The following is a 283,924-nucleotide window of genomic DNA, read 5'->3' as shown; positions in this document are numbered from 1 at the left end:
TTTTGTCATCTGGTTGCTGACAAACACTGAGCCTGCAGATAGCCTAGCAGTGCAAGTAGCCAGTGTTACCGTAGCTATCGGAATCATCCGAGAATAAGACTCATATTTACCTGGGGACTGTCCTCCAACGTCTCCTCAATCGGCAGCTTCTCTATCCCGGGCATGACGGTGGCTGGCGCGTGAGTGATCGGTACCAAACGACGATGAAACACACACGGTTTGTTCCGACAACTCCCACTCAATATTTTTTGGCTACAAAAATCCACAACACCCTAAAAAGGCTCCTCCTAGTTCCACATGGATTCTGATTGGACAGCAGAAAACGTCCGTTCATTTTATTGGCCCAGATTTTAAAGGGAACCGGCGCCATGTTGGCTCTTGATAGGTTCCCCTGCAGGCGTTTCTTTGTAAATAAGAGCCCGAATGGCCTCCGTTCCCCCCAATTCCCCGCTCTCATTCTGCATGCTTAAAACACATTCGAATTTATCAACCTCTCGATGAAGATGCTGAAGATAAAGATGTTAGTTCACAAAAATAGAAAATAAAAATCCACCACATTGCTTAAGAGAATCTATAATTTCCCTCTCATTTGCATATTCTTTTCCAAATTAATCTTAATTCTCAATGGTCACTCAATAGAAATTCAAAATGAAATAAAATATTTTCTTTTGTCAATGCTGATCCACCAGTTTTTGCTCAGGCCTAAAATTAAAAAAAATAAAATAAAACAAGAAACAAGCCAAAACAAACAACAATCTTGTCTTTAAACTCAACAAATTCATAATTGAGGGAGTGTTTCATTCAACATCCATGTAATACTGCAGACTTTAGAATCTATATATTTAAACTTAAACAGTTGTGGTTTGAACAATTTTGTTAATGTTGGCTTTTTGTCACTTTTGACACACACCACCTCCAAAGGGGGAGGTTCTGAAAGTTTTCTTTGCTTTGGAGAATAAAATTGTATGTTTTAGTGATCAGTGCTCTAAATTCTGCAGTAAAAAGATGGAAAGTATTTAGTTGGAAGATGTCTCCTATTTTGTTGCACAGCTGTTATAGATAGTAAGTGCATTGTAATAACTAGATTTTACCAGAAGAGGGCGTATAATGTTTGCCTTCGTCGACAGTGCAAAATACTGTCCAAAACAGTTTCAATGCATACCAATATTTTTCAACATCCGTTCATTCATTCACTATCTATACCGCTTATTTGCTCTTTGGGGAGCAAGAGGGCTGGAACCTATCCCAGCTGTCACAAGGCAAGAAGGGGGTTTGACACTGAACTGGTCATATGGAAACATACAACCATTCACTCGCTCATGCATGTCTGCATGAGCGAGTAGGGTCTCCAATTAACCCACTACATGTTTTTGGACCGTGGGAGGAAACCCGAGAACCCGGAGGAAACCCGTACAGACAGAGGCAGAACATGGAAACTCCACACCAAAAGGCGTCCCACGGGGCTCGAACCAGCGACCTATTTTTCAACATCACTCTTACTACACTGTTTGTATTTGAAACACAGTCAATTTAAGTCTGAGGTAATTTGAGAGACAGGAATGATCCTGGACCACTTGCTAGAATATGCAATACTATACAGAAAGGATTTTTACTGTGCAACATTGGAAATGATAATAACACTGTACTTCAAAATAACACTAACTCATGCTTGTACACAATATTTCAAGTGTCTGTATTTGTATTTGCTTTGTCCTCACACATTTTTATTCATATCCATTTCTTTCTTTTGCATATTTCCCAGGTGGATCCCATACAGCAAGGAACATCTTCTCTCCCAGAAACCAACATATTGACAATTACACACGTTGAGAAGATGGAGCCCGGACATGTGTTTAAGATAAGATAAGATAAAATAAGATAAGATCCCCATAGGAGAAATTCTTTTGTAACAGTGGCGTATTCTTGGGATTTTTAATCCACATTTTATATGCTTTCACGCTGATTTTTAGGTTACCTTTTGATAATCTTTTCAGTTCCATTGCATTGTTTTTGGTGGGTTCTTGTCGACAGTGATACATTTTGAGAAATCCTTATTTTCTGGTCATTTTATGCTATTTGTATTTAAAAAGTTACATTTGATGGGCATGATTAATCTGACAGCTTGTTTTTGAGGATCCAGGCAAAACAAAACTACATGTAAACCTTGCTATTACATCTATAAAAAATTAAAATGGTATCACTGTTGTGCTCAATAGCGCTAAGACAGTATTGATATGTCTGCTTTTCAGTGACTTTTCGACTTTCATGGTTTGCATTATGAGTAAGTAATTGTACTATCATGGTACTGACAAGAAGAGAAATGGAGTAGGAATTATCTTGAAGGAGGGGTTTGTAAGAACTGTGCAGAAGGCGAAAAGAATGTCTGATAGACTTATGAGTCTTAAATTGGAAATTTAAATGTGTAATGCTCAATTTTGTCAGTGGCTATGCCCCGCAGGTGGGATGCGAGTTTGAGGTGAAGGAGATGTTCTGGAATGAGTTAGATGAAGTGATGCAGAATGCCCAGAGATGAGAGAGTGATAATTGGTGCAGACTTCAGTGGGCATGTTGGTGAAGATAATCGAGGGGATGAAGAAGTGATAGGCAGATTTGGTATACAGGATAGGAATGCAGAGGGATAGATGGTGGTAGATTTTGCAAAAAGGATGGAAATGGCTGTAGTGAATACTTTTTTCCAGAAAAGACAGGAACATAGGGTAACTTATAAGAGCAGAGGTAGGAGCATGCAGGTAGACTACATCTTGTATGGACAAAGTAGCCTGAAAGAGATCAGTGACTGCAAAGTAGTTGTAGGTGAGAGCTTAGCCAGACAGCATAGCATGGTGGTTTGTAAGATAACTCTGGTGACAAAGAGGATCAAGAGGACAAATGCAGAGCAGAGGACAAAATGGTAGAAGCTGAAAAGGGAGGAGTGTTGTATGGTTTTCAGGGGGGAGTTGAGAAAGACTCTGGGTGGTCAGGGAGAGCTTCCAGATGATGGGACAAATACAGCTAATGTTATCAGGGAAACAGGTAGGAGAGTACTTAGTTTATCATCCGGAAGGAAAGTAGATAAGGAGACTTGGTGGTGGAATGAGGAAGTGCAGGAGTATATATAAAGAAAGTGGTTAGCAAAGAAGAAGTGGAACACTTAGAGGACAGAAGAAACAGACAGGAGTACAAGGAGATACAGTGTAACGTGAAGACAGAGGTAGCAAAGGCCAAACAAACATGACGACTTGTATGCTCGGTTGGACATTAATGAGGTAGAGAGTGATCTATACAGGTTGGCCAAACAGAGAGATACAGATGGAAAGGATGTACAACAGGTCCGGGTGGTTAAGGATAGAGAGGGAAATGTATTGACAGATGCTGTGAAGAGTGGAAAGGCAATTGGCCCTGATGATATACCTGTGGAGGTGTGAAAGTGTCTGGGAGAGGCAGCGGTACAGTTTCTGACTAGTTTATTCAACAGCATCTTAGAGAGTGAGAAGATGCCTGAAGAATGGAGACAAAGTGTGATGGTCCCCATTTTTCAGAATAATTGGGATGTGCAGAATTGCGGCAACTACAGAGGGATAAAGTTGATGAGCCCCACAGTGAAGTTATGGGAAGAGTAGTGGAAACTAGACTGACAGCAGAAATCAGAATTTGTGATCAGCAGTATGGCTTCATGCCTAGAAAGAGTACTACAGATGCAGTATTTGCTTTGAGGATGCTCTTAGGGAAGCACCGAGAAGGCTCGAGGGAGCTGTATTTTGCTTTTGTAGACCGAGAAAAAGCATATGACTGGGTAACCAGTGAAGAACTCTGGTATTGTATGGGGAAGTCTGGAGTGGCAGAGAAGTATGTTAGACTGGTGAAGAACTCTGGCACAACAATTTCCTTCAGGATAAATAAAGTTGTTCTCATCTCTCTCATCATCTCTCAACATGTATGCTAGCTGTTAGACAGTGGTGCGGTGTGCTGTAGGGGTAACAGAGAAGTTCAAGGCGGAGGTGGGACAACTGGGATCAGCTCTGAGACCCTTCTTGTTTGCAGGGGTGATGGACAGGCTGACAGATGAGGTTAGACAGGAATCTCCATGGACCATGATGTTGCAGATGACATTGTGATCTATAATGAGCGCAGAGAACAGGTTGGGTGGAGAAAAGTGTCAGGGGTACTATGTGATAGAAGAGTATTGGCCAGAATGAAAGCAAAGGTGTACAAGACAATGGTGAGACCAGCGATGCTGTATGGACTAGAAACAGTTACAATGACGAAAAGACTTGAGGCAGAGCTAGAGGTCGCAGAGATAAAGATGCTAAGGTTCTCTTTGGGAGTGACCAAGATGGATAGGATCAGAAATGAGTCTATCAGAGGAACAGCAAATGTTAGATGTTTTGGAGACAAGGTCAGAGAAGCCAGACTGACATGGTTCAGTCATGTACAGAGGAGGGAAAGTGAACATATTGATAGATGGATGCTGGAATTGATGCCAGGCAGGTGCTCTGGAGGAAGACCAAAGAGAAGAATTATGGATGTATTGAGTAAAGATATGAAGGTAGTTGGTGTGAGAGAGGAGGATACAGAGAATAGGGTTAGATGGAGAAGGTTGATTTGCTGTAGCGATCCCTAGGGGGAAAAGCCAAAAGGAGAAGAAGAAGAAGAAAATTGTAAGTCAGTAATTTACTCAGATCAATCATACTTTGTAGCCTTTGATGTATAAATGAGCGTTCATATACTGAAAACGTAAATTGCCCACATGTGTCAGACTCCCCCCCAACTAAAAATCTTTATCAACATTTTAAAGTTAGTTTTATGTGAAAATGACAAATCATGGAACGCCGCCTACTGATTATGGAACCACTCAGAATCGAGGTTACACATATAAAAAGGTAATAAAAAGTAAATGTAAAAACAGAAGATTTTACAAAATTGACTATTTTGCTTTTGACAAAATTAAAAATGCATCTTGAGTACTATGAATTTTATTACATATTTGGAATAAGCCGGCTCAGGAAGAAACCGACTTAAGTCCCATCGAGTCGACACCTCGATGACGCGAAGACGCCCGCGCCCTGGTCTTCCCTGCTCCCTCCTCAGAGCTGTTCAGACTCGAGGGAGGAATGGCGGCTTCTCGCACTTTCTTCATCCGTCTCCCCGGTTTATTTGTCTTCCTCTGCGCTTCTTGTGGAATTACAACTTCAAGCAGCAAAAGAACAAACCAAGAACGATGCGGGTTCAAGGTAAATTAGCAAAGTCGTCTCTGTGGGACGTTTGTTTTATTTTTTTTATGCATCAGTTGCACCGTGCGCCGGTGTAGCCGATACAAGCCGAGGGTTTGAAGTCTCCTATCGATCAAGTTGGAGGTTTTCGGAGGTCCGTTTTCTGCCTCCCTTCCTACTATGTTATTATTGTTTTTAACAACAAGTAATGTTTTCTTTTTTTGATTTAACACTGATGACTTATCGCTGGGTGTGCTTTAAACTCCGCTGAAGTCTATCACGTTACCTTTTCTTACCTGTCGGCGTTCAGGACATTTTTACACCAGAGCAGAACCTCCTTTTATAAAGACGTAAATCTATTTTCGTCCACAAACTTGAACAGTCTTTCACGGAGTTCTAAAGTCAGAGTCATATAAAATCACCTCATGTTTAATTCCGCGTACAACAAAATGTTCAAATCGGTCTTCAGTCAGGTAAAATGTCAGGATTTTTGCTGTTCACTCTTAAGACCTTACTCCAAAAGTGACCACTGAAACGATCAAAACTTGCAAGTGCTTTCGGTGCAACTAATGGAGAAGGTGATGGCTGAAAACTACTTACGTTGTTTTTTTAGAGTGACTTAGCTCTCCTGTATCAAACCAGGTCGACTGTCGTGCTCAGCTTCTCAAATATAATTTACTACACCACATTTATGACTATAACATTTGATGTATTTGTAGGCGTTTGAATTCCATGTGTTTCTGTTGCTTACCCCCATCAATTCAATCAAGCTCACATTATATCCATTAAAGCGAACACTTTAACTAAAATCCAGTAAAATCTTTAATAAATCTGAACAATAGCCAAGATGGACGGAGTATTTGAAATGTAAACAAACCCAGAAATAACCTCCAAATAAACAGAGTGCAAATATGAATATGGCTTTTGTAATCTCTCCTGGATTATTTTTTAGTTGTTTCCTCAGATCTCTATTCTATTTTTGTGGTACTTTTGAGGCTTACAGGTAGCAAAGGGAATTTCCCTGTCTTTTGCCATTTCTTTAAAAGAAAAAAGGTTGAAAAGTGCGGCTCCATCCTTTGTTTTATGACATAATCAACATCAAAACCACCATGGGGGTTTATGGGGGAACACTTTAGATAGTGATTTATTCTTTGTAGTGCTCATAAATCTCGAACCAGTCAATGTTTTAGCTTAAAAGTTTTGTATCAGTGTGTGAAATTTTCAGATCTGTACCTCATGTGTTTTGACAAACCACATATTACAACAATGATGTATACAAATAATATTTCCAAAGTTAAACTGTGTGTTAAGCTCAGTGGCGTCCCATGTGTTTGCGAAACGAAGACAGGACACATTTCACTTAAGAAGGCCAACTAACTTTAACTATGTGTGTGAGGTGACCTGTTTTGTGTTTCTGATGTAGACAGTAGAAACATCTGACACCAGGTTTTAATTTTCCTGTGCTGATAGATGATTCCTACCTGCCTTTGATACCTTGTGTGTGTGTGTGTATGTGTGTGTGTGTGTTAGCCTGGTTTCCTCTCCCTGCCTTTGAAGTGTTTTCTACAGGAAGCCTCACACTGTTTACTCTTTTGAGACATTCCTTCCTGTTACGCGTGCGCGCACGCACACACACACACACACACACACACACACACACACACAGACTCCACCACATCCCCCCCTCCTTTCCCTCCTGGCCTTCCCTTTTGTGACACTCACACACACACACGCACACGCACACACACACACACACACACACACACACACACACACACACACACACACACACACACACACACACACACACACACACACACATCAAAGGTTGTTGAATGTGGGAGTGTGAGGTCCATGCTATTCTACAGGTGTCAAGTTGTTAGGGTGGTGTGTGTATGCGCATATGTGCATGCACATGTGTGCGTGTATGCCCTGCCCCCCCCCCCACATGTGGGCCAAGTGTAAGCCTTGCGCCAGATGAGTTCATTGATTGTTTCTCTGTGACCTGTTTTTGTTTTATCAAAAACTTGTTCTCAGTTGCCTTTTTTTGGAATGCGTGGTAGAATTTGTTTAAGTTTCCTGCTGTAAAGCGCTGTCACACCATGTCATATTCCTTTGTACGTTGTACATTTGAAGAGATTCTGATTCTGATTTAGTAATGTTAAAAACTATTGCTTGATTATGTTAGCTTGGCACAATGACAGAAGAGCCTTCTTTGGAGCTGCCAGGCAGGAGATCTAGAGGAAGACCAAAGAGAAGATTTATGGATGTTGTGAGAGAGGATATGAAAGTAGTTGGTGTGACTGAGGAGGATACAGAGAATAGGGTTAGATGGAGATGGTTGATTTGCTGTGGCGACCCCTGAAAGGAAAAGCCAAAAGAAGAAGAAAAAAGCCTTCTTTAAATTTCAAATAATTTCTATTTAATTATTTGTTTGCCCACTGATAACATGGTCTGTTTAGATTTTCTGTCGCAACCATTTTATGACTTCTTCACATTGCTGTTTCAGTTGAAGGAAATACAAGAGTTTTTACTGGAGCAGGGGGGAGGGTCTGTGTGTGTGTGTGTGTGTGTGTGTGTGTGTGTGTGTGTGTGTGTGTGTGTGTGTGTGTGTGTGTGTGTGTGTGTGTGTGTGTGTGTGTGTGTGTGTGTGTGTGTGTGTGTGTGTGTGTGTGTGTGTGTGTGTGTGTGTGTGTGTGTGTGTGTGTGTGTGTGTGTGTGTGTGCGCAGTCAAGATTTTACCTGTATGCCTTGTATGAATCCAAAAAGGACTGGATTTTTGTAGTAAACGTTTTGCAAACAGGGTGAATATCCTTTCATCTATATTCTTCTTGTCTTTTATTTCCTGTGACTTCCCTGCAAACAACCTCGATCGGTTGCATCTTTTTTTCCCCCTTTGGTGAAACACCAGGTCTTGATTTCATGTCATTTCCTGAGTCACTCCTGTGTGCGCATGTGTGTGTGCGTGTATGCGTGCGTGCGCGCGTGTTTGGAGACCAGACAGACTCTTCAGGGACTCGTCCTGGCCGGTGACCTTGTAAATAGCTACCCCCTGTTGCTGCTCAGTCATGTAGGGTTTAAACTACAAGGACGTAAAAGTCCAGATTTAAAGCCTGCAAGTTGTGCAGAGTAAACACTACAGTCATCTGACGTCTTGTAAAGTCAAAGGGTGAAATTTGGAAGAGAAAGGTTTCCTAGAGGATTACTTTGTAATGTAAACACAACGGCTTTATGGACTGGCCAATGAATAAAGTATCACCTTTTTGAGATGTCGTATCGATGATTTTAACCAGCCAGATTTTCAATACACATGTTTAAGATCTGCAAACTGTACCACTTTTTTTTTTGTTTTCTGGATATTTCATCTTGTCTATGGAGGTTCTCAGTCATCCAGGCCATGATTAATCCTCGTCAAAATCTTTTCGTGGCAACTGCACTTGAATTTCTTCCCTTGAAGACAGTTTCTTCAGTTCTGAAGAATGAAGAAGTACCTTGGATGAGAGATGAAATGTCTTCAAAGGAAGAAATGCAAGTCCAGTTGTCATGAAAAGATTTTGACAAGCGTATTTCATCTTCTTCTAATTCATGTGATTGTGTTCATAATCACAGGGAAAATGCATGGAGTAAATCATGCATTTGATGCAAAAAATGGCGTATTAAATTTCCACTGGGATCAGTAAATGTGACTATAACAACAACCAGAAATGGACAACAGATTGGCAAGTTGGGAAAAAAATATTTTCTTGATCATGCTCTGGGCACATTTAGTACTTTCATTCCTTTTGATTATGTAACATTTGATTTTGCCCCCCCACACACACACACCTGAGTGGATACTGTGAGCTCTCTCACACTCTCCCTCACTCTTTCTTTTGTGTTTAAGATGTTGAGAATAGGAATACTAAATATCAGTCTTATATTTACTATTTCCATGCTGACCAACTTAACATGATTAGTGCTGTGAGGCAGAGCTGTTAGCTCATGTCAGTCAGTCATTGATTTGTCCTTGTCGCCTGGACCAGACTGTCCGAATGAGGCATCAGGTTAAAACCCTGAGGCTTCAGCCCCCTGAGAAGAGCAAGCACTTTTGCCGTATCATATTCTTTTAAATTGCAAATCGGGTTTGACTGCAACATAAAGTTACAAAGTAACTTGCTGAACTGTACCAGCAGTGCTGCAGCTTCCTAACAGTAATACCCTGGCAAGTTTTTGAAGCCTATAGACCTGAGATTAGATCTTCAGCTTCCTGGATTGTATTTCATTGTCTCACCTGCACGCAGGCCCTTTGTGTTTTTACTTCAGGGCTGCTTTTGGTCTGAACAAAGCCGGGTGTTTGTCTCTCGCATCCTACTGCAGGATGACCCGGAGTCTTCTGCTCTTTATCTTGCATGAGTTAATGTCTTTACAGCCTGTTAGCAACCCAAATGAAGCATTTTCATGTTTTAATCATCAGATTTTCGAAGCAGAAATCTGTTCCAGTAAAGCAACATTCACTAAAATCCAAATGTTGATGAAGGAAGTTTTCCTTCCTGCAAATCCACTTACCTTTTTGAAAATCCGGCAACTGCAGAAGTGTAAAACGATGGGATGATTTAAGATCACATCTGCTGAAGTCTTCACAACTGTCTCAGGGGAGGAAGACGCACCAGGAAACCATTCAACTTCCTGCACTCTCTGTCCTGCTCTGAATTTCCAACCATTCCCTCCTTCCCTCTTATCATTATATACCAGGTCCTTCCTTAACCATGTCACATATCCTGGCATCCTCCAAGGGATCCAGTGTGTTTTTGGTATCAGAGTCCCAGAGGACACCGCGCCTGGGATCATGTCCTGGTGACTGAGAGGTAAAGAACTGATGCTGGAACTCGACCTCTAAAGGAAAACATCTCAGATTTTGTCCTCTCAGGACTTTCTGGGAATAAGAGTTAAAAGTGTAATTTCAGCCTATCCTTGGAGAAACTACTCTGAAAGATAATTTAACTGGAACTCATGGCTCAAAATATAATTTCAAGCTCTCACTGTCTTTGTCTGACAGATTTGACCCCCCCCCAGAATAATAGTAAGATTGCCTCACTAACTGTTAGAAAGAAGTATAGTTATGGTATATAAGGAAAATCTGATATCACTAAGAAACCAATTTTACACAAATAATGTACCCAAGAAATAGCAAGATATTACCAAAAGTACATAGGAAAATTACCATAAATTAGCCAGAAAATACTTCAAAAATTTGTTATGAATTGAAAAAAATGCTGTAAATGACTTAAATCTTTAATTCTTATAACAATAAATCACCACTACGTTTGCAAGAAATTCCCGTAAAATTAACACAGTATCAAAAAATTCAAAACTGTAGTAAAATAAGATGGAAAATTTGTTGTTGATTATTTGAATGATATATTTGTGTTCAGAAGCGCTCGTTCCTGTAACAATTTTTGATTCTTCAGAAATCTGCTGTATAATGGCCCAGTTAGGTGGTATTTGAGAATTATCTATCGTCCAGCCTGTGACAGAACATCTCCTACTTCTCCAAAAAGTCCATTCTTAGTGTTTGTGGCTTGGAGGCAAAGTTTCCACATTGTACTTCTGTCTGCCGAAAACTGGACCAAATCTGGTTTATTATATCATGAGTTGGAATTTTTTATTGCCATTTTTTTCCCATTTGTTCCATTAAGGAAAACCTCTGCCAAAATGTACCTTTGGAGTATAAAGACAGGTGGTTCTGGTCAAAGTCACAGCGGTCGTAGCAACTTACTGATGCAACGACAGCCCTGTATTTCCCTCCGGCTGGAAACTTTCTGACGTGGTCAGTGTTATGATTTGAGTTACAGGCTTTGCTCTGTTTTTATTTTCCCACTTTGCCACAGACACTGCTCCTCAGTGGCTAAGCTGGATTTTCATTGCTTGTCCAGGCAGCTCGATAAATTAGATTTAAAAAAAAATGAATCGTGCAGACAAGCAGCTTGTGTTTGGTTTAAAACTCTGGCAGGAAACAATTGTGTGTCTCAGTCATGAGGGAATCAAAAGAACGCCAGAATAATTGTGTAAAATGTGTCCCAACGTTCCCACAACCTATGAGTCACTGAAGACCACTGCCACCTGCTGTTGTGGGGTGTTATTTTCTCTTAAGAAATGTGTTAAACATTAGATTTCAGGTAATGTGGGGTGGCATACAGAAGACCAAGGTTGTAAGACACAGGCTGTATTACAAATGTAACATATCAATTCCTTTGGGTCGTGATGCCACATTTGTTTATGAAAAAAAGTCTGCCACGGTGAAATATTGATTTAACGAAATTCAGGGACTCCAATGGACGTGAGATGATAAATGCACATTTATCATCAGTTACTTTTGTAGTAACTGAAATATAAACTAAAAAATGAAAGACACATTTTTTTGCCTGAAATTTAACTCAAAAGAACTAAAATGTTCTCTATAATGACATAGAATTGCACCAGTGATTTCAAAATAAAAGCAGACAGGACATATCAATGTTTTACTTCAGCATTGCTTAGAGTGCATTATGGCTCATATGATTACATCATCCCACATAAATGTGTCTATGTGCTTTTTATATGGATCAGGTTTGATGAAGTGGTTCCTCCTCCATGTGGATCTTTAAGTTGTGTGCAGGTCAGCAATTTGTCCAGGTAACATGACCCAGTTCACTTCAGACCTTTGCATGCTGAAGTCTAGTGCCTTACGTCAGTGTGTCTTTTCAGCAGAAGTCCGGTTTGTCCCTGTTCAGTCTCTGTAACGTGAAAGCTTCTTTAAAGAACCAGCCATCACAGCAGGAATTGAGTACCTCCTCCTGGGTGGAGAGGAGGAGGAGGAGGAGCTGCGATGAAGAAGAGAGATGGGGGGTTATTGAGGAGCAGTCATGCAGGAGTAGGAAGCTGCAGGTTTTGTTCCTGTGGTGGGAAATCTCTGGTTGGCTGCTCCCGAACACACACACACACACACGCACACACACACACGTGCGCACAGATTTTTTTTTTCCAGGTTGCATTGTTGCACCTCCCTTTTGTCTTCAGCTCTTTGTGTGTGGACTTGTTTCTCCTGCAGAGCGGAAGATAAGAGTTTATTTATTTTCTGTTCAGCGGAAGTTCATTGATAAATTAGATCAAAGAAAAGCTGAGAACGTAGAGCCATGCAACATGTCTGCCAGATGATGTTAACTGGTTATTGACACATTTTCTGATAAGTGCCTCATTGCATATAGAGGAGAAAATTTAATATACATCGTATGTCAACATCTCAGACATGAAACCCTCAATGATTGTTTGTTGAGTGTAGTTTTCTGATTTAAGTAGATATTCACCTTTCTTTTCAGACCTGGGGGCCAAGTCATTGTTTGCCGTGTCCATTTCAGTCTGACGGCTTCACGGTCAAACGTTTGGAGTTCAAAAGTTGTGTATTCTTTTTCAAATTTACGGAGTCATTAGTAACTTGTATTCAAGTCTAAATCGAGTTGACTGTCAAGTTTGACTCTTACTAGTTTCTCACACACTGATACTAGTTTACATCACTAGTTTCTTATATCAAACATACTAAATTCATGAGGTAACATCTTCATGTGTCATAGAAAATCTGATCTTGATTGGAAGAGTCATGATTTGAACTTAGATCTACTGTGATCAAAGAATAAAACTATAAGCTCATGGGCCCTTTTGTTATATTTCCCAATAATCCTGTTTCCACAGTCATGACTTTTCTCTTTGCTCTAGTTTCTGAGCTGTAACTTGATGAAGGGTCACCTGTGATTGTGTGTGTTTTTTTTGTGTCCACATCTGGAACTTGTCCGCTTGCCCCAAAACAAAATGACGGAGAGGAAAAATCTATGTGAACCTTGAAAGCCGTAATTGAAGGAGTTTCCTGTTTAATCAGACCCCCCCTTTTCTTCTTTTCGTGTTCTTTCCTCCTTCCTTCCTTTCCTTTCGGCTTGGTGATTATTCTCCCAGAATCCTTCGCTCCTCCCTCTCTGTATCCTCTTTTCTCTATCCTTCGATCTCTCTGGCCTCCTGTTCCTACCCTCCCTGCAGCACTGTGATTAATTACTGTTGATGTTCAGCTAACTGAGCCTGCAATTAGCTGTCTGATTACTACAGGAACCCTGTGAGTGTGTGTGTTTTTGGGGTATCCCAAGGGAAATGCCGCACTTTTTTTTAAAGCTTTGATTTAGTGATTCCTTGTGTTTGTAGTTTTGTAGCTCATTTCTCCTCTTTGAGAATGTCACTGCTCGTGTCAAACTTTGAGCATTTCCAAACTGACCTGTAGGATGGACATCCAACAGCACTTTGGTACTTTTATTCAATGTCTGGAAATCTCTTTTGGCTCTTTAATTTTCATGTCTTATTGTTTGCATATGTGTGAAGATTTGGGATAATGATAACCTCGAAGGAAACACCTGGAAGCAACAGGAAGGAAGAACGTTCTCTTTCACCGCCTGTCTTTTGAAGAATTACGAGTTGTAAAGAATGCATGCTTGGCTTGTGGCCGTGAGCTGTGGGCGGGGGGCGGGGGGCTGTTGGTGGCAGGAATGATTTAAAGCCACAAGTAAAAATACAACAAATTAGGGTCCCGGCAGGCTGGAATCGTTGTGATTTATCAGATTCTGAATTGATTCCTCTGCTCCACTTGTCTGTCAGACATTTAGCAGGATGTCGTTTTTACTCACCTATTCTTAGGTTTTTGCAAGAAAAATACTAATGCAAACTATCAAGCTAAAAAACTAATGGGGGAAGTTATGTGATACAAATGTGTGTATCGCCTGAATTTCATTGACAACAGATTCATTTCTCAGGGTGAGATTCAATTGTGGATCTGTCCGATATCTATTCTTGCACAATTTTGCAGCACAGAGTAAAAACATTCATATGAAGTCGGGATGTCAGCATTCCCAACGGGCATGTGGGACAGCATGTCACGTATGGAGAAATCTGGGCCTAGTAAGTTTTTTTGAAATTAAGATCAGGATACTGCCGCAAAATGTTTCTACAAAAGTTGGTGAAAATCCAGTTGAACCATAATGTATCACTAACATGAGAATATTGATTATAAAACATATTTAGATGAGATGTACGTCCCTTATAATACAAACCTACACTATCAAGTTTTAAAAGACTTTTTGAAACAGAACCTCTTTCAAGAAGAATAAGAACCTTTAAAAAGAAATTGTTATGTTCTCAGCATCATGAATACTGAGAGAGACTGTTAAAGTCAGGATGGGGGCAATGTCATGGCAAACTAGCTAATCGGGTTTTTAATGAAGAAGGGAAAGAGTAGATTTGAACATTTGAACAGAAATTGTCTATTTGCCAGCCTTCAGATGCTGTGTTACTGGACAGGGCTTTTAAATCTTGACAATGTCTTCTATCTGGACATTTGTACTTTCACACTTCAGTTATTCCCCATATCACAAGAACTTCTTCTTTTCCTTTCGGCTTTTCCCTTCAGGGGTCGCCACAACAAATAAACCTTCTCCATCTATCTCTATTTTCTGTATCCTCCTCTCTCCCACCAACTAACTTCATATGCTCTCTCACTATGTCCATAAATCTTCTCTTTGGTCTTCCTCTAGACCTCCTGCCTGGCAGCTCCAACTCAAGCATCCGTCTAACAATATATTCACTATCCCTCCTCTGTACATGACTGAACCATCTCAGTCTGGCTTCTCTGACCTTCTCACCCAAACATCTAACAGCTTCCTTATCCTATCCCTCACTCCTAAAAGAAAACCTCAACATCTTCATCTCCGTAACCTCCAGCTCTGCCTCGTGTCTTCTCGGCATTGTTACTGTTTCTTGACCATACAGGATCGCTGGTCTCGTACACCTTTACCTTCATTCTGGCTGATAGTCTTCTATCAGATAGTACCCCTGACACTCCACCCATTCAAACCTGCTTGAATCCGTTCCTTTACCTCTTTTCTACACTCTCCATTGCTCTGGACTGTGAACCTAAGTGCTTGAAATCTTCCAACTTCTTGATCTCCATTCCCTGTTGCCTCACCGTTCCACCCGGGTTCCTCTTATTCACACACATCTATTCTGTCTTGCTGTTACCAACCTTCATTTCTTTCCTCTCCAGAGCATACCTCCACATTTCAAGATTATCCTCAACCTGTTCCTTGCGCTCAATACAGACCACAATGTCATCTGCAAACATCATGGTCCATGGAGATTCCTGTCTAACCTCATCTGTAAGCCTGTCCATCACGACTACAGACAAGAAGTCTCTGTTACCCCTACATCACACCTCACCACTGTCTCACAGCTAGCATACATGTTTTGCACCAGTCTAACATACTTCTCTGCCACTCCAGGCTTCCGCATACAATACCAAAATTCTTCTCTTGGCATCCTGTCATATGCTTTTTCTATGTCTACAAAAACACAGTGCAGTTCCCTCTGGCCTTCTCTGTACTTCTGTATTAGCATTCTCAAAGCAAATATTACACCTGGAGTACTCTTTCTAGGCATGAAGCCATACCGCTGTTCACAAATTCTGACTTCTGCTGTCAGTCTAGTTTCCACTACTCTTTCCCATAACTTCAACTTTATCCCTCTATAGTTGCCACAATTCTGCACATCCCCCTTATTCTTAAAAATGGGCACCATCACACTTTGTCTCCATTCCTCAGGCATCTTCTCACTCTAGATCCCATTGAATACTTAAACGGTACCTCTCCCAGACACTTCCACACCTTCACAGGTATATCATCAGGACCAATTGCCTTTCCACTCTTCATCCTCATCAATGTGTTCCTCACTTCACTTTTAATAATCTCTGCTACTTTGCGGTCTACAATAGTCACCCCTTCTACCCTTGCCTCTTTCATTTTCCTCATTCACCAGCTCTTTGAAGTACTCTTCCCATCTTCCCATCCCTCAGCATGTAGCATTTGTCTATATATTTCCTTCTCTATCCTTTGTCTCCCGGAGCTTCTGTACATCCTTTCCATCTGTTTTGCCAACCTGTAGATATCATTCTCTGTGTCCTTACTGTCTAACCGAACATACAAGTCATTGTATGCCCTTTGTTTGGCCTTTGCCACCTCTATTTTTATGTTACACTGTATCTCCCTGTATTCCTGTCTGTTCTCTTCAGTCCCCCTCAGTGTCCCACTTCTTCTTTGCTAACCGCTTTCTCTTAATATACTCCTGCACTTATTAGTAGTATTCTCCTACCTGTCCCGTCATCTGAGAACTCTCCTGACCACCCAAAGGTTTTTTTTTTTTTTACTCCTCAGTGAAAACCATACAACACTCCCCCCCCCCATTTCAGCTTCCACCACTTTGTCCTCTGCTCTGCCTTTGTCCTTTTGATCTTCCTTGTCACCAGAGTCATCCTACAGACCACCATCCTATGCTCTCTGGCTACACTCTCACCTACCACTCCTTTGCAGTCACTGATTTACTTCAGATTACCGTGTATGAAAGATGTAGTCAAGCAGTGTGCTCCTACCTCCGTTCTTATAATTTACCCTACGTTCCTGTCATTTCTGGAAAAAAGTATTTACTATAGCCATTTCCATCCTTTTTGCACAGTCTACCACCATCTGTTCCTATCCTGTATACCAAATCTGCCCATCACTTTTCATCACCTCTATTGCCTGCACCAACATGTCCATTGAAATCTGGACCAATTACCACTCTCATTCCTGGGTATATTCTGGATCACTTCATCAAACTCATTCCAGAACTTCTCCCTCTTCTTTAACACATCACACCTTCATTTTCCAATTTCAGACTCATAAGTCTGTTTGACATTCTTTTCACCTCCAGAACACTCCTCATAAACTCCTCCTTCAAGATAACTCCGACTCCATTTCTCCTCCTGTCAGTACCATGACAGTACAACTTAAAACCTGCTCCTAACCTTCTAGCCTTACTACCTTTCCACCTGGTCTCCTGGACACAAAGTATATCCTAGTATATCCACCCTCCTTTTCTGTATCATGTCAATCAACTGTCTACCTTTTTCTGTCATCGTCCAGAGGTCCCTACTCTCAGTGCCAGACTCTTGCCTTTCCTCTTCTCTCTCTGCTTCTGAATATGCTTTCCTCCTCACCTTCTTTGACCCACAGTAGCCCAATTTTCTCTGGTACTCTGTAGGTTATTGGCACCAATGCCGGTCGTTTTAGTTTTATGCTAGATGCCCTTCCTGACACAACCCTCTGCATTTATCTGGGCTTGGGACCGGCTCAGGAATCCATATCACAAGAACATCCATTGTAAATGACATGGAAGTAATTGCCTTTACAGAACAACATGTCTTTTGTAATACACTAATGGCACCCTGTCCTTTCTCCTTTGGACACTTAGTCACATGAAATACTCATCTCAAAAAGATCTTTGTGGAACAAAACATGGATGAAAGTGAGATCACCAAGGTCATTTAGGTCCCACAACACCCTTCCATCGTATTGCAAAACACTAGCGCCATGTGTTACTCAACAGGTTCCCAGTGTCCCTTTTACACAGATGTTGATTCAGAGCTGTGACCCCCCACTGCTGCCAGATTAATGGTACACCCAGGCAGCCCCCATTCTGTCTCTGCATTTCTTTTTACAGAGGGGTCGTAACATGCCATATTCCCACCTTGAAAAGGCTACATAAGAGGGGGCTTGTAAGAATGGTAACCTGACTTTAATGAGATCCCCTTTTTTGTTTTGCCCAAAGGACATGCGTGAAGTTAGTTACATGTAATAAGGATAGTAATCAAGGTAATCTGTTTGATCCTTAAAATCTGGCCACTTAAAAACTGTCATGACTCAGCCCATTATGTTGTCTGTGAGGAAGAGTCATGGCAGAGTAAAAGTCACCCTAAGAGCCTCATAATATTAGTTGTAGTCCAATACTTGAAATCACTGAGGTGATCGGTCTTAAAACAAATCAAACAAAAAAAAAAACAGTCAGCAGCTGTAATCTTAGCACTTCATTTTCCTAATTTTCCTACACTCCAGGATGATACACTTAAACGTCACCAGTGAAGGCAAACTCAAAATAAAACACATAATGAATAACTAACTAAGTGTGTGTGTTTTGGAAAGATTAAGGCTTTTCGTCTGCCCCTTCAAAGGCTTGTTTGATGGTTATAACTCTGCTTTAGGGTCTTTGTAAGACTTGGTTTAAGGGCAAGGGGATATATTATGTCAATGAGGGTCTTCACAAGTATATAATTACAAACACATGAGCGTGCGTGAGTATGGATGTATTGTTGTGTTACAGTGGCTGCTAATAAGCATCACATACACCTTCTTTAACACACACACTCACATACGCAGTGGGGTGTCTGACTGATAAGTTTCAGGTGTTGGTGTGTGGTTTTGTGTGTGCGCGTGTGTGTGTGTGAAAGAGACCAAAGTCTGACACCTCTAACAAGCTGTGTCTGTGTGTGTGTGTGTGTGTGTGTGTGTGTGTGTGTGTGTGTGTGTGTGTGTGTGTGTGTGTGTGTGTGTGTGTGTGTGTGTGTTGGCCCACAGGGCATCATGAAAACAAGGTCTGAGCTGTAAAATTGCAGCAACAGTCAAGGCTCAAACCTGCCTCATGAGTCTTTGTGCTGGAACCCAGGATTCTGGGTAATAGCAGCTTGCAGAATCTCACAAGGGAGCTGAAGTTTGTTTCACAGCTTTGCATTTGTTCTTCTTGGGGTATGTCCAGGCCAAATAGCCCCCTGACTAATATTTCACAATTGCAATGTAGTTGTTTTTGAGGTGACAGTAGCATGTGTTTAAAAAGCAAAAAAAAAAAGAGAAGAGAAGAAAAAAGTAAATTTAAGGAATAATTGTGGCTGTTTCTCAGCAATAGATTTTTTGGAAATTGTTGATTTGAATAATGGCAATATGGGGAAATTCATTCTCCGCAATTAACCCATCATGGATGAACCATGAACAGCAGGCATGCTGTCAACCAGTGCCAGGGGAGCATTTAGAGGCTCAGTGTCTTGCTCAACAACACTTCGACACACTTGGAGGAATCAGGAATGTTCGGTTCCAAAGACGATTGCGCTTCCTCCTGCGCCACACCGCCCCCAAAGTTGATGAGTTGGTACTCAGGCATGAACCATCATCTTGAGCAAACTGGGAAGATCAATATATATCACAGCGTGATACCGGGTTGAAGCCCCATATAAGTTGAGTGTGAATCCACACTCCTGTTTAAGAGTTCACTTTTCCACTTCCCCTGCCGAGTCAGATCTCGCAGCACTTATTGCATGCTTTCTCTGCAAGCACCGATTCTGTAAAGCTTGGCAATACACGTCTTATCTTGTCTAGAAACACATGGTTTTCCAAGCAGATGTTTCAGATGTGTGTTTTTGTTCATTATTGAAGTAAATAACCAGCTCCAACATTTGGCCAGCTCTTCAATTTTTCTTGTCTCCCCGGCAATAACTATTTGTAATTCATTTGTATTTTTTAAAATATAATTTATTTGGTTATTTTTGTTCTGTTTACCAAGTGGGTGGAGGGCGGCCAGATGTGTCGGCAGACTGAAATGAAAGGCATATTGGCAGTTTCCGCTAGTTGCCTGGCTATGATCTGTGGCAAAATGGCCCTAGTTAGTGTGAAAACACGTCCTAGGTAACCTGTTTAAACACTCCTCAGGAAGGGAACAGCAGGTGCATAAACACACTCACCCAGGAAAACGCAATCAATCTGGGCACAGGACGTTTCTTCATATTTTTATGCTGAAAAAGCCAACTCGGACTAACTGCCAACAAAGACACAATAAAACCAGTCCTTCACACACATCCGAGGCTGCAGAATTATTCCAAATACAGCCGATAAGAGACTGTTGAAATTGCAAGAGTTGAAATCGAAACATATGAGCAGTTTCTGGGACTTAAATCAATATAAAACTGAAGCCCCAAAAAGTTCATCCTCACCTCCTAAGGGGTACTTTGTTTCTCCAAGCAGAGAAATAACCAGAACTGTTTTGAATCAGAGAGAGAATCAGAGGCCAGGGCAGAAAATCTGAGGCTTGGAAAGAGACTGCTTTACATATGATCTTAATGATTTCAAGTTGCCGGTGAACCTAACAAACAAAAAAATAATCAATGTTCTCTCTTTGTCTCCAGCCTGCTGCTGATGGAATCCGCAGGTTGGCTGTCACGTTCAGAGCCGACAGTGAGTTTCTCAATAAATCTTCATAATCTCTCTCTGTGGTGCAGCTTGATTTCTAGGTAATGAAGCTCTGTCATGCTGGGTCGTTGCCCAGATGATGACGGCATCCATCCAAGCGCTTTCACAGTTTTCAGTTTCAGTAAAACAGAGGAAGGAGGTGAAGAGAGTGTGATGTCAGTCAGTCATTAATTCCCCGGCAAATTCTCTTAAAAACTTGATATCTTAACATTTCCTGATGGAGCTTAGATTCTTCTGACTGGGCTCCTTGTACAAGCAAAAATCAATCTCACAATTCAGTGAGTGGCCAAGACAGCACCTTTTCATGTTCCTCTCTGTTTCCCAGCATGAAAAGCTCCATGACCCCCCTGTATGCCTCAACACCCCCAACCCCTCCTCTTTTGTTCTTTTCTCTCTAAAAGTCAAGTTCCTGAGCTGTGGCGGATCCCCTGCTCCTTCCTTTGTCCGTGACCATGAGCGAGAAGCACTTTCAGATACCCTTTTGTTAGTGTATGGGTTTGTGTTTGGGTGCCAGTGGTATTCAGACAAACTTTATATTATTCTACATTTCAGCTGACTTTGTTGCTCCTTTTGTGGAGAATAGAAAGAAAATATAGAATAAAAAAAAATCCAAGTGTAAAACTTTCTCAAGATAATCTGATTCCCTCGTCAATCCATCCAACAATTGTCTACCGCTTATCCTACTCAGGGACTGGGGGATGCTGGAGCCTATCCCAGCTGCGAGAGGCGGGGTACACCCTGGTCTGGTTCGCCAGTCAATTGCAGGGCCACATAAACAGACAGACAGACAGACAGACAGACATACACTCTGCCATTTGAGCATCCGGCCAATTTTTCCAATAAATCTGCCGCATGTTTTTGGACTTTGTGAGGACAGCGGAGACCATCCTCCGTCAGGAAATGTTGATTTGATACATACATATATATATACACTGCTCAAAAAAATAAAGGGAACACTTAAAAAACACATCCTAGATCTAAATGAATGAAATATTCTTATGAAATACTTTGCTCTTTACACAGTTGAATGTGTTGACCACAAAATCACACAAAAATGATCAATGGAAATCAATTGTATCAACCCATGGAAGTGTGGATAAGAATCACACTCAAAATTAAAGTGTAAAAACAAACTCCAGGCTGATCCAACTTTGATGTAATGTCCTTAAAACAAGTCAAAATGAATCTGTGTTGCTTCCTGAGTGGACACTATGATTTCACAGAAGTGTGATTGACTTGGAGTTACATTGTGTTGTTCAAGTGTTCCCTTTATTTTTTTGAACAGTATATATATACTGTATCTATGTGTATATGTGTATATATATATGTACTGTGTGGGTATATATATATAAATACATGTATAGACACTTACATGTATATGTATGTGTGTATGTATATATATATTTGTGTGAGTGTATGTATTTATATGTGTATATATATGTATATATATGATGAGATTATGATGGATAGAAAGCGTCACTGTCATGGCTAAAAATATTCTACTTTTGTAGTCAAAACATGTGTTTCCAACATGACAGTGGATTGATACAACACAATACTGACTCATACACTCGCTAAGTTATCCAATTCAGGTAGGCGTTATTAATGCATGTGCTTTATTACCCGTTGTGAAATTACTGGGAACTCTGGATTTTTGTCAAAGTGTAAGGTGTCATATCCCAAATTTTCTGTATTTTTTTTTTTATTTCTTTTTTTTATTGTATATCACTGAGATGTTCGAGAAATTCTCCAATTTAAGCTGTCGCAAAGCACAGAGTTGTGTATCCGTGCACGACACACCTCACTGCCTCCTGTCCTCCAATAGCCAGGCTGGTTGCAGAATGATGAAAGAAAAACTGAAGCTTCATCTCTCCATTTGTAATGATGTCAGGGGGAATATAAGGTACTGTGCCCTTTGACCTCTGGCTCAGTGCTTGACAGAAGCTGAAGAATTGAAAAGCACTGAAAAGTTCCTGTCAAAATATCCCATGAAAAGAATTCGAACGTAAGAGCCACAGCCTTTTTCACAGTTTTTTTTAATGTTGAAAGCAGATGAAAAAGAGGTCATGAGGTCCTTCTTCACCTGATTAATCTCATATAAGTCTTAAAGGAAAGGAAGAAACATAATCTCCATCCTCTCCTATCTGCCTCTACAACTGAAAGGAGCACAGAAGGAAGAGGAGAAGCTCGTGCCTCACTGATTCATCAGTTTGACTTTTATTTCCTATCAGGCTTCCGCAGCTCTTTCAGTATCAGATCTGATCTGAAACCATTCTAGATCAATATTCTATTTGTTAAACATCTGATTGGTTTGCTGTACCAACATTCCCAGCTATACAGTTTGGTATTTTGGATGTTTATTTGGTGTCAGTTGTGAATGTCTTCATGCCAACTACGTGGCGACAGCTCAAGTTGATATTATGTTGTTTTTAATGTTGGGAACGATTAAAAATCCAACTTTCAAACTGTCAACACAACAAGACTAGATTAGATAAGATCAGCTACTCTGCTTAATATGAAATTTTCAGTCCCAAGTAATTATAATTTAATCCATTCATCGTGTGCCACTCATCCTGCACTGAGGGTCGCGGGGGATACTGGAGCCTATCCAAGCTGTCATCAGGCGGGGTACACCCTGGCCTGGTTGCAGGAGCTACATATATAGACCGACAACCATTCAGTCACTCATTCAGAGCAATTTTCCCAATTTACCTGCATGCTTTTGGACTGTGGGATGAAACCAGAGAACCCAGAGGAAACTCTGGGCACTGACAGGGCGAGAACATGCAAAATTCTACACAGAAAATTTTCAGATGTTCGATTCACTCCCTATTATCAGAAAAGACATCAAAAATTCAGTAATAATTGGACTGAAGGTAAAACTTCTCCTTATCCTTCTCTCCATTTTGAGAAGAAAAAACATTGAAATCGAAAAGGAGGGATATTTAAAAAGCTGTGAACTCCATAGACCTGATAAAGCATCATTGTGTTTGACAACGAGGAAGACGAGCAACCAGCCGTAACCTTCTCCTTTAGCCCTGAACATGACCCCATCATCGGAAAGGAAAGAGGAGGCATTTGGAAGACAAGCCAGTGATTCATATCCACTCAGTGATCTCCATCCCTTCTCAGCCTCTTTCCTGCATCCCATCCTCCTCTTCCTTCTCCTCTTCCTCACTGCAATGCCCTCCATCAATAGGTGGCTGGTGGGTGGAAAGAGGGGCAGTGAGTCGTGTCTGAACACACGCCCCTTTCATTCTCCTTGATAAGTCTTTCTTTTCTCCTCCTTTCCCATTCCCGTTCATGGCTGGCTGCTCCTCCTCCTTCTCACCCCTACTCCTCCACCTCCTCCTCTCCTGCCCCTTCAGCTTTGTCTGCCATGAGATAAACCAGAAGGAGTGTTAGGAAAAAACTAGCAGGGCAGCTCAGCTCAGCTTGAGTGATGAATGGCAGGTCTGTGATGGTTTCCCTGTGACTCTTGTGGAATCTGAACATGATGCTGCCGATCGGCCGGGAGGCCAAGCTCCTGGGGAAAAGAGAAGCTGCTGCATTAAATCATTTATTCTAGATGATTATGAAGTTCATACAAAGCATTGATACACAAGATATCAGACTGATCTAATCCCAGAATATATCATTTTAATGTTGTTTCGAATGGAAAGAAAGAAATAATTCATTCATTCAAATAATAGTTCTTACTTTTCAAGTCAATTCCTGTCATTTTTGAAATCTTGAGCTTTTATTCTTCCCTGTATTTATTTTCAACAATTTTCATATCTTTTGTGGTTTATGATTTTTAGGTAGTTTATTGCTCATGCATTCCCCATTCTGACACCAAGTGAATTAGGTAGAAAAATAAAGTAGATAATAAAAAAAAAAAAAAAGTAAAACTTAGTTCTATTCTTTTTTCATTTTTTTTCCCAAAAAGTTGCTACAAGTGTTGATATAGATTGTATGGTGCTGCTGTTCCCTCTCATTCTTTCTCTTAATGTCTCTCGCCCCATAGACTGTTCATTAAACTATCCGTTGGGGAAACACGTGATCCATGAAGTCGCCAACGTCTCCTTCAGTCATGTTGCCTGTGAGGACCAGGCTGGCGTGGTCGTTCACTGGTCTGCCAGTCCATTAGGTACTGTTCGTCTATCTGTCTCTTTCTAAAATTATCCTTTCGCGAGCAAGATCTATGGAAGGGGGGGTTAACTAGGAAGAAAAGGCACTCAAGTGAAAGAGATTAGCGGGGTATGTGAGCGGGCACCCATGTTAATGTTTTTGTCCAAGAGTTCAAAATCAGTTTCTTTTTCTTTTTTGACCAGTCAGAGTTTAACGCCGGAATTTGGGATGTTTAGTCTGATCTTCTCAGACTGAAGACTAGATTTTGAGTTTGAGATTTTATACTCTGGATAATTGCACATGTACAACATCATGCCAGTAGAAGAAGTCAGATGACGTTTTTCTACTCCACGAAATGCTTGACTTTCCACTAAAACAGTGTTGCAATTTCTGACCTCACTACTGAAGTGAATATTGACCATTTTACAAGTAATGCCGTAAACCTGAATTAAAGTATCTCCATAGTGTTTTGGTATAAACAGAGTCCAAACATCCTGACATGTGACTGTCAAGTTAGACAACACTGGGTTGGAAAATATTACGAATTGTTGTTTACAGGAATAAACTGGACTGTATACGTGCCATGTTGCTGCAGTGGACACTTCTACCAAAAAAATAATGCAAATAATGTTTTTATTTTTAAGGAAAGATCACATCAAGGATTTTTATACCCAAATTATGCATTAATCATTTCATTAAAAAAAACAACACTTTTTTGTGGCCTAGCATGGCTGAGCGTATATAACAAAATATTTAATTTTGGGGGAACGTATGTATACACACACACACACACACACACACAAGGGTACATAGGATATGGTGGTTAGATGGGGTGGTGGGGAGGGAGGGGGAAAGAAGAGTAAGAAGACACACACACACACACACACACACAAACAACCACATGTGTATTTCATGTGTGCTTCTTGTGTGTATCTCTTTGATCTGGCAGTGTGAGAGTAAGGGTATCATATCTCACGTAACAATACCTGGATTTGACTGAAGGAATGTGTGTGCCGTGTGTGTGCATGCTTGTGTGCGTGTGTGTGTGTGCGCACTTAATGTAAGGTGAACCTGGCACTCTTCCCTCAAGAGACAATACAGACTGTTGTTTTCCCTCAGGGAGACAATTTTCCCCCAGATCCACCATGTCACTCGCAGCTGAACAGAAGCTACAGTCAATCATCTGAGGAAGAAATAATATGTAACTTTTCCTCCTCTGCAGACACATCACTTATTTCTTTCTGCTGAGAAGAAAAGCTTAAAGTGTTTCTTTTGTGACTGTTGGGACAAGCAAACAAATGAAAATTAATTTCAGCCGTGCACCTTGTGGTCCATGAAAAGTTTTGATGATAAACATCAAATATCACCCAAAGCTGAAAGCAATCAGAGACCCCCTGAAATATCAGCATGAAATTATGAAATGTTGTGAGGTACCACAAACAAGTTGTAAGAAGTGGCATAAAATTTATAAAATAGTACAAAATCATAATGAGATGACTAAAGAACTGGCATTAGATCATGTGAAAAATCAGCCAACCCTTAATTAGAATATCAATAAGAAATTACCTGTTAAGAAGTGCCTTGAAATAAGTTTAAAAAATAAATTAATCATCAGAAATATATCTTATTTAAATTTATAAAATGTAATTGATAAAATCGAGAAAATCAAAAAGACAATCGAGAGTTCAGAAAACCAAAAGGATTACCTTTATTTTTATTCATAGTTTTGAAATATTCATATATTAGCTATTAATTTGTCTGGATTGAATTGTCTGCACCGGAGAGATATTAAAGAAGCTTTTGAAGCTCAGGGTCACTGTGAAATCCTGAAAGGAAAGTCAAAACAAGAAGCTAGTTGTTAAAATGCAAATTTTCCTGACGCGTCACCGAATCAGAGACAGAGAGCGAGGCGCTCAGGAATCTGCCTCCAGCCAAAGAAACCTGTTTGGTTGCACCTTTGTCTGTCTCATTCTGTTTCTTGGCTGAGTCTCTGTAACTGTGTGCCTCTGTTATTGTATCCTGTTGTTTTTCTGTCTCCACTCAGTCAAATTAGCCTTATCAGCATGAAGGTTTCCAAATAACAAACATCAACTATATTTGTCTCTTGCCACCTCTTAAAAAGTCTATGGGTGTTTTTTAGGCATCCGTCTCAGCTGCCTCCTATCTTCCGGGTTGTCTGTGTGCCGTTCAAAATTCAATGAGCTTTATTGTTGTGAGACTTTTAAAGAGCAGGTTAGCTCTTCTGCCTTTATATCTCTTCAGCTGTTTCAAACCCTTGGTCTCCAGTTGTCTTCCCTGCTTCTCTCTAGCTCTTTCTCTCTATTCTTCTCCCTTCCCTGTTAACTGTCTTTCTCCATCTCGCTGTGTTTTCTGTGTTTTTGCCTTGCTCTCTGTCTCTCATAGCAGAGCTAATAAGAAAAACATGTCCTGTGAATTTAAAGGTCTAATTACAAGACAGTCATGTTTTCAAAGAGCAGAGAGGGGATCCAGAAGAGGGGGAGTTAGGAGACCAGGATGGGACAGGTGAAAATAATGTTGGGGGGAGGGGGGGATCACAACTGAACTGAATTAACAAAAACAATGAGAAATGACAAGGAGAACATACAACATGAAGGGAGAAGATTAAAGCTGGGAAGGAAACAACCAGCAATCAGGAAACTCTAAAAAGAAAGAAAATCTGAGAATAGTAAAAGGGGGACTGAGAGGACAGGAAACAAAACAAGTGGAGAAGATAAGGTGAAGATGAGAAGCAGGGTTAGATGTAGGTAAAGGGGTCATGCAAGTGGGGGGGGGGGACTTGAGGAAAGACTGATGGAAGCTGATTGTCCTGTTGTCTCGGCAGGAATCGAACATATTAAAGGCTTCAGAGTTTATCTGGAAGACAAGAATCCTGAGGGAAAACAATGTCAACATCTCATACTCAAAGACCCGAGACAGCTCAACTTCTCCTACAGGAACACGGTACGACCTCAGACACCGTCTGCGGGGTCACAATGTGCAGAAGAGTTCAAATGTTACAAAATCTTATTCCTAGATTTGGGGTGACTGCATCCAATATCTGTTGTGAGTGTTTCTTTATGGTAGTTTCCTTTGAGTTCAGCATTTCCTTTATTTCATTGACTAACTGATGCTGAAATTATACAGTAGTAGTACTAGTAAATAGAAAAGTAATAAATAAAATCCAGATCTCACTTTTATGCAATGTTCTAAAATAAGAGAGGAAACGAGACTTGACTTATTCATCATTTCTTATAATTGATGTTTATGTCAAAGTCCAACACTTGCGTTTGCCTTAGACAGTGCATAGTCATAAAAGGCATGTGGGGGGGCTTCTGCTCATCAAGTTTTCATAAAAATTCAAGAAAAAGGTCTAGATGAATTTTTAAGATTTTATGAAAAAGAAAAGCTTACCGGTAACGGATTGTTAACCACTTCAGTTGTGCCGGGCATTTTAAAAATGTAATATCTACTGACCATTGTGAGATCTATTTTCTTAGTCTCTTGTCTCCAATATCCCATTAACACAAAACTACATTGTTGAGTATTTATGACAGACTGAAAATGTTATCTGATACTTGATATTACTTGATATTATTTACTGATAGTTGCTATTTTTTTTTTCCCCTGTCAGAGGTTGAGCAGCCAGCCGTTCAGCGGTTTGACCTTTGACACTGACTACATGGTTCGTGTTGTTCCTTTCCCAACTCTGATGAACGAGAGCTTCTTTCCCCCATCTTTCCTCAGGACCAACTGTGAGTCCATGTTTTTCAAACGTGACAAAGATGAATAAGAAAATCCATTAAGACCCAACAGATACAGAATCAATGTTCTTGTAAAAACCTTACATGTTTTGAACTTGAGAAAAAAAAAGGGGTCATAAAAACACCAGAGACTGTCATGATTCGGCAACTTTCATCTGAATACTTGTTCCATAACGTGTGGGTTTATTCACACATGTACATAAAAATTAAAGGTAAATTAAAGATACATTACCATTACATATACTTATAATAGAATGTCTTGTATGGAAATAAATGTCCACTGTTTGTTAGTTATTTCCTTGACATAGCCTACATAGCTGATGCTTTTTTTTCAGCAAACTATTTGAGGTGCAGTGTACCATCATTGCCACTAGTGGATAGTCAGGAAAGTAATTCTCATTTCCTTTGAAAATTACAAGGTGTTGTAATTTTACACCATCATTAATGATTTGTTAAAATCACAACAAAAATAAAATGCACTGGAAATAAATACATTTTGAAGAAGTTAGAACATGTATTTCCTGATTTGTTTTATGGAGGTAGTTTAGCTGTACTGTAGAATACCTTTCATTATGCTAACCTGATTAGCATGGGACTGGCTCCCTACTGAACACACAGGGAGGAAAAGGGCATTTTTCTTTTTGTCTTAATGTAGAGATAATTACATATAGGTGAATTTTCCCATGGAGTTGTTGTGGTACACTTTTAAAATGGCAAATTACTCTGGTGTGCAAACGTTTAAGTATGTGTGTGTGTTTGTGTGTGTGTATGTATGTATGTATGTGTGTGTGTGCGTATGCATTCATCCTACAGCCTGTGAAGTTCTCCTGGGATCAGACAACCTGGTTTGCAAACCATGTAAGTTATTTAGCATAGTCATCATATTAATCAGAGCCACATGTGGACACTGCTCTTCTGATAGGGGGGGTTGTGGGAAGGGGGGACATTCTTAAAGCAGTTTACTACAAACCACAAACCAGTCTAAACTTTTAGAGCCTTTCTTCTGTGGTCGGAGTGATTACATCCTGGACAGAATCACTCAGTAACTGGTTTAATCAAAGATCTGTCACACTATACTATGTTCCTACATAAGCTTGCATGGACAGAACAATATTTTCTTTGGATAGGAACCAGGTAATTTTGGAGAAGATCTACAAAAAAGAGTTCTTACATGTCGTGAAAAATCCTGAAAAATGAGCATGAACATTGGATTGAAAAACCAATAGATTGCCAAGGGATCAGCAGAATATTGAGAGGGGAAACAAGATAAAAATTGCACAAAAGAATCTGTCAATGAGCCAAAAGTCAACAAATAAAACTTTTCATCTGGCAATCTATCCAAATTGATCTGGTAAGCAGTGAGAAATGACTTAAACATGATTAAAGGACATGCTAGTAGTTAAAAGGAAACATGTCATATTTGTAAAAATCCAATTATGTTCCTGATCAGTCGGGAGGCTCGTGATTTCACTTGTTCAAAAAGCAGAATGACTGGGATCCAATGAGTAGAAGTTCAGTTTTTGGTCTGTTTCTGCAGTCTGGAAGCCAAAGAGCCTGAACATATCTCAGCTTGGCTCGAAACTCCACGTGGTATTCGATCAGGCCCCAGCTTCCTTCGGTTTCCAGCTCTACTTCCTGTACTACAAGCTGCGACAGGACGGGCCCTACAGGCTGCAGCGTTGCAAACCAGTAAGACCAAGACTCGGGAGATGCGTGTAACCAAACACAATAAATGCATCCGAGAGCCAATCGATTGCTTAGCATCATAGAAAGCAATTACATTGGATCATGTTTTACATGAAATAAAAATGTTCTAAAGCCACAAAGTGATTTTTCCAAGTGATTCAGCAGATTTTGTTTGCACAGGATGTGAACCAGGTCAAAACTACATGTGTCCTTCAAGATGTCACTCCTGGGACCTACACCGTAGAGGTACGTAAACACCTCACAGAACCATTGTTGCTCAGCTTGTCGATGTTGTCAGGCTTTTCAAACATCACATTCACATTCTCAATTTTTCTGGTTCTTCATTGCATCTTTCCATTTTTGGCAGTTAAGGGATGAAAGCAACAATACCAGGAGGCAGATGCAATACTATGTCAGCCAAGGTGACGTGCACAAACATACGTACACACACACACACACACACAGACACACACATGCATTCACGGTCAATATGGAGAACCTTTTGTTTTTTTGTTAATATTTAAAGGATTTTAAAAGTTGTATATTACTGATGAATTATTTTAACATTTAAAATGTCATTTTCTGAAGGCACTTTGGGTTTTTATTTGCAGGTACACATAGAGGCTCATTTATAAGCTAAAATTTCCCCTTAACATTATGGAACTTAAAATTCATGTCAAGAAGCTCTTCAGAATATTCAGGCATCTTATGATGGCCTGTGTTTTGTGTTTGATCTTCCAGTCCACTCCCCGTGGGCAGGGCCTATCCGTGCCATGGCCATCACGGTTCCTCTCGTCATCATGTCGGCCTTTGCCACCCTCTTCACTGTCATGTGTCGGAAAAAGCAGCAAGGTAAGAGGACATGAATTATTGCCCTGTTCAGTCTTGAAATTAAAATTAAAATTAATTGCTAATTTTATGAAATTAAAATAATCACCATGGTGGATTTGCATTTGATGGGATCCCTTCATATGCATTGAGTTTTACATATTTCAGTAGAAATGTTGGAAATAATCCAGATCGGGAATGTATTTTCTTATCATTGTGATACCTTTGATATTATTAGCTATAAAGGAGCTAGAATATTTATAGATGTACATGACTACCTTTTTCTCAATTTGAATATTTAACTAATCTTCTGTTGTTATCTTTACCTTTAGTTTTAACTAAACCTGGAATTTTCTTACATTTTTTTGTTCGCGTCTTGATGATTATCAGGTAACCTTTTGTAAGTCATTGCCTGGTACTTTTTTTTGGTCTTGCCAAATTTTAAGTCATTTGTCATTCATTGTTTTAGTTTTATGGTGGTTTTAAGTCAGATTCCTGCATTTCACATTACTTTTTTGGTAAAAAAAAAAAACATATTCATACTGAAAACGAGGTAGTTTTCAGAGATAGTTTACCCTCTTTTCCTTTTTAAATCTACAGAATCTACAGGGGAGGGGAGGGTTTCCTCATAAAAAAAATTACTGTGGCAACTTGATGTTGAAACTGTTATTGTATTACTTGTTATTTGAACTGACGTGTCATGATCTGAAACCTTCATTTCATCTACTGTTAGAAAATATCTATAGCCAGTTGGATGAGGAAAGCAGTGAGTCGTCCAATCAAAGTGCTGCATTGAACGCCGAACGTCCATGGCCACGCCCCAAAGTCTTTATCTGTTACTCCAATAAAGATTGTCCTAAACACACTAGCGTCATCCAGAGCTTCGCCTTCTTCCTCCAGGACTTCTGCAACTGTGAGGTGAGACAGGAAGAACTCAGAAAGGGGAAAGCGAATCTGGAACCATGTTTTATATTGATCTCATATGTTGGTGCAGCTGGTTTGAAGGTTATGTTTGTTTTTTATGTGTGTGTTGTTTTTTTTTTTAACTGTTGCCTCGAATCCAGGTTGTGTTGGACCTGTGGGAACATCTGGAGATGTGCAAGGAGGGTCAGATGTCGTGGCTGAGCAGGCAGTTGGATGAATCCAACTTCATCATTACAGTCTGTTCCAAAGGCCTTCGGTACTTTATTTCTTTTTCATTGTCATTGCTCAAAAATAATAAATTGCATTTTAGTATAAACCTGAAGCTAGTATTACCTACCATAGCACTGAGTGCTTGACCCTCATGTTCGATGGTGAGGTAAAACTGAGAAATGTCTGTGGAGGTTCTCAGTTCCAGGTCATGGGGAATTCTTGTCGAAATCTTCTTGGCAACTGGGCTTGAATTTGAAGAAATTCAGGAAGAATGACAAGACAAGGACAATACTTAGAAACTGTTGCTGTTCCACTGAGCGCCACTAGAGGGGGCATCGCACTGACTGTAGAGAACAGCCTCTGAAGAAAAATGTACTTTATATGCTTCCAAAGGAAAGAAAGAATGGAGGGTGGCTTGTGATTAGCGCTTTGGTCTCACAGCACGAAGGACCAGAAGTTTACATGTTCTCCCCGTGTCTGTGTGGGTTTCCTCCCACAGTCCAAAAACATGTGCAGGTTAATTGGGGGAATAAAAAAATTGGGAAAATTGCATGTGAATGTTTGTCTCTGTATGTGGCCCTATGATGGACTGGCGACCAGTCCAGGGTACACCTTGCCTATTGCCTGATGACAGCTGAGACACGCTTCCCCATGACCCTGAATGCAGGATAAAACGGGAGAAAATGGATGGATGGAAAGAATGGAAGAATTGGATCATTCCTGCTATTATCCTCCCCTTGTTGCTTTGTCTCTATTTTCTTACCTTTACCCGTCATGCCTATTCATTCATTTACCCTCATTATATGTCTTTTTTTTTCCCACATCACTGCTGAAGTTTTACCTTAAACTTTCATCTCTTGCTTTTATTTTTCTTTGCTGTCTCTTCACTATCCCCCCTGACATTTCCTTTGTATGATCCAAGGTACATTACTTTCTTTCTTCATGCTTACCTGACCTTCATATGCATCTGTTCCCCCCTTCCTTTCCAGCTGTTTTTTTTTTTTCCCCAGTACAAACCAGTCAAGCTGTTCTTTCTTCCTGCAGTTACTTTGTGGAGAAGAAGAGTCGTAGAGGAAAAACACCAGTGAATCGCCGCACCAGCAGCAGTTCTACGAGTAGCGGATCAGCCAGTGACCTGTTCATTGTGGGCGTTGCAATGATTGCTGAGAAGCTTCGTCTGGCGAAACAAAACGAGGCAGGAGGGACCCAGGAGTTAAATCGGCACATGGCGGTTTACTTTGACTATTCTACACAGAACGACATCCCTACAATGCTCAGTCTAGCTCCCAGGTAAGCACTGAATAAATGAAACTCGCTAAAGCTGCACGTAGAGAGGCTACATAGGGCTGAATGCAGTTACAACCAAGAAGCCCAAATGCTCCTTTAGGACAGTCGGCTTAAACCACAACAAATTGAAAGTAAACTTAGAGTCGATGCATCAACCAGAGATGAAATAAACAAGTTAATGACACAGAATGTGCTACATCGCACTCAGACTCAAAACACTTTGGACTATCATGCTGCAACCAAATACTGTGAAAGTCTAGAAAATACAAGTTTCTTTTTAGTGAACTATTTATTTGTGTTGTTGAACTTTCATTGAACATAAACCGTCCATGTCCAAAAATTCCACATTGGAAGCCACAACAATATGTACCAGCAAAAAATGCCTCTGAAAATTTCAGATGTCATATTTTCCTGGGCAACTTAGTTTCTCAGTCCCTATCGGTATTTTTAATATTAAATCTACCTCTTAGAAGATTTTTGGGTTTGATTGGCTGGACAAGGCTGAAGTGCATAGACAAATACAGTGTGCACACTGAAATCAACTTTGAATCAGCTGATCTGTCTTGTTGCCAGGCCCCGAGTTAGAGAGGGAGAGTTGTGCTGGATCTTGCCACGTTATGGGGGAAAAAAAGGGTTGCCATAGGGCGAAAGAATCCATTATAATCTGTGCTTAAAATCTTTCTCCTGTTCCAGTGAGTAGATTCAGGGTCTGTTGCTCATTGTCGAATAAGGCAGGGCGTCGGAGCAATTCACAAGACCGATGCGGAAAATGACTGTTCTCTCTGCTTTTTGGTTCCATGTTTAGATTCAAACTAATGGATCAGTTGCCACAGCTCTTGAGTCGGCTGCACGCAGATCAGTCCAGTCTGGTGGACCGTGAGTCACAACCCCTCACTGTCTCCAGGAGGAACTACTTTAGAAGCAAATCTGGACGTTCGTTATATGTGTCCATCTGCAACATGCATCAGCACATCAGCCAGAACCATGACTGGTTTGAGAGGCAGCTGGCCCCTGCAGGACCTTCCTCCACCTCCTTGTCACCATCTCCTCCTCTAGCCACCGTCCCAGCTCAGGAATCGCCTTCAAAGATTGTTTGTTCCTCCTCATCTCAGTCTGAGGAAAGATATGACATCAGCCTGGTGCTGAATGAGGTGATGGTGAAGACGCCATCACTGGAAAGCAGGGAGGGGGCAGCAACTAAGAACATGCTCCTTTTGGCCCCTGGCTCTAGTCCAAGCCTCAACCTCAGCTCAAGATACAGTCCAAGTCCTGGACCAAGTCCAAGCTCTAGTCCTGGGCCCAGTCCTGGTTTCAGTCAAAGTCCAAACCTTTGTCACCGCACCCGCTCGATACTGGGAAACAGTCCAAGGTAGGTTTATCTTTTTTTTCACTGGATTTGTGTGGGTTTGTTTTGATGTTCAAATGCCGAGGACAAAATTATAAGAATGAAAGATGCGCCTTATTAACGTATACTGTACGCTATCTGTACCTATATGCGGTTTTATTGAAAATAACATATGTTGCTGCTGATTCTTCATTGCTTTCAGATCCACCTCTGAAATATCCGGACTACTACCGGAAGAGCCCTCCTCCTCCCTCTCTGCTTCTCCCGTCCTCCAGGATGAGATGTGTCCTGTCTCCACCCAGACAGAAGAAGGCCGTCCCTCCCCTCCAGAGGTCCCACCTCCCCGTGATTCGGGCATCTATGACTCATCCGTCCCCTCCTCAGAGATTTCCATTCCCCTAATGGAGGGCCTGTCACAAGATCATGCTGACTCCTCCTCCCTGGCTGAGAGCGAATCATCTTCTTCTGGGCTGGGTAAGGACGGACTTCATCAGCAGTTTCAAAGTCTCATCTTTTAACCTATAAATTCATTTTTATCTTCCTATATCTTTACCGGGCTGGTCTATATCTGGTCTTTCAGGTGATGAAGAGCCACCGGCTATTGTATCACTTCACTGTAGCACTGCCACAGTTTGTAAAGCGGAATTGCATCACCACCACCACTTGGAGCAAAATGACGGCCTTGAAACAGTAGCATCTTCATAGAGGATAACTCCTGTTGTTCAAAATAGGAGGGGCCCAGTGATGTCATTACAGGGCTCAAAACATTTGAGATGGACCGGAATCTTTTCTCAAAAGTTCTGTCACCAAATTTTCCTGACAGCTGAACTGGAATAGAAGACTTTTGAGTGGATCACCCATGGTAATCATGTGGCTCTCGTGGGAACTGTGAGCTCGGCAACTCCGGCAAATATGACAACCAGTTTTTTTCTTGGAATACTAGTTCCTGTTACTATGGTTCCCTCTGGCTTATAGAAGCCTTTCGCCCTCTGACAATGGATCATGTTGTATGTTCTGAACTATAGTCACCGTTACTTTGTAGAACATATATCCATGGTAACTTGTTCTCAAGTGCTACGCCTTGGAAATTTGGTAAGCAATGTGTCTAGAAATCTAGTCCCTGGGTCAAATGTAAAGGCTGCACCGAGAAAACCTGTCCTTTAAACTACAATAACCACTGAGTCTATAATAACAGTCCGTCATACCAATAAAAAGAACATTTGAGTTCCTTGACCACTGAACATCACACATAAGTGATCCTTGCATTGTGCTTATATAGTCTTTGATAGGCCAAATTATGGTATGCATTGTATTCTACAAGACTGGCTGGTGGTAACTAGAGTTACATCATAGAACACTGGTATATTGTAACTATGGTAACCAATGCATACAAGGACTCCTTTTCCCACTGTATATTGGAACCACTCTTCTCTGCCTGGAAATGTATCCAGACGCTGCCATTGTGGACCAATTCAAACCAAAGACTGCTGGCTGGTTAGAGACTGCTGTATGAGTAGAAAAAACAACATATTATGCCAAATCAAAATGCTCAGGCACTTTTTAGTGAGAACAAAGAAGAGACAAGGTCAAAATTTAATTTTAGTACTAGAGGAGATGTCCTCTTGAAGATTGTTGGCAAAGACTCATCGCGGAGCAGCAAGTAACAAGCTAACAAAGTGGCAAAAAAGGAGAGTCAAGTAAAATTCTAAAACCTGCTAATGTGTTTGTGTTGTGTCAGACGTAATTAGAATTCTGTATTGAGTTGTATTTTATAATTCATATTATTTACTCTGCATTTTGATTCAAAATTCAAATTTGCTGAATCTGGCCTCACAACCATTGTGGTACATTGCTATATATTTTTCAGGTACTGATGCTACATCACTTTGTAATATTTTTCCACCTCATTTGCAATGCTTCTCTAACAGTGATGAAGTAAGAAACCATGATATGGAGACCATAACATTTGAAGCTGTTGTTTTTGAATTTCATAGCCAATGTTTTTAGAAGCTGCATTGGAATCCTCTTCCCGCCTGGGTACGAAACACATATGAACCACCACATTTTCCAAATTAAATGGCCCATATTCTGATATATGAATTTCAATATCATTTTTGAGAATTTCACTTTTGACCGGTAATGTTTTACCGTGTCAGCTTTAGTTTTGACTGTGTGTGAAATATGTAAGCAAAATTGTGAAAGACAAAATAATTTAATGGACTTAATTTAAACCTCATCCGTTTGTTTTCCTCCTCCAGTGATGATGCCCCATCAAATGCTTTTAAAAAATATTTACTTATGTCTGACACATGCATTTCAATAAAGTCGAATCTACTTTCCGATGCAGAAAGCTGAGTGATGACTGCAGCACATTTGAGTTTTATTATGTAAGGGAAGCATTTCTTGTACACATTTTTTTTTTCTTCCTGTGGATGTCTATATGAATTTTGTGTAGTTTATTTTTCTACATGTTCTTGCAATGTACTGTTTTATAGTACCATTATGTAGGAAATAATAAATCCATTTAATGAAAATCAAATATTTTCTTTCAATCTCTAATCTATGGAACTTGCATCTTGCATCTCAGTAAACTGTCTGAGAAATTTAACCGACAATACTGATCTGTGTCTGTTTTTGAGCGTATGTGTAGCTGTTGTTTTTGTTCATATATTCTGTTAAGATGCTTAACATTTTACTTTCTGCTTTTCCAGAAAACCACACAGACCCAAAGAAAGATATGAAACAGAAAATTTTCACTGATTTACAACAGCTAATCTTGTCTTTGCTTCAAGCAGACTGAGATTTGGTTTCTTCCTGATGTAAAAAACAGTAGACAGTTCTTTTGTATGTGAGCTATGAAGCATCCGTGCTTGAAACAACAGAAACCTCTAAAAGAGGCTTAGCTGGAAGGCATAAAGTCAGCCAGTCCTTCAAAATAACAGCACCGGTGTTGTCACTGTTTGGAGTTTGATTTTAATGTAACCCATTTTGCATCATCTGAATATTTCTCTATGGAAATGGTCATTCAATATCAATGCTTTGTTTTGTTATCAGCCAAACATTTTTTTATGTATTTATGTATGAATGACAGGATAAAGGGTATGATGTGTTCATGATAATTTTCTACATTTTTTATTCATTTTTTTTTGTTTTGTTTGTTTTTAAGCTATGAGACATGTATGATGTGTTGTCATAATTACAAATTCAGATACAAATAAATTAGGTTGGATTTGAAACTACAATACTCTCCCCAGAGATCAGCAGTCACACATGAGTATCGGAATTGAAAAGGTAATAATCTCCATTTTTCTTACATTTTTTCAAGGCTTTAAGAGTGCCCCCTTTTTTTTATTGCAGTCCATTTCCCATGAGCTCAGATTTGCTACAGTTAAATAACATTTTTAAAAAGAACCTCTCCTGTCAACTATCATCGCTTTTGAAAGTAACTTGGAAACCGACTTGCAGTTGAATTTACAGTGTTTTGCTTTTCCACTGGGTGCGTCCATTGTGAAAGAGGCATGTCTATTTAGTGACTGCTTAGAGTTCATTATCGTGCAACAATACAATAAAATGTGGATAAGTCGACGTGTACTTTGAAAGGGGTCATAGGAGACTTACTTCCTCTCGCTCTCTTGCGCTTGACGGTTATGTGGAACCGGACTCGCCGCGGATGAAGTACCGTGACGCCGTTGTGTTATCCGGCCAGTTTTTTTCGGATTTTCTCGGCAAGGATTAGACTTTTGTTTTTGCACGGAAAACACTACAGGGCTTCATTTCCACTTTTTTTTTTTCTCCGCTCTTGTCATTTTTGAACCAGTTGACTGTGGAGCTGCTGTTGCTCGTCGGGAGGAGCTGCGGTCCGATGCAGGCAGGTGATGGGTGTCAGTCAGGATCAAGGTGAGGACAAGTGATTTCATTTAAACGAGTTTATCCTGTTCACCGCCTTAAATAGCGAGCCTAAAACACATTCCGTTTTTTCCCACATTTGTGTTATTTATTTTTCGATCCAGCCAAACGCAGTAAAATGTTTCACTTTAATGGGAAAATGAGATAACTGACAGTCAAATTAGCAAACATCTGGATTAAGATTACAGTCGAGAGTACGGGGAAGTGAAGTAAAACGACAGAAAGAAGTTTTTATTTATTTATTTATTCTTTTATATACATGTCTGAGAATCATTTACTGTCTCTAAATAAACACGCAAGCTTTTGTAAATAGTTTTGAATCATGACACCATGTTTCGTTGTTGTTTTGGCTAATGTGTGCTATTGTACTAGCTAATAATAATACTACTAGCTAATGCACTAGCTAATAACACTGCTAATCCAGGAGTATGTAAAGATTAAACAGAGTTAATACATGTTTAACAGAAGAATAAAAACTACACATATAGAGTTGAACTGTTGTACTCTGATAACATTAACAGTCAGTGTCCTTGTTCAAAGTATCCTTGGAGAAAAAAAAACAAATACATCAATATCTCAGTTCTGGATGTTTTGCACCTAAAGAAATGTCACGCTGGAGAAGCTGCCGGCAGCAAAACCATTGATAAAGATCGCTTCCAGACTTTTTATTAAACAGAAAAACACTTAAAAAAGGGTCATAGTTGACGAATGATGTAGTTTTAGCTCCAAGTAACTGTAGTGACATCATAGTAACCAATTCCTCTTTTAAAACATCTTTAAATAGGTAAATTATTGCAGCTATGTCAAAGGGAGAGAGAGAGATACATTTGTTTCATGAATAGATACTCTTGACTTTTTTATTATCAAATCCTCAGAAACACAAATGTTCTTCTGTGTCTCATCACAGAGGTCAAAATCAGACTGGAGGTGATATGAGTGTCCATGCAAAAGAGTTTTTAGATGGTTGAACAACAAAGACAGGAGTTTCTCGCATAGGTGAGACATTGAAGTGTTGGTTTGGAATAGATCTCCTACCAGTCTGTTAAATTTTAGATATTGCAGATTTACTCCTGACAAGCCCCAACTTTATTGTGCTTCCTAAGGGCAAAACAATTTGTCCTATGTTCAGTAACTAGAGCAGAGCCATAAGAAAATATTGCGCTTTCATAATTTTCAAAAAACAACTTTTGTCTTCAATATTAAAGATCGTAAGATGAAATTGCTCAGCAGATATGCTGAAGTATCACAACCAAGAAGTTCAACTTAAATAAACATGATTTCTGATTTGATTTTTAAAAATGTTTTATTTATAGATTTTTTTTTCTCTCTTTCTAATTCAATTATTTCTCATTAATATTCTTGGAACTTGTTAGTCATTTCTTCCTAATTGCGATTGTAACTTGGCTTTGAATCGGTTTTATGATAATTACAGAGATTAATAATCCTAACCGTTTTAAAAGGTAATTTCAGTATTTTATCGGTTATTTTCGAGTTATCACATTGGCGCTTTACTTCTTGCATTTTTTCATGATTTTTTTAAACCCAAATTAAGTCAACCATGCAAAAAAAGTGGTCTGGATGTAGAAAAGGGTATTATAAATCATTACATTTCCTATAAAACAACTTGATGATATAGTACAATCTAGATATATGTGCCAATGATGCAAAACTAGAAGTAAAAAGAAAAATCTGGCAAAAAGGCATTCTACATATGACAGTCATTTGCTGTATTTTAGACATTAAAGATTTTTAAAATGTATAATTGTCAAAGAAAATTCAACTATATTCTTTTAAATGTGTGAAGAGACAGAAGTGAGATGAATTGAAGCAGACTGTTTTGATGTTTGAGGAATGCAGTCTGCTGTAGAAAGAAGATGTACAGGCGTTGTCTGTCCTGACACTAAGCACTGTCTCTACAAGTAGTCTGAGTAGTATGTTGCCCTACAGGCTTCAGGAGGCATCATAATCAGTGTCTGCGGTGGTAAACCACTGGGATCCCACAGACCAGCGATAAGTTGTTAGATTTAACGATTAAATCCGAACACTGTCTATCTGTCTGTCTGAACAAACATATATATATGTAATATATATTGAGGATATATATATATAGATATAGATATTTTTATTGATATGTGGTAATATTTTCAAGGACATGACATGATTCTGTAAAATGTATCTCCAGGATTATTGAGTTCAATACATGTTTAATTAAGTTATCTTTCAAATCTCTAACTACTTCTACTATTACTACTAATAATAATAATGATAACAATAAGAATAATCATTGTTATAAAAATAGGCAGCACGGTGGGGTAGTGAATGCTGTTTACACCTCACAGCAAGAAGGGCCGTGGTTCAGTTCCAACAAAGTGTCTTTCTCTGTGGCGTTATTGTGTGTGGCATGTTCTCCCTGTGTCTGCGTTTGTTTCCTCCTGGTTCTCCTGTTTCTTCTACTGTCCAAAAACATGCAGTGGGTTCATTGGAGATCCTAAATTGCCCAGACGTGTGAATGAGAGAGTGAATGGTCTCTATTTGGCCATTTATGTGATCTGGTGACCGGTCCAGGGCATACCCATCCTCTTGCCCATTGTCAACTGGGATAGGCTCCAGCTCGCCTGCGACACTAAGAATAAGGATAAGCGATATAGATAATGAAAGAGTAAAAATAATACAACAAAAATAATAATAATTTTGAGTAATAATAATTGTTGTCACTATAGTTAATCAAGTCTGACAAATAAGGAACAACATTGCTGATCTGACATGTCAGATGTACAGAATTTACTCTCTATTGCTTACATTTTTTTAGTTTCTAATGCTATAACAATTTCTATTTGTCTGAATTTGGTTCAGCTACAGGTCAGGTGAGTTGACCTGTTTTGTTAATTTCATGTAATGTTTAGATGACTTTTGAAACAGTCTTTTTAGTCCAATAAACCTGAAATAAGATACAGGCAGGCAGATCTTGAAAATAATACATTTTCAAATTTAATTCTCCAATTTTTTTCCTGATCATTCACCTTGCTAAACTGTTGTGCTCTTGCTTGTTAACAGGTAAATTATTTTGTCTCAATGCAAGTAATTCATACATTGCATGCAGAAAAGGCTTTGATTGTTATATGATATTTGTATGGATATAGAAAATGAACAATGTCTCACAATTCTCTTCATTAAAAAATCCACAATATGAAATCACCATACGATGATATTATATAGATTCTTCTGATTAATTGTCAAACACTAATCCAAAATTACAGACAAAGGAAGAAACGATCCTAGAATGTCTAGCTCAGATGTACTATGAAGGTTTAGCCAGCTCAAACTAGGAGAACTGGATGTGCAGGTATTCCACTGAAGCAAGAGAACAAAAGTAAAAGCCAGACACAAAATTTCACCATAAATCAGCAACCCAAAGCAAGAATCCCTCACAGAAAACCTACGTTTAGTCAAGTTTGTTTATTTGTTTGTTTCAAGAGTCAAGATTCAGAGCGTTTATTGTGACATGTACACTGTAAAAACATGTTTCCCTGTACAGTGAAATTCCTACTTTGCTGTCTGCAGCGCATTTGGATATGTGCTGATAGGAAGAGTAAAAAATATTATAAATATGATTATAGATATGAATATGGACAGTGCAATAGAACTGTAGCAGTGCAATAAGAGATTTGAGTGCAGCTTGGTGTGCAACACTGAAAGTGCAGGTGCAAGGATGAGTGCAATTCAGGTGGGCAGTAGACTTTACATGTGCGAGAAGAATGCGTGTCAGCTGTTTAAGAGTATGATGGCAGTCGGGTAGAACGAGTTCTTTAATCGTGTCATTCTACATTTCACACTCCTTTACCTCTGACTGGAGGGTAGGAGTGTGAGCGGTCCATTTTGAGGGTGGGCGTGGTCCACGGCAATGCCGTGGCTCTCCTGTGGACTGTACGGTGGTAGATACTCTGCTGAGATGGAAGTGGGGTTCTGGTGATCCTCTCTGCAGTCTTTACCACTCGCTGCAGGCGTCTGCGTTCCAGAGCAGTGGTACTACCGTACCACACGGTGATGCAGTTGGTCAGGATGCTCTCAACAATGCAGCTGTAGAAGTTGCTGAGGATCTTAGGCGACATGCCAAACCTCCTCAGCCTCCTCAGGAAGTACGGCTGCTGTTGAGCCCTCCTGACCGTCTGCGTGGTGTTGAGGGACCAGGTGAGGTTCTCGCTTGTGTGGACACCCAGGTATTTGAAGCTGCTCACACTCTTAAGACCTTGGAGGAACAGTGGCTGATGAGGTATCCTCTCCTTCCTCATGTCCACTAGTATCTCCTTGGTCTTGTCCGTGTTGAGGGTGAGGTTTTTGTCCTCACACCACTCTACCAGACTGACCACCTCCATCCTGGAGGCCATTATGTCTCCGCCGGTGATGTGTCCTATCACTGCAGTGTGGTTGGCAACACAGTTGCGGGTGAACAAGGTGTAGAAGATGGGGCTGAGGACAGATCACTGAGTAGCACCTGTGTTCATGATGATGCTGGCTGAGGTCTTGTTACCTATCCTGACATACTGGTGTCTTTGTCTGCCAGTCAGGAAGTCCAGGAGCCAGTCAGAGGGTGGCGTGCAGGCCAAGGGAGGACATTTTGTGTGTGAGTTTGTGGAGTATGGCTGTGTTGAATGTGGAGCTGTAGTCCACAAAGAGCATCCTGATGTAGGAGTCTTTGTTTTCCAGGTGGGAGAGGGAGTAGAGGAGGGTGGCGGTTATGGCATCTAAAGTGGATCTGTTGTAATGCAAGACAACTTTTTCACACATTTCAATTAAATGAGCTGAAATGATTCATCAGATCTTTGAATAAAAAAGGTTGCTACTCCTTTCTCTGAACAATGTTCTTATTGGCTCCTTATTTATTGTCAAGTATTTAAGTTGATTACTTGGGAAATCTGTCAGATCCAACAAAAAATTCATGAATGGCTAAAACATGATTAAGACTGGTTTATTTGAATGTTATTTACTGCTTGGGAAGATTTCACATTGAAATTCTCTTTCATTTACCAGTAATAGAAATTTCACATACATTTTTGAGGTATACATTTTACATAACTTGTTACTATTTTGGAAATGTTTCCAGCTCATGTCTTAAAATCTAATTCTATGCCTAGATAGTTCTAGTTAGTTTCCTGTGGGGAAAAAGACAATACTTTATAATAAAAGTGTAGAAACCATGCAACACAAACAATAATTCGATCTGGTCAAAGGTAGCAAAGTGTATCAATGTTTGAAATAAAGAATGTATTTGAGTTTTGTGCCGCTACACTTTCATAGTGTTAGTTCTTGTCTGTTAAAATCACAAAGGTTTTGATTTTTTTTTTCTTTGTAAAACTGAGATCTGTTTGGTACCAAATAGTCACTCTTAACCTGGAACTGAGGACCATTTGTATTTCCCCATGAATGTTTTTTCCATGTTCAAACTTTCTAGGAATGTTTGCAAAGTTAAAATGACAAGGTTGGCATTTTCTCTTGACTTATCATCAACAATTCCCACAAGAAATCCACCTCCCTAATTCCATGATGTTCCCCACCCTGCCTGAGAACCTGTGAGTCAATTGGTCTATAGCTGCTTTCTGAACACAGGCCATAAGATATTAAAACCAGATGGACAAGAGAAAAGAGAGAGCAAGCCTGATATATATTAGATGTGCGTGCGTGCGTGCGTATGTGTGTTTATGCTGTGGTAATTTGTGCTATTGGAAACAACGATGTAACTCATAAGAATGCATGAGTCAGTTACTTGAACACACACACGCAAAGTGTTATTTCCATCACTTCAGAGGACAATTCCAGGATTAATTTCACAGATACTTTGCTGCCTCTAACCGCTGCTTACATAACAACCCTTTAACTTTGTCTTCAAAAAAGATTTAATCACAGCTTCTCACAGGATTTCTTTCGGTCTTTAGTTTTTTTCCTCAGACATACTAAGAGTCAGTGCGAGGAATATAGTTTCTGCAAGGTACGCACACAAATGTGACCTAGCCAGGCCTCTTCAGACCAGAGCTCCACGATGAATGCTTGGGGCTTCCTCAGCTGATTTGAGATTTCGAATGGATGTTATCAGCAGCCGCAGACCAAATACTACTGTGACTACATTTGCTCAACCATTTGCCAATCAGAGATGGAGCATGCAGCGAAGCAACCAGTCAGAATGATGGGAGGCGGGACATTACTCCCAAGATTTGAAAAATGCAAACAGACGAAATACTGCTTCAAAATGCTGCTGAAAGTATATCAAACAATTATTTCCTGTTGTTTGTTTTTTATTTTTTTATTGAACTTTGATATTACTTAAGCGGTCCAGGTCACGTTATGTTTACTTCAGTGGCAGCAGTGATCTTGTGTTCACAAAACTGCCTAAAAAAGGTAGTATTTCTGCTGTTGAGGACCTATCAGCCAGTCCTCACATCAAACTGCTAATGAGTAGTGTGGTATTCTCTGAGCCACTGGCAGTCAGACTTGATCTGGGGAGGGAGGCTAGATGGATCTTAAGGGTAAAGTGAACTTTCAGGAACCAAATTCTCTGGTTGCTGGGTTTAGCCTCAACTTGCATATGATCCCTGAGACTGACTGAGGGTAATATAAGTTGAGCGTTGTGGCGCGGGAGGTAGAGCAATCATCTTTGGAACCAAACGTTGCCAGCTCCTCCTAGTGTGTCAAAGTGTTGTTGAGCAAGACGCTGCCGACTAATGGACGGCAGCCTACTGCTCATGGTTCATCTGTGATGGGTTAATTGCAGAGAACAAATTTCCGCTGGTTCAGCGATAAGCGCTTTGGGCTCACAGCACGAAGGACCCTGGTTTGGTTCTGACAGGGGGACTTTGGTGTGAAGTTTGTGTGTTCTCTCTCAGAAAATGGATAGATGGTATAATCTCCATCATTCTGAGCTAACCTGTTTTAATATTTGTATCTCACAAGACACAAGTTTTATCATAATTTTGGAATTTTCACAATTGTCATCATATTTTATCTTGCCGTCATGAATTTTGAAGTTGTGACACAAAAAACTTTTTGGCAAGAGTCATCTGTGAGTCCTGAAGTGATTTTGAGTTTGCTGTGAGTTTATAAGTTCTTCCCTTCTGAGGGTAATAATAATAATACAACTCGAAATATCACATAAAATAGAATGTTCAAAGTTTACGTGTTATAATCTTCAGGCTCCACCAGGTGGTGATAAGATCTTAATCTAGGCACCATACTTAATCAACAAAGCAGGTTTTGACTTTTCAAAGCAGAGCTTTTTCATTTCTGGGGGTATTGAAAAGGTTTTATGTCATTGTATTGACATTCATTAGTTAAATATCAGCCTGCGGCGCCAGGCTGAATTAGTTAGAGATCTTGACGCTGCAGTGGTCCCCAGAGGTGTCTGTGCCAGCCACTGCCCCACTGCCATGTGGGTAAACACAGGAGCGATGATGGCTAGGCGAGTACACCCTGAACACAAATTTGCAGACGGGGACAGGCATTAGGCCGAGCCCAACTGACCAGACTACCGGCAGTCCCCTGCATCTCCAGCCAGAGTGAAGGTCATCGTAAGTTTCTCATGCCACTGGAAGCTACTCTGCTAGAGCCAAGAACGATGGGAGTGAGGACTAAACACCCCCACCCTCTCCAGAGACATCAGCGAGTGGCTCATGACATGGCGCATTCCTCTTGCCATAAACACTTTGCCACTCTCATTAATGCCTATGCACCAGCCCTGGGTGCGGAGATCAGCATAAAAGAAGATTTCTACAGAAATCTTGATGCAGGCATCCAGAAAATTCCAGCCATAGACAAACTTCTACTTATGGGCAACTTCAGTGCTAGAGTGGGTACCGAATATCTCATCTGGAATAAGGTCATAAGAAAGCATGGGGTAGGAAAAATGAACAGCAATAGGTGCCGGCTTCTATTCTCTGTGCAGAAAAACCACAGGGACAACTTCCCAAATCCAAACAGTGGCATCTTCTGGACTATATTGTTGTTCGCCAAAGGGACAGACAATCGATGTGACGATTACCCGAGCCACGCGTAGGTGGGTGTGCTGGACCGACCAGCGCATGTTCAGATCCAAACTGCATCCGGACATCCACCCCTGCCACGCTTACATGACCCCAAACAGAAGACTGAACATTGCAGCTCTTACCAACCCTTACCAACGCCATTGACGACATCTGTCGCCACCTTGCATGCAACCTTTTCCATATCCAGGAGGATGCTGACTGGCCAGCCAGTATACCAATCTTTCAGTCACCAAGTCAACATCAAGAAAACAAAGAGGTCATGGCTCAACTCTGCACCAAATCCCCCTCCTACGCTGGATTCCATATCAATAAGAGTCCACTGGGCCTTGTCCACCAGTTCACCTACCTGATCTCTTCACTCTCTGCAGACTGTTCTCTTGACAGTGAAATACACTACCGGATCAACAAAGCCTCATTAGCTTTTGGGCACCTCCGTAAAAGAGTTTTTGACGACACCCTGAAAATCAGCACCAAAATGGCAGTTTACAACATAGTCTGTGTCTCCAACTTACTTTATGGGGCTGAAACATGGTCACCATACAGATGCCATATAAACAGCTTGGAAATGTTCCAAACTAGATGTCTCCAAAAAATTCTCAACCTGTCTTGGGAAGACCGGATCCCCCACGCTGACATTTGGACTGCAGCTAGCACCATGTGCACAGAAGCAGCTCTAGTCAACAGGCATCTACACTGGGTTGGCCTAACTATTCGCATGCCTGGCTATCGCCTCCCACACCAAGTCCCCTGTGGACAACCACACAACTCTAAGCAGGCTGCTGGTGGCCAGAAAAGGCACTACAAGGACTTTACAAAAGAACTCCTGAGGCGCTGTAACATCAACCCTGGCCACCTTGAGGCGCTAGCACTTCACAGACCAACCTGGCAAACTAGCTGCAACAAGGAACTGAACAAATCAATTATACCTTCATTCAAAGGAGGTCCACAAGACCTGCACTAACATCAGGACATGCCTGTTCCATCTGTGGATGGTGCCAAAATTGGCTTCCACAGCCACATGAATTGGCATCAACGTCAACAATGTTGACCCCCCTCCACGCCTCCTTGGAGCGTCATCATGGGACATGGTGTACAGCTAAGAGAAAGATCATGATGTCAAAGTTTTCCAAGATTAGATACTAAGACATAAACATTTATATTCTAATCTTATCTCAACACATGGGTTTTATCTTGCTCAGTAGATTTGTGACTGTCACCTCATAAAATTCTATTTTTATAAATACTTAAAATTGGATTTTTATATCAGATTTTTTGGCATCAACATTCAATCTTTTGCAGAAGATATTAAAGAAGAAATTAATTGTGACTTGGCAAGACAACATATATTTTTTGCTTATCATCCAGGGGGAGCTTTCATTTTTTGATTTTTATCTTATTTTTTTGACAAAAATCTTTAGTAATTTAGTATCTGTTTTGGTAAATTGTCTTCAATATTTTTCAGAACCATATCCCCTCTTCGCAAATTAAATTATTTTTCTTGCAACATCATGATATCAATGAGAGTTGCATCAAAATGAAATCTTTTTATGACTTCCTATAATATATTGGAATTTTGTAAGAATTACTCAATAATCAGCAAGGTTTTTTTTTTTGACGTAATTGTTGACTTAAGTGATGATACATGGGATGATATCAGTAGTTCAGGTTTAAAAATACTGATCTTTAAAGTGTGTGTTTTTTTTGGAATGACAGGGGTCACAAATCTCACCAGTGATTTTTAGGGTCAGGCCCTGACCAGTATTAAAACCTTTGCCCCCAATATATCACCCAATTATAATTTAGAAATGAACTATCAGGGCTCATATTTTAATTATTTGAATAGAACTGTGTTGAAATGTGTAAACGTTGTGTGCTTGCAGTTAATGTTTACACATTTATTGTTTCACCTCTATCTCAAATTTCCTCTCAACTTCCTCTCACTTTTCCGTAACCTTTCACCTCTGTCTTCCCCTCAGGTCGAAGCTGCAAAAGAAGACTTCTTCCTTCTCACTCCTCTCTCCTGAGAGCTGGACCTTCAGTGGGGTAAGACTCTCTCAAAGGACCTCTTTCTCTTTGTGTAAGTTGGTGAGAGGCAGGACATGGGCATTTGATTTAGATGATCTTTTGATTATATTAGCTTCTATTATGATCAATGGGCACCAAAAGTTTTGCAGCTCTTATTTGTGATGCATTGAAAAAAAGTCTTGATTTAAGAAAATGGGACCCTTGTCAAAGAAACATTGTGGATCAGAATAGGTCATAAAGTTGAGAAAAAAAAATGTAAAGTAGCTTAAAAAGTAAAACTCTTTTTATGATCAACAAGGGACTGAACAGTGACAATACGAGTGTAATTAGACAGGGCTTTGGAGCAAAGAACATGGAGTGAGGAGAGAGAATGATAGAAATGGAAACGAGAGAGAGAGAAACAAAGAGATGGAGAGAGCACATCCATAATTTCCTGACAAAATCTCAGAGGCATTACACTTATAACGAATTGACTAACCAATGATATAAATAAGTGTGATATTATTTATTACCCGATACCACTCAATGTTTAATACTTGTCATATTGTTTTCAAAATCCTTAACCTTTTTTGGCCAGATTACTTTGGATTTTACTGTGATTATTATTTCATAAATTTTGAATTCTGTTCTGCATAGGAAACTAATTTCATATTTGGAAACCAGTATCCCACATTTTGTATTGTTTCAATGAGAGCTTTGATTGAAGGCCAGTGGTACAAACACAAGACTTTTTCAGTCGATTTGATGAAACACTACGATAAATAAAAATACTCTTCTGATAATCCACACTTGCAAAAGGAATTTTATTATTTCTTTTTATGATTTTGAAGTGATGTCCTTCTTTTGTGTCCCTCTCTGTTGCCGGTGTCTTAGTGTCTCCTCTAGCCCCTAATAATAGCGACAGGCTGTTTTTCCCGTTCACCGTCACTTCCTGTTTGTCCAATGGGAACTGAGTAGACGAACAAACACAATGTAGAGTGTTCCTGTTCCTGAGGGTCTGCAGATCTACTCAGACAGGGGGTTTAGATCTTGAGTGAAGTGGTGGATGAGAGCAGAAGAAGAGAGGACAAGGTAGAAAACAGGGGCAGGATCAAACTAGATGAGGAGAGCAGCTTGCAAAGTTTGGAGAAACTAGACATGAGCAAAGATGACATTGGAAAAAGCGATGTGACTGGAATGATGTGATTCAAATGAGAAGACAAGAAGAATGGGATGCTGGCTTGTGTGTGAACGAAAGACAGAAAATCAAGGAGCTGATGTGGTAAAAATCACTCACCTGGACAAAGGGAGAAGAAAAGGAAGAGCCTCAGATGTGTCTGTGTGAAGAGAAATAATTGACAGTTGAAGTTGCGTTTGGGGAGCAGATCTGATCCTGATGATGGGCTGCTGTCTCTTTGTTTATTACCGGGTGAGTCCATCCATCTGTGTAATTGCCTCTACTTGAAATCTTTGGTGTGAACTCCACTTAGATGAATTGACTCGGGTTCGACTCTGCTTTGACTGCAACAGAGACACTTCATTTAACTTGAAATTAAGTATGAGATGTTGCTGCAAATAGCACACATGGTAAATAATCAACTGATTCATGAATTTTGTCACATTTTGGCAACAGTTTTTCAGGTATTTTTTGTGACAATGAGACGTGCTAGTAGGAGATCCGGATAAATATTTGAAACTTACTTGGGACTTGCGAAACAATATCTCGGACTGTTGAGTTGGAATCTCATTTTGTCTAAACAGCTCACACAAATATAATCATAACAAGGAATCTGTACTGGTGAACCTACTCCTTTTCCCATGTTTCGTTTGTTTTCTAAACAATTCAGCACACATATATATATTATATTATATTATATTATATTATATTATATTATATTATATTATATTATATATTATTGAACCTGGACAGTGTACTAGCGTTGGTTTCTTTGTCTTTTTTTTTTTTGTTTTTATGCACATAGAGTATATGGGAAAATATTTGTTGCCAAAGGCTTCTGACAGACTCTGATGTGACAACAAAGATTGTAAATACGTTTTCCATTATTCCTGATTTTGTGAGAATATAACCAAATCTTTTTATTATAAGATAATGGCCAACAGTCTCCTGTAATCAAATCAAAGGAGCAGTATTAAAATAACATAATTGAAATGAGAATTTATTTTCTTTGGTGCTTTCTGGTGGCAGCTGTAGGAACAGCACAAAGACCCTCACTGGAATGCAGTAACAATTGTGTTTTTTCAGGATCATCTCACTCAGCCATTGATGTGTTTAGTCAAGGCTACCCTACTGCACTACCCTACTTAGCCCCCAACCCCCCCGCAAAAAAAAAAAAAGGATGAAATGAATGCATGTATGTATATGGCTCATATGGTTCTGAGATGGCTATTTGGTTGAGTGGTCGCTTCTGACTTCCAACTATTGGTACTTTGGATCTTCAGTGGCTTAATTGCACTTCTTGTGAGTCGCTTTGGATAAAAGTGTCTGCCAAATTACTGTAATGTAATGTAATGTAAAAAGGCTGTGAGTTTAAAAAGTAATGATTTTTTTTTTATTTTACTTGCTAAGTGCAAACGTTTTGCATTCAGTTATTTTAACACTAATTAAACACATGCTTTATTACTAATTTTACTTCAAGGTCTTTTCAAAATAGTAGCCGCTACGTATAAGGACCTCCAACTATATTGTACGATATTGGTCTTTTCATTTCACCATGCAAAAACAGGATGAAATGTGCCTCAGATATCCCAGATGATAATTCATACCTTTCGGGACATTTCTTTTATCTCATTTTTGCCTTTGAATGAAATCTACTGGGAAAATTGTTTTTTTTTTTTTTCTGTTTGTCTTTTACAGAAGAGCACATCTCTCTCAGGATAAACTGCAGAAACCATGTTGATCCCGATCCTCTCTTATTTCAGCTTCACACAACTCAGTCTTTTTACATGAACATTTAACTATGATTTAATTCAAGGCAACTGATGGTTACGGTATTTCCTCATGTAGAGAAATGGGCTGCCCTGAATTTAACGTCTGGCCAGGCATTTTAATTTCCATAGACACATTTAGTTAAAGGTCCAACCTGCCAGGTTATATAACGTCCGGCCCACAACAAAGCCCATGCACAATACTGAACAAACAGCCCACTTCCTCCCATTTTTACACTCTACCAACATCCTCCTCATATCCTCTCCTCCTCTTTTCCTTTTTTCTCCTCTCCTTCCCTCGTGCCCTTGCATCCTCTCCTCCCATCTAATTTGACTTCTTGTCTTTCCTTATATCCTCTCTTCACTCCATATCTCATTCTCAATTCCTCACCTCACCTATGTATCTCTTTCCTGTTGCTCTTCTCTTCTCTTCTCTTTTCTTCTCTTCTCTTCTCTTCTCTTCTCTTCTCTTCTCTTCTCTTCTCTTCTCTTCTCTTCTCTTCTCTTCTCTTCTCTTCTCTTCTCCTGTTCACCTCTCATGTTCACGCATTTCCTCTCCTGTCCTCACTTCTTTGTGCCTCTCCGCCGATGTGCATGTCCCTTCTCATGTCCTCTTCACCTCACCTCACTCCTATTTGTTCTGTGTGACCCCACTGATCAGGTATTTGTATCTGTGTGATTTCCTCTTGAGGTTGTTGTCATGGCAGCGCACATAAGCTATTTGAGTCATTGTCGCACAGCTGCACCTGAGGAGCTACATACCAAACAAAAGACAAAGTAATGATCATGTTGTTCATTTTTCTTTTGAACAACAGGAAATTACACTGTAGAGGCAGCAGCTCAGACTCGTTATTTACTGTAAATCCTCAAGCAAAATTATTTGTGGACTCTAAAATAGGACTTTGCTTGAGGGCAGTAACAAGGCTAAATTTTAAAGTCTGGCCATCAGTTAAGAATTGCAGTAGTTCTGAACATTTTTAGATAACATAACTAAACAAATGGCGTTTGAATATGTTTTGTCGAAGAAAGAATTAAGGAAAAGATCATAAGACAAAATATCTTATTTCCTTAGTTTAGAAACATGTCGATGGAAGTTCTCATTTATCCAGGTCCTGATGAAATCTTTTAGTGGCAACTGTCCTTGAATTTCTTCCCTTCAAGGGAAAAAAAGATTTATTATTTTTTTAACAAGAGGTAGCTCAGAAACATGTGTGTGCCTCCCACACATTGTCTGTGTGTGAGGCAATTGTTTGGGGACAGTTTTTCTGATGATTCTTTTTTAAAGTCTTGACTCACAATTAGCAGTAGGAAATGAAGAACAATGCACATAGTAAAATCACCCTGCTGTTTAACCATCCATTTTCCCTATATGGGTGTGGACTCTTGGACTGGTTATGTTGATGTCATGAGTTCCAACAAAGGATAGCTGCCATTGGACCATAAATCATGGTTCTTTTTGAACATATGAATGACATGTTTATCTGTGTTTTGAAAGACAACCTTTCTGCAAAGCAATGTGTGTTTTTAACTGTTCATTCTTGAGCCGATTAATATGTCTACGGTTAATATTCTTCTGTGGTTCTGTACCACTTCATGACTGTTATACAGTCTTTCAGTCATCAAAAATTGGAAATCTTGAGTCTTGTTTAAAAATACTGGGGGTTTTCAGTGTTGAATAATTGAATCCAAGAAATATTCATTAAATATTGTTTTTTTTTCCACATCATTTTTAAAATGGAAAAGTTTTGAATCTTTTCAGCTTCTAGCTTGTCTCCAACTACATCTTTTCGATTTTCTTTTTGTATTGATCTATCTGCTCGAGTAATACAATATCTCACAATTATATTGTGGTTGCTGTGGACAAATCTTCTACCCTGGCAGGGACATGATCTCCCATGTGGGGTATTTACATTTACTCTCTCTGACTACCATGCACATGATATTTGATGTGGCATGGTAGAATGGTCAAAGTGTGGAAAAACTATACATATATGTGTGTGTGTGTGTGTGTGTGTGTGTGTGTGTGTGTGTGTGTGTGTGTGTATATATACATACACATATATATATATGTATTTATATATATCTGTTTCCCCTAAACATTCATTGTCCAGTCAACGATCAGTACAGATGTGCGTGCAGTCTACTGACTGCACTCCTTGAGCCTTTAAAACACATAGGCTAAAATGTGCGCAGAGAAGAGGCTTTGGCTCAGTTTTAAAAGGGTGCATCATAAAAACCAACAATCATTCCAGAGTACGGAGACTTTTCATTTGATGTCAAAATTAAAATCCTATTTTATTTAATCTGACAAGTCAGAAGGGTGTCCAGTAATCAAAGCAGCTAATGCATACATGCCCCGGGTCTAACACGCTGTGTGGTGTGTTCTTTATGTTGCAGAAGAAGAGAAAGCAGGCCAACAGAGATGCAGACTCCCTCAGTCTTTGCAGTTTGGATATCAATGTAAGTTCAGCTGCTTTATATTTATATCTGTGTTGTCTAAGCTTTTGTTTGGTGTCATAGATGTCACGTCAAAAATGACATTGTTTACTTCACCTTGTGTTGTGCTACAGATTAATACCCCAGGTTTGCCAGATTGTTTAAGATTCTTCAGAATCTTTATGCTAACTAGAAGGAGGGAGCTCTGTGTATGCATGTTCCTTCACCATAGACAACATTGAATTAATAACGGTTTTAAAACTTTCCATTGCAAAAATAGGAGGTCCATTTTTTCCTTTTAAAATCCTCCATACCTAATGAAAGCATGAGCAAATAACAACTTACCAAGTTTGACCCACTAAATATGAAACATAAACATCACACTTGTGGTGCTGTGATGAGTATGAAAATATGTATTCACCAGACTTTCCTCACATTATGTTTAATTTTATTAGAATAGTGATATAATAGAATTGTGAGCTCAGATTTCATTGCCATTCATTCTTTTCATGAGAGAATACTATTTCCAGCATATTGTCTTTGTGTCCCACAAATCTGTTTTCAAGGTAAGAAAAAGTGGTCACTGCTTTTAAAAGGAAACGTAAAGGCTTCAATAAAGTGCTCCCTATTGTTCTGCTGCAGAGGGCCCAAGGGAATGTATTTTTTTGATTACATTTAATTTGGCATTAAAATGTTTTTTGTTTTATTAACCTCTATATTTCCCGACTGTCAAATCATCCTACAAGCTTGTTTCTCACGTGTTAAATTCAGTATTGACACTGGCATTGGAGTCTGATTAACATGATAAATTAATCAAAATCATCACATGTTTTTCTGTTTTTTAGGTTCACTTAGCATTTTTTGACCATTGCTTTGATCATCGTTACAGGACGTTCTCAGAAAATTTGAATATTTTGATAAAGTTCTTTATCTTCTATAATGCAATTAAAAAAACAAAAATTACTTTTTCATGACATTCTAATATTTTGAGTTTTCTTAAGATGTAAGCCATAATCAGCAATATCAAATAATAAAAGGCTTGCAATATTTCAGTTGCTTTGTAACGAATCCAGAATGTATGACATTTTTGTTTTTGTAATTGCATTACAGAAGATAAAGAACTTTATCACAATATTCTAATTTTCTGAGACAGTCCTGTATTTATCAGGATTATTGCATGAATTTGGATTTATCATGCTTACTTTTGGTTTCTTAAAGACTGAACCATCCTGTAATAACATCATTGGAAGCTAAAATTGCAGACTCTTATTAGTCTTTATAAATTATCCAGCTATAGAACCTCAGAGTAGTTTAATTCACGTTAAATGTTCATGACTAAGTTACAATTATTGTTATTTGAAACCCCTGGGACCCTAGGCCCTCATATTAAGTCCTTCTCCTCTCTATCAGTATTTTTAGATTACACGCCTGTTCTTTCCCGGGCGTTTCCTCTCTGGTCAGTCTAATACAGGATGTCCACCCTGTTCACTCTGGCATGATGAACAGGTCCAGACACACCGCCCGTCTTTTTTTCTTTTGTTGAAAACCAGCACTGGTTCATAATGGAACAAGAATAAATTACACTATTGTTTTGCTGCTGTTGTGAATCCCTTAACTCCAGTGACTCACACTTTCATACAGTGTCAGTCAGATCCATACCACGCTTTTAGACATTTTCTGACTTAAAGATCCAAATGGTGAGAGGCTCAAAATGTCCAATTCTTTCTCTCTGTTGAGTGAGACAAAGCAGCTGACACACTGCATATGATTTGCACATACAGCACTGTCTCAGAAAATTAGAATATTTTGATAAAGTTCTTTATCTTCTGTAATGCAATTAAAAAAACATAAATTACTTTGTCATGACATTCTAATATTTTGAAAATCGGATTTTTGAGTTTTCTTAAGATGTAAGCCATAATCAGCAATATCAATATCAAAATAATAAAAGGCAATATTTCAGTTGATTTGTAATGAATCCAGAATGTATGACATTTTTGTTTTTGTAATTGCATCACAGAAGATAAGGAACTTTATCACAATATTCTAATTTATTTTCTGAGACAGTCCTGTATATTGTATTGAAGTTTCCAACTGACATTCTGCATCAATGCATAGCTGAAATCCCAGCTAGTGTTTTCTTCTGCAGAATCTTAGTGTTATACTTGGACTGTTGATTAACCACAGAAAAATAATAAAACAAAATTACAACAGATTACAATAGTATAGGAATGTCAGGTACATTTAAACCAATTGTGAGAACAGAGAAGCAGCAGGTCCATGTGTCTTTTATAGACTAACAAAACCATTGTAGCACAGTCTTAAAGCCCTTTCAGGCAGAGGGCTACTTTCCATGTATAAGACCATAGCACCCTCAGCAGAGAAAGTTTATCTTCCATGTGTTTACTGTTTCTAGCCATCACTCTCTTACTGTAGCTTTTGGGAAAACTGCAGTTCTCTTTTTGGTTGTGCATTGAAAAGTGAGCAGCAACTGAGGCCAAAGTTTAAATAACCTGATCTGTCATTGTTGGAAAATACTGGCAATGTCACCACATAATAGGTTAAGTTTACCTTTTATGCATAAGATCTTTTTTGCAAATGGTAATGGGTAAAGAATGAGGCGCAGAGGTGAACAAATAAATATAATGCAATTATGTGATACCTCCCAGAAAAAAACATAATAATGATGAGCGAACAAGCCTGTTGCTCATTATTTTGAATAACATGAATGAAAGCGTAGATTTTAACACCAATCAAAAATCTTCTAAACTTCTTTCTCATCAACCCACCAAGAAAAGAAAAAACCTGAAATCCTTATCCAGACTCTATGACATGGTAAAAAGAAACACATCCCTCTGTATGAAATGACATATGAATGCACCTATAGGCACATGGGAAAGGAAAGACTGATTGCTGTTTGCGGCTCAGACTCTGTCCCCGAGTCATTATCCACCCATTTGTTTTGTTCATTGCACTAAGCACTAAACTTATTTTTGATAGGAGATACATTTTCTCAGAACAGTCAACATTGTCCCTCATAATCTTCTGATTCATTGATGGTTCAATCTAATTGTCATGTTTCTGTCAAATGAAATCAGGTAACATCTTGAAATAGATAATCTGTTCCTGTAAGTTTGTTGTAACTGTGACACGTCACATCACAGATGACAAGCAAGGCGAGGCAGGATTTCAGTCACAATAGTAGAAACAATTGAGTCTGTTTTTAGATCAGGAGATGACTTTTGTTCAGCTTTGGTTGTCCATGGCTCAAGTGGGACATTTATAGTGATTGGAGCTAAGTGAGGCTTCATGTCAAGTCAGAGGTCACTACTTGTGCTCTGACTCCGATGCCAGTCGCTTAATTCAAAAGGAAACCATGGAAACACGACACAATGAACAATGATTTTCCTTTTTTCCTCTGTGTGTTAGTGTGTGTGTGTGTTGTGTTGTGTTGTGTTGTGTTGTGTTGTGTTGTGTTGTGTTGTGTTGTGTTGTGTTGTGTTGTGTTGTGTTGTGTTGTGTTAGTGTGTGCCTGTCTGCTCTTGAAATCACATATTCATATAGTCAATGTGTTATGAGCTGGTGAATTGTGTACTGACTGTACTTCCCATTATTATTGTTACAGTAACTCCTAGACAGACTTTCCCTTGACATAAAAACAATAAATTTTACATCCATTGCAATCAATTTCTGTATGAAAAGGTCAAAACAGATTCTAGAACAACTTCGAAAAAGATTGCATTTGTGTCATCACTTGTTATATATCAAAATATTGTGACACGAGAGGCTGGTGTCCTAGTTACTATATTTTATTCTCTACAGGGAATGTTGAGTTGTTGTTCTCCTTGTTAGATTTTTACTATGTCCTCAAAATTCTCCTCTTTGGTTTGAATTTTTCTCATCACAGGAATCATAGGATTATTAACACAAAGTACTTGACTTGAAAATGACTGGAAAACCAGGGCAGAGGTTTTAGCTGCCTGCCGGCTACTTTTGCTCTCTCTTTGATAGTTACAGCTAATATTGACATTGATTGATTTTGGACAAAGCAGTGAAATCCAAGCACCAGCATCCAGTTCATGACAATGACTGCGTGTATCTTTCACTGCAGACAATATGAAATAAGCTGTATTTGCATGTCAGCTTCCATGAACTCTGGTTGAAATTATATTATATATAACTTCCACTTATATCAACAAATGTAATGGTGTGTCTCATTGTTATGCTTTGATTTTTTTTTTTTTAGGTCACCCAGAATACCCTTTGTCATAGATATAACAGAAATTGTGTCAGTTCAGTATTGATTTGGCCATTAAGCTCTATTTTGTGTGAGATTGGCAACCATCAATTTGCTTGGATTTTAAAATATTGGTCATATTTTCCTGATATAATGCTGCTAAAATGACAAAGTAAGCATAAAATAGAAAGTGGGAGAAAAAAAGGAAGGAAGTAATGCAGTCACTGGGAGATGGATAGTGGGTGAGTCAGAATGAGAGAGAGAGGAAGAGAGAGTGAGGGAGAGAGAGAAAGCTTCAGCAACCTGTGTGTATTCAAAACGACAAAGACTCAGTCGGAGTGATTGAAGAACCATCAGAGAGGGAGAGAAAACTGTACCCTGAGCCTTATTGGACTGAAAACATGAAGACATATTGAGCTTGAGACGTTCTGCCTCACTTATAATGGAGCCAAACCCTCTCTTTGGACCCCATCTTTTCAGCTTTGCCCTGAACCTGAGGATACACTACAAGTGAAACTTTGATAAGTATTTTTGCCATATATAAACTCTTAAGACACCTTTTGTGTTCATGGCATGACCAAAAAAACTGCAAGAAACCTAACCGATGGCCAGATTAATCTAGCTGATTAACAAATGTGTGTCATTTTGTATAATCTGTAAAAACTAGACATCAAGAGGTCACTCTGCAGCAGCTAGGTCAACTCATCACCAGAGCTATGCTTAGTCATAAACAAAAAGTACTTTATTTTTTGAGGATTTAATAGGATCTTCCACCTGGATAGTCTTTCTGGACACATCACAAGTTCAGAACATTTCTGGATGTAACTCTTCTTCTTGGCGAAGTCCAAATCCTGTGCTTAGCTTTGGGACGAAAGGCATGGTGTCAGGGCATTGCTCCTTCTGCCTGCTGGTACAGCAGTTTAAGTCTGGATGTCCTGTAGAGTTCGTCAAAGGAAACAACAACATGAAAGAGGTGATGGTGAGTGCCTGTGGCCCTGCACTTGTTCAGTCCCTCATTCCCCATTGAAAGTATGCTCTGAATTGAAGGTAGTTTATTGTTTTTAATTGAAATTCTGAAATAACAACAGAAAAATCTCTGTGACTCTTGATTGTTCAGAATCAAGTTGTAATTACCCCGAGGATTGGTAAGTTTTTGGAATTGAATAGAATTAAAGAATCCTCCACACTTTTCACTGGAACTGTTTAAAAGATGTACCCTTGGCATCCATGCTGTTTTGTTGTATTACTTTTGAGGGAAGCACCTGTTACTCTTTCCTTATATAAAGAATCCTAGATGAAAAAGTTCTTTCCTAAAGGTTGTAATCTACACTCGAAACCATATGTCTTTCCTGTTACCACAATACCTGCTGTGATTGTAAAAACACCTCAAAAAAACACATTGTGCTTCATGCCGACAATGAAATAGCAACTCATAGATCAACACATTTCTTGGAACGACGTGCCAAATTTACATTTTCCTTGCCGCCGCAAATAACACTTGAACTGCAAAGGTCACAGATGATATCAAGTTTGTGTGTATCCTGTAATGGAAGTGACAAATTATTTTGCTGTGTGTGTGTGTGTGTGTGTGTGTGCACACAACTTATTTTTAAGCAGCATTTTATAAACAGGTCTTTCCAATTTCAGTCTTCCTCCTTTTATTAATACTGTTCTGCCAGAACAGTGCATTTTGATCTGGGGCTTTTTTGCTTTAACTGCAAGACCCAATCAAATAAATCACACACAAATGCATACTTTGCCATTTCCAAATACATGTGTTAAACACATAAACTGATCGAGTACCTTCATTTAATCCAAAATGTACCTATAAACAACAACCACAAATACAGCAATGCCATATGCCAAATGATGACATGCTGACTTTAGCCCCAACCCATATATAAACTCTTAAGACACCTTTTGTGTTCATGGCATGACCAAAAAAACTGCAAGAAACCTAATCGATGGCCAGATTAACAATGACCAACCATATACCAACCATGTAAGGACACTAAGGCTCTCCCGTTTCCTGTTACATCCACATTGGCCAGGGGACTGGGGAACACATTTAACTTTCCAAAAATCAGCATCTGTCAATACTGGTGATAGTGAGCTATGCCAGTAAACATGTGTTCATGTACACGCTGTTCAGTAGTTACGCTATCGATTGCACTTTGTGTACCTAGTTCAACCACAGAACATCGTCGGCTACATTGACATGCACTTGATGAATGAGTTCAAATGCACATAGTGTCTATTATAGAAGCAATTGGGAGCACTTTAACTGAGCAGTCTAATAATTTAATCACCCTGTGATGCTATCGATATTCCCAACAATGCTTCACTGCAGAGAGATGAATAGACAGAAAGTCTCTGTGTTCTTCGCAAGCAAGGCCAAAAGTGTGTTATCAGATTTTAGTATTACATCAGTGGAAAATTGAAGTGTGTTATCAGATTTTAGTATTACATCAGTGGAAACTGAAGGTTGAAATCTTCGTCCCACCACAGGGTGACTGATTGATTGGTGGTCTGATGAACTTATGGTTGACTGCTTCCTAATTATTAGTGCTGATGGAAACAGAGTTTCATGCTTCATGTATTCTGAGCAGTCAGCTGACAATGCGCCGCAGGGCACACGCATACACAAATATATATTAATTAGTGATACCATTTAGATGGGCAGGCTGAAGACAGAGAGACAGATTATGTGGTGTCATTGTGATCGTCCAGGGGTTTCATTCTGCATGTGTTTCATAAACATTATATATGTCATATCATGCAAAAAATTTTACTTTTAAAGCAGTCATGTTTTAGGGCATCACCTCCCTCTGCAGACAGGAGGCAAGCTCAAGTGGTCTAAAGTGAACTAGTCGAATGTGAATAATAGCAAAATAAAATATATGAGACAACTAGTAGACAGATGACGTGATGATTAATTTGTTTGCTTTGCTTCACAATATAGTGAATCAGATCCCATACTCTCCTGCAAGCTCATAGACTGGGTTATTTTACAATCTAGTATGCAACTGGTTCTGGTCACATTTGATATCCTGGATTACATTCCAGTACAGGGATTTTGTTGGCATTTTTACGCCTAAGTTTAAACTCCTTCTTGGACTACAATAGAGTCTGCTCTGTTTGATAGTCCTGTAAAGATGTTGCCTGAGGGTGTAGCATCATTACATCGCAGCCTGCAGCTGTGTGTGATTGTCAGTGCAGGTTGTGGAATGTGTAGTCTTTCTCGTACGAAAATTTGTATGACGTTTTCTCTGTTTGTCATTCAGGAGCCCAGCACCAAACGTAGTAAACCTGTCTCCAGGGTGACGTCTCTGGCCAGTCTGCTGCCGCCTGTAAAAACTACACCCCTAAAGAGGATTGGCCAGACACTGCAGGTGAACCGTAATGCAAGTTGAGCCCAGAGATGCAGACGAGGAGAGTCTGTTGCTATGACAACTAGCAGTAATAAAGTCCTTGAATAGATTGTGATGTTTGTGTTTTGCTCGCCCGACAGCGATCCATCAGTTTTCGTAATGACAGTCGGGCAGAGAGAGTTGCTCTTCCTCCCTCATCCTCAACAATGAAGGCACGTGCCATCCCAGCAACGAGCTCAAACCCTTCCTCATCTGGGACTCCCATGCGGGTATCCACAGCAACAGCACAAGCTGCCAAGCGCCGGGACAGCAAGCTGTGGAGTGAAACATTTGATGTTCGACTGGGAGCAACACAACCTCTGAGCCCAAAAGAGATTAAACGGCAAGAGGTGAGACCCTCTCCAAGTGAATTGTTCAGTATTTCATTGGCTGAAAAATTTCGAATCAATAATGCTGGGAGATTTTACTTAACATAACTAGAAGAAATTGCCTTAAAAATCATGACCGAATAGTGCACAACACAAGTGTGTGGCACTGTATTTTTGCGGCTAGGACTTAAAAGGTTTGAGAACTCCTACAGTATTAAATAGATGAAAATAGCATTGCTTCAGCTTAATTGAAAGATAGAGGATATTTAGAACAACTTTGTTGTTTTGTACACTACTGATGGAAAAAAAATGTCAGTGCAAGCAGTTTGATACCTAAAACTGAGGCCAAAATCATCTCTTAAAAATTACAGTTGTGGTTGGACTGTCCTTGCAGGCTATATTTGAACTGGCTCAGGGAGAGCAGGATCTGGTTGAAGATCTCAAGCTGGCAAAGAAGGCAAGCATATTCACATCATTTCCCTTAGATCCAACAATTTAATTTAAATATCCAAATTTAAATTACTCGTATATTCTTCCTCTTTGTTGCACGCATGCATGTGTGTGTCTGTGTCCGTGTCCTGCAGGCTTACCGTGACCCAATGCTGAAGCTCTCGATCATGACTGAGGAGGAACTGAATCAGATCTTCGGTACTTTGGACTCACTGATTCCCCTGCATGAAGGTCAGGACGAGCATCATTGTTCTTCCTCGGCTGTGTTTTTTTCTGTGTAAAATTGTAAATAATACTGAAACTCTGCAAAAATCCCATTAATGTTGCTTTGAGATGCTGCTCGGTATTCTAAACTGATTTGTCTAACCCATTGCAGACCTGCTCAGTCGCCTCCATGATGCCAGAAAACCCGACGGATCAACAGAACATGTCGGACACATCCTGACCAACTGGGTTAGTGAGTGCTTTTTAACAAATTTCATCCAGGTGTTATTTCTAATCTTTCATTTCACTTGTGCTTCTGTGTCTCCAGCACAATGACACCCTTCAGTGACCACATCTCTGTCTCTGTGTCCTTGCAGCTGCCCTGTCTGTCCTCCTACACTCCCTACTGCAGCAACCAGGTGAAAGCCAAGGCCTTGCTCGACCAGAAGAAGCAGGATCGCAGAGTCCAGGACTTTCTGCAGCGCTGCCTCCAATCCCCATTCAGCAGGAAGTTGGACCTGTGGAATTTTCTTGACATCCCACGTAGTCGCCTTGTGAAGTACCCACTGCTGCTCAGGGAGATCCTGAAACACACAGCCAATGACCATCCGGACCGTCAGCACCTGGACGAGGCGGTGAGAGGAACCAGCATGTCCTCTTTTCCATTCGCTAAAGGAACAGATCAACAGGAGCCTTAAATAACAGAAACATCCTAAAGCTTTATTATAAAATTATAAAGCCTAAGCTTTATAATTTTGATTAATGCTGGTAAATATCTTGTTTTATTGAGGAAAATTTACATTTCCATCTAATAGAGAGAGAAAAAATGAAAAAAATATCACACACACGCACATGTGTGTGTTTGTTTTTTTATGTCATGTTTTTTTTTTGTTTTGTTTTTTTTATGAAAAAAATACATATATAAATATAAATATAAACATATGATCTTTATATTTAAAGTTAACAAAATGAACAGAAAAAAAGTCTGTGAAAATTAGAAAAGATATCAGCTGAAATTCCTCACAAATTAGCACCCAAATTACAAAGCAATGCAACACATAAAATGATTTGTTTTTAAGAAAAGAATGAGATCATTGAGTGCGTCTGTCGCTCCACAGATGCTGGTGGTTCAGAGCCTGGTGGCCGATATCAACAGGCGCACGGGGGAATCGGAGTGTCAGTTTTACAAGGACCGTCTTTTGTACGCAGAGGATGGAATGAGGGACAGACTCATCGACCGCTCCAGGACCCTCAGCTGCCACGGAGAACTGAAGAACAACAGAGGGCTCGTATGTAAATTCTCTTTTCTGTGTTTTCACCCGTCTCTCCTCTCTTTCATTGATTTTTTCAGCCATCGACTGTAATTTATTCAAGCATTAGAAATGTCTGAGAAAATTTTAATTCAATTCCTTTGTCTGAAATATATCATGATAGTCAACATGCTGTCAACAGGTCCGTATACTATTATTCATTTGAAAAGCATTTGTTGTCAGTTTTTGAGTCAAGACCATGTGATTCAAGGAATGCTACACTTTTTTCAGTGTGTATGTCTTTCTTCAGTCATGGTATTTGGTGGGTTGTAATTCTGAATGGATTTAAAAAAACACATTTAACAATTGGAAATACTTGTCATAATTCAAGTGAATCATTTTTACAGCCTACTGTTGTCCAGATTTGTGATCAAAGTATCTTGTCCAGCCTACACATTTTGGTTTTTAGACAAGCATGTTGATTATGATACAACCTAATAAATTCAAGTTTTCTGTGAAAAGCATCATCTGTCAAACTACATTTTTGCACTGTACTTTCAGAATGTCTGCAAAACAAAATCGGCTCCTCTTTCGTAAACATCATATTATACTATTCCCTAAATCTTAAATTACAAATAAGTTTCTGTCTCTTACGAAAAAGGCAAATATGCCTATTATGTGTATACCCAGATTTTGTGTTCGAACAATGTTTTTCTCTCTCTCTCTCCAGAAACTACATGTTTTCCTGTTCCAAGATGTCTTGGTCATCACCAGGTCCATCACCCTCAATGATCAGCTTGCCAGTTACCAGCTCTGCCGTCAGCCAATCCCCATCCGTCAACTGGATCTTGAGGACTTATTAGATGGGGAGATGCGAGTTGGCGGGTCCATCAGAGGAGCCTTTAGCAACAACGAGCGAAGTCAGTACATAATAAACAACGTTGCGATTCATTTTTGGCTTTTAATTTAGATAAAGAATTATTTAAATTGAGAAAAATATTCTTATATTCAACCTTGCCGAGTGTATTTCAGTTGACTCATAATATATTTTAAACTATGATTTGATATGACTTGAATCTGATCAGAACAAGCAACCATATCTCCTGCTTTCTCTTGTCCTTCCAGCAAAGAACTTCTTTCGTATTACGTATCAGAGCGGAGGGCAGCTGCAGAACCACTGCTTTCAGGCTAGTGATGCCTTCAACAAGCAGCAGTGGATCAACTGCATCAGACAAGCTAAAGAAGCAGCAGCACTAAGTGGAGATCAACCGCCTCATACAGGAGAGAGTGTGAACAGACAGACGGGGACTTTGGGTGACCCGGGGCTGAATGCGCGCAGAGATTCAGGGCTTGAGAATGAAAAAGGGACGGGGAAGGTGGAGACAGAGCCGAGTTCAGATGCAGTTCTTAGAAGAGAGAAAGATGTGGTTTTGGATGCAGAGACTGTGACGGGAGGAGGAGTAGAGGCAGACAGGCAGTTGGGCGGTGAGAAGGAGACAGGTGTGGAAATGGAGATGGGTGGTGAGATGGAACCAGAAGAAATTGATGCAAGTGGGAGAGGACAGGCTCTCAATGGAGGTGCTTCTGATCTTCCAAATTCCTCTCTCTCCGCTGTTCATCCTGGTCAAGAGGAGGAGGAGGTGATGGAGGAGGAGCAGAGCAGCACTGACATGGAGGAGCAGGAGGAGGTAGGAATGGACACCAGTGAGGGTGCCTCCGTGGAGGATGGGGAGTTGACCCATCGATGCTGATGCTGAATAACACTCTTAACCCCTAAACACTTTCAGCAGCCAAACCGACCTATTCCGAAATACTGTAACTTGTTACATCCTGACTGCTGGTAACCATGGCAACTAGGAGTGTCACTGTAACGGTCAGTGTATGAAAAGAGCTGGTTGCTGTAGTTCCCATCATTCCTGTTGGAATGAACACAATGGAATGGAGTCGGTGGTTGAATTTACAAATGACAGAAATTTCTCATGAGATGATTTCTAGCATGCATACACACAACTGTTTTTTGACTTACTTTCGGTTACTGCCCCCAAAGGTTTTGCATTTATTACAACAAATGTCTTAAATTGTTATAATACAGGAAGTGCTGTTTTTGTGATTCTCAGATAAATTTATTTATTGTTTTCACCTATAAAAGCTGTCAATGGGCCAGTGATGATCACATGACCTCCTTGTTTTACCTGTGGTCACCACTCTCTGCATGGCCCATAGCGCTTCATTTACAGGACTGTCTCAGAAAATTAGCTTATCGTGATCAAGTTCTTTATCTTCTGTAATGCAATTACAAAAACCAAAAATGTCATACATTCTGGATTCATAACAAATCAACTGAAATATTGCAAGCCTTTTATTATTTTAATATTGCTGATTATGGCTTACATCTTAAGAAAACTGAAAAATCCTATCTCAAAATATCAGAATATCATGAAAAAGTTTTTTTTTTTATTGCATGACAGAAGATAAAGAGCTTTATCACAATATTCTAACTTTCTGAGACAGTCCTGTATATGGAATGTTGCCTGAGAGAGATGTTTTCAGGGCCACAGAGGACCAGTGTTCTGTTGAGTCTGCTGTATCTGCTACTTAGCTTAGCTTTCCACCAACAACACCTCTTGAGTTTCACTCAGATTTAGTCGGTTTGGCTGAGACATGAAAACTTTTAGTATATTATGACACACAAAAGCCGTGTTTGCATAAGTTGACAAAGCATCAAAAGAAACTCGTGCCATCAAACACTTTGGAGAAAACATGGGGTCCTGAAAATGCAGCTTTTAGATTACAGTCTTTGAACTACTATCTCCAGGTAAGGCACTGCCCACAGGTAAAATGTCACCAATGTATATCGCGTTTTTAATCACCTTGTGGTTCCAAAATGCTTTACACTGGATAGCACTCACCCACTTGCCCACCGATGGTAGCAGAAATGCCATGCAAGGTGAAAGCCAGGCCATTTCAAGCTATTTGGGGTTCAGTGTCTTGCCCCAGGACACTTCAACATACAGTCAGGAGGAGCTGAGAATTGAAGCGCCAGCTCTCCGATCGGGGACACGCCCGCTCTCCCAAATGAGGTAAATGCAAGTGACTATGGTTTCTACCATTGTAACAAATTAGTGCAACACTGAACAGTTTTCCTCTCTTGTCTGATCCTGGTTTACCTGAAGTCTCTTCGACAGCTAATTCGTGTGTATCTAGCACTGGAACCAACTTTGACTAAAACTGATTTTGCTGCCGACGGTCTTTGGGTTCTGATGCCGCTCTGAGCATCGTGTGACCCCGGTGGGCTGTCAAGGTCTCTTCTAAAGCGACAAGCAAACCCCTATTTATGTGCATAATCTGTACATGCAATTGTAAGCTACTGTTAACAAGCCATTGAAAAGGTCGCTGGTTGGCAAGAGGTCATAAAGCAAGCTCCCATCGAGGTTGGTTAAAGAATGTTCCTCCGAAATGTAAACAAAGACATTAAATATCGTATATCTTTAGATAACTCGTCATTGGTCTCAATGAAAGCGACAAAGCTGTGGTGCTGTTCTGTTATGAATGACATCACCAACATTTTCGACAATAAAAAATATAATCTAAGTATGAAAAAGACAATTTAATTGTGCAAATTCACTTCTAGCATTTAAAATGCTATTTGTGCATCATGAAGATAGATTTTTTTTTTGACTGGCACAATGTCACATTAAGAAAATACATTATGAAATATCAACAATCCCCATTACCAAGTTCTGATGGATTTTTAAAGTTACAAACTCCTAATGATTTTAGATTTCACCATATATTCAAAACACAATGAACAGTTGCGTATGACTTTAAAAATGAATCATAATATTCTCAGGGGAAGTCCTTATCAGCCCTTAGCAGTTTAATTTCCATAGGATCATTTTGATTACAGTATTATATTTTTTGTTTTGTTTGAAACAAAGTGCCATTCGCCAGTTTACCATCACCGCTCTACAGGATTGTCAGTTGTTCACATTTATCCTCACAGTTGTATTTGTTGTTAAACTCAGACATGCAGCAAAGGAGCTGCAACCAGAGATTAAATGAAGGAACCTGCTGTGTGTATACTGTACGTATGTAAATACTGTGTATTATATCTATCTGTAAATGGATCTAGGAATAAAGCCAAATATGTCTTCTTCTTTTTTTCCGTCATTAGTGAACCACGTTGCCAAGGACAAGTGCGATCTGATGTGACAACACCACAATTAGAGTTTTTAAAAGCACAAGAAAATGGACGACTGATATGGGGATTGAATATGGTTAAGAACCAAGAAAATTGACAGTAAAAATCCGAAAAATGGCATAAAACATTTGCGCAAAGTTTTTAGGGTGTACGTTGGGTAGCAGCACCATGAGTTCATAGTAATAATAATAATAATGATGATAATAATTATATTTTGAAGAAAAAAACCTGCTTGTGAGATCAGAGATCAGGGACTGGAGAATACTTCTAAATGGTGGACCAAAACAGCACAGTGCACTTTGCAGAGCCAGTTTGCAAGTTTTATGTTAAAGTCCACGCCTTACAACGTAAGCCTTTTTTCACCGTGCTTCTGTGCTTCTCCCAACATTTTAAACCATTTTGTTTTGCTCTATGAACACCTGCAGTCGCAGGTAAAGATTCTCAGTATAGCTCAGTGGCAGGGAATCAACTCAGCATGAGAACATCAACTCATCGTGGTTGTTTATGGAACACAAAATGCCTCCTATCGCCCAAGTAGAAGCCCAAGTCCACCAAGTTGCTGGTTCAAGAAAAGAAATCGGAATCCACTTTTAGACCAGTCTTACTCGTGCTTTTAAGTGCTTGATCGCAGGCCTTCTTCTTCCGGGTCAAATAGCTAATATGGCAGAGCCTGATAAAAAGTTCAGCACAACTGACACCCTCTTGTTGGTCTTCGAATATCTTGGACCAAAAATAAATAATTTGAAGGTAAAAGTAACCCTCAAACCAAGGAATAAACCCTTCAGGAAACTAAACAGAGGCACCAGCCTGGGGCATTCAATAAATAAATGAAGCAAAGTTTCAGGGTATGAAAAAAAAACAGTCTCCGGTCACTCCAGGCTCAAGTTGTGCCTTGTATGTGTTTGTGGCTAATATAGCACCGTGCATAATCCTCCACTGGAGGTCACCCGCCTGCTTTTCCAGTGTTGGCTTGTACAGGTTCCGCTTATCGTCTTATTCCACATTGAAAGGCAACTGCTCGGCTCCGCCCTGTGCCCATTTTGACCAGACATTGCGCATTATTGTAAAGTAGGTGCAGCCAGAATACAAAGTTATTGCCGAAAGCTGTGAGCGCCAAAAACAAGTAAGAGTGATCCACCCTATACGACACAATAGGTTTGATCTACGTGTACGATGTGACCTTGACGACCCTTCAACCTATTGGAAAGCACCCTGGACGGGATTTTGTAATCCGCACACAGAAGGGACACAGGCCTCCAGTTCTTCACCAAGGCTAGGTCTCCTGTCTTTGGAAGCATGGCAAGGACCGCCCTACGGCACGTGCTTGGCAGGGAGCGGGAGCCGGTCCGACTGCACTGCATGACGGTCATGGCCGATACTGCTCCGAAAGTGTTTAAAAAAAGTCCACGGGGAGCCCATCAAGCCCGGAGTCCGGCCCAGGGACATCTGGTTTACAGCTGTGGTGAGGTCCTGGCACAGGTTCATTCTCTCCTCCATGCTGAGTTGGGTGGGGAAGGTCCTTCAGGAGATCCTCACGGCTGCCACGGTCGCAGTCCACTCTCCCAAAGAGGTCTGTATAGTAGGCAAGTGCATGAACCCTCATCTCTGCTGGGTTGATAGTCATTCTGAGTTCAGGTCGCCTCAAGGAGCATCAGTTATCATTGTGCGTGAGACCTTGCCAGGTTGAAAAGAACGAGCTTGGGGCATCCAAATCCTTAAGGTGGAGGAACCGGGACAGGATCAGAGCTCCCGTCACCTTTTCCTTGGGGATTGTGCTGAGTTCGAGCCTGCACTTCCACTCAGCCCTTCCTCGATATTCCGAATTTCAGATTCAAGATTCCCGATAGGCTCTTTTGTCTTGGCCAAGGAGTGAGATGTGTACTGCTGACAAAACACTTGAATCTGGGCCTTGCTGACTTCCCACCATGAATTCAAAGACTGAAAGTGTATTTTTTGTTTCCTCCATTCCTACCAGAAAACACTGAACTGTTGACAGAAGCCCCTGTCTTGTTGGAGCTTATTGTTAAAATGCCAATACGACCAGGAGTCGTGACTAGCTCAAATGCAACTAAATGATGGTCGGAAAAGCCAACTGGAGTTACATGGCATTTGACTCATCAGGGTAGGTGGGTCTTACAAATTTAAAACCAGTCAAGTCTGGCCGCCGACACCCGACCGCTGCTGGCCCAGACTCAGGTGTACTGTCTGGCTTGTCAGCTTTATATCCTAGAAATATCTAGCGGATCATCAGAGGATATGGCGGATCGGAGCGCCTGAGAAGATGCTGCAGGGGCTCCCTACCTATTCGGTCAACAGTATCTTCAAGAGTGCAATTAATGTCTTCACCCACCAGTGACGTGCAGTCAGTCAATCTTGGGAAGAAAAAAATGAAAAATAAAAAAAAGAATTAAATTATATCAATCAGTGATTTTCATTAAAAGGTATTTTTTAACTGAAGGACGACAAGGACAACTTGTATAATCAAGTTATCAATGCTTTTGTTCAGAAGGGAAGTAAGACCAAAATACCTTTTTTTTCCATCAAACGTGATTTTTTTTGTGTGTTACAGTTTGCATGTGTGAAGAAAGCTGATATGAGATTTTAAACATAAGCCATTAACTGCTGCCAATGAAATAGTGAACAAGCCACTCTTTAGGGTTCATGTTTGTAAATCTGATTGTGATGAAGTCGGTGCCTCACGAGCCATGAACCTCAGCGCACATCTCTGTCACCCACTATGATATTTTCCTGCTGGTAAGTGGAAAGTTCATCCTTCAGAGTGTGGAACATGTTCATTCGCTCCACACTGCTGGTCAGACCGTATATGTTGACCAGGCAAAAAACAGACTCTGCTACCGATACCCTCACAATCAGCAAGCGGCCCTTCACTGCCTCAGCGGAAGACAGCAAAAACGCATTGGCTGAGAAGTTGAAGAAGGATAGCTGCACCTGCACTCTTGGTAGTTCCATGGCTGAGGTAATAGGGTCCATCCCACCATAAACCCCAGTCCACCGTGTCCTTCTGAACTGTGTGCGTCTCCTGCAAGAAGAGCACATCCAGCTTTCTCTGGAAACAGACATCGGAAATCAGTGCTCTTTTGTTTCTGTCTCTCCTGCCATTGATGTCCAGAGAGCCGATCTCAAGAAATGGCATGAATGGGGGAAGAGAGACACCAAGGGAGAGAAACCGGACAAGAAATACAACAGGGTGATTGAAAGAGCAAGCGTGACACATGGGCTTCTACTTTCTTTTCCTTGTAGTTTCGCCTTCCAACTTCCTCAGAAGTGTTAGCTGTTTCTGTCATCCAAAGGGTGCACTTTCCAACACACCGGTTGGAGTGAACCAGAGACGGTGATCCAAGTCGAGGGTGCAGACAGGAGGGGGGAACACCTGCATGAAGGTATCACCGGTGACCAAGTGGCTGGAGATCAGCCGGTGGACGAGGGAAGGCAACCACAGCTCGGTTGTTTCTGGACGTGTACTTCGGATTTTAGTGTCCTCTTGCAAATAAAGTGAAAAAACAAATGCATAGAGGGGAAAATGCACCAAAAGGACGCTTTCAATCTGCTTCCCTCTTGCATGTGAGCAGGGAAGCGGCCCCTGCCAACACCAAAAACCACCAGCAGGGGGCAGTGGAGAGACACTCGGGACCGAAAGCCACGGGGACGAAGAAGATATACGCTCCAAGCATGGCGCTTGTTATGTTTAGATTCGATTTCCTGCACTGCGTGATCGGGAGGTAACAGCGGGGTCACCGCGGGCTACTGGCCAACAGAGTGCAGGTTTGGGGACGGGCAAGGGTGTTGTGGAAAAAGACACGATGGACGACATCGTGTCTTTGGGGCAGCAACCTCGCCCGAGAAGAGTGTCTTTTACCGCGGAGATCGGAGCGAACGCTGGCCTGCAAGATGGCGAGATGACCGAGATGCACCCGGGAAGAGAAACCCACGGTGGCTCGGATAAACCCGGGGATGCTGGCAGGGGAGCGGATCGAAGGAACTCGGCACCACAAGTAGTTCATCAGAGACACTTGCCGAAGGAACCGGCCAAGTTCCACATACCGCGGAAAAACAAGGAAAAAAGAGGTGGGCTGAACCGAATTAGCGAGAGCAGTGTGACAGGGTTTGTAACCCCAAGAATAACATCCATGCATATAGACGATGGCTCTGCGCCTTAAGCTTATAAACAGCTAACATCTATTGTCACACAAACATTTATAGCGTAAGAAGGAGAAATGTCGCAGAAGTTGTATGACTCCGGATACCTTCCTGGTTTAAGCAGTTGTTCGCACAAACACAACTGATTTATAAATCGCGGGGGAAAAAATTAGTTTTTGCGCTCCAATTTATGTCCAATATACTAACAGACACCGTGATACGACATATTGAAGTGTAGCGTGTTTTTAAAGAATTCATAGAAAACAGGGACCCACTAAGGAGTTGTTGGAGACCAACGCTAAGATGAAGGGTTGCCTATATTTTTAAAGAATTTAAGGATTTATGTTTTTATGGCTCGTCTTATAACTGAACCGATTATTATCACAGTCCCCTGCGTTTTATATCTGTTGTTAAAAACGGTTTGAGTTAGCACTGCTGTGTTAAACGCTCATTTAGCGATCGAAAAATACAAGCTAGCTCTCAGAGGATGCGGCTGACGTTAGCATTGGGTTGTCACTGGACAGAACCCGTGTAAAGTTGTGTCATTTCTTGCGAATTTGTTAGTGGAGTCAAGTATTACCAATATTGTGTTGCTGTTTTGAACCGTAGCTTCATATATTCTTTCTGAAAGTCAGTTAACGACTTGAAAATATATTAGCCAAGGTAAGCTAACCGTTGCCCGAAGTCTGTTTACGTGCGGTATATCCGGGTGTGCGCACCATTCATGCTTTGTTTTCCCGCCGTCCTCCTTATTAACACTGTTATCTAAATTAATGAATATTTGCAACATATTGCACAATTGTTTCCCCCTGTCAGCGTGTGTATTTATTTACTGTTTACTGCTCAGGCGATGATAAACCTTTACATATCTGTGTTTGATTTATAAATCTCAGTTTGATCTATTTACCACCATCTGCAACCTAACAGAGCTTGAACATCAATATTAAGTCGAATGTAGGTTATAAGGTTGATGTCAGAAAATCTGAAGCTTGGCTTTGGCCGTTAGCGAGTCAATGTTGGAGGCAGTTGCATGGCTGAAACAATAGTTGATGTAGGGTTTTAACTGTTTAGATGTTGAAGTTCTTCGTCTATTTTGGTTGGAAAAAATCATAGCAAGTCCAGTGCTACCCCGAGGATCACGATTGCCATGAGATCTGTCTGACAGCATAATAACCTCTCTAAAAATGAGCTGACCCATCTCTTACCAATAATTGGCATCTCTTTGGAATTGAATTGATCTATATAATGCCAAGAGATGACCAAATAGTAGTGTGTTGAAATTACTTGTGTAGCATTTAAATATACAAGCTGAATTCCAGGCAGACTCCCACAACCAACTTCTCTTCATCTGTTAAGGGAAAATTTGGGATTAGGAGTGGCTTCTGTTGGAGAAAGTAAGATTCGAGAGGCAAAGTGTGTAAAATCTGGACACGTGTTTCCCTTTACAATGAAATTCTTGCCTCACTGTAATTGTTGATCATTTTCCAAAGTTCAGATAGTACGCATGATATATATTTTTTTGTTGTTTTCTAAGCCTTGTTCCAGTATGTCCCCATGGAGTCCAGGGAGTACGAGGACATGGCCAACATCCTGACGTCCAGCTATATCGACACCAGCTCTATCGGCAGCTTCACCTACAACAGTCCTCGCCTTATCCACAGTGAGCTATTGGAGAAAGAGGTGAGACATATAAACCTTTTTACGGGACATGGGTTTGAGACTGATGTATGATATTTAGGGACTGACCGATTTGTTTATATGTGTGCTTCAGTTTGTGGAGAAGAGAAAGGAGATGAAGACCGAGGGCAGGACTGACAAGGAGTTGGAGGAGAGCTACTGTTTCATGTTGGCTGATACTGCCAAGGTGAGATTCTACCAAATCTCCTCAAAGCTACTCAGACAGAGCTGACCAAGAGCTTGGCTATCAGCTGATCAGTTGATATTCTTCAGTTTTCCTTCCATGTGATTGTTTTTGTGTAGCTTTGCGGTTTCATGCATAATATACTGGCTTGTGTTGCAGCTTCCGTGGCTCTGTGAAAAAGGGCTGTCTGTGGGCCAGAGCTGGATTTCAGGCCTGGGAAACCCCAAAAAAGGTTGGAGTAAGCAGATACTGCACATGTAAATGAATGAAGAACATAAAACAACAGGATGGATGTCAGTAGAAGTAACAAAGTCCTCAAAGCAGTGCTTGGCAAAACGGACAAATAAATGAATCAAATATCACATAACTGCGATATCACATCTTGGATTTTATTTAAGAATCAAATACCATCTACACATGGCTTAGAATTACCCAAAACATCAGCAATGCATTACTTTAAAAAAGAAAGAGATTAGCAAACAGTTACAGTATTAGATAATAAATTACTTTTTCCGCATTTTAAAGTATATTTAAAAGGCAGGTTTGTATCTTGGGAAAACTCAAATTTAAAATATTGTGATTGGTTTTTTTTCTTTAATCACCAAATGTAAATCCTCTTATTGCTATATGATTAGTTTGACTGTTCTGTGTGTTTCTTGTTCTATAGGAGTTTATCTGTCCAGGTATTCAGACCTGCTTCAGGCTAACCCAATCGCTGTCGGAGCCACAGGGGAGATCCTCATCCTCAAAGTGATGAAGGTAAATCAATCTATTGCTGCTCCGCTCCTGATCACTGCTTCCATCGGTTCTCACATATTCATTTCAAGCTAATAGCCTTGGAACACATTCAGAAGCATGAAGCCCAGTATCAACAGGAATTATCTGAGCAAAAGTTAACTAATATGAAATAATTTAATAACATATCTACATTTGCTATATATGTTTAAACATGGATATAGATAGTGATTCTCAATTGTTAATGTTGTGACAGGATCTTGCTCAGTTGAAAATATCGCAATACCAAGGGGGATGCCCGTATGCAGCAAATTATAATTGATAAATTGCCAGGAACTTCCATAAACCTCGCCAAAACATTCACCAAAAAAATGACCAGAAAACCTCAGTAAATTAATCAACTTGTGAAAAGTAAACAGAAGAAAATAGGATGAGTGAATTGTCATTTAGTGTCGCATGAAACTCTGCAGAAGTGAAGAAAGACTTGCAAGAAGTTACTTAAAATATTAATGGCTCATTATGCTGAACACTCAGGTACCTTAGTTTCCAGACTATTGTGCACACCTGAATATAAGCTGCACCAGTTATAAATAAATAAGATAAACAATACGTGTACATAAATAGGCCACACTTGTCTATAACCTGCAGGTGTCCATGTTGTAATGTGAGAGTTTTTATTTTTAAACCTTTAATTAAATACTTACTGGTAATATCCACAAATAAGTACTGAAAATGATTTTTCCAAACAGTGCCTGTAATATGGTTCATGAAAAAGATTAATCATAAATAACACAAGGAAAAATCCATCCATCCATCCATCCATCCATCCATCCATCCATCCATCCATCCATCCATCCATCCATCCATCCATCCATCCATCCATCCATCCATTCATTTTCTATTCCCGCTTTGTCCTACTCCAGCTGATTGCTATCTTCATCTTCGTTCTGCGCACTAAAACCATTAAAGTAGTCTTCTTCAGTGTCGGACTTGATCAACCTCACAATTTCACGGTAATTTCATTGGTCCGATGTGACGAGGCTAAATGTTTTGGCTGCATGAAGCCCCAAAAAATCCATAAATAAGCTGCGTCATTGTTTAATCTGCGGTGTTCAAAGCGTGTGAAAAAAGTAGCGGCTTATAGTCTAGAAACTAAGTAATTCATTTGTTTTTCTTAATCTGACACATGAATTGTCACATGGGAGCTGATACCATGATAATAGTAGTGTTCAAGTAGCCGGGAAACAGTAATACCTGGCTTTGTGGTTGTCTTTATTCTCAGAAAATCTGCGTAGAGCATCAGCCACTTACTGTACTTGAGAGCTTGGCTGAGAAGCATTTTTAAAAACAATCGTTGCTGCTATCTAGGCTTACACGTCAATATTTATATCCTCAACAGGGCGTTTTCTTGGGTTGTGCCCAAAAGATTGAGGTCTCAAATACCAGCAACTAAAAATTATATTCCTCGTTGTGGTGGTTTTATGCAGCCTTAAGAGATCAGGTGATGAGCACAGGGGTGGAGCTCAGGGTAGAGTCACTGCCCCTTTGTGTTGAAAAGAGTCCATTACTGTGATTTAGGCACCAGTTAACAAGCCTATCTGTTGCTGTTTGTAAGAGGCCCAGTGGTCAACCCAGAACCCACTGGAGAGATATTATATCCCATGTGACGTTGCTGGGGACAGTAACTAAGTGACAGTCACAACCTGAGCCCGGATTTACCTATCAGTATCTTACTTGTTCAGTAACAAACTTGTCAGGTCTAATCGCCCAACACTTATGTTCTTGAGGAGAAACAGACAGAACAGGTTTCTTGCTCGTGAGGAGAGCAAACGATGTCATGCTCAGTAACAATCCGTTATACTCTGCTGTGACTCGCTGCACCCTCTCTTTTTATTATCCTTTGGGCGTTTCTTGATTATATGCGACATTCGTTGTCTGGAACGTTTAGGACAATCTCATGAAACAGGAACAACCCAGTTCCACTGGGTTTTTTTTTGATTTTGGAAGGGAAGTATAACTGTCTTTGCACAGACAGGCTTATATTCACATGCAGATAACAAAAACAGATTATATGTTTTCAACAACACTTAATAAATTAAATTCCTGCCATTTAAAGCTGTGGATACCTGTTCTGTGAAACATTGATGTTTTGTGATTACTGTAAGGCACTGTGTAAAAGTTCAGCATCAAGCCGGATGGCTTAAGGTTCAGCTATATGCGTCAGAAAAAGTCAACTGACAGTCACCAGGGCTGTAGACTATTTGGAATCATAATTCTGCACGACCGGAAAACACAATTGAAATAAGTCAACATTAACCCACCTGTCTTTAATTACTGGTATTTGTTGGTATTTGTTTAGGTATTTACTGGTATTTTTTAGGGATTCAGGCCATCATACAGGTGTATAAGTCTAGTCTCACATCTGCTTTTAGGGTAAAGTGAAGAGCATCTATGAAAACATGAAAAGCGCTCTCGACCCGACGCCCCGCTTTGACAGCCACATCTCCAAGAATGCCAGCAAGGTCACCTCACTCACTTCCTACCGCGCCTTTGAGCTCACACAGGTAAACACAAACACACATTCACATACATACTACAACCTCAAAACACAGTGTTCTGACATAGAAAACATTGTCTTGCTTGTTTTAATGTCCAAAAAGAAAAGGTGTCACATTTCTTGTTTTGTTTTTACTTTTTTTTTTGTTATTTAAACCTTCGTTTTTTTTTGTAACCCCCCCCTTATCCTCTCCCCTGTATTTCAGCAATACTTCTATGAGTACTCATTTGACAATTTGCGGGACCGGCCACGGCAGGTATGTCCATATGCCGTTGTCTCCTTCCATTTCAAAGGAAAAGACTCTCCAATTCCCAGCAAACCTCTGGCTCCAGTCAGGTAAGGAGCTTTACAAAATCAGCACAAAAAAAGAGCAACATCTTCAAATCTTTGAACTGACGTGGTTGGTCTGTCTGATGGACAGGTTAAACAGCCAGTCTACAGAGAACCGCAAAGGTGAGCACTGGCTCATTTTCAAAGCTACGGGATACAATGTGAAGTTTCTTGTTTGCTTCCCTTCTAATACCAGTGAATGATCTGCTTCTCCCAGAGCAAGCTCATTTCACAGTGTGGACTGGAGACTTGGTCAAAGGAGAGAGGATTCTCTACCAGATCTCCCTTCGCTCGTCGGCTCCTCCCTTTCTTCCCCACAAACTGTAAGTACTAATTAGACTAGTGTGTGCTTTAGCTATACATTTCTGAGCTCTAATATTGTATTACCTTCAGTCATTGGCTTCTTTCCCGTACCAGGTTGACGCTACACACAGTCAAATTCACTCAATACTATGTTGTTGTTTTTTCGCTGATATGGAACAGATTGGGTATCAGTAGTCAAAACACTCATCTCTCCAAATATTAAAATAGATATCTGATGCAGGACTCAAAGGTGGTGGACATAATAATTGGACTGAGGCACAAAGTCCCTATTGTACTGTCCTCTTATCATGTGAAGTCCCTTATCTGTGGTGGTTGTGGGAAGTTTTGAATAATTTCACCTGTTTTCATCCATCCATCCATCTTCTCCCGCTTATGCGGAATCGGGTCGCAGTGAGGCCCAGACCTCGCTCTCCCCTGCCAAATGGTCCAGCTCTTCTGGGGGTGTTCCCAGGCCAGTCTGGAGACATAATCCCTCTAGCATGTTCTTGGTCTTCCCTTTGGTCTCCTCACAGATGGACATGCCTGGGCATTCCCCCCCCCCGGGACATGTCCAGAAGATATCCTGACCAGATACCCGAGTCACCTCATCTGACTTCTCTCTATGTGGAGGATCAGTGGCTCTACTCTGAGCTCCTCCAGGATGGCTGAACTTCTCACCCTAATTCTGAGGAGGAGTGCGGCCACCCCGCAGAGGAAACTCATTTTAGCAGCTTGTATCTGCGATCTCTTTCTTTCGGTCACTACCCACACCTCGTGACCATAGATGAGGGTGGGTACATAGATGGACCGGTAGAGAGCTTTGCCTCTTGGCTCAGCTCCCTCTTCACCACTACATGTTCCAAGAGCCAGCTTCTGCAGCCAAGGTTCAAGTTACACCTGACCCCCCTGGCTATTCCTATTGGTTGTGAGCCCAGGTGAGGAGGGACTCATGTCTTTCCTCCGGGCTGAGCCTGATGGGTAAAGACCCGGCCGCCAGGCGCTTGCCACCAAGCCCTGTCTGGCTCCAGGGGGGGCCCCGGTGACCCTCGTCCCGGCAAGGGAAAACTGGGTCCAATGATTTTCTTTTTCATGGGAGTCACACTTCGTCTGAGTCACACTTAGTTTGGTCTCTCACCTGTGACCTGTTTCCCTTGGGTGACCCTTAGAGGGGCATAAAGCCCCCGACAACGCAGCTCCCAGTATCAATGGGACACGCAAACCCCTCCACTACGGTAAGGTAGCAGCTCATGGAGGGGTTCACCTGTTCTGTTTTGTTTTGTTTTGTTTTTTAAGTCAACTAAATATCCTCTGCTGTCAACAATGCTTCTGCACTATATTTATTATCTTCCTCTATAGGGTTTCCCTTCTTTAGTTTATTTTGATTTTAATTTACCTATACTAGATCTTACAAGTTAATAGAAGCCCTGGGGAATGTCCGTGTTTGTGTGTAGAGCAGAGGATTGTTAATTGGTTCAGGCTCGTGTTAAGTCCCTCAGGGTGAAGATGTACCGTATGTCATTAACTTGGCTGTGTCCATCAGAGGTTCATCATCAGCATTGTTGTGATTATACGTGTATATGTGGCTCGACTGATGATTAGATGGAGAAAGGAAGCATCTAACAATCATCTCATCTCAATGACTTATTTGTTTTGTCCCCTGCAGTCCTGAAAAGTTGGAAATTGGTTGGTTGATGAGGCTCGAACAGGTGACTGAGCTGCTCCCTTCGGACCTGTTCTCCGACAGCCTATATCGCAACAGCCAAGAAGGTGCAGTCCAAAAAAAACTAGACTTTAGAGGTTTAATTGTCACTATTGATTGACCAGTACGAGTCATTTAAAATACTCAGCCTGGGGAGTGGAAAGTTTAAGTTTTGTCAAAACAGATTGGTAAAGAGGAAATAAGCACTTCTGTTTCATATAAAAAGAAATTTGCTGATATTGGTATATGTTAAAAAAAAAACAGGTTGAGTGAAGAAAATTACACGACAGACAACATAAATAAAAAGGTCTTTTACAGATTTCTTCTTGATTTAATTTTAGTTTTTGCTGATCATTATGTATGTGTGTGTTTAACCTCTCTCTAGCGTATGTGTAGGCACAAATTTCTCTTAATAGGCTCATGGAGGTTCAAATTTGTAATGCTACATGTACAACCTTTTTCTTTGATTTTGCAGTTGTACTGGTTAACCTAAAACAGTTGTTTTTTCGTGTGTGTGTGTGTGTGTGTGTGTGTGTGTGTGTGTGTGTGTGTGTGTGTGTGTGTGTGTGTGTGTGTGTGTGTGTGTGTGTGTGTGTGTGTGTGTGTGTGTGTGTGTGTGTGTGTGTGTGTGTGTGTGTGTGTGTGTGTGTGTGTGTGTGTGTGTGTGTGTGTGTGTGTGTGTGTGTGTGTGTGTAGTTCTGAAGGATGGCTATTACTGCAGCCTCCTTGAGGTGATAGACAAAAGTCGCTCGATGACCAGCGTGACCACATTGCTGCAGGAGCTGGAGGTCAAGAGAGCGGTGTGTTCAATTTACTTTGGATGTTGAACATGTTTGTTATACAATTGTTTTGCCACCCAGTAAAAGCATAATACCTTGATGAATTTCACAGTGAATCCAATGAACCAGAGGTTAACTGTCCATGGCTCCATGTCTATTCCATTCCCAGGTTTTGGTGACTCCACTTACAGAGAGAGGCTTCCTATTCCTGTTGTCAAGTGTTCAGACGGCCATGCCTGCTGGTAGGAAACATTTGTGATGTGTGGCAAAATGGGATTACTGATACATTTTGTTGAGCATGGTTTTTCAAGGTCTTAAACTCACAGCCCCTCCAGAGATAGTTTAATTTTATCCACTTGACAAGGCTATTTCATGAAGATAACGAATTTTTGAAAACGTCTGCTGTCCATGTGTGATGTATTTTCAGAGAGAGGCGAGGACTGGAAGAGATGCCTTCATGCCTTGTTTGTGTTTCCTGAAACCAGAGATATATCCAAATCCAGTGAGTAACAAACGGAACCCTGTGTTTTTATACAAAAATAATTGTATGATTGAATTTAATATATAGTCTTAGTGGCTTAGGACAGCAGGGCAGACCAGCAGAATTATGTAGTTAGTGTACCGGTACTTAATTTCTATAGCCTTGGGTATCATGGATCATGGAATAAACAAATTAATATCACGAAAACAAGGTATGTATGAGTGAAAGAAAAGTAAACATTTTTTGGCTTAGTAATGAGCAGTTTGGTTCCAGCATCTCAAAAATGGTTTAATTTTTGCATGTTAATTTAACATACTTCTGTAACTTTTTGCAGTTTTATAAATTTGTCACATCTGGCTCTTTGAGCAAGACCTCACTCACTAAAGACAGCAATTTTAATTCACTGTCTGTGTACAAATGCTGCCATAAAAAGAGATTTCATTAATGAAAAGTTATTGGAACATTTTTTCCAAAAGAGTTTAACGAGAATGAACTCTACTAATTCAGTTAACCTTGACTATAGTTACCACAGGTTCCTTCACGATCACAAATACACAGTCATTTATATGTTTTAACATATAATGCTTGCATTGTTGTCTTGCATTTCTGTGGTTCAATGATTATTCGGAGCAGTAATATTTAACTCCTGCCCTTTACCCATTATAACAATAAGATGTTGATTATCTGCAAGAGCCAGTCTCTACACACTTGTGTTTCACTATACTTCTAATCCTCCATAAACATCGCCACATACTCACTGTTGAGATTGTACTCTTTTGAAAAAAAAGAGGACATGGCATTAACCCTCTCCAGGCAGATGTTGCAGATTTGCGACAGCCAAATGTCAGATTTTTCCTGCAACTACAAATTAATTTGAGCCTGAGAGGGTTAAAACAAAACACAAGCACAAATGGAAGCTGTTTTTTATATTGTGTATAGTTATGTCTTTGTGTTTCTCTCTCCAGAGCTTAATTGTTCTGCCTCTTCAAGTGACGGCTCAGAGTCATCAGTGTCAGTCAGGGCAGTAATTAAGGGTCTGAAGCAGTTCATCCCAGCGCTTCATCACTCCCTGGTCAAAACTCGAGCAAACCCTCCTCCTGATCTTTCAGCTGGCGTGGAGCGCCAGGTGAGGGAATATCTCATCGGCCAGAAGGATGGCAAGGTATGAGATATTGTTCAACCAAGAGTTCAACTTATTCCACGCCCAAGATGCAGCTTCCCTGTGTGTCCTGTAGCTGCTTGTCTCATCTGCCCTTGTAGCATTTTTAAATTTACCATCTGACTCTTACCCTCCAGGTCCGTCCATACCCCATGGGTGAATACAACACTGAACTGGATGAGCCTGGAAAGACATTCCCAGCACCTAAAAATCATCGTTCAAACCTGGATGCATACCTGTGTTCCTACCTGTACAACCCTGCTTTGTACCTGCTGTCCACCACCCGTATGAGGAAGTTGGTAGAGGCACATGGCATTCCAGAGGAGCTGCAGGAACTGAGGTCCAGGCAGAGTCGAGGAAGGGACGGCGAGATGGACCCTCAGAGAGTAAAAACCATTCCATGGAAAATACTATCGCTCAGGGGTGTTACAATACATCGAATCAAAATTCCAATAACATGACCTATAAATACCACAGCTGAGATAAATGTCACCTTGACATATTTGTGATATAAAACGATTCATTCTGTGATTTCAATCATTCCTGTTTACATTTTCTGATATATTTTAAAATTTATATTGTAGTTGAGTATTTTGAGTTATAAAATTGTACCAGAGCATGCTTCGATTGTATAATTTGTGTTTTTGGAATTGTGATTATTGTTTAGATTTTTACCCCTGTAATCAATCCAGTGTAAACATCCAATTTAGAAATTTTAATTTTAGTTTGATGGATCTGTTTATTCACATTGTGTGTGATTTCAGATGCAGAAATTGGTTGACTTGGTCCTTACCTGTGAGAGGAATGCAGAGAATGAGGTGTTGATGGAGGAAGGAAGAGAAGAAGCACCAGAGGCAAGGGGAAGGAACAGGAAGCGGAAACAGAAAATGGCTATGAGGACAATTAAATATCTGAAGGCATCGCAGGAGCTGGCTAGAAGTGACAGGATCCCAGGTGAACAGCAGTTTTAGCTTGGTTTACTCCTCTCCTTCACACATTGCAACAGTGGTCATATACAATTCTGCGTTACTGTTGATAGATTAAACTACAGTAACCCTTTCGCAACATTTGTTGGCTCTAGGAGTCAGATGCTTAGTGTATTGGATCTTAGTGTGCTCCCAACAAACACGGTTGAAATGGAGTAGGTGCTGAAGCTAATGAATATCTTACAAAGATACATGGTCTTAAATCTCTGATGTTTTGGCCAAGAGCTGAAATATTTGAGGAAGTTTGATATCGGAAAGATGAGCAGACATTGCTGTTAGAAATCAACCATGGCCTGTTGGGGCGGTGTTAGTGCAACACATTCTTGCATTTTTTCAGCAGTGAATTCAGGCGACATGATTCAGCATTTTTATATACAATTTCTTATTTATACATGTCTGAACCCAGAATTTCAGAATGTACATAAGACCTCAGATTATGTGTTGTTTTTGATTTTACCTCAAAAAGTAATGATGATCCATTTTGATTTGACATATGTACAGTTGGGAGAACAAGTATTTGATGCACTGCTCATTTTTCAGCTTTTCCCACTTGCAAAGCATGTAGAGGTCTGTAATTTTTATCATAGGTACTCTTCAACTGTGAGTGACATAATCTAAACCTAAAATCCAGAAAAACACATCGCATGATTTTTAAGTAAGTAATATGCATTTTATTGCATGACATAAGTATTTGATCACCTACCAACCTGTAAGAATTGCGGCAGTCACAGACCTATCAGTTCTTCTTTAAGAAGCCCTCCTGTTCTCCACTCATTACCTGCATTAATTGCAACAGTTTGAACTCCTTACCTGTATAAAAGACACCTGTACACACACTCGAATTCCAACCTCTCCACAATGACCAAGACCAGAGAGCTGTGGAAGGACATCGGGGATACAATTGTAGACCTGCACAAGGCTGGCATGGGCTACAGGAGAATTGGCAAGCAGCTTTGTGAGAAGGTAACAACTGTTGGCACAATTAGAAAAGGGAAGAAGTTCAAGATGAACTGGGGCTCCATTTAAGATCTCGCCTCGCAGGGCACCAATGATCATGAGGAAGGTGAGGGATCAGCCCAGAACTACATGACTGGATCTGGTCAATGAGCTGGGCGCACAGTCTTAAAGAAAACCATTAGTAATGCACTGTGCCGTCATGGATTAAAATCCTGCAGCGCACACAAAGTCCCCCCTGCTCAAGCCAGCACATGTTCAGACCTGTATGAATTTTGCCAATGACCATCGTCTTTTATACTGATAACCAGTTCATACAGGTGCCATTAATACAGGTAACGTGTGGAGGACCAAGGCACCTCTTACAAAAGAAGTTACAGGTCTATGAGAACCTGAAATGTTGCTTGTTTGTATGTGACCAAATACTTATATTCTTCTGGATTTTTTTTTTTCGCATTCTGTGTCTCATGGTTGAAGTGTACCTATGGTGAAAATTATGGGCATCTTATCTTTTTAAGTGGGAGAACATTTGGAGGCTGACCAAATACTTTTTTGTGCCTGCGTGCCTGCGTGCGTGCGTGCGTGCGTGCGTGCGTGCGTGCGTGCGTGCGTGCGTGCGTGCGTGCGTGCGCGCGTGCGTGCGTGCGCGCGTGCGCGCGTGTGTGTGCGCACGAGAGAGAGCACAGAAAGAACATACAATTCGTAACATATGGAATCAATATATGAAAAAAAATTAAAGACATGGAAGGTAAATATCAATTAGAGGTGTGTGAGACTTTGTCTCGGTGCTATTTTATTGATTTTAGTCAAATGACTCAGATTTCCATGAACGATTTCTACGGATTGATTTCGGTAGCCCTATTTTTGTTGTCTTCTAATTGTTCAAGTCTCCAAATGAGGCAGGATAATGTGTCTTGTTTTGAGGAGGTTATTAACACTTCTGTGTCAAAACTCATGTCTGCTCATGCAATCAACAGTCATCATGGTGTTTTCTGACATGTTGTCTTCTGCCGTGTAGTGGATCCTGGACAAACTTCAGCCCCTCCTTTCTCTCTTGACTCTTTGTTGGGCTCACTGGGATTAAGGAACATGGACTTGCAGGGAGACGGGTCCGAGCCGGCTACCAAACTTTTCCAGCTGCTGACAGGTGACAGCTTCCGATAAGAAGAATGAGGAAAAATCCCCCCAAAATTCTCCCAAGTTACTCAGATAACTGTAGCATAAACAGCGTAGCATAACAAGTTTACCAAACTCTCGATCTCTCTCTAAATCACTAAATCCAATTGAAGTCTTTGCCGCTTCCTCTGCTGCGTGGCTGTTTTTTAGGACTTCGTTGTCTGTGCTCTGATAGAGAGGTGATTGCATTGCATGAAGTGGTAACACCAAGACGGTCCTCCCGCAAAGTCATTTATATTCATCACCTTGGCAACTACCTGGGCGTGGAGACGTAACTTGACCCTTGACAAGCCTCTTCTGGCAGCATGTTGTACAAGCTCCAATTTGTGAATTTGTTCCACTAGCTGTGTCAAACTAGCTTTTAGCCCGGGATTAGCTTTTTTTTTTATTTCTTCATCGCAGTTACAGTATCCTGCACTTTTTGCCAGTCCCTCACTAGTTTCTCTCTCACTCCAAACTTTCTGTCTGCTGCTCAATTACCATTTTCAACTGGATATTCCACTACTTGCATTATGTTATCTCCAGAATATGATTTTCTTTTTTGGGGCATTTGTGTTCAGTCTTTCTCAGTTGTCATTATAAGTTGTTCAAATTTTATAATTTCAGTGGTATAGGAGTAGCTGATACTGGCACATAAGCTTAGAGAGCACTTTCATATTATATGGATATATGAAATTAGATATTTTAATATATGTATAAGTCGCACCTGAGCATAAGTCACAGGACCAACCAAACCATGAAAAAAAGTGAGACTTATAGTCTGAAAAATACGGTAGTTGCGTTGCCATTGGTCAAATACCGCTTGTAACCCAATTTACAATTATATTTGTCTGTGACAGAAATCATCAGTTCTTACTATGGTCAATCAGGGAACAGTTCTAAAACAATGTCTCTGCTTGCCTCCACAGGTCTCTCGCAGGCTGCCTGTGGACATATAGATGCTCAAAGGCATTGTGAAGCACAGGAGGACATCCTGGGGGAGTCTTGTCTTTTTGATAGGTTGGCAGTCAAACTGGGACCTCCAACCAGTTGTGATGAGCTGGAGGTAAATATCAAGGATTTCATAGTATTTAAGTCAAATGACTTAAACACCTGGCAGGCATATTTGCTTTTCAAAATTGCTGTCACGCATTGACTTGATTTTCTCAAGCAGCAGAAATAGTAACTGTTGAGCATATTCTTTATCTAAATTTGTTATATAAGATACAACTCTTGGTGGGTCTGACTTAAACACAGACCTCAATTCAAGTGTGTGTGTGTGTGTGTGTCTGTGTGTGTGTCAAGGAGCAGATGGCCTGCAGTGCCAGCAGCCTAGAAGGATTTAGTCCCAGCGGGGAGACAAATCACCATGCTGCTGCAGGTAGAATAGGAGGCCCAGAGAGGAGAGCAGGGAGCTATGAAGGAGTGGAGGAGGAAGAGTGGGCGATTCCATGGGTCCTCATCCCAATTTCAGGTCTGCCCGCCTGTCGAGCCTAGACATGCATCTTAACACAGGCAAAAACATTGCACACTATGGGGCACACAGTATACAACAGAATGTTAAGGGAGCGTAAACCAGAGCCAGGAAAATGTGTACATTATTATTGTATTCTACAACTGTTTTCTGTCAGGACTGTAAAACTTCACCTCACTGCTGAATTTTGAGCTTCAATTTTTTATGAGGTCCTTTTGATTTGAAATTTCAGCCATTTTATGTGCTGATACCATTACGTTTACTATTTATACAGATAGAACGTGTCGATCAATTTACTGACCTACTTTAAAGCTGTGGTTTTATTTCACCCCCGGTGGAATTTATTTCTGGTGGACCAGAATCTCCTCTAAGCCCTCCAGAAGTCGTTCTCCACCGTCCCCAAACTCCTTCCACGCCTGAGTTTTTGCCTCGGCGACCACCGAAGCCGCATGCCGCTATGACGCCTGTTCAGGCAGGGGGAAACCGTGTCCAAATTCTTTTTTCATCATAAGGGGTCTTTTGAGCCACGATTTGTCTGGTCCATCACCTGTTTGCCTTGGATGACCCTTCTAGGAGCATAAAGCACCTGACAACGTAGCTCTTGGGATCACTTATATGCACAAACTCCTCCACGATAAGGTGGCAGTTCAAGGAGCATATTGGTCAAACACTTCCACAACCACTAATCCTTGCTGCAGATCACACCAGAGACCAAATACTCACCATTCATGATGTGAAAAAAAAACAGCACAGTTTAGTACCCTGAGGTGGGGGCCAGGCCTTACTTGCTAAATGCTGCAATGATGATGTAATTGTTGAAAGAAGAAAAGATTTGTTTACCTTTAAAATGTGTCTGCAGGTCTTTGTTCAAAGAGATATACCCAGAGAGACCGAAACATCCCTCAGGATCCACGCTTCCATCATTTTGCCATGGCAACAGACATCGCCACGACGACAGAACCCCCAAGGAAGAGTCCCGCCCTGTCCCCAGGACACAGCCCACCTCCCTTCACCACCCAGTGCTCTTCACCTGACCCGAGTCCTCCCCACTCGCCCTCTATGTGCCCGTCCCCAGAGCCCAGTCCTGCCCCGTCCCCATCTCACTGTCCCTCCCTAGAGCCAAGTCCTCCCTCGTCCCCGTTGCAGTGCCGGTCTCATCCACCCAGCTCTACCCCCTTTGTCCCTGATTTCCCGCCAGTTAAGCATGAGTTGCCCCCCAAATGCCATCTCCAAACACCAAATGAACTCAATCCCTTTAACGACGACCGCAATAGGGGTAATGAAAGGCAGTCTGTCCCTGCGGCCCCCAGGGAGTCCACAGGTAAAACCTGGACATCATTCTTAAACACCTGTCCATATGATATCACTCTTAACTGCTGCAATAGTTGTTTTTCATATTTCAGTATATAAGTCCCAGTCATATTTAATAACAGGATAAGCACTGAGTCATCTGAGTGGAAAAAGGCACTTTTTCTGTGATGACCACAGGTTCAACACTGCTATCTGTAGAGAACTTTCCGCGAGGGAATAATCACTTTTCAATGAAATATTATTTGCTCAGTGTTTGACAAAAAAAAAAAAAAAAAAATCCCAAAATATGTGCAAGTTCCTTAAGATGATACAGGAACAGCTTCAGGCATCGTTGGCACTTTTTTCATAGCCAAACCTTGCAAATGCAAATATGGTGTTCAGTCACATTATGCTCATGGGATTTACATTGTGAGAGAAATGGTCTGGGGAACGTGGTTACATTTTTCTTAAAATTGTTGTTTGAGTTAAAACCGTGGAAAATTCCTGTCAAAATCTTCATCTCCCATCAACTGAACTTGATTTTCTTCCCTTAAGATGTTTCACCGCTCATCAGAGAGCCTTCTTCAGTTCAAATAGTTACGAGTCTCCCCACAGTCCATTTGAACTGTGAGATGACAAGAATTTTGACAAGAATTGACCATGACCTGGATGACTGAGAGCCTCCATAGACGACCCTGAAAATGATTCTTCCAACGTCCCTGGTTTGATTGGCCCCAGAGGAAAATTAATTTATCACCTCTCAAGTCACCAAGGGCTTAACCAGATCTTAACCTAAACCTCGCGATTTACTGATTGACTGCTCTGTGGACCCCAAATCAGAAGAGTAAACATGGATCTGCTCTTGGCTGCTCATATTTGACACTATTTTGGTTTATCCTGGGAATTTTGTCTTGGGAATTCTCCCCTGATTATTTTCGTTACTGGGTTTTCCATTGATTTCGTCTGCTTCGGCTGTAACAATGTTTATTCCTTGCAGGGACATCAAATGATACAGAACCGAACCCTTGTAGGGAAGAAAAGCAGAATGAAGACTCATCTGGCCTTGTGTCCCAAAGACCACCCATCCCTCCAACATCACTGTCATCCAAAATTCGAGAGCAGGAGGAAGCGGGAATCAGGATTGATGACGTACAAGACGGACAGAGAGAACCGTCAGAGGACCGAAAAGAATTCCAGCCTTGCAAAAAAGTGCATAAAGGAGAGGAAAAAGAGGTTACACAAAAAGAGGGAACTGGTAAAGAAGACGCAAAGAAAATGGAAAAATCTTGTTTTCTGGTCTCATTGCCTCCACCTAGCTCAAAAAAAGACATCGACAGCATTGTAGATAAACACCTAGGGGATTTCTCCTCTGACATGCACCACCTCTTGCAAGAGGAGAGCGTCCAGTACAGCTTCCCACAACAGTTTGCTTCAAATGCACAAATCCCAGCACGCCAATTCCCCCTCACAACTCTGGTGACTCCGTTTTCACAGTATGTGTCGTTCTGCCACCCATGCGTCCCCGTAACGGACTACGTCAACTCGCTGCGGACGAGCATTGACAACATGATAAAGGAGTTCCAGGATCCCTGGGTTGACATCAAACTTACCAGCAAGCAGGCTGAGACCGATGCTGCACTAGCCAACAGAGTCAGTGCATTTCTTGCCAGTATGCAAGCAGCAACTGGGAAAAAGGTTATTGGCGATGAGGCTCCTATCGGGGAACCGACAACTATCGATGACCGTGTTTCTGTTAGTCCCACCCCAAATGTGTCCAGAGAAGTCGATGTTTGGCAGCAGAACACACCAAACAGGAATCCTCGTGGTTCTGTAAACCTATCTGTTTCAAAAAATGAAACCGTCATCCATCCCCCTCTTTCCAAGTCCCCTCGTCCCGATTGTGAACCGCAGCCAAACCTGACCGTCTCTTTCAACAGCAGACAAACGTCAGATAGCAGCACCTCCAGGGTGGTTCAGCATTCAGCTGGTGGATCATCTGCACACAGCGTCACAGGTGTGGATCCTCATGTGTCCCTGCAGGGGTCCAGTGGTGCCTCCGAGCCCTCTGATGATCCTTCACTCCCCTCCGAGCAGGTCCCCAGGTCAGGCTGCGTTCCTGTCACTGGGTCAGCCACAGAACCGGCCCATCAGGCCGTAGGTATTAACTCTCTGATCAACCAGCTGCATCCAGAGCTGTTCAGCAACCTGTGGAAAATCATGAAAGACGTTAAGAAAAACACGCAACAGTTTTACCTCCATCTCACGAAGCCAGATGACCCAGTCTCTCAAGATATTAAGGTAAGCTGAACAATATACAGCTTGCTATGGTACAACCCTCCCATCAGTCATGCTGTAGCTGTTGTGCACGTGTAATGTAAGATTTTTGTCTTCATCATGCCATAATACTCACAATAGTTTTGTGTATGCCAACCGTGTTTTTCTTATATATTTTTTGTGCATTGTGTGATACATGACCTCACCCTCATGGTTTTGAAACCCTCAGACACATCTCCTTTAGTCTCAGCAGGTAGACCATGTAGATGTTCCACGACTTTGGCCTTATTCCTCCTCAGAGTTTACCTATCCTGACAAATTACAACCTGAGTCTTATCCCGTCCTGGAGCTGTCTTTTAACCCCACATTGTTATTTCCGTTGCCAACTAAGCCCTCCATAAATTGATGTACCCTGTTTGCAGAGTTCTAAATCAACATATGAAGACATGGCAGAGTTCCACAACATATTTGTACACATCTTTTAATTTTATAGGACTACCTCTTGAAGCAGGGGTATGTGGAGCAGAATCCTGTGGCCTTCATGAACCAAGAACTCTCAGACAACAGGTTACTTGTCGTCATTAAGAACAAGGACATAGCAGGACACGTGCACAAGGTAAATGTCCTTTCTGTCTGGACTGCAAGTGAACGTGTTGTCTGAAGTTTTAACATCATCATTATTATGAACCTTGTCCAGTTATTCAAAAAAAAATGTTCTACTCTCTAAATTACTACAACTGATTTACTGCAGTGTTGAAAGTACAAATGCAAAGTTGAGTTTAAGTGTTTGTGCACTGCAGATTCCAGGTCTGGTGTCCCTGAAACAACATCAGTCTGTGGTCTTCGTGGGCATCGACACTCCTGACGACATTGTGAACAGAAGTTATAACGAACTTTTTATTTCTGGTGGCTGCATCATCTCAGATGACCTGGTCTTCAGTCCAGACGTCGTCTCTCATAGTATGTTTGCACGTTTCGAAAGGACATGTCATTGCTTCAGTCATGTCACCGCAGCAGTCCAGGACAGTACACATTGTTATTCTCTTCAACTTAAATCAAGTAAAAGAGATTAACACATTAAAACATGCATCTAGGTCTTTGGAAAGACTTAACGCTTAATGAAACAATGACAGGAAACAACAAACCTTACTCACTCCACCCAGGACTATCACACCCACAGCTCTACATAAACCGTAACAATGTATAAATCAAAACATGTAGATTAAGCCGGACAAATGTGACCTTGATTTTTTTATGGCTTACTTAATCATGGGAAGAAATATCAAAAAGACCCTTGGGGAAAAAAATAATTGCACGGGAATGAGGTGTGCATTTGAAAAAGTTTACTTTAGTGTGTCCTAAGTAACAACTCCACTCAAACTTTCAGCACAAATTGTCAATGTTACGTGATTTTTATTCGAAAAAACGTTTGAAGCATCAATCAATCACACACTTCGCAGATCAAGTGGCGGCTCTGTTGATGTTACTGGAGCAGCAGTGTTCTTCAGGGAGTTTGTGGAGGTGGAAGGTTCACTACAAGACACACAAGAAGTTGAAAGAACAAGCCAGGTACTGATGCTCCCCAGCATCTTTTTTTTCCTGAGCAAAGCACTTAACTCATAGTTTAAGATTCTCAGTTAAAGGAAGACGAACTGGGGTTAAGGTGAAAATACCATTAATGAAAATGGGCTAGTGAAGAAAGCACTTTAATCAAGGACCAGGATTAAAAGCTTGAAAGTATCTCCTGTTATTATTTAATGAATAAAGGTTTATCTTAAAGGTAACTCTTGATGTATAGATTAAACCATGAAACTGAAACCTAGCACTAGAAGAGCCATGTATTGTGCATCAATTTTGAAAATCCTTGCCAGCATTGTCCTACATAAACTAATCAGGCTGTCAGATGTGTCAGATGGAGTCCTACACATTTGTTGAAAACTAAAAAAGTGGTCCTGTGAACAGTCAAGAAGACATTTCTTTCTATTTCATCATGAGGATTGCTTCCTGAGTTTTTTTTTTATATTTAATTTCTTAATTTGAAGTAATTTTTCATGAAGCTTCTTGCCAATTTCAAGGTACTTTACTAATAATCAGGACATTTTTGCACATTTTAAACCATTTCCAACACATCTATAGTTCCAAATTTTCAAATCAACGTCTCACATATTTTAAGGATATTTCTTACTAATTTTCATGTAGTATCTTGATTCTATTTATTTTCAGGTTCATATGAAGATGAATATATCAATAAGTGCTATCATGTAATAGTTTAATTCCAGGCATTGTCCAAGAAGCAAAACAAGAGTGCCTACAATTTGCGATAACCACAGTTTCTAATTCTAAACAAATAAGAAGAAGGAAGGGAATTTGTTTTTCCTTTCTGGCCTGCCAAGAGTGTCATTCTACACACATTAACGGTATATTGTGGGCCTGTGAGTCTTGTCATTCTCTGTGGGAATCAGGGCCATTACTGCAGTTGTTTTTCTTGGTTTTATTTTTCCCCAGGTTCAGGAGAGATGCAGCCAACCTGCTGGAGATTCTGTCAACTTATCACAAGCGGCAAGTTGTGGAATTCCTCCCATATCATCACTGCGATATGAACCATCAGTCTCCTGACCTGGATTGTTTGATCGAGCTACAGGCCCGATACACGCAGTACCGACACACGCTCTTTCTAACCGGTATGTCTGTGCCTTTGCCTGCAAGAGACTCAAATAAAAACTCAAATTGTTAAGTTTCGTTTGTAGCATTTAAGTTCGTCTTTTGTATACTTTTGGTCTTAGAGCAAGGCTTTGGGAGGTCACCCATCAACTCCAGCTCTGGCATAATTGTGGCTTGTATGGAAGATATTCTGCAGAACTTCACCAAACTGGTTGGATACCACAATACCAGAGACAAGCAGCAAGCCACAGACGAGGTCTTGTCATCAAAAGGTCAGTCGGCGCAAGATGAAATGTTTAATCTGTTTTAAAAAGACAGTAAAGTAGTGGATTACTGTCAGAGGAGATTGACAGGTTGACAGGCAGTAAGAGCTCATACACAGCTTTTGTGTGTGTGTGGTTCATCGTGTCCGTTGATCACAATCCTGCCTCTGGTGAGTCTTGCTGTGGCTCAAGAGTCCAATCCTTGATCCGCACTGCCTGACACAGTCAAAGCAAATGAATCCACAGGCTGAGATTGTCGATATCATACTGTCTTCATGTCTCCTTGTGCGTTTCTTCAACCATCTATCAGTTCCATCCTCCTCAACATATACACACACACACACACCAGTGACCGAGTGTTGCACTTCGGTGTTGCATGACATGTATGAGAGTGGTAAGACAGTGTTGAGGTGAGTTGTAGTTGTGACATAGAAGTTAAATGTGGAGTTGGGACTGCATTATGGATCTGCTCCAGTCCGTTCTTGTTTGCTATAGTGACGGACAGGCTGATGGGTGAGGTTAGACGGGATCCCCATGGACCATGAAGTTTGTACATGACATTGTGAGCTTTGATGAGAGCAGGGAGCTGGTAGAGAAAAATCTAGAAAGATGAATGTTTGCCCTTGAAGAGAGGGAATGAATAACAGAGCAGGAAATATGAAGCGCAGTTAACAAGCCCTCAAGAGACACCATGGAAAATATTTAACAGGGATGATAAAGAGAGACGGAGATAATGAGACAAGAAAACTAAGACGAGGAAAGATGACGAACTGTATGTCGCGTTTGCCGCCTATGACTACGGTGGACGAGGGAAGACCAGTGTGTTTACTGTGTCTAAAAATATTGTCAGCCGACAGCATGAAGCCAAATAAATGGTGTCACCTAAAGACATTACATCTTTATTATGCTGCTAAGCTGCTTGAGTTTTTTCAGTGAAAACGTTTCGAATATTGGTAACAATCATCCCGTTTTGTGAAAGCTACATCAGTAAACCAGCGAGCCCCGTTGTGTTAATAAATGTTAATAAACTTATTCTTTGTTGCAAGTTGATCGATATTTCTTATTGTTTTCTTTAATTTCTTTCTTTAATATTAATAAGGAGACAATGTTATGCAGTGGTGTACATATAACAATTTTATAGACAAATTATAGTATCTGTAGTTGCGACGGACAGTGGTAGGGGGGCGCGAAATGTTTTATTCTTCTCAGGGGGGGATATAACAGATAATAATTAATAAGCAATTACCTAAGGTAAACGGTCCACAGCGACAGAGAATGTGGACAAGAGGGGAAAAATATGTGCAATCAGGTTGGAAGTGGTGGGGAAGTGTCAGCGGAAACGCATGTCATTCCTTTGTAAACTGGTCTCATTCTGTAAATGCTTGAACCCACTATGCATGGAGTATAAATGATTTTTAATTCACTTTCCTCTCCGAATCCAAATTTTGCCTGTCACAACGACTGAACACACACCACCTGTCTTTTCAGAAGCCGACCTTCCCCTCCCCTCCAGCGGGCAGGTCGCGGATCTCCTGCAGCAGTCAGGCTCCAGCCTCCCCCATTTTCCCGATCAGCTAGTTCCTGAAGCGTCCAGTAAGGATGGCGTTCCCCGGCATTCAGACTCCGACCTGGCAATATTACATTTGGCAATTTCACAGCTGCGGGCTGAGAGGAGGGCACAGCAGGAACAGCAACAGCAACAACAATCAGGCTCCCAGAAAACCTCCCAACCTCTACATATTGAACCCCCATCAGATGAGGCGACCCCGTCTGAGACAGTTCGGCTAACTCCTGGCGAGGAATCAGCGGCCACTAGTGTGGAGTTGGTTCCGTCAGGCCTCCGGACAGCGACTGAGGAGCGGCCCGTCTCTCCGGTGAAGGGAGGGGGTGAGCCTGGAGCGGAGAAAGATATACAGACTCCGTGGAATAGTAAAACGTCCGACTCTCTCCGTCCACCCACCCCAACATCCAATTTCAGCGCGGCTACAACTGTGGAACAATGTGACCCAAATACCGAAACCGTCAATAACAGCAAAGCAAAAACAGACCAACAAGAACAAGCTGCAGGACCTTCCAACTACCATCCAATAGATGATTGCAGATCAAGGTAACTCCTTTCGTTGATCTCGTCTGCTATTTTTTTTTTTTTTCTTCTTTTTCTTTTGTTGTCTGGTAGTCAACTTTAAAATCGGTAAAATTATGCAACAGAGCGTCAAGAAAACACAGATACATCAAGAAATTATTAGCAAATAGAGAATACTATCTAAGATAGTCAGGAATTTTTGAGGAACCTATCGTTTAAACGTCTATTATTTAATACAGATACGGTATATGTAAAATTTTCTGACTCAATTTACCTCCTGTTAGATCTTTTTGTCGCTTTACATCTCACAATGTTGCCGCTGCCACTTCTTGGTTCTCCAGAGATGCTCTGTCGAGTCTAGAAGCGTCCGCTCCCCGTCACGACGCTGCGAAATCGTCCGGCAGCACCCGGCCAAAAGGACAAGGGTCCGGCCCCGTTTCTTCTCAACCTCGCCCAAAACCCGCCCGAAAGCCTCCGCAGTATCAACCCAACGAGCCGCTCCATCAGAGAATGTCTTTCCCCCAGCCCCCTTATAGCCAGCAGCAGTGGGGGGCCAATCTGATGCAGCGCCCCCGTTTGCACTTTGCCCACAGTCCCCAGGTGAGGGGCATCGCTGGGACCTCCGTCTGGTCGAGGGCTCTAGTCCCCGCTGGCGCGCTTGTGTGGGGCTTTCAGCAGCATGGGAGAGATCTCATCGGTCCCGGGCTGCTGGGAGGCTACCACTCCCCTGCAGGCCAGGGTAACATGGGACACAGGGGGAGGCCAAGGGGGGGGTTTGACAGGATGTAGAAAAGCCGGACACGAAGCCGTGCGACACTTAAAAGATATCCCGCAAGTCATAAGCAATAGGAGGTAAACGCCGCTCGCAATTTTCCAAGGTTTGTGAGGGTCATCGCCGGAAGCCTTCAAGATACTCCAACCCGGATATGCTACCCAAGATCGAAGCTCGGCAGGTGTAAAATAACAATAATGCACAGGAGCATTTCAAAGCAGCCATTTCGATACGCGATCAACCACCTCCACCCAAACGTCCGCCTCACCCGCTGCAATCTGCGAGGATTTTTGTTTTTGTCCCAACACACTTGGTACTCATCTAATTCTACTCATCATCAGAGTCCGATGTTCGGCATGAAACACCACGGACTTCCTGTCGTCCCGGGAATCGGGATTCGCGGTCCGACCGTTTCAGATGGATTGGGACGAAGTGCCCAAAGCGCAGCTCCATCCAGCAGGTGGAGAGGAAGTCACTGTTTAACTAAACTGTCCATGAAGGTCTCTTGAAAACCTGTGCCGGGTGGAACGAAGGGGGTGGAAAATTAAGCTGAACACGTGATGGAGATAGGCGGAAGAGTTTCAGCAACTCTCATGTCCTGGGTTAGTTTTAAATGAAAAGGGCACGAGATCAAAAGCGAGTGACTGTATTTCTCCAGAATCGCATTTTATTTTTCTCACTAAAAAATACGAGACGTTGAAACTCTGGATATTTTTAATGGCCCTTAAACCCTCTATGTTCTTCAGAAAAACAGCCTCCGCCGGTTAAAGGTCTGAATCTACCGGGATCAGGTGACAAGATGGATTTTAAATTCGTCCCGATGGCCTTTTTGAACTCAATCAACAAGTCACGTTGTCCCTTTTAGAGGCATAACTGTCGTTTCCGACCTTCTCAAGCACGCCACAATCCGGGGGAGTCAAACACCGTGAACTCTTCACCCTTTAAAGAAACAAAAATTTCCAGTGTCCTAATTTTTTTTTTTCTGTTTGAGAAGTTCTTTGTTTTTTTTTTTTGAAGAGCTGTGTATTTTGTTGTCTTTGCATCGAGATGTATTTCTAGAGGTTAAAACAAAAGTTATCGAATAAGAGAAAAAGATGTCCTGACATGTCTTCTTCAGGACTCATTACATATTGTATAAAAAAAAAAGATTTTGTACAAAATGTTTGTTATCCTGGGAACAGTTAGGCTGAGTCATTTATAGGATGTGACGCTGTATCAAACTGGTTTTAACTTGAGTCAATTTTTATGTTTGTTTTTTTTTTTTTTTTTTACATAAAGGTTTTTTGTATTAAAGTTGCCTGAGTGAAACCTCAATTTGGCCTTTAGAGTTCTTTGCTTCGTGATTACAAGCAATAAGGAGGATGCGAACAGGTCAGTGTTTAAAACTTCATGTCCACTTTGCTTCTCTGATAGAAAAATGATGCAGAACTTGACCGGTTGTAAACTCATTTAAAATTTTAAGGATTTTTGTCAGTTTCCACTTTAAATCTGTATACCGTATATTAGAGTATGTCTTTGGAGGGTCTCAGTCATCCAGGTCATGGTTTAGTTCTTCCCTTGAAGATATTTCATTTCTCATCTGAGAGACTTCTTTCAGCTCCAACTGAAGAAGCCTCTGAAACATCTTCAAGCCTTTGTTGTGATTTTTTTTTTGGAGGGTTCTTCAAGAAAGTTGTTTAATAACAAAGAATGGTAAGAGTGTTTTCTTTTATGTTTACTTTGAGGACTCAAAAGATACAAGTCATGCAGAGGCCAGATTATTCTGCAGGAGAGTACAAAAGACATAGCAGGGCTGTTTTTTTATGCATAGAGAGGAGGCGCCATCTTGAAGGACACATTCCACCAGTCAGGAGATGTGTCTACTTGGTGTTTTTATATGAGACTGATAAGGACGCATTGCTTGGAGAAAGACAGAGCGTTGACTAAGCAAGGACACCTTGTTCAGTGAGGCAAAGTACATGCTTTTGTTTTGACTTGGTCGCACTCCCCATGGAGAAATTGGTTCAGACAATCGGCATAGTTTTCTGACAGAACAGTAAAGTCACAGAGTTACATAACATAATTCCACAACACCTTGAATCAAAAAACATTTGGGCATACCTACTGAGAAAATCAAATTAGCAAGGAATAGTCTACACAAAGTAAAGTTGATTTTCCAAGGGTCTTTCTCTTGACATCAGTTAGGTTGATTCAAAGAAGAATCCAAAATACTGTTTGTTCATATGTGCACCCATATTTTTCTCAGTCCATTTATTTTACTTCCATCCTCATTTCTGCTCCCTTCAGGCGTTGCAATGGCAAATCATCTGCCTCCATCCAAGCCTGTTCCGTATCCTCTCCTCCCACACCCACTAACTTCATGTGCTCTCACCAATTTCCTTGGGTTCTTCCAATTCACAAACATGTATTCTGTCTTGTGACTAATCTTCATTCCTCTCCTTTCCAGGGCATAACGATACCTACTCGCAGCACTCACTACACATCACGATGTCATCTGCAAACATCATTGTCCATTATGATTCTTTCCTAACCTAAGCTGTCAGCTTGCCCCATCAACATAGGAAAACAGGAAGGAACTCAGGTGATCTGTGATGTTGTCCCACTTTTGAACTTCTTTGTCACACTTGCAGCACACCTCACCACTGTCTCACAGCTGTCATACATGTCCTGCACCAGTCGTACATATTTCTTGGATACTTCAGACGTCCTCATCCAATACCACAGTTCCACCCTGTCATATGCTTTTTCAAGTTACAATGCAACTCCCTCTAACCTTTTATGTTCTTGTCTATCAACATTGTCAAAACCAAACCTCCATCTATGGTATTCTGGCATGAAACCATACTGCTGCTCACCAATGCTGACTTCTGCCTTCAGTCTGGTTTCCATAACTTTTCCCCATAACTTAATTGTATTGCTCGTTGATGCTATTCCTGTAAAGTTAACCTTTATTCTGCACATCTCCCTTGCTTAAAATGTGGTTCCAGCACACTTCTCCCTTCCTGATATCTTCTCATTCGCTAAGGTCCTGTGGACAATCTAGTCAAAAACTCTACTGCCACATCTCCTTGATAGTTCCATTGCTACTTTATGATCAGGATCAATCGCTTTTCCACTCTTCAGTGCCTTCCTCACTTGACCATTAATCTCTGCTTCTTCGTGGTCCAAAATTGTCACCTCTTCTATTCTTCGTTCTCTCATTTTCCTCATTCACCAAGTGCTCCATCTTTCCGTCACATTTCTGCCATCTATCAATACATTTCTTTCTATACTTAAAACCCCCGAACCTGCTGTATGTCTTTCTCTTCTGTCTCTGTTTCACTGACTTGTATGAGTCAGTCGCTTCCTCCTTACTGTCCAACCAATCATACAGGTGATTGTGCGCCCTTGGCTTGACATGTGCCCACACCTTACGCGTCCACCTCTTTGTCCCCTGCTGCCTGGCTACCCTCACCTACCGCTGTTTGTAGTCACTGATTTCCTTCAGATTATGTCATCTATACATGATGTATCCACTTGTGTGCTCATGCCACCACTCATGTAAGTTACCCCGTGTTCCTGCCTCTTCTGGAATATAGTCAGTACAGCCATTTCCCTCCACTTTCTGCACAGTTCATCATCTTTCCCATGGAGTTCCTATCCTGGATACCAAACATGTCCATCAGTTATTCATCAACTCTGTTTCCTGCAGCAATTGCCCATTGAAATCTGAACCAATTACCGCTCTCCCACCTCTGGGGGTTAATCTGGGAATAATTCATTTGACTCATTCCAGAATTTCTCCTTCTCTTCTATCTCATATCCCACTTATGGGGCAAAGCTAATAACATCACTATCTAACATTCTTTCCACCTCCAGAGCATTTCTAACAAACTCCTCCTTCAGAATGAGTTCTACTCCCTTTCACTGCCTGTCAATAACATGATAGAAAAAACTTAAACCCTGCTTCTGAGCATTCTAGTCTTGCTACCTTTCCAGCTGGCCTCCTGGACACACAGTATATCCTCATTTTTCCTCTGAATCATGTCAGCTCTTTAGATTTTTCTGTTATAGTCACAAGGTTCAGAGTCCCTACTCTGTCCTAGACGCTTTGCTTTCTTTTTCTCACCGCCAATGGACATGTTTTCCACCTTTTTCGACCCGGAGTGCCGTTTCCACTGATGCCCTGTAGGTTAACAGTACCGCTGGCGGTCATTAACGGATGCCTAGATTGAACTGGTATGAAACTCATAGGTGTGATACACATGTTTAGTCTGGCACAGGTTTTATGGTGTTGTGCCCTTCCTGAAACCACCCTCTGTATTTATCTGTGCTTGTAACATTTTAATAACATTTTATTGGTAATTTAAAAGTGTTTTTGGTTTTTAATCATACCATTAAAATAATTATATTGCAAATATGCTGCACAGTAAAAAACACAAAAAGTCAATACACCCCAGGAGAATGTTAAAATAAGTTTATTGTATTCAATAAATAATACAAAAAAAAGAACAACACTAATCGGACAGATTTGGATCGGTTGTAAATCTCTGTCACATCAGAGAGAAACTGAGATCACTCATGACTTCATGATAATTCTGGAAAAAAAAAAAAAACTGGCATCACTCAAATGAGTTGAAAAAACTAATACTTAAACAGTCAGAATTGCATGCATCTTCTGGTGCGTAATTCGAAGAATGCTTTTAAATCAGTGGGTTGTTCTAAATGGGCTTTCCAACCCCAGTTTTCAGCATTTCAAAATCCTTAGGATAAAAAAAAAAAACAAAAACACTTCAGCATGTCTGCGTTGATACCAGGATTCTGAGTATTTAGTGTGTTTGCTCATAAAGTTGAACCCCATCTTGGCCGTAGCCATTAATCCTGAGGTTGGGCTGAGTGAGGAGGTCTGAAGTTTTGTTAATGAAAGCCATGCTCCTGTCAAAAGCCGGACTTCAAGTACCTTGCACTGAAATTTGTACAAAATATACACATTAAGATCAGCCTCCGGGTATTGGTCGTCGGGGCAGAAGTTGGCAAACAGTCGGGTCAGAGGTCACATGTGCAGCGTGGTTGTGGGCAGTCACAGAGAGTTAATCATCACGCTTAAGAAAAGGGTTCAGATCAGTTTCCACTCCTTCTGCTTCTGTAATAAACCCTGGAAATACATAAAAAAAAGGATCAAATGTATTAAATCTGTTGTTACCAACAGTATGAATAGTGCAAGCAGAAGATTCGTGGTTGGAGTTCCTAGCAACTAGTGTTTCCAGTCATGATTTAGGTGATTTTGTAACAAAAGGCTGATGCAGCCTCACAAAGATGTTGGATTGGTAGATTAGAAATGTAACGGAGATGAATTAAAACCAGGCTTACTTTGAAATCTTTTTCTCTCTGTCTCTGCTACTTCCTCCACACATCTAAGTTCATCTTAGATGTGATTTTGGATTTTCTATCCGCCAACTATGAAGTGACTTTCAGGTCCTTGTTGCTCAAGAAGTAAACAAATGATCGCCTACACATTGTTTGGATGTATTAAAAATTGTCTGAGGGGAAAAAAAGGACTGAAATGTATATGGTAATTTGAGGACAATTTAGTTGATTTCTTTTAGAAGCTTTTGGTTATATTTTGGTCCTACCATTCAGTTCATCTTTATCTAAATTCTCTTAGCATTTTTGGCCAAACCGACAAAACTGGCCGCTCCACTATTCTTTCTTCGCCATCTCTGTCTTAGACAGTGAAGGCTTTGCTTGGTGTTTTTTGCTCTTAACTGTCTTTGGTGACACCTTCTGCAGCTCATTAATCCAGGGTAGTTGTTACAGTACATTATGAGAAATGTTGCGTTGCACATTTAATGATATTTCTTTCACAAAATGACTCGACGGGGGAAACAAGCACACATTACCTGCCGTAGCTGAGCTAGGCCTCTCAGAATCTCTTGCTGTCTTGCGGTGTGAGTATCTCGAAGCAGCAGTATGTGGCGGTGGGGGTCTGGATGGGAAGAAGTACGAGACGTGGATCTCTGAGGTGGAGCTCCTGACCAGAAGAGGGACGTAAGCATTCTTTTTTAATTTAATAGAACATATCAATGTGTAAATGTCTGTAACATGATTGAAGTAGCAGGTACATGACTGCAGAATTGTGAGTAAAACGAGGCCAACCTAAGTGTGCAGGAAGTGGGGGCGTGTCAGCCGGCTCCAGCGGGTCCAGGTGGAAGACCTCATCTGTCCTCACGAAAGGGATGAACTCAAGGGCAGAAGGGTGAGGAGGGGAGGTGGACACTTGCTGGCTCCGCAGAGAGCGTCTGAAAGGACAACACAACAAAACACTAAAATACCACCTCATCTCGCAGAGGAGCGATTGCATACTGAACACATCTATTTTTGATTTGCTGTCCAACTGCCCTAATGCACTTTCAACTTTCTCCAGGAGAATTATCTTCCCACAAACAGAGCAGCCACATGTTGTTATACTCCAGGCCTGGCCAACCCGTGGCTCCCGAGCCACATGTGGCTCTTACGTTCATGTCGATTCTTGTATTTGTGTGTTTTTCTTTTTTGGCTGTGCGCGGAGAACACTGGAGCGGCACGTGATTGCACAAGTGAAAAACACACAAACACAAAAGTCGACATGAACGTAAGAGCCCCGTGCGGCTCGGGAGCCACAGGTTGGCCAGGCCTGTTATACTCCGTATCGATCCACTCGACTCCTCCTGTAGCTTTGACTCAATCACCCCTTAATTTATCATCCCGTTTCTTTACCTTCTGCTAGGATGAGGTGAGACCTTGTCATTACCTCTCAGAGCTGCCAGCTTCAGACAGGTGTGGGCCGTTGGATAGACTCTCCACCTGGAACACAAGACATGGACCTTCAGCTGGAGCCAGAGGAGACAGATATAACGGAGCGCCATGACAGTCAGGAGCCTCCGACCTTCCTGGGACTGGTTCTCGTCCGGGATGGGATGTAGCGGGGATGCGGCTTTTGGTGCGGAAGAGGAGGAGGAGGAGGGTCAGCCACAGACAGGCATGTCCTCTCCTGCAGGGCGAGTAGCTCTGCCTGCCTCTTCAGGCGACTTTCCTGCCTGCTCCTCAGCTGCTCGGCGGGGTAGCGCTCCGAGGCTGGGACAAACCGCCGGCTGGGTCTAAACCGACACGTGACAGGTACAGACGGAGTCAACACACACACACACACACACACACTTCCTTGTATTGCTCCTCAAGTCAATATGAGGAGTTCCAGATTGAACAACAATCATAAATGAATCAGTGTAAAAGTTCACCCACAGAAACCAAGAGCTCCGCTGAACGCCACAGGAGGTCTTTCCTACCCGAGGCTATCAGACTTTTTTAATTCCTCTTCCCTCAGCCGCAGGGAATCTTCAATCTTTGTAGTTACTGCTAACAGCTAAGACAACTTATATTTCATTATATTTCTTATTCTTCCTCCTTTCCACTATTATCTATTACCGTTATGTTTTTACTTGAAACTCTGGCACAACAATTTCCTTCGGGATTAATCAAGTTGTTCTCATCTCATCTCTCATCAGATTGTGACAATAAGGTGGAAAAACGATCAACATTTGATTGGGGGAAAATGTCTCGACCTCTGTGTGTTCCACTCTGGCCGCCTCTTGTCTTTTGTGCTTCTCTCTGCCCTGGCGAACGCCTCATATGGGTCTTTTCCCACTCCGGCGCCGGACAGGCAGATGTTCTCCTTGCCCGTCCTCATCACTCGACTCCTGCTGTTCGGAGGGGCCGCTGTCAGAGACTGAGGTGGCTGAAAGGGAGCCGAGACCTCCGGGGTCTGATGCCTTTCAGAGATGAGAGGAGGTGCTGCTTCTACATAGAGGAAGACACATCTGTACGGTGAGATGCGAGCAGTGATGGGAGCATCCGTCGCAACAGTTTTGTAGTAGCTCGGGATTTAGTTACCTGTTTGAACAGCAGTGTCTTTGTACTTAAACACCGAAGCGCTGGCCATCTCTTTCGAACCCTTTGCTGGTCTGGAAGCTGCTAGAACGTGGCGGATGTGAGGAGACGAATGAGAAAACGTGACCATTCTGTAATGAGCTGCCCAACGACAGCTACACGCGATGCTTAGCAAACCGTGACCCACGGGAAACACAAGAGAGCTGTGTGTTTCTCTAACAGGCCTGGTTTATTACAGGTCCATCTACTACATAGACGTGTAATAGTTTGATCCATTTTGATAGCGACCAGCGTTCACACAAAAAGTGAAAAGCAAGCTCGGACCTCGTCTCATCAGCCTAATCAGTCCAAACCGAAGGACAAAACTATCCCGACTTGAACCGAAACCAAAGGCAGTGTAGTCACTGTCTTCAGGGTCAGTGTTTTTCACAAGTAATAGTTGTAAATCTCTGCTCACCACTGGACTCCAGAGTCTCCTGCAGTTTTCCGTCATCGGTGTGTTTCTCCAGCTCCTGCTTGAGACGCACAGGAAACTGGTTACAGGACTCATTTCTTCCATTATCAGACCATTTCCATAGGAATATTCTGAGAGCCAATTATGGTTTTCTGCAGTTGACACTGCACTAAGGTTTGAATTGTGTGTCTATAATGTCGCTGGATTCAAAAGCAGTTGATAAATATCTAAAATCTGACCTTTGAATTAGGTGCATGTTAAATTAAAACTGTTGTTCTTAATTATGATCTTTCAGATAATGTTTACGCTATTTCTGCAGGAAATGTATGCTGATTTCAGAAATATTTGTAATTCATTTAGGCAGTTTTTGAGCTTTGCATCCAGATCGTTTTTTTTTATTATTATTTTCTTTGCATAGTTTCAAGCAAGGTTTTACTAATTTTAGCTACATTCTTGCTGTTGTGCAATTTTCCTCAATTTTACACATACACACTTTCAACAATTTTGTCATTTTCTTAGTTAATTTTTCGGCTACGTTTGAAATATTTTGACAGTAAGTGAGTCATTGCTCAATTAATTTACTTGTACTTGTGTACTGAAACAGTTACACAGTGTACACAACCAGTTATACCTTCAGTTATACCTGAAACACTTCATGCCACAGGAGGTCTTTCCTACCTGTGGCCAAATTCTACAATTCATCCCTTTTCGGCAGGAGGGAAATCTGATACAATAACAACACCGATATCCTGTTCAGTAGTTTCTGTCATTTTGGAGACACCTGGCAAAACAATTTCCATCAGAATTCAAAAGTTCTATTCTATTTTATTACATTTATGTAAGATTTTTCATCGCAATTGACAATTATGGCAGAAATGCACACACACGCAGACACACAAGTAAAGTTTTGAAAAATAGCTTTGACTGTGTCATCCTCCTATTGTTACAAAATAAGTTCCGGTCCTGGGGTTATTAAGCTATTTCTGTTCTTTGAAATCAGTCCCTTTGTGAAAATTCTGTGGACAATAATGTTGGGATCAGTTAGAACTACTGGGTGTCACTATCATACCAGGGCCGACAGGGAAGGCCAAGTGGAAGCACATTTTGTTTATGATAAAGTACAAGTGGCGCTTGAGCTGAATTAGACCTTGCCGGTCTATTGGTATGTAAACTGTCATTGGAAACAGTATAAAATTCTGCGCACCATTAATTATCATGTTATTGATTGTAAAATAAGCTGTTAATTTTTATTTTTTTTTGGAGTATAAATCCTAAACTAGCAATGATCTTTTTTCAATGCTAAACCCAAATTTAGCAGAATGAATCTGTTGCATTGTAAGACGCTATGCGTTATTAGTTTACGTAATGAGACTTAAATGCTCAGAGAAAAGCAGAACACATATAAATATAGTTTCATTGACAAGTTGATGTTTTATAGTACAATTATTTAAAGTACCATAGTTGCCCGCACACCGGAAATTGAAACAGCTGTGATTCAGTTACAATATCTGAGGTGTTTATATGTTTGTGAGTGGAATATGATTGAATGTCAGTCCATGACTGAAGCCATATGAATATGACCTCTTTGAGAATATGTAGGTCAGCTGTGACACATTGTCAGTACATGACAGTTCATTGAATAGACAGAGAATTCCATTTAAAAAAATGATTTAAATCAGTAGAATAAATACACTGCCTTAAATCCAGCATACATTAAAACCAGTTTACTGCTCCACAGCTATTTGAGACTGTGAAGCAAATTTTTTAAGCCCTAAAGTTGGTTACAAACACACATGCAGTAGATCATACTGTAAACCCCTGAGTATGATGCCCATGATAGAAGACCTTTGACATTTTGTGACTGGTTTGGTTTATATCGCTTCCTTACCTTCTGTCTCTCCCTCATAGTGTCGTGTTCATATTGACGCTGCAGCTTCTCCCTCTCCTGCACAAGTCTCCTCTCTTCTTCCTCCTCCTCGGCCCTCTTCCTCTTCTCCTCTTGCTCCCTCTGCTGCCGACGCTCCTCCATCTGAGCCTCGATCGCACGCTGCGGCGGATATTTAAAATCGTAAGCTCTTTCATTGCATACTTTAGAGTTTGAGTTGATGTTTATTTTCCTCCTCCTCTAACCTGCTGCTCTAGCTGTTTGAGCCTCCGCTTCTCTCTCTCCTCTATCTGGACGGGGTCTAACAGGGCTGTCATGGTCCTAGAATAGCTGGACAGGAGACAGAAACACTCACGTAAAGGCTCATGTTATATTCACACAGGGATTAAAATGGATGAGACAGAGGGAGACCGAACCTTGATCTGAAAAATAAAACTTGATTTGAAATCAATCATTTTATCATTTCAAATAGTTTTTGTGTAATCCATTGTTGTTATTTTCATTTTATACACCAGCGGATTTTTTCTTATTTGGCAATTCCTTCCTTTCTAATGAACCTAATGATATGGGAATGAATACCCTTAATTTTAGCTCCAGTCCATTCCCCCAAAAATCCTGAATTTACTGAAAACACAAAATCAGCAAGAAATTCCAAATTAAGAAGCATTTATATTTGTACCATATTCCAAAAAAATACCAAGAACGTAAAATACTTCAATATTACAAAAAATGAGTTGAAAATGTTGCGCTAATTAACATAATAAATACGCCGAAAAATGATATATTTCTAACTGATCACACTCATCGTGTCAACAGTCTCTGAAAAACAATGATGCGAGATAGATATTAAATTAGCCTTACGGGCCCTTGTTTTCTTTGTGTAAATAAAGCTGTCACCTGGCTCTGGTTGAGTGTCTGCTGGTCACATCAACACTGGCTCCTCTAACACTCTCTGCCCCACAGCTGCTGGTAGCATCCCATAGCTGAGACAGGCTGGACGAAGGCTCCCAGTCCCCGCGCTCAGAGCCAGCGGGAGGTGCTGCAGGCTGGACCGGAGGTCGATGCTGCAGAGAGTCGAAGTGAGCCGCCCAGAGCTCATGGTCCTCCGTCTGCTGGGTAGGATTAATACGTCAGTTGTCGGTGTGAGAGAAGAGGACGCAGAGAATAGGGTTAGATGGAGGAGATGGATTTGCTGTGGCAATCCCTGGAGGGAAAAGCCGAAAGGAAAAGGGGATTCACTAGGCCTGATTGATGGGTTTCACCTCCCCCAGAGGGTTTCAGTTGACCTGAATCAGTATTCTACTCAGTTGACCTCTCTCTGTCTGCAGTGCCTAAATTGTACACTGACCAGGATTCTGGACTTAGTACTTTCTCTCTATTGGGTCAAGGTTCTCACTGGTATTATGGTAATATTTCTTTCAGATTCCCTACACTTTCTTAAGTAAGTGGCTCTAATTTACAGAGTGAATCTCACTGGGGTTGGCTGTAATATTTTCTGGATCTAGATCCTGGTTTCTACTCTGTCTACACTGGACCTCATTTTTACAATTTCTTCACCGGACTCTAGTTTGACTCTACTGGACCTGGCTCTGCAGGGCTTTCTCTCGTCTTCGGCGCTCAGTTGTCTCCTCTCGTTGACGGTTCAGCTCTTCCAGCCAACGTCTCCTCTCCTCTGCCCTCCTCTCAATTGTCTGCCCATCTTCAATGGGGGTGATCTCCTACACACATGACACGGTTTAATAAGATGTTACTGCTGCAAAAGTCATAGGTGTTCTTTTAGTAAAATATTTGTGGATTTGTTTTTCATCAAGTGAAAACAGAGGCAGGCAAAGGCTGCTGTGTGGAACACTTACCCCGAGTTTGAGGCTGGATCTGATGGCTGCAGGCTGCTCCCTGTGGCTGAAGGAGCTCTGAACTGGTAACATTATATCTGTGTCCCTCTCAGCCTGATTAAAAAAAAACACAAACGGACACAGTGAGTGTTAATACTAAATATAAAGTTTTTCTGTTTTTAGTTAACCATCATATTATGTTAAGGGTCAATTTGACCCATTTCACCCATTTACCCAATTGGTCAAATTGACCCTTAATATAATATGAGGGTTAAGGTTGAGCTGATAGTCAAATAGGTCTCGACAATATAGAGAAAACTGACCACAAAAGCTCAATTTAAAATCATCGTTCTTCATAGAATCTCCTCGGCAACACAATAGAAGGAACTTAATATGATAATATGAATGTCACTGTGTTTATAGGCCATATACAAACATTTAGGTAATGGAATTCTGAACTAAATAAGAAAAAAATGCAAAAATGTTAAGCTACAAATTCACCTACCTTTTACACTATTTCGTATTTGCTTTTTTGGTGAATTATAAAAGGAAAATCTTCTGTCTATTGGTGTTTCTTGCTTTGGTAATTCAGTGCGATTTTGTTTCTGTTAACATTTCTTTTTGGGCAAATAATCTGCTTATCTTAAGTTAATGTTAAATTTAAAGTAGTTAATTGCTTAGGTCTATATGGCCTTTTCAAGCTTCTGAAGACAAAAAAAATTAGTTTAAATATACATATTTTAATAAATTCCATAATTACACAAACAAGTGGACCACATAAATACATTACCAAGCAATTGCAAACAACATATTGGTGTAGTGACATTTCACACTTGGGAAGACAGCCTCTTTAAAGATCACTTGTTATCCATTTAAAGCATAAGTTAACTGAAAGTACAGTGCTCTTTTGTATCTAAATGTACTTGTTCCTACTGTAGTGGAAACAACAATCATCTGAAATGTCCTTACCTGCAGTCGAATAGGGTTTGAATACCGCTTCCGCGGTTGCTGCTTCAGAGCCACTTGTTCATCTGTGAGAGACACACACACTTCATTGAACAAAATAGATAATGTTGCTCTATCCGCTACTAAATACAAGCTTCAAAACCTTCGGTTCACTTTATGTCACAGAACAGCACATGTACCCACAGGGGTACTTAGTTGTACCACAGAATGTATACAAGTAGATAGATTAAAAAAAAATGTCATGTAATCACAAGCTAAGTATAGAATAAACTCTATATTGATTACATCATTTTCTTTTCTCTAAAGAAGAATATGAAAGATAATGCAGTCCCGTATTGACCAACAGGATGTGCTGCCCTTCATGCATGTTGAAACTTTGGTCAAAGAATTTGTGTCGGTGAATAGAATTCAATCACAAGGCAGATAAATCAAATGTGTGGATGGGTAGAACAAGGACAGAACACCTAAGGAAGCCATAAAAGTTTTTGGCAAGGAAATCATAAAGAGGTGGACGGCATATCAAAAATATGAAAAACCTAAGGTCAGAGAACATTGGAAATGTCAATATATTAAATGTAATATAGGAATTTGTGTCATTAAAACAGCTATTGTAAAATCAGTATAAAAATCCATTAGGATTAATGAAACATTAGTGTTTACTTAGTTCTCTTCTCCACTGAGCCTTCTTGGCCTCCAGGGCTGCTCTGCTTTCAGACTCTCGCTCCTCCATCCAGCTGAACAGACATCCAATAGACCTGGATAGCAACAGCATGACAGGTATTCATTTGATATATTATAGGGAGGAGAAAAAAAAACAAACAATCAAAATATACAATTTAACACCTGCACTGTTTTTGAAAGAAAAATTTCTTTCCCTTCTAGACTGTACTTTCATTTTTGGAAAATTATTCTAATTTTCAGGTAATATCTAACTAATTTTGGTTGATTTCTTGCTTGTTTTTTTCATGTTTCATGGTATTTCTGATCTTATTTCTAACTGATTATAAGTTAACGCCTTTCTTGTTTTCAGATATATTTCTTCTCATTTCTAAGTTACATCTTCTTCCCTGTCACGTTATTTTAACATCAATATGGCATTATGTGGTGAGATTGTAAAAGAAGGACAATGATAAGCACAAACCAAATAGTATGTTTGAACTATCATAAATGTACTCAGCTTAATGAAGGAAAAAAGGTTTGTGTGCTTTTTGTCTAGTTTTCTAAATGTTTAAGTTGTATCTCTAAACTTATGAGCTTATATTATTTCTTCGTTCTAAACTGATGACTACTCTTTAAACATATATTGGTGCTAATATAATAATATAGAGTATTCCTTTAATCATCCCACAGTGGGGAAATTTCAATAACAGTCTATTGTTCCATTGTGACACATGAAGCTATGTGTATTAGCTAAAAAGAAACAAAAATGTTCTGCTTATATTTGGGTAAACATTTTTCCTGCTCAGCTTCTCACCTGGTATCTTTATCTTGTGAGCTTCCTGTTGAATCACATCCTTCTTGTCTGTCCTCCGTCATTTCTTCTACTCCCCCTTCATTTATTGAAGAGACAGATTTTGATACAGCGTGATGTCCTGACCGTGAAGACGAAAGGGAAAATGTCCCTTGTTATATTTCTTATATTAATGACAAAAACCAGAACTTGAGCAGTCACTCACCCTCTCTACACTGTGTCCTCAGGTCTTCTGCTGGTTGTCGCCCATTACTTGACAACTGAACAGCGTCGATGATCTTCTGCAGCTCCTCTTTGGTCAAACACACAATGTTGTCCTTCAGTCCTACATCTCCACTGACCAGGGTGTCCATTAGTCCCACATTGCTGCCACCTTGAGTCCAGCTGCTCTGACAAGACCCTGTCTTCCCCTTTGCTCGGTGGGATCCAGTCGTGAGGCTATGTTTGCTTTTGTCGGACTTCACCTTCCACAACAGAACAACATTTGGGGGGATGTGAATGAGCAAGAGGTGAGCTGAATACCTATCTGAAATTGCATGAAAAATGTCCAAAAATGACCCTACAAATGTGGCAAGAACTGAAAAAGGAACAAATAGTCCTTAAATTCATTGGAAAATATCTCAGAATTAGAGGTTACTTGAACATTAGTCACCTTTAAAGAGTAATGTTTGTGATCTAACTAATAAACAAGTGTGTGTAAATGTATATAATATGTAAATTGGTTAGATGTATTTTTAGAGTTTTTAGGCCAAGTGGGGTGTTTGCTGCCTGTAAATAATTTTCTATCACGCAAAGATTTTTAAGAATCACGATAAAAATGCAAGAAATATTCAAATCTGACGCACATTCAGAAACATTAAACTGATGTTTTTGTTTTTTTTTAATCATCAGTTGATCACAGTGGATCAATTTACTGGATGAAATCTTTGTTGCCGATGTTTCTCTTTATGTCTGTTATTCAATATTTTTCTCTAAATTTGGGAATTATCTTTTCTTCCAGATAATTGAAAAAACCAACTGCAGGTTTAGCGCAAGCCCATGTAGTGCTTTACAGTACACCTTTGGATTTACATTTATGAAGAAAACTTTAGTCTGACTGTGAAGGAGAAAATACACGATTTCGGTGAAATCAAATATTCACCTTGGAAGCAGTGTGATGCTGCTGTGCTGTGAATGGTGTAATGTTGGTCATTCTCTCCTCGTGTGCAGCCTTATGGGAGACTCCTGCCTTCACTCTCACATCTCTGTGGCGACCAGTCTGCTGCCTTGACACTCGTTCCACTTGCACGTCCTCCGCACAGGATGGCTGCCTGCAGCTCAGAATGTTGGCCGCTGAGGGCCTGCAGGACAGCTGCTACAATTGTTTTAAGATTATAGATCAGACAAATATATAAAAACTAACACTGTCATTCATCTAAATGTCCCAAATCTCTTAATTTAGACCATTGCAGCCATTTCTAAATGAGAAAACTATGTTATGGTCAGTGAGTTAAATAGCTGCAAAGTGGTACTTAATGACCATCAGAGACAATCTCTTTCGGCAAACCACGTAGATGTGTATTAGTTTACAGATACATTTATTTTTTCATGTGGAACTTGTGAATTCATATTGACTGGACTGTGTTATGGTTCTTACCTTTGCTAGATTCTTCTCGAGCCCTGCAGCATTGAAAACACAAGGATGTAGTCAGCCAACAATATTTTTCCTCTGCACAAACATATCATATATCTTAAACTAGACAAGTTGGAATCTGAATCTTTCCTGAGGAGTGTGCTACAAGACTTTTTCAACACCAAGCCCCAAAGAGATGGTAATGTTTCTCTCTTTTTAGAACTACTATTGTGTACACTACTCTCGACCTGAGCGAGATAGCAATGAAAATAAGAGAAGAAGCAACTTACCATGATTGAGGACAATCAGCCGAGGTTTTCCATTGTCAAGTTCAAAAAGCAGGCCATCTCTGAGAAAGAAAAGAAAAAAACGCATGAAAAAGTAGCTGTGCGTAAGCAAGTCCACTCCTTTTTTTATAACCAGGTAATATACATGAAAATACATGAAAACTTCTTTACAACTCACATAAAATTGAAGTAACTGTGAATTACCTCTTGAAATTAGAACCAAAATAGTGTCAAACTAATGGAGTGACTAACTAGCTGCGGGTGCACAATTTGCATTTTTTTTATGAAAAATAACTTCAATATCAAAAAGAAATTAAATTCATGTTGTCAAATGTTATTGTATTTGGTTTTGTAAAGTGAACTGAATATGACAAAATTTAGAAAAAAAAACTGCAATAATGGAATTTCTTAACCTAAGTGAGGGTACAGTGATCTATCTTAAGACATAATTGTAAACTACAAACAACAGAATTAAATTGGTCAAAAGCAGAAAAGATCAATGATCAGAAGTGTTGCTGGATGTATATGTGGGCAGCAGCTAAAAGCAGGTTCTCCAGGGTTAGTTTAAATCCTGGGACATAAAGTAATCCCATCTAAGCACTCTGAAAGCTTTAAACTGCTCAACCAGTAGGAAGTGGATCAATTATTTTTCATATTTTTTATATCCTATGTTATCAGTAAAGTAAGGCTTTCAGTGTAGGGGAAAATGTAATCGGGGCATTTTTTTAGTATCAAAAACTGATTTTATTTCCCACATCCACTCATATAATCCCTTTTCTGACCTTGGTCTCTAAAACAAGTTGTCTCTCTGGTTTGGAAAGGAATTAAATGGTGTGTACTTATTAACCTACCATTCTGTTCTCCTATTTTCCTTGATCCCATATACTTTATACTGTTCATTTCGTTTAGTTGTTAAGTATATTTTGTAAAAACAGAAATAATTCCTTCCAAAAGGTGTTATTGACGTGAGACTTGGTTATTTGTATGAAGATCTGTGTTCATACCCAGGCTTACTCTAAATGTCATATCATGTGTGATCATTTAAAAGGTGTTACACTAAAGCTGTGAGATCGTTGTTGATTTAGTTTCGATAATAAACGCTTGGGTTTATAGCAATTCATCTCTGGTCTAATTCAGATTTTGTTATTTTTTTCCGGCATGCGGTTATTTACACTTTCTAACTCATCAGTAATCTTTACGTAATGACCTACTGATTACTTTTATCCGAAGCCCAAGTAGTTTCATCACAAGTTTATCAGCATTGTTTTATAAGGGTCGATAACAATTGCAGTTTAATCCGAACTTCATTTAATGGGGAGGCTCTTTATTTTACTATCGTCTTGCAAGACTTTAAAAATAATCCCCATGCTTTTCACTGTGACACATACAGCGACGTTAGCTTAGCAACCAAGTGTTCGCGTAGCAAAACACTCACCCGAGATTCATTCTGAAAAAAGTAATTCGACGAAACAGCTACTTATTTGTCCATGGTCGTATAAAGGCAGAAAAACGATGTGAAAATAACGGTCATCATTTGAGGGAACCTACTCTTCTCCACGTCTAGTTGACCTGCGATATTAGTTCCTGCTTCCTTAGCATGTAAACGCTGGTTGCTGGCAACGACCAAAAACGTCTTCGCTCATTGGTTAGTTCTTACCTCATTGATAAATCCTCAGCCAATCAAGCTCGATCATTTGGATTCTAAAATTGTGTTGCATTTACAATAGCTGCGAATTCTACAAGAAACGAAAGAACATAAACGCAACACTTCCACTACCTCAAATAATACACATTAATGGACGTACTGTAAAATATACTGATTTGTTCTAAAACAGAGAGAGGGTTGTACTTATCCTGTCACAAAAAAATGACAAGTACAACGTCAATAGAAGTAAATGCATTCATAAAAATGGGGGTACTGACAGGCAATAGTGCAGTCCGACTACGAACATTGAAAATGCGAGTTGATAAAAAGTTGCTTTTAAACCAAGATTATTGAAAGGATAAGAAGTTGCACAGTCTGAGCTTAATGGCAAAGTGTTGTAAAGGGATCTAGAGGTTGTATTTATTATTGAAGCTTGGGTCGAATGATCAGTTTTCGAGTGTGCGTTTATGTGTGTTGTATGATAGCATGTCTCTAAAAGTAAGATAGGATTAACGTCCACGATCTGTTTATTATCTATACTCTACATGTATAATATACAAAGATGACATCAATTGTATCATAATAATAATGCTAAGACTTACCCTTCTGCTGTGTCTTATCGTATCTAATCTTATTTCAACTCCAGTTGTCTCTTTTTCCCCCATGGTGAAAAATGGTATGTTTAAATCGAATGATCTCATCTATATCTGCACAACTTCTAGTTTATAATAATATAACTGATAGCCTCCCAGTTTACAGGTTATCCTCCTGTCACATCATACAGTTGTACTTCCTATATTGCAACATAACGACTTACCCATCCGGGGCGTGATAGCCATCTTTTCACAGATTTACAGTGACATCATGTAAAATATGCTTCAACTTTGTGACATCACAGCTTCCTGTATTTAAATTAAATTTTACAAAATATATTCACACACATCCGCAGTGAAATGACATTGAATGTGTGACAAAGAGGAGCTCTGGGTCCATAAGTATTTTCTCTCTATCATTTTCAGTCATCGGGACCAGTTCAAGCACACTGTATTTTTTTTCAAGTTAAATTTAACAATGATTGTTTACGTTACTATGCGTTCAAGTGAATTATCACATTAACGGAGTCAGACGGTGGGTGGCGCCAAAGTCTTGCTGTCATATAAATGAACTTTAAAAGCTAAACAGTCTGCGTTAGCTTCATTGTAATGACGTTAGCCTTCTGGTTATTTTTTTTCCTCCGTTAACGAGTTTGGAGTACCCAGTCCAGACATCCATGCGGTAATCCAGTCGATCGAGCATATCTATCGGGTTCTTCGTTGAAGTCAGCCCAGTGTCAACCTGGTTACCTCGAAGGTTTGTTGTTGTTGTGGCAGCTCGATGCCTCGAACCGGACAGACTGCGTAACGTCAAATCGTTATATTAGCTGGTTAGCTAGCGTTAGCTTCCAAGGCTACCTAAACGGTAGTTGTGTCGAACTAACGTCAGTGTGTCGCACACAGAGCAGCAGTTGAGAGAGGAAGACGCAGACTGTTACTCTGACTGGACGTGAAATCATGTGAGACATAACCTTCTTTTGCAAATAATTTTCAATTATCATCGCGACCATAGCTAGCTAGCTTGTTGTCAAGCTAAGGTCAAGAAGCTGGCCAGTCTTGACAGCTAACGCGAATAGGCTACTTAACGGTATCTAAACGTGTTTTGTTGGGTCCGGCTAGCGTTAGCTGCACTGCTAACGTTTTCAGTCATCCACAACACGGATGTAAATAGCATTTTAGTCCGGCTAACGCTGGAACCAGGACTGGTTATCATGTTGTTATAACCATAACGGGAAATTAAGTTGTGCTCTCGAAAGTTACAGTGACCAAGTCTGTGAAAACGGTGAAGCGATTATTTGCAGGGGTATTTTTGGTGTAGCTTGGTGTAGAAATAACGGTGCATGACACGTCGCTGTTAACAGCATGATTATAACTGAACATGTTGACAGTGACTGTTTTATGGCTGGGTTATTCTGTTTAATCTAGTCTCTTCACTTGAATCGTGAGCGATTCGGAACATGCACCTGTTTATGTTGGTTTTGGTTTTTTTTTTTTCTCGCTGTCAGACGATTGATACTTGAACGCCGTATGATGTGATATATACACGGCCGCCATAACCAAATAAACAGGCTGCCGTTCAGAGGCCAACCTGCTGTTTGATATTGTCATAGATGTCACTCAGAGTAAGTGGTGTGAGTCCTTATCACAATGCTAAATATCCGAAAACAACCTGTCGCCCTTCAGTGGGGAAAGCACCGCAATAGATTGTGTATTAATGACTGCTTAACAGCTTTATTACACAGCGAGTTGTAAACAGATGACCGTAAACCTTAATGTTCGAGTGTCAAGGGCATATCATCATACAATGTGGTAGTACAAAGTTGCTTTAGAGCTGGCTACCTATGATTATACCTACTATTCTGTTGATATGCAAACACTGGTGGACTCACAGTGTATCATGGTACTATAGGTATTTTCTTCTTTTATTTTATCACATAACTGGGGCATTACAAAGTTTTATGAAGGCTTTTTCTACACACACAATGAATTTTGTAGGCAATGGGATGAAATGCATCAAACAGCTCTTAAAATGAAATTTTGTTTATCAAGCAAACTAAAGGATACTAAAAATAGAACCAAAATACATAAATGCATTCTAAATACATAGGTAAGTACACATTATGCATTACTTCTTGATCAAAAAAAATCATCTGTTAAAACTAGAACCAAAATACATAAATGCATTCTAAATACATAGGTAAGTACACATTATGCATTGCTTCTTGATCAAAAAAATCATCTGCTGTTTTGTTAAACCATACAGACCCTGACAAATGCACTTCTACCCCAGGGTTTTTATCAGTGCTTTCAAGCCTCTTGTTCTGCTACTATTTGTTGTACCACTTTGCTTCTGGCGACAAGCTACGCTCCTAATTTGGCCTCTATGTTCTATACCAAATCAAGATGAATTTTTTGAAATCGATGCCATCACTGATTTTAGAAAAGAAAATTACATATTGTGCCAGTAAGAAGAAATCAATTTTGCACAGATTACTCAGATTTTGGATCAAAATTACATGTGAAAAATCAGCTCAGCTGACAAAATATGAAAGTTGTGGTTTTTTAGATGGCTTGTCTAATTGGCACATGAGCTCTTATGATTCTTAGGTTTTCATGGACAATAAAAGATAGGGTCTCCATTATTTCTAAACAGAAATACATCTTCCCATCGAGGTAACAATGTAATGTCTTTTGCTGAATTTATGATATAGTAACAATACCATTGATATATGGATGTGTAATTAATTGAATTTCCCCATTTTAGGATCAATAAAGTTGTATATTATCTCTTACCTTATCTTATTAGACTTCTAATTATTTTTGAGTGTAAACACAGTTTGATCTCAGTTTCATCAGCAGTAACTAACATTAGCGCAGTTTTACCATATTTTTTCTAACCTTTGTCATGCAGAGAGGATATAAAGTTTTAAAACATGGAAGAAACTTAATAATAGCTTCAAGAAATAAATGTTATATTTAATGACCTACAATATATATTTAGACTGTACACTTATTCAGAAGTTGGTGTAAAAACTAGTCACCTCTTGTCACAGGGATTGACTCCACTACTAATTATGCAATAGATGAACAGAGTAATTACTTATAACACAATGTCACATCAAAATCTAGATATATTTTTCCAAAATATCTCCCTGTACTATTTCTCTTGATCAATCTAACATTTTTGCTGAGGTGCTAAATTGTAGAGGTATGAAATGGTCTTGTCTCCACTTAAATGCAATATGACTGAATGGAGTTCTCATGGTGCCAAAATTATCTAAACTGTCTATTTCCATGAAAAATAATCTATCTACACACTTTTTTGACCAAATCAGTATTAAGGAAAATTCTTCCTTATAACACTGCTGACAGTTAAGTCTTAAGTGAAAAGCTCTCTTAATTTTCACTCACTGAGAGATGGTCAACATCTCCCAAATATGAGAAAAATAACATAAAAAACAGATATGCCCTTTATTTGAGAGTGAACTGCCCCTTCGATGCATTACATCTCCTTATGATTCCATCAAGGAAAAAGGCAGATAGACCTCTGTGTGGATTTTTTTTCTAAAATTCAGTAGTTTTATTGGCAACAAATTATTTTAAAAAACGTTATATTTTCGCATTATTATTCTGTAGCCATCATCCAGCCCCATTGGACGTGTTGTTTTGGCCAATGTTTTGACAGATCTGAACTGCTGTCTCCCCTAGATGGTTATTGATAGGACAGATTGTTCCTCCGGTTAAGCGTGTGTGTATCTGTGTTTGTGGACGCAAAAAACGTGCATCCCTGTGCTAGCGTGCTTCCCAGCAGCTGATGTTTAGATGTGTCAGTGGATGTGGGCAGCAGCTGTGTGTATGTTTTTTTGTTTTTCCCAGCCAGTTTGTAGTTTTTTGAGACTTGACACATGTGTTTAAGGTTTATCTCCTGCAAGGCAAAAGAGGGACAGTCAGATGTCTTACACTCTATCTGCCACTTCCCCAGTTCCAAACCATAGTCTACCATAGTGTCATGCTTCCAGAGACCTCTTATATCCTATGGTATCATCTTTTTCGCTCTTGTCTTTTGATTTCCCATGCCTGTTTTCAGCATTGTTTTTTTCTGTTGTAATGTCCCATCTTATTGTTGTCTTACCATAGCTTACCTTCAAACCTTCTAAATGGGGCAAGGAAGGATTCCACAACACGAAAATTTCAATATTTGCTCATATACTAGCAGAAAAAAGTGATATCTCTTTGGCACACTGCGAAAGGAAGATGGTGGCACATAATAACATTTGTAACGCTCAGTATTTCAGACAAAAGGAAAGCTCCTTTTTTATATATATATAAAATAGAGACAGCTGGTTATGCATCGTATGTCTTGGGTGGTAACCAGTTGAATGCATGTTTTTTGACTATCCAATGATGCAGTGCATTTGTGAACATTTGAAAGATGAGACACACAGTTGAATCTGTCTTTATTTTGCATTTTACTTCGACAATGGGTCACTTAGTCCAATGGTTGGTCTGTTTAGTTTTTCAAGTCACTTTTACTGTTCAATAGCCACAGATGCAGGATGAGATGTATTTCTTCCTTGCTGCTTCATACCGCATCCTATCACAGAATATATGTTTGCAGATCAGTTTTAATAACAGCTGAGGTTTTCTGCGCTCCTTGCTTCATCTTGATATGGCACTCATTGATCATTGCATGTTCCACTGTGCTTCCCCTGTTGAAACTTCCTTCAGACTCCTCAATGGCCACCCAGGTTTCCATCTAGGAGTATGAATGAACAGTGATCCTCCTGACAAAATGGCCAAAGAGGTGTGGAAAGGCTGCTTTTCTTGTTTTTTTCTCGCTGACAACCATATCCCGAACCGCTGATTCTCATGGAGGATAGTCTTGCATCAGAGTAAATCACAGAACACAATATAAGCGTAGCTGAATGTAATGTTAACCAAGTTGAAAACTTTTTATTTTAAGGGATATAATGGTCCTGTACATGGACGTAGTGAGAGAGGATATGAAGGTAGTTGGTGTGAGACGGGAAGATACAGAGAATAGGGTTAGATGGAGAAAGTTGACTCGCTGTGGCGACCCCTGACGGGAAAAGCCGAAAGAAGAAGAAGAAGAAGAATGGTCCTGTACAAATATTATTTAATATTAACACAAAAATAGGCAGACATATAATGCACATATCTTAAAAGCTTGGCACAATATTTTCTGTCTGAATCTGGTAACGGTAAAAGAGATGGTTTTAGACAAAGTCCTGGGAAGAGGACAGTACGATTGTGGCTGCTCTACTCAGATAAGAGCTGGTCCATTACATCATTTTGCCCTTACATCACTATATATTGTGACCCAACCCAGTGGTAGTGGTGTCTCATAAATTAGCTGCGATTCAAGGAAATAATTCCTGTAAGGGCTTCTAGATTTTGCCAGTATGTGGCAATGGGTTACAAAGAATACTTGTAGGAATGAGACCCATCAGCAGACATTTCATGATCATTATTAAAATTTGAATGGGTTACACCCCAATCGCTGGTTCACAATTTTATATCAAAAGCATTATGTAAAGAATGCATGTGCTGAGGGTCTTGGGGCTGATAATGCTATTACTTTGTACATTTTAAAGCCTTGAGAGGAAAGTTAGAGTCTGATTTGGACAATACAGATACAAATATGCATAATTCATTTTGTTTTCGAAAAATACACCTTGATGTACACAAATATTCAGTAATTAGTACACATGATGTTGAGGGTATGAAGCCTGGTGTTTGACTGTTACTGTCCAAGAAAAACTCTCCTTATTTTGTTCAGTTGATTAGAAAACCGACCAGTGATTTATGTTGTTGCCTCTCAGGATGAACTTACAAGTTCAAGTCAAAGGGATGACTGAGGGCTTTCTGTGCACGAGTTCATTTCAGGTTTTCCAGATTGGAATACCTAAATTGTCTTTAGGAGAGAATCAATGGTTGTTTGTATCCACGTGGATAATTGGTCCAAGGTGTACCCTCCCTCTTTTCCATTGATTGTCATTGATTTCCCCTGGATAAGTGGTGTATCTAATGAATGAATGAATCTTCATTACTGGAAAAACATGGACAGCATTTTGAAAACAGTGCAAAAACTTGCTAACAGATAAAAAAAAGTGTTCAAATTAGAAGGCATTACAATAAGTATTTCCAGTGGACATAAAATTGACCTACTAGTGTTCTCTGAACCACCACTAACATTTGTAATCTTTTTTGTAATGTATTGATTTTTCAGCTGTTTGTAGTATCTGCAGACTCTGCTAAGTTGCATTGTGTTGATCCTGGGCCATTTAAAAAAAATGATGTGCAATGATATTTTGCAGTTGCAATGCGTCAGTCATCACAAGAAGAACACAGTGAAGGTAGATAAGGCTTAAAAAACAAAGCAATGGTGTTGCCAAACAACAAACTCATTACTTAAGTTATTCCTGGAAGTCCTTAATTGGCTCTATCACTAACTTACTGAAGGACAGGAGGTTGTACTCACACAGTCAGAAATAGCTGCTTAATCAGTCTGTCAATGATGCAGAGCTGCACTGACCTCATAGCTTTGTCCAAGAGATGGTCAGTGATGTAAGTTATTGTCACACAGATCTTATAAGCTGATTGGCTGGCAACTCAGGTCATTAACCATACTAGACAGGACACCCGAGGCCGATTTAAGATTGTGTATTTGTTTGTTTGCAGGGACAGACTCCACCATTATCAGTTTGGAGCACTGTAAAAGCAAAAGCACATTACTCGGGCTGGCGCCATAGCCCGATTCCCACATAAAGTTGTGTTTCACTTAATGCTGGCAGGAGAAAGAGTTTCAGCTTTGCTCATCATTCTCCCATATCATGTTGAACTCATTACATGATAAATGTGACTCTCAGTCTAACCATGGACTTCTCAGCACTTGATTCACTTCTTAACATTTTCCAATATTATGTGACCAGTTGGAGGAGATAGGCTCTAACATGGATTTTCAAAATATTAAGTATTGGGGTTTGGCTCAAGAACAGGGAGATAATCAATGTATGTTGAAATGAGAGGTGTGCTTGACTTGTGTGCGTGCCATGAATTCAGTGAAGACACAGATCTCCATGACCCCCATGCAGCAGGTTCAGCTGCTGAGATGGTAGTCAAGTTGACTTCTTTTATCAAATGGCAGAGAAGGGAATTGCATTGAAGTCATATTGGGGTGTTGTTAGTTCAGAAATAAGTGTTCATATAAAGATTCTTATCAAATACCTGCATTTCCTGCATGAATATAGCAGAATAGTTGTGAGGTATAAGTCGGCTTAAAATGCAGATGAACGTTGAATAAGCCTCGACAGTGATAGTATGCAGAAACTTGGCTTGGGTTTAAAGGAGTTGTAATGTTTATTCATCTATAAATATCAGTAAGCGAAGACATGCTGCATTGCTTTGCTGTGCCTATTTTCTCTTATCACACACTGCTTAGGGCACACATATTAATATTATTTTTTATTTCCCAACACTTGCAGGATTATTCAGGAAGGTATTCCTCCCTGGAGTCAAGGATCAAATGACAGTTTGTATCATACCTTGTACAAATGTAATTCCCTTAGAGGCAGACTATGTTATGATTTTATGCTATCTTAACAAATATTGTTCTACTCACCAATTTCTCAAATATACCAGTATGTCTGGACCTGGCAGAGATGCCTTTTGTCAAGTAGCCCACCAGATTTGTAACATCCTTCCTTCAGCGATCATTATGGGGAGTCTATCACCAGATTTTCTTTCACAATTTAGTAAATACTATAATCATGGTGAATGCGATGTTTTTATATACTTTGCCCATAGAGACCACAAGCTGATGTGATTAGGAAGCAGAATTTTGTTAAGTGGTCTCCTGCCTTCTCTCCTGCCTAATATTGACTTTATTGTGAAACACACACTCAGGCTATGGCATCATTTGGCTTCTGTTCTCTTTCAGTTCTTATTGTCTTTGGCTCTTCCTTGTTTCCCTTTTGTTGTCTCCTCAGGCAGGGGATGAGTTATTGTTGGGTTGCACTGAGGAGCTTGATGGGATTAAAAATATAGACAGCAGACTGTCAAGGGAGTTTTAAGAAGAGGCATAGGGGAAAGAAAAAAAATGGGATTCATGAACATGAACCCAATGTCTGACAATTGAATGTGATGAAAATTAAGCTAATAATTTAAATTTTCAGCATAAATTTTACATACATTATGCAACAGATATTTTGATACCGTTTTTTTCCTTCTTGATTTAGGATTCTTAATACCTTGACATGGGTTGTAGTATCTGTTAAAGAAGGGGTTACTTGAAAAGTCTAGCTATCCCAAATTCTTCACCAAAGCGACAAAGGGGAATGGCAGTGTCTTGTGCGTTCAGTTATTTGCGTGGCAGAAGGGTCTCAGCACTTGTTTAAATGCTTCTACATTTTGAGTTTCACAAAAGTCTACCCAGTTCATAGTCATATTGATCAAAATTGATGTAAGTCTGTGTATCTTAATTATGAAGACTACACCAAAATTACCTATTGCTGGTTGAAATTGGAAAGTAAGTTAAACAACATTTAGCTATTGTTAAAACCCAATATTTAAAAGTTGCACCGAAACCATTATCCTAATGGTTTTGTCCGCATATTTGTCTGACAGTATTTGGGCCTTTTTAAAAAGTATGGTGAAGAGCCGAAAGAATTATTGCCAATTTACTTTTTTGTTCTGAAGAGTAATGAATTTTGATTTTAAATATCAGTATTGGCTCAGTATTTGACAGTCTATGGCTCACTGGAACGATACTGTAGTTAATCTCATATTCTTGGAAGGAAAAGGTGTGAAGATTTTTGAAAATATGTTTAACTCATCATGACCATAAATTACTATATAAAAACCTGAATACAAAGCATCAGTATTCAGTGCAACATTCCATTGCGATCAGATAGAAAATGGAATGCAGCTATAGTATAATGCCTTTTTTAAATACCCCAAACCTGCATAATTTTCCATTTTGACTCCGCTAATTTGACTTATTAGGTCTACCTGAGGGCAAAACCAGATGTAAGCCATGGAAGACTGTCGTGTTCTGTCTTTGTTAACCCACAACAGAAGACAAAACAGTTGCCCCCAACAATATTTCATTTGGTTACCCGACTACTTGAACTCTAATACAAATAATAGCAAGCGTGTACTTTATCTAGTTCAAATACACATTCATATTTCTCACATTTTTGAATCTTGAGCCTTTTACTGAATGAGGAAAGAAATTAGTTTTTTGCCCAGTGTCACATTGGTGAAAAAAAGGATTGCTTGGTTGAAACTGATGTTTCAATGACGTGTATTAACCTGACCTTGAGTTCTCATCATGTAGTACCCTCCACTATGTTCATATCATTGCATGTCAAGTGCACAATAGTTAAGAAAAAAAAATTAAATCCATGCACATTTTAACCAATTTTAAGGCAATTTCGATTTGGAAGTGGCCTCTTCTCACCAAGTATATCTTAGCTTGGTCATTTCTATATATGAATACATATGTAAATATATATATCAAATGTGACGTTCATAACGAGCTTCATGATTGTACACCAATTTTTCAGGAAAAGGGAACACATTCTAATATTTTTACTTGTCAATTCAAAGGTGAATTTCAACATTCCCAGGTATTGGTGTTGAATATATAGTATGAATGGTTTTAAAGACAGAGGTGGACTTTCTGTGTTTGTTGATTTAATGACTTTTTCCTTACATTTGCTCTGTTGTGGATGATTGCAGTAATGAATTTCCATAACAAAGATCATCATATCATGTCATTTCCTCTGTACAGGAAGTGGTAACGCTGCCCGCATTCACCGTGCTTCTTCTGCCTGCTATCGAAGTCTGCCCTGCCCCCATCCCTGATACTGATTGGACCTCAGCATAACCAGTGGTGGATTTGAGCAATCTGATTGGAGGATTTGCAAGGTGGTTTTCCGGTCTGGCGCCGCCTCCCCCTGGGGCCGGCGTGCGCTCCCAGCAGCCTGTGGTGCCCTGTGCCCCCCCCTCCCCATCACTGCACACGAGAGCCCATGCTCCGGGTAAGATCAAGTCCATGGCGATGCTGCAGTGACCGATTTCGCTGCGGCTCCGTCCAGTCAATTTGTTGAAGTTCACATCAAAAGTTTTTTCCTTGCTTAAAGTCAAGATTTGATGGCAATGAACAACAATCTCTTTCCCCTGGGATGTGTTGTTGCCCTCTTTTCAAAATTAAGGGAAATTTAATTTTCATTTTTTTTAAATGGTCCCAAACTATTTATTCAAGTAATTGATAAAATTGGTCCCTGTCTCAGTGCATTCATTCTATCTATCATGTCCATTAAACCATAATCAACGTATCACGTTAAAAAGTCAATGATTTTCCATGATCCCGAAAACTTCAGAATACAAAAAAAGTTGCCAGGGTTACTAGTTTACTCATTCTAAATTATAAATATTTGATTGTAATTATTATTTTAACACTACTATTCAGTCCATCATCAAAACATTTTTACTCTCTTGTAATCTTATCAGATTGTTCTCCTCTGCAATTTTTTCACTGGTGGATGGTATCAGGACTGTTTTGCCACTTTTTGCCTTTGTTTTAGTATTTCGGCTCTTCTTAAGTTTGGGGAGACTGACTGTGGGGCACATCGTTCCAACGGGAGTAGAGTAGAGCACAAGCTTGTACAAACTGACGAAGGATTTCTCGAGCTAGGGAACACTAAAAGAAAAACCCAGAGGCTGATGAACATAGTCATCATCGTTTATTCCAAGACTCTCATGTAATGGAGCTCAATCCTTACAGTTTCTGTTTTGATCAGACAACCATGACAATAAGCCTGGGTCTCTGACATTGTTATCAGTGCTCAACCCTGTTTTAAAGCAGTATTATTGATTTGCTCTGTAAACTTGTTTTTGTTAAATTCTCCTCTTTGCAGGAGGAGGCACGGTGCGTCCACCAGGAGCCATGTGCCTCCCTCACACCAACAACATGGACAGCAAGCTACAGGGGACAGGGCCAGGGGGAGGGGCTACACTTCGATCACGGGCAGGAGGTGTTCCATTGGAGCCCTTCATACACCAGGTGAATAGGAATGATGTATGCAGTACAGCAGGAAACCCACTTGTGGGGTACCCCTGTGTTAACTTTACATTGACACATCAAGTTATATCTTACTCTAACCTCCATGGATCTACTTTTGGCAACACAATTAGGAAATGCAGAGGTGTAGAAGAGAAGATGGAAAGGAATATTAAATGTGACAATATTACCCCCTTGTGGCATGACATGAATATATTAATTGCAAATAGACCACTGGGATTCAGACCTTTGACCTCAAAGCCATCGCTATAATAATCTTGGTAAATTTTACGTGCCGCTGGTGTTCCAACAAATCACATTCAGCCTGTGATTGATTGGATAGATTTCAGTCCATCCGGGGGATTCCTGTCTCCAACAGAATCCTAAGACAGGGGGAGAAACTGTCAAAGTGGAGAAGAGGGTCAACTTTAAGGATGAATACTTTGCCTGAGAACAATGAACTCTCTTTACAGAGGGTAATTCACAGGTTTTGGATGAGACTATTACAGAGTAAGAGTTCCAACAATGATATCTGAAGTTATAACCAAAATCATATAATGGCAAAAACAATTCATTTTGGATGTCCATCTTTGTATGACTTTTTTGAGCAATTTGATGCCACAACCCTAAAATAAGATCATATTACTCTTCAGGATCCAGTTAGGACTTAAAAGACTACTTGGCATGTTGTTCTTGGAAGCCACCAGGTTTTGGCTGTTACACTTTGACTTTCAGTTCTCTCTTGTGGTGAGATGTTTACTACATATTTCTATGAAGAAATATCCTTACCTTGGATGCATGGTTCTATATCTGTGCAATATAGTACACCTCTTTCAACCTATTAATGGGAGATCCCAGCTGGAACATTTGAAAACTTATTACCATATCCTCCTTTTCAGGTCAACTCTCTGTTGTTGCTCCCATTTATGTGACTATGACTCACGATGTAAAGCTGTTGAGATATGAATATGGAGGACTCATTATATTGTGTTTATTATGGTATCTTTAGACACATTTGTTGTATTTTTTTATCGTTCTCTATCTGTGTTTGCAGGTGGGCGGTCACACCAGTATGATGCGTTATGATGACCACACGGTGTGTAAGCCTTTGATAAGCAGAGAGCAGCGCTTCTATGAATCCTTGCCTCCAGAGATGAAGGAGTTCACTCCGGAGTATAAAGGTCAGCAGAACTCAACAATAGATGCTGGAGTCTTACTCGCGGACTAGTTCTGATGCACTGTTAAGCAGTTTTGGTCAACCTATTTTCCACCAACCAAGGGTGGGTAATTGAGTACCGTCCGTGCAGTCAAGTCCGTCTGCGTTTCTCGTTGTTATTGTGACAGTAAATGTACACATCATGTGGTAAGCATACATTCTTGCACAACTGCATATTATAAACTTGTGCCATGGAGAATCCACACATCGCTGCAGTACTGCATCAGCTAAGAGAGTGGTTTATAAATTTCACCAAAAACCTCTAATACTGCTTTTACTTCCATTTTGAGCCGTACTTTTAAATGCACTTTTAACTTTTCCTTTTATCTCATGAAACATATGGCATAACTGTTGTCAGCAGAAACATGTTGAGTAGCCTTTTTTGGCTCTCGGGGTAAAAGTGCAGAATCTCTTACAAGTCGATCGCTGAGTATGAACTTTGAATTTACATGACGCACAAAGTTAAGGAGGATGCGAGACAGCTGGACATAACTATCTTTGGACTGTACATGCTACCTATGGAAGCAGTGTGTTGAGCAACAATTTGTCATCCTTCAGTGTCTGAGTCCACAAAATTAGCAAGAAATAAATAGGGGATTATCTGCTGCTCTGTGTTGATTTCATGAGAGTAGAGCAGAAAGTCACCCGGGCCATGTCGCCTGCAAATACGGTAGTTTGATAACTAAAAATGTTGTCATTTTGGTAGTTTCTGCCTGGTTTTTTGTTTAGATTCAAGGATTCAAACTGGCAACCTTCTTGCTGTGAAGCAACAGTGCTAACCACAGCGCCATTATGCTGTCTCCCAATATAGTATCTCAGATTGTAATATATGTTAATATATTTGCCAGTTTCCAATGGTGTGGTGCCAAAACAAAGTGTAGAATAAAATATGCTTTTATTCATCCTTTAGTGAGTAGTTTGACAACTAGCAAAAACTTAGAACAATGCAAGGTTTTTACACCGCAAGGATGCCTACTGACTATGTAACTTACAACTGTGACCCAAACTATTCTTGCCCTCAAGGTTAAAGTCTAAATGTAATGTCAACCATAGAGCGTACCGGCAATTCCAGAAATGTGCACAGGGTAGCAAATTTATCTCTTGGGAAGACCATCAGTCCACTGAGGAGATAATAGGGGCATATTCAGCACAGAATTTCACACAGAAATGGTCACGCTCCACTGTGGATTTTTGCTACTCTGTTCCAGCACTTGTTGATGATAGAGCTGCTTTTCCATGGTCGTGCTAATTCCTACTAAGCAGCATACTAAGTTGAGATGAGGCACAAGTCAATTCTCATCACTACAAACTTATATTTAAGATGATATTTACTTAATTTCCAATAGCAGAAACATCTATTCAAAAATTGCAATATAATACAGCTTCCTTACCATTAGATATATGCATTGGCTATACCTTTAAAGTATCCAGCTTGAACTGTAATAGTGTATCAGTAAAGAAATAAGTTAATGAAAAGACGGGAAATTTGCAGTTTTCATTTTTCCAACTACTTTCACTGTTTGATAGCCTCATCACACATCGCTGTGCAGCATTGTCTCTCCAGTATTTTGTCGACATTACAATCTGATGCATAACTAGATGATGCCGTCAAACTTGAACTTTTCCTCTGTTTGAAGGAGTTCAGGTCTGTTATATTGGCAGACTATACTTCAGACAATTCTTAACAAACTTGGATGACAGACATAGACATAGAGGGGATGTAAGGAAATAAAGATGTTTAATGGAAGTGAAGTAGTTTATTTAACTGCTCTGCCCTTCATCATCCAACACAGACATCTAACTATTTCCACTTGCTTTTGCTTTAGTAACAGACCTGAATACACAATAAAAGTCAGCATAGTGATGGAGACGGAAGGCATGTAATAGATGACAGAGAAAGACATGTAGTTTACAGCAGACATCAATTCTTGTCAAACCTGGCAAAGCATTGCTGTTATAAATGACATTAATGATTGTTCTGACAGCACTGTGGCCCTGACTGAAACACCTGAAATGGAATTCAGTCGTCATCACTTACATTTGTTTAATCCCTCTTTGACGTCAAAATGTCTGCTATGAAAAAGATCTGTCTGGAAATATGCTATGAGACATGAGCTGTGTCCCAGATCAACACTGTAGATGTTGATTTCAGAGCATAAACAGATCATAGGCTTAAATGCTTTCTTACTTTTATAGACGTAGACTTTTTCCTGTCATACCTATGCTTCACTTGCGGTGAGTAAATGTCAGCGCAACTTGCTGCCGCTGCTCACTGGTAACTCTTCCAGTAATTAACGTGTACTCTTTGTATGCGCATGTCTGTATAGTTTCCTCAAGTGCCAAGAAAGACAGCTTCAAATAAAACACATTATCATTATCATCATTATTATTATTATTGTTACACACTGTCTCTTTGCAATTAATGACAATGTGTGGCGTTTACGCAGAAAAAAATACAGTATTACATAAAATTGTCATATTTATACAACCGACATGAATATTTTTTTTCTTTACATGATCAATACGGTAGTTCCACAGTTTTGCACACAAAGGATGTGGAGGTTCTGCTCAGAGATGCAGAGTTATATATGACAAAGTCTGATGAGAGCAATCAGAGAGGATTGTAAAAAAGGAATAGTTTTAACCTACAAACACACAGTGCTGCCACTCGGGTCCCTTTGGCGCTTGGATAGACTTTATATAAGGTGTGTAGGGGCACGCGTGTGTGCATGCATGTCACACATGCAGTGATGCATGCTGAATTGACATCGCCACTGTCCTGCTGGATTTATTGGGCATTTCAAAGGATGGACAACTAATGGCACGATTCATTCCATTCCGCTATTGAAGATGTGTGCTGATGCCAGTTTCCTGTAGCAAAATACTGCTGAATTCAGTAAAAGAACTATCAAACCAGAAGTAAATGATTATCCATGCCAGTTAAAGTCAGTTGGATGCACCATCTTTTGTGCCAAACAATCAGTGATCCGTAGACAGAGCTCCTGGATCTTGCCCTTTAAAGAAGCCTCAGCGTGCAGCCAAAGAAATACACAAAGAAAGCTTGATCATTGCTTAACTTTATCCAAGTGCCAATGTTATGCTGTTTACATTGTATCTTGGCTAAACATTCACACACCCCATCTGTAGGGTTGCAGATAATTGTGGAATGTATCATTAGTGTTCATAGTGGCCCAACACATTAGACTCTCGTAGTTGTTTTTCCCCTTTATTTGCTGAAAACTTTGTCTTGTGAATCTCCATGTCATGACAACAGTGGTTTGGTGGGGACTATCTTTAGCTCTGGATCTCTGCCTACTACCATTATCTTGCATATGAAATAAAAACAGGCAGACGACTGCCAAGGGATACCACTTAGAATTTTTCAAGGTTGCTTCACCCAGAAACTTTGATATTATCAAATTAAATTTCTCCTTTTTTGTGGGTGCGAAGCTGGTGAAGACATTCAGCAAGAAGGAGAGTTGACCTTTATGCTCGGTTGTGTGCAGTTGATTTGGCAGCAATGAGCAGGCAAACGGCAAAATTTAAATCGGACAAAAGGGAGGATGTTCACTGTTGCTTTTGATGAGATGAGATGCTCCACTGTTTATACAGCTAAAAATATCCATTTAATGCTGAAATAAAACCTTGTCAATCCATTCAATCTCATAATTTAATCCAAAAATATTTTCAATTGAATCTTAGAAAATTCATGTTTAGTCTCCAAACAGATCCAACCTAAGCTGTCTCGTTAAAGTTGTAACATTGAATTGATCAATCGCTAGCACACTGCTGCTCCGTGCCACTAAGATTCAGCTGCCCAACTCTTCAGACAAAATGTCCAAATAACGTCCTCAATATGGATTATACTATCACTCCGAAAGTAAGCAGCCACGGGCAAAGAAATACTTTCTCAAGTTCAGCTTATTCACTCCAGTGACAATTGAGTTTCACTCTGCCTGTCAGCCACTAGCTGCAGAGATGAAAGATGAGTTTCTCCCCTTCAAATGTCCTTATTCCTCTCTGGAAAGAGAAACCAGGCTGATCTTTGAATGTACAAAGTGCAGAAAAATGGCCCTGCTTATCACCTGAGTTATTACTTCAGTAAATATCCATGGCTAAAATTTGAAGTTCTTCATGCCATCTTCATGCATGGTCAATTATTGAGAGTGAATAGATTATCTGGGAAATTGTTGAATAATAAAATAAGTCAATGTGTATTTCAGTGTCTGTCACATCCATCCAACCTCTCTCCAGTTCATCTCTAATCCAGTCAGTGTTGTTTTTGGTTTCAACAAAGTGAGATGTTGATATAACTGGAAGCTTCAAAATGGGAGTTCACTTTGGAAGCGGTTGGTGGTGTCACTTGTCACTCCATCCTCCTCCCAAAAGCAGCCGTATCTCAAGTTTGCCGTAGATTCTTCTTTGGTTTGTGTGCTTAAAGCAGAAACTCAAATGTGATCACTCAAAAAATTATTTAATATAACTCAAGATCTGGTCCTTTGTTTACTGACTCGGCATTTATGTGGAGATGTTTTTATGATATCAGAATCTTGGTGACTGTGAACCTTGAGCATTAGACATTGTTGAATTCCTTAATTTAATATACTCCTTCTAAACCTTTGGTGATTTCCTCTCTCTTGTCAGGTGTGGTACTGGTTTGTTTTGAGGGAGACTCTGATGGTTACATCAACCTTGTGGCTTATCCCTACGGAGAGAGCAACATGGAGGGAGGCGCTGGAGAGCATGAAGAGCGTGACCCACCTGAGAGGGAGCAACCGAGGAGAAAACACTCGCGCCGTAGCCTCAATCGTTCGTCATCCTCCTCTGAACACAAGGAGGAGCGGGGTGACAGGAGGGAGCCAAATGACTCAGAGACCTCTGATAAGTACGATTGTCGCTAACAGATTTTTGAAGAGACGTGGCGGGGGTTCATATTTATATGTTATATTCATGTGGACATTTAAAAATCAGAGCTAAATTAGCGAGAAAAATATATACATATCCACCAAAAAAATAATTCTTTAATAGCTTAACAAAGTATTAGAATTTAGAGCCACCTTAAAAGCCCTTTTTCAAGTGGTAAAATGTTAAACACAGTACCTCATCATCTCTGTCAATTTACACTTCACAATGACTTGGGGAAAAAAATGAAGCCTTCTGAAAAAAAAATTATGCTGTCATAGTTACGCAATGCTTAATATGCGCCATTGTATTGCCCAGCCTTAGTTGAGAATCACCAAACTTTTTTGCAACATTAATTCTTATTCCCTTTCTTCCTCACAGCATGGGAGAGCTGAAGAGTCCCAGACTCGACCCAAAGGCCCATTCAGATATTCCCTTCCAAATGCTGGACTGGAACAGTGGTTTGAGTTCAGAAAAGATCAGTCACAATCCCTGGAGCCTACGATGCCACAAACAGCAGCTGAGCCGCATGAGGTCCGAGTCAAAGGACCGCAAGCTCTTCAGTATCCTTATTCAATTAATCATGTCTACCTTAAGCTCAATGAAAGAAAATCCTCCGTGAAGATACACTTTTTATATTCACTATGTCTAACCTTAACAGACCTTATACTGATGATGCACTGGCAATATAGAGTCTATAAAGAATATGGGGTGTGATGTTTTTGCTCAGAACTTTAATCTTGTTAGGACTGGCTTTTGTGGGCCATCTGGTTTAATGTGTCAGTCATGCGAAATTGGAGCTTAAACAGCATCTCAAAGTCTTTAGAGATCTGCCTTACTCAAGTACTTGAATTGTTAGTTTAGTTTGTGCTTGTGTACAACAATATCTTCTTGGTTTGAGCATTTTCAATTATAAGGAGTTAAAAAAGAGGTATTTCCATTTTTCAGCCATTGACAGGTAATATGTCTAAGAACAACTTGAGCAACACTGAAACATGTTATAAATAACAACAAAACTGCTGCAGTACGGGTGAGGGGGCGTAGGATCGAAGAGTGTGCGATAAGCACCGCTGCAAGGCGGATATTTATAGCTTGGACCGAGACTGTAGATCTAGCCACAAGTATTTGAATGTATTTTTATAGAAGAATGGGCAACACCTCTGAACGGTTGGTTCTGTAGTCAGAAACTATTTTCTGTGGAACAGTCTGAGGCTGGCACTGAATTTAAATGTAAGGCAAAGTGGAACAAGGTGAAATGAATTGAAACAAAGGGTTGAGAGTGCCTGAGGATCTAGTCAAAGGTCACATTTTCATCTTCAGCTTCAAAGAGACTAGACAGCAGCTGGAAACACAGCTGAGGAAATTGAACAAGCACCACATACTGTGTCTTCAGCAGCATTTGTCCTCGGTCAAAACAGATTCCACCGGGCCGCTGTCAGCTTGAATTCTGTAAGGAGTTTTTCTGTATTACGACCAAATAGGAATTATCGCTTCCTTCAAGCTGAGGAGACTTACATGTTTCAAGCTTTTCTAAGACAGATACTTTCTTGTCGGACTTCTGCAAGAGAAAATGCTTTGTTTCATTCCTGTAGAGGCAAAACGAGAAGAATACTGTAATATACCATTGTGTTGAGTCAAAATATTACAAGAAGTAAAGTGAATAAATCATGCAGTAATTGAATTTTCAAAATGAGTTGATAAGTAAGCGAACTAAAACAAAAAAAAAACTTGTGGGCTTTTGGGGGGTTTATATTACATGGGGCAAAAAGTCCAGGATTGGTTCCTTTGTCAAATATAAGTTTGCTCTTTAACTTCAGATTTTCCACCAGAGTTTTTGTTGTTGGAGAATGTGGTTCATCACTTTTCATACCCCTGTATCCTGGACCTGAAGATGGGCACAAGGCAGCACGGAGACGATGCCTCTGAGGAGAAGGCTGCCAGGCAGATCAAGAAATGTGAACAGAGCACTTCAGCAACACTGGGGGTCCGCTTGTGTGGCATGCAGGTAAACACTCCTGCTGCTATCTAGTATATTAGGCCATCGGTCAGTTCAGAACTACGGAGAAACCGTAAGAGACTATTTGTGACCGTGAATAAACATGCAATTTGACATTGTGGCTGTCGTCATGGGTGAGTTAATATTTCTGAGGCGTTTCAGCTGATGTCATCATTAACAACACTTTCCCCAAAGAAAGTACATGTCAACATCCACCTGAATACCATGGTTCTCACGCTTCCATGTAAACAAGAAAAACCTGTCTAATCCTGAAAATAAACTTCCCAGTCATCATAAATATGGAAAATAGGGGAAAACGTTGCATGCCCTGGCAGTTCTTGTTTTGTTTTGTTTGTAAAAATGATCTACACATTTTTCTTTGCCATATACAGGTCAAATGAATTGTACTCATGTTGATTTAGGGATTTTATTATTTTCGAATTATTTTATTTTATTATTTTGGAGTAACTGGTAAGATGACTAGTAATATAACTAGTCATTTGACTGGGTTTTTTTTCACCAAAATACTTTTTAAGTCAAGCAATTATATCATGTTGTCTTGAATACGGACTGTAACTTTTTTTTTTTTTGGTGGGGGAGGGGATTGCATTCCCTCTTGGACAGTGTTTGTCACCATGACGTCTGTCTCCGCAGGTGTTCCAGATGGACACTGGTCACTACCTCTGCAGGAACAAGTACTACGGGCGTGGCCTGTCAATCGAAGGCTTCCGCCAAGCACTCTATCAGTACATGCATAATGGAAATGGCTTGAGGCGGGACCTCTTTGAGCCGATCCTGAATAAGCTTCGCAGCCTGAAGGCGGTGCTGGAGAGACAAGCGTCTTATCGCTTCTACTCATCTTCACTGCTCATCATCTATGAGGGAAAGGTGAGGCAAAAATGAAAACACTGCATCAGTCTTTTTCTGTTGCCAGTGTGGATTACAAGGTATTAATTCCTTAGTAAGCTCCCTTTACACGACTAAGACATCCCGGGCCAGACCTGTTGGACAGAAAGCCCAGCTGTAGACCACCATAACCCAAGCAGCAAGAAGATTTGACTACAATGTGTTGTTTAATCCATAGCAGGGACAAAACATTATCACAAGGCATGCTTATAATAATATTTAGAAGGGAAACAAATAGGAGTCAATCCCAAAAATGATGACTTTGGGATAATGTTCTTAAAGGGAACTGGAATTGTGCAGGGATTGTAAAATATAAGTAGATGTTACAACATGTATGTTTGTGCTTCTTTTGCATTACTCGTTACTATTTGAAGCACATTTTGTATTTGCACAGAAAAAAGAATTTGCTGAAAAGTGATAGCTGCTGTATTTTCAGCGTTATGTCTACAGATTGTTCTCGAAGCACCAGGAACCACCTAATAATTATTGTTGATAATTGACTCAGTTTTATACCAGAAATTGCATGAAGTCAATTTGCATTCATTTAAATTCATTCACTTATTCACGTGATACAAAGTCTAGCTTGTGGCCGGGGTGTTGTTTTTACCACGGTTGGCTAATCTGGTCCTCATTTAACTTCCATCACATTGGAAATATTTGTTCTGCTTTTTCATGCAGATCCCCTGCTTCTCTGATCAAAAGATTGAACTCATTGCTAGTTTTCCCTTCCTCTTTTATTTACAACTGAAGGAAATACTCTGGAAATATTTGTTTACTCATTATTCCAGTTTATTGTCTTGTTGTTATGTCTTTTCAAGCTGCAATTATAATTGTGTGCTCACGTGTATCCAAACCAACTTTTAAGCCAAAGTGAGTACACATGATAGCTCATAACTGCTTACTGAGTTCTTGCAAATTAGTAGGTAAGGTTAGTGGTTAATTTAAAGGTATTTTATGTCATTTGAGGGTTTTTTTTCTTGCTATTTCCAGTATTCTTTAGGAGATCCTCTTATTAGTTTTTTTGTTGTTTTTTTTTTTGGGGGGGGGGGTTAAATTTTTCAAGACAATTCCTATACTTTTTAACAGTCATTTTGAAAATTGTATTAACCGTTCAGTTGACATTGAGAGTTCAACAAATTGGCACAGGATTGTCTTAAGAAAATATGTTTATCATATCACTCTTGTGTGTTTCTTACAGAGACCTGAGGGTCCTTCAGTCCAGGGCTCAGGGCAGCACGCGACCTGGCCAATGAACCCTGTGACCCCAGCGGAACCTCACTGTGCCCCGGCTTCCATCGCACCTCCAGGCCCCGAGTCTCCCTATGAAACAGCCCCAGGTCAGAAGGGGGACCCAGGCTCGATGTCTTCTCAGGGACCTGGACTGATCGCTCCACCCTCCCAGCATTCTCCTCCACAGGCCCCTCTCACCAAATCAGACTGTCACTCCTTCCCCCTGCCTGTACCCCATCCAGACTCCACTGTCACTGGTCAAAACCCTTTCCCTCCTCCTCTTGCGCCCCCACAGCCTCCCCTTGTTGACGTTCGTATGATTGACTTTGCCCACTCCACCTTCAAGGGTTTCCGCGGAGACACAGCTGTACATGATGGGCCGGATCGGGGCTATGTGTTTGGACTGGAGAGCTTGGTCCGAATCCTGGAGAGTTTGCGAGATGACAACCTGCCATAACCACACACACACACACACACGCACACACACACACACACACACACACACACACACACTCAGGTACAAACACACACGCACGCATACACACACAGATACACACCAATTCATACATGCACAGAGTTTGTTGTCAGTTAGTTTAGGTGGCACAGTCAGAGCAGGTCACGCCCCAGTGTTCTCAGGAGCAAAGATGCCTTGGCAGTAAATATGGAACAGGCTTCTATTGAACATCACCATGGCAACATGAGCTATCAACAGTTGAGTAGTTACTATAGCAACAACCAGAGGATGGGACAGTTGAGCTGTAACTCTAAACTTCTATGAACCTTTTGTCTGCCCTGCACATATCTACGTACACACACACACACAGACACACACACACACACACACACACACATACACTGTATTCTTATGAGGACCCTCATTTACATGAAGCATTCCCAAACCCTTAACCCCAAACAATTACCAACACTACTGAATGACCATGATCAGCTGTTTTGGTCACACGCACACACACACACACACACACATACACATACATGCACATGCACACTGAAATCCCCACTCCTCTTTACTCCTCTACAGAGACTAAATCTGGACAGGTGATCTGAAGATTTTAAGCGTTACCTTGGAAACGCACCCTGAAACACATCCAAATACATCCAAGCATCTGTTAAAAGCAATAGATAGTGGTAACAGGCAGCATGTTATTTTTTGTTGTTTGTTATTTTGCTGGGGTGCTGAGGGCAGCCGCATCACCCACCGGGAGGTCATGACAAGGTGCAACAGAAACTGACAATGTAGATGTAGGTTTTACGGAGAGATTATAGAAGATATCTAAAATGCTATTATTAAGCCCATTGTTTGGGCTGGATTAAAACGTGTTGGTAGTGTGTGTCCTGAAAAAAAATTCTCTGGGTTACTATGTAATTCGGAAGCATAAGGGTCACTTTCCAAAAATTGGTCTGTGGTCTCGTGATCATAGAAAGGATAAATCTGGTGATATTCTATGCTCCTTTAAACAAATCCCATGAAAAGACCAAAACCAAATATATCCAAATGACTATTTATTGACATAAATTTTTTTCTCTCTCCAAAGCCTGATAAAACAGTCCCTTATTGTCCAAATCTAAGGAAGAACCAGGGCACGCCTTCCTATTTTTCCATGAACGTGCTCCTTGCAGCATACTGTAATGCAGTTCCCTCAAATGCAGTATTTCTTATACGGCTTAGAATTGCTGTTTCCGTTTTGTTTGTTTTCTTTTTCTTAATTTAAACAACATATTTTTGGATCTTATTTTTCCACAGTATATATGTTTTTTTTTCCTTTATTTAGTAGCTGTGGATGAATGGGGACAACATGCTTCATGTTGAGCACCTAAAAGGCCTATAAGTATTAGAAACAACAAAATAAACGTCCACAAAGCCTGTTCACGTTGGACATTTTCAAATGGGATTTGTTGTCATAGACAAAAATATTAGAATACCAGCAGGCTTTGGCTTTGGTTGAAGAAAGATATTTTTTTGACAAAGTTTATATGTGTGATACAGATCACAGTGAGGCAAAGTGTGCGAACCGTGAACCACAAACTTGAAGACTGGCAGAGTTAAACCGGGACAATGATTAGAATCAAAGTCACCTCGAGTCACTGAAAGTTGATTAAGGATTATGAAATGTTGCTCGACCCCACTTTAAATGTGTCATGACACATCAAATCAATTATTAGCCGGTGTCCCACTCAAAACATCCGTTTTATCGCACTTGATTGGCGCACACACCCCAAAAGCTGGTTCAATCACATTTGTCCATTTATTCTTCTGTTAATGAGTTCTAGAGTCCAACCGCGACACAGCATCGCCCCTTGCTGGTCAGCACCAGGAACTCAACCCCAGGAGCGGAATTAAAAGAGAGCAGATATTGATATTGTATTTTTGGTTTATCTTGGTGATAATTTATTTTTTTATCGAACCTTTATCCATTTATGTGGATAAATGTTTTGTCTTTTACAAGTCTCCCCTACAAATGTAAAGTAAGTAATTAACTGCTCATCGGCTGAAAGTGTGGTATTTCAGGAGAATAATAAGCAGTATTATTTCAGGTAACTAATGTCTGTGTTATTTTCTGTGGACTCAACTCCAGCTTAACACTGATTGGGTTTATACGAACCAGGTAGTGTTTTTCACTGAGCCCAACATCTACCATATGGAAGCTCTTCAAAATGTGTGTTGTAATGGACAGCGTGAGTTTTTTTAGTTTTGTTTCACTCCACCTTCCAAGATGTTCAAAAAAAAAAAAACTGCATGAACATTAAAAACCTCCTGTATGGGTGAGTTTTCCACCAGATTGTCATACATTCTTGTAATAGTCATTGCTAAGTCTGAAGCGCCGAAGGTCTGTGTGTCTCCTCTGGTAATGGTATGTATTCATGAATATTATCCACCTCAACTGATCAGAATTATTTAGTTGCATTTAGTTGCATTTTCTACAACTGACACCATCCCGACTGTTTACAACAGTCAAAGTTCGTGAGATTAAATCTTTCCAGAAGCTTTTGGTCTTATGTTATGATTATTAGCGAAACAAACACTTGTTGTTTATGCGTTACAGGCCAATGGTGTGTTTATTTTTATTCACGAGTCTCCAAATAAAGGTGACCTCCACCCCTGTTTCGAGGGGTTTAAGCTTATAAAGGTTTGAATCCACACATAGTCTTATCCACATCTCTTGAACATTTCATCTCATCAATTTTGAAATCTTACCCTTTGCGATACTTTCTTTTTCTTTCTTAAGTTTGTATGATTGTTAAAACTGCAAGTTTTCAGTGATGTATACTGGATTTTGGGGGGGACATTTTCTCGCAAAAACAACGAGCGATGATCTGAATCCGTGTTCTGAAAGTCTAAAAGATGGCAAAAGATGAAAAACACTGATTTCACTGAAAATCATTGAAAATCACTGAAAATCATTGAAAATTTCATTGAAAATCTTATAAACTTCTTAACAATGCACATCAAAATCAACACACTTAGCTGGGAATAACACAATTGATCTTTCATCTAAATTTGTATTAGAATAAAGACAAGTAATTGATGTTTCTTTGCTAAATTTGATTTTAAAATGCAGTTTATAATGAATATAAACAATGAAATATACAACATACATTTTCAAATAAACATCTGTTTTCCTTTCTGAAGATCGTTACATGAGGAGGTCAATATGTAAAACAATAGCAACCGAAGAGATTATTTTGATTTAATCTGGCTGATGGAAACTGTTGGGCTTCTGAAGGAGCCTCATGGATTAGAAAGTGCCTTTAGAAAGTGAATTTTAACTGTTGGTTTTTGTTTGTACAAGGTATTTGTTGTTTTTTTTTTTTTAGTCTGCCTCACCCTGTACTGTTGCTCTGGTGGCTGTTAAGGTCATATTCCCGGTACAAAACATAATCCTTGAGTCGTCCCGGTAACGGCAGGAAGCTCATGAAGACAGGTGATCGGAGGCGAAGACGTCCAAGACAACGACGAATCCGTAGACGACACAGGTGCTGCAGACAGCGTACATTCTCTGGAAATCAGTAGGAAATAAGCTTAAATGATATCAATCAGTTTGTAAAATAACATCTGTGATTTAAACCATGCCTTTACAAAGATAATAATTGTGCCACCAACACTTTCAATTTGACTCGACATGCATTAAAACATCGTTTCACCGTATTGTTATTGTATACAGTAGGATATTCTAATATTATTTTTGTGTGGCAGAGACAAACCAAACTGAAGGAACGCGGTGTTTCAAAGAGAAAGAAATGCCGTCGGAATCGTGGATAAACAAGCTCGTCAGCGGTTGTGTGCCGTATGATGCCACTGACCTTGCAGCTTGCAGATTTCCAGCCACTGCTGCTGCTCCATTATGACTGACTTCAATTTCCCACACAAGGTCACGTGATCCACATAGTCCAGCATTACTCGAACGACATGACCGGACAGATGCTTCAGCCAGGTGACGGAGATCACCTCACAGAACTGCCGACACACGCAGTCTACGTAAGAATTTCTCACTTTCTTTTGTTCCTTTTGAGAAAACGGCACGGTCAGGTGTGTTTGTTACCATGGTGTCTTTGATCACGGTGTTGGTCCAACCCTCGTAGTCCTCTGGAACGTGGGAGCTGTTGCCATAGGGACAGTCGAAGCAGCGCTCCACATCATAACCATAGTTACACAGCATCCGGAGGACCACCTGTCATGCACAACAGGCCTCATTTAACGCCACCGGGAAAAGTCTGTGACATGTGACGGTACATGTGTCGGTACCGGACCTCGTCTTTGAGCGCGTACTGCAGGGCCGACGGGAAGTGAGTAGTATTGATTCTGGAGTAATAGTTAACGTTGGCTCCGTATCTCAGCAACAACTTGATTAACTCGTAGTTGCCCAAGCGCAGCGCAACCTGAAAGACATGGTTATTGTGCTGTCTCTCTTGATGTTGAGCTTTCATTCACTGTTTGTTTTTCTTTATGAACATTTCACGCCCAAAACTTTGTATCAGTGTACGTAGTGTTTTAAGGAATGATTTTCTAAAATTTCAGATGAACAGATTACTCTTAATAATTCAATTTAATTCATGAATGATAATTTTTCATGAATAAATCTCACACCTAATAATGAAGATTGGCTTAGTGATTTTTCTCTTAAATTTATAAATAAATTCATAAATAAGACACAGTAGCTGAAATGCTCAATACAAACATTTAAACAGAACATTATAGGGGCGACGGTGTAAAAATTGACAGATTTTATCCTCCCAAGGAGCAGCTGGAATGCTCACCTGCAGACATTTGACAGGGTCCTGGTTGGGCATGGCTCCAGCCTCTAGCAGCAGCCTGACTGAGGGGAGATCATTATTGGAAACAGCAAAATAGAGCGCTGACTTCCTCTCGTCATCATAGCTGCGGCGAACCCAAGGGTGGAGCATGTAGTTTGGGTCGTAACCTGCATCCAGCAAGGCCTGATGGGGAAATGTAGTTATTTTTTAAATAGCTGCCCCTCATATAGCGGCGTGATAAAACTTAAAAGAAAATGATGTTTTTGTTTGATTATTGGTCTCTCCTTTTTGGAAAATGTTCCTAATCTAAAGGTTTGTTTTTTTGTTAAATGCCTCATAATCTTTAACATTTACATAGATTTTCTAATGAAGCCTCATAAAGAACAAAGAAAATATGATTTTTTTTTTATTTTCATCATTGTTATTATTAGTTGTAGTAATAGTGATGCTTTTGTTTCATGTTTTCATGTATTTTTACATTTTTCATTTTAAATCTCACGCTCAATAATAAAATGCAAACCTTGATGCAGTGTGTGTGTCCTCCTGCTGCAGCTGAATGTAAAGGACTCATCCCACTGTCATTCACCTCTGTCATAGAGGTTACTGGGAGAAGCAGCTGTAAAGCTCTGAGGAACACACACACACACACACACACACACAGAGTTTACCTCATCAACCAGTGTACTTTTGTTAATACCTTTCTATTGATACCCATCACTGTTTTCTTGCTTTTGCTCCAAGTGATGTACATCTTTTAAAGTTCACATTATTTATGACCGCTACTTTGGTCTGTAAAATAGATCATGTAATCATCAGATTACAGTTACTCCTCAGTTGTCCCATTTGCAATTGTAATCCGTAACAGTTAATTTTGGTGAATTAACTTCCTCCGAAGTGTTTTTTTGTTGTTTTATTAAAACATCAAGTTGCAATTCTTGTATTATTCAAAATGTTTTTAACTTTTCTGTAGTGCGTGTACTAATTCGCATATTGAGACAAATGTTAGCTCGGAAGTCGGAAGGCCAAATCCATGATGCAACTTGTCGTTTACTGGTTTTAGTTTTTACCTGGAAATGTTTAATCAACGATTCGTGTATTCTCTCTTGGTGGGCTATGTTGCAAGGTGAGTAACACAAATATAATTTACAAAATCATCGGTGTTTGGAGTAATTAAGTAAGTGAATTTTCAACAAAAAAACGCAATGATTTTTTTTGAGTGCTGATGATCAGTTGTATCGGTAACGGTCTTCATTTTTTTAGTGTTTACGTTTTTAATAATCAAAAATGAGATAGTGACAAATGAATCAAGAACAGTCTCATTGTCTTTCTAAATCTTCCCTATAGAACGTGAAAAAAAAAAAAATTAAACGAAAAGCATTCCTCACACGCCCTCACTCCAATACTATAAAACTATTGACCCCTTGCAGGACAGAGTGGACAGGGACAGTTACTGCAGGTGTCCCCTGTGGGCCATGCGGTGGACGGGCAGGTGTCCGGTGTGTTTTGCAACATTTGCGTCTGCGCCAAATTCCAGCAGGAGCCCGATGACTGCTGGATCTCCAGACGAAGAAGCCTCGTACAGGACGGATGCCTCGTCCTGTGCTTGAGACAGGACGTCCGCTCCTGGAAGACATAAGGCATGCTGAGAAGACTCCAAAATCAGTACCATTCTATGTCCTATTTTACTGTTTGTGTAGGAAATGTTTTTAAGCAATATAAAATTATGACGGCTGATTGTTTTGGTTTCCATGCCGATTCATATTGAGCTTAAAAAACCACAACAGTTCAGTTAAATAACAGTAACATAATGCTAAGATCATCTGAATAGTCGCGTTCCCCCATGTCTTCCAGGGTTTCCCTCGGGTTCTACATTTGATTCCAACAATCTGAAAACATGCAATAGGTTTACTTCATTCATTTATTATCTTTATGGCTTATCCTGTGGGTGACGGTGGGGGGGGTATCCCAGCAGTCGATGGGTGAGAGCTACATCCTGGACCAGTCTCCAGTCAATCACAATATAGAGACATCCAAACATTCACGCCTTCATTAACTCTCTGGGGAAATTTTAGGTCATCTACTGCATGTTTATGGACTATGGGATAAAAATGGTTGAGCCGGAAAGAAAACCATGCTGACATGGAGAGAACGTACAAACTCCACACAGAAAAGGCCCCTTGTTGGAATCAAACCAGGACACGAACAAATTCGCTGCAAGACTCGAATAAACCCAGACTTGCGATTGATTTTCTATCTCCGTAAGCGGCCATAAGAATATAAAATGTATATCTTCTGTCTTGAAGCAAGTCATTAAGAGACCCGCCAATTTTACACCCATTGCACCTTTTATTTAGTCATTCAAATACCAAGTTAACAAGTAGAGATATTTAAAAATACAATGAGAGTACAGACAGAAAGCACAAGTCAAAAAGAAGAGTACAAACTGGGTGTCCTGCACAGAACACCTATGGGGTTTTTAAAACAGCTCTGTATTTTCAGATACCCACCTTTCCTCAGCAGAATCTCCACCACCTCCAGGTGGCCTGCCTGCGCCGCCAGAGCCAGAGGTGTGAGGCCGTAATTGCTCCGGGGGTCCGGTTGTGCCCCGGCCTCCAGCAGCAGGGTCACCAGCTCTACGCGGCCCAGCCACGAGGCCTCGTGAAGGGGCCGACGACCGTGGCAGCCCTGCTGGTTCACCCTCGAGCCCCGTAAGAGCAGCAGCCGCACCAGGTCCGTACAGCCTGAACGAATCGCTGTAGACGCAGACACAAATGTTGCAGGCCCGCGCTTCGTGCAGCTTTGGAAGATTGACGTTCAAAATCAGACTTATTCGAGTAGAAAGTCATCATATGCCATATGTGAAAGGTGTAAGAGTAATTAAGAAAGAGGATCGTAGGAATTGAATTAGTGTTGTTCCATTTTTGCTTTACCAACAGTCAATGTGATGGTCTGATGTACAAAGAGAAGTATCGAAAGTTGGTAGATACGATATATTTTTTATAAAAAAGGATTGTAACAATTAACTCAAATTTGGGACCAAACAAGCCGTGTTTGTCTTTCATAGATTTAAGAGCGTTTTTCTTTCTTCTTTCTACTTCTCAAGGACATGCAAGCACCTTGCAAAGTACGGGCCAGAATATGTTCTTAGTTTAAAAAATTCAATATAAAAAACTGAAAGCAATTATTAAACTTCATTTTTTGTCCCATACATTTCAGTTGGGATTAGTCTTGCATCCTTTTCTTTAAAGATACCTTAGTTATAGGCCAGTTTTGGGGGGGTTTAAAGCACTCTCAGCTGTAGTAAGGTGTTATTTTTGCATGAAATAAATTCTTACAAATGATTTGCTTTGACTATTATTCATTTTCTAACAGGCAGGAAGAGGCGACAAGTTGGTGAATGGTTCCCTGGTCATCTTACCTACAAACAGAGGTGAGTCCTGGTCCTGGTCCTGGGTATCTGGGTGGGCTCTGTGTTGCAGGAGGAAGGCTACGTTTTCCAACAGACCCCGTTCTGCTGCCAGGAAGAGAGGGGTCTCGCCTCGCTGTGTCTGATGATTCACAGAGTCTGGACCTGAGGCTGAGGACAACGCACTGTGTGGTCTCGTCCTGCATATTCGCGCTCATTCATTGCATTTAATCCGGAAATGTTGCAAAACAGGTATCCAGATATGTGGGAGAAGTAGAAGAGGGGCCCGTTGGTCGTGACGCCACAGAATATCTAATATCCAAACAGTGTGTAAATTACCAATTTATTGCTGATCTTTAGATTAGATACTGGAATAAATATACAGGACTGTCTCAGAAAATGTGAATATTGTGATAAAGTTCTTTATCTTCTGGGATGCAATTACAAAAACAAATATGTTTTGGGATTCATTACAAATCAACTGACATATTGCAAGCCTTTTATCATTTTAATATTGCTGATGATGGCTTACATCTTGAGGAAACTCAAAAATCCTATCTCAATATATTAGAATATCATAAAAAAGTACTTTTTGTTTAAAAAAAAAAATGTCGTACATTCTGGATTCATTACAAATCAACTGAAATATTGCAAGCCTTTTATTATTTTAATATTGCCGATTATGGCTTACATCCTAAGAAAACTCAAAAATCCTATCTCAAAATATTAGAATATCATGAAAAAGTAATTTTTGTTTTTTTAATTGCATTACAGAAGATAAAGAACTTTATCACAATATTCTAATTTTCCGAGACAGTCCTGTGAAGGACAAACATAAACACAAATACGCAGTAAAAGTCTATTTTAAAATCGTAGTTAGAGTCGTACAGACGTAAACACACACACACACACGCCGCTGAAGATTTTTAAGTCATTTTGTTTTGACTATTTGCTTATCTTATATTTCTACTTTTGTCTGTCAAGCTTTTGAGACAAGATTTGTGCTCAGTTGTGTTCAGTCTGGGAGTTAAATAGAACATTTAAAGGGTTGAGGAGCAGAATCAGTGGAAAGCAGATACAAACCCTGGAGTGTCAGCTCTAGGATGGTCTGATTTGTCTGGGTTGCTGCTTCATGGAGAGGAATCCAACCTTTGTCATCACTCTGCAAAAACAGTTTTTTTTCCCCAATGCCGAGTTGCTTCACAAGCTTCTCGTTACCTAGTCAAGTTGTAAATAAATAAGCATCACTATGCAGATGATTCTGAAGGGTCATCAACAAATCTGTCACACATCATCATCCCACCTTGTCGAATGGCAGTGAATAATGGATTGCTTGCGGAACTGCAAAGATACAAGATGATGACAATGTTAAGATCATTCCAGAAAACTTATCATAAAAGACAGCTGGCGTCTTCTGCTTTTAGCAAAATCATATTTGGAATGTGAGTGAAGAACTTAAATTTGAATGAATTAATTGATACATTTCAAATTTCTCCACATTTTTTTATTTGAAAAATACATCTGTTGTAATTATATTGCAAAAAAAATGTATGACATTCTAGATTAAAATCATGAAAGAATTTTTACCAGTTCTTCACTATCATTTATTTTATAAGACACTTTGTTTAATAACTTCTTTGTTTGTTTGCATCGCCCTATAACCTTACAATAAGACAAAATAAATGTTTACATTTCAGTTATAATTACGCCTGTAAATGTGCTTCAATTTGACTTTCAAAATAGTTAAAATATCAAACTGACCTTTTGCCTTCTGCATTCACAGGATCTCTGACGTCCACCCTCCGTCTGTTGCTATCTATCAAACTTTGTTCAATCATATACTGAGTAGCCGCATCCTCCTCATCCTCTTCATCATCCATCCCGAATCTGTCAAACTCCATGTTGTCTGCTCTGAAGGACCGAGAAATACAAAATTGCTGGGATGCTTCTTCAATGAATGGGTATGAAACCAGCAGCTCAATGTCAGTATTCGATCATACTGAATGATTCCGCACCTTCGGTGATATCAAACTGATGTTATTTTGACTTTGCATCATTTGCACGAATTCATAGATATACTACTTTCATCAACTATAGTGTTTTGATAGCAGGATATCGCTCGGTTATTTTCATTCTTTTTGAATACAAGTAAAATATATTCATCTGCATATCACGAGGGAGAGCTCAAGTGTAACGAGTGTCATATTTTGAAAATCTATTCCAGGCCACACAAACAGTACAACACTGATACCATATCTCACTTTTGTTTGTTTTTTTTTTTTTTTGTTTTTTTTTTAATTTTATTTTCAGCAGTTATCATTTCTTTTCATCTTATCTTCATCATCTAAACTTGTGAGAACATTAAGTAGTTAATTCATGCAGTCTTGCCAGCAGAGATCCTGGACCTCAGGCCTCATTTTCTACCGATTCTCAGTTGCTTTTCATACCCGAACCAAAACAAGAGTTCTAAAAGGGTTTAACCAGGTGTGTTCAAAGTAATCTCATTTATTTTTATAGTTATTTGCTTGTTTATTTATTTTTACCTTCAGATTAAAAGAGGAAATCCCAGCTTGTGCAGAGTTGTATGTTTATATTCCTGCTCTCTGCAGCTCCTGGATCCTTCTCGTGGTCTATAAACAGTAGAGTTCCTCTAGTTCCAAACATGGGGTTAAATAATAACCTATTCTAGTCCAAGTAAAATCTTATCAAAGTGCGCCGGTTTATTTAGTTTTGCGTTCACCCGTCACTGGCTAGATCCAGGGTACTGGAGCACATGCATGGAATAAGATACATGTTACTATATTTACCACCCGAGTTAAAAATGAATTGGTCACATGTGGCAATGGGAAAAACACTCTCAAAAAAACAGAGGCCTTATTAGTTTGATAGTCGATGATCCCTCTGGTCTGCCACTGCACACAGAAACACAATGAAGCAATAATATTAACCAGTTCAATCAGAAAAAAGTTTGTTTTTTTGCTTACAGTCTTACTATTTGAAGAATTAGATTTTATTGCTTAGGCTCAGGGGCTTAGGGGACCCAGTTGTATAATATCCTGTTCTAAATGTAATAAAATGAATTATGAATACAGGTGTATCTCAGTAAATCATAATATCATTGAAAGTTCACTTATTTCAGTAATTGTATTCAAGTGAAACTTGTATATTCTATAGATTCATTACACACGGTGATGTATTTTAAGGTTTTCTCTGGGTGAAATGATTCTGACAATCGGGAGGAATACGGAGTTAAACACCACCAATTATTTTTGGTCCTTTGCAGTTTTTGAAGGAAATAACCAGATGTTCTGTGAATTAAGGCTTCTTTAAATCATTCTCTCTCTCAATTTATTTACAGCCAAGCACTACATGATGTTGAGATCAGGGCTCTGTAGGGGCCAGTTACTTCCAGGACATCTTGTGCTGAAGATAATTCATAATCACGTTGGCTGTATGTTTGGGGTTATCAAGCTGCAGATTAAATTCGGGGCTAATCATACACTTCTCTGATGGATAGGCATGTACTCCAGCCCTTCACCTAACAAACCGCCTTCTGCTGCAGCTAAATATTTCAATTTTTGACCGATCGGTGGTCAGTTGAGAACACCTGACATTTTTCTGCATCGGAGTTTCCATGTTTTCATGCAGTCTTTGGCCATGGTTCCGTGTCAGAATTATTGTTTTTGGTTGCAGTTTGTCCACCTCTTGCCTTGGATCGATATACCTGGGTCCCACTGCTTGCAGTTCTGAACTGATCGCCACTATTCTGCCAGTCTCAAAGGGTTATATGGGGTCAATTAAGATATATGGGTTAATTTGTTTTCTTGTCTCCACTTGGGTCTTTTTTACTCGATGTTGCCCGCTTCTTTTTTCTCATATTTTCAAAAAGAGCTTGACCAACACACTTTGAAACCCCAGTCCGCTTTAAAATCATGTCTGGAAGGGACTTGACTGATACAGCAGCTACCTTGTGCCTTGTAACTGTGCTGTCATGCTACAAAGGTATGACCTATGAAATGACTCTTTCACAGCCTAACATTGGTAGAAATTTGGCTGCTCCTCATTTGCTACTAGACCTTTTACAGAACTTTCCTTTTTTTCTTGGCTCATTTGGTGTATTTGCACATTGTATTGTGTATAACATCCAATTTTTCAGTCTTTATTCCCTTCATAACCTAGTACTACATGAAGCTGGAAACCCAACAAAAATCTACCTTTGTGCAGAGATAAGCCTTATTGCTCTCCCAAGGAAAAATTTGTATGTCACAGCAGCATAACAGTTATAAGTGTCAAATAAATATGAATATATAGAGGTAATTAGGAGACAATTGGAAAAAACAAAAGACAGCCACAAATAGTCAGCAGAGAGAACAACATCAAGGATAGGATTGGACAACAGAATAAAAAAAGACAGTAAGGATGAAAGTAGACAACCAAAACTAAACGATAACAAAAACAGTGACAATGATAAGAACAAAATAAGCAGGAAGCAAGTGGGCTGAGACCAACAGGATAAAAAAAATACAAGAGTTAGGGCATGACTGAGGTAGTGAGGTTGTGGTAGCACAGATGCACTGGCAACCACAGATTGGTGGGTTTTGTGGAGCCCGCTGGATGCCAAACAGCCTCAGTCTCTTTGTGAACAACATCATGCTCTGACCCTGCCCTTCCTGCATCTGTGTTGTGTGACCAGTCCAGTTTTTTGTTAATATGGACCCCAAGGAACCTCCGGAGTCCACTATCTCCACCTCCTCTCCCTGGATGGTGATAGGTACCTGTCTCCTCCCATTCCTCTGGAAGTCCACGACCACCTCCTTGGTCTTGGAAATGTTGAGTAGGAGGTGGTTCTGGTTGCTCCACTCAACAAAACTCAGGATCGGACCTCTGTACTCCTTGTCCTCATCAGCATTCATGAATCCTACAATGGAAGTCTGTGGAGAACTTCTAGAGGTGGATCTGTGTTTGTCAATGTTCCTGTGGGGGCTGGAGGTGACCATGTTTGTGCTCAGGTGGATAACGTGGTGCGGTGGTGGTGGGGGGTTGTCTTCTATTGCAGTGTTTATGTGAAACAAAGGATGAGGACATCGAGTTTTTTGATCCATTTTATAGTTTGTGAATCTATTTATTTATGAAAATCAGCATTTGCCTTATCATTTGGAACAGTACCGTATTTCAATTTTTACTAGTTTATAATAACCTATTTAGTTTAACTTTAAGGTGTTATTAGGATTTTGGTCGTAATTCTTCTCAAATTAATGGAAATTCCACTCAACTCATTGGTGAACCTTTGCAGTAATTGTGATTTACACATTAGTTTCTAGTTGGTTCTTTGGGACAGAACAGCCCTTTGATAGAATGAAAAACACTTGGTGGATCTTTGGAGAAAAAAAATGTCAACTTTGAATGAACAATTAACAATGACAGTCAGACTTAATTGAAAACAGGTTTATTTTAATTTGTCTTCATTGTTTATGACCTGGGTCTCTCCTTCTTGCCTTTGTAGAGGGCCAGCAGGGAGACGTTGGCCACCTTGACAACCTTGAAGCGAACTCCAGGAATATCACCAACAGCATGACCCTTACGTCCAAATCCCGCAACCAGAACTTCATCGTTTTCCTGGTGGAGACAGCAGGTTTAATGTTATGCTTCTGGGTGCATAAAACACAATGAGGCGATGTTAATATAAGGGATTTTTGAAAGCATTTCACTGGTTGCATTTTTACCTCAATGAAGTTGAGGCAGCCATCATTGGGGACGAAGGCTGTGATCTTCTTGCCATTTTTGATGAGCTGAACTCTCACACATTTCCTAATGGCAGAGTTGGGCTGCTTAGCCTCAACACCACTAGAAAGAAAACCTTAATGTTAACATCCTGGACAGTATTTAATCTCACATAAGTAATTCAATTTAAGTTGTAGATTGGCATACATTTTTTCGACTTCTATATAAAACACAGGACATCTATTTGAAATGTCTGTAATCTGACTACATAATTACTCATCTACCAGTAATGTTGTGGCAAGTGTCAGACAAAGCATGTCTCCAATTTGCTGTTTTGAGGGAAATTTGATTTATACAGATTCTGTGTGAGTTGAGTGTGTCAAAAGATGCAGAGGAAACACAAACACTGCTTAAAAAGAATTAACCAAGTTTTTCTTCAGGAATACTGACCCCTATGCTTACTGAACTATGCAATAGCAACTTTGTTGCTGATTGATATTTCCAATGCTTTCTGTATAAGGTGATATTCGCCACACTAGAATCTTAAAGAATTTTCGACAGCAGCACAACAAAGCTTATTGCTTTAGACTTAAGAGATACAATTTAAATCATTCAGAAAAATAGGAAGTGACTGCAAACTGGTCATCTTTAATATTCAAAATCAACCTGTTACGCTGTATTGTTTGACAGATTTTGGTAGCAGAAATGTTGTTTCCCTGTAATGATCCATAAATAGAAATACGCTTCTTCCTAATGAATTGCTTAAACATTACACTTAACTGCAGTCCATGGCAACCATTACTCCTGAAGCCCTACTTCGGATTCTACCAGTGTGCCAGAATTTATTTTTTTCATGCTACACGTTCAGCATCAAAAATTCCAATAATTATTCAGGCAGTTGAAACATCTTAACCTTAATCGTGCATACAGTGGACACTGTGTTTGTTATTGTTGTACAATGATGCAATTTCTTAAGACAGGTCACACAATACTTACACTTTCTCAAGGACAATGCCCTTGGCATGAGAAGCTCCTCCAAAGGGATTGGCCTTCAGGGCTGTCCCCAGATGAGCCTTTTTGTACTGTTTATCGTGCCATTTCTGCTCACGGCGATGATTGCGGAGCTTCCTCGCTGTACGCAGTCCACGACACTTTCCTGGAAGATCAGCATATATTTAAGGTGAGATCATGGCAAACCGGGGTTGTCACTCTTGTATAAATAATGCTTGATACTGAGGTAAATTATGAACTGTAAAAGCAAGGTGTTGACTTTGATTCACTTGTCATAATTAATGAGAATTTCAACGTTGTATATCTTCTATGACAATTCTAGGCTTCCTAGGACATCAGATGATAAATTCGTCCTTTTGGAGTAGTAAAATTACAGGAGCTAAGGGACATGCCTTAAATCATTAGAATTATCGCTATAGAGGGGCTTGGAACGGTGAATTATTCGTCAAATCAAATTTTAGACGTTATAGGAAGGAGAATGTTAGCCACACAAAATTTGCAAATTTCGATCGGCTTTACTCATCAGAATGGGGGTTAGCTTTACAGCGGTCTTGAAACCCGGCAGTACTTTCAGATCATTTCAAGCGACGCAGCCTCAATTTAACTGCAAGCGGGGCTCAACTTTATCTTTGAGAGAAAATTAGTCAAGGATTTCACGGAGTGCGTTGACATCATTTAAACGTTTTACATGATACATGTACAGAAATGTAATGCTGTAGGTCGAGCTAACCATGCTAACACGCAGCCATTCTAGCGCGATGTTATGGCCGCTCCACGTTGCTGAGACAGAGAACGATAAAAAGGTAAGTTTCTTGAATTTACTATCACATTTTCGCGTGGGGATTGCATCAAAGGGGTTTGTAAGCTATTCATGTACAACAAAAAAGAGAGAAATCCACGGTACTGAAGAGCATTAGTACGTTAAAACGTACTGTTAAGGACCTACCCATGATCGCGGTTGAGAGTCTGGGATGGAAAGGAAGAACCCAGCATGCATTGCGACATTGTCAAGTCTGAGGACCCCAGCAGGTGCCCCTGCAGAGTGCCTGACCAAAATAAGAAACCAAATTAAGAAACCATCTACATTATGCATGGTTTCTTATTTTGGTCAGGCACTAACCAATATTGCACATTGTTGTACATTGTACAACATCCAGTTGCCACAAGATTTGACATTTTACCCCCTTGACCTGGATGACTGACAACTTTCACAAACAGACCTCGTAAATTTGTGTGTATTTCGGTATTTTTGTGTCTGTATGTGTATTTATTCACCGTAGTGTCTGTGCATTTGTGTGTATTTGCATCTGTTTGTGTGTGTGCAATTTTGATGTATTAATCTAACATTGTTATTTTATTTTCTTCTATTGGGTCATATACTGTGCACATTATACCGTCTATCATTTTTAATTCGACATACCTAACATAAACATAAATAACATAACCTTATGGAACCCTAACAAAGAGAGGCTTTAATTCCAAGCTGAAAACTGCCTTTAGGGGTTTCAAAAATATTTCAGGAGTAAGAATAAGAACAGCTTTATTTATCCCGAAGGAAATCGTTGTGCCAGAATTACAAGAAACACATAACAAGTACCAAGTGAAAGATAAGGAGTGCACAAGAGTATGAAAAAAAAAATGTACATGCAGCTGTTATGAAATGAAATATTGCACTATTGAAAGATAAATCATTACAATTTACAGTTAGTCGGTGAGATTTTTTTTTTATCAAATATTAAACTGATAAGAACAGATGCTACACTTGATCATAGCCATAAGGCGAGAAGCGGGTAAGACTGGGCATCACTGAAATTATCTTTAAATTTGATTATATTTATTTTTAAATACACGTATATAAAACAGAAGGGTTTTTTTCAACTGATCAGGTAGTTATTATTTTCAAAATTTGGCTCAATACATTGTTCATTTTCAAATGATTTCTATCAAAATTTTCATACCCATTTAACCTTATAAAAACTGAACTAGTCAAAATTATCAACAATTCATAAAACCACAAACAAGATATTCTATTCTTGAGATTTATGGATAGTAATTCACAGTTGATAGATCCTCCACTTTTTCAGGAGTCCTGGATCTCTGATCATTCTAAATCTACTAGAATTAAAATGTGATTTTTTTTTAGTTGTTGACCTGAAAACAGCAATGCTTTTCCTCAATGAGTAGGTAGGTCTTTCACACTCCGCTCCACCTCTTCCCTTTCCTGGTTGGTCGATTCATCTGTCTGTTATGGGGATCAACAGCCAGTGGGCTGATTAAAGTAGATTAAGAGAGAGAGAGAGAGAGAGACAGAGAGAGCGAGGTGAGAGTAGGGTGTATTGGCATCATACTCCAGGCAGCACAGCAATGGCTCCATCATGGAAACATTACTGCATCCTCTTAATTTTTGTCCCCCTCCTCCATCTGCAGTCGTCTTCCTGCCTTGACCTACAATCAGCTGCAAGGTAGGTAAAGGCACTGACAAACACACAAAGGTATTTTTATACAGTAATGGTTTATCTTATTGATCTTTGCTTCCCCTCCAAGACTCATGACACCCTGTATTGAGATTACTGATGTGTTTCTACTTTCCACCATGGTCTGTGCGCATTATTATTTACCACTCTATGATTTGAGGCTTTTCTTGTTTTTTGTTTAGTTTTCAATTTTGGGAATTGTATAATTTTGAGTCAAAGGCAAAAAAGAAAAAATAAGAAGCCAAACATGTGTCCTAGTGTCACCATAAAGTGTAGACATAGACATACATATCAGTGATCATCAATATATATATATCCAACTGACTTGGTGCTTGCGTTCATTTCCACTAAGCTGTTCACAATTTTAATGTGGATGACAATAATGATCCGGATTTAGACATTTCATGTTTTGTTCCTAAAATCCACCTTGAATTCTGGCTGCTGCAGGGAGCAGGATAATCCAGGTTGTGTGTGTGCATGTGTATGTGTGTGTGTGTGTGTCCAAAGGGAACTCAATGATCATTCTTTTGGCAATATACAAAAATGCCTATTGCCACAATTGCTGATGAAGACAAAAATATGCTTGATTTGATGGAAAATGAACTCGAAAATTTTAAGATAATAATCTAAAATTAACCATGACAATTACTTGAGCATTAAAAGCCTTTGAATGAATGTCAAGTGCATTTAACAAACTTTGCATACACATACATTCAAATATGATTCTTCCTCCTTTTGCCTTTGTTAAAACAAAAATAAAACATGGATTAAAAATTGATTATTCCTTAAGTGTTAATGTTAATGTTGTTAATTTTAATAACTTTCTAATAACAATTAGTTACATATTTTCATACCTTTTTTGTTTGCTCTGTCTTGAGTTAATTGGGCTACAAGCTTTACTCTGTAATTATTCTTAATTTTGTTGTACCAAATTTTGTTAGTTTCTCTTTATTCTATTAATGCGAAGTCTAGCTCATGACCTGCAAGTGTCAGAAGGAACTATGTACTTTTGTTTTTTTGTTTTTTGTTTTTTTTTTCAAACAAAGCTATACAAACACAGTTGTTTGCTTACTCTCTCTTGCCATGATGAGGTAGTAACCATTTGAGAACCCTGACTTTGATTAACATTCCCTTATACTCATGATTGATAAATGGCCACTAATGTCCTGCTTCCAGGTAGGTGCTTTTGCTAAATAATCTTAATCTTGATCAGAATGATCCGGATTTGTAAAAGTCGGATTCAGATTACCTTAGTTTCATGCTGTTTTTTGAAGCAACATTGAATTGGATCAACCTGATCTAGATGCAAGCCTTTACAAGATTAGCAAATCTGGATTACCTGCTGGGTCTGAGACGAGAGATCAAACTTCGGGGTAAGAGCCGATGCCTAACAGGTGGAGAGATAAACACCACCTTATATTTTTAGCATCTTTAACTCCTCAAATCAAAAAAGATGAACGTATACTTTATTCAGATCAAAGAGAGGAATGAAGGTTACTTGCAGCAGGACAGAATACATGTGTGAATGAGAAGGACCAAGTGAGGCTAAAAGGAGTGGAGACAAAGAAGGTGGGGGATTTTAAGTACTTAGGGTCAACAGTGCAGAGCAATGGAGGGTGTGGAAAAGAGGTAAAGAAACCCATTCAACCAGATTTGAATGGGTGGAGAAAAGTGTCAGGGTCAATGTGTGATGAAAGAGTATCAGCCAAAATGAAAGGAAAGGTATACGAGACAATTGTGAGACCAGAGATGCTGTATGGTTTGGAGACAGTGACACTATGGACAAGACAGCGAGCAAAGTTGGAGGTAGCAGAAATCGAAATGCTGAGGTTCTCTTTGGGATTGACGAGGATGGATTGGATCAGGAATGAGTCCATCAGAAGGACCGCACATGTTAAATGTTTTGGAGATAAAGTCAGAGAGCCCAGACTAAGATGGTTAAGAGATGTCCATAGAAGGGATGGTTACTATATTAATAGAAGGATGCTGAGATTGAAAATGTCAGACAGAAAGCTCTTGGAGGACCAAAGATTTATGGATGGAGTGAAAGAGGACATGAAGCTAGAGGAGGGAGAATAGTAGAATAATAGAGAATAGGGAGAATACAGAGAATAGTGTTAGAGGGAGGAAATTGATTTGCTGTGGCGAGCCCCAAAGGGCAGAGCTGAAAGAAAAAGAGTCAGATGATTATATTGAATATATATTATCCTGGTATCGATAAAACATTATGGCCATTAAACAGTACATGGCTAAAAATTTAAGTAGCCAAGATATATTAAGGCAGTTCAGAGTTTTTCTTTTGTCTTACATGCACTTGACATGTACGTCATTATGTTCCTTGTCTACTTTTATATTTTGACTGCTCAATAGACTCAGCTTGAAATAAGCATACACGTATAAAGACTGAACTGAGCATTTGAATAATCTCACTCATTTTAAAGTCTTGTCACATTTTTGTCCCGAATTTCCCCCTGAATCCTCCGATCAAGGTTACAGGAGGTCAATCCTCACTTTATGGATTAAACGATGTTCCTTTTTATTCAATCAGTGATTAAAAAACAGCTTTATCTCTGTTAACATCACTTGCATCGCAATGTTTACTTCTCTTTGGGAGACAGGATTAAAATTCTATCATCCTATGTGTCATAGTTTCAGAACAATTAGGACAGTCGTATTGAAGATAGGATAAATATTCTACAAGCTCTTTACTTCTTCAAACTATCCATTTTCTTTTATACATGATATGTACATTTTGATGCATTCTATAACCTAACTTTAGTTTTGATGGCCTTGTAAAGTTTGGATCAGAGGGCACCAATCAAATGTTTAGTTGGAAAATTGATAGAAAAACTGACCTAGGTTTTTCTTGATCCTAGACAATAAAACACAGGGTTTTAAATTCCTGGTCATCTTGAAGTTTAGTTGAAACTTTTTCCATCAGACCCTAAACCATCACTTTCTTCATTAACTTCGTTTCGAACTCTGTCTCTTAATCAGTTGTGGGCAGGTAGTGTTTCTTCTTGCGAGTGTATGAAATTATTTAATAAAATGTAATGAAATTGGTTTCTTTATCACACAAATCATTAATTTGAGGGCAGTCAACTGACACTGCAAACATAAACTGCGTGAATATAATTAATTAGAGTTGTTTTCGATTTAGATTTTGAACCATATAAATTTGCTTTCTGTTGAAATTAATCCTGGTAACGTTCACATCTATTTATAATCCAAAAATGTCTGACTTGCACCAGAGCATTTTTCGATTGTGCAGTCAATAGTTTGCTCTCAAATAGAATCAATTCAGCTGTGTTATTTTTTTCCGTGTGACTGCAAAGTAAAGATAGAAAAATCACTGTATTTAAGGGTGAATTGTACAGTGACAAACAAGTAAAAATTGTAAAACTCTGAAAGCTGAAACACAGCAACTTTCTCCGGAAACCTCATAATCAAAGCAGAGCTGAAGAGTACCTTGAAGTCAATGTCCCAATAAGTCCCCCAATAAGTCCCTTAACTATAATGATTTACATTTTCAACAGCAGTGCGCAGAAAGTTTGTCAACTCTGATTGGGAAACAATGGTGTTGACGTCAGGATGGCTGACAGATGTCTACCTTGAAGAATAACATCTCAAAACATATTTATATACACCCATTTTTCATCATTTGAGACAAACACAACCTACATTGTGTATAAAGACAATATAAAGTAGTAGCACAGAAGAAAACAGTAGTAGTTAAATATAGGCTGCTTAATTCTGCAGATTAGGGTTAATATATTTGTTGTTGTCAGACAATATGTTTGACACAAATACAACTCTGATGGGATGATGACACTGTTGTGTGTCCATTAGATGAGACAATCACAGTTGTTTGTATGTCATGTTTACAGTGTAGCTGTTAATGCAGCTGAGCGAGAAGCTGTAAAATCTCCTGATGGCTAAGAGCCAGTGCTTCGTACTCTCAGTGTGTGTGTGTGTGTGTGTTTGTGTGTGTGTGTGTGTGTGTGTGTGTGTGCATATGTTGTTTGTAGTTTTATGATTACATAATCAGAGCCCTCCACAGTCCTGTGCTCTGTCCTAGGACTCTAGATGAGCAAAATATTTTCAGCTGTCGATGGATGAGGTGAATTTGGTATAACAATTTAAAATTGTTTTTCCCACTAATGGATGCAATAATAATAATTTTATTATAATTTTATTAATTCACCTGTCACTTTCATTTCCAGTGTAGCAGTGTCTCCAGTCCATGGTAAGTATATATAACCTATTTTTACGATTTATTTTCCACACAAACAGAAAAGGCATTAAACTGTCTTGTGCATATAGTCCTAATATCCTTATGCAATATTGTTACAGTCAGTTTATTTGACAGCCCCCTTATTTTTAAGAATAAGGGGGCTGTGCAGAATTGCAGTAGCTATAGAGCGATAAAGTTGATGAAGAGTAGTGGAAACTCAACTGAGAGCAGAAGTCAGCATTTGTGAACAGCAGTATGGCTTCATGCCTAGAAAAAGTACCGCAGATGCAGTATTTGCATTGAGAATGCTAATAGAAAAGTACAGAGAAGGTCAGACTCTGTCTCTCCCCATATATGTATAGGTTCAAAGGGAATCTCCATGGGCCAAGATGTTTGCAGATGACATTGTGATCTGTAGTGAGAGCAGGGAATAGGTTGAGGAAAATCTAGAGAGGTGGAGGTATGCACTGGAAAGGAGAGGTTAGTTGCAGCAAGACAGAATGGATGTGTGTGAATGAGAGGAACCTGGGTGGAACGCTGAGGCTACTGGGAGTGGAGATCATTTCGGGTACTTGGAGTCAACAGCCCAGAGCAATGGAAAGTGTGGAAAACAGGTAAAAAAACGGGCTCCAGCAGGTTGGAATGGGTGGAGAAAGGTGTCAGGGGTACTATGCAATATAAGACTATCAGCCAGAATAAAACAGCGGTGAGACATGCAATGCTGTATGGGTGACATTGACGAAAAGACAGGGGGCAGAGCTGGAGGTCGCACAGATGAAGATGTTGATGTTCTCTTTGGGAGAAATGAGGATGGTTAGGATCAGGAATGAGTCCATCAGAGGAACAGCACATGTTAGATGTTTTGGAGATGAAGTCAGAGAAGCCAGACTGAGATGGCTCGGCCATGTACAGAGGACAGATAGTGAATATATTGGCAGACGGATGCTGGAATTGATGCCAGGCAGGAGGTCTAGAGGAAGACCAAAAAGATGGACATAGTGAGAGAGGATATGAAGGTAGTTGGCGTGAGAGAGGAGGATACAGAGAATAGGGTTAGATGGAGAAGGTTGATTCGCTTTGGCGACCCCTGAAGGGAAAAGCTGAAAGCAATAGAAGTGACAGTGGAGCTGTCAAAGTTTCTCAACTGGTATAATGTACAGTCTAAAGCTGAATAGATTTACAGTACAAAAATGTTTTTGTCACCTGATTGGTCACTTTTCATCATCAGTAAACCTCTTGTTTGACAAACTGAGAAGATTCATAACTTACAGTATATTTGATTAAGAACTTGTTTTTATTGTGTCAGCCCTCCTTATCAAACTTGAGACACGCAAGCAGTCCGGGTCCAAACATTTGACTCTATTTTTCAAACAATTATCTGTCTCCAGATGGAGGGATGCCGCCTACTGATGGAGAGACAAGGAAAGGGGCGAGTTTGGTGCCTGCTTATGAACCACTCAGAAATCAGATGCAGGTAAATGGGGAGCACAGAGCAGGTTCTTATTTTAAGGCCCATCTTCAAAAGGGAAACCCAGGAGAAATCAATTTTAAATAGTCATTTTTCAAAACTTGAATTTACTTTGAAAGCAAGTTAAACACAACTTCCCACTGATCATCCTAAGATAGTTAGTTTAGGGTCTCCTATTCCCTTTGACTGTTCCTTTCAGGGATGGCTTCTGCGAATCATCTGCCTCCATCTGACAATACTTTGTATCCTTTTCTCTCACGCTGAATACACTCATGTCCTCTTTCATTCCATCCACAAATCTTCTCTTCTGTCTTCCTCTGGGCCTCCTGCCTGATAGCTCTAACCGCTGCATCCTACTACCCACATATTCACCATTCCCGCCTTGTACATGTCCAAACATTCTCAGTCTGGGCTCTCTGACTTTATCTCCAAAACATCTAACATGCGTTGTCCATCTGATGGATCAATTCCTGATCCTATCTATCCTTAATCACTCCTGAAGAGAACCTCAACATTATCATTTCTGCTATCTCCAGCTCTAAGCCATACTCTTATCACACATGACCTTGACTCACACATGACCTTCAACCTGTTTCAGCCTTCTTGAACATGTTTCTTCACCTCTTTTCCGCACTCCATCGCACTGGACCATTAACCTTAAGTACTTGAAATCCTCCATCCTCTTTTTCTCTACTCCCTGCAACTCACTATTCCACTTGGGTCCCTCTCAATCACACACATGGAAAGATAAGGTTAGTGTAGAAAGAAACAAATAAAACACATCACATAATTTTTCTTGGTGACTGTCTACCTTTTCTTCAGTCAGGAGGTGTTTCACGAAGGAAATTACTTCAGACCTCAGGAGCAGCAGTTCCCTTTCCGCCACTCAAGGTATGTGAGGAGTTTATAGATGATATTCTGACATTCGAATGCCTTTTTTAGCATTCATGTAAAACACAGTGTCTGCTCATGTGACAAAAAACCATGCTAGACACAAAACAGAAAAAAAATCAATTGAATGTATTTCCAGTAATAATGAGGAGCAGTTCAGTTCTCCTACCATTTGAATGTTTCCAATGTTAGAAATAAGAAATTGAATTGTGAGTTTCACCGATTTTAGGTGTTGTGCCGATTTACTGGTCTGTGCCACACAGGTGTTGTCCAATGGGAAGACTTGTATCCTGTTCCAGGCCAGGAAGTTGTCTCTGCGCTATGAGAGACAGAGGCAGGTGGACCTGACAGAGCGTGCGTTCTCCCCTCAGAAACCAATCGATACCAGCCAGTCTGTCTGCCGCCAGGATAAAGCTACGTATGTCCCACAAAAATAATCACATCAGAGTTGGACTGAAGTGTGTGTGTTCCATCTTAATATGAATACATTTAGGATTGCCAAAGTTGGAGATTCTTAAAGTTTTCACTTCCTCATTTCCATGAAAAAGGTGCTTTGTGAAGCCCTGTCTTACTAGAAGTGGTTAAAGCACTAAATTTAATATTTCTTTACAATTTCTCATTGACTTTTAGGCCATTGCTTGCAATTTTGAGGAAATTTCTTGCTTATTTTCCAAATGCTTCCTTATTCATCATTATATTTCCCGGTCACGGTCACACAACATACGATAGTATGTTGAATTGACTTGTTTTTCTCACTTCTTTCTCCGTCTGTCTGTCTGTCCGTCTTTCTGTCTGCCTCTCTCTCTCTGTCTGTCTGCACCAGGCTGGTCATGCACTTTGGGGACGTAGAGGATTTGAAAGGACTGTCAATAAGGTCATTCATACTATCTGTCTATAAATCCTGTGCAAAAGTCAGTCAATATTTTAGTTCAATACATAAATATTGAAACAGCTGTTCCCATGCCTGCAGCAACTGACTGTAGGAACTTTTATGGAGGTTAATCTTTTGGTATTTCTTACCATACTTCCTCTGCAGATTGCAGATGTCCAACACCCTGTATGAGTCTTCCGGACAGTGGTGGTTTTCGGTGGACAGTGTTTCTCTGCTCTATAACACATCAGAGGAAGCAATGTTCAACACCAGTGATGTCTATGCTCCGTCCTCATCCTCCTACCACTGCCTCCATGTCAGCAGCCTGGAGCAGTACAGTGCTCTGCTGCTCCCTGCCACGGAACAATCTCGCCGCTGGACCGTCACCTTCACAGAGTTCCAGGTCAAACTCCTCATCCACTGATGTTTGAAAGGATAAAATATTTAGTATCAACACCTTAATCTGAAGGTTTGGAGAAACATTAGTATAATTGGTTGGGGCCATGGTTTTCCAAATGTAAAGGTCCTGACCCCCCCACCCCCCCCAAAAAAAAAGATACTAGACAATCATGACTGCCAGCTCTTACCAAGTGGATTTGAGACTTCTGAAAATGTTTTACATAATTTTTGATAATATGTACAGTGTACTTGGTAACTTGGTATATGGATGGGATTTCCTGCCCCTAGGTGAAAAATTTTAATCTTTGTTCACATAAAATTTCAGAGAGAATTTACACCAAAGTTAGAGTAAAAAAAAATGTTTTTTTAAATTACTGATATAGCTAATGGCAAATAGCAAACCAAGTAACCATGTCTTTTTTCCCCACATTTTTTGAGTTTTTCTCTAGTTTAAAGTCACAACTTTGACATTTTTTTCTGTCAAAATTACCTGATCATAATCCCTGCAAATGACTGACTGGCTGACAGTTCTTTTTGTATTTCCTTTTGAATTATTGACGCTAATACAAGTAGAGAGTATGACAATGTATTAGGATCAATATATTAAATCAAGTGGGGTTATAAGTGAATAATATGAAGACAAAATCTGAATTGATGTCTCATGTTTGGTTTTGTTAAAAATTTCTGTGTTTTTGTCCCAGCTGCTCCACTCTAATTTTGAAAATCCACACAGTATTAATGAAATTGTTCTTTATTGTATCATTCTGTCATAAAATGTTACAAAATATTCTCTGCTTCCCTCAGATTCAGGCATTCAATGTGTCTTCTGGAAAGTTTTCTCCAGCGAGTGACTGCTCCACTTTCCTAACACCAGCCATCCTGATGGGTCTTATCATGTCCCTGATTCTGCTGCTTGTCCTGGCATACGCCATGCACCTGGTCATCCACCTCAAACACATCGATCATGACAATGAGCACAAAGCTGAAGTCTACTTTCCCCCAAACCCTGAACAATCAGAGGACTGCTGGGAGGAAAATGTCGTGGAGAAAAATATCCTGTAGTGAAAACAGGACAGATAATAAATCGAACCTCATATGACACTGGATTGGACTGGCACTTGATAAACTTTCAACTCAGGATTCTGATTTTGTAAAAAAATAATTTTTCTAGTGTTTTGTAATTTGCCTCTTAGCAGATTTCTGTATTTGTCTTTGTTACAAATTGAATAAAAATACCTTAAAAACTGTGGCTATTTGATTTTGTCACAAAATATTGCCTTTTTTTAAACTTTTGTATCTTTAAAACAATCCTATTTCATTCAAAAAAAATGGTAATATTTAAACTGCAAGGATTTTCTTAAGTCAGCATCTCACTTTGTTAAGACACAGAAATCAAGATATGATGAAATTCATTTAATGTTCAACAACAGTCCTAAAATGTTACACACTAAAAAAAGAATTCAAGTTATCATTGACATTTTAAATATTCCAGAATTTATTTTGTGTCTAATCTGTCTTATTATCATCCCGTTGGATCTCATTGGGACAGAATACAAAAAAACAGCTCGATGTACAAATTGATTGTCATTATAATATCAAAGTCAGAGGATACATAAAAACCCTTGCTTTTATCACAGTATTTCTTGCAAAAACAAAGTGATCTTACTGTATTGACAAATATGTCATACATGGTCAAATTTGGAACGCGTGTATAATTACTAATAGTTCATCATTTCATATATAAATCAAACTTATTTGGACATTACATAGAGAGATGAACCAAAAGTAGTTTGTGATCAGGTGTTGCCCGAAATGTAGAGCAGTGACTGGTGTAGTTTCCACTTTGTCCAGTAGGGGGCAGTGTTGTTTTGCTGACGCGCTTCAGCGCACAGTACATCCCAGAAGAGGAAGAAGCTCGGCGCTTGTCAGAAAAAAAGCGGCTGTCCAGGCGCAGCCTAGTCTCGGTTTTTTTTTTTTAAAAAAGCTGCCTTTTTGCGGATTTTTATTTTTCACAGCCGTGTTTGACTTCATTTTGAGTCATACACAGAACTTCGCGTTTAACTTTAATTTATCTTTTGTATGCTACATGAGGGAGCGAAGGACGTTCCCTCTCGCTAGCCGTTAGTGGTTCCGGCCGGTTCCGGTTAGCCTCCATTAGCTCCTCTATATGTCAGCGGCGGCTTGATGATTTATCGCCTCTCCGCTGCACTCCTGACTTTCCATCGATGCCAGCTCACATCCTCGCCGGGGATCTGGACTAGAGCGCGTCACCTTCTCGGGAAGATGGAGCCCGCCGTGGTGCGTTGCGTCCCCGGGGAGCCAAAACTCACTATCTCCTTCCGCCTGGAAGGCAGTCAGAAGCACATGCTGCGGGACCAGGACGAGGCACTGGGGAAAGCCCTGGCAAGGATCTCCAACAGCATCGTGAAGGGCCAGGGGAAGGCGAAGAAATCGAAGAAAAGCAAGGGGCAGCAGCCGGGTGAGACCTCGGAGACCACCATGGTGAAGCTGTACGTGGACGGGTCCGAGGTGCCTGACACGGTTGTGAACACGGAGGCGTGGCAGGACGGAGCCGTGCTGCAGGTCGGGGACGTGAAATACTCGGTTCACAGGAACGCCCCGACTTTCACGGTCGCCGAGCTCCCGGTGTCCGTGCTGGCCGGATTCCCCGTCTGTCCCAAACTGGAGGTGGAGTTCGGTCACCTGCAAGATTGCGAGTTCACATGGTACAAAGAAAACATCATCGACAAAAGGTGAGCACGTCAACACACTAGTATTGCATCTAACTAGATAACGCAACTTGTTTTACCGCATAAAACAGTGTACCGTGTATTCAGTTGTACAGTACAGCATACCATGCTTGGACGTAAGTGACATGTTTTCTCATTGTTTACTCAGTGATTATTGTCATCACGCAAACTAGGTATTGGTGTCATAACACCGAATCAACCGACAGGATATGAAAACCTTCACACATAAATTCAGTCTTAAATCGCTTATACAAAATATTGTGGGGGGGGGGGGGGGGGGAGGCAAATAAGGCAGGTCATTTAGCATATCAGATGTCAATAAACCCCTTTGTGGCGGAGGCCATCTGTTTATCCTGGCATTTCCAGATGTAGTTTGTTTCTGTTGATATTCTTTACCACTGATATGCTTGTCATTTTATTTATTCAAACCAAACTGTCTATTTATGCTTGATTTCACTATCAACTGTATCTAAAACCCCAGTGCGGAAGAAAGGACTAGGGTGCCATGAAGGCACTTATATTTCCCCATGCCATTACAGAATCAAAAATTTATCATTTTTGAAAATTGAGATTGCCAATACCTGAGTGGTTGTTGGGAATCAGATTAGTAGAGTAGAGGTGGTCAAATAAAAGCATATAAGATTTAATGCCCAACATTCAGAGGTTTAATTCTTTTTTTTCCTCCCCTGTTATTCTTGTAGCACTGAAGCTTCTGGGGCACAGTCAGAGCAGGACAGTGATTGGATAGAAGTTGGACGTGGAAGAGTGTATGTTCCGTCCAATCAGGACATTGGCTGCGGGCTAAAACTACACGTGACACCAAAACATGGAAGCCGTAGTGGCTTGACCAGGGAGCTTGTGTCTGTAGGAGCAGTCGAAGCTGGACCAGGAGTGTGCACATTTGACAACCGTCATGCCTACACCGCTAAAGTGGCAGAGTGGCCGACCTTGAGGGTGGTGTCTTACAACATCCTGGCTGATGTCTACGCCCAGACAGAACTTTCCAAGACAGTGCTGTACCCGTACTGTGCACCCTACGCCCTCCAGCTGGACTACAGGCAGAACCTTATTAAGAAGGAGCTGGCTGGTTACAATGCTGATATCATCTGTCTGCAGGAGGTTGATAAAGGTTACTTTAGTCCTTTTAGGGTGGCTGATATTTTGGTTTGAACTTTGATTTTTAAGGGATAATATTTAAATGAATTCTTTGATTCCTCAACTATCACAAATCATATATTCTTTCAAGTCTTTATGAAGTAAAGCAGTTAAAACACAGATGATATTTGGTTGTTAAAAATGGCCAGAATTTTGGGGTTCCTGAAAAAATATTGCGGGTTCACCAAGCACCAGGAACCAATACCAATACCTTTGCATGTCATGTTGATTAAGCTGTATGGGAAACCAACAGGGTGAAAATTCAGATATCTGTGCTTTCTAACAATCTCCTGTTCACTGCCTCCTCAGGGGTGTTCCTGGATGTTCTGGTTCCAGCTCTCGATGCCTTCGGTCTTGACGGCGTTTTTAAGATCAAGGAGAAACAGCATGAAGGACTGGCCACTTTCTACCGCAGGTTTGTTCTACTGGCTTCTAGTAAGCCGAAACATACTCTCAATATTTTCTCTACATTATTTGGACTCAGCTACATTTTTTTCTGACATCTTTACAATACAACAAAAACATTATTATTTTGACTTGTGTTTTGTAAAGCATCAAAATAGGAAGCATATCCACAAAGTAGATATATACAGGAAAAAATACAAAGTTGTGTTCATATGGAAGCTGGTGGAAAAATAGTGATGGTCCAAATTAATAGGCATTGAGGTCATTAGAATCAGCAAATGTACAGGTAGATGGGAGTTCCTGCTGGGCATTCCTGCTTGTCACACCTCCTCTGGTGCCCATGGGCCAGCCGTAGGGACACCTGCTGCAGGATCGTCGGCCAGGAACCACCATTTGTCAACCTCTTGCCGCTTTATGCCTGAAACATCTCCTGGTGGTGGGGCAGTGACAGATTTGTCTCCCTGTCACTCTCTGCAGCTGAGTGATGTTACCCTCGCGGCTGTTGTTGGGGTTATCTGCTCTTTCCCCAGCACCTGACCACCTTCCACCTCAGCCAGAGCCAAAAGCTGCCTTTCTCTGCACCTTTTGCCAGCTCTTTGACTGCTTTCTTCAACCTGCCTCCAGTCACTCCTGCGTCCCTCAAGAGTCGCATGGTTGACAGCCCTAAAAAGCCTTGGTATCCCACCTCAACGGGGTAGTTGGTGGTCTTCCAGTCAGCTTCTCGACACTTCGCAAGTGGCAACTCCTTCCTGAGTTGTCCAGCTTCCCTGCCGGTCCTGCGACACGGCCTTGATCTTGACGCGCTCTTCCTCCATCCTTGCTACCTCCACCAATACCATCTCCTTCCTCTCTTTATATTTGGCTTTGGACCAGAAGCGAGGTGCCTCCCCCATCCCCTACCTGGACTCTGCTGATGACCTCTTAGTGTTGCAGCCTGCTAACAGCCTGTTCGACTTCTATTTGGGCATTCCACTTCCGTCCCGTAGGAATGCTGGTGTTTGCACTCCTTACTGCCTGATCAGTCTACTCCCTTAGCTGGAGGATCGGCCTGGTGTTCGCTTACATATAGCCCTTACTGATGGATTGCAGTTGCAGTTGGAGTGTGTTCTTCCCAAAAAGGCCTTTTCTCTTGGGGCAGTCCCCTGCTTGGGGATAACTTCCCCGAACCTGTCCTTACAGACAGCTCTGGTATATTATGTCCCCAAACAGGTTAAGCTTTGCCTCAATGCCTCCAGTCAACACTTCTTCCAGTGTCCTAGTCGGGTCTGCATCCAACATGTGCCATGCTTCTGTGTTGCTTGATTTTGGCCGTTAGAACTTATTCTTTCTTGTTGGCTCCTTAGTCTGCTCATGGCTTTGTTCTGTGTGAGGTGGTGGGGACTGGGTCTTGGTGCCCATTAGGGGGCCCTACCTCCACCAGGGGGTCTTCTTCCTGTGTGCCCTTGGCCCATTGGGTTCATCAGCTCTGTGCTTTTCAACCTGGCTTTTTGCTCCCCCTTTGTCTTATCCACTGGCAAAGTTGCTGTTGGCCTTCCTGACTGCATCTTGCTTTACCCCGATGGCTTGGGAGCCCCCTTAACGTGGTCACTTTTTCCCAGCCGCATGCACACTTTCGGAGAGTCTTCTCCTCGCTTGCTGGTGGTCTGATGTTCTCATTATCCATTTAGATCGCTGTTATTACTGCATGGTCCGCGCTAATAGGCCTATCTTTCATCCTGCCTCTCGGAAGGCCCCTGGTTTTTGTTCTCTTGGTTTTCTAGTTGCTTTGGGTGTCCCTCATCCATGGGACTAGTGGATAGGGTAACTAGCCCTCCACTCCCGGTGCGGTATTTCCCTGCCATCATTCAGACTTTCCTGGCTGTCCTCCAGTCTTTCCTGGATGCCAACTGCTGTGTTCACAATAGTCACTGGTATGCCAGAACTTCAGTAAACATACAGGTAGGTGGGAGTTCCTGCTGGTCATTTCTGCTTGTCGCACAACTGCGGGGACACCCGCTGCAGGACCGTCAGTCAGGCACATTCTGTTGATACCACTCAGGAAAAACCCTAAAATGATGTAAGAACTGTTTGCTCGATTTGATATTCCAGTCTTTAAATCATGGATTATGCCATCGCATTGTCTTTTTCTAGGACTAGGTTTAAGCTGTTGAGCCGTCATGACATCACGCTGAGTGACGCTTTGACCTCTGATCCCATCCATTCGGAACTGTTGGAGAGGGTTTCTGTTAATGCCGCTTTGAAAGACAAGATTCTCCAAAGGTCAACCTCCCTGCAGGTACCAATGATCACCATTGCCTCTTGACTGAGTATGACTTGGAAAACAATCGGGACCTGTTTATTCTTGTGTTTTCCTCAGTCTTGTCACTCTAATCGGGATCTGGGAAGTTATGTGTCATATTATGAGATTTACTAACAGAGTAGTCAGTTCAGAGTGAGAAACAAGTGACTACTTAGACAGTATTAAATACATGCTAGGATTGTTGATAGTCCTACCTGACTGTTTTTTTGCAGGTCAGTGTGTTGGAGGACCTCAGTAAACCAGGCAGGAAGGTGTGTGTAGCCAACACACACCTTTACTGGCATCCTAAAGGTATGCACCCTGCTGAATTGTTGTGATTAGAGCAGTAAGGCTCTGCACTTGGGTGTAATGATAGACTGTCCTGAATAAGTAACTAATCAATGCAAGCGTTAAACACTGATATGTATGAACATGTTTCCTTTTTTTTTTTTTCAAAGTCCCTGTTACCATTGCAATTTTTCTTCTGTAAAGGGGGGAATGTCCGCTTGGTTCAGATGGGTGTGGCTCTGCAGCACTTGAGTCATGTGATCGGGGAGGTTACACCGGCAGCCCCACTGCTCTTTTTTGGCGACTTCAACTCCACCCCCAACTCAGGTACCGTTAAAGTTTCAGATTCATGGCCCGACAATAAACTGTTTTGTGGTTTCCTCCTGTGTTTGTACAAGGTCGTCCCAATTTTTGTGGGTCTTTTCGTTTCTCAGGTGTATTCCAGCTGGTCAGCGAGGCAGAGGTCCCCCAGCATCATGCAGACTGGAGCAGCTCCGGGCCTGATGAGTCCTGCATGATGGAGCTGAGATCCCCCTTCCCCCCTCTGCTGAGTGCCTGCGGCCATCCAGCATACACCAACTACGTGGGAGGATTCCATGGCTGTCTGGATTACATCTTCATCCAGCCACAGAGCATGCAGGTACAAAACTGGAAGAGGATGAGATTAACTCACCTGATGGCGCCAGAATTGGGATGTGTGGGGAAAAAAAAAAAACAGAATAATTTTCCAGAGGCTAGTTTTCCATATTGATTTATGTATTGCGCTATGTGTTTACATTTCAAAAACATGTCTGATATTTATTTAAAAAAATCGGGATATGGATTTTGCATATATGGAGTATATCTCCTGAAATGGAATTACTGTTCTGCTAATGGGTATCTAGGAGAACTTCACCAGAGACAATACATTTTAGAGAGTAAATGCTCTCTATGATAATTGATTTGGATTAAACGCAGTTAAAAGTAGACAACAGAGGTAGGTGTGAGTGTGACATTTATGAAGGCAAAGGAACACAGGAAATAAGTGAATACCAGAACATTTCACTCAATATTATTAGTTAAGTCTTGGATGGCATGGCTCAGGTAGTAAGAGCAGTTGTCTGGTAATCAAATGTTAGGGTCTAGTTCGTCATTGAGACCGACTAAAATTACAGAAAGTGATTGTTTTTACAAAGACTGTGTTGTCCAAAAAGAGGAAGTGACGGAGTCTAATGAGACTGAAGCAACATTCAAGGCTATTATGGGCAACAGTACTGAAGATTCTATAAAGCTGCTTACTAATACAAACTCTTATGGAACAGGATGCGGCTTCATCTGTCAAAGAATGTTTTCAAATCAAGTTTTTATTGATTTGTGACCAGTTTTTGCTTCGTGTTTCACATTTATAGTTAAGTGTCTGTAGAAATAATTGGTTATGACTTTGTGCTTGTGTGTGTGTGTTTGTATAGATGGAGCAGATGATCCCCCTGCCCAGCCACCAGGAGGTCACCACATACGAGGCTCTGCCAAGTGTAGCCCACCCTTCTGACCACATCGCTCTGGTGTGTGACCTGCGCTGGGACACCTGACCTCTAATCATGGGGTTCACCTGCAGATAACCTGACGTCCTTATACCTCAGAGATGTTCGAGTTTTAAAAAAAGTGCCGCTGCGGCTGTCCCCAAGTCCCTTGAAGGGGAATGTGGACAAGAAACCATCACAGGCCAAAGGTTCATTATAAATCATGGTTTTACCTTTACCTGAAATAGAAGTGAATTGTTGTCAGCCTGACAACATTACCGGTAATTTCCCTTTTAAAAGTAATGAACTACCATTTTCTCTCTCTGTGCTTGGGGTCACCTCAAGTTGTATTTGTGTTACGAATTCGGACAAATAAATTAAAAAACGACCTATTGAATTGAAAGGTTTGACAAAAGTATTATTTAAGAAAATCAAAACAGTATATGCTTTTCGGCATTTTGAACTGACACACACACAATCCTTAAATAAGTGGACTCAAGAATTGGGGGTGGGGAGCCATAAGATGAATTAAAAAGCCGACAATTCACATATTCGAAGGTACTAATGTGAACCCTTTTTGAAAATTACCCTCTGCCAAACAATAGCAACCATCTATGATTCTGGAGCAACACTTGAAACGTCCGATTACACGTGAAGGCAGCAGGACGGCGTCCCGGACCAAACCAAACATATAGGAAGTAAATAAAGTATTCATCTCGGAGGAAACGTCACAAGCCTCCAGACTTCACAGAGCTGAAGGGATTGGAAGAGGTGGGAACAACTTCCGTCGCCACGCTGTTTTAATGTGATTGGTCAAAAGTGGGGAAGAGGCGGAAACAAAATGTTTGGGACGTACCATTGCACCTTAACATAGGAGTTAACAGTTAAAGAACTACAGAAAGATAACGGAACAGGAACGCAAGTTTACATCTCTGACCTATTTTATGGAATTAACATCCAATAAGATAAACCTCACCTGTAATTCTGTAATCGATTATCTCTATTTAACTTTCTGACACAGTGGGATGAGTTAAAGTCGCGTTGAATTCGACCCAAATTTTACGAGGGAAACAGGAAACCATCAAATTTGGTATTTCAGAATAAAGGCACTTGTTTTAAATGTTAAAAAACGTCAGTTTCCCTCGAGGTTATTTTTCGATATCGGTCTGTAGGCCGAATGAACGATTTCTGAGAATCATGCCTTAATTACGTGTGTAAGAAGACTTAAAGTAGCGAGATTTTCTCAATTAGATCATTTTTTGTGGACATCTACTTTCCAAACTTTTATTCATCTGTTGAGATATATACATATATATATGACTGTCTCAGCAAATTAGAATAGTGTGACTAAATTCTTTATCTTCTGTAATGCAATTACAAATAAAAATGTCATACATTCTGGATTCATTACAAATCAACTAAAATATTGCAAGCCTTTTCTTATTTTAATATTGCTAATTATGGTTTACATCTTAAGAAAACTCCAAAATCCTATCTCAAAATATTAGAATATCATGAAAAAGTATACATCATACATTATGTGGCCAAAAGTATTCGCTCACCCATCCAAATAATCAGAATCAGGTATTCCAATGGCCACTGGTGTATAAATTCAAGCACCTCGGCATGCAGCCTTCTTTTTTTTTTTTTAACAAACATTTGTGAAAGAATGGGTCGCCCTCAGGAGCTCAGTGAATTCCAACGTGGAACTGTGCAAGGATGCCACCTGTGCAACGAATCCAGTTGTGAAATTTCCTCGCTCCTAAATATTCCACAGTCAAATCTCAGGTGTGTTTTAAGAACATGGAAGTGTTTGGGAACGACAGCCACAAAGTGGTGGGCCACGTAAATTGATGGAGCAGGGCCAGCGGATGCTGAGGCGCATAGTGCAAACAGGTCGCCAACTTTCTGCAGAGTCAATCGCTGCAGACCTCCAAACTTCATGTGGCCTTCAGATTAGCTGAAGAACAGTACGCGGAGAGCTTCATGGAACAGGCTTCCATGGCCGAGCAGCTGCATCCAAGCCACACATCACAAAGTGCAATGCAAAGTGTCAGATGCAGTGGTGTTAAGCACACCACCACTGGATTCTAGAGCAGCGTTCTTTGGAGGAATCGTGTTTATTCATCTGGCAGTCTAATGGACGAGTCTGGGTTTGGCGGTTGCCAGGAGAAGGGTACTTGTCTGACTGCATTGTGCCAAGTGTGAAGTTTGGTGGAGGGGGATTATGGTGTGGAGTTGTTTTTCATGAGTTGGGCTTGGCCCCTTAGTTCCAGTGAAAGGAGCTCTGAAAGCTTCTGCATACCAAGACATTTTGGAAAATTCCATGCTCCCAACTTTGTGGGAACAGTTTGGAGCTGGCCCCCTCCTTTTCCAACATGACTGTGCACCTGTGCACAAAGCAAGGTCCATAAAGACATGGATGACAGAGTCTGGTGTGAATGAACTCGACTGACCTGCTCAAGAGTCTTGACCTCAACCCAATTGAACACCTTTGGGATGAATTAGAGCAGAGACTGAGAGCCAGGCTTCTCGTCCAACATCAGTGTGTGACCTCACAAATACGCTTCTGTAAGAATGGTTACAAATTCCCATAAACACACCCTTGAACCTTGTGGACAGCCTTCCCAGAAGAGAGGAAACTGTTATAGCTGCAAAAGGGTGGACCAACATTATATTGAACCCTATGGATTAGGAATGGGATGTAATTTAAGTTCATATGGAGGCAAGGCAGGTGAGCGAGTACTTTTGGCCATATAGTGTGTGTGTGTGTGTGTGTATAACACATAAATACAGGATACCAGCTTTTTACCCTTGATCATTTGAACTCCATTTAACAATAAGGAAGTTCAGCCTGAATGAATGAATCACAACCCTTAATGAATAATTGATTAAGCTCTGCAATAGTTGTTGTTTTAGCACTTCTTTTCAAAACATTCTGGAGACCTGTAAACAAGACATGCAAACAGTTTATATAACCTAAAATATGCGAGCTTTTATTTTGAAAGGCCGTCCCGGAACAGGAAGTACGATGTTAGGTGTTTTGACGTCGCGCGGTTCAACGGGGAACTAAACAACGAGTTTGCGTCCGAACGCTCTTACGTGTCATTCCCAGAGTTTCAATGACCCAAGCGTCCCGTCGTGAGAACCAGTGAACGACCCAGCGTAAGTTATAACCCCCTTTTACCCACTTTCTGTCAAAAACGATTGTAGAAACAAGAATGTTAAGTTTTGGAGTGGCCTCATTCATACTGCTCCATCACTTCGATGCGAGGCATGTTAGCTAGGCTGGCTAACATGTTGAGTTCAATCAGGGGTTGTTATACGGAGTGCGTTTGTTTGTACCCAGTCAAACCTGACACACGGGACAGTTTGTTAAACGTTGATTTTCTCTCTTAAATCGGCTTGATCCGCTGGATAGTAGCACTTGGTTGCATAAACGTAGGTTACACCTGTTTTGCCCGTTTGGTGCCTATTTACGATAAACCTTGTGATGGAAATGTCATCAATCAGTGTATACATAGGGGGAACACGTAGGTTCCCCGAATGAATGAATGAATGAATGAAGACTCGAGTGATCTGAGATTCACTCGGATCAGACCTCTTCTCTCTGGGCCTCAATCTTAAGGATCAAAACTAGAATCAATCGGCAGATTTCATTCGACGTGAACCAAGATCTATTCAGAAACTTACAGTAACACATACGAGACATTGACTCAAACTTACAAATATACACAGTTTGCACTAGAGTGGAAAAATAATTCGCCTGTCTGTTATGATTGATACATTATTCGATGCTGAATGACTTCAAATTGATCATATTGTTGCCAGTAACCTTGTCTTTTTCCATCAGTGCTCAGCAGAACATTAATATATTTTCAATATCTTCAAGATTTGATAATGTCTTGTTTTTTGTTCTCAAGAGCAGTTGTTGTAATATAATTAGTTTTTTATATTTTTCTACAATTAAACATGGTTTGTGAATACAGGCAACATAACTTGTTTTTGATGATGTGGTCATATAATTCTTTTGTTGCTGCAGCACCCAGAAACTGCCTAAAAAGGTAAAATTGAAATTGATGCCGGGGAGAAATTGGTTTTCAACACTCAACCTGGTTTGACATTAGAAAAGGGCATCCAAGCTTGATAATCTACATAAGAAAATATCTGATGAGTTCTCAAAGTGTATCTTCTCTCCTCTTTTCAGCCAAAACCTATCGCGTTATTGATGAACTTTGGTTACTGTGATAGCAGCTGCTAGCGAGAGACCGAAGCATGAAGGCTTTGATATTGGTTGGAGGATATGGGACTCGACTGCGGCCGCTCACCCTGAGCGTCCCAAAGCCATTAGTTGAATTCTGCAATAAACCCATCCTGCTGCACCAGGTGGAAGCACTGGTCAAGGTATGAAGGACGGGGATGTTGTGCCGGCTTCCCCTTGCACTTTATTTTCATGAGACACAGTCAAATGGTCAGATATGCAATGGTTAGCGTACACAAATGTATTTTATAATATTGATATTACATGAATGACGAAACTACTTCCACTACTACCTCTTGTGATAATTATGAAGATAATATCAGTGAACAATTATTTATTGTTTTTTTTTTCTCTTTAATAAGAAGTTGTCCAATATGATTAGACCATGTCGAAATGATTTTGTGTGTGTGTGTGTGTTTGCGTGCGTGCGTGTGCACAGGCTGGTGTGGACCATGTGATTCTGGCAGTGAGCTACATGTCTGAGCTGCTGGAGAGAGAGATGAGAGTCCAGGAACAGAGAGTAGGTCCAAGAAACTACCACACATTTAGTTTATTATCAGTTATTAGAATTTTGATAAGGGCGAGTCAGCCCATTCAAGTGTTAGAGTCCTTTCACCTAATCTTTAAAATATATCCATAAAACACAATTTTTTTCTACCTCAAATACAATTTGAATCACTCTCGTGAACAAGTCACACAAAAGTCCAGAAGATGGTGCCAACAGACTAAAATCAAGTTCTCTGTTGTTTTAGGTTTGACTTTCTGACTCACTTCATTACTATTAAAATATATAGAAAAAAACAAACAAACAAGCTAATTATTCTTCCTCTCTTCATTTCATCTTTACTCTCCTCCATGTTTTTATTTATTTTCCCTGAGGTTTTTCTTTTTTTAACTCCACATCCATTCAGAATCTGATCTGGCCTATGAAGGCATTTAAAGCCTGTGCTCAACATTAAACCATAAAACATCTTAGTCTGAACACTGCACATTTGTATTGAAGCTGTGAAACATTTTTTTTATTTTGCATTTAAAATGAAGATGGGAATCTATTGTTCATAGTCCATTTCCATTCACAGTTTGTTGAAACGCTAACTGCTTTCATCACTTTTTCCTCTCAGCTTGGAATCCGTATCTCTTTGTCCCACGAGAAGGAGCCCCTTGGAACAGGTGAGTCACTTGGGACCGACTCCACATTAGTTCAGCTTCTCCAGTTCCTTCCCTTTATACCACATTTAATGTATTTGCTTTATTCATGAATTTGCTCGACTGCTTTGGATACAATTATCTGCAGAACCAGAGATGTCAGAGTGATTCAAGACACTTTGTCTCCCTGTGGTCTGTAAGACCTATCTGGTCAGTCATATCTCATCTAGAGAGATAGACTGGACCTGAAGGTTTCACTGTGTATTTGGACAAAGCTGATGTTTTGATGCGGTTCCTGGTGTACAGCGGGTCCTCTGGCGTTGGCGCGGGAGCTGCTGAACGTCGACAACGAGCCCTTCTTCGTCCTCAACTCGGACGTCATCTGTGACTTCCCTTTCAAACACCTGCTGCAGTTTCACCGCAACCACGGCAGGGAGGGAACGATCGTGGTGAGTGATTTGTTATTTCTGATAGACACCACAGAATGCCAATACCTAGATCACAGTTTTGGACCTGGTTTTTCGATCCAACCTCAAGAGCGGTGGCTTTTTTTTTCACGACCACAAGCCATATTGAAATTGACTGTTAGACAGAACCAGAGAAGACAAGCTGCTTACTTTCACCTGATGATCTGAAAATAAGCACTTTGTCATATCTGATGGTTCCAACAGGCGAGGGGTCCAGACTTCTCATTTACATCTAGTATTTACCCCAGAGTGTCAAATCGAGTCTGAATAACGCTTCCAAATCAGGTCTAAATATGAGTGTGATACATAGTACATAATACCATGTGGGCATTTTAAAACAATAGCGCAGGCCTGGCCAACCTGTGGCTCCCAAGCCACAAGCGGCTTTCACCTTTTTGTATATGTGTGTTTTTTTTTTGCTGTGCATAGAGAACCCCGGATGCGACACGCGATTGCACAAGTAAAAAACACACAAACACAAAATTCGACATGCACTTAAGAGCCGCATGTGGCTCGGGAGCCACAGGTTAGCCAGGCCTGCAATAGCGTGACATAAGCAAATATCATCAAGTCTTCATTCTCACGTGTCCAGCATCATTATACTTTTCTCTTAGTGGGAAGGTGAATAAATATGTCAAGCGTTGATTTTACAAACCAGCCTCGGTATGAGCAAGTTTCACTTGATAAAGAATATCATGTCCAGTTTGGCGTCTGAAAAAGAATCGGAACAAAAAGACATGACTAACTGGGAAATAGATGCATTTTGAGTACGTATGGTAATTATTCATCAAATGCAATTGAACTAAAAGCTCTGAATAATGATATTTTATGCTTTGTTGTTTAAGTGAAATGGAATCACTGCCTCCACTTCTTCGAGGCGGTTCAGATAAAACTGTTGCTGCAGCGACACCTTTTGAATAAACTATAAATGAATAAATGATCAAGGTTTTCAACGCTAAAGATTGTGTGTGTGTGTGTGCTTGCACAGGTGACCCGTGTGGAGGAGCCATCAAAATATGGCGTGGTGGTGTTTGAGCCAGAGAACGGAAGGATCCAGCGCTTCGTGGAGAAACCGCAGGTCTTTGTGTCCAACAAGATCAACGCAGGGATTTACATCTTCAATCCAAGCATGCTCAGCAGGATCCAGGTGCATTTTCACACATATGCACTTCCAGTGATGTAACAATTCAATTAATCAGTCCAGGATGTTAGAATCATGAAGCTGGCGAAAAGGTGTATTTGCATTTTGTTTTTTTCTCCTACTCACTTTTTAAATGTTAATCATTTTAATTTGTGTATGTCTGTTTGGTGCGTTCAGCTGAGACCAACTTCCATCGAGAAAGAGATTTTTCCTGTCATGGCGAAGGAGGGCCAGCTGTATGCCATGGAGCTCCAGGGTAACCATCACCATTTAAGATTCCTGATTTTATGGTTGAATGGGGAAGGGTTTTGAAAAACATTTGTGTATTTTGTAATTTAGTTGATTAATTATAGAATTGTCATCAGTCATTTTAGCTTTTATAGTTAGACACTCATTTTGGTTGCACAATCGTTGATGTTTTGGATTATTTTAGATTGTCAGTTAATCCTTGTTAATCCGCAGTTCAGTAAAAAATCCTGCGGTACAAATCTTTAGTTTACTTTTCTGTTATTCAATGCCAAAATATTCCTGTGCTAGAAACACGATCATAATATGGCAATGAGGTAAACTATATGTATGTATGTGAGTGTGTGAGTGTTCTGGCAAGTTGATCATATGCTCACTCTGGTCTCTTCAGCTCACAGCACAAACAGACGTAAGTGTTGGAGCTTTTCTTTTCATTAGTTAGTTAGAATTAGTTATGCTGGGTTTACACCTCATGTTTTTCCAGTGGCAGACCTAAAACTGGAAATCGTATGGAAATCTAACGAGTTGTAGAGGGCTCTTACTGGAGTCGTAGCACGCTCCCGCCGTCTCGGTCATTAAGTGTAAGCTGGTGATCTTACAGTCTTAGCGCAGTTATAGTTCAATCTTTACCTAGTCGCGGGGGTTACAACAATATCAAACTTGTTTAACTCCTCTAGATCCCCATTCCTCCCAGGGAGTGATTGTTAGTGACACTATTTGTCAAGTTGAGCCAGTCTATCATGCCCCAATTCCCTCAGAAAACCCGGTAAATCTGTGAAACAGTCACGATCCTTGTGATTCCCTGCACTTTGAAACAGGCAGAGAAGACAAACAAGCCTTGCCCCCCCCCCCTTCTTTCATAGAGACGCTGATCATGCGATCTTGTTCTCTTATGTCTGCTGTTTGGGGTCACAAGAAAGCTGTTTGTCAGTGTTTCCATGGTAGCTGACTGCTGTGTGTCTGTGTGTGTGGGCAGGTTTCTGGATGGACATTGGTCAGCCGAAAGACTTCCTCACAGGAATGTGTATGTACCTTCAGTCTCTTCGACAGCACACTCCTGAGAGGCTGCGCACAGGGCCCGGTTTCCTTGGCAACGTACTTGTGGTGAGTTGCACCTTCTCGGCGTCAGGTTAAAAAAACGGAGCTTTCCTTGCATACCGTCCCTCATCCTGTCCTTCCTCCGCAGGATCCCACAGCTCAGATTGGTGAGAACTGTACCATCGGACCGAACGTGACCATCGGAGCAGGCGTGGTCGTGGAGGATGGGGTGAGGATAAAGCGCTGCACGGTGCTAAAGTGTGCCAGGGTTCGATCCCATTCCTGGCTGGAGGGCTGCATCGTGGGATGGAGCTCCTCAGTTGGCCAATGGGTGAGTTGGAGAAATTCACTTTTGGGTGGGTGGGTGAGGGTTGCCAAGCACCCCGACTGGATGTTCAGATCACCAGTAAAGCCGCTCAGTGGTTTCCAAATATACGGAAAGAGGCAGGGAGCACTTGGGTTTTTATTAAACTTCAAAATATTCCGGGAATTACTTTACTAAACAACATCATATTTGTCATATAATTTTCTTTGTCCTTCTTATTAACTAATGTAACCCCTTGTGGTATTGACGATGGTCCTACTAAATCCCTGAAGTCTTATTTGTGATGAATATGTTTGTTATCAGGTCCGCATGGAGAACGTGACGGTGCTGGGGGAGGACGTGATAGTCAACGACGAGCTTTATCTAAACGGCGCTAACGTCTTGCCTCATAAATCCATCAACGAGTCGGTCCCAGAACCAAGAATCATCATGTAGCTTCAGACAGACGGGGCAAAGAAGAAAGGAAGCCCGGCGTCTTATTTTGAGAACTCTACTGAAAAGCCAAACCAGCTCCAGTCAAGATGTGTGGGACAGGAACAGCTTTGGCAAAGAGGACGAGAGAAGGTTCTTTTTGATTTTTTTTTTTTTTTTCTTTATAATTTAATTTGGAGTTTTAGCCCTGCTTGGCTGCACTGTCCATCAATCAGGAACAACCACAGGTGAGATGGTGCTCTGTTGAGCCTGTGATCAAAAGGAAAAAACAAAAAACAACTGAAAGGAGCAGTAGGACGATGCTGCGGGTAAAATGTCCTGAATGTAGCGGCTGGTAAAAATGTTGCCTGAATACTACTTTAATAATAGAGAAAATATGAGAAAGTGTCCGATAATCCTGTCAGAGGGTGGAGGGACTGAAACCGCAGTTGTTTGGTGAAGTTGTCGGGGGGGGGCTGGGGGTGGAAGAAGAAGAGGGCTGCTGTTTAGATTCACTATGCATTTACTTTTTTAAGACATCAGCATAATATCTGGCCTTGAAGGCTCAGGCCAAACTGACATATCACATCAGAATGCGATCATGCCGACCAAGCTGCTTTTGTCAAAGGGTTAATTCACCCCAAAAGTTAAAAAAACAAACAAAACTTAAGTGTCCTCTTGACCGTCAAGCTAAATCAATCTAGATTGTTCAAGTGTGAGTTGCTGATATCATATGTACTGACGTGTGGCTTCTCTTGTCCTCAGGAGAACTGAAAAAAAATAAGTTAAAAACACAACTGTTTCGTTCACTCGCTCCAGAACTCTGGTTTGGCATCAAGACCTCAAAAGTGTGGTTTCTATGTAGAAAATGCGATTAAAGAATGAGCTCCCGGAGGGGAATTCTCTCTCCAAAAACCAGACAGGACTAACACCAACTTTATAGTCACAGGTTAGAAGTGGTGAAGCAGGTATCTCTGACCCACGTCTATAGGATAATCCTTAAAAAATATATAGATTTTCTACAGTATACTGTGTGAAATGACAGTAGAAAAGACTTATCATGAGTTTTTATGCAGGAACCAACAGCTGATGCGCAGTAAAATTTGATTTGCAAAGTCTGATTTACAGCAAACACGGTCATTGTACTTTAAAGTACGATACTGAAATCTGAACAGGGATCAGTCAAAAGCTCGGTGTTGGTCCTCCCCTGTTGAATCGACATAGACTTAAAATGTCAATGGTTAGTCTGAGAAAATTCATACCAGATAATCTTTCCACAATTACTGGCCCAGTTACACAAGATAAAAACTCTTTGGACAGTTTTAGCGTAAAAACAGAAGGGAGAAAACGCATCCTCACAAAACCCTCTGCCACCTAGTCTGTGGAACATCTCGACGAGCAGAGCCACGATATCTGGAAAGAAACACACAGTTTTATAATCCCGGCAGCGTCGAGGGAAACTCCTCTGCTTCAGTGTTGCCAGGCCGAGGTCACTGGCCTTAGGAGCAACGTTCAGTGGGCCACTTGAAACCAGGGACGCACGATTAATCAAAACTGCATTCCAGCTTACTGACATTTTTAAATTACCGGTACTGGAAGGCACGACAACTTTTGCGCATGAAAATATAGTTGTAGTTTGAATGCGGTTGTGTTTTTTTTTCCCCCACCACCCCCAAGCTATTCCCCGTAAAATGTCTAAGCGGAGACGGACTTTACGGCTGTAAGTCTCAAATCCAGCAACTCACACTTTAACAATCTGGACGGATGAAGAGCATTTAAGACAAGAGTGAGAACAATTTGGTGTTGAACTGCATTAACTGATCTGGCCAGTTGGAGGCAGCAGAACTGGCAACAATGGTTTAACAAGGTCAGTGTTTTTATCTACAAGATGAATGTAATTCCCTCAGGCTTATTGCAGCTTTAATCTCTTGATGCCTTGTTCACATGACAGGCTTTTTTTCGTTTTCATGTTTTCTTCAAAACTGGTTGCTTATTGTGGAAAACCATGAACAAAGTGTAACGTGTTTTTTTTTTTTGTACCAAACCACAGCAAATCAAGAAGTTTACAGGTGTTTTGCGTGTGATGGTCCAACTGCGTTGGATGCCCTGCATCGTGATGTGAAGTGTTGCTTTCTTTTTACCTATTTTGACCAATTTGACTAAACCCTACGAAATGTAATGTCTGAGAACATTTCTAATCCCACGTGTAGCCGGTTAACAAAAGTGTTAAACGGACCTCATTAAGTTTGTCCGATGAGAAAGTTGACAAAATCCTTTTTTTTTTCAGAGTTCTAAGTCTTTATATCAACAGAAGCAGGTCGCCTCATCAGCTTCCATGTAAATAGCCATTAACATACGCGAGGGAAAAAGGGAAGCAAAAGAAAGATCTCTTACTGAGAACCGGTTTCACTCTGATGTCTCAAATCAGCTCCGTAGGCGACTGGACATCTACTGGCCTGAAACCACAGTCAAACCAAAATCCATGCAGTTTATTTTAATGTGCTGAGGACTGGAAGGGCGCTGAGGGGTGTGCAATATGACAATATCTACTACACCTGATTTTTATTTTATTTTTTTCCTGTGGTAATGTTCTTTTAAGTTTAACCACCATTGAGATCCTCAGTGTATTCACTTCGTTGTTTTTAAAACATGGGAAAGTCCCACGAGCCCACGACTTTATGAAGTCACTGAACTACTATCAAGGATGAGGAAGCGGTGATGTGTGTGAAGGTCAAATCCGTAATTTCTCACCAAAATTATTGTACTAATAGTTTGTGTTCCGCTGCAGTCAGGATTCCTTTAAAATCATTTGGATTGAAGCGGGAGTCTAAGGAGTCCATGCCCAGTTTCCTCACACTGCACATAAGAGTATATGTTATATTTCTGAATAAAACTGGTGTAGTTAGCGCATTAGCATGGTGCATCTGTGTTCATCTTCATCTGAGGGTGTTCAAAGCTCCCTGTCTTGATCTGAAAAAATGTAGTCGTGAAAACTGGTAAGTACATCTGGAATCTTCATGTCAGTGTTCAAGAGGTTACCCCGGTTGACCGAATTAAGTTTCTCCTGAAAATCTTTACCTCACAGGACAGTTAGAATTAGGGGAGAGTCTTTCGCCTTCACATGTCAGACAGCAGATGCCTGATCCAGTGAAAGTTGGCTCACTGGGCTCGCCGTAATGTTGCTTCCCCTTGAAATGACTGTACTGATGAAAACAAAGTTGTCCTTTAACAGAAACAATTTTAAAAATCCCTAAAAGCAGTCAAGAAATTCTGAAACAAGTGAGAAATTTGTTTGACAAATAGTATAAAAATATTGCAGGAAAATGATCAAATTCACAATGAAAATCTTAAAGATTGATTAGAATGTTATAAAACATGATAAGTGTCTTTTCTAGCTGTAAAAGTCAGATTTCTTTTACTTTAAATACACAAGGACAACCCACAAGTCTTTAAAGATTTTTTTTTGTGAACCTTCAAACTGCGCTTAAAAATGTAACACCTCTATCTTGAAAAAATCCTAAAGGTCGCATTGTTTTGAAATGAATGCAAGTTTTGTTTTTTTCTTTTTAGTGGGTTTCAGAAACAACTGGGTACATAAAAAAATAGGGGGATGTTTTTAATCTACCTGCTCAAATGAAAAGAAAGACAGAAAGGAAACCTTTAAAGCGCAGTTATGACCACGTTGATGTCGAAGTCTCGGGTTTTTCATGACCCTCTGCTATTTTCCCGTCAGTGACAAGGCTTCTACATGGATGAACTGACTGCAGGCATAACCTGCTATTGCTGATGAACTGTGTAAAGGCTTAGTTTGCCCGGGTGAAGTTAAATCTTGTAAAGGAGTCTTTTTAAGAGAATAATATAATGTACTGAAAACATTGCACCTTTTCCTGTTGTTACTTGAATACTGTTATTTCTTTAATGAGTGCTGGATGGTAATAAGAGGAGAGCAAGGTAATGTTTGGCAGGAAAGGTCCTATTCTGGTTATTGCCGATATACTGTTAATTTTAAACATGCACTTCAGTTTATTGCTCTCTTTTGCGGGCTCAGACCGGTCGAACTTGCCGTGTGATTTAGAAGCAGGTCAGGTGTTTATTTCCCAAAACGCCAGAGTTTGAGCTGGACACGAAAACAGTGTTATATTCCACCCCTTGTGCAACCCGTGTGAGGAATGGATCACGCGTGAGTCAGTAGAACCAACAGAAAACAAGCCGAATAGCTTCAGCCGACATGTTAAAAAGTTAAAAACGTTGATCTCTTGCACCATGTTGTTAACAGAAATGTCACTGCTTTGTGTGTTCAAGGATTCCAGGAGTTCTTTATAACGCAGTCACACACCCAGTTGACTTCTCGCCATCAAAACATTCAATATCAGGAACATGAAAGACCTTCTAAATCCAAGTCTCCAATGAAAAAAAACAATTAATAAGGAAGAATCTGGAAGGAAGATGAAGGGTTTCCCAAACCCTGAAATGCATAATTCTTGACCGGTGTTTAATTGTTTATTGTTAAATGAATCCCAAATGTATTAAAACCGAGTTGTTTTTTTCCCAAATTGCACTATTTGAACCGTGGGGTCATCCAATGTTTTTAAGAGCCAAACCACTTTTGCTTACAAATGGTTTGACCCGCTCAGGCTTTAACCGACTAGATGTTGACTGTTTGGCCCTGTTTGGCCCTTTTTGGTCCAGTTTGGCCCGACTCTTGCGGCTTGTGGTCTGCATTCCTCCGAGCTACACGCTGAATGGGTAGGAGGAGGAGGAAACTCCGGCATTGCTATTGGCCGGTTAGTTTTTCAGCTCGGCTTCTATTGGCTGGGAGAGTGTGAGCAGGGATTCCCTCAAGGCGTCTCAGTCTTTGTGAAAACAGTCCAGTCAGGTCCCTCCGGCCCACGGGGACCAGCACTCCGGTGCCGTCCAGGACTTAAGTGGGCTTTATTAGCCATTATTTATTAAGCCGTAATACCTCGCTTGGGCCTTCCAGCTCATCCGCTGCTTCGTGGCTGCGTGCCGGAGCTATGCGAGCTGCTCTGATGTTTTGCAAAGCAGTGTGAATTCCACATTTCACCTCAGCTGCACAAACTGACGTACTCAGAGGTGGAACGTGGGGAGAGGTGCACCCTTCGGCTCCGGGCCCGCAGGGAAAAAAAAAACAGGAGGTGAGGAAACCGGTGGAAGGGAACGTCCGAGCAGGAGGAGAGAAATAACAGGAAAAGCTTTTTAACTTTTTTTTTTTTTTGAAGAAAATGGACAAGGACACAAGAATGTGTTGAAGCTGATAGAAGAGAGGACTCTTGTGAAATTTAACAAAAAAAAAAAACAAAAAACACTGATGTCGTGGAGCAGGAATGAGATGAAAGTCTAGACGGTGGAATTGCAGCGGGCTGTGGAGAGTTTGGCCGAGCGGCTCACCGGCGGGAGTGCCTGGTGGGCGGGGGCAGAGGAAGTGCGGTCGACAAGAGAGGAATTTAAAGCCTCATTGTTCTTGAAGAGGAGACGCGGAGAGAGCTGAGCGGCCGAGGAATCGAACCGCCGACACACACACGCCGGACGACATGGATGTGAGCTCAGCCATGCAGAAGGTAGGACACATATATTTCAAGTTTGCAACTGTAGCCCGGAGGTCAAAGGTCAGCGGGCCACTTTGAGTGATGTTACGTCGCTAAGTGATGGAGATCTGCTCGGACGAAGAGGATCTTTTCTCCAGGTGTGCGTCACGGTCTAGAAAATTATTTTCAGACCATTATTATCAAATTTGATTTCCGGGAACACAATTATTGGCCTCCTTTCATCATTAGCAAACATCTCAGTAGATGTTTAGTTTGAATATTCACTCAAAATTCTGATTTTTAGAGTTAATCCAGACTTTGAGACTCGAGTTGAAATCCAAGTTCTTTTGCCCCAGATTGTATTTGTAGCGTATATTAAGAGGCACTGAGAGTAACTCAGGCTGCAGTCCTGCAACTGCTGTCTCAGGGTCTGCAGCAACCTAATTTTGCAGCAAATATCTTCTGTATTCATTCAAATCTCTGGCTGGAGGTTCAGCTCACCTTTCTCAAGGGAGGGCATACACTACAGTGGAGAAAAAGTGGCATATTCTGACTCCCAACAAGTGTATTTAAAGTTATGATGCTAAAATGATGCATTTGAATTGTTGTTCACTGAACAACAATTCAAATGCAGTGGATTCCTCGCAAGAGTCTCTGTCAGGTATGATTCACACCGCACATCCAAACAGAAGGGGATTCAGAGGAAAATGGTGCATTTTTGTTTCGAGTGTCAAAGTTTTCACTATTTAACAACAACACGAGACCACGTCTCCTCTCAGGACGCAATCTGGAGCTGCTCCGATGCATCAGCTCCTCCAAAGTTTATAGACCCGGCAAACAAGATTGCCCTGAAAAATATCCAAATGTTTAGGCGCTTGTTTCGGGGAAATTCATCCGAAAGCTGCACGCAAGAGGCAATCAGTCAATTGGAGCTTTTTGAAATATATCCTTTGAGACTTCGATTCCATGTTCTCTGGTGTAAAACTCATCATCAAATTGTCAAAATATGAATTAAAATGAGTTTGACAATTTTATTCTACAGGTCATGACGAGCAATGAGGGGACACATGTACACAATAAACAGATGTAAATGTAGTTTTATGCAATGGATGTTATTCTTTTTGTACACTGTGACTCCTCTGACCTTTTTTCAAAACGCATAGAATATATCAACGGTCGAATTTTTCTTTGACTCCTAAATATTAGTTTAGATATCGCCTTATTGGCATTATCATGTGCTGGAATTGAGCTTTGGAGTGGATCTGAGTTCACCGTGTTCACACTGATCCGACACGAAACTGGACTCGAACCAGGACCAGGTGCCTCATAGGTCATACTACGCGACTGTCCAAGCGAGTTCGCGTTTTAGACAGCTGCGGCATTCTAAAGCAGACGGTGAAGGTATTCCATGGCCCGGGGACATTTTGGCAGCCGTATTTGTCCCCCCTACAGTAACTCACATCGGTCCGGAGCAAATAACCTGCAGGTCCCGTCACCTGTCAGGGATTTAAACCCTACATCCCTCCTCTTTAATACCCCAGAGATGGAAAAACAAGCATCATCAGGATGGAAATAAACACACACGCTCACAAATGTAGACACATGTGCTCACCATGGGCTCCAGAATCATGGGAATGCACTTATCTGACAGATTATACAATGAAACCTGGCCAACTACTGCAACCAAGCATACGCCTTAGCGCTTATTTGAAATTTCCAGTCCGATTTTGAAGGGGAATCGGCGTCGTCTTCCCTCTGCAGGTCTTTTATCTCTTCTGCACATTTGAATATTCTTGATAAAAATAATTAGCCGGCCGTGACATGAATCTCATGGACGATGGGTGACAGCAAACTCCCAGCCGAGTCGAAAGTTCCGGGCTCTCTGCGCTTTCCCCGCAACAGTTTGACTGTGTGACCTCCCGTCTCTTATCTCATCAGTGTTTCCTGAAGTTTCCCTTCACATGCTCGACATATTTAGAATTACTCAGCGAGGCTCTAATTCCGCCGACCACATACCCGTCTTATCGGACTCCTAAATTTAGAGTTGCCACACGCTTCCCTCTTTCTGAAAACACGCATTTCTCGCTTCGTTCACGGGAAAGTGTTTGGCACGTTCTCTCATTTTGAGCAGCCGTGATTGTTCCTGGGGCCTCAGAGAACACCATCAACCCTCGTGAACCTCACCAGTTGCAGGGGACTGAGTTGATGTGTATTTGGACGCACTTTTTTTTTTTTCCTGTATGAGTTGCAACGTGTTTCATTGCCAGTGTTTCTCATGTAATTACATTTTTATTCATTGCGCTGTGTTTCTTCTCAGACGTTTATGTGCAGTCTTAGAGGTCATACCTGAATAATTGGACAGTTCTAATGACCGGAGCTGTGATTTCAACACACATGTTGGCTGTGCAAAACTGTCAGTTGTGCACTACGGTGGCGATATTGAATCTGGTATTTGTTTGGTAGAAAATAGACAAGGACACAATTGGCTGGCTATTAACTTGAGCAAGTTGCAAAGAGGCAATGGATCTTAAAAGGATCAAACAAAACACAGCTGATGTAAAATAAGGCCAAATTCTCCTACTCCATGCAACTATCTCAGTGAAGATGTCAACATCTTTATTGCCACGAATAAACTCAATGCAATACATTCATACACTGCTCAAAAAAATAAAGGGAACACTTAAAAAAACACATCCTAGATCTAAATGAATGAAATATTCTTATGAAATACTTTGCTCTTTACACAGTTGAATGTGCTGACAACAAAATCACACAAAAATGATCAATGGAGATCAATTGTATCAACCCATGGAGGTCTGATTAGGAATCACACTCAAAATTAAAGTGTAAAAACAAACTCCAGGCCGATCCAACTTTGATGTAATGTCCTTAAAACAAGTAAAAATGAATCTGTGTTGCTTCCTGAGTGGACACTATGATTTCACAGAAGTGTGATTGACTTGGAGTTACATTGTGTTGTTCAAGTGTTCCCTTTATTTTTTTGAGCAGTATATTTTATGGCAATTCATGTTAATACAGATTCCATTTTTGTCTGATTTGGAATTGTGTCGTGCAACTTAAGTCACACATACGCGAACTCTGGATGTTTATTTACCTATGCGGCAATAATGCGTCAAGTTTTGTTTTGCATTATCGTTGTTTGAGTGGCGTGTTGATACAGATGCAAGAAATGTTGCCATACAGGATTTAGGTTGTTAGTTCGAACTTGCCTGTGCGATACATCGTCACGACACGGTCGATAGGACCGCTTATGGGAAGCAACAAGAACATTTACCGGAAATCGCACAAAATCTGTCTGAGATTTCATCATGACCAATCCTGAACAAGCCCACAATCCCCTGGATTACAGAAGTTCTCATTTGCACGAGAGTAATCTAATGATTTAGCAGGAATGCTGATTGGCTGATTGATTATCAACCCTCTATTTTCAGCAACTAAATGGGTTGATCGTGGTCAAATATTAACACACGCCATATTACGATATGTTAACACCGAGGTAATGAGAGTCGGTCTATCATCCCTAGGGGATGCCGTTATGCCTCATTCTTCTCCAGCTGCTCCCCCTCTAGCCGTCATCGCCATGACCTTTTCAGCACTTTATTTCTTTCTCTCACACCCTTAAATACACACGTCTGTTGTCGCTCCATGCTAATGACAAGTCACCCTCTCAATGTGGGTTCACCCTTGCAACCCAGTTCACTTGTAACACAAGTGACTTGTGAAGTTTAGTATTTAGTAATTTGGATTGAACAGGGAAAGCGTGGATTGATTCTTCTCTCATGGAAAAGATGTGAATGATTTTGAATCATTCTTTATAGGTTTCATTGAAAACATTGTAAATGTGACAGTCAAACCCAAAACAAGATCATTGCAAAAGGTTTGTAGTTGATGAAGCCTGAATAATTTGCCGTTCATTTTCTTGCTTCTTTGTCCATCAATGGTCACACACACACACACATGCACACACACACAATTTTAGTCATGAAGTTTTTTTCAGTGATTCAAGACGGAGGTCATCTCATGCATTCTTAGCCAATGACTGAGTAACCACTTGCATCATTTACAGTAAATAATGTTTGGAGGAAAAAAAAACAAATAATGCTGCAGGCATTGTCTTAATCGCTTGTTGCTTTCCATTGGCTGTTGCCACAATGCTTTCAAGAAAGCTGTATAAGGTTAGTCTGGCCGGGGACAAACCAAAAGTGGCTTGTGGTTTGGATCTGCTTTTCCTGGTTTTTATTCGGTTCCGATTACAAGAAATATCTGTGACATCAAGAGTAAAGAGTTTGTTTAATTCCAGAGTTGTGGCATGAAGCATGTACAGTCTCAAGACAAAACTTCCATTTCCCAATTAGCGGAAGGAGATTCTCACTTGCCCTTACTTCCTCACCGCACTCACGCCCCCGAAAAATAAAAAAAATCCCAAACCTTCTTGGATTAGGTGGTTGACTTCCAATACTGAACGGACTCTTAATACTTGCTGACAGAGCTCGACACAAATAGCAGCAGGTTGTTGTCACAGGACAGTCGTCAGGTTTCCTGCCAAAGAAAACAATCGGTCATCTGAGTATTGGTGTCTAGGATGCGCAAACACACAGGTTAGAATTTCTGTCCTTGTTTGTTGTCATTGACATGATCCCGTCAAGCACACTTACATTGCATGCGCATGCACTGATCGCTTAAATTAACTGAAATGCAGTACAGTTTTGCATTTGTGTGTTTGTTTGTTTTGGCTATCATGTTTTATTCTTGGACAAACATGAGGTCAACCACATAGGAAAATATTAAGTTAGCCTCTCTTTCACGTTACCCTTTTCTCAAGATCACAATATATTCAACACATTCAATTTTCCTATATTTTGATCTGTGTTATATATAATAAAGAATACCTCCTAAGACACTATTTTTCAGGACAGAAGTAACAATTATAAACATATTTCTACTGTCTGGAAATCCTCCCAGACTATCCAGAGGCCCCTAATTCTAAAGAGTCCTTATGAAGACTGCATCAAAGCACAAGGAAATGGGCTATTCAGAGAATCAGATAAAAAAATCCATCAAAGTAATTTTGCAAAACATAATGGTAAAGCTGAGTGATGATGTTTTTCTCTTAAAAAAAGATTGGAAAAGGGATAAAAGCAAAAAAGGGAACAAATTAAAGGCAAGGGAGATAAGGAAGATACAAATGTGAGGAAGGAGAATAAATAAAATGCAAAAAAAATGAGGGGTATAGTTGTGGAGGAAGAGGAGAAGGAATATATGACAACTATCAGAGGATCTTCACCGGAAGATGTTTCAGTATATGAAGACTATCAGAGTAGTTGTACTGATGTCACTGGGTGGACCAATGAGATCATCCATCCTGTGCGTGTGTGTGTTTGTGTATGTTTGAGTTAACTCCCATTACATCACTGGGAAATGTTCAAAACGAGATCATACACACACACTCACATACATAAACACTCACACAACAAAGAAAACTTCTTGTCTGTAAAAATAAAACTGTGACACATGGTTCCATTTTATCTCAGTTCTTTGAAAATGGTCTTAAGATCTAAACTCTGCGGTATGGCGCAGCGGTTAGTTTGCATGTTCTGCATGGGTTTTCTGGTTTCCTGCCACAGTCCAAAAACATCCAGCAGGTTATTGGAAAAAATTGGGAAAATTACACCAAATGAGTGAGTGAATGGTTGTCTGTCTATATGTTTATATATATACTGCTCAAAAAAATAAAGGGAACACTTGAACAACACAATGTAACTCCAAGTAAATCACACTTCTGTGAAATCATAGCGTCCACTCAGGAAGCAACACAGATTCATTTTGACTTGTTTTAAGGACATAACATCAAAGTTGGATCAGCCTGGAGTTTGTTTTTACACTTTAATTTTGAGTGTGATTCCTAATCCAGACCTCCATGGGTTGATACAATTGATTTCCATTGATCATTTTTGTGTGATTTTGTTGTCAGCACATTCAACTGTGTAAAGAGCAAAGTATTTCATAAGAATATTTCATTCATTTAGATCTAGGATGTGTTTTTTTAAGTGTTCCCTTTATTTTTTTGAGCAGTGTATATATATATATATATATATATATATGTGTATATGGGCCTGCGATTAACTGGTGACAAGTCCAGGGTCCTGATTGACAGCTGGGATAGGCTCCAGCATCCCCAGCGACCCGGAGAGCAGGATAAGCGTCAGAAGATGGATGGATCCAAACTCTGAACTTTCACCAACATTCTGTGGTTCTTCGAAGGCAGTTGAAAAATCCTAGTCGACTTTTACATATGTTAGGCTGTGAAAGTATTTTGAAGGGGGAATTCTGAGCCTCAATCGTTTTTCAAGTGACTTCTGGAAATTTAAAACTTTGCTTTCATGGAAATGTCCTTTGAATGATTAAGTAAATAAACAGTTGGGGGATTTTTCACCAAACCACAAAAATCCAATCAAAATTAATTTTGAAGAACAACTTCATATTTCAAGGGAATATGAAATTCAACAAGACCCGTATTACAGTTAATGTAGATTGCAAACAAACCAGGTTATAAGTCAAAAGGTTGATGACATTTGTTGCAATATGATATGTCAGATTATTATTTAGAAGGTGCCTATTGTCAATTGCAGACAAATAGATGATTTGTGCTTTTGGGATCATTTTTGGGAGGTAGACAGTGTTTTGGCCGTGGGTCAAGATATAGCAACTTGAGTGTGCTCATGTCAATGATGGCCCACAACTCTTAAATGTTTAAGATTATTTTCCGACAACTGACAGGGAGGATTACAACTTTTCAGTTAAAACCACTAAAATATTGAGAGACCGGTTATATTAAATGTTATGTTACATAAATCGCATCATACATTTCATTGGCATTCAAATGCCTTTTACTTTAGCTACTACCTGCCCAAATGACCTGTGTCCTGTGTTGCCCTTCTTCTTTTTTTTTTATTCCTAACTTCAGACAAACAAGCTTTTTGTGTTCATCTGTTTTATGCTCGTGTCTTTCCTTTCAGATGACGGTGAAGCAAAATGCAGCAGCATGTCTAAAATGCAAGGAGAGCTGCTCTGGTTACCAGCAGCATTCTTGGAGGTACAACCTTCTTTTTATTATTTGACTACATCCAATGCATTTTTTACACTTGGATTGAAGGATGGCATCAGCATCAGCCGTTTAATCCCCTGCGTACAGGAAAGCCTGTGTTGTGTGCGGCTGCGACGCAGTCGACCACCTACCCGGCGATGATGTGGAAGACGACCAGCGAATGGGACGCCTTCTGGCGGACTCACCCTCCTCCCATTTGACAGCCAAGGTCAAAGGTTGCGGTGGCCTTCGTATGTACAAGAGAAACCGTATGATCGTGACCAATCCAGTGGTGTCGCGCAAAGACCCAACTTTCAACACCACGACCTACGACTGGGCTCCTGGGGGCCTCAGCCAGAAGCTGGTGAGGATCAGAGAAAACTGAAGTCAAATATTCACATCAAATCAAACCCTTAATTTGTGAGATAAGAAAGACATGTACAAAAAAAGCCTGTGTTACACATTAATGTGTCGTCAGTTCAACGCCAGGCTATGGATGCAAGACCACATGGGAGGCAAAGTCATGGTGGATGACAGGAGAGTGTCCTTAAAGAGTGACACCTAGTTCTCTGTAGGAACTGGGATGTTATGAAAACTTTAACTGGCTAATAAAAAAATTAGCCTCTTAAGTTTGAGTCATCTAGAGTCTATGAACACAAGCAACCGCGGTTTGGATTCAGGGTTATTAAAACAAGATAATTGGATTGACTCAGTAGCTAAAATAAAACACGGAATTACCGAATATTTTACATCCTAAAAATGTTCGACATTAGATTTAATGCTGACATTAGTTTTCAATGTTTGACATTAGCTTTAGTTTCTTCTGCATTTTTTCTGCTTTGGAGGAACCCAGAGTTAGTTGAAGAGTTAGTTTGTGTTTCTCCATCCCGAATGTTTTGACTTCACTTATTTCCTTATTAGTTTAGATTGGGTGGGTTTGCACGGCCCCTGCTGCCTACTGAACACTCATGACCGTCTGGTTTCCATCAAGAACAGGCTCGAGTCTGTTTCACGTTTCACAGCCTATAATTACAATGATGATGGTGATTAGTGAGCGCAGCAGCGCAGTCGGGAGAAGCAGAGGACATTACTGTGGTTTAGCCTGTAGAGAAAATCTGATTCTCTTAAATTCAGAATTGTAAAGCCTTCACAATGCTTGGGGCTCTGTTTATCACTCTTATTATACCAGATTATTAGTCGTAATTACTCATCCTCAGCACGCCGATGGCTCACTGACGACACCTGAAACTTCACCCGAAACACACAGTTGTATAAAGTCTGAGTCAGACCTTTGGCTTGCTCCAGACATCCGACTCAGAGGTTGATTTTGAATATTGTTTTTTGACCGATATTGCTTTATTCGCTGAAGTACGTTGTTGGGAAAGCTCGGATTTCTGGGTTGAGAAACAGAAGTGGAAACGGAAAATAAATACAGGGCTGATTTTAATTGGCTCCACAACTGTTATATGAAAACAAATGTCAGAGGGTATTGCGGCAAAACACGGAAGACTAAACAAAAAAAATCGTTAAGTTTTTTTCAAGAACACATGTTTCCGTTTCTCTCCACATCCTGTAACTTATATTTAACTTGTCTCAGAGAGGCTGAGAATCCTGTTCAATATTCAGATAAATGTCAGACAACTTTTAAAAGGTTCAGTCCAACTGCTATCTTTCGTGACAGTATTAAAGTGTTGACTGAGGTGTATTCCATCCTACCCTGACACTTGCAGCTGGTGAATTGAAAAGGGCTGCATGTTTTGTTTAACCTTTAAGCAAGACTCATTTATTGGCACATCATTTGTCAAACTCCTGGTGAATCAGACAGCTACTGAAATGATGAAAGCAAGTGGTCCGAATAAGAATGGAAATTAAAGAGTTAATAGTTTAATTAGAGATATTTCAACATGCACCGAATAGAAGTCTCTGGGAAGCCAGTTCCAGTGTTTTTTAACTTCAGAGGGCTAATTTGGTTTTTCTCTACATTCATTCACTTTACTGCTTATCCTGCACTCGGGCAGGGTTGCGGGCAGGCCGGCGCCTATTCCAACTGTCATCGGTTGAGTGGGACACCGGAGAACATGTAAAGAGGGAATGCAATCAAATGAATTAAAACTTTTCCAACATGGTCAAAACCTCTTATTTACATTGAATAAGCCTTTAGTTCTGTTATGGATTTGCAGGTAGGACCAACACAAAGACACAGGACTCTACACCAAAATGGACAGGGCTGGGAACAAATAGGCGAACAGGAACATGCAGACCAGGTGGAAAGATACAGGGCAGATACAGGCAGTCCAGTTAGGGGGGACGCAGGGCAGAAGGAGGCAACTCGGCGAAAAGGCGCCAGCATAGACGAACGAGGGCCAGGTAGAAGCATACACTGTCAAGGGAAAGACCCAGTCGGGCGGAAGGTGCCAGCGTACACTGACGAGGGAAGCCTGCTTGGGAGGAAGGCGAGAGCATACAGAGACGGGAGAGAGGCCCGGTCGGGTAAGGGGCAGCCAGGTGAGAGGCACTGTTGTACACTGACGAGGGAAAAAAACTCGAGCAGCAAAAGGCAGAGGAGTGCTGGGCAGAAGCAGGAAGCTAGGATGGAGGCTGCAGGGGTGAGCAAACTTTTTGGGTCAGGGGCCGCTCTGACTTTTAAAATTTGACACAAGGGCTGGGTCACCACAAGATACAGTACATAAAAAAAAAACCAAAACGCATTTGTTAACAGTACATATCAGACTCGTTCGACATTTTGCTTTGAAAATAAAACCAGGTTGGTTTTGAAGGCCCTGATGGTTGCTTGCATTTCATGGTTTTTCCCTTGTAGCTTCACATCCAGCTCATTTATGTGTGTCAGTATGTCCACAGTAAAGGCTAAATCATAAAGCCAATCTGTGTCATTCAGATCAAGAATAGTATTTTCAAGTAGCTCCAAAAATGAAATAATCTCCTGTTTGAGCTCCAACATTCATTGATACATTCATTCAATCATTCACATCAAGTATGAATTCTGTACCAATCTTTGGTTCAATGGAAAATTCTTAAGCGTCCATTGGCTGGTTTAAAAAGGCAAACGGGCCAGAAGTGGCCCGCGGGTCGTAGTTTGCCCACCCCTAGAAGCGGGCAGCGTGGCGGAGGGAGGTGGATTTACAACGCCGTGGGGAGTGGCGGCCCGGCGAGGTGCATAGGCCAGCCATGCCCTCCCATCGCACAGTAATCCCAACCCTGACAAGTTCACTCGCAAGACATTAAGAATGTCAACACGGTCGACAGTGCAAACCTCCAAAACAATCCAAACAATTATGTTAAACTGTCAAATTTAGTATAAATGTCATAAATAAAATCACTAAACCACATGGATTCCCACATTGAAGCCAATTTTTCATCCTCTGCTTATGTCGACCACTTCACTGTCTCTGCGAAACATTAAATCTTCTGTGTTATCTGCTGGTGAAGGACTGCAGTTTCATAGTCAAGTCTTTTGGAGCAATCATACATTTCTGCTGTAAATTTAATGCCCCTCAATCTTTTTTATTTTACTCGGTGTTCTGTATCTTAGAAGTCAACGGAGCAAATGGAGATTTAAAAATGTGTCTCATCTTTCCGCTATTTGCTTACCTCAAGTAACCGGCACTTAATGTCCTCCCTCAGGCCATGCAGTACATGGAGCTCATACCGGAGCGTCAGTGCCCTGTGTCTGGGACAGAGGGAGCGTTGGAGCGTCGCCGGCAGCTCCTGAGTCAGCTGCCTGTCTACGATCAAGACCCCATGAAGTGTCAAGGCCTTGCCAGTGATGAGGAGGTGCTGGCTCTTTGTGAGAAACAGGGACTCAAATATCCACCATTTTGAGCTTTACATTGTTTATAAGTCATATGAATTTTGTCACATCTCTGCTCTTGCAAGCAGCTGAATCTTTTTGCATCCTCTGGCAGATTTCCACCATGCTGCTGTTCGTGAAACAGTATAAGCAGGAAGTGCTTGGTGTAGGTGAGGTGGCTCTGCCTGGCGAGAGCACGGCTCTGAAAGAAGCAGCCATTCAGAGGACGGCGAAAGAAAACAAAGAGCGTAGGAACTGCGATAAGAAGGAAGCTCTGCCGCCGCAAGACCACAAATCCACTGATAGCAGCACTGCCACTACGAGTGGGTCCACGAACGGTACTGATGGCAGCACAAAGCCTGAATTTGTGAGTTGATATAGTGGGTATTTGAAGTTCATATGACTGTCATACTCAATGTACTGCACATTGGACATCATCCCATGTTGCTTTTCGCAGAATTTTAAATTTCAATCAAAAACATTAACTGGGGCACCAGTAAATTGCACAGGTTTTGGAAACAGTGGTGAGAAAAAACATCCAATTACCTTTTAGAGGCTTTGCAGACTAATCAGACCACAGATGAGGGTTATCTTCTCTGACTTGCTGGAATGACAGATGGGGATGTGAGGAGGAAATGTGAATGCCAACTTATGACTGCATTTCCCATGTTAACTGGACAAAAATGTGGAGTTAAGCTCGACACGTAGCCTCCTCGGGCCGTTATATACAAGACTGTCTCAGAAAATTAAAATATTGTGATAAAGTTCTTTATCTTCTGTAATGCAATTAAAAAAACAAAACTCACTTTTTCACGATACTCTCGTATTTTGAGATAGGATTTTTGAGTTTTCTGAAGATATAAGCCAAAATCAGCAACATTAAAATAATAAAACACTTGCAATATTTTAGCTGATTTGTAATGAATCCAGAATGTATGACATTTTCGTTTTTGTAATTGCATTACAGATGATAAAGAACTTCATCACAATATTCTAATTTTCGGAGACAGTCCTGTACCTCTTTTCAGGGGATAAGATAGGTTCCCTCAGGTAGAAGTGTCCCAATCGCTTCCTATTATGAGTGAGACCCTGAAAAGCAGAGGACATATAATTGTTGGTTGGGTGCTTTACAATCACACAACGCTTAAGAATTTCCATTGAACTATTCTCATATCTGTTTGTCCTTTAGCACTGTACAGGTTGCCAAAAGGAGGTTGCTACAGAGAGCCCTGCTGTGTTTGCTGAGCGAGCAGGTTACCTCGCAGCCCTGTGGCATCCAACCTGCTTCGTGTGCTCGGAGTGTGGCCAGGGGCTGGTCGACCTGGTCTACTTCTGGTCAAACGAGAAGCTCCTGTGTGGACGACACTACTGTCAGACTGTGTGGCCACGCTGCTCAGGCTGTGATGAGGTGAGACCTGAGTCACTGTAGAATTTATCGCCGTAATTTATTCCTCAAAAGAAAATTTTATGACAACTCGACCATAATAGCCCAGTTATAATTTACCATCAAGCCATGAATCCGGGTCTTCACATTGGCAGCTTCGTCATAGAAAGATGTATGTATGTAAAAACCTTGAATGAAGGATTTTATGATTTTTGGTGACATATGAACAAATTGAAATATATTCCTGTGTACTTTAATATTAAGGTCCTTTGCACTCCACAAAAGTAGCATCTCAAGTGTTAATGTAAAAGATTAGGAGTCAGACATTAATGACCTACAGCCAAGAGTTCAGAATGCTTCAGTTCACCAGCACAAAAATATATCCATTTCCTCCCCTTTCAAGATAGAATATATTATTTTTGGCAAGCTGAAGACTACGCTGCAGTTTTATTAGTAGTAGTTTGTCAAAGTTGTGGTGTATGATCTTTTTAAGACCCAAGATAATGTAGTTTGATGATTTATTTTAGTTTGATGACATAAAGATCTATTTAAATAAAAGCTATAGAATTTTTGCTCCCATTTTTGGTTTTAAAAAGACCGTGCTTTTGACTCATTCTGGTTCTTAAAAAATTGCAACAATCACTGACTGATTATTTACAAGTCATTCTGTTCTTTTTCAGCTGATCTTCAGTCAATCTTTTCGTACAGCAGAAGACGGACAAACTTGGCATGATCATCATTACAGCTGCTGGAAGTGTGGACAAGATCTGGATACGCCCTGTCAGCACTGACACACACACACACACACACACACACACACACACACATACACACAGACACACGAAAGATGGCATTTTGTTTAAGAGTTAAAGATCCAAATTACCCGGCCCAGAATGAAAAGATCTGAAAGAGTTTATTCTTGTTGGTTGGCATGTTATTAAAAGATAGTAAATGTGTAGTGTCTTCTGTCCTTACAGGGCATAATAATATTAGAATGGTGTCCTACAATGAAAGTGGCCAGTTGATTTATTGTTGTTTAAAATCCTTAGGCCATTTAGCTGACAATAACGCAGTCAAAGATTAGTTCAGTTAAGCCAATGAGTATTTCAAGTGCTTAAAGTTTAGATGACACTTTGGTGTTTGAAGTACTCAGAGAAATATTTAGATGATTCATTATCACATACATTACTGACAATGACGTGAGCCAGATGTGCTGGTTTTTAGCATTTCAGACTATAACCGATGAACAGACCTGACATCTGGGGAAAAGAATAAAAGGATTATGTGGTCAAATATAATGAGTGAATGACACACTGACAGATTCAAGTGACAGACTCTTCAGTTAAAATTCTACAGTCTTGTTCCTTCTTGGGTTTTCAGTCATTCTGACACATACAGTGTGTGAACTGCTGATGTTGAGTGTTTCACACCCACCATGTTTGGACAAGACTTGAAAACCGCTCAGTTTGACCAGAAAAATTTAAAAAGGATGAACACTTTGTCTTACCCCTAAATTTCCTCTGTTTAAAGAATACAAAACTGGAAAATAAAATCTTTTGGGGAGGTTTTAAGACCTTGAAAAACATTTATTTTTTTAAACATTTTTTCCCTTAATCATTTTTATTCAACATTATGGCTCAGTTTCTGTGTTTTCTGAAAAACTGGAAAAATAACCATGGTGATTATTTTAAGATGGCAATGATAAGCAACTCCCACAAATTTAATCTTATTAACAATTTATCAGAATGTCCGTCCAGGTCTAAAAAACCTCCAAATAGGATTTAGTGGCTTAAATGTTGTAACCTAGAAGTTGAACAGGAAATCTAATGGTTGAAAAAAAAAACAAAAAAAACTCTGAGACAATGGCACTCTGTTAGCAGAATAGTTTGCCCATGCAAGGCAAGGTTTAAAATAAATATCTGAATTAGTCAGACAATAAACAGTCTTTAACCATTAAACTCTGGTGCAAAATCCAAGTGGTTTCCCTATCAAGCCAACAGTTGACATGGCAACACTTGATCCGTTGGAATCACAGCAGAGGGAGTTTGTTGGCCAGCGAAAGATAACATCTGGCATTCAAGAAGGTTCATTGATACGAGAGACGCCGGCAAAACACAACACAAACACTCAGACTGGGAAACCTCTGCTGAGTGTGTTACAAGTGTTAATGGTATACAAGTTTGCAGAGAAAAAGTTTGCCCCCAAATTTTCTCGTGTTTATTAGGTTGTGCCAACATGGAACAGAACAGGGCTTTTTTTCTGTGTGGGTGGATGAGTTTATGACCCAAATGCAATGAAATAGAAATCATCCATCGCAGAAGAAACGTTATTTATGTAAGAAACATCAAGGAGGACACCATAAATGTCCAACTCGAGTCAAGACGAGGTTTGGGAACTGTGAGGGAGGTACTGTTATGACTAAATTGCACTCTTGCTGCTGAAAATACAAAACAAAGATTGAGTAAAAAATGATTTGATTCCCTGGAGTCTTACAAGGAAACAGTGCTGCAGCTATCTGCAAGTATCTTGTGACTAAATTTCAAATGTACTAATGCCCTAAGAAATGTCCACTGTAGAACATGCCTCACCCGCATTGGTAGGCCTCTGTGGACCCAGAGCACGTCTCTGAACGTGCTACAAAAGTATTGGTGCGTGGACATTTCTGAAAGAAAAAAAAAAAAAACACAGCACAAGTGACGTCTTTTCATGTGTCAGAGCTTTTTGACACACTGGATTAGCAGCATGGATGCTTTTTACAAGTTGTATTTTTCTTTGCATACAAACCATTCACTTGAGGTTGTTTGGAGGGAAGACTTAATTTTCAAATCGTTCAGTCAACTACATTAAAATTACCTGAGCAAACGATACTTATCATGAATAAAAGTTGTCCAGAAAATGCTGAGATTGGCTTGGAGCAGATTAATGCAGATTTGAGTTTTGCTTGTTATTTAAGACAGAGGTTAATTCATTATGTCATTCTAAATGTCAAAGAACTGGACAGGCAAAGGGCAGATGAGTATGTATCGCTCTGACTCTTATTTTATATCTTATTCATATTTCCTTCTTACATGCTGTTAAAGCTGGCTGATGTGTGTAGATCTGAACTGTATAATATTAACAGACACTATGGATTTAAGACTCGGTTTTATTTTCTTCCATTGATTGATCAGCTGTACTTTTGTTTCTATGTGAGACATTTCTCTGGCTGGTATTAATGTAGCATTGAATCTCTCCTGGACGTGGATCTTTGCATCTGCCGCTTTGTGCTATTTACAGTCTATATCTGATCAAGTTTTGTATTTACTAACCACCTTTACAAAAGACAAAATGTTTTTATGATGCTATTTGTCTGCTAAAAAGGCAAGAGATTTGTGGTTGCAATTGTGTTGCTAAGATAACAAGTTACATGATATTTAAAAAGCTGTATCATGTTTTGCTTAAGATAATAAAATGTTTCAATACAATTGGCTAAAACCCTCTCGCAGCGACACGCCTGCTGGCTATATCGCAGTTTCTACAGGGAGCTATGACATCATCCTTTAGAAAGTCTGATTTAACGCTCATTTGAACACCAGCACACCCTACGCGCCCCCCAAAAGCAAACAATTCAGCCGAACCGTAGATAGATCGGACCATTTGATAGCTCACACAATGCTTTGTTAGATCAAAGAATATGATCTTATTTCAAAGTTTCCCTGAAAGCAAAATGAAAGAATTCCATTTAATAAACGATATAGACACACTATAAATAAACAAGATGATGCACCTTCTCTCACTGATTATTATTGATGAAATACTGACTCAAGGCCAAATGGACTTGGCGTTAGAGCTTCTTGGACAAGAGCCAGAAAAATCTTGCAAATCCACAAAACAGAAAGCTCATTGATATCCAACTCACTCTGACAGAAAATGTTTATTCGAGTTTGAATATTAAAAATGTTTAAATTGTAAATTTTTCTTGTTTTTTTATACATTTGTGGCAGCCCTTTGTTTTAAGGTCACATCCACTGATCCAGCAGTGTGAGATGTCAGTGTAACCCAACTTTTAGCTTTGCAAAATGTGTTCATTTTTAAAAATAATGTAATAATAACAATAATATTATAATTATAGTATCCAAACACAACACCTAAATTAATATCCAGATTAGTACTCTTGATGCATGAGAACTATAGCTATACGATGGCTAAGGTCTTTATCCAGGATCAGATGATCTCAGGTGTCTTTACAACTGCCAGCCCTTTGGACACTTGCCTGTGTCCAACAGCTCAGTTAGTAGAGTGCGCGTCCCCCTGGTCAGAGGCTTGATATTCCATTTCTAGCTCCCCCTGGCTCCATGCTGAAGTGTCCTGAGGTAAGGCACTGAATCCCCAGTTAGTCCCTATGTCCTGGTCAGCACCCTGCATGTTTGTGTCTGTGTGGGAATGGGTGAATGGAATGTAGAGTGAAGATGTTTGAAATCTCAATGTGTGACAGCAATATATGAGTTGAGACCATTAACCCTCTTTTTAAACAGTCATTGTGTTGATGATGAGATGAGATGAGATGAGAACAACTTTATTAATCCCAAAGGAAATTGTTGTGTCAGAGTTTCAAGTAAAAACATAACAGTAATAGACAATAGTAGAAAGGAGGAAGAATAAGAAATATAATGAAATATAAATTGTCTTAGCTGTTAGCAGTAACTACAAAGATTGAAGATTCCCTGCGGCTGAGGGAAGAGGAATTAAAAAGTCTGATAGCCTCAGGTAGGAAAGACCTCCTGTGGCGTTCAGTGGAGCTCTTTGGTGGTATCAGTCTATGACTGAAAGAGCTCCGACAGGACACTTGTCGTTGACAAGTGTAGTTGACCACTATTTTTCATAAACAGACCCTGACATTTGTTTTTTGTGTAACACTTGAAATCCCTTTGCTTCCTGTCTGATCCCCAGTTCCTTAAGTGTTGTATGACAGTGTATTTAAGGCTGTCACCATATATCTTTAACGTGTGAAAGCGACAGTGACAATGTTTTGAACTTGCTAGCACCTATTTTACAATGACAAACCAGACTCACTGGCACGCTGATTCAAAGATAAATTAAAAAAAAAAACCACATCAACCAGTTTCTGAGGTTGATGAAACTTCATATAACTAATGTCTGTCTGGAACAGTGGAATTATAAATTAAGTAGAAGAATTTTTTGAGCCCAGCAGTCAAATGTTTCATAACTAGTGGTTTCATGAGTTCTCCTCTGTTTGTTGTTTTTCTGCAGTTGCTGCTGTATGAGTTCAGGACAGATTTGGTGAGTTACCTTGGAGGTGATGGTCAGGTTGGATGGTTAAGATTAAGATATTTGTGTGAGATGATCTACTCCCCGCGGGAATGTGAGGTATCGATGTTTCTCGGCCAGCGTTCCCAATGGCTTGCATCACCCCAGCTGACCGTCTGACGGCCGCTTCCTGAACCATGAAAGAAATACCAGATTGGGTTATTTTTAGCTTCAAATTGAGACACTTTGGCATGGTTTTTCAAGCGTTTATTTCCTCTATATAACTATAACCTCCCACTGACTGGACTATAACCAGTCCAGTCAGTGGGAGCAGGATGTGAGAGCCTGATTCCTCTGATTCACAAATGATGTAACAAGGTATTTTATGGTAAAAGGAAATAAAAACCTGAGTGATAAAAATGTTTTTATGCAAACTTCTATACCTCATTGGCCAATGTGTTCAAAAAGTAATGGGTGACATCATGATATTGTTGTTTGGACTATTTCATTGATTAATTAACTTTACTAACACATGTTTCCACTGCCACAACTGCTATAATTAATGCCCATATGAATCACCTCACCATCCGTTTGTGTATGAAAATTTTGTTACTAGAATAATAGAAAAGAATAGAATAGAATCGCGTAAAAGAGACAAAATAAAAAAGAAAAAAACAGAACTATTGAAGTGTCTACCTGTGATCATTTATCATTTAAATTTGCTGCTCTATGCCCCCCCCAAAAAAACAACATCACATTATATTTTAACTGTCAAGAAAACTCACTTAACTTCAACTACAGTATGTTGACACAAATTAAAATAGCAATGTATTAAAATGATAGTAACGGAACCAATAACTGTTGATTTGAATGTCTAATCGAATATAAACTCATAATTATTGCTTGCTCCTGTGTTTGCAAAGTTCACTTAAGTCACACCTCATTTAAAATGCAACATTAAAATAAAAACCTGTTTAACAGTACACTCCATCTCCAAGGCTAGTTTGATGAGCAGAATAGAGTATGAACTGTTTTACACAACATCTTTAATCACTGGAAAATGTAACATAATGGAAAATAATGACACAAATTCTGTAAAAATGTGTTAAATTAACAAATTCAGGGAATCAGTGGTGGAGTGGATTTCATAGGTCTTGTGTATTTCCTGTCCAGGTGTGTGATGTTGTTTATTTAATTTCTCATTGCAGCTTCCCAGTCTGCCATATTTTGCATTGTTATGTTGACATGAGATGGAGGCGCCTTCCTGTTCAACTATAACCTTTTCCACCAAAAACTGACATCTTGTAATGATACAGAGGATACAGAGAATAGGGTTAGATCAGGGGGGAGCAAACTTTTTGGGTCAGGGGCCGCTCTGAATTTTAAAAATTGACAGATTTGATTGACAGAAAAATTGATTGTGGGTCACCACAAGATACGATACATGCTAAAAAAATAAAACGCATTTTTTAACAAATTTTTACATATCAGACTTGTCTGATAAAACCAGTTTTTGAAGGCTCTGACGGTTGCTTGCATTTTGTGCACAAACTGATTTTTCCCTTGTAGCTCATTCATGTGTGTCAGTATGTCCACAGTAAAGGTCACATCACAAAGCCAATCTGTGTCATTCAGATCAGGAAAAGTGTTCTCGTAAAATGAAATAATCTCCTTTTTGAGCTCCCAACATTCATTGATCCAATCATTCGCATCAAGTATGAATTCTGTACCAATCTTTGGCGGGCCGGATTAAAAAGGCAAACGGGCCAAATGTGGCCCGCAGGCCGTAGTTTGCCCACCCCTGGTTTAGATGGAGGAGGGTAATTTGCAGTGGCAACCCTGTAGGGAAAAGCCAAAAGTAAAGGAAGAATATTTCAATAATTTTGTAAATTTTTTAGCCGTGTTTTAGCAAGGGATAAAGATTCTTAATCTGCTTTGAAAATGTACTTGAGAAATAAGGTTGGATTGACTTGATCGAGCTGACAATATGGCGCCCCCGTGTGAAGCCAATACATTATTACCCTAATTCTCGTTTTTCTCTCTCTCTCACACACACACACACACACACACACACACACACACACACACACACACACACACACACACACACACACACACACACACACACACACACAAACACACACACACAAACACACACACACACACACACACACACACACACACACACACACACACACACACACACAAGACCACATGACGTGATGTGGTTCATGAACGCACCATTGTCCGTTCCGTTGAACTTGCCCTTTAAGCCCAATTCAAAGGCGGTCGTGAGTAAAAGGGGAGGGAAAAAAGGAAAAAAGGAGCGGAAGGAGGAACTTCTAAATGGACGAGAGAAGCTGCTACGACAAGGCTGAAGCGGATAGGTAAGTCTCCTTCCTCCTCCAGGTAATTTTAAACCGGTGTTAACGTTTATTTTTTGACAGCCGGGGAGCCGGTGTTAGCTTGGCCTCCGTCATGTTCTCATTCAACTCTTTAAAGATGACGCAGGAAACCTTTGCTCGGCTGAGAGCGCCCGTCGTCCGGCTGTCATTTATTCAGTAACTCGCTTTATGTAAGTCCTTTTTCTTCGTCTTAAAGGCAACCTACAAGTACCTTGGTTGGCTTTACTTCATTATTTCACATATTTTATCATTTTCTTTTGTCTTTGCTGTGTTTGAAACCTCACCTTCATCATCGCATAGCATCATAAGTGAGGCAGCTGTCAAGTCCTATCTGTTAGGTAGCACACTTCAGCCAAAACAGGTGGAAAGTGTTTTGTGCAAATAAATTATTAATTATTAAAATAAATTAATAAATTATAATACCTTTGATACACATGCATCACAAAAGTAAAAACTATATAAATTATAATAATAAATTATTAAAATGCTGTTAAAAGAGGGAAATTAAATGTCAAATTACCGCTTCCGTGTTTATCTACTCTTCCTGTGTCAGTTATCTTAAGAAAGGAATTGGACGAATATCGTCCTTTGTTTATTTTTTTTTTTTAAACACAACACAAATGACAAAATTGCTGAAATTAAGATTAACACGCCAAAATATAAAACTATACTGTAATTAAGGCAATTTCTAATTTTCCCCAATTTTTTGTGAAATCCTGTTCAGTGACTCCAACCTTACTTTGCAGGCCTGTTTTCAGAGCCTCGCAACCTAAGTCAATAAATGTGTTATATGTTTTTTGTAACACATGTATTTTTTTTTAAACAAAACAAAACAAAACAAAAAACATGTTACATGTTCAACTCTCATGTTATGTATTCTTGTTCATACAACTTCCAGAAAAAAAAATGATGAGTCACATTTATTTCATAAACCCAAAAAAATCATGATGGAGGCAATTTCCATCCATTTGATTCTGCGGTGACTGATCAGATAAAGATCTGACCTCACCTCTTGTGACTCTGACAACAAAAAATCAGTTAAACCGATGGCAGCATCTTTCAGCTTGAATTGAAGCACGTTGCATAATTGGATGTTCAGGGTATAAGTGCCCTGAACATCAAGTGCCCATAGGGCTGATGACATACAAAGTCAGCATTCATATTTGAATGTGATTTTGGAGGAAATAACAGAGTTTGTGTTCACAGGTTCAGAGCGCAGCGATGGAGCAGAGCGCAGCTAAAATCATGATGATGTCAGGGACTCTGCTGGTTCTGCCTGCCCTCGCCATTGCTACCGTGCTGATCTGGCCGGGCGTTCTCATCAAGGCTTATAACAGGTAAAAAACACACATACAAACACACAAAAAGATTTGTATTTAGTGGTGTTTAAACCCATACCAAAGAGAAGATTTATGGACGCAGTGAGAGAGGATATGAAGGTAGTTGTTATGAGAGAGGAGGATACAGAGAATAGGGTTAGATGGAGAAAGTTGATTCGCTGTGGCGACCCCTGAAGGGAAAAGCCAAAAGAAGAAGAGGGTGTTTAAATCCATAATTGTATTTCCCAATAGCAGTTCTTTAGATTAACAGTTTATATGTGTAAAAAAATTACCATCACATTCCACTAATCAATCAGTATGGATAGCTGAACCTTAGAACATGATGTGACGTGAGATGGATGTCTATTGATGTTTATTTAAGTCTTGAAGACTTAAAACAAGGTTCTCATATGATTTGTCATTCGCACATTATGTAATGGGCAGCCATCAGCTGATTAGGTGATTATTGAAAGTTCTGAGACTAACATAATTGAAGTTTATGACATCAGAAAGCATGAGAGAGATGACCAATTGTTATTCAGCTTTGTAACATATAGTTTTACTTTTAAAGATTTACTTTTAAAAAAATGACCTGGGCCAGTGGACTTTGTCTCAGTTGTAAAGAGACACACTTGTGCGCACGCACACACTCACACATGTACACACACACACACACACACACACACACACACACACACACACACACACACACACACTCTCACACACACACACACACACACAGTTCTTATTTGTTATTACAAAATTACAATTTTGTTACATGATACTGACACATTATATATTAGATGAATTGGAATGATGTAAAGAAGCTGAGGCATACAGTATATATACAGATTCAAAGATAAAAACATTTATGTGATCATTGACCTTTGGCCTATGGTGTTCTGATACCAAGAATGCTTTAACAACCTTACACGTGGACCCCCCAATCATCTGCTAATGTTCATATCATGCTGTAGGTGCGATGTTATAGTTACGTAAAGATTTAGGTTTCTGAATGCATAATTTGAGCATTTTAATCAGAACGCTTAGTGAAGTTATGGTCCTCTACAGGTACTTGCGTCACAAGCTGAAGCTGGTGGTCCGATACTCTTATAGCGGAAGTTATCACTTCTGTTATTCCAGCCGTGGAACTCCAGGTGGCGCACAGCCATCACTTCTGCTACTGCATGGCTTTTCTGCCACCAAAGACATGTGGTTGCCCCTCATTGAGGTAGCAAGCACACACAGAAATGTGAATACACATACACACATCAGGATACAAGTCTTATTTAAACAAATGTAAAAATAATAAATAGGGCATTAAGAAATTGGATGAATGCAGAAACCAACTGTACAAATTCTGTTCAGCATATCTGAAGTACATTAATAAGATTTTGACTATTATTATCTACCAGAACTTCATTTGAATACTTGGTAATGTGGAACTTTTCTTTTATTCCACTCACCGTTGAAATTTTGGATATCGTTTGCCCAACAGTCCTGCTATAGTTAAATAATATATTCACAGTAAGATTAAATGTTGAAATGTCCGGATATAATACTATCCTATCCTTGTTTCTTTAATATGAATCCCATTTCTAACATGGCCATGTTATAATTTTGTGACAGTTCACAGGGAACAAACTAAATGGAGCAAAGTAAAAGAAAACACTCCAGTAAAAATATGATTTTTACTTTTGTGATGCATGTGTATCAAAGGTAAAGACATAGAACTTTGTTCAGCTCAAATGTCTGGTACTACATTCTTATTGTCATAGAACAAAATAATACTTTTGTAATTATAACTTTGAAATCACAAGGTTGTGTGAGCTATAATTTTTGCTCAACTTGTATTGGTTTATTTCATTTAGTGTTTGTTGCTTTTCCTGTGTAGTATCTCCCTGATGATCAGCATGTTGTGTGTGTGGACATGCCAGGACATGAAGGAACAAGCCGCACAGGAGCTGAGGACTATAGCATTCAGGGCCAGGTTGGCCGCATCCATCAGGTTTGTGTAACCCAGTATGTCTATGTGCGTATGTTCATCTGTATTTTGTTCCATTACTGTTAATAAAGTGGCAAACAAAACAAGAAAAACTTCCCTCAGAATTTTCCAATATCGGCTACTTATTGTCGAAATTGAGTTTTCCATGGTGTTTTCAAATCCACTCCTTATGTATTCCAAAAGGATTTTTACCATTATTCTTGTTTCTTTTGCCAAGGTTTCTCAAAAAATACAATGTGACAAACCACATTTAGTCTTCACCGTGTGACACCTTCTGATGCATACATGGCACTCGTCCTGATTGAGACAAAAGTTTAGATTTATATTGTTGTGATTGATGCCAAGTGTCCTGGCACAAAAGTGATGAGCAACAGTATGTGACTCTTCTACTTGTGCACTGCAGGTAGTTGAAAGTCAGTGATTGCTATCATCACAATGAAGCTCTGATGAGTACTATGTAATACAGAATACATTTGTTGTTTATTTATTGTGGATCTTTTTGCACAGTTTGTAAAGAGTATTGGTTTGGATAAAAAACCATTCCACCTGGCTGGGACCTCAATGGGAGGAAATGTTGCAGGTGTTTATGCTGCTTGTTACCCGGCTCACCTGTCCAGCGTCACCTTAATGTGCCCTGCAGGTGAATTTGTTTAATACATTCCACACACGATACACATCTCCTCATTCTCCCAGAATCTGACTTGAAATAGCGTTATGATGCCAAACTCTTATTTTATCCTTTTCATCCTTGTCTCCCAGGTCTTGTTTATCCCATGGAAACTGAGTTCATCAGTCAACTAAAGGAGTTGGAAAAGAGTCAGCAGGAGGAGGCTATTCCTCTGATTCCCTCAACCCAACAAGAAATGGAGGACATGCTCCGACTTTGCTGCTACACTCCTATCAATTTGCCTCGACAGGTAAAGCACCATTCGCACAATGTGCACATTCGTTAATTACATACTTTTGTCTGTTAGGAGAAGGTTACAGTTCCCTCAGTAACCCGTCTGACATATCAGAAAGGCAAGAGCTAATTCTGCTGTGCTATTTTTCCAATTTGAAACCAAAATGATGACACATCAACTAAACACAGCTTCCCTTTCTTTCATATTGGGGGGAAAATTCCTTCTTTACTGCAAGCTAGAGGCTAACCAAGGCTAAATAAAAGCTAATAGAAACTAGTGTTGTTAAGTGTTACATAATAGTTATCTCAAAGCCTTTTTTCTGTATAATATGAGTAATACCAAGAGATGTAACATTAATGATAAAAAGATTTAGACCTCCCTAACAAAGCTTTCTAAAAGTTGAATCAAGGATTTGCAAAAGTTTAGATTGGTGTTACACCGTTTGAAACACTTAGTTTGAAATGCATGCAAGTATTTCTAATAATATATTTGAAAAAATATGTTTATGATATTAATTGATGTTGTGCTATTTCATATTTTTTACCCAAGGAATCTGAAATTGCTCTCACTATTTTTTTCTGTGATTAAAAACAAGCAATAAAACTTTGTAGTGTTTTTTATTCTTAAATTAAATATACAATTAATTAAAATACTTGTACTGGTATCTCTGTAACAATTTCAAAAAGTCACTTTTCAAAGTCATAAAACATTTTCAGAATGCAGTTTAGAAATTAATTTGTTCATCAGAGGTTGTCTGAAGTTACTGCTTTTATACACTTTCGCAATGCACTGGAGTTTTCTTCAGATTAAGTCACTATGGACACTATGGACTAAGTCAAATTTACTTAATCTCAGACCTATGTGTGTGAGTCTCTCTTGACTATATCAGATTAATTAACTAGGGAAGTTAATTGTTCAATATGTCCAAGTTATCCAAATGTTTTTTTTTTCTATCGCTACCTATTATCTCATTCAAAAAAGTCAAACCTTCAACTCAAAGTACCTCACAATTTTCTAGTTATAGTTTAGCTTCCTCTCAAATATTCTGTTTCCACTCATACTTTTTTCATGTGCCAATTGTAAAAGCACATGAAAACCACAGAGTGAAATCTCAGCATTTTAACAATTTCAATTGTATTATCAGTATTGTAGTATTGAGGTGTGTGTGTGTGTGTGTGTGTGTGTGTGTGTGTGTGTGTGTGTGTGTGTGTGTGTGTGTGTGTGTGTGTGTGTGTGTGTGTGTGTGTGTGTGTGTGTGTGTGTGTGTGTGTGTGTGTGTGTGTGTGTGTGTGTGTCTTTCAGATCCTCCGTGGTCTTCTAGCCCTCAGGATCCCCAACAATAGTTTCTACAAAGAAGGTCAGTCAGTCTTCGATTAGATTGGCCTAGACAGTTAATGTTTTTAATAATAGTTTTAAGGAGGTTTTATATATATATATATGTATAATCTGTAACTAAATGCTGTGGGGTTGTGTTTGTGAATGTGAACGTCTATTACCGTCAAGCATCTCTCAGAAAAAGAAATTACCAATGTCGAAAAAAGGCAACTCAATTGTCAAATACATGAAAAAGCAGTGATCTTGTGAGACCAACTTTTCCTGTTTGTGTATATGTGTGTGTGTGTGTGTGTGTGTGTGGGGGTCATCCAGTGTTCATGGAGATTGTGGGGGAAAGGTCTCGCCACTCCCTGCAGGAGAATATGCACAAGATAACCTCACCGCTGCAGGTCATCTGGGGGAAGGAGGACAGGGTAAATCAATCAGACCTATGATTTATTACATTTCAGTAAATTATCACAATAATATTCAGTTAAGCACAGCCAAAGCATGTTCCTATTGGTATGTTGTGGAAAAAATTTCATCATTGCTCCATCTAGGTCAAAATGTTAAAAATTATAAAAGTGATAAAAATGTAGAGGTCAAAAATATTATAATACAGATTCATTTTAGGAAAACTGAAAAATAAAGGAAAGAGGCAACTAAAATGAAATTCTGATAAGACTCAAAGGTGTGTAGTGATGCTGTATGCACTAAGGAACAATCTTAAATGGCCTCAATAGAAGCCCAGCTTTATACATTTGATTGATAGATTTCAGATATCAGAGGCAGAATGTTCATTATTTTATTCAGCAAACGAAGATGAATTTATCTGATTATTCAAGTTAAGATGTTGAAACAGATCAGTTACTCATAAGTTTATGCAGGGCTGACTGAATCTGTATTGGCAGGATTCTCTGAGTTGCAGTGATGGGAAACATGTCCCTATGCTCCTTCAGGTGCTTCATGTGTCTGGTGCATCAGTGCTGAAGGCAGCGGTGCCAAACTGCCAAGTGGAGATACTTGAGCAATGCGGGCACTCTATGGCGCTGGAGCGTCCCCGAAAAACTGCCAGCCTCCTCATGAATTTCCAGTCTAAGCAGAAAGTCACCAGTGACGATGCTAAGAAACTTTCCTAAGGAAAAGCTCCAACATGAATGCTGAAAATGAAGGTTATCGCGTGACTAATGGAGATATTATATGTGTCATATTTGAGGGGATGAGACATGTTTTGTAGTTTCATGCAAAAGCTTTCTGTGACAGAGCAATGTGTCTGCAGTAACAGTTTTTAACTGTTCTTGTTTGTATGCAACTTCCTGTTGATCCAGGCTCTAGTTCATGTTGAATGAAATCATTCCTCTTTGGGATTTTACCCATTAATCTCTCTGCTCTGTCTGTTTGACGACAATCATTTTATCTTTTCTGCTGTATTTCTGTTTGTGTGTTTATTCTCCTACTGCAGTTGAACACGTTCCTACTGATATTCAAGATGAAGAAATTGCTTTCAAGAATAAAGTGTTTGTCTATAATGATTCTGCAGAGGCAGTCAACCTACTCAATAGCTTTATGTTTGCTTACAGCGGAAATAAACAGAAAATAGCATTGGTGTTTTGTTTCAACTTGTGTTTTTGCATATAATGCTTCCAAAACTCATTGTTTTAATTCCTGCTTTGAATTATAGTAAAAACATCAGACACAATTTTGATTTGTATTTGAAGTTGTTGAAGCTATTAAAATGTTAGATAGCCATAACTACTGTCACTAAGAAGGTGATGAGTTTGATTTTCCATGAATGGCACCTTTCTTTAAATGACTAATATTTCTGTAAGAAAGGATGTTTTCATCCTTTCACATTTGTCTTAATGTGCTCACACTCTTTCTTCAGTTTATTGATATTGTATTTAAAACCTCTACTATTTCAGAGGAGGATCCACTATATTTCTATTTATTTTCCTTTATGTTAAATTCAATGATTTCAACTCTGTAAATCAAATAAAGTATACAAATATGAACAGTCAACAAAAAAGTATTACATTTTCATTTCCACATTGTAGCAGGAAGGGGTCAATATTGAGAGTCTGTATCCTTTGATACTTTGTCAATTATTTTTGCTTCAACTTGACTGTTGTCACATGTGTTTGACCCATTCAGCTCAAATCTTCTCCTTTCAGCTTTTCCCTTCAGGGGTTGCCACAGCGAATCAACCTTCTCTCGCGCCAACATCCTCCATATCCTCTCTCACTACCTCCATAACTCTTCTCCTTGGTCTTCCTCTAGACGTCTTGCCTGGCCGCTTCAATTCCAGCATTCGTCTACCAATATATTCACTATCTCTCCTTTGTACGTGACCCAACCATCTCAGTCTGGCTTCTCTGACCTTCTCTCCAAAACATCTAACATGTTTTGTTCCTCTGATGGACTCATTCCTGATCCTATCCAAACTGATCACTCCTAAAGAGAACCTTACCATCTTCATCTCTGTGACCTCCAGCTCTGCTTCCTGTCTTTTCGTCATTGTAACTGTTTCTAGTCCATACAGCATCTCTGGTCTCACCACCGTCTTGTACACCTTTCCTTTCATTCTGGCTGATGGTCTTCTATCGCATAGTACCCCCTTTTTCTTCACCCATTCCAACCTGCTCTAACCCATCTCTTTACCTCTTTTCCACACTCTCTGCTGCTCTGGACTGTTGACCCTAAGTACTCGAAATCCTCCATCTTCTTGATCTCCACTCCCTGTAGCCTCACCATTCCACCTGAGTTCCTCTCATTCACACACATATACTCTGTCTTGTTGTGACTAACCTTCATTCCTCTCCTCTCCCGAGCATACCCCCACTTTTCTAAAATTTTCCTAAACCTGTTTTCTGCTCTCACAACAGATCACAATGACATTTGCAAACATCATGGTCCATGGAGATCCCTGGTTAACCTTATCTGCTACCCTGTCCATCACCACTGCAAACAAGAAGGGGCTCAGAGCTGATCCCTGATGGAGTCCCACCTCCACCTTGAACTTCTCTGTTACCCCTTTAGCACACTGCACCACTGTCTCACTGCTAGCATACATGTCCTGCACCAGTCTAATATACTTCTCTCCCGCTCCAGATTTCCAGATACAGTATTAGAGTTCCTCTCTTGGCATCCTGTCATATGCTTTTTCTAGGTCTATAAACCATAATGCAGCTCCCTCAAGCCTTCTCTGTACTTCTTTATTAGCATTCTCAAAGCTGCAAGTGCAGCAACTTTTTCTAGGCATGAAGCCATACTGCTGTTTACAAATGCTGACTTCTGCTCTCAGTCTAGTTTCCACTACTCTTTCCCATAACTTCATTGTATGGCTCATCAACTTTATCCCTTTATAGTTGCTGCAATTCTGCACATCCCCTTTATTCTTCAAAATGATCGTTCTCTCCCTCATTACTGTCCAACTGAGCATACAAGTCATCATATGTAAATCCTGTGAAATTTACAGGTTGCAGGGGTCCATGACCTGAGGATCCTGTAATCCTGTAAAATTTACAGGATTTACATAAACACCTATTACAACTCTACAAGACTTTTAACTGAACCTCCTTTTCCAGCCATTCGATGGTGCTAATGCGCCTTTATCCGCTACGTCATTCCCCTAAACCTTCATAGGAAGAAGAGAATGGCAGCGCATGCGCAGACTGCAATAATATTGCGCATGTTCAATTGTAGCATCAGTTGGTGAGTTGATAACTTAAATCGACTTCTTTTTCCTGTTTTTTACATAAAGGAGAAGCGGCCGTGCGTCTATGCCTTGCCTGCTGAAAGTAGTTTTGTAGGAGTTTTGAGCTGTCCTGTAGATTGGATCACAAAGGACCATTTACGTTTTTCAAATCTATAGACTTTAGCTTAGCCGCTAAGCTAAAGTTTGTGACGCTAAGCCTTAGCGTCACTATGACTGTAAGCCTGTCCCCGTTTTATTTGACCACTGGTGGTAATTTCAACTGATATTTTTTAACCTTTACTTCTTATGTCGATGTATTATGGTTGAATTCCTCTGAATACCATCTTAAGACTACGATAAGATTGCTGCCATAGTCTTATTGTGCAAGGAAATTTTCCCTGAATTTATTAGAACCTTATTCAAAAATGCTATGAATGTTTCGGGATGAATAACAGTACTTTGGAAAAGTGATTTGACCACAGTGAAATTTTTTAGCAGTTTTTCTAAGTCTCATGTTAGAAAATTTGCAAATTAAGTTTAAAACAACTGGACCAAATTCATATTAGTTTGATTTTAAGTCATACAAAAACAATAAATGGTCCTGAAACCTCCAGTTCAAGGCTGAATTGATTTTGCAAAACGAGCCCAATAGAAGTATAACTATAGTCAAGTAAAGGCTCACCTGCTTTTAGAGTAACTACAAATTTAAATTACACGAGTCCAAACACAAATGATGTGTCAACAATATAAAAAAACAAACTGAACCCTGTTCACAATCAACCCTCCAACCTAAGGAATAAACAACGGTATTCCTAAACTGATCTTTTTTTAATTTTTACAAATTAAGTCTTTTTCCTTTGATATACATATATTCTCTTTTTCTCTCTTTTTTCTTTCTCATTTTTTTAGATTTTACTCTTGATGTCCATATAATCACAACTTTGATGCTGCTGCCCCTCTTTGATGCAATTGGCCCCCGGGCTGATTTAATTATTCAATTTCTAACTGAGATATTGACTACATATTTGACCACATTTCCAAAGTACAAATTGTTGTTTTTTTTTTAAACCTTATAGTTTTTTTTATTTCATTTTCTGTCTTAAGAGACAGTCATTAAGCTCCGTGGGTCTTGAACAAATTTCTTAGGAGATAGTGAAGCAGCTCTTGGTTCAGGGTAGAGATCTAAATGTGTTTCTGACTGGCAGGGCAGGCTCAGCAAATAACACTGACCTCATTTCAGTTTGTGAAAACTTTTCATCTGCTGTTGTAGACATTTAATGACACTTTGGTTGTAAATTGCTTGAATTTCATACACAACTTCACTATCAATTTCAGCTCCCACTGTAAACTCATTGATAATCATGAATCCTTGTATGATTTCAACCTTCTATGTCTGTGATCAGCTGACTGAGCTTGTATTCATCACCTGAGGGACAGAGATCGCTGATGCTTTAATAGGATGAGTTGCTTGAACGAAAAGGAAGAACCTGCCGTTTACCAACGGGTCGTGCTGAAGAACGCCTCTCCGTACTACTACATGAAGGTTTGCCTGTAAGTGGCTGCTGAGCAGGATAAGATTTCACTCCTGCTTGTCTGTCAGTCTTTGTCTTGGTGACTGACAGAATCTATCTGGAAAGTATCTCAGAAGTTTTTTGCATCCTTGTTACTTTGAAATGTCAGTGGTTGACAATTTTTAAATTGTTTGACATCTGATTATACCTATACAAATGAATTGTTTGACTATATGAAGGAGTTGTCATATCAAAAGGAACACTAAATTCTGTCTGTCTTTGTGCATGTGTTATAGTGTCCTAGAAGACGACTCTACAAGACTGACTGCAGTCGACCTGAAACAATTCATCATCACAGGCCTGAAGACTCTGTTTGGCGATGTGAGATCCATATTCAGTGAAGAATAGGAAAATAAATGCAATTCCAAGGAACTGAAATAGAAATTGGGAAAATACAGTTGAAATGATGTCTAATTTTTTGCTCATGGTCTGTTTCATTGAAATTATTCATACAAATAATCTGTAGACTTGTGGATTTTCAGCAACAGGTCAAGATTTTGGAAGAAAAATTCAAACATCATATTGAAGCATAAAATGATTATTTTCATGCCTTTGATTGTGTATTTTAGGTGGGAGCTGCTTTGACCTTTGACCTCTTGAAATACGATGAGAATACTCTCACTGGTCTCCTGCGTGTTCCGAGCAGGTGAGTCTCAAAGTCTTTATACACACACTCACACGCCAGCAGAGGCAGGGAAAGTATCCAATTTGTTTTTGTTTATTTGTATTTCAGGGGTTTAGTGAAGCTTTGGAGCTCCTTGACCTTATTGGGCTCATATAACAACCAGGCCTGTGCTTTTAGGGTCCCTCAGGTAAGTCAATTTGATTGCAACTCAATGATTTACATTACATTACATTACATTTCAGTAATTTGGCAGACGCTTTTATCCAAAGCGATTTACAAGAAGTGCAATTCCGTTACCGAAGATCCAAAGTACTAGTAGTCAGAAGTTAGTAGTGACCACTCTACCAAATAGCCATGTCAATACCATATACATACATACATTCATTTCTTTTTTTTTTTTTCCTTTTTTTTTTTCGGAGGGGTTGGGGACTGAGTGCGAATTAGTCGGGTGGTGCTTGGTGAAGAGGTATGTTTTCAGCTCAGAACCAAAGATGGGCAGCGACCCCGCTGTTCTGACCTTTTTCGGGAGTTCGTTCCACCACTGAGGAACCAAGACCAAGAAGAGCCGAGACCGGTTCGATCGGCAGCCAGGGGCTCTGAGTGATGGGGTGGACAGTCACCGAGAGGTGGCAGATCGGAAGGGACGGGTAGGGACATGTGGCTCGACCATATCCTGGAGATAAGACGGGGCTGTCCCATTCGCTGCCTGGTAGGCGAGCACCGGGGTCTTGAACTTGATGTTGGCGGCTACCGGGAGCCAGTGTAGGGATATAAGAAGGGGAGTTGTGTGGGAGAATTTGGGACGGTTGAACACCAGACGGCTTTATGAGTAAGCTCCAGAGGCCTGATGGTCACCGCTGGAGCACTGTCAAGGAGGGAGTTGCAGTAGTCCAGACGAGAGATGACTAGAGCCTGGATGATTATCTGTGCTATATCCTCCGTGAGGAATCTGAATCTTCCTGATGTTGTAGAGGAGGAATCTGCAGGAACGTGCGACTGCTGCAACGTTCGCTGAGAATGACAGTAGGTTGTCTTGGACCACACCCAGGTTTCTCGCAGTTGGCCTTACCACGATGCTGTCGATGGTGATGGCCAGGTCTATGCGGACAACCTTTCCCCGAAAGGTTGATTAAGGTAGATCAAGGACCTCCAGTTATCCAACTTAAAGTCGGTTTATCTGATGAAAGCCAAAAATTATTGTGATGATAAATTAAGTCGAGTCAGATTTTATCAACACATTTGTCTAATGACACTTTATGATGAAAACAGGTCATGACCACACACTTATAAACGATTTGCTGAAACCCAACAGTCCACCATGGGCAAGCACTTGGCAACAGTGGCAAGGAAGTACTGCCCTTTACTGGGCAGAAACCTTGGTCAGATCTAACCTAATGTTGGGGGGGCATCTGCCTCGACAAGTGGGGGTAGAATTAGAGAGAGCAAGAAAGAAGACAGATGTAGAAAGATTCTTTGACACTTTCGTTATGGCCTGCACTGTCTAATTGTTGAGTGCATGGCTTTTTCAGTGGGGGTCAAGAACTTTGGACAGGTTATTAGATATAGATGGAAAGTTGCAGAATTATTTTTTCGGAAACAAAATGTAAATTTTTTAGCCTTAATTATTCAAAGTAGGAAGCATTACCAATCACTTAAGTCACAAAAATACCCTTCTTAAAAATGGTCAAACAAAGAAAGTTTTTGTCATTTCTTTAATGTATCAATTATCTAATTATAGTCATTCCCATTCCTGATGTGAACCTACAGATAAACAAGAAAAAACACATGAAAAACAATTGCCAAAAATGGCAATAAATCAATTAAACATTCCTAAAAAGAATGAAAGACAATCCCAATAGAATCAAGGTGTTGGTTTTAAGAGTGAATATTTGCCAGGGTGTCCATAGATCCTTAAATGATTTTAAATATTACCTGTCTAAAGCTGCAAGTTTTGTGTTCAAGAACGTCACTTGTGTTTCTTCCGCTGATGAGTGTCCCCTGTCTTCAGGTGTCTCCCTTCCTGTTGGCGCTAACAGGAAACAGTCGTGAGCTGCAGCTGGATTGAAACAGGACTTCCATCATCTTCAGGATGACTTTCATCTGGAGGAAAGTCCTGGCAATATCTCGGCCATGCTTCATGGCAGCAGCTCATCCTCCTCCTCCTCCTTGCTGCCGGATGCTTCACGTGGGCCAGCGTGCCTCCCTTACCAAGGCCTTCTCCTTACGTGATGTGGAGCTCTTTGCTGAACTTACTGGCGATACCAACCCCCTCCACCTAGACAAGGCCTATGTCAGCACCACCCCGTTTGAGGCACCCATCGTCCATGGCGTCCTAATAAACGGCCTGATGTCGGCTGTTCTCGGTACCAAGATGCCTGGCCCCGGTTGTGTCTTCCTGTACCAGGAAATCCGCTTCCCGGCGCCACTTTACATTGATGAGGAGGTGACAGCCGAAGCAGAGGTCCGCAAGATCAAGATGTCGTTCGCCTACATCGCTGTGACGTGCTCAGTCAAGGACAAGGTGGTGATGGAGGGGGAGGTGATGGTGATGATGCCGGTGGAAACACAGCAACACAGTAAGTGAAAAGACGTGTTTAGAGGTCACACTGCACTTTGACACTTGAAGTGACAGCGTCTCTGATTGAAAATGTCCCCCGCTGTGACATGAAGTCTGAGCCACTCTCCACGTCCTGGAAAAAGATGTTGTATTATCCTGTCGTGAAAATCACATACAAGACAAATAGCCAAATATCCTGAGAATCTCGAGTTACACTGGAAATTTATTAAAAGATTTCCCAATCCCCAGTGAACTCCCCAGTGAAGATGTGGAAAATATTTTAGTTTTTTTTTTTTTTTTTTCCCTTCAAAGTAACCACTGGAATTTTTTTTTTTTTTTGCTGAAATGTCCTGGAAAATAAGAGATTTAGAAGAAAGAAATAACCATGATAATCTCATTGGTTTTTGTAAAAGGACGCATCCATTTTGTATTGTTCAAGATTAAAGGATCCATCATTTTAGTTAATTTAATATTATGTATGTGAACTACAAACGAGGTGTGACGTTTTGCGACTTGGATACTTTGTTGTTTGTTAATTGCATTTCAGACTGTCTCATGTATATTTTGTGAAATAAAGATATAACATCTCATTCATTTATCTTTGATATCTTGGGTTTTGGCCCATTTAATTGACTGTATTCATTTGATATCAAGCTTTTTATTTGTGACTATCAGACTCATGAAGTTGGGAAAGGGAACTGTCAAATTGTGACCTCATAACCCACCACAAGGGGATGGAGGAGGGTGTTTTCATGTTTTTGACATTGAAGAACTCCACAAAAACCGAAATACTTGAAAATAAAGAAAAATGCTGTGGGACATAGATGTGTTTTCTGAGTCACTACACAATGTTGTTGAGGGATGAAACTTGCATGTGGTACAATGACTGACGGAGGTCAACTGCTGCAGGCTGTTTTTGTTTATGTCGTTCTATTTTCAACATGTTTTACATGTTTTTCCAACAGGTTTTATAGAATATATTTATGAAACAATTTTCGTAGATCCTTCAGAATTGAGGGTAACAATTTTCCTAGATCTTTCAGAATTGGGGGTGAATGTGAGATTTAGAACAACTTTACACCTAATGGACGTAAGCACAATACATTAAAGAAAATGGAATTGAAAGACAAGGAAGGTAAAATCAGTAAGAAAAAATGAACAGTTCACGGGATTTATTGCAAAGTATTTCAAAAACGAATATTCCTTTTGCGTGTAAGAGCAGGAGGGTTGTTAATCCATTCAACGCATTCATTTTGTTGTTTTTTTTTTAAGTGGCTTCATCCCCAAACAATTTAACATGTGGTGTCCCTCTACTGGATTAAAACCCTTTAATTGTGAGGAAAAAAAACAGACCCCTTCCAGACCAGCAGGGGGCAGTGACGCCCCCAGCTGTTGTTGCCGCACCTTTATTATGACGCCAGAGCAGCCTGTTGACGTCCGATCAGCAGCGCCTTTTCATTACGGTTAAGCGAAATCCATCTAGTTGGTCCTCACCGTCGCACCTACGCATCGGGAGCCTCCTCTTCTCGTCTCCTACCGGCGCTGTCCGGGTCACACTCCCCCGAGGAATGTCTTTCCTGGACAAGCCGGCCCCTTGCGGGCTGTTGCTGGACGACACCGTCCCCCTGACGGCGTTGATCGAAGCCAGTCAGAACCTGCAGTCCCACACGGTGAGTTTCCACCGGGAGCGTCAGCAAAAAGCGTTAACGGAGAATCGCCCGGAAAACCGTGTGTCGCTCAGATGCCAGCAAAATCCCGCGGACGGAGGCTTCAAAACAACGTTGTCTGACGTTAAAGCGCTGCGTCACCGTTTTCATTACCAACAACCCAGGGTTGGGAAACGTCAACGCGCACGGCTGTCCAGGTGTAAACCGACTGGGTCTCGATAGCACTTTTCGGCCGCAGACTCGGCGGTAGTCACTGGTGAAGCTTCTTCTTTTTCTTTCGGCTTTTCCCTTCAAGGGTCGCCACAGCAAATCAACCTTCTCCATCTAACCCTTTTCTCTGTATCATCCTCTCTCACACCAATTTAACTTCATATCCTCTTTCACTATGTCCATAAATCTTCTCTTTGGTCTTCCTCTACACCTCCTGTCTGGCAGCTCCAATTCCAGAATCTGTCTACCAATATATTCTCTTTCCCTCCTTTGCATATGACCGAACCATCTCAGTCTGGCTTCTCTGACCTTCTCTCCAAAACATCTAACATGTGCTGTTCCTCTGATAGACGCATTCCTGATCCTATCCAAACTGTTCACTCCCTAAAGAGAAGCTCAACATCTTCATCTCTGTGACCTCGTCTTTTCGTCATCGTAACTGTTTCTACAGCATTGCTGGTCTCACCACTGTTTTGTACACCTTTCATTCTGGTTGATAGTCTTCTATAGTACCCCTGACACTTTTCTTCACCAATTCCAACCTGCTTAAACCCGTCTATTTACGTCTTTTCCACACTCTCTGCTGCTCTGGACTCCTGACCCTAAGTACTTGCTTAGTACTGCTGTTCACAAATGCTGATTTCTGCTCTTAGTCTAGTTTCCACTACTCTTTCCCATAACTTCATTGTATGGCTCATCAACTTTTTCCCACCAAAGTTTCCACACCATCATGGGGACCATCACACTTATTCTTCAATCCTCAAGAATCTTCTCACTCTCTAAAATCCTGTTGAATAATCTAGTCAGAAGCTCTCCCACACTTCCACACCTCCACAGGTATATCATCAGGACGAACTGCCTTTCCAATTTTTAATCCTCTTCAATGCCTTCCTCACTTGACTTTTACTCATCTCTGCTACTTTGTGGTCTACAATAGTCACCTCTTCTACCCTTCCCTCTTTCATTTTCCTCATTCATCAGCTCTTCAAAGTACTCTTTCCATTTTCCCATTGTTCTTGTAGCATCTGTCGATACATTCCTTCTCTATCCTTCATCACTCGGACCTGTTGTACATCCTCTCCATCTTTACCTCTGTATTTCACCAACCTGTATAGATCATTCTCTCCCTCCTTACTGTCCAACTAAGCATACAAGTCATTGTACACCCTTTGTTTTACATTTGCTACCTCTATCTTTACCTTACACTGTATCTCCCTGTACTCCTGTCGGTTCTCTTCAGTCCTTTCAGTGATCCATATATTCAGTGATCCATATAGTGTGGGACACACTCTCCTACCTGAATCACATTCTCCCTCATCACATTAGCCGTAGTTTTCCAATCATCTGGAAGTTCTCCCTGACCAACCAGAGCCTTTCTCAACTCCTCCCTGAAAACCATACAACACTCCTCTCTTTTCAGCTTCCACCACTTTGTCCCCTTGATCTTCCTTGTCTCCAGAGTCATCCTACAAACCATGCTATACTGTCTGGCTACACTCTCACCTACAACTACTTTTCAGTCACTGATCTCTTTCAGGTTACCTCGTCTATACAAGATGTAGTCTACTTGCATGATCCTACCTCCGCTCTTATAAGTTACCCTATGTTCCTGTTTTTTTTTCTGGAAAAAAGTGTCATTTCCATCCCTTTTGCAAAATCTACCACCATCTATCCCTCTGTTCCTATCCTGGATATCAAATCTGCCCATCACTTCTTCATCCCCTTGATTGTCTTCACAAACATGCCCACTGAAGTCTGCACCATTACCACTCTCTTATCTCTGGGGATATTCTGCATCACTTCATCTAACTCATTCCAGAACTTCTCCTTCTCCTCAAACCCACATCCCACCTGTGGGGCATAACCACAAAACAACATTGAGCATCCCACCCTCAATTTCCAGTTTCAGACTCCTAAGTCTGACATTCTTTTCACCTCCAGAATATTCCTAACAAACCCCTCCTTTAAGATAACTCGTACTCTATTCCGCTTCTTGTCAGTACCATGATAGTACAACTTAAATCCTGCTGCTAAGCTTCTAGCCTCACTACCTTTCCAACTGGTCTCCTGAACACACAGTATATGCACCTTCCCTCTCTGCATCAAGTCAGACAACTCTCTATCTTTTCCTGTCATAATCCCGATATTCAAAGTCCCTTCTCTCAGTCTCACACTTTTGCCTTTCCTCTTCTCTCTCTGCTTCCGAACGTGCCTTCCTCCTCTCCTTCTTTGACCCACAAGTAGCCCAATTTCCTCCGGTACCCTGTAGGTTATCGGCACCAATTGTGGTAGCTGTTAACCCGGGCCTCGACCGTTCCGGTATCAGAACCTTTGGTTTGATTTGCATGTTTGGTTTTGGCACAAATGTCACACCGGATGCCCTTCCTGACGCAACCGTCTGCATTTATGCAAACCAGGGAGCCACCGGCCCGTGCCCCCTCCCGAGGTTGCATTAGTCACTGGTGAAGCTATTTCCTGATATTTCGTTCTTCTGCGTTCTTCCAGACTTTGGTCTTGGGAGGTCCAGAGCGGATTACTGACACTGATTTACGCTCATCGTAGTGGAAAGAAGCGTCTGTAAAACTCAAACTCCATGGTTGTCAGTTCTCCAGAGCTCTCACAGCGTGGGCCATTCAAATACTTCACCTTTCAGTTGACACGCAGTTAAACTCGTTTGGAAGGTCTACAGTCCTGTTTGAAAATTAATCTCGCCGCCCAAGCGAATACCTTTTTTTATATACCATGACACAATGTTTTTTCAGAAGACTTTCGCGTTTATAAATGTTGGTTTTGGACAAGAGAAACACGAAGCATCTGAAACGGAGCCTCCAAAAAAACAGCTGAACTGCTTAAAGGCGCAGTTTTGGTGATATCCTCTTATTAGCTGCGTTTTAAACTGGGTTTTTCCCCTTCGTCGCAAACCTGGCTTTATACCAACATAATATATTCTACTAAAATATATATAAATCATTGCTGTCGGTTTGTCAAAATCTATCTTTTACTTCGTGTGTCAGACAATCCGGTTTTGTTGACAGTTCGACTCGATTCAGATGAGCTAGCCACTTAGCATGCTAACACCAATCATTTGACTGTCAAAGGCAATGTCGGCAAACAAAAAAAAAAAATGCAACCGTCATCATCGTCGGGGAAAATGAAACTTTTATTTCCGTGAAAGTGACGAGGCAACAGTTTCCGGAAGGTTAGACAGTTAGACCGGGGGCGGGGGGGGGGGGGGGGGGGGGGCAAAGATAAATGGATGTTAACCCACGGAGACACTGGTTGTGCATATTAAACACCGTGGACGTGGCCCGGGACCAGGCTACTTCCGGTGTCCCTCTATTACCAGTTCCACGCAGGGTGGACAGTGAACTCCACACCCTGCGTGGAAAAAGGGTCAGCTCATTTGCAATTAAACTGAACCTCACACAGGAATTATATATACAATTTAAGAATTTGGTTAAGATTCTTTTTCTTCAAATATCATTTACACATACAGAGACAGAGAGACTGAGATGTATTAATATTTATACAGACGGGCATTCACATTCACACACTTTTAAGAGGTATCATTATTTGTAGTAGCATAGGAATATATATATTTGATGCGTTGCTAAGAATAAATATTGAAATATGGATATGAAGTATATGCATTAATGTTTTTTTTTTGGGAGAGTATTGGCACAGAGTGCAGGAGATGCTGGAGGTGCTTCAGTGCAATTCTCTGCTGGCAGATAGAGCGAAGGCCAATGAGTTGTGGATTCTGGCATTGTGCTGGAGTTATTTCCTCTGTTATTTCTTTGGAAATTGAAGTTGTATCTGTTGAGTCTGTCACTGAAGCTGCTCTTGAGATCGTGTAGTGTTTTGTACAGAGGGTTGGAGGGATTTGCCATGACCGACAAAAATTTTGCAGAATTTGGTTCTTAGACAACATTTAAAAAAGTTTTAACAAACAAGTACGTTGACTTTTTCGGAAGAAATGACTTAATGATATTGATAAGAGAAGTTGTTTTCTAATGGTTAGAATTTAAAAAATATACTTAATCTTCTTCTTCTCCTTTTGGCTTTTCCCTTCGTGGGTCACCACAGCAAATCGACCTTCTCCATCTAACTCTATTCTCTGTATCCTCCTCTCTCACACCAACTACCTGCACCAGCTCCTCTCTCACTGCGCCCATAAATCTTCTCTTTGGTCTTCCTTGAGACCCCTGCCTGGCAGCTTCAATTCCAACATCTGTCTAGCAATATATTCACTATCCCTCCTCTGTACCTGACAGATCCATCTCAGTCTGGCTTCTCTGATCTTCTCTCCAAATCACCCAACATGTGTTGTTCCTCTGATAGACTCATTCCTGATCCTCTCCATCTTCATACTCCCAAAGAGAAACTCAACATCTTTATCTCTGCTACCTCTAGCTCTGCTTCTTGTCTTTTTGTCATTGTATCTGTTTCTAGGCCATTCAGCGTGGCTGGTCTCACCACTGTCTTGTACACAGCTTTCCTTTCATTCTAGCTGATCGTCTTCTATCGCATAGTACCGCCGACACTTTTCTCCACCCTTTCCAACCTGTTTGAAACTGCTCCCTTTGAGTGAGGATTTATTGTAATGATATGATTTTATTTTCTTGCTGTGTCTTTTTATATGGCATCTTTTATGTGCGTTTGGTTCGTTAAACTATACTTGTTTTCATTTGTCTTTTCAGAAAATTGGGTCATATCTGGGAGTCTTTGTGTTCCTTTTTTATCAGGACAAAAGAGGCAACAGAAGCATCTCTTGACATGGTTTCTAGTTTTAGATCATAAGATAAAAAATACTCGAGAAAAACAACGTCAATAACAGATGAGTGATTGTTATTAGATTCGTAGACTTATCATATTATTCAAGTGTTCCTTTATCTGATGTAAGCATTTATGTGATTTGAAGAAACCTGGCAATTCTTCTTTTGTGGGAATAATACATTTTAAGATTTTGTCCCTTATTACATCTGTAATCTTTGTCATTATACTTTAGATCAATCTGCATGTAAGCAATACATTTTACAACAGTCAGTTAGCATCAGTATGTAATTAACCATCTTTTCCCAATATTTCATTAATAAATGGAATCTGATTATTTCCATTTCCTGATTTTTCCCAGTTACCAGTTAACTGCATTCCCATAAACTAAGTCCAAGCTATATTCTGTCGCTTAGGTTGTAAATTTATTTTACTACATATTGTAGTTTTAAGCTCAAATCCAAACATCTCCTGATTGTAAAGTCCAATTGCAGAGTTCTGAGGGGTCTATTCACACTGTTCACACAGTGTATTGTGAATACTGCTGAAACACCAAATTAATTAATGAAATTGACTACAGATCCCATGGTTTGTCAACAATCAGAGACATCCAGCTTCAACTATTCTATCTTAATGGGATCAGTGGCTTTCTGTTCTAAGCTGTATCTTTACTTTCACAACTTTATCTTGAAATAGTTGCCAAAGCCTGACATTTGGCAGCTCATGAGCCTGAAACCAGTTAAGTTGACTGTTAACATGATTATTCTGCATGACGGAGTTCAAAAGATGGTTCTAAAACATCAGTTTTCGGTAAGTTCTTCGTGGCAACGAACAAATCCTTATTTTTAATTCCCTTTTTTCAACGTAACGAGAAACGTGATATATTTACTGGATCTGGGAGAGCAGCATTTGAATTGGAAGTGATGTCAGACCCCCCCCAATGTTTGTATTGTGAGCCTCGGGTGTTTGTGAAGCTGTGCGGCTCACACGAATAAGCACAGGATTAGGAGGGGAAAAAGAATCAGCAGGAATTAGATGGAAGCAAAAGACAGTTGAAGGATCAGAGGCGACAAAAGGGGTATTCCATTTTTAAAGAATGTTTTTGTGTTTCCATTAGTTTATATATCGGTTATCTGAGGATGTCTTTTTTCGATATTGTTGTGGCATTTCAATACTTTTGTTCTTAGTCATTACAAATGTTTTTTAGTGTGGTGGTCAGGAAAAAAAGTTTTTAACAGCAGATCAGGAAGAATTCTGTTTTGACACTGACGTTTGGTTGAATATAGATTCTACTGCCAGTGTCAACATCTTGTGGAAACTGATTTCTGTGACCTGATTTATATACGGATGATGGCTGACTTAGTGTGTGTAATGATTAACTTGCATTGACATAACTTGTCATATCTTTCTTTTACAACTTTTTTTTATATTTCACAAATTGAATTGTCTGTTCTGGTGTGGAAATTGATGTGTGACCTTGTGTGCAGCCAATGTCTATTGCCCCTAACCGTTATAATCCATTCTACAGTGTCATGTGTTGCACTGGTATGACACCATTGAAATGCTGCTCATGAATCAGTCAGTTGTGAAATCTTTTTTTTTTTTTTCACTCAATATCTGTCTAAATTCTGTGGTCCCACACCACTCAGAGGCTGACCAATATATAAATATAGTGATGTGTGACAATACCTCCTAAGGTTTGGAAAAATCACCTTTCAAGTAATCATGGGGATCCTAATTATGTTCAGTGGGAAATATAATCTGCTTTTTAGCTCTGGTTGAAAACTTTTTATCGCAAATTTAAGTATGTCTATCTCCGCGTCAGCATCCTCACTGACTGATGACGATCTGATTTTTCCTCACAGCTGTTTCACGTCAATCCACCTTTTGCCACACGTGTTCCTCTATAATACATTCTCCACATTCGGTGTACTGTTTCTGTTTATTTTAGATTGCCTGTAACAGGGTTTTGATGGCCACTCGTGTGTGCGTGTGTTTGTATGCGTGTGTGTGTGTGTGTGTGTGTTTTAGGAATACATCATTCGGATCCAGAGGGGAGTGTCTTCAGAGAACAGCTGGCAGGTACATGATCCAACTCACCTGATCGGACATAAATTTCAATCTAGGAGAACTTGATGGATTGACCAATTACTTCCAGTCTGTCTGAAAGTAATGAATGCTGTGTGTGTATATTGCAGGTCATCCGGCGTTACAGTGACTTTGACGTTTTGAACAACAGCCTCCTGGTGAGAAACTCCTCTTTCAGAAATGTCATGACTTTGCTTCCAGAATATTTTGGCCATAATTCAGTTTTTGTGTGCTTGGCTAATTGGCTTGGCTTTAATTTATTTTAGTTGACACCGAAAAGAATGTGTGCTTTTATGGCTGTCAAGAACACAACGGCCTCTGCTTTGGCCTCTGTGTTAGACATAAAAGGGGTCAACTTCATTTTTGAAAAGAAGCACTGGTAAACATTTTCTGCCTGCACACACACATTTCCATGAACTGGCTTGGTATCTGTAGATTTCCTTCCTATTTTGAGTCCCACTGACAGTATATTACACCACAGTTGCGATTTTGCAGTTGAGTTACTAAGGCGTCATCTTGTTTCATCTTGTGAGGTCCTGCAGGGTTTCTGCTCACTGTTACAACAACTTTATCGCCGTCACTGCAGAGTATCAAAGTACTGCTTGCCCTGCCCTCTAGAATGTTTCGAAGTCATGATAATAAAAAAAGAGATTTCATTGACCGTTGTTGGTTTGAAGTTTCCCACAAGATTGACAAGTGTCTTATGAGCTACAAAAAGCATGCCTATTATGCATTTGTTGATAGCAAAGTGTTTGTAATTGGCAAAATACTGAATAGTTGATAGTATCTAAAAAATGGCATTGGTTAGAAAAATGTTTACAATAGATAATTTAATTGAAAAAAATAAGAAACAGCATAATAATCCTGGTTTATCAAGTGAATGCAAAGGCAGTCATTTTTTGCTTGGCAACTATGATTTACTTTTGTGAAACTCAAACAAATACTGACATCATAGTCGTGTGTATATTTTTTGGCATTATTGTCTTTTTTCATGTTAAATACGGGATCCTTTTGGCATGGTGTTGATCTTCGGTAACTTCAGTTATGAATGGAGCTGCTTTGTTGCAGCCCCTTGGGCCGAGACCACAGAGTTCAGATTATCCTGGTTTCAGCTTCCAACTTCTGTTTCAGTCACATCATCGGTAGATAACAGGATGCTGGAAGTTTTTCTGCTGAGGTTTAGCTGCTTGTTTCCTGGCAAGGGTATCACCCTGACCTGACTCCCATCTGACACTTATTTCAGCAGAACTGTGTGAAATCTGCTGAGAGCCACACTTCCTCTGGCACCTCAGTGTTAACCCGTTGTTGAAATGTTGAGGAAATGTTTGAGTAAATGAAGGCTGATTACTCTCTGCAGGTGTGTGGCATCAGTCTCCCTCTCCCTCCCAAGAAGCTGATCGGAAATATGGACAGGGAGTTTATAGCAGAGAGGCAGAGAGGCTTGCAGGCCTACCTGGACGCCATTACCCAACACCCTATTCTCTCCAGCACACTTCAGGTCAAGAAGTTCCTGGATCCCAACAACTATTCTGCTAACTACACAGGTCTGTTCCCCTGTCATCTCTTACTCTCAGTCGTTTTTTTTTCTCCAGATGTGGAAATTTGCATCAAGTGGAATTTTCCTTCTTAATATTTTTTTTTTTGGTCCAAGTTATATAATCAATCCACCTCAACATTATGAGATCTTTAACTCTCATAAATAAGTGCGTTCATAACAAGACTGAATCAACATAGTTAAAAAAACAAAACAACAGTAATTTGTTTTTTCACTATTCTGAATCACATTAGTAAAACAACAAAACACTGATTGTGAATAACAAACCCCCCAGTGTTTGAACAGTTTAAAAGTCAGAAGTCACAACTAGCTGATTAAGCCATCTATGAACAGGCTGTAGTTTCTAATAGATGTATTCAAGTGGTATTATATTGTTTATTGTCATTGTTTCATTTTATGAATCTTACTCATTTTCTGTGGGGAAATGCCTTGCCGTGCGACAAACCTTTTGAGTACATGTTGTTCATTTTTTGTAAATTGTAGAACAGGAAGAAGAACAGAAAAAAGAAATTAACAGCCCTTTTAGACCATGACAGAAACCCACAGAAAACCCCAGTCAACTGACCTCTTTGATGCTTTGTCTCCCACACATGGAGCAACAAAGCTTTCTCCTTGTTTTCAGTTTTGACTGAAAAAAATTGATCATAACTCCGCAAAATTTGGCCCATAATTACTCTTTGTTTTATTCACTGCTCTGAAAAACACATAATTCGAAGACAAAGCACGTTATGCATGTTTTAGAAGGAAATATCAAAAGGCTATCCTTTGGAAGATTATTGAATCGCGTCTATCAAGGTTATTGAGGGCGACAGATGTGTTTCCCCTTGAGTACTCATTCAGTTTTTCTTGCAGACTTTGATACATGATATGAAAATTAATTCAGAGCCAAAAAGCAATGATCATAGTACTTTTTTGGTATTTATTATTGATTTGTGGGTTTTGTTTATTGTGTTTGTAGTTCAGATTCTTGAACAGAATCAAAACATTGTTCAAATATGTTTATCTGTTGGTCTTTTGTCCATCTCTCAGAGATCGCCTTGCAGCAGGTCTCCATGTTCTTCAGATCAGATCCAAAGTGGGAGGTTCTGGAACCACTCAGAGACATCGGTAAGACTCAGGATGATCAAACCTGAGGGAAATGACAACAGCGAGGAGGACTTGTTGATGGCTCTGCTTTTTTATCTGTTCTCATCACGGCAGACTGACTGGCTGATAAGCAATTTTCAGTATGACATTAAACTGCTAACGCGTTCACACAACAACTGAAGGGACCCTTGATTTTTGATCATGTGATTAGATTGCTTTAAAACACTGCTTGACAGCTATTGTCTTTTGCTGTCTGTTTAAGACAAGTCTGGAGACAGCCAGTCTACCACAGGCACTGAGGCCTTTCAAAATAATTGATCCTGCAGAACAATCATATTTACTTTGTTCTTTTCAGTGTAATTCCCTGCCAGATAAAACCCGATCAGAACTAGTTAGATAAATGTGATCTTTCAAAGAAGTTTAAAAGAAAAATTGCAACATTTTGAGGATCTAATTGAATTTCCACTGTGGGGAATGGTTAATTTAATTTTCTTTTTCAGGCTGGAGAATCAGAAAGAAATATTTTTTGATCAAGAACAAAGAGCAGGCCAAGGAAAGGTATCTGCTGAGCTGGGTAAGTATGAAGCCTGGCGAAATTTGGGATTTCTGCACTCAAAACTGCCTTCTCATCGAGTGTCTGTTTTTGTGTGGTCACGTTTGTGTGTAGGTGGACCTGGGTCCTGAGAAGTTCCTGTCAGACAAAGACCTGCAGTCAGCCATGAAGCTGCTCACCAGCCTCTCAGTACGTTAACATGTAGGATCATTTAGCGGCCACATGCATCCAATTAAATCAGTTGGAATTTTTTGACTCCCAAATATCTACATTGATGTCAAATTACCGGCCAAGCTCTTGCTAACTCTGCTAAAATGCTCATGTGAGTTTTTTTTTTGACTGATTAGATTTGGATGAATCCGCTATTGCTCCTTGCATATGCCCTCAAAAGCTTTCTCTTAGACTCGTAGCCAACACTGTTTATCACTACAATATGAATATATCCGGGAAATAAAACACTTGAAGAACCATTTTGAAGAATGAGTATGTTTCCCTTTTACACGTTCAGTATATAATATGCTCATAATGCTTATTCATTTTAACATACCTTTCTCTTTTTTTTTTATGAAAAATTTATCAGATTTGGTTTTGACTTAAAGGGCCTGGAGTGTGTAAATGAATGGTTATTTTTACATTTCTCCTCTCCAGAGCCCGTACCTCTGTCCGTTGTTGTTCTCCAGCACCAGTGAGTCTTCAGCTCTGCTCATCCGGCCGTTCTGTGAACGAGGATCTCTAAGGGACCACATTTGCAAGGTGTGTTTATGTGTGAACGGGAAATGCTATGTTGTTTCCAGTGTGCTGCTCAAATACGGGAAATCTGAAAATACAGTACACGCATCTGTATATACTTGTTACATTTAATTTACTTTTAGTAATGTTGTTAGGATTGATTGGAAAAGTTTTGTTAATCACCTAAGTGGTTGTGGTAGGCTTCGTTCCTTGTTATCTAACGGATTTGTTGGCTCCACATTCCCCCTGCTGCTCCCTAACTGACCGATCGACATTTCCTGGTCCTTCCAAAGTCTAGATGGCGACATATTCGTTTGAAGTTGAGGGTTCCAAGTCTAGAACAACCAACCCGAACTACCTTTTTTTTTTTAAGAGTACTTGTTGGTTAAATACTGAAAGCTCAGTTAAGAAATGCCTGACTTGGTGTGAAAAGACTCTGCTCTTCCTCGAATATCCCAAGTCCCTGAAAGAAAAGCTGCTTTAGAGATCTTATTGACAAGAGTATTCAAGCTCAGTTAGAATTTAACCTTTGATTTCTTCCTTGAAATGCATAGTGTTTGTTGAAAAAATGTCTCCTGTGAATTGACTGAATAAAATAAACCATGCCTTAAATCTCACATTGCCAAACAGCTAAAAGCCTCTAACTCATCTTTCAGGTGAAGCCCAAAGAAAATTTCCTGAAGAAATATGGTAACCCGAAAAAGAGTCAGGGTCTTGAACTGTCGCACATCAAACTGTACGGTCGTCAGATACTGGAGGTATTGACACATTCTGATAAGAAACAGATGCACAGAGATGTAAAAACAAAAAAAACACTCATAGACAGATGGGTAATGAACTCTTTGATTTCAGGGCCTCAAGCTACTCCATCATGGTGGGTTATTTTATGGTCACCTTCATGCATCCAACATTATAGTTGAGGACGGCGTGTGTCGACTGATGGATGTGGAGAACAGCCTTTTGGGAGTTCCCTCAGCCTTGCGTCCTGCCTTCACCCCGCATCGAAAGATCAATGTATGTTACATGATCTCGACCAGGTTAGCCTGGGTTTTCTTTGCCATTGTCAGACTGCTTGGGTTTTTTTTATGAGACTAAAGCTGCGTTGGTTTGTACCTGCAGACGATGGAGAGCATTGATGTCCTCTGTTTTGGGCATTTACTTTACGAGATGACTTATGGCCGACCACCAGACAGCGTTCCTGTTGATCAGTACCCCTCTGTCCCCTACACCTCAGTCGGTGGGTGCGCACACACACACACACACACACACACACACAACAAGGATTTGAACAACATAAATATGACAAGGCATCACATTTTTTTAGCATCTTATTTAATGACAATAGGTAATTTTTTGTGTTGTTTTATTCATCTTATATTTTGGTCTTGGTTTAAATTGATAGCTGACAAATTTAAAACTGATTCTACACAGATTTAAAAAAAAAAATTGTCACATTATTTTTTTTACTAATTTTTGACAAGGTTTTGACAAGGTATGCAGGCTGTTCAACTCAGGTGAAAAAAAAAGTATAGCTCAGTGGTCATTTGTTAAATTTTTAAATATTTCACAGCTGTAAGTTCTTGCCAAGAGCCTCTGTGTTCCATCATGTGCTTTTAATGTTGAATTTTTAAAGAACCATCAAGAGGTTTTTATTATTTGAGTGGGTAAAGTTTTTAGAAGGTGGAATCACATTAAAAATCAGACATTTAATCCATCAAATATCATTATGTTGTAAAATGTGTAAGGAGGAAATGAAGGCCAGAGATGTTCAATGGGGCTGAAGAGGATGTGAAGCTGTCAGTGTAAATGCCGAAAGACTGATATGCATTAAAGTGCCATCTTTGGACTGTGTCTCAATATTGAACTGATATCCAGAAATAGTTCTGAGTAAATGTTTGGTAATTAATACTTTTCAAGAAGAGCTGCCATTGAGATTTAGAGACTTGGCAGCTGAAACAGCTTGTTAAGTAAGATGGCAGTGACACAGAAACGCAGTGTTTGTCTGACGGATGGACTCCTAATCTCATTACAGTTGCAAATGGAAAACTGCATGAATTCTTTTTGCCAGGTTGTCAAAAATCCTGTTAAATGTGTGGAAAACCCAATTTCTAACATTTCGATGGGAACCCTTAAGTTTACAGTTATCTGTACAATTCTTGAGATGTATTGATGTGTGTGTGTGTGTGTGTTCAGTGTCAGTGCTGCAGTCAATACTGTCCACAGAAGCCTGTAAAAGTGGAATGCCATCCGTGTCGCAGCTCATTCAGACACCGTGAGTTTCAACTTTATCTCATTGCAATGTCATACTGTTCCTGAGGAGACGCCACACTAATTGAATTAATTTCTTACATACACACTTAGTTTGGTGCACGTTAAGCACACGTTTAGCACAGATCTGTATTTTCAAAAACAAAAGAGTTATTTTCCTTTTGAAACTTTGCCCAGAGCTAGCATTTGCGTTTCAATTATACCTCAAAGTTGCAACAGATGTCACAGTTCTGTGAATATTAGTGGATATTATAAATCACATCACCATCTTTATTGCATCCTCCAGTGGCGTGAGAGCTCAAATATCTTTTATTAATTGACTGGGTATTGGTTGCTCACTGACCAAGTCTGATTCCTTGTTTTATGCAGAATCTAATAACTTGTGATAGCCGTTGTATATACTTTCTTCTTTGGTCAAAGGTTTACTTTGACATGCAAGACGATTTAAAAGCAAACAAACAAAAAAAACTACTTCTGACAAAAATGTGTTAATTGAACTCAAATAAGCACATTAAGATACAAAGAGTCCCATTCTTTCTCTGTTTTGGTTATAGATAGCAGCGAATCCAGAATAATTAGTCTGAAAAAGCCTTCTTTCTCCGTGCCTTCTCTCCATATGAGAGCTTGAATAAAATGTCATTCTCTATCCAAAGTGCAACAGACACAGTGTAAGATCTTTAACTATAAATATCAATTTTGTAATAGTTTTAACTTTAAAGCTGATATTCAACAAAAAAATCAACATCACTTTTGTTTGTACAAACACATACAAACACTTCCTACGAGGCAGAATAATGTATAAAATGGCCAAAAAGAAGCCAGAGACTTAATGATGTTTTTACGTTTGTTGATAAATCATTGGTTGTTTTCTTTCAGGCTGTTCAGTGACGTCCAGGTCCAATGCTCTGAAAAACTCCAGATCAGGGTGAGAAGCTGTGTTTGTGTGTGGTTACTGTTACCTCTGACCGCTTCCACATGTGTGCCTGAGGTTGTGCTAACTAAACCGGCCCATCCAAGATAAATAACAACAGAAAATCCCCCTACAGGTTCCTAGCAGGCTGAAGGAAGCTCTGAAGACAGCAAAAGAGAGCGTGGAGAAGAGGCTGCTTGAGGAGCAGAGATTGGTAGCTTACGACTCTAATTTCGTGTCCCTGTGTTCACGTTTTACTGTCTCTGCTTCATAGTTCCCAGCAGCTGCAGGGATTTATCCCCCTTTTTAAAGGGTACGAAGGCACTTTTTCCCAAATCTAGTTAAGGTGAAGCGATATTTCCTGCAGTGACAAGAGTCAACAGTCGCTTTGGACATGGAAAAAAAAAAAGTTATGGAAAAGCCTTGGTTTTCTCACAACCTTTTCATGTTCCAACCGCAAGAAGTCGGCACTGACAGAAATGTGGACTTATTTTTGGCCACATTTTGGATAGCGATGGATTCTGGCTCCAGATCTGAGTGTTGAAAATAAAATCCCCCTGAAAATACAAAGGGAATGAGACTCAGCTGCTAGTTTCACATAATTACATTTCTTGCTGATCATTTGAAAATATAATGTTTCATTAACATGGTAATAGGACAGGAAAATATGTATCAAATACGTATCATGTATCGTGGGATGATTTGTTAATTTCAGTAAGTACTTGTTTGCTTAAGCAGGGCTTAAAAGCAAAATTTTGCTTTTAAGCCCTGCTTAAGCAGACATGTCTCCGACTTAATGAGGTATTTCTGCATTCCATCCAGTCTTTCAGATGATTACATCACACCAATCAGGACAAAGAAACATTAGGAATAATTTCAGACAAGCTACCACGAGTAAACAATTCTATTCTACTCAGTGTCTTTCTGCATGGAAAGCCATGCGATCTCTGGCCTTGCTCATTATTCCTGTGTTTATTGGGAAATTTTAGTAAAATTAAATGTGAAAGTGATGTGTTCCACATGCCCCTTTGACTGGATTGGATGCACATAAACACATGATCACTACCACAAATTACATAAATGTTGAAACAGAGCCATTGACAGACTTTTGTGGCTGTGATAGAATAAACAGTTTTGTGTGATTTTATCAAACCAGGGGGTTCATATAATCCTCCCCTGGTGATGATCTTGTTTGTCTTATTTCAGCTGACCAGGTCCAAGAAATAAGGATTAAACATTTAATGGGAGCAAATAATTGATTCCTTAATAATTTTTCCATCGATTTAAAATGTTCATTCAAACGTTCTCCATTTTTTGACAAAATACTGCTGCTTCCTGACCCTGACACATTGCATTTAGATACAGTTTTTTATGTTTTTGTAAAAATATCTGGTTACTAATTCATAGCCTATTGTTGTACTTTTGTATTTCAATCACTGAACGCATCACCACTTTTTATCAGTTACAGGCCAGGCTTCAGAATTGTTTGCAGCTTTGCTGCTTTTAAATACGAAGTCTGGATTAGAGCATGAATGACACGTTACGTTTCCCCTCAAGCTCCACCAGCACAGGAGGCTGACCCGAGCGCAGTCTCACCATGGCTCGGAGGAGGAGAGGAAGAGGAGGAAGATTCTGGCGAGGAAGGTAGATAAAAATGTCCTCCCCTAACAGAAAAAAACACAACATCAACAAACCCATGTTCATGTAAAAACATCAATCAATACTGTGCCTAGGTTTCATGGCATATTATCACTATGTTTATTGCCTGATTATTCTGTTGATCTTCTTATGTTTACTGATAAGATGAACAGATGCTCAACATCAGTATTATATTTGAAAAATAGAATTTGTTCTATTATCCGTGCTATAAATAGGTATGACCACAAGTACTACTCATTGAAATTCTCTGTAGAACACTGCTTCTCAAACAGTGCGATGCCCGGCAATGTGTGATCCATATTTTTGCTGTACTAGAATAAAGTGCACATCCACAGTAGGTGGCAGTGGTGCTCTCATTGTTAAGAGTGTGTGCGGCGTATTAGTTCTGTGGTGTTGGTTTTGTTTGAACCGAGCATCCGCACACACAGTGGAGAGCAGGAGATATGAAGTGCATTGACGACAAACCCTCAAGAGACATCATGGAAAACATTTAGCAGGGATGATAAGAAAGGTGGTGAGAGACAGAGATGAGACAAACTAGAGTCCCCCGAAAGCTAAGACGAGGAAATAATGAAGCATATTGAGCGCTTGGCTTCACTGTGACTACGGTGGGAGACGAGGGAAGACTGGCGTGTTTACTATAAGCTGAAAGTTGCAGTACTATGCTTCAAACCCCGCTTCGAAAAGCAGTGCACTGCAAAACGTGCTCATTGTAGCCATTAATCTTTACCTCTTCATTTTGAAAAAAAAAAAACAAAAAAAAAAACAGCATTGTTTTATAGGTTAAAGCGTTTTCTATAGTGAGCTCCTTAGTCAATTTTACTGATCAATTTGTATTTATTATTTATTGATTTTATTTAATTTTATTGTCAGTATCAAATGGTTCAGTCGGTCAAAAAATGTATATTTTAAAGATTTTTTTTTTTTTTATTTCAGGCAAATTGATGCACTTTAAATTGTTAATGCTACAGAATAAAAAATAATGTTAATAAATAGTAATAAAGTTAGTCTTTGTTGCAAGCTGATCTGTATATCTTTATTTTTTCTTTTCTTTAATTTTAATAAGGATACAGTGTTACGCAGAGGTGCGTATATATAGCAATCTTATAGACAAAAGGCAGCAGAGTGTGTGTGTGGGGGGGTGTTCTTCCTGGGGGGGGGTCAGAAAATAATTCAGAAGCACTGCTGTAAAATGACATAGTGAAAATGGTTTTTAGTTGTTTTTTTTGTTGTTTTTTTTTTTTTATACACCAAAGCTCTAAAATGTCATAGAAACGTGTTTCATTAGGAACAAAGACAAAGCATTTCACCAAACAAACGGAAACGAAATACAATTAACAGCAATTACATTTTACAGGCAAATGAGAGGTAAACAATGACGCAATGATATTTAAAACACTTGTTTGTCTTTTGCAGAAGTCCCGACAATCAGCTTATGAAAATGAGGAAGATGTCCCCGTTAGAAACAACAATAACTCCGGTAGGTAGCATCCCTGGACAAACTCTTATGTTTGTTACTTGTTATCAAGCGAAATATTCCTACCTTTCAATTTTGGGAATTAAACCACTATGGCTACAGCTTGATAACTATCTGATTATCCTGTTGGATGCCATTTAGATTTCTTTTTCTGAACAGGGAGGTGTAACAACTCATGATAAGAATTTACATTAAGGACCCTTGAACCCATCCACTCGATGGTGTTACTGTTCTGACGATGAAGGGACCTGAATCACGGACACACTGTTTGTTTCACATCCTTGAATTAGTTTGTTCTTAGTTTAGTTGGTTGGTCTCTTCGTGAATTACTTCGTGTGACAATTCCTCAGACAGTTAGTTCCTTCAAAGGTGGCCAAAGAGACAGTCTCAGATTTTTTCTTAGTTCATCAGGTAATCTGTTTTAAAGTTGACCTTTTGCATTAAACAGATGTTTCAAGTGAATTCTGTATTCAAATTATTTCTACCGGTACTTCAAATTGATCTACCTTACCATCTTCATCAGCATGTTTCAGCCATTGACAGTCAACCAGAGGGATAATATGAAATCCTGCAAATTTTGTTTTGTGTGATTAATAGTACCATGAAAGTTAGTTTCTCTGTTGTAATAGGATTGAATTTATAAAATTCATTTCGCACAGGCTGATTTGGTTCAACAGCCCAGTCTGTTTGTCATGTTTTACTGTCAAAATGCAAGATAATCAGTGTAATCAATAACAGAGGACTTGATGGGAAACATCTCTATGATGCGCTTTCCATCACATTGTTTATTGTCAGCCTTGTTATTTACCTTGATTTACATCTCTGTCCTCGGTTTTCAGGTTCAGGAGCCAGTTCCCCTCCCACATGTCCCTCCTCCCCGACCCCCCCCGTCCACCACAGGTATGTCCTACCACCTAAGACTCGAGTGTCCATCTTTCTATTTCTCTGTCCATATTTGCATGTATTGTCCTCTTTCTGACTTTCCTTCATCTTTCTTTCCTTCCTTTCAAGTAATGATCAATATTTCAGATTGTGGCACCACTTGGTGGTGCAGTATTGTATCTCATCAAGCTGCCGAGATCACAAACAGTATTGATATTGCAAAGCCTGAATCGCTGAAATTTTGCACCAGTGATTGCAAGGATGAATAATTTGAATTGACCGCTGTCTGTTTGTCTGTCTGTCTATTTGTCTGTCTGTCTCTTCAACTCTCGTCATGTGATTACGTGATTTGCAGACAGGTATCTGCTGTAGCAGTGTGTCTCATACACTGTCCCTCTCTCATTTAAGGAACACAGGGTCGGATGTGGGTGTTTGAGTCTGTCTGGGAGATATTCTCTATATTTTTCTTATTGGTAAAAGTGCTTTGACAAGACCAAACGGAACAAACATTACTTCTAATGATTTAGTGGGATTTCAGATCTTTCACGGCATATAACTATTTAATAAAAGAAAAACAAAGTAAATACAGAGTCTGACAGTCCTGTATGGTTAGGTTTCACTTATGTCAAAATCTTCTCTGATATGCCTGATTGACAGGCTTTCTTTCTTTACTATTTTATTTTCTCAGATATCTGCCCAACCCTGGAATCCCATCCGTCACTTATGTCTTTTTTTTCCTATTGTGAAAATAAATTACAGGGATTTCTCACTCATAGGCTTTTGGAGCCTCAAAACCTTCTCAACTACTTTAAAATATACATCTTTGACAAGTCATTTTTCCTCATATAAAACTCCAATCACACATTCCGCTGTTTAGCCTATTGAGAAACCAATGGTTGACACACAAAATGATGTCTTGTAATTTGATTTTATTCAAACACGGTACAAACACGGCACATTTACAATAGCCGTATTAGGGCCAGTTGGATTTTAATACTGTTTATTACAACTTTTGTTGTGTAAGAAGATGCATGTGATCCCCCATTCTGGACTATAGACTTCCTGTTTTGATGTTATTTAGATCCAGAAGGACGGTGACAACCTCACCGGCCTGACTCACCAAAACTAGTCTCAATAATCCCAATGCAATGGTGGTTATAAAAGCCATCCCATCCTAAGATGCCCTATTTAAAGGGAAATGAAATCACAGTGTGGAAAGACTCAAATTTATCTCCGTGTTTCATCTTTTATTTGGAATATAGACAGTAAGAAAAATATAGCTAGAGCTATTTATTATTTGTCCATGAAAGTATGATAATGTTTGCATCACTTTTCCCTACCATGTATGATGTTTCCTGTCCTTATCAACCCTCTCCTCCTTGTCCTTTTTCTGTCCTGTTGTTATGTAATGCTGATGAATTTCACCGAACGGATAACTGTCATCTCCCTCTCTCTTTATCCTGTGCTGTCTCCACCATAGAGCATGCTCCATTCTGACCGTGTCGTTGGGTAAAGTAAATGATTTATAATGTCACTGATGATGAAAGTCCCTGGTGGTTTTTTTAAAGTTGTCGTACTCCCAGGTTTTCCAAGCAAGCGCCTGGACACTCACGTATCAAAATTTAAAATTAGAGGTAGCACAGATTAAATAATTCAAATTAAAACTTAAAATTTAGAAGAAACAAGAAATTGTTCATTGATGTTTAACTGTTCAGGAGAGGGGAAAAGATATTATTTACCAGAAAATAACAAATCCCTTATACTTAACATATAAGTAATTCATTTTGAGAGCATTGAGGGATCCGTTAGCTGGATATTATTTAAAGTGGAGTTGAGTCTTGCTAGCTCTTCTCCCTTCACTCATTAAATCCTTGATTCCAAAATTAAAAAAAAATACTTGCTTACTGAGATGTATTTTCCTTTTGTTTTTGCAAAGTGAAGCTTAGAGATCTTTATAAGACAAAAAGATACATGCGTGAATGCAAAAAGAACAAGAAAATAATTATCAGGAATCAAGTTTAACCTCTTACAAGCAGTTGAAATGCATCTTTTTGACTGCACAAAACGTTGGTTTATTATATCAGTGGTCTGAGTGGTGGTTCACAGTCTTAGTCTTATTAGACTACTATAGACCTCAGTAAAGCACTTGATGCAAGTTGTCATAGAACTTGTGAGAGTGTTTTCAGAACCACAGTTTTTTTTGTTGTTCTTTTCTTGTTAGTGTATTGCCTCTTTGGTCGGGAGTTTTACTGCTTTGTTGAAATAATATTGTCCTTGAGTTGCACATATATAGCCGTCATCCTAAAAATTTCTATAAACATATTCATTGCTGTGTTTCACCAAAGCACTAAGTAGCAGATATCAATAAGTTGATAAGAGGTTTCAAAACCTAGCTATTTGTGGTTTTGATGATGGTCACAGGCTTTTTCAAAAATATCCAACTGTTTCATCAAGTTACATTGCTGTAGGCCAAAAAATCTACAAAATGTAACCAACCAGAAATATTTAATATTATTGGTATTGTGTCTTAGAAGAATGGCCTTAGGACTACAGTCCTGAAATTATTCCAGGTCTATAGCCCAATATTTCTTAATGCATTGGTTTAGAGGAATCACTGGGAGCTCAATCCTAATTCAAATGACAAATGTTTTACACAATTTAAAACACACTTACAAAAGCCCTTTTGTAACTCCATTAGTTAAGTGTATCAGGTGGTGCAAATTGTGATTATACACACAGACTCAGTCATTTAAGTGTTTCAGATATTTGCTACGATCTAAAAAGACAGTCGAAATGTTGGTCACTTGTCTGTTCTCTCATAAGCTGATGAAGTTTTTGACTTAAGAAGCTTCTCATCTCCTTTACAATCAAAACCCACTGCTTGTTGGGAATGGGATGTGCGACATCTTTATTAAAACCTCACAATCTGCAATGATTTTTAAAAGTCCTGCAGACCCCTGGAGTCAGAACCATGGTTTGTCAATGCAGATTGTGATCTGTCTGCGCAATCGGTCTGCTTGGTCACTTTGCATGTTTGTCTGTCTGTCTCTGACTGGTTTTGTTTTGTCATTTTGTCTGCCTGCCTGTCTGTCTTTGTTTGGAATGGAGTTTCACAAGGACAACTTATGAAATCTTCAAATCTTTGAAAGTCTTTTTTTTTCCCTCTTCAGCCATTTGCTGAAATGTGAAAATCTTTTGTTTCCCTCCCAGTATTCCAGGGCTGTCCTACAGGTGACCTAACTCTTCGATAAATCTATTTGAAGGATTTTTCTTTTGTTTAATGTAATATTCAGATTATTCTTTTGTCACAAAATCATAAAAGAACTAGAAACATTCTTTTAAGTTTATATCTTTTTTAAAAATTATATATTTAAGATAATTTAGCCAATGAAAAAGAAGTTGAATTACCGCTTGATAGTTATGTTTAAAGAGTTACTTTATTGCAAATGGTATTGTTTGTGAAAGTGAATGAAACTGAAACTAGAATTATTGTGCTTCATTATCTGAATAACTTACCTGTAAATCACCGGTATCAAAATAATAGCACAGAAACCTGCTCCTGAATCTCTTGAGGTTCAGCCGCATCGTCACTCTTCTCTTCGGTTTTTCGTAGACAGTCACTGTCACAAAGTATTTTTCTGCTCCCAGGTGAAAGATATCTTTTGTGTAGGCACCGTTTTGTGGAATTCTGGGGAAAAAAAAAGATTTGAAAGACTTTTGTTAAATTAAATGGATGTTCACATCACCATGTGATCGTGATGGAAGGTGTAACAAATTCATTTTAGAAAAAAAACAGATGGACTCTAATCTGTCACATCTGAGTGTGAATGAGAAGTAATCTGAATATTACATGAGAAAACTCTAGAGGTCACTGTGGTTTTAATCAATGAATCAAAGTCTGTTCGTTCCAATACAGGCTTTGAGAGAGATTGTCAAAACTGCAGGCATAATTGGCTCTTAAAATGTCAAGTATCTAAAACAAGCAATCACATTGATATTATTGTTGATAATTCTAGTCGTGGACAGAACACACATAATTCCAATGAGATATTTCATCAGACTCTTTAAGTACAAGCCTGCAGTGAGGGCTTTCTCCAGGTTTGGTTTCCATCTGTAAAACTGAAGGAGGTCCCTTCCTTACAGACAGCCACTGTGTCACACAGCAGGTTAAGTCACTGGACTCCAGTCTCAGCTTTTGGTTTCTGCTTTATCATCTTATTGTTGATATGTTCGACAAAAATTAAAGTCTCAACAGTGATGCTTTTTCTTACTTTATAGGCGTAATACAGAAAAATTAATCAGCATCATCTCAGTAAAATAAAGGAGCTTTTATAGTCAATTTATTTGTCTGTCAAAGTAATTTCCTTCATGGCAAATTTAGTGGCAGTTATTACAAGTGCACAAACTCTCCGCAGGATGTTATGTATTTTTTTTTGCTAATAGTACATCAAATAATATACCAATGCAGTGAGTAAAACCTGCTTGGTAGGATTTCTTAACAGAAAGTGACAATTGATAGAAAGACAAGCATTTATTTCACTGGGATGCTTCATGTTTAATATTTCTGTTGCGTATTAAGTAAAATAGAATATGGACAAGACTTTGGTTTTTGCAGCGTGAGCGCCTCCAGATATTTTGCTTCTCTGCCTGTAATCCCCGGGTTTCACTTTTGTTCGGGAAGCCAAATGGCGTAACTGAAAGATTCCCTTGTCCATCAGTTCACTCTTATTAAATCATTTTTATCATCAATATTTAACAAGCGGTGTGCATGTGAAGCATAGCCGAAAGAAACTACAGCTCAGCGGTCTGTGGATTCAGTCGCAGAGCAGTAGACTGTAATTAAAAATGTTGATTGAGCTTTGTGCAAATGTCCAAATAATCTAATTTTATTTTACAGAACAAAATAAAACTGACCTAAAATGGCCAATTTGGGAAAAAAAAACAGTTTGATTGAACTGATGGTGGACTGAATCTCCTTCTGCTCTGATATGCAGGTGCTGGTTTTACAAAGAAACAGCAGCAGTATTCTTGATACTCTGATGAATCAGCAAAACAGACAGCCAACAAATAATACATTAGCTGGTCCCTATGGGAAAAATAGTGCAGTGAGATCAAAATCACCTCTCAATAATTAGTACTAAGAACATCTTTTGAGTCCCTTGGTTGTGAAAAATCCTCCAGATTGCACTGAAATGTTGTCTAACTCCTCAGTTCATCAAAAAGTTTTCTTTTTTTTTCTGGAATTATAGACTCACAATTGTAAATTAATTTTGTGTATATTATTTTTCATGAATGCTATAGTAATCAACAAAAAGAGTGTGCGTGTAATGCTGCATGCTTCATGCATTTTCTTTTTTCAGTCAATAGTGACTATAACTAAATGTTTTTTTTTTTTCTGCCAGAAATTACCATCAATAATATCTTATAATTAAAGTTCCAACACAAAAATAATACTCTGTTCAAGGACTATTTCTACATGGATTAAGTAAATAGAACTAACTTGATGAAGCTTCTGCTTCTGAACCTTGTTTACTAACATTGGAAAAACTCAGGTTTCAGACCAAGAACTAAGGATTGTGCTTTTGTAACTAATAGCTTTTTAACTGCTTTCAAGCATAATATCAGCGTGTTAACTATGTTAACACTGTAATAGATTTAAGTTGTTACACAGATGCAGTATGTTTCCACTCCATCCCTTTCTGCTAACCGGGGAGGGCTATTGGCTGCTGCCCTCGGGCTCAGGAGCATCACTTAACTCCACTAATCATCACCTGCTGAAAATTAGCTGTTCTCTTATGGTTTTCCTGGCCCCACTTTGAACAGCTGATTATCGATATCGTTTATCGAATATAATGGGTCGGGGTGGGTTTGTTGGAAGCTCTCCTGACGGATGACGTTGAAATGGATCAAAAAAAAGAATCAGTTAACTCAAGACGCAGAAATGTACTTGTCCTTTCTTTGGAAAAAAATGTATTTTTGTTGAGATAAACCAAACTACTCAAAGATTCAAGAAGATTTGAACAATGACTTCAAGTCCTGAACACACTCTTAATCCTGGATGTTTGAATTAGAGGAATGTGTCTTTGTGTTACCAGCTCCTTTAGAATCTCTGTGTTGCCAGACTCCGTTGTCATTGTTTCTCATCATTTCTTTGAATCTTCTCTTCATCCAGGAGCTCAGACTGCTCCTGCCCCTCCTCCACCACCCCCGCCACCTCCTCTGCCTCCTGTGCTGGATGCCTCCTCTGGTCCACCTCCTCCTCTGTCCTCCTCAAATGGTACAGGCGGAGGTCGTGCTGCCCTGCTGAGCTCCATCCAAACATTCAGCAAGGGTAAACTGAAGAGAGCCGAGACCTCAGACCGCAGCAAACCCGTCACCTGACCCCGTCCTCGTCCCAGGAACCGACCCAACTTCGACACGCAGCACCTACTGCGTTTGAGGTCTGGACTGGGCTACGTTTTCTCTCCCCCGGGATATGAAAACAAAACTCTCACAAAGCAAATCCAAGTACCATTTTAGTTTTCCTGCAAATTTTGATTTTCTTGCTATTGAAATTTTTAAATCAATTGCTGTGTTTAGTGGAGGGGATAAAGGACCGGTTGATAATGGCAGCAACAAATAACTCTGGAATATCTTAGACTCTGAAGAAACATGAGTCGCTGAGCTCCAGACTGATGCTGGAAATGCTCAACCAACTTTAGTGAGCTCTTCGGATTGGCCTAAGGCTTTGGCAAACACCCAGTTGGGGTTTTTGTTGTGTTTTTTTGAAGTTGTTACAGCGAACAGAAGATCGTATGAAATGTTAGAGCTGCTGTGGGTGCTGGATTCAGCTCGGTGATTCCCAGCTGACTGGCCCTGGAATCCCCAGCATCTCTTGTAATCTCTGAACTCAACACACTGCCGGCAGGAAGTGTTTGACTGCTGGATGTAAGTAGTAACAAAGACGTGATGATATTAACTGAGCTGCACTGCAAAAACAAATATTTTCCTGAAACAAATAAAAAAACAAGAATATTTTCTTAGAAAAAAAAAAAAAAAAACGTAACTAATTTCCAGATAATTCTTGAAATGAGGATCTGCATCTTTAAGCATGAGGCAGGTAGCTGCATGGAGAGCAAAGCAGTTGTTAATAAACTTAGATTTTTACCAGAGTCATCTTTACTTCAGACTTAAACAGGAAAACATAAGCAGAAATGACTTGCGGTATCGATGCCTGTTGACGACACCGCTTTTCCACCTGCAATTGCAGTGTGGTCACAACTGTTGTTATTTAATCAGTGAATCAGGCTACAGGTGGGAGTTAAAGGACCAATGTGAAGGATTCTGTGGCTGAGATGGTGACAGAAGCCCCCAGCTTCTCTCCTTCTTCAGGAAGACATACAGTAGATGGCTGAGTTAATCATGATGGAAAAGTTCTTCTTCATCTCCAACCCATTTTAATTTTGATCCCTGCAAGCCAAGTCATTTTTAACATTACGTACAGAGCAGATCTTGTCCCTCAGTCACAAGGGCGTAATCAACTGGGCTGTTGTTTTCTGTTATCATATTCCTGGTTGTCTTAGTACTAAGATCCCTGGATGTTGATGTCTTGGCCTAAGCCGTCAGGTCTTTTTTCCAAGACTTTTCTTACATCATCCATCCGTTGTTACAAGCTGTGCTGTTTTGTCAATTATCATTCATGAAATTAGATTTTCGCTCATTATTTCCTAAATCAATCCAGAGATTTTTCACCTAACAATGCAGTTTTGGTTCCTTAATCCTGCCAACCTGCATTCTACAAAATCACTAAAGAGCACAAGCAAAGAAGCTCATAACAAAACTGGTTCTAGGACTGTAGTCCTTAGAGCGGATAAGCTAGAAAAATAGGATGTCTGAACTGTTTTTATTGAATTGAATATACCTTTAATCCCACAGTGGATACATTTTCAAGCTAAAGAAATGAGAACAAGGAAACAAGAGGGAAGAAGAGGGGAGGAAAAGCACTCCCAAACTCCTGCAGAGGAATACAGTGTGGGATTAGGAAAAAACACTTCAGCACATAAGCAACATAAGAAGTCACTACAACAGTACTCAAGACCTGCACGCATGGGAGGGGGAAGGTGTTGGGGTGGGGGTGGCTAGGTTTTGCGGCAGAGATGCTGGAGGCCATGCATGCTGGCCAACAGAGGCACTCGCACTGGCCTCTATGGTGCTCTGCAACGAGGGGAAGGAGAGGGGGTGGGAGCCAAGAAGGCATTGAGTTGAGGGTGTGTGTACAAAGAGTAGCAAGCAGGGCAGATTGGGGCAGGGAGGGAGAGAGAGAGAGGCGTCCGCCTTTGTTGAGAGCCTGAAGAAAAGTGCAAGTCTCCTTCTCCAACATGAGCGATCATCTTAACTTGGCTCTCCTCCAATGTTACCAAGTAACCACTAAGAGATATCAAATAAAAAAGTGTGAGGATAGAAAAAAAGAATCGGGCTCAACCCATTAAATGTAACAGATGTGGTTTGTCCAATCAGGGCCCGGAAGAGGATTCGCTTGCAACAAAGATTCATAAATTCCCCATTCTAATCAAATGCAGCTCTCTGTTTGAGGTTATTATATGCCCATTATATGCTCTATTGTCATCATATTAAATCTCTGGATCCAACCCACTGTTCTTTCAAACAATAACCTGGTTCTCACTCTGTGGTTTCTGTCTTAACTAAGAGCACATAAAAAAATGATTTATTCAATGATTTATTCTTTGCAGTGTACAGCTCTGAGAATGACTGGACCAGGTAATATGACAATTGCTTTGAACATCCCAAAAGTATTATTTATGGAGAAAATTAGTTGTGGATTGGAGGAACACATTATCCAGTAGAGTATGAAACATTTTTGTTTGCATGCTCTAACTCAAACCTGAAAAAAAAATCATATTATTTTAATACAGGTTAAGTCCGAATGCTTATCATCTTTTTCTGCCACTCTATTGGTACTTCAATGGGCCACCAGGTTAATTACTGGGTTGGGTTGTTCTGAGAGATGCTCCTCTTTGTTTGTCCATCTCATCTATAAATTATAAACCTCTATCAGAAAGTGCAGAATAACCATTAAGATATATGGACATTTCACACAGATGCCTCCGACTAATCATAATCATCATGCAAGAGATTAATGGTAGTAGCTATATTTTTCTACATTTATTAAAATGGTCATTCATAGTATGTGGGGTGAAGTTCAATTAAGTTCATTTTTCTTTTAAGCTGCAGTTGCTCTTCCCTGTAAATAACATCTATCTCGACGCTATTGAGATCAGAGCAGCTGTTCAGATGTCTGCACTTTCCCAGATCCACTGCAAATGTTGTCTCAGCTTTGATTGTATTCATTTTGAAAGAGGATTTTCTGTGGCCGGAGGAACAATAAAATCATCACCAGGATTTTTTCCCTAAACAGTTATTCAAGTTGTAGATTCTGAACAGGAACACATTGCAGATTATGTACCATTAATTACTCGTCAGATTAAATTTTAATTTCCTCACAAGTAGCAGGTAATTTAAGTTATTCCAATCAAAATCCACTTCCAGAGATTTCTTACTTGCAGTTTTATCCTTTATGGTCATAGCCGAATGGCTTGCAGGAACTATTTTTCTAAACCTCCTAAAACCATTTGCTTTTAAATTTTTCACAATATTTTGGATCAGGAGACCTTAGAATTTTTTTACGAAAGTATTAGGACATGATGGGGGGGGGGGTGTCTTGCTTTACTGCATAACTTAAACCACCTGTGACCAAAATTTTCTTTTTTTTTGCTCCTCCGTAGATATTTCTTGGAGTCTGAGTCAAATTAAGTCCCATAGTCCTCAACAGGTACTAATTTTTGTGTTAGTTTATATGCAAAAAAACTCAAAACAAATCCTGCAACTTTAAATAACTGTTAAAGAATAGTTGATTAGATTTAAAATAATGGTCTGGTTCTGTCAACAAGTCCAAGTACAAAGTATTGTGACTGATGATTATTATTTGTATTATGACTCAAGTTAATAAAAGGTTAATACAAGGGAAAAAAACCAAAACAAAACCTTTTTTGATCGAACAAGTGTAATTCACCTGGCCATGGACAAGAAGTGGGATGGAGATAATGATAAAATTGTTAACAAAAACAAGAACCTACATTTGACAGTGCTGTGATTTCTGAATTTTATGTTAACTGAAACAAAGTGAAGGCATCTCTTTTCACATTCAGACTTTTCGTTTGCAGTCTAAACCACATTTGTTCCATGACAGAATCAGGCTGTCAGGTTTCAACCCTAGGCAACTTTACTGAGATTTTTTTGACCACCGGAGGAAAGAAAAATGGGGACAAAATCCGTAGTAATAAATATACAAATAGAAGATATTGTTGAGTTTCTAACCTGTTCAGCTCTGCCAACAGTTTGAATACGTACGGTCATGATTTCTGTCAGTTTGTGTTTTAATTCTTTAATATTGTTTGTCACCAAGCTCATATTATTGTGCCATATGTCCTTTGCTTATGGAATTGTTTTGTTATTTTTCTTGTTTTGTTCATGTCAGAAGCTCTGTGGGGATGAACGTTGAGTACCCTGTATGTCATCATTGGTGAGGATATATTGTTTGTTTTTCTTTTATGCATTATGATCACTTTATAAAGACATGGCTATGTGATCAGGTTATAAGAGGTCATGCTCTATAGGTTTGATTTATTTCAACACACAAATTACATTTTCCGTTGATATTTTTATGGAAAATACATTTCAGGTGACTCTGAAAACTCTGTCCTTAATCTGGTTTCCCCTAGCTCTGCAAAAAATAGTCATCTTTATGTACTTCTATATGACATACTGTGTACTATCGCAGTGACCCTAGCTGCTGATTTTACTTTGTGTCTAATAACTGCAATCCAGGTTTTGGCAATCAAGTGTGTTTTTTTTTTTTTTTCACTTCAGTGTGTTCAAATGAAATGGTTTTCTTTTTGTTTTCTCGTGCAATCCAGTTCAGTGTTATTGCTCATTGAATTGTATCTGAATGTTTTCTCTGCAGCACTTTACCCAAGAGGGGTTGAAGACAGGTTTCTTTTTGTGCTTGGTTTTATAACTTAGTTTGAAAATCCACAGTAGATGCACAGGTTTTCAAAATTTAGTCCAAAATATCACCTTATAGATAATTTTTCCTCTTTTACATTAAATGAAGCCGTCTCCTCATGATAAATCATGAAAATTAAACAGTGAGTCTGCTGTGATTGAACGATACTTGTATCAACCAAATAAACATTTTATTAAGTCTGGTATTGCTGAGGTGTTGCCAGTGACATTTGTAAATCCGTTCGTCCAGCTGATGTTCCGTTGAGCATTTATATATAATATTAAATACAAAAATGAGTGAAAACCAGATTAACATGGAGGGACAGAAGGGAACAACCCTAATGACCATGATTTTTCTCTTTTTTTTTCTTCATGTTAATGTATTTGCTTTCCATTGGTACCAGTACCAAGTTTGTATTCCATTCCCTTGAAGACTGACACTAGTTTTGAAGGATCAGAAAAAAAAAAAGGTTATTCAGGTTGGAACACAGCTCAGAAACTGACAACACTCAAAGAGACAATTGGACCGGTTTCCCTAAAAAAAAGGTAAATACCAGAAGCCACAAAATCCTTTCTGACATCGCAAATGAAGATAACACTGCATGTCATCTTTTCCCACTTAATGCTATGTATAAAAAAATCTTTTGTATTGCAGTTCTGATTTTTTTAATTTTACAGGATCTCCATAATTTTGAAATTTAGAATTACGTTTAAAAAATAAAAATAAAATAAAAAAATAAGTGAATGAAATTAAATTAATGGGGATGAGAGGGCCGCCCCCGTGGTTCAGCCCAAGGAGCACGCACGGTGTCCTTGGATTCCTCCTCCCCCGTCTGTCGTTTTTGTCCCGCCTCTCCCATCTACGGGCCAATTGGATTTGCGCTCTGTTATGACGCTTATCACGTTATGCTTAAACCAGAGCTTTGATTGGTTTCTGTTTCTAACGTCATACCGGAACCCCCTTCTATCGGACAGAGGACAGGTCGAAGATGGCGACGTCCCTGAGGTGCTTTATCCGCTCTGGAAAGGTACAAGACTTACCAACAGCCAACTAGGATACACATTTTGCTACTTTAAATCACCAATTAAGTTTTTGCTTTCTTCTGGTGTTCCACAGGATGCCGTTTCGGTCCTGCAGCGGCGGGCTTTTCATAGGAGTGCTCCGGCCGCTGTGCAGGTCAGTGTTAGCATCTGGAGAGCTAACATAGCTCCAACTAAATTGGTTCTCCAGCTGTTGCCTTAATTTCATGAGTATTATCTTCCTGGTATAAAGCAGAAGTTGTTTGCAGTGACACCATTAACTGTGTTATTTTTTGACTTGTAAATGCTTAATGCCAAAGCTTGCACGACTCCACTGATTGGTCATGTCAAACCGTAGACGATGGTGTTCTAAGTTGTGTCATTTTGTCACCTGAATTCATCTTTAACATAATGTTTGCTCCATATTAAGCTTTAGTTCTGCACTTGTTGATTTTCAAATGCATAACGTAAACAATGTATAGAAGTGCGGGCCGTTATTAATAGAATTACCTGAAAGAGTGGTTGACTTGGTGGCTGCTGTTGACTTGTGTTCAGTCAACAATTGCTTCTTTGTTTTTGCAACAAAATTGTAGAATGAGCAATCCTAACACAGAAGGAACAACAATTCTATCAGGGAAAATCTGGTATGGACATACATGATTGTTGTCCTCATTGATATTTAAATATAACTGTGTCTGCTGAGATATCAAAAATGATATACATTTGAATATAAGTAATCAGATGTCATCAACAAGCCGAGCTCTAAAATAAATAATCATGTGAAACATTAACATAATTTATTTGTAATTATTTTAGTTTTTTCTTGATTTTTATCTGTCCTGATTTTTTTTTCTTTGCTAAATGTATTCCTAGTATTAACCAGAAATTTGAAATCAACCAATGGTTCCTACGGAAAACTGCTTTTACAGTTTACTTTGACTTATTGCCAACATGCAATTGGATCCCATTTCTTCAACAGTCTTTACAGGCAAAGATGACAAGATGAAAATAAACTAACAAGATACATCATTGTCAATTACAATCCTCATGTATTCAAATTGGAGCTAAGCAATATCTCAGTGAATTATATATACTGTTGTCTTGTAGAGTTAAAAAAGATTGGTTCGGTTGTACAAAATGGACTCTGAGCATTATTCAGACTGACATAAAAAAGGTTGTTTGATGTGTGAAAGATAATAACCTTTTGGAGGCATTAGCATTTCTAGTGGTTGTAACAGTGTTGCTGCCGTTGTTAGGTGACGGTCCGTGATGCGTTGAACCAGGCGATGGATGAGGAATTGGAGAGGGATGAGAAGGTCTTCTTGCTCGGGGAGGAGGTGGCCCAGTATGACGGTGCCTACAAGGTCAGTGGTGGATAAGAAACAGAAAAACTAAAAATGAAAATGAAAACAACCATTCCCAGTTTCTGGAATGGATATTTAAGGCTTTAGCTTTCGAGTTATTACAAATCTATGGATCTCTTGCCCAGCTAGGACCCTCTACTTGCTGGGAATTAAGTCATGTGGTGTCGCCACATCCAACCCAAAACTAATGTGCAGTGTGTTTGTGTGTGACCGTGTGTGTGCATGCAGGTGAGCAGAGGACTCTGGAAAAAATATGGTGACAAACGCATCATCGACACTCCTATCTCAGAGGTGAATTCTAATAATAATGTTTGATGCATGTTTTTATAACTGTCTTTGGAACCAAACCAGCTTATTGAGAGTTCTGTCACGTTGCTAATCTAATCTTTTTCTGCTGCAGATGGGCTTTACTGGTATCGCAGTGGGAGCCGCCATGGTGAGCATCCCATCGTCCACATCAGCCATGCATACCTGGCTTTAGTTGTATGATAAAATCAGGAAAATTTCCTTTCTTAAAATGGCTCAGATCGAAAAGTGGCAACCCTTTTGTGTAATGTCTTTTTCGTGACATTGTAGTATCTTCTCCAGTAGTAGTCACTGACATTCCCCTGCCTCCTTCACCAGGCTGGTTTGAGACCCATCTGTGAATTCATGACGTTCAATTTCTCCATGCAAGCCATCGACCAGGTCATCAACTCGGCAGCTAAGACTTACTACATGTCAGCCGGGCTGCAGTCGGTGCCCATTGTCTTCAGGGGACCCAACGGAGCCTCGGCTGGTGTCGCCGCACAGCACTCACAGTGCTTCGCTGCATGGTGCATTCACTTATACTTGAATTGACAATATTTTGCTTTCGAAATGTGTGTTTCATTACAACTTGCAAGACTTTCCTTGCAGTAACTAGACTTTCTTGAGCGTTAACCTAAAAATAATTTAGATATCAGCCCAGTTGTTTTGGAAATTTTAGTTTTTAAACCAATTAAATCTGTATTGTTGAAAATAGCCAGGTAGAGCCATATTGAGCTGCAATGAAAGGTGTGCCGAAAATTTGCGACATTGTATTCTAAGTTCCTCAAAAAAGGAGAAGATTATAGATTTGCATTGGATTTCAGAAATCTTTTTAATTAAAACAATGGCATTGGACCTGTTCGGAAAACTACCCTCTCAGAGGGCTTAATGAGTACAATCAATTCTTTGACATATATTGACTCCCCGAAATTATTAATTTGTACAATATGTTACTGTAATGTCTTATGTCATATTCCAAAGTTTAGGATTCAGATAAAAAGATTTACACCATTTGTAACAGCACATTTCGTCTCATGATCTGTGCAATTATCAATAAAGCAAGAATTCTTATATGCATATTACACAACTATTTCGCATAGTAAATATTTATTATCCATATAGTTTGCACATGTTACACAGCACTTATATTGTTAATGATGATAAAAAATAATCAAAAGAAGGGTATAAGAGTGATTTAGTTTAAACAAAGATTCTTGCATTGTTATATCAGAAGTTAGCATTTTTTTTCTTATGAAAAATGGAACTTCAATCAAAGTATTATTTTAATGAGCAGTTTAGAGTCATTACATTACATTACATTACATTGCATTTGGCAGACGCTTTTATCCAAAGCGACTTACAACAGAGGACATAGGGACAGCAAATACACTTGCAAATACACGAGTCTCCCTGTCTGATCCTTTTCCAATATCCTTAAAATCTTAAAAATTTAGACCAAACTGGAAATCATGGTATTACAATATTCTTGCACAAATTTGAGGAGTTCTTCCTAGAGGTTTTTTTTTTTTTTTTTTTTTGTCAAGTGATTATAAGTAATAGAAACAGAAAAATGTTGTCAGATGAAGAAATCAGAGTGAGAGGGCAGTGCTGTTTTGTGGCTGTGTGTCTGCAGGTACGCTCACTGTCCAGGTCTGAAGGTGGTGAGTCCCTGGAACTCAGAAGATGCCAAAGGTCTCCTGAAAGCAGCCATCAGAGACGACAACCCAGGTGAGATGCCAGGTTGCTCCCGGTCAAAGTTCATAGACAGACGGTAGGACTGTAAGAAATTTTACCATTTGTTGAAATACATACCACCAAGTCCAATGGCTATTCCCAAAGAGACCAGATTTCCAATTTCTTAAATACTTGTCAAAATCTCATTGTGGCAACTGGACTAGATTTTTTATTTATTTATTTTTTTCCCTCTTGAAGAGGCTTCTTCATTTCTAAAGTTCTTCTCTGAACTGAAGAAGCCTCTTGTATGACAGGGGAAATGTTTTCAGTGGAAGAAAATCTACTCCAGTTGCTATGATAAGATTTTGACAAGAATAGACCGTTACCTGGATGACTAAATACCTCCTCAGACAAATTTATGAAATACTTTAGATTGAGAAATAAAGCTCTTTGTAAAAAGAAAAAAAATGGTCCTTTTCATTTGAAAGGACTGATTTTAACAGTCATTGGTTTATAAAATCCTATATCATACGAGAAAATACTGACATCGCCTCGCAATACTACAATAGTTTTTTGTCGACTTGCGCAGGATGCTTGTGACTCAACTGTATTTGTTGTTGACCTCTCAGTGAGTGAATAGTATTTAATGTTCTTGTCAAAGACAGAAACGTCGGCAGCGTTAGTGTCCCTTTTCCTCACCGAAGTTTGTGCACCCATCTGTGTTGCAGTGGTATTCCTGGAGAACGAGCTGATGTATGGCGTTCCGTTCGAGATGTCAGAGGAGTCACAGTCCAAAGACTTTGTCCTTCCCATCGGAAAGGCCAAGATCGAGAGAGCAGGTGCGACAATATGTCCCTCCGTCATCAGCTCTAAGAGCTGGTTCCTAGATAATTTTCTACATGATATCCTACGGATAAAGACGGTGGTTCCGTGTGAAGGTTTCGTCTTCGGAGCAGTTCATATTTTTTTTTCAGTCTCTCAACCTCCTTCCTTTTTGATTCAGGTACACATGTCACCGTGGTTACACACTCACGGTATGTAGGTCACTGCCTGGATGCGGCTGCTGTCCTCGCCAAGGAGGGAATAGAATGTGAGGTAAAGGAAGGAACTCGTCCGCTGCTGCGTCATTGGTTGACGCATGTGGTTCTCCCACGTTGAGGTTTTGTGTGTGTGTGTTTGTGTCAGGTGGTCAACCTGCGCACCATCCGTCCGATGGATGAGGAGACCATTGTGAGCAGTGTCATGAAGACCAACCACCTGGTGACGGTGGAGGGGGGCTGGCCTCAGTTTGGGGTTGGGGCTGAGATTTGCGCCAAGATCATGGAAGGTAAGACCTGAGTGAGACCATCATTTTTAATCAACACACAAACATTGGTGAAGAGGTTGTGAAAGCATCACTTATTTCAGAGGATTTTGGAGGCTGAACAGGTGTAATCACATAGTGTCTTGCTCTTTATTAGGAGCAATTTAGATCATTTAGAGACATGGAAAAGTTACATGTTTAACCATAAAAGTATATGATTTTGATATGTATATTAAGGGTCAGTCAGCTTGCAGAATCAACAATGTATATCCATATGTCACCGGAGTTGGTTGAGCTCTTCCAAAAAATTGATGAGACCGCATTGTCAGTCCAGAGCAAATCATTCAACCCATGGATTCATAATTGGGAAAAATCCCCTGGTCCATTAATCTACCTCCGCAGCCGTATCCAGTTTTTTCCAAAATACCTGTAGAAATTCTGGATCTGCAAATTTGCCTGGTTGCCAGGCTACAATGACTAATGCTCATTTGGACTCTATGATAAAATCAGATCATTTAATCAGATTAAATCTTTTAAATAACGCCTTTTAACCCTCTGTTCGTTTTCTTCAGGCCCCGCCTTTAACTACCTGGATGCTCCAGTCACCCGGGTGACCGGTGTTGACATCCCTATGCCGTACGCTAAGATCTTGGAGGACCACAGCTTGCCACAGATTAAAGACATCATCTTCTCCATCAAGAAGACTCTGAACGTCTGAGACGCACCGGAAAAACCCTCCTCGATCTCAGACAGCTGAAACGTCATCCGATTTAAAAGTATATATCTGAACTTGTTGTAAATAAATAAGAGCCAAACACCTCCTTTAAGAAAATACTCCACCATCTTATGTTTCCAGCAGAGGTTGGTAGATGAACCACACAACTGTGTGTCTACACACAAAGCTGCAGACACCCTGGGCCAACAGCTTCCTCTACTTCCCCATCAAAATAAAAGTCCTGTAGGAATTTCTGTGCTGATGCTGAACAAAACTGCTGTGTGAGCAGATATAAACTGTAAACGTGTCATCTGGCTCTCTGTAGATCTGAGCTACCAGTTGTAATTTTTAGTGATTTTAAACCTTTTAACACTCAGATTGAAATTCCATATTTGTCATTTGATCTTAAATTATTTGATTAACATTTTGATTTTTGCCAAATTAAAGCACCGGTCTGACAATCAGGCTGAAATAAAATGTCACATTGTACAGAAGCATGTAATGTGCTGACTTAATGGATCAAGTTGATTAAAACATCATGTTTGCTCACTCAGGAGTTTTGTTGTCTCGAAGCTCCCACATGAAAATTTTTAGATTTTAAGTGTATAACCTTGCACTGACTGGGTTGAAGCAGAAGGGAAGAAAGACGGCAGGATGTTGGAATATTTATTGTAGCGGCTGCTGCTCAGTGGATGTTTTTGTTGCTGTAAATGACTGTTACAGAAATAAAAAACTTTCAGTCCTTCATGCAGCTCCTTTCACACCTGAATGTTGAGGGTTTTTTTTTCTAAAGGTTCATCAAAATGCCCACTTTTAACAGCTAAAGCTGCCTTTTTAAAGCATTGTTACAAACATTACATTACATTACATTGCATTTGGCAGATGCTTTTATCCAAAGCGACTTACAATAGAGGACATAGGGACTGCAAATACACTTGCAAATACACGATGCACAGGAAATATACAGATCAGTAAGCTTGGGTTAGTGAGGTTTTTTTTTTTTTTTTTTTGGACAGGGACACACACACACACACACACACACACACACACACACTGCATAGCCTAACTTGCTGCCAACCTGATCTGGGGCATCAGCGCAGTAAAAAGTCCTGAAAGAGAAATGTTTTTACCTGTTTCTTGAAGGTTGCTTGTTGCTAGACACAAGATAGTTACTTGAAAAGTAAAAATAAATGGCAGATACACCTCTTCTAGAATGTCTTCCTTAAAATGATTAATCGTTCAAAACAGCTTCTAATTCACTCCAAACCTTTTGCTGTTACTCTGCCAACATTGAAAATTCCTCTGAATGTCAGGTTGCTGCATTTCCTCATCTCTTGCAGTTTCCTGACATGTCTTGGCCTTTCTAAGTCTTCCTTGTCTTCCACCAACAGTAGCTCTGATGCTGGCACCCTGTTGATGAACAGTGTCAGTGACGGTTTTTGTTTGCTTTGTTTTGTTTATGTTTACCTGACCACTGCAGAATAGAAATCAATTCTATGTTCCCTTTATTGATTGGCAAAAGATCTTACATCAGATGCCCTTCCTGACACAAATCATCTTCACCACTCTTGAGCTCCAACTTTTGAAAAACAAAACATCTATTTCAACATAACAAATTAGTGTCAAATTACAAGGTTTCACTCTCGAGAAAATATAGCTGGTCCTTTCAGCAAAACACGGAAAATCTGGTAAACACCAAAGGGATCACAGTGGAACTTAATATGGAACATCGTGTCCAGCTTAAATAGCTGGTTCTTAAACATCTATGTCTATATACTCTATACTTTATAGCAACAAATTTTTTAATTCGGGGGGGATGGTCAGGAAAACATCTTTATACAAAGTTCTACTTTGAGAAAGAATCAATATCAAGTAATCTCTTGCTTTGGATTTGAATTATATTCTAATTTTATGGTTATTTTTATCATTTAGATAAAAAAAGGTTTCTTAAACTGTCTCAGAAAAGGATACAGAACTCAATATTGTTGTGAACTCAACATCGCCAATTTCTTATTACTAATTTAATTTGGTTTATAATGAGGTCATAATATGGTTATTTTCAAGGAGAAGCAGAAGAAACATTCAAGAATACCAATGATACAAATGAATCATGTAATCAGGTGGATATTTTTTTTTTATTGTTTTTCATTGAACATTTTTTTTTAGGTTTATTTCAGGATTGCAATTTTTTCTTTTTTTCTTTTCATAAAAAATAAAATGTTGAAAATAGAAGTAAAGCTCTAACAGTTTCGCTGGGAGGTGTTTCACCTCCTCCAGTTACCAGAATGCCTTTTACAACCTCAGAGGCGTCCAGGTTGGAACAGCTGCTCTCAGTCTCAAGGAGCTGACAGGTCAGATCGGCCGACTTCCGAGTGTCCTTTCAACAGGTCGAGCCTCACCACCACCACCCGCCGCTTCTTCTCCTCTGGCCCTTCATCGTCCTCCTCCAACTCTTCCTCCTGCTCCTTAGCCTTGCGTTTCCCTCGCTCCCTCTTCTTCTCTTCCTTCCGCTGCTTTTTTGCCGCCTTCCTCCTCCTCTTCTTCTCCAGCTCCGCTTTCTCCTCTGCGACTCGATCCTCCTCCTCGTCGTCCTCCTCTTGCGTTTCTTCCTCCTCGTCCTCTTCTACATCCTCATCGTCCTCGTCATCGTTCTCCGCCACCTCCTCCTCCTCCTCATCTTCATCGTCTTCTTCCTCGTCATCTCCCTCCATGTCCATCATGTCTTCACCTTTACTGTGCTCTGGTTTTATCTTTATCCCTTGCTGTCCGTTCTCTGTGGACTGGGGAATGACAAAGGAGAATGTCAGGTGATCTGGCGTCCCCGCATGGCCTAAACTGTCATTACTCATCATAAAACTTAGAATAATGAACACAGTTTGACAAATTTCAGTGACAGTCTGGTTATAGCAAAAATCTTGTAATCCACAAAAAAAAGGTCCACTTATACCAGATATCATCGGTCATTACAAGTTAGATAGTCAGTGCAACTCCTGGATTTCAGTGTAATTTGTGCAAGGATTCTAGATACAAAAATATAATTTTAACAACTATAAACAGACAAACACACCCTATAGACACTATATGAAAAGAAGATATACTCACAAATGCAGTTATACATGAATATATATATATAGACACTATATGAAAAGAGGATATACTCACAAATGCAGTTATACATGAATATATACACACACACACACACACACACACATATATATATTTTTTTTTTCCACATATAAACTGAATATCAATTACTGATATCCAAATATTACATATTATCAAACCATGCAAAAGTACACATGCACAAACAGTCAAGCTGGAAATTATTCATACCCCTGGCAGATTATAACCGAAAGTTACTTTTATTCAACGAACAAGTTGAAGGGGGGGGTGAAACAGGCTTCTCCAGAAAGATAATAAAACAATATACAAGAGGCATCTCTCTGGGAAAAATGATTTTTTGACATCAATTTCCATTTGAGTGAAAAAAGGGATCTTATTTTGATCTACAATTTTAGAAAGTGATGGGGAAACAGAATTGAAGGCTATTTCTCTCCGAAATGTTGCACTGGGTTTGGTTTACTTCAACAATCATCTGCTGTAGACAAAAACATAGTTTTCATTTTAGTTTTTATTTTATTAGTTTATTAGTTTTATTACAGTTTTTATTATAAAAACATAGTTTTTATGACCTATTTTATTTATTTAACAAATCTAGGAAGGGCCTCGTTTTTCTGATGCTCTGCTGCTTCCAAAAAGTGCCTAACAACTTGACCATGTGAGCAGACATTATTTGGAGGGACTGGCATTGATAACTTATTGTAGCTATTGTTCATTCATCGAGCCAAAGATTTATGTTTATCATTTAAATCACACTAATAATCCTGGACTCTATTGACATTTTTTTGACCAGAGGTTAAATTGCCAAAATTATCCTTAAATCAGGCCTGCCTGTTGTTATGACTTCACACAACACTTTTGCACTTGGTTTTCACACAACGTTTTCTTAAGGTTTTGTAAAATATTTACTGAAGTGTAATACTGAAGTTTTAACATTGCATCACTTTATACTCTTATTACCTGAATTACAGTGGGGCAAAAAAGTATTTAGTCAGCCACCAATTGTGTAAGTTCTCCAACAAAAAAAAAACAAACTGAGAGAGAGGCCTGTAATTTTCATCATAGGTAAACTTCAACTATGAGACAGAATGTGTAAATACAAAACCAAGAAAATCACATCTGATCACGTCTGATTTTAAGGAATTTATTTGTAAATGGAAAATAAGTATTTGGTCAAGAACAAAAGTTCATCTCAATACTTTGTTATATACCCTTTGCTAGCGATGACAGAGGTCGAATGTTTTCTGTAAGTCTTCAAAAGGTTTTCACACACTGTTGCTGGTATTTTGTCCCATTCCTCCATGCAGATCTCCTCTAGTGCAGTGATGTTTTGGGGCTGTTGCTGTGCAACATGGATTTTCAACTCCCTCCCAAGATTTTCTATGGGGCTAAGATCTGGAGACCGGCTAGGCCACTCCAGGACCTTGAAATGCTCCACATGAAGCCCCTCCTTCGTTGCCCAGACGGTGTGTTTGGTATCATTGTCATGCGGAAAGACCCAGCCACGATTCATCCTCACTGCCCCTGCTGATGGAGGGAGGTTTTCACTCAAATCTCACGCTACATGGTCTCATTCATTCTTTCCTTTACACGGATCAGTCGTCCTGGTCCCTTAGCAGGAAAACACCCCCCAAAGCATGATGTTCCCACCCTCATGCTTCACAGTAGGTATGGTGTTATTTGGATGCAACTCAGCGTTCCTTCTCCTCCAAACACAACAAGTTGAGTTTTCACCAAAAAGTTCTATTTTGGTTTCATCTGACCACAGGACATTCTTCCGGTCCTCTTCTGGATCATCTAGATGCTCTCTAGCAAACTTCAGACGGGCCTGGACATGTACTGGCTTAAGCAGGGGGACGCGTTGGGCACTGCAGGATTTGAGTCCCTGGTGGCGTAGTGTGTTACTGATGGTCGCCTTAAGTCACTTTGATCCCAGCTCTCTGCAGTTCGTTCACTTGGTTCTGGGATTTTTGCTCACTGTTCTTGTGATCATTTTGACCCCACGGGGTTAGATCTTGCGTGGAGCCTCAGATCGAGGGAGATTATCAGTGGTCTTGTGTCTCTTCCATTTTCTACTCATTGCTCCCACAGTTAACTTCTTCAGACCAAGCTGTTTTAATACAATAATTCATTAAAAATCCTACAATGTGATTTCCTCCATTCTTTCCCTCCCATTCGGTCTTTCATAGTTGAAGTGTACCTTGATGAAAATTACAGTCCTCTCTCATCTTTTTAAGTGGGAGAACTTCCACAATTGGTGGCTGACTAAATACTTTTTTGCCCTATAGTATAGACTGGAATTATTTACAAAAAGATGGACTCACAGCGTCCTCGCAACTTTGGAGCCTGTGCAGCCGTAGCCGGACTGTGTCTTTGTTCTGACACAGTCCGAGGGTATTGAGGGTGTCGAGTGCAGAGCTGGAGCAGCCTTGAAGGCGGAGTGCTGCTCCAAGAGCAGCCTGCATGAAGTTGTTCTTCCAGATGTTCCTGGTGAAGAGTGGGACGGACAACGTCAGCATGGTGCGGCGCTCCAGCAGCATCTGAGCCTGTTCCTCTGTCAGCTGGCTGCAAACACACCATCAGAGCAAAGATTTGCAACACATCGCCTTGCATCGCTCGCTCAGTCGTTCACTCGCTTGCTCACTCAAGGATGAAGGGGTTTGCCTTGCTCGGAGTCGTTGCATCGCAAGACCGCTTTCCAGACAAACGCAATCGTTTTCAATTATCACACTGGAGCCAAGACTCGGACTTACTGGCTGCTTTTGACGAGGGCTTTGACAGTGGGGAAGAGCGAGCGGAGGCAGGTGGTTACGAGGGGGGCGTGGTCCTGCGCCCAGCTCAGGCAACCCCCCCACGGGAAGGACGTCAGCGGCTTCTTGCTCGACACTTTCTGATGGAAGGGACTGTCTGCCTGCCGCGACAACACCTTCATCTGCTCCACAGCAACAGACAACCCGGTCACACACACACACACACACACACACAGTTTACGCTGCTGGTCTCGGCTGCCGTAACAGCACTTGGCCAGGATCCAGCGTGAACTGTCCTGAACTGGCTTGCGTATAAATATCTATCTAAAATTAAGTATCTTAGCTTTCCTCTTGTGTTCCTGGGCTGCTCCAAAACACAAAGCCGTTTCTATTCTGATCAGTGTATTGATATATATCACTGTTTGCTTGATTTTGTCCTATCTTTTGATTTTTTTTAATTAATTGAATTTAATTGAGATATGGATTTGTTCTGTCTGCACCCAGATATTATTTTAATGAAATATGCTTTTGTAAAATTGATAGAATTAGCTAAGTAGTAGTAAAGTAAAGTAAAGTAAAAATCATCATATAATGGTCAAGAAATTATTTAAAATTTGGCCCCAATATATCTTCAATCTAAAATCAAATCAAGTATATATCATTAAAATCAACAACCCACAACATTAAAATGTAAAGAAAAGTATAGGCAAATGAAGGATACATTTTTTTTCATATTTATACATTTTAGACATCAGATCACTGACATCATTCTTCTCTTTTGGGGGTTGTGAAAGGCTTATAAATTCAGTGTTGATTGAAAAATACCTCAGCAGATAATTAAGCTGCAATGCATCAGAAAAACAAACTTCTAAATTGTGTTGTATTACTTTTTCAGTTTGCTTCCTGGCTTAATTTCTACAGAGGCATCATCCAAAATGCTGATCAAGTCTCACTGTACTAAGACCCTTTTTCCCTTCCACATCCATCTACCAGCACATATTTAGAAAAGAAAAAGCTTATTCAAAATCCAAGACAACTTTCCCCCCAAAAACCATTAGGTTTCACCCCTTCAGGTAAACAAAGTTACATCTAGACCCTTAAGCACCACAGTTCATCTCTCCTCCTCACCTCCTCCTTCAGCTGTTTGCTCAAAAACTCCATCATGGGCTTCCTGGCACCTTTAGCCGACCACAGCATCTTAAAGGCAGCTTTGTAGCACGACTTGCTCACCAGCAGCGCCGCCTTGCTTTTCTTCCCCATCCTGCCGCCCTTCTTGTTCTTGTCTCTCGAGTCTGACTGCAGTCAACAGAGCAACATAAAAACAGTGTTTTAGCTACAATCCTTCCTCTTTTATCAACATCCTCCTATGAGGAATACATGCCATCATTACAGCAGTCACTTTATTCAGCTTGTCTTTTTGTTATTGTCCTCATTTATAGAGATGCTTGCCTAGTTTCGGCAAACGTAAATGGCAAAAATTCTTATAAAACAATACGGAATTGCAATGGAGCAGAATCTGACACTGAGGTGGTGAACACACAAAAAGATCTAATGTTGTCCTTTCCCCTTTTTTACGATCACAAGTGTTTGTAGTTAGATATAAACGCAAATTACACACAGAAAAAGTTTAGGTAACAAGACAAAAAAGATCTTTCAGGATGTCTTTTGATTATTTCTGCAGAACAATTTAGTCAATTAATCAAGTAATGTCCCAAAAGAAAATTCACTGGTGTCTTTGCAACATCGTGGGAGATTAGTGTGAGTATACAGTACAATAAGTTGACTCAAAAATAGAAAATCACGTCCTAAAATCTATCACAAAAGGATTTAATAAACTCATCTAGGAATGGCCTACGAAAATCTGCAAAAAATGGAAGAAAAGCTAGTGAGATTTTTGGGAACAGTAAAAAGAAATGATCCAGAGAGTAAGATAAAGTTGAGACACTCTACTTAGAAAATGTATATCTGAATGCAAAGTCAGCGCCACTGTCAATTTCATTGGATGTGAAACTGCTTCTAAATGCAGTGTGAATGAAGAACCCAACTAAAAGAGGAACTATAAAGAGGAGACACTCATTTGATAGACATTTCAGGAAACTAATGAGTGGCAGTGAGATTCAGTCAGAGTACGTGGAGCAGGAATGATACAGAGAGAATAAATTGTGACTCTTAGATGGTCCCGGGGGCCTTCAAAGGGGCCACTTTAAGGGATGGGGATTTGGGGGGTTGGACCTGCACGGTTTAAGAATGAGAATAAGAATAACTTTATTTATCCCAAAGGAATTTGTTGTGCCAGAGTTTCAAGTAAAACATAACAATAATAAATAATAGTAGGAAATTGTATAAACAGTAAAAAAAAGGGGGGGGGGAATAAGAAATACAAATAAAACTATCAAGTGTCAAAGTCAAGGTCTGTTTTAAGGTCTTAAGTGCAAAGATTTGAAGATTCCCTGCAGCTGAAGGAAGAGGAATTAAAAACAGTGGCCTTGAGGAAAAGGCAGGATGTAGAACTAGAGGAAGCAGGGGTTAATATGCTGACATTCATTTGGATAGGATCAGGAATGAGTCCATCAGAAGGATGTTTTGAAGAGAAACGCAGAGCTCAAACTGAGACGGTTTGAACATGAACAGATGAGGGGAGTGAATACATTGGTAGAGGGGGAGCTGAGGTTGGAAGATTTATGGATGGGGGGTGAAAGAGGCCATGAAGGTAGTTGGTGTGAGAGAAGAGGATACAGGGAATAGGGTTAGATGGAGGGGGTTGATCTGCTGTGGTGACCCCTGAAGGGAGCAGCAGAAACAAAGGGAAGGGGGTTTTGGGGACTCATCAATAGTTGTCTTCCAGGAAAGAAATGGTGCTTCTGAGGATCGCACCTGTTTCGGTGCCGGGGGTTTGAGCCACAGGGATCTCTTCCCGGTGTTCTTGCGCTTACACTTGGTCCTGATGACCTGCGCGCACGTCTCGCACAGGAAGGACTTGTTGTGCGTCACGGATCCCGGGAAAGCCCAGTGTACGGTCTCCGGTGTGGTGAAGGTGTACACCGCCCTGCGGTTGAAGCTGCGGCCGTGTCGCTCGAACGGAGTCTTGCAGCAGCAGCAGTCCTTATCCTCCGGCCGCTTGAAAGCACGGCGGCCGCGGGGTGCGGGGCGGAAGTCCCCCTGCGTACGGAGCGCCGACGGAGACGTCGCATCGTGTCTATCCGTCTCCTCCTCGTTGACACCGGGGCAATCCACCTCCGCGCCTACGCTTGGATCGGGGAGTTCTACCGACAGAGAGCCGGTGGCCTGCGCCGGTCTGGTGCCATGTGACGCCGTTGTTCCGGTGCAGGGAGGCGGCGGCGCGGCGGAGCTGTTCTGGCTGGCGTGAGCGTAGTCGTGTTCCTTCGACTCGGACTGAGTTTCGTGGTTTCCCAAGCTGATCTTTGTGTCCCCGCTCGCCATAACAAACACAAGGCCTCCAGTCTGCGTCAACTGTTGAAATGCCAAGACACAAACGCAGCGACCATCGTCGTTCACCGAGCGAGCGGCTAACGGTTGAAGCTAAAGTCCGGAACCCGCCAGAATGAAGCCCGGGCGCTTCCGGATGGAAAACTCCAAGAAAAGTAGTCCACGACGTTTTCAGACCGGCTTGCAAAAACCCGAAAACCTGAACAAGACTGCTATAAACGGAGTATAACGGTGGAGCAATGCGACAAACTGAAAACGGCAAAGCGCTCTGACTGACAGGATGAAGCCTCCAGATAAACAACATCTCTTTCCGTTTTTCAGTCAAAGGAGATGCGCCAATAGCGCCCCCGTGTGGACGGAGGCCGGCACTGCACCCATAATAATAACAATAACAAAGCTTTCGCTTGGTCAAAACTCTAAATCTACTTTCTTATTAAATAAACTACCTCCAAATCCTCAGGTCATTCCCGTGAATTTTATCTCCTGTATTACATCAAGGCGTTATTTTGATTAAAAAAAAAAGATCAATGACAACAGATAGATAGCTTTGGCTATTGGTGTTACTGAAAATTTGAACTACCACATTTTTTCTAATCTGTATATCTGAATGTTGTCATATTTATTCTGCAAAGTCTTATTTTCAAGATCATATCCAGAAGACATTCAATGCTTGACGCACCATTTTTGTGGTCCATCATTGCATCAGCGGCAAAATGGTTGAAATGTACACATTTCATAAGAACACAGTCATCGCACAACTTTTATGTTTTGCAGATATATGTACCTGTCACAAAATAAAGAAACAATCTTGTGCAGATGTTCCCGTACGTGGCAAATGTCCCATATATGAATGCCTGGTGTTCTAATATGATTTAAGTCTATTCATCAGTTGAAACTGAGCAAATCTATAGTAATTTACCTGGAAATTGGCAAGAAAGTTATTGCCTCTAAATTGTAAGAACTCATCTAACAATAGACTAAACTTAACTTCAAAAGTGAAGCAATTAAATTCAATTTTGCAAGAAAATCTCCCGGAAATCAGCAGGAAACGAACTACAAACAGGGATAATGTGGATACTACCATGCTATTACAATAAATTCGGCAAATGGAAAATTGGTCTTGAGCTCCCAGAAAATATATTGTACATTGACAATATGTAATTCACAAGGAACACTAAATTTATTTGTGCGGAATCTCTAACATGTGAGTTGTCAGGCCTAATAAGGAAAACTGGGTGTCCAGTGATATATAATTCCATAACGCCCTGGTTTGAAATAAAATTGAGCAGGATCAATAAGTGACGCCTCTGCTGTCCAGGCCTTTATGAGAACAGTGTGTGTTTGGGCCCAGTGATTAATTGGTGTTTCAGCAGGCAACTGCCCCACAGCCACAGATTACCAGTTTATAATGCTGTAAAAACCTTTTATTGCGGGATGACATGTCTATGAAACCCAAACTGAGAAAAAAAAAAGATGGATGGGAAGCTTCCCGCTCAAGGTTCTTCTTTCTTCAGCAGGTGGAGCCGAACCCGTTTTTTTGTGCATGAAACTCAGCGGGTTCAGCGGAGCTCATTTGCGGAAACAACAGGACTGCTGTTGTAAAATGAGATTGACAAGAATAGAGAACATGCAGACATTTTATAGATGTGCATTTATACAGGGCTATGCTGCATAGAAAATGTTTAGATCCGTATCTATTTAATTGGTCATGAGAAAAACCTGACATGGCATTATTGAACTTTCAATCCAGGCATTGTTTGTTGTTTTTCACAGAATGTTTTGTTTGTTTTCTAGGGATTTCTTGCTTAATCCATAGCCCCCCTTTCCAGGGGATTTTTTTATTCTTGAAAAGTTTTTTCTCATCATTTATCACTGCTAATATTTTCCTAGGTTTATATCCCCCCCCTTTTTTTAAAGAGTTATTGAAATAGATTTTCTGGTAATTAGTTATTGCCTTTTAGGGAATTTCGAGGTCATGTTTTGATGATTTATTTTTGAGGTGATTGATTAATCGTTCAGTTTGGCTTATTTGTAATTGATGATACAACTCAAATTAATCCACTGAGGGGAAAGAATAATCAGCAAAGGGACAAAATAATCTCTTCAAAATAAGAACCTGATTTTTCACAGATAATGAGCAATCTATCAATACTGACAGTAAAATTATTACATTTTTCAATTTGAAAATTCACAATATTGCTCAGTTGTATTACACTTGATATAAATCAATGTGTTGGCCAGAACTATTTTAAACAAATGAATCTGGGAGGCAAAGGGAAATAAAATAGTTGTGGGCTAAGTTTAATTAAAAAAAAATTCAAACAAAATGTAGTTGATCTCCATGGATAAGCTTCTTTGGATTGTATCAACTCCTCCTATAGCATCATTGACCTGTCCTGATCTTTCCACAGCATACAACTCTTCCTGTCGACTCCCGCTAAACTATGAACCAGCTGAAAGTAGGATTTTCCTGTAACCAGTTCACAAATTATGTCAGCCAACTCTTCACGCTGCCCAGCGAGGAGGGTTCAGATGTGCAATCGAAACAGTCAGTCAGCCATTAAAATGGTAACGCGTCCAAAATAATGAAACTTGTTGAGGGGTCTCCAGCTGTTGACCCAATTCCAGTCTCCATGCATGTCTATCTTACCCTTCACACACTGTCACTCTGTTGTCAGCTGGATTTGTATTGATTTTTGGCTTTTGTTTAGTTGCAATTTAAGCCGCCGTGCTCAATAAAATTGTAAGAAAAGCACATTTATCTTAAAAATATTGTCAAAAGTCAGAGTTTCAGCACATGCTCGGATCAATCCGGGTTCGGATTCTCGGCTTAATTTTTTTTTGCCTGTCAGAATCAGAGTTTTTCAGGAAATATTTCAATTTGTTGCCTGCCTTGATGATTCCGGTGCCCCTTCCTGATATGCTGCCAAGACAAATTGAGTTGGAGACCCCCGCCTTACAAGGAATTAAAATCACCAGGGACTTATGGGGTTAAAATGCTGCGAGTGAAACCGAGCCGTTGCGACATCCATTGGTTCTTTAGTTTTGGAGAACCCAAAGCTCCTCCTCCTCTCGCTTCCCATTGGCAGACAGAGCGTGGTCACATCAGGACCGCCAGACTAATCAGTGAGATTATGTCTGAGCCATGGCAACACTGCGGCATCAGCTGGTTGCTTGTTTCCATAGCAACTGTCTCACAATCTGTTCGTTCTGGCGATGCAGGTGTCGGTCGAGGCAAAATGATCCGAACAGCCTGACCTGAAGGACATTGTAGCAGCTCAATTCAAGGCTGTGGCTGGAGAATGGAAACCTGGGACACGTGGCGTTGGGTTTTGTGTGTACTCGTGTGTGTGTGTGTGTGTGTGTGTGTGTGTGTTTTGGTTAGGTGTTACAAATAATTCTGAGCTACCACTTTTTTAAAATTTTGAACACACCTGACATTGAATGATGGTACATGGTGTCCGCTGTCTCACATTGTGTAGACGTTCTGGGACATCTATCCCTTCACTTGTCTTTTCTTTCTCATTAACTTATATAGTTATTCTTGTTATGTCATTTTATTATTACATTATTAAGGTAATAAAGACTGACACCGTCTCTTACCATGACCCCTACCTTATGTACATCTCACCTGGATACAAATAGGCTGCAGAAGCCAAAGCTGGTTCCCCTGAATACGATGACCTCCCGATGAACACTTTGAATCCTTGAATTCACTTGTATTTTAAATGGTGATGAAACAAGAATGTTTACAATGTTGTCAAGATCCTCAAAAGTCTTTTTTGGTTTTCAAAGTGTACATTAAATTACGTGCACAAATTACGCAATCAGATTTATGGGCCTTTGCTTATCAGAATGAAAAAGCCATATTCAAATATATTCAGCGTGTCCAAATCCTGCAATGTCAACTTGCAATGCTTGACTGCCTGTAAATAAAACCATGGTTTCTCATGGCCTCGTATCTCATATCAATAAACCAGGCGACCTCACAGCGGGATTTCAAATGAGTCCAGTGAAGACGCTTCCATGCAAATACATTGCTCATATGACTGTTTCTGATGAAGCCAGGTCACTGAGACGTGGATCCTGCTCAGGAGGATGCTCCATTTGCATGCCAGAAATATAGTTTATGTGACAGGATTCACAGGAGGAGCACTGGGGTTTAGTGTCGTCTAACATAATTACACAGAACAGATATGCTGTCATTGAGGATTAAAAACCATTTTTAATTGAAATTTGGTGCCATGGGCCAAATGTAAAAGCTATAATTAGGCAAATTATTAGAAAAACATTGTGCAAAAAAAGAGTGGCGTTTGGATGCAACCAGGAATGAAATGCACACAAAACTACATCCAAAAAAATAAACATCTAGCCAAACACACAATGTATGTCTGACTCAAATAAAAAAAATGAGCTAAAAAGCACACACTGATGTTACCAGCTGTCTCATAAGGTTGATCCAGACACTTAATTCATGGAATTTTTTCAGCGGAGCACAAACACTTTTTCTGGTTCTGTGTAAACCTATGGTCTAAGTCCATGCTCGAGAACGGTCTGAACTGACTTGATGTACTGCCCCTTTTTCCTCAACTGACAAAGTTACACATATTTAGTGGCAGCAACCTGAAAATCAGCACGAGATATAGCAAAACAATCAGAAACTTATAGCTTGAGTGATGACTTTGTCTGCAAGGGCAACGAAACACCACACTTTTCTCCATGCTAAAATTCAAATAATTGTGTATCTTCTTTTAACATGTTACAGTGGAGATGGTCACACACATGCACACGTAAGACATGTCCTGTAAACTCTGATTTCAGGTGAAACAGTCAAGTGATTTAAATAAAATACTCATCTGTAACACAAGCTGACCTCTGTTCTAAGGTCACCCTGTAGAGTCTAAACCAACTGCCTCCCTCCTCTCAGGAGTTCAAAAATGTTCCTCCCACCTTGCAGATGGGGGAGGTATATGATTCGGAATATAGGTGTCCATGTTTATAGCACTTCTGTGTCATTATTGCAGTATTACTCTGCACTGGGCGCCATGTTCAAAGGTGATCTCCCGAGCGTCAGAGACGCAGACAGAACCGACTTAATTGATCCTAATGGCTCACTGTTTTAATAAGAGCAAGTCTGTGTGATAAGATTTTTAAATGAGGACTTTTACCCTGTATAAAGTTTGTGTGTGTTTCTGGGGGGGGGGGATTTGGCAAACGGACAGGTAGATTGTAGTTCCTGGCTGGCATCTCTGCCTGTTGCACCTCCTCCAGTGCCTGAGATACTACAATTTTGTATGCTACTCTTCTAATTTACTACAACTGAAGGTGTATGTTTTTCCATGTGCATCTCAGAGATCATGCGGCTAAAAAATGTTACAACTTACATTTTGGTATTGTAATGGACATCCATCCATCCAGTCTGTCATTATTTGCTGCTTATCCTGCACTCTTGGTCGGAGGATGCTGGAGCCAATCCTAGCTGTCATTAGGGTACAACCTGGATCTTTGATATTATTGATCCGGTCGCCAGTCGATCGCAGGGGCAAACATAGAGACACATATTCACTATGTCATTCACACATGCGGCCCATTTTTTTTCTAATTAATCCCCTGCATGTTTTGTGGGGAGAAGTGGGAGGAGCATGCAACCTCCACATGTGAGCATACGGACAAAGCGTTGGACCTCTTGGGGAAGCACAAGCCTGATTTCCTTTTTTAGCCAGCTCTTCCTACGGCAGCTCCCATCTCCAGTTTGTGCAGCTTTTGCCAGCACCTACCTCACTGACTGCCTTGTTCTGGCTGAGGAAGCTGACAGGATTTTCCTGGCTGCTCAACACCATGACATACCAGCTGCCACACTCATTGCTATCTATGCTGGCTTGTCCACCCTGGCCCATACGGATATATCATGCTGCTGCACAGCTCAATTGTGATACAGCACTCACTGCAGCAGCAATGAGTTTGCCCAATACCACAACTGACCAATACCACAACTTTTTGCCCTGTACCTATCCTGGCAGGGGTATGGACCATCAGACTCGAGTGTATGTCATCTTTCACTGCCTGCTCATTGAGTTCCGGTACTCACGCAGCCCAATCGTTTGTCTTCTAATGTCAAGCATGGAGTGGAGTACCACATTGCCACAATTGGACAACCTATCCATACAGAAGAGAAGCGACTAGCCGGTCCAGTCTGGCCATTGCCAGGGCTGAATTTGACAATAGGGTACGCCTGGGCATCGTCCACCCTCGGGCCTCACGGCTGCACCTAGTCCCCAAGTCTGATGGCAGCTGGCGGCCTTGTTGTGATTTTTGCAGGCTTAATGATTCTTAGACGTCTGATAGCATCCCGGTGCCTCACATTCAGGACTTTTCTGCACACCTGTATGTTGAAGTTATTTTTCAAAAATAGACCTTTTCCATTGATACCACCCAGTGCCTATCTACCCCCCAAAAGTCCACTACTGGTCCCAGTTACTGGGAATGGCAAATCTTTTACCACAGCTTTGTCCCCAATGCTATTCCACCTATGCACCCTCTGTATGAGGCCCTGAAGGGGAAAGAAAAGGTTGCTGGGAGCCAAGTTTGTCTGGCATAGACTCAGGAAATTTTGCAGTACTGGGCAGGTTCTAGTGTGTAGTGTAACCATGCCAATGTTCACCACCACACCACACAAGTGCCTGTAGCCCTGGTCCCTACGCCATTACGGAGGTTTAATCACATTCATGTGATTACTGATAGCAACTTCCATATGATTATTTTAAGTTTTTGAAACATCTCATTATGATGTTCACATGATACATTCTGAATTACATAATAAAATGTTAGAGAGCAGAAGTTTCTGATTGTCAGACAAGTGACTCTTTCCCTCTTGGTGGCACCAAGAGGTCAAGTCTCAGGGAGTGATGTTTTTCACCATGGATACAGGTATTACCACCTGTTTAAGCATATCTGAGGTTGATATTAAAACATGTTTACCCATATTTATAAATGTAGAAATACTGTAAACAGCTGAACTGCCGTCACAGGGAAGATACTCAACACTCATGGAATGATTCTTGTTAGCTCGAGGTCTCTGTTACAAGTGGCTTGGTTTGGCCTTAGAGACAGGGTGAAGAGCACAGACATCCATGGGGAGCTTCGGTTTGAGCAGCTGCAGCTGCACCTTCATGTCAAAAGCAGTGAGATGTAATGGTTTGGGCACCTGATAACGAGCCTCCTGAGCGCTTCCCATTAGTGGTGTTCTTGACACGTCCACCTGGTGGGAAGCCCCAGAACATGCTGGAGGCGTTCTATATCCTGTCTGGCCTGGAAATGCCATGAAATCCCCCTGGAAGAGCTGAAGTGATTCCCAGAGGATGGGGGAAGCCTTGGTTGACTTGTGCAGTCCTGCATGATCAGCTGTGGGACAATTAAGATGACGTTTCTTGATGTGCTTCTGCTAAATTACATACAGGAAATGACTGTGAATAGTGGGTATGCATTAATGCCATATTTTCTTTAAGTTCAACACGTATATAAATCCTGGAAAAGAATGTTTGCAGCAGCTGTAAGTTTATTAAATATAATCCTAGATGAAATGCATTGCCTGCAATGCCTGAGTAGACTGGACCCTCTTTTTGTCTATACAGAGGTCCAGTGGTTGGTTCTGAGGTTTTCAAAGTAATCCACTCAGGAGTCTGAGATCTGGTCTGATCTGGACGATCTTTCTGCAATTTTAGCTCTTTCCTCGGCTTTTCGCACTTGTCAGAGCTGCAGCTGCAGTGCGGCTTCACAGAAACCGCTGCTCAGGAAGGAGGCTGATTTTTATCAGATCGAGCACCTGATCCAATGCCTGAGAGACACCAAATCCCTACTTCCTTACTCCAGTGACAGCGATGAGAAAGTGGAAGGATGCTCTCCAAGTACTCCATCCCTGTTGCAGTCATCATCACCATCAAGGTCAGTAGTATTTTACCACTGTAGCTTTATCACGATTCTTGATTCATTATAGTGAAACATCAAGCACTGGTACTTTGGGGACAAATCCCCAGTTGATGAAAAAAAAAAAAGGAATTCTTTAAACTTTTTTCAAATTAATCCAAAATGTACTGGTACATAGCAGTTAAAGTACACCAGGCTAAAAACGGTTTCCCCTGCATTCAATAAACATATTCAGCTTCACAGCCTCCATATTGATTGAACTCCTGGATCATGGCCATTGATTTAATGTTAATGTGAATGAAAAAAAAAAAGCAAAAATACCCCACCTCTCTGCATAGTTGCCTTCAGTGGTCTTGTAGTGTTAGTGATTCTGGAAATCTTGTTTTTGTTTGTGGGTTGAGACAAGGGGTTTAGGTGTTTTGCTGAAGGGCATTTCAGTGGTGTATGTCAGTACCAACCTCGCCTCTCCAACCTTTAGGCCTCAGCTGCGCCATCAATCAATATCATTGCCCCCGGTGTCTTATGGCTATCAGGATTAATTTATTCTCTGTACGCCAGCCATCCAGGATTGGGTCATAGTAGCAGCAGAATGAGCCAGACCCTGCTTGCCCTGATAACCAATCCAATTCTGAGTCAAAAAAATCCCAATAGGTTTTCTTTTTTTGCTGGTGTTGACCAGTAAAACCTCAATTTACTGACCCAACAAAGACTGACAGTTTTCATACCATAACTCCAACCAGGCACCTCTGCAGGTCTGTGCAGAATGCAGTGGTGGGATTTTAAAACTATGCAACCAGGAGCCTTTTCCTGGTTTTACAGCGTTACCTGCATCACCAGGTTTGATCTACCAGATGTAGCTGGCAGCTCACACTCCTGTCTGATCAAACTTGCCACTAGATCATTTCTCTGCGACTCTCCTCTCCGTTATCCAAGGAATATGGCCACACATCTGGACACAATATTCTTCTGTTACCAAAATATTGTTGAATAACCTTATCCAAACAATCTATCAGCTGTGTATCAATGAATGTATCATTCCATTCTCAGCACAGATGTCTCATCACTGCACATCACTCAGGTTTAGTTTACATAGTCGGCTCCTTTAGCATACTTGCTGACCACTTTCTTCATCATAGATTAGGTTGAAAATGCATAAAAGCTTTTCAATTAAATGACGGTGCACCATTCAGGGTAATCCCAGGAATGCCAAGAATATTGGGTACCAGGCTTGCAAGGATCTCTTGCATCTTAGAAAAACAAAAAACAAAAAAAAATCCTCCCTGAAGAACAGATATTATATGCTTAGTAGACTGAATATATAAATTGTGATAATACATATAATCATCAACAGTATAGCCATCAAAAGACCTTTAAATTGAAGAAAATACATGCTATCTGGATAAAAATATACATATTCAACCACACTACAAGAATTGACTAATGGCTCTTTCCATGTGGGTCTTTTAGATCAAGGCTGTGTTGGAGTCCATCTTCAGTAGTTTCACGAAGTGGAACAAACGCAAGATGGACACCAGGAACCACCAAATGTCCACCTTTGAACTGTGTGATCATCAACAGAAAGTCACCCTTGCTAGACTTGCTAGACTTTATCTCTTTAACCGCAGGTGGCTCTTATTCCACATTGAGTAATGTGACAATTTCTCCAAAGAAACACAGCTTTTTAACTCTTGATTGACACTGTTCAGATTCTTCATTCCCTTTGTGTCATAAGAATAAGAATAAGAATAAGAATAAGAATGAGAATAACTTTATTTTTCCGGAAGGAAATTGTTGTGCCAGAGGTACAAGAAAAATATACTAATAACAAATAATAGTAGAAAATTGTATATACAGTAAAAAAAAAAGGGAGAATAAGAAATACAAATAAACTATAAAGTGTCTTAAGTGACAACTGAAAACTATAAAGTGTCTTAAGGTCTTAAGTACCAAGTGAAAGATAAGGAGTGCACAAGAGTATGAAAAAATGAGAGTATGAAAAAATATTGTACATGTAGCTGTTATGAAATAATGCACAGTTATGAACATATATACAGATAAATTATTGCAATTTACAGTAGGTGGGTGAGTTTTTTTTAATTTTTTTTAGATATCAGACCTCAGCTTAAGACAGGTGAGTTGTTATTTTAAAAACATTTTTTTTTCTTGTTTGTTTTCTATCCACTTGGGTAATTCTATATCAAATTTTCTCTTGTGTGATATTCAGGGATATTTTGGCTTTGACAAGTTTGGCTACTTGTTGAAATTTTCTGTTGTGGCAAGCTGAACCTGAGTGATGTGCAGTGATGAGACATCTGTGCTGAGAATGGAATGATACGTTGATTGATACACAGCTAATAAATTGTCTGGATAAGGTTATTCGACAATATTTTGGTAACAGAAGAGTATTGTGACTTTTTGGATTTTTTCTCACTTGAAGATGTTTCACCCCTCATCCTAGGGGCTTCTTTACTTCTAATAATCTGTGGGGAGTTCCTGAATACAACTGCCAAGGTTTTGGGCGGGTTTGGGTATAGTGGCTTGTTATGTAAATGTAAGAGTTGATCGGCAAAAACTAGGTCTAATTGGGGTCTTGTTTGTTGGGACAAAAGAGCAATTTTTCTGGGATTACCTGGATTTGGAACCATAACCCAAACCTGCCCAAAACCACAGGTCATTAGAACTGAAGAAGCCTCTCGGATGAGGGGTGAAATATCTTCAAGTGAGAAAAAATGAGTCCAGTTGCCATAATATTAAGATTTCAACAAGAATTCACCATAAGATGGATGACGGAGAACCTCCACAGACACTTTGGCTTTGAAACATTTATTTTCTTTGCTTAAAATAAGAAAAAGTAAGAAACTCATCAAAAAGTAAATAATTGTGTCAGGGAATCAGAGCAGGAGGATTAACATTGTACCGTTGATGCTTGTTTTCAGTTAAGAGCTGCATGACTATGTAGTGATTTCAGCTTCAATAAATAGATATCTTCACAACAAGAAAACCTATAGTTATATGTAGAAATTGATGTGTATGATGTAATACAAATTTCTAACATCTTGATTCACCTATTCAGAGATAGGTAACTCAGAATGCTTGTTTTTCACAACAGTGATTTATTCAGTCGAAAAGGTTAAGGAATTAAGTCCATCAAAGTTTGTTTTTCAGTCTGAAAATACCAGATGCTCCTATGAAAATGCCAAGTGAGGACTGCGTGAGAATACTTTGAAGGCAAAGAGTTTTTCATCCGTGATGGAATGTCTACAGATAACATATGACAGAATAAAAGTAACTGACTTGAGCAGGGTGTCATAAAAGAGCAAAAAAAATATGGCGTTCTTCGCGGGTTCATGTCAACAAATCTAACGTCAATGGATTCAGGAGCCCCTCTGCTGTTGAAAAATATGGTATTTGGTCTCTGGGGTTTTTGTCTCCTTCCTCTTCCACTGTGTTTGGATGGCTTGGTTAAAAGACTCAGCATTTTAACTGCTGTTGAACTGTTTAAACTCTCAGTGACGAGAAAAAACACAGAGTTTAACACAGAGTTTAACCAGCATGCCAACCAAATAGGAAACCCTGTCCGAGCAAACACGGGCATACAACCATAAAGTACATGGTGTACTTTACCAAATCATGTGAAAACCCATTTTGCCTGCACCGAAAGAGCTTATGTTGACCAGCATCAATTTTGGTGGTTGCTCAAACAAAGATGGCTGCTCCTGAGTTTTAGTGTCACTACTCTGACACTACAGTGTCACTACTCTTACAGTATGATGTCAGAATTTGAGATCATTTCTCGACAAAAAGACAAAAAGTTCTCTGGTTCTTCTTTTGACTTTACCTCCCCTTTTTTTCTACGGCTTCCTCATCTAACAAGCCATCTAGCATGTCAGTGGAGGACAAAAAAGCCAAGGGACCAAATGTGAATCTTGCAATTTCACAAGGGTATCCAACCACGCTCCAAAGAGGCACATTCAGTCTGTATCATATTCATTTTGTGGTATTGTACTTTTGTAACAATAGAAAAAGTTACGTTCTTATGTTTTGCACCTTAAAAGAAAGCCTATTCGAGATTATTTTATATAAGTTTAATGGTAGCTGATAGCAATGTGTGTACTTGTGACAAATCATAATCTAATTTCGCCTTACCCAACATGTGTTCAACGCGAGTGAATGAGCCAAAGAAAACAAAGTTGAACATTGCAGGACCTACATCTGGCGGATTCATAAAGTTAGTGAGTGACTGATCGACTTGATGAACTTGTACACACGTGCACAGACTCCATCTATGATGTGTTAATGTTTTTTTGTCCTGTTTGGTAACTGGAATATTTCTTTCAATCATAAGTCTAGCTAGGTGAGCACGTCCAGCCACATGACCATCACACGCAGGAGAAATGACCAGACCGGTCCCAAAATCAGAGCACCATTCTCCTAAAATAAAGAAATATGTGACATCAAATTGACAATTGTCCTGTAGTTTCCCCTACATGTTGAATATTTGGAATTTTACTAACTTGCCAACAGAACACCAACTTACAATTCTGTAATATTAACAGCACGGCGGGGACAGATGATTATTTCTCAGTAAGAGAATTCTCAACTCTACATTTCAACTGTATTTGATTACTCTTTAACTCACAGTTTGGTTCATGGAGTATCTAATGTTATTAGGATCTAAATGATCTACAGTGTTCGGGTTTAAGCACTGGGAGGAATAATTCTTTGAAACTCATTTGTTGGAAAACAATTTGACTATATCTAGAAAAACTGCCTGGCTTCTGATCAAAGAAAGCTTGGGTTTGACTTCCTGCACAAAATTCTCTTCCAGAAGTCTTCTTCTTCTTTCAATATTCTCAAAATATTGCTTTGTTTTTTTAGATGTAATATTTGGATACTAATCAATATCTTGCTTGACAGTCTAAAATATTTTTGAATATATGTTATTATGAATTTCACTTTTAGAATGTTGTTGATGGTATGTCAGACTAACTTTGACTGAAATTGAAAATTATCCCATTAGGGCGATAATTGCAACATTGCTAAATGTCTTTATTAGGATTTTATTGTTATAATCAGTGTGTGATTGATCAGATCACATATGTCTATGAAGATTCTCTTTCATCCAGGTCATGGTCAATCATCGTCAAATCTTATCGTGGCAGCTGGACTTCGTCTTTCTCCTGGAAGATGTTCCACCTCTCATCTGAATGTCTTATAATCTCAAGTAAATAAGCCCCACCATTCAAATGATTTGATTTAGAACAGAAGGAAATGTGATTTGAAATTATTATGAGACCAATTAACATGCAGATAATTTGTCTTTAAATGGCCTCAGTGCCCCCTGACAAGCCCCCGAGCCCAATTTACGCTGTGCTTTAAGAGCAGTATTTTAAAGCTGATGCTTCCATAGATGTATTTGCCAGGATAAAAAAGACAGCTGGAGCAGCTGAATGGCTTATTCCAAAGGTTGACTTTGTTTTGTTTGCGAGTCCTGCCTTGGGAGATGAATGCCAGGATGCTGAATAAACTCACAAGCCTGACTGGCACTATGCCGGTGCCAAAATCACCTACATTTCACGATTGTGGGTTGTCTGGTGCACCTGTGTTGAGGAATCTCTGTGATCAAGCATAAACAAATGATGTTACAAGGACCCCCCTCCATAAAAGTAAGATAAGTCTTTAAAAATACAATAACATCGAGGCCTGACCTTATGGAGGGGTGTAAAAAAAAAGGTGGCTAAAAACATTGTTAACAATAGCGAAAATCCGGTCACCCAAAACCTAAGACACCTATAAAGACCTGCTGCAGTTACCATCTCAAGGGAGGTTTTGGAGTTCCTTCTTTGAATCATCTCCTTCATTTATTTGTTTACTCCTGACTGGCGCACTGCTTTGTGAAGCCTCTACACATGGAAAATAGTTTTTCCAAAGAGGTCCTTTTTGGGCAAATCCAGAAATGACCTAGGATCGTGTTACTGACCTTATCCTGACCTCATCATTTGTGCTTTCAACCACAAGATACATTGGTTAACTTGAAATTTCCCCATTATGGAACAATAAAAGGCACATTCTTTTCTATTCTAACATATTTTTCCAATACCATTAGACCTCTTAACCGCTACTGACAGAGGTATGTATAAAATCATATAATAGTCTACTCTTTTTTTATAAACTCCTCGAAAAAATGTTTGAAAAGATTATTTTTGTCAATCATTTCCACCCTGTAATTATGCAGATTTGCCATCCAGCTATCTGCTGCTGCTTATCCTGCACTCAGGGTCCCAGGGGATGCTGGAGCCTATCCCAGCTGTCATTGAGCACACTCTGGACTGGTCGCTGGTTAATCACAGGGCCACATACATACAAACAAGCAACCAACTCACTCACCCATTCGGGGCAATTTTCCCAGTATTTTCCCAGTTAACCTGCTGCATGTTTTTGGACTGTGGGAGGAAACCAGTGACACGGTCACAGGGAGAACAAGCAAACCCCACACAGAAAGGTCCCCCTGTCAGAATCGAACCAGGGTCCTTCGTGCTGTTCCTATACAGATTGTATTATATATAACTGAAAAATCCTGAGTAGTAATCTTTACAACAAGGTGTAACTTGTAAGGATTGTGCTTTTGTTGAATGAGCAACACAGCTAAGTGTTTGGGTAAACTCCAAAAAAATGTGATAAAAATCCCTGCATTTGTCATCATTAAAGTGAGATATTAGAATCTGCAGCCAGTGGTGATCCCATACCTCCAGAACCAGGGACCGTACTCTAACATCTCTAACATCGAGGATGATAATGGTCTGTCCAACATAGCCAGGATCGCCACAGAGTAGCTCAAGAGGTTGGGAGAGGAGCGGAAGGAATGGTCTGCCATGACTGCAAACCTCAGCCCAATTGAATACACATTGGATCAACGTGGGCGTGCTGTAGTTGCTAGAGTGACTAACATGCTGGTTGACCGTCTGCTGCCTCTTGAACATTGGGATGCTCACTGCTGTTTGAGGAATGGGACGCTATCCCACAGCAAAATGTGACCAGCCTGGTGACCAGCATGAGGAGGAGGTGCCAAATTGTTGTGACTGTGTATGAATCTTCCACATGCTATTGAGGCCCTGAAAGTGTAAAACGAACTAAGTGTCTGTTTTTTTTCCCCTTTATTATTCTGTGAGAGTGCGATCATCCAATCCAGCAAGCAACTCAACACAAGAGTGAATGACAACAGGAGAAAAATACAGGGCATCGTCGCACATTTTCGGGGGTTGCTACTCACACCTTTAAATATTGGTCATTTCACAGCAGCGCAATCATTATATGTTGTACCTCGCTGGGAAATCAAGCTTTCCAATTATATGAAGTTTAACTCCAATTGGTATGTTAGAGGTGAGAAATAATTGACCAAAGTAATGTTTTCAAGCTTTTCTTGGGGTTTATATAATATAGAAAAATCATAAAGACTGCCCTTGGTTTTTATACTTATTTCACACCAACTGTTCACTTGCGTTGTCTTGATCTGTAAAACTTGAAATCAGTTTGAAAAAAGGGATTATTGATTATTGTTGTCAAATCTCGTCATGGCAACTAGACTTGGTTTCCATCGGGAAGACATCTCACCTCTCGCCTGAAAGGCGTCATCAGTTGAGTGAAAAAACTATGTCTAGTACTGAGGAAACCTCTCAGCTGAGAGGTGAAACGTCTTCAAGATGAAAAACCAAGTCCAGTTGCCACAACAATTTGACAGTGATTAACCATGACTTGGATGAATGAGAATCTTCACAGACATATGAGAAAGCATTTAAATCAAAAGCCTTACTGACTAATGTCATTACTGAGGTTTCTTCATAAGCTACTGGAAAAGACGCAAAGCCCCCTTGTTGTGGGGATGTGAATTTATCTCACTCTGGACAGCCGGGTGAAGCCAAAAGGGTCCTTGCCCCTAGCCCCTGACTCAATTCAACCCTTCAATAGCCTACAACTTATTAACAATGGCATGAGTAGGGCCCCAGTGTCTCTTATGATCACGATGGCAACCTCGGGTGTAGCTTATACAAGTGAGGTGGTGTATCCGACCTTGTTTAGCTCTTTCTCATGCGACTCTACAACTGTAAGTGAGGCGTCCCCACCCCGGAGTAGCAGTGACGTGCAGTCAGTAGAGACAGGGGAGGCCGGGGCCTTACCTGTTATCACGAAAAGAAAAAAATGAAAAATGAAAAAATAAATTAAATGGTTATATTTATTCAGTGATTTGTCATCTAAATTTCCATGTAGCTTCACCATTTTTAGTTAATTTTTTTCAAAATCGCAAAAAAAAAAAAAAATCACATTTACCGTTTGCATATGAAGAAGAGATGCGCGGTGACGCAGCAACCAGCTGAGCCCACTATGGATTCCGCAATGATTCTGCTAACTGTGCTAGTATGCTGTGCACTGAGACCGTATTGCTGTCTCTGTGGAAGTCACTATTAAAAAAAACACTTTTAATGTATGAACTAAATTTCCAAAGTTTAGCTGATGTGTCTAATGTTTTTCGTCAACATCTGTAACGTGTTTCTCGTGTTTCTTGTAATCATAAAACGACTGCAAAGAGGCATTAAGTGAGGCACGCAGTGATGGTGCCTCATGGTAGGGGGCACCGCTGATCTCAGGGATCCTTCTTACTACTCACCAACAGAATAATAGAATTAGCAATAGCAAGCTGCAGTAAACAGTTAGCAAGTCAAGTGCAGCCATCCAGCAATTTTTTTTTTTGCTGATCTCATTGGGCTGTATAGCTCACAAACGGTGAGGGATGAATGTAAATCTCCTGGGCAGCCTCTCAACTCTTTGGCTCAGAAGGATCTCATTCAAACTGCTCCTGGGGCGACAAAGTTGCTCCGGCCGGTGCTCACCGTTCCGGCTACGACAGCGTCGGCGGAGCGCTCATTCTCGGCACCAAAAAGACTCAAAACATACAGTTGGAACAGGACCGATCAAGGACGACCATCTCCACTGGCAGTGATTTCCATTGAGACAGAGAGACTCTTAAAACTGAAGAAAGAAACGGAAGACTTCCACAAGCAAGTAATCGATGCTTCAGAATGAGTGGTGCATGGACTTAATTTATAAGGTAAGAGATAATACAGTTTTTTACATGTGCTTTTTTCTTTGCTACAGTTTGTATATGTAAAGAATGCTGATATGATTTTAAACAAAACACGTCAACTGCTGCCAATAAAATGGTGAATAAGTTACTCTGTAGGTTTCATATGTTTGTAAATCTGACTGTGGTGACGTCAGTGCCTCTCCAGCCATGCACCTCACCGCTCGTCACTGCAGAGTAGATATCTCAAGATGAACTCTTAGATAAGTTAATAACACACCCGAGAGGTAGCTCATTTTGTAAAACAATATATTATTGTATTTTGTAGTCCCCTTTTTGCAAAAGTAAATTAAAGCAACAAAAACTAAGTATGTTTCAGTCTGTTCAATAGAAAACAAACAAAACAGTATCACTCTACTTCAATAGAGAACACAAAAATATCACTGTCAGTGACTCTTTGATTAACAAAATCGAAAGTTTCTCAGCCTGTTCAAAATAAAATGAAACAAATACGTTGACTCCTCGCATAGCATCTCCATCAGGAACTGATGATGAAGAAGTGTAACTGGTTACCGCTATGGTTTTATCGCTGTGGATACAGGTGTAGCTTAGCTTGACCACACTGCCACTCAACGCAGTTCACACTTTCCCTCGTGTTGACAGGTGAGGAATCTGAACCGTCCCTCGACTGGGTTAATTCCTCCCTCAATAAGGCTCTGTCTCCACACACCCACGGCTTGTAGCACAGCACGGACCAGGCTCAACTCCCGGAGCGAACGTTAGCACGGCGTTGGGCAGGGGTCCCTCTTGCTCAAAACGGAGCCGGTTCTACCTCGAGCCTCAACAAACACTCTGTGTTTAACTCACAAAAGAACGACGGTCCTTGCCTCTAACACTCTCTCTATTGTGTTTTCAGTCACTTGTACAGAAAATACGGCAAATTTCTTTTGATTTTTCCACCTTTTCCAACTTCCCCTCCTTTTTTTCCTTTTGTTTTTTTGCTCCCTCCTCTCTCTGGATGGGGGGCCCTTCGACACCGCCTTTCAACAGTACCACAAAAGGGCTCCATCCAGTGTTTTCTGCGTGGAAAATCCCCCAGCAGGAAAAGACTACACTTGAAACGTAGCCCATTTCTTTCTCTGTCACACAACCAAATCAAGCAAAAAAAATCCATGACTGCGAAATTCAATCAGTCCACAAATGCAATTCTTTGAGTGACCACTTGAGGCTGACTTCCAACTAAGTCAATCCTGAGCAGAAGAAATACCTTTATTGTCACATTCAGGTATACATAGAGCACAACGTCAGCTAAATTTGACCACTGCATTTAACCCATCATGGATGAACCATGAGCCGAAGACAGATAATGAGCAGCGCCAGGGGAGCAGTCAGGGCTTCAGTGTCTTCCTCAACAACACTTCGCCTGGCTAGTAGGAGTGCAGAAATCAAACCAGGAATGTTTGGTTTCAAGGACAACGGCGTGAGACACGCTGCCATTAGTGAGAGTTTTCCATGTTAAAATGTCCATCATGTTACAGGGTGTTTGAGACCCAAAGGGTCAGTTCCAGAGATCAAGGCAAAACATTTCAGGATTATTATTTTTCAATTTTAATGGGTGGCATTATATTGAAAAATCTGGGTCCGGAAAAAAAATGGGCTTCCCTCTGCTTTTTCAGAAACTGCTGCCATTTCATTCGGTTTCAGCCAATATCATGATGTATTCTGAAACGTAATCAAGAAGCAGTTTCCTAACATAACCAACTTGTAGTTATCGGCAGATATCATGACTCATCAGAAGACAATTCTGACACTACAGTTTAT

The 283,924-nt window shown here is 40.1% G+C and overlaps 18 protein-coding genes, 1 long non-coding RNA gene and 1 pseudogene across 42 annotated transcripts in view; 13 read left to right on the top strand and 7 right to left on the bottom strand.

Annotated features, from left to right (window-relative positions):
- appl1 (adaptor protein, phosphotyrosine interaction, PH domain and leucine zipper containing 1) overlaps positions 1–260 on the bottom strand; it is a 14,790-nt gene extending 14,530 nt beyond the window's left edge. The window contains exon 1 of the mRNA XM_086150106.1: positions 111–260. Within this exon, the coding sequence (XP_086006232.1) occupies positions 111–164 (54 nt within the window). The 5' untranslated portion in view covers positions 165–260. The remainder of the gene's footprint in view (positions 1–110) is intronic.
- Positions 261–5,104: 4,844 nt separating this feature from the next.
- Positions 5,105–37,046, top strand: il17rd (interleukin 17 receptor D). 2 transcript variants are annotated; one of them, XM_086150104.1, is made up of 16 exons: positions 5,105–5,231; positions 20,293–20,341; positions 24,363–24,485; positions 27,309–27,427; positions 28,098–28,218; positions 29,041–29,085; positions 29,765–29,916; positions 30,094–30,159; positions 30,281–30,335; positions 30,655–30,765; positions 31,475–31,659; positions 31,806–31,921; positions 32,920–33,165; positions 33,968–34,531; positions 34,710–34,981; positions 35,088–37,046. In XM_086150104.1, the coding sequence occupies exons 1-16, from the start codon at positions 5,112–5,114 to the stop codon at positions 35,210–35,212; spliced, it is 2,469 nt and encodes an 822-aa protein (XP_086006230.1). In that variant the 5' UTR covers positions 5,105–5,111; the 3' UTR covers positions 35,213–37,046. The 2 variants fall into 2 exon arrangements, with proteins under 2 accessions (XP_086006230.1, XP_086006231.1); XM_086150105.1 differs by lacking the exon at positions 20,293–20,341 and having other exon boundaries at positions 5,106–5,231.
- Positions 37,047–38,347: 1,301 nt separating this feature from the next.
- Positions 38,348–67,865, top strand: arhgef3 (Rho guanine nucleotide exchange factor (GEF) 3). 4 transcript variants are annotated; one of them, XM_086150099.1, is made up of 12 exons: positions 38,348–38,404; positions 48,420–48,486; positions 53,791–53,853; positions 61,351–61,458; positions 61,578–61,826; positions 62,200–62,262; positions 62,390–62,486; positions 62,632–62,708; positions 62,837–63,094; positions 63,578–63,748; positions 64,440–64,629; positions 64,835–67,865. In XM_086150099.1, exons 1-12 carry the CDS (start codon positions 38,370–38,372, stop codon positions 65,458–65,460), a joined length of 2,004 nt encoding a protein of 667 aa, XP_086006225.1. In that variant the 5' UTR covers positions 38,348–38,369; the 3' UTR covers positions 65,461–67,865. The 4 variants fall into 4 exon arrangements, with proteins under 4 accessions (XP_086006225.1, XP_086006229.1, XP_086006228.1 ...); XM_086150103.1 differs by lacking the exons at positions 38,348–38,404; positions 48,420–48,486 and adding an exon at positions 49,474–49,876 and having other exon boundaries at positions 53,794–53,853; XM_086150102.1 differs by lacking the exons at positions 38,348–38,404; positions 48,420–48,486 and adding an exon at positions 49,474–49,876.
- Positions 42,904–52,050, bottom strand: LOC147232931 (uncharacterized). 2 transcript variants are annotated; one of them, XR_015106418.1, is made up of 4 exons: positions 51,790–52,050; positions 49,874–49,968; positions 49,745–49,784; positions 42,904–43,166 (listed from the first exon to the last, which is right to left on the bottom strand). It is a non-coding gene; the product is annotated as an uncharacterized LOC147232931 (long non-coding RNA). The 2 variants fall into 2 exon arrangements; XR_015106417.1 differs by lacking the exon at positions 42,904–43,166 and adding an exon at positions 47,376–47,539.
- A 3,743-nt stretch (positions 67,866–71,608) lies between the features above and the next one.
- On the top strand, positions 71,609–97,439 carry tasora (transcription activation suppressor a). Of its 4 annotated transcripts, none has more exons than XM_086150096.1 (28): positions 71,609–71,996; positions 73,603–73,748; positions 73,840–73,932; positions 74,089–74,161; positions 74,597–74,688; positions 77,097–77,228; positions 77,427–77,557; positions 77,643–77,674; positions 77,769–77,874; positions 79,518–79,621; positions 80,250–80,353; positions 80,502–80,574; positions 80,760–80,834; positions 81,779–81,975; positions 82,110–82,358; positions 82,737–82,926; positions 84,931–85,059; positions 85,997–86,133; positions 86,373–86,541; positions 87,401–87,862; positions 88,829–90,129; positions 90,599–90,721; positions 90,906–91,065; positions 91,566–91,674; positions 92,611–92,786; positions 92,889–93,038; positions 94,518–95,136; positions 95,454–97,439. In XM_086150096.1, the coding sequence occupies exons 1-28, from the start codon at positions 71,732–71,734 to the stop codon at positions 95,899–95,901; spliced, it is 6,045 nt and encodes a 2,014-aa protein (XP_086006222.1). In that variant the 5' UTR covers positions 71,609–71,731; the 3' UTR covers positions 95,902–97,439. The 4 variants fall into 4 exon arrangements, with proteins under 4 accessions (XP_086006222.1, XP_086006223.1, XP_086006221.1 ...); XM_086150097.1 differs by having other exon boundaries at positions 74,089–74,167; positions 81,779–81,939; XM_086150095.1 differs by having other exon boundaries at positions 74,089–74,167.
- Positions 97,440–100,325: 2,886 nt separating this feature from the next.
- On the bottom strand, positions 100,326–113,973 carry ccdc66 (coiled-coil domain containing 66). Of its 8 annotated transcripts, XM_086150089.1 has the most exons (22): positions 113,729–113,897; positions 112,297–112,355; positions 112,031–112,053; positions 111,536–111,748; positions 110,768–110,858; positions 110,600–110,686; positions 110,398–110,515; positions 109,584–109,678; positions 108,927–108,988; positions 107,979–108,071; positions 107,709–107,843; positions 107,023–107,234; positions 106,371–106,455; positions 106,129–106,287; positions 104,244–104,301; positions 103,790–103,870; positions 103,462–103,696; positions 102,789–102,999; positions 102,654–102,706; positions 102,020–102,162; positions 101,764–101,894; positions 100,326–101,018 (listed from the first exon to the last, which is right to left on the bottom strand). In XM_086150089.1, exons 1-22 carry the CDS (start codon positions 113,737–113,739, stop codon positions 100,980–100,982), a joined length of 2,394 nt encoding a protein of 797 aa, XP_086006215.1. In that variant the 5' UTR covers positions 113,740–113,897; the 3' UTR covers positions 100,326–100,979. The 8 variants fall into 8 exon arrangements, with proteins under 8 accessions (XP_086006215.1, XP_086006213.1, XP_086006208.1 ...); XM_086150087.1 differs by lacking the exon at positions 113,729–113,897 and adding an exon at positions 113,951–113,973 and having other exon boundaries at positions 110,600–110,858; XM_086150082.1 differs by having other exon boundaries at positions 110,600–110,858.
- A 1,113-nt stretch (positions 113,974–115,086) lies between these two features.
- Positions 115,087–138,869, top strand: ip6k1 (inositol hexakisphosphate kinase 1). 2 transcript variants are annotated; one of them, XM_086150093.1, is made up of 9 exons: positions 115,087–115,288; positions 124,346–124,595; positions 125,475–125,620; positions 126,672–126,798; positions 131,478–131,718; positions 132,117–132,298; positions 133,565–133,740; positions 134,386–134,619; positions 135,836–138,869. In XM_086150093.1, exons 3-9 carry the CDS (start codon positions 125,504–125,506, stop codon positions 136,322–136,324), a joined length of 1,566 nt encoding a protein of 521 aa, XP_086006219.1. In that variant the 5' UTR covers positions 115,087–115,288; positions 124,346–124,595; positions 125,475–125,503; the 3' UTR covers positions 136,325–138,869. The 2 variants fall into 2 exon arrangements, with proteins under 2 accessions (XP_086006219.1, XP_086006220.1); XM_086150094.1 differs by lacking the exon at positions 115,087–115,288 and adding an exon at positions 115,324–115,490.
- Positions 135,984–147,297, bottom strand: asb14a (ankyrin repeat and SOCS box containing 14a). Of its 2 annotated transcripts, none has more exons than XM_086150092.1 (13): positions 147,088–147,297; positions 146,306–146,455; positions 145,848–145,885; positions 145,628–145,762; positions 144,557–144,715; positions 143,646–143,891; positions 142,590–142,761; positions 141,659–141,764; positions 141,142–141,321; positions 140,635–140,763; positions 140,427–140,555; positions 140,188–140,341; positions 135,984–139,883 (listed from the first exon to the last, which is right to left on the bottom strand). In XM_086150092.1, the coding sequence occupies exons 2-13, from the start codon at positions 146,443–146,445 to the stop codon at positions 139,708–139,710; spliced, it is 1,764 nt and encodes a 587-aa protein (XP_086006218.1). In that variant the 5' UTR covers positions 146,446–146,455; positions 147,088–147,297; the 3' UTR covers positions 135,984–139,707. The 2 variants fall into 2 exon arrangements, with proteins under 2 accessions (XP_086006218.1, XP_086006216.1); XM_086150090.1 differs by having other exon boundaries at positions 146,306–146,450.
- Positions 147,298–149,974: 2,677 nt separating this feature from the next.
- On the bottom strand, positions 149,975–152,311 carry rps23 (ribosomal protein S23). The gene is made up of 4 exons (XM_086150081.1): positions 152,223–152,311; positions 151,262–151,421; positions 150,268–150,388; positions 149,975–150,160 (listed from the first exon to the last, which is right to left on the bottom strand). Exons 1-4 carry the CDS (start codon positions 152,224–152,226, stop codon positions 150,014–150,016), a joined length of 432 nt encoding a protein of 143 aa, XP_086006207.1. The 5' UTR covers positions 152,227–152,311; the 3' UTR covers positions 149,975–150,013.
- A 601-nt stretch (positions 152,312–152,912) lies between these two features.
- Positions 152,913–153,067, bottom strand: LOC147232924 (U2 spliceosomal RNA; annotated as a pseudogene).
- A 466-nt stretch (positions 153,068–153,533) lies between these two features.
- On the top strand, positions 153,534–162,855 carry atp6ap1la (ATPase H+ transporting accessory protein 1 like a). 2 transcript variants are annotated; one of them, XM_086150079.1, is made up of 8 exons: positions 153,534–153,738; positions 157,974–157,996; positions 159,373–159,458; positions 160,275–160,343; positions 160,607–160,761; positions 161,167–161,217; positions 161,380–161,617; positions 162,418–162,855. In XM_086150079.1, the coding sequence occupies exons 1-8, from the start codon at positions 153,641–153,643 to the stop codon at positions 162,673–162,675; spliced, it is 978 nt and encodes a 325-aa protein (XP_086006205.1). In that variant the 5' UTR covers positions 153,534–153,640; the 3' UTR covers positions 162,676–162,855. The 2 variants fall into 2 exon arrangements, with proteins under 2 accessions (XP_086006205.1, XP_086006206.1); XM_086150080.1 differs by having other exon boundaries at positions 153,635–153,738; positions 157,979–157,996.
- An 814-nt stretch (positions 162,856–163,669) lies between these two features.
- On the top strand, positions 163,670–170,391 carry pde12 (phosphodiesterase 12). Its single transcript, XM_086148873.1, has 8 exons — positions 163,670–164,366; positions 165,065–165,492; positions 165,828–165,933; positions 168,054–168,198; positions 168,435–168,513; positions 168,694–168,816; positions 168,924–169,129; positions 169,938–170,391. Exons 1-8 carry the CDS (start codon positions 163,798–163,800, stop codon positions 170,055–170,057), a joined length of 1,776 nt encoding a protein of 591 aa, XP_086004999.1. The 5' UTR covers positions 163,670–163,797; the 3' UTR covers positions 170,058–170,391.
- A 2,649-nt stretch (positions 170,392–173,040) lies between these two features.
- gmppb (GDP-mannose pyrophosphorylase B) lies at positions 173,041–182,903 on the top strand. Of its 2 annotated transcripts, XM_086150076.1 has the most exons (11): positions 173,041–173,153; positions 174,196–174,392; positions 174,689–174,769; positions 175,371–175,419; positions 175,702–175,844; positions 176,851–177,009; positions 177,181–177,259; positions 177,641–177,658; positions 178,226–178,353; positions 178,436–178,618; positions 178,916–182,903. In XM_086150076.1, the coding sequence occupies exons 2-11, from the start codon at positions 174,264–174,266 to the stop codon at positions 179,045–179,047; spliced, it is 1,101 nt and encodes a 366-aa protein (XP_086006202.1). In that variant the 5' UTR covers positions 173,041–173,153; positions 174,196–174,263; the 3' UTR covers positions 179,048–182,903. The 2 variants fall into 2 exon arrangements, with proteins under 2 accessions (XP_086006202.1, XP_086006204.1); XM_086150078.1 differs by lacking the exon at positions 177,641–177,658.
- Positions 182,904–184,428: 1,525 nt separating this feature from the next.
- Positions 184,429–200,330, top strand: lmcd1 (LIM and cysteine-rich domains 1). Its single transcript, XM_086150069.1, has 7 exons — positions 184,429–184,602; positions 191,607–191,683; positions 191,783–192,038; positions 195,317–195,466; positions 195,598–195,849; positions 196,672–196,890; positions 197,547–200,330. The coding sequence occupies exons 1-7, from the start codon at positions 184,576–184,578 to the stop codon at positions 197,655–197,657; spliced, it is 1,092 nt and encodes a 363-aa protein (XP_086006195.1). The 5' UTR covers positions 184,429–184,575; the 3' UTR covers positions 197,658–200,330.
- Positions 200,331–204,371: 4,041 nt separating this feature from the next.
- On the top strand, positions 204,372–212,084 carry LOC147232919 (monoacylglycerol lipase abhd6-B-like). 2 transcript variants are annotated; one of them, XM_086148871.1, is made up of 9 exons: positions 204,372–204,500; positions 205,725–205,855; positions 206,909–207,068; positions 207,732–207,845; positions 208,350–208,482; positions 208,602–208,759; positions 210,047–210,101; positions 210,392–210,492; positions 211,018–212,084. In XM_086148871.1, the coding sequence occupies exons 2-9, from the start codon at positions 205,740–205,742 to the stop codon at positions 211,195–211,197; spliced, it is 1,017 nt and encodes a 338-aa protein (XP_086004997.1). In that variant the 5' UTR covers positions 204,372–204,500; positions 205,725–205,739; the 3' UTR covers positions 211,198–212,084. The 2 variants fall into 2 exon arrangements, with proteins under 2 accessions (XP_086004997.1, XP_086004998.1); XM_086148872.1 differs by lacking the exon at positions 204,372–204,500 and adding an exon at positions 204,586–204,688.
- Positions 212,085–213,710: 1,626 nt separating this feature from the next.
- rpp14 (ribonuclease P/MRP 14 subunit) lies at positions 213,711–219,322 on the top strand. 2 transcript variants are annotated; one of them, XM_086150068.1, is made up of 6 exons: positions 213,711–213,769; positions 215,156–215,303; positions 215,560–215,644; positions 215,893–215,969; positions 216,057–216,135; positions 217,957–219,322. In XM_086150068.1, the coding sequence occupies exons 2-6, from the start codon at positions 215,212–215,214 to the stop codon at positions 218,011–218,013; spliced, it is 390 nt and encodes a 129-aa protein (XP_086006194.1). In that variant the 5' UTR covers positions 213,711–213,769; positions 215,156–215,211; the 3' UTR covers positions 218,014–219,322. The 2 variants fall into 2 exon arrangements, with proteins under 2 accessions (XP_086006194.1, XP_086006193.1); XM_086150067.1 differs by lacking the exon at positions 217,957–219,322 and having other exon boundaries at positions 216,057–216,264.
- LOC147232917 (hydroxyacyl-thioester dehydratase type 2, mitochondrial-like) lies at positions 218,038–219,322 on the top strand. The gene has a single exon (XM_086150066.1). It carries the CDS (start codon positions 218,038–218,040, stop codon positions 218,530–218,532), a length of 495 nt encoding a protein of 164 aa, XP_086006192.1. The 3' UTR covers positions 218,533–219,322.
- Positions 219,323–219,939: 617 nt separating this feature from the next.
- Positions 219,940–245,407, top strand: pxk (PX domain containing serine/threonine kinase). Of its 2 annotated transcripts, XM_086150062.1 has the most exons (19): positions 219,940–220,175; positions 227,187–227,237; positions 227,354–227,401; positions 228,601–228,787; positions 229,828–229,905; positions 230,385–230,458; positions 230,552–230,626; positions 231,086–231,190; positions 231,823–231,924; positions 232,019–232,180; positions 232,286–232,403; positions 233,360–233,438; positions 234,311–234,359; positions 234,481–234,558; positions 235,902–235,988; positions 237,420–237,483; positions 238,320–238,380; positions 239,843–239,871; positions 244,535–244,885. In XM_086150062.1, exons 1-19 carry the CDS (start codon positions 220,074–220,076, stop codon positions 244,741–244,743), a joined length of 1,758 nt encoding a protein of 585 aa, XP_086006188.1. In that variant the 5' UTR covers positions 219,940–220,073; the 3' UTR covers positions 244,744–244,885. The 2 variants fall into 2 exon arrangements, with proteins under 2 accessions (XP_086006188.1, XP_086006189.1); XM_086150063.1 differs by lacking the exon at positions 239,843–239,871 and having other exon boundaries at positions 244,535–245,407.
- Positions 245,408–250,359: 4,952 nt separating this feature from the next.
- On the top strand, positions 250,360–256,548 carry pdhb (pyruvate dehydrogenase E1 subunit beta). The gene is made up of 11 exons (XM_086150065.1): positions 250,360–250,451; positions 250,541–250,600; positions 251,700–251,807; positions 252,036–252,098; positions 252,208–252,243; positions 252,432–252,622; positions 253,729–253,823; positions 254,498–254,608; positions 254,773–254,864; positions 254,955–255,096; positions 255,645–256,548. Exons 1-11 carry the CDS (start codon positions 250,413–250,415, stop codon positions 255,788–255,790), a joined length of 1,083 nt encoding a protein of 360 aa, XP_086006191.1. The 5' UTR covers positions 250,360–250,412; the 3' UTR covers positions 255,791–256,548.
- Positions 256,549–257,903: 1,355 nt separating this feature from the next.
- On the bottom strand, positions 257,904–265,385 carry LOC147232914 (uncharacterized). 2 transcript variants are annotated; one of them, XM_086150073.1, is made up of 5 exons: positions 264,532–265,385; positions 262,786–262,953; positions 261,661–261,839; positions 261,232–261,472; positions 257,904–258,567 (listed from the first exon to the last, which is right to left on the bottom strand). In XM_086150073.1, exons 1-5 carry the CDS (start codon positions 265,096–265,098, stop codon positions 258,124–258,126), a joined length of 1,599 nt encoding a protein of 532 aa, XP_086006199.1. In that variant the 5' UTR covers positions 265,099–265,385; the 3' UTR covers positions 257,904–258,123. The 2 variants fall into 2 exon arrangements, with proteins under 2 accessions (XP_086006199.1, XP_086006200.1); XM_086150074.1 differs by having other exon boundaries at positions 262,888–262,953.
- Between the last annotated feature and the right edge of the window lie 18,539 nt (positions 265,386–283,924).

This window comes from Fistularia commersonii, chromosome 7 (genome assembly GCF_037954325.1).
Source record: "Fistularia commersonii isolate RoL2024-O1a breed Wild chromosome 7, RoL_Fcom_v1.0, whole genome shotgun sequence".
Classification (NCBI taxonomy): domain Eukaryota; kingdom Metazoa; phylum Chordata; class Actinopteri; order Syngnathiformes; family Fistulariidae; genus Fistularia; species Fistularia commersonii.
Note: the sequence above shows the minus strand (reverse complement) of the source record. Positions and strands in the feature narration are given on the sequence as shown.

What these genes read in the sequence shown, in the direction of transcription:
- arhgef3 (XM_086150099.1), top strand. Translation starts at nt 38,370, where the DNA reads ATGCAGGCAGGTGATGGGTGTCAGTCAGGATCAAG. An exon ending in GGATTGGCCAGACACTGCAG is followed by an intron (nt 61,459 to 61,577) that starts GTGAACCGTAAT and finishes CTCGCCCGACAG; the next exon opens with CGATCCATCAGTTTTCGTAA. An exon ending in CTTTAGCAACAACGAGCGAA is followed by an intron (nt 64,630 to 64,834) that starts GTCAGTACATAA and finishes TTGTCCTTCCAG; the next exon opens with CAAAGAACTTCTTTCGTATT.
- pde12 (XM_086148873.1), top strand. Translation starts at nt 163,798, where the DNA reads ATGATTTATCGCCTCTCCGCTGCACTCCTGACTTTCCATCGATGCCAG. An exon ending in CTGGCCACTTTCTACCGCAG is followed by an intron (nt 165,934 to 168,053) that starts GTTTGTTCTACT and finishes GTCTTTTTCTAG; the next exon opens with GACTAGGTTTAAGCTGTTGA. An exon ending in AAAGGTCAACCTCCCTGCAG is followed by an intron (nt 168,199 to 168,434) that starts GTACCAATGATC and finishes GTTTTTTTGCAG; the next exon opens with GTCAGTGTGTTGGAGGACCT.
- LOC147232919 (XM_086148871.1), top strand. Translation starts at nt 205,740, where the DNA reads ATGGAGCAGAGCGCAGCTAAAATCATGATGATGTCAGGGACTCTGCTG. An exon ending in CTCATCAAGGCTTATAACAG is followed by an intron (nt 205,856 to 206,908) that starts GTAAAAAACACA and finishes GGTCCTCTACAG; the next exon opens with GTACTTGCGTCACAAGCTGA. An exon ending in AGGTTGGCCGCATCCATCAG is followed by an intron (nt 207,846 to 208,349) that starts GTTTGTGTAACC and finishes CTTTTTGCACAG; the next exon opens with TTTGTAAAGAGTATTGGTTT.
- LOC147232917 (XM_086150066.1), top strand. Translation starts at nt 218,038, where the DNA reads ATGACTTTCATCTGGAGGAAAGTCCTGGCAATATCTCGGCCATGCTTC.
- il17rd (XM_086150104.1), top strand. Translation starts at nt 5,112, where the DNA reads ATGGCGGCTTCTCGCACTTTCTTCATCCGTCTCCCCGGTTTATTTGTC. An exon ending in TGTCACGTTCAGAGCCGACA is followed by an intron (nt 20,342 to 24,362) that starts GTGAGTTTCTCA and finishes CTCGCCCCATAG; the next exon opens with ACTGTTCATTAAACTATCCG. An exon ending in GCAATACTATGTCAGCCAAG is followed by an intron (nt 30,336 to 30,654) that starts GTGACGTGCACA and finishes TTGATCTTCCAG; the next exon opens with TCCACTCCCCGTGGGCAGGG.
- atp6ap1la (XM_086150079.1), top strand. Translation starts at nt 153,641, where the DNA reads ATGGCTCCATCATGGAAACATTACTGCATCCTCTTAATTTTTGTCCCC. An exon ending in GACCTACAATCAGCTGCAAG is followed by an intron (nt 153,739 to 157,973) that starts GTAGGTAAAGGC and finishes TTTCATTTCCAG; the next exon opens with TGTAGCAGTGTCTCCAGTCC. An exon ending in TCACCTTCACAGAGTTCCAG is followed by an intron (nt 161,618 to 162,417) that starts GTCAAACTCCTC and finishes TGCTTCCCTCAG; the next exon opens with ATTCAGGCATTCAATGTGTC.
- LOC147232914 (XM_086150073.1), bottom strand. Translation starts at nt 265,098, where the DNA reads ATGGCGAGCGGGGACACAAAGATCAGCTTGGGAAACCACGAAACTCAG. An exon ending in AACCCCCGGCACCGAAACAG is followed by an intron (nt 262,954 to 264,531) that starts GTGCGATCCTCA and finishes TGTTGACTGCAG; the next exon opens with TCAGACTCGAGAGACAAGAA. An exon ending in TCCAAAGTTGCGAGGACGCT is followed by an intron (nt 258,568 to 261,231) that starts GTGAGTCCATCT and finishes GTCATTCCCCAG; the next exon opens with TCCACAGAGAACGGACAGCA.
- gmppb (XM_086150076.1), top strand. Translation starts at nt 174,264, where the DNA reads ATGAAGGCTTTGATATTGGTTGGAGGATATGGGACTCGACTGCGGCCG. An exon ending in TGAGAGTCCAGGAACAGAGA is followed by an intron (nt 174,770 to 175,370) that starts GTAGGTCCAAGA and finishes TTTTCCTCTCAG; the next exon opens with CTTGGAATCCGTATCTCTTT. An exon ending in GCATGCTCAGCAGGATCCAG is followed by an intron (nt 177,010 to 177,180) that starts GTGCATTTTCAC and finishes TGGTGCGTTCAG; the next exon opens with CTGAGACCAACTTCCATCGA.
- pxk (XM_086150062.1), top strand. Translation starts at nt 220,074, where the DNA reads ATGTCTTTCCTGGACAAGCCGGCCCCTTGCGGGCTGTTGCTGGACGAC. An exon ending in CTGAAAAACTCCAGATCAGG is followed by an intron (nt 234,360 to 234,480) that starts GTGAGAAGCTGT and finishes ATCCCCCTACAG; the next exon opens with GTTCCTAGCAGGCTGAAGGA. An exon ending in TGCTTGAGGAGCAGAGATTG is followed by an intron (nt 234,559 to 235,901) that starts GTAGCTTACGAC and finishes TTTCCCCTCAAG; the next exon opens with CTCCACCAGCACAGGAGGCT.
- lmcd1 (XM_086150069.1), top strand. Translation starts at nt 184,576, where the DNA reads ATGGATGTGAGCTCAGCCATGCAGAAG. An exon ending in TGAGCTCAGCCATGCAGAAG is followed by an intron (nt 184,603 to 191,606) that starts GTAGGACACATA and finishes CTTTCCTTTCAG; the next exon opens with ATGACGGTGAAGCAAAATGC. An exon ending in TACCAGCAGCATTCTTGGAG is followed by an intron (nt 191,684 to 191,782) that starts GTACAACCTTCT and finishes CCCTGCGTACAG; the next exon opens with GAAAGCCTGTGTTGTGTGCG.
- tasora (XM_086150095.1), top strand. Translation starts at nt 71,732, where the DNA reads ATGGACGACATCGTGTCTTTGGGGCAGCAACCTCGCCCGAGAAGAGTG. An exon ending in AAACCCCAAAAAAGGTTGGA is followed by an intron (nt 74,168 to 74,596) that starts GTAAGCAGATAC and finishes CTTGTTCTATAG; the next exon opens with GAGTTTATCTGTCCAGGTAT. An exon ending in AAGTTGAAAGAACAAGCCAG is followed by an intron (nt 91,675 to 92,610) that starts GTACTGATGCTC and finishes ATTTTTCCCCAG; the next exon opens with GTTCAGGAGAGATGCAGCCA.
- asb14a (XM_086150092.1), bottom strand. Translation starts at nt 146,445, where the DNA reads ATGGAGTTTGACAGATTCGGGATGGATGATGAAGAGGATGAGGAGGAT. An exon ending in ACCCTGTCAAATGTCTGCAG is followed by an intron (nt 140,764 to 141,141) that starts GTGAGCATTCCA and finishes CATGTCTTTCAG; the next exon opens with GTTGCGCTGCGCTTGGGCAA. An exon ending in AGTACGCGCTCAAAGACGAG is followed by an intron (nt 140,556 to 140,634) that starts GTCCGGTACCGA and finishes TGTGCATGACAG; the next exon opens with GTGGTCCTCCGGATGCTGTG.
- pdhb (XM_086150065.1), top strand. Translation starts at nt 250,413, where the DNA reads ATGGCGACGTCCCTGAGGTGCTTTATCCGCTCTGGAAAG. An exon ending in GTGCTCCGGCCGCTGTGCAG is followed by an intron (nt 250,601 to 251,699) that starts GTCAGTGTTAGC and finishes TGCCGTTGTTAG; the next exon opens with GTGACGGTCCGTGATGCGTT. An exon ending in GGCCAAGATCGAGAGAGCAG is followed by an intron (nt 254,609 to 254,772) that starts GTGCGACAATAT and finishes TTTTTGATTCAG; the next exon opens with GTACACATGTCACCGTGGTT.
- rpp14 (XM_086150067.1), top strand. Translation starts at nt 215,212, where the DNA reads ATGAGTTGCTTGAACGAAAAGGAAGAACCTGCCGTTTACCAACGGGTC. An exon ending in TGAAGACTCTGTTTGGCGAT is followed by an intron (nt 215,645 to 215,892) that starts GTGAGATCCATA and finishes TGTGTATTTTAG; the next exon opens with GTGGGAGCTGCTTTGACCTT. An exon ending in CTCCTGCGTGTTCCGAGCAG is followed by an intron (nt 215,970 to 216,056) that starts GTGAGTCTCAAA and finishes TTTGTATTTCAG; the next exon opens with GGGTTTAGTGAAGCTTTGGA.
- ip6k1 (XM_086150093.1), top strand. Translation starts at nt 125,504, where the DNA reads ATGTGCCTCCCTCACACCAACAACATGGACAGCAAGCTACAGGGGACA. An exon ending in TGGAGCCCTTCATACACCAG is followed by an intron (nt 125,621 to 126,671) that starts GTGAATAGGAAT and finishes CTGTGTTTGCAG; the next exon opens with GTGGGCGGTCACACCAGTAT. An exon ending in AAAGGACCGCAAGCTCTTCA is followed by an intron (nt 132,299 to 133,564) that starts GTATCCTTATTC and finishes ATTTTCCACCAG; the next exon opens with AGTTTTTGTTGTTGGAGAAT.
- ccdc66 (XM_086150082.1), bottom strand. An exon ending in CTATGAGGGAGAGACAGAAG is followed by an intron (nt 104,302 to 106,128) that starts GTAAGGAAGCGA and finishes GTGCGTCTCAAG; the next exon opens with CAGGAGCTGGAGAAACACAC. An exon ending in GAAGCTGGCAGCTCTGAGAG is followed by an intron (nt 102,163 to 102,653) that starts GTAATGACAAGG and finishes TTGTCCTTTCAG; the next exon opens with ACGCTCTCTGCGGAGCCAGC.
- rps23 (XM_086150081.1), bottom strand. An exon ending in GGCATTGTCCTTGAGAAAGT is followed by an intron (nt 150,389 to 151,261) that starts GTAAGTATTGTG and finishes TTTTCTTTCTAG; the next exon opens with TGGTGTTGAGGCTAAGCAGC. An exon ending in GCTGCCTCAACTTCATTGAG is followed by an intron (nt 150,161 to 150,267) that starts GTAAAAATGCAA and finishes TGTCTCCACCAG; the next exon opens with GAAAACGATGAAGTTCTGGT.